General features: G+C 39.6%; 2 protein-coding genes across 4 annotated transcripts; one reads left to right on the plus strand and one right to left on the minus strand.

The window, feature by feature from the left end:
- Positions 1–223: 223 nt before the first annotated feature.
- LOC124595654 (nucleolar MIF4G domain-containing protein 1-like) lies at positions 224–122,700 on the plus strand. Of its 3 annotated transcripts, none has more exons than XM_047134495.1 (11): positions 224–794; positions 21,935–22,491; positions 29,491–29,643; positions 45,430–45,592; positions 47,255–47,376; positions 57,623–57,816; positions 63,554–63,729; positions 90,037–90,230; positions 111,198–111,362; positions 120,817–120,948; positions 122,288–122,700. In XM_047134495.1, exons 1-11 carry the CDS (start codon positions 359–361, stop codon positions 122,573–122,575), a joined length of 2,580 nt encoding a protein of 859 aa, XP_046990451.1. In that variant the 5' UTR covers positions 224–358; the 3' UTR covers positions 122,576–122,700. The 3 variants fall into 3 exon arrangements, with proteins under 3 accessions (XP_046990451.1, XP_046990452.1, XP_046990453.1); XM_047134496.1 differs by having other exon boundaries at positions 21,935–22,158; XM_047134497.1 differs by having other exon boundaries at positions 636–794; positions 21,913–22,491; positions 122,288–122,699.
- Positions 122,701–147,867: 25,167 nt separating this feature from the next.
- Positions 147,868–213,115, minus strand: LOC124595613 (cryptochrome-1). Its single transcript, XM_047134431.1, has 10 exons — positions 212,568–213,115; positions 212,340–212,485; positions 202,599–202,793; positions 179,468–179,738; positions 178,514–178,642; positions 178,257–178,436; positions 177,995–178,135; positions 177,652–177,803; positions 174,224–174,411; positions 147,868–150,939 (listed from the first exon to the last, which is right to left on the minus strand). Exons 1-10 carry the CDS (start codon positions 212,649–212,651, stop codon positions 150,872–150,874), a joined length of 1,554 nt encoding a protein of 517 aa, XP_046990387.1. The 5' UTR covers positions 212,652–213,115; the 3' UTR covers positions 147,868–150,871.
- Between the last annotated feature and the right edge of the window lie 36,111 nt (positions 213,116–249,226).

Genomic DNA, 249,226 nt, shown 5'->3' on the forward strand with positions numbered 1-249,226 from the left:
GCTTCAGAGCGTTTTCACACGTTTGTGTGTAATGCAAGAGGTTGCAATTATACACAGGCAAGTTGACTGGCGCGACTTTTGTTGAAGATATCTATGTACAATTTTTCAAAGCCTTTCTTAACTTGCTATTGGGCAAAGTGTGTCTGTGGACGTTTCCTATAGCTGCGTATCTGTATAGTGTATAGATATAAAGTTCTTTGGGTTGATTGTAAACGCAAAACGAAAATAGTCCTGTTTTGAGCGTCAGCATGTGTTGTGTGTGATATAGGTTATGTTGTTGATAAAATTCTGTTTTGTGTATGCGGCGCTTCTTTAACAATTTTTGTTATTTTCTTGAGGGTTGGAAGAAAGTACCAAAATGCAAAAACATGGTCACCGGTTGAAAGGGAAAAAACACCCACAGAAAGGGAAAAAGAACGCACCTACTGTTCTTTCCAGGAAAGAAAAGAGAAAAGAACAGAGAAAGAGCCTCAAAATCAAAAAGCGTGAGTATTTTGCGAACAAAAGGCGCACCCCTGGCTTATTTGTACGAGCCCCTGAGGATGTGCGTCAAGTGGAAAAACCGAATGAGAGCAGCGCTAGTAATGAAGGGGACAGAGCCAAAAAGAGATTTCAGAAGGAGCAACAGCGAACAAAAGCGTTAAAACAAGAAATGAAGAAAAGTAGGGACAGGCAACTCTTAGAAGCCAATAAGGAAGAAGATAAAATAATAAGGAAACTGGAAAAACAACTGAAGTTGAATAAACGGAAATCCAAGAGTATTCCAAAATCGTTCTCGTCGGATGGCCTTGATTGTATCCTTTTATTTGCTACTGGCATACCTAGTGTGAAGCAATTTTCTGTGAGAGTTTTTCTTGTTATTTTGTGTCTAGTATACAACTAATCACGTCGAATTGTTCCCTCAATGTGACGCCCTAAACTACCTGTGATGTTTTTGTTCGTATGTGTAATTTGTAGCTTGTTTGGAAAATATCTTCATGAAGATCGTGTTGTTTACTAGATTTATGGCGATCCATTGGTGACGGGAGACTTTGAGATGTCTTATATTATACTACTAGTAGATTTATTCTTCTGTAGATCTGTTTTACAGCGATATTTGACATTTCATGGTATTATAATTTAACGGCAACAAAAATAAACTATTTCACATATAGAGTCATTTATATACTTGCAATTTCAGTACGACTTGAATTGTACAGATAGTTGATCATTCCCTTAAAGTAGGAATAATCCTATAGTTTGCATGAAACAGTTTATGGAATACATGGAAAACTCAAATCAGAATGTGTGGATGCAGTTTGGAGCCTCCAGAATACAAGGTCTTTATGTTTAAAATAGTTCTACCTCATTAAGTTTATACCTAAAGTACAATACAGTTTTGCAAATAAGCTGTTCAGTAGTACTGTACTGTTCATTTGTTTCTCGCCATATACACATCGTTTCATAACACTACACACACACACTATCAGCTGCTGTCAGGACCATTTTGAGTACTGCAGCTTCCCATTTGCTGACCTGAACAAGTCCAGTCAGCATCCCCCTATAATGACAGATGTTGAGCCCAGGAGGAGGAGAATATGTTAATTCTTTCTTGGTAAGCATAAGTTCAGTTTAGATCTTCTTCCATGGTCAGGAAGTGCTGTTTGTGCAATAATTATCAATGTTACATTTAATGTGTACAGCTGATAGGTAACAGTACTCACACAGGGCAGTTAAAATGTGCAGTGCTTTGTACAGGTCTATAGAATGAGCTTGACTGGTGTCTATGGTTATTACTCTGATTGTAGCCCTTTTCTGCAGTTTGAAATCTGCATTATATTTTTTGCATTTGTTCCCCAGGGCAGAATGTCATAGCTAAGAACTGAGTGTACATATGAATGGTATTAACTAAAAGACACTGCCGGCATGGTGGTGATATCCAGTTTTCAAGTATCGTTGCATGATCACGCCAGTTACAGTGAGAATAAAAATTCATTACTAGAAATTTTTTATGTGTTACCCAGTTTATAGAGATGTCGTCTACATTTAATTTAACAGCATCATTTTTCCTCTTCATATTGCAATACATGCTACTAGATTTCTTTATGTTATCTTTATTGCTTACTGACAAATTGTAAACTTTCTTGAGGGTTTCATTTATATTCTCTGAGAAGAGTTGTCTTGTTTTCTGCTGTCATCAGCGAAGTTACTTTTTTCCCACCAAGATTAACAATACGGGGAAAATCACTTCAAGAACAATATTGGTCGTAATATGTGCACCAAAGGACTCCTGTATTAATTTATTTTGGTTCTGATAAGTGTTTAGACTTATGTAAGGTATGTGTAATCTCTACTCTGTGTATCCTGTCTGCTGGGTCTGATCGGAACTTGTCATTAGCAACCCCTCCGTATTTCTTATCTTCTTGTTTATTTAGTAGCATCTGATGGTAAACAGTATAAAATACCTTAGAAAGATCTAAACATATGCCTGTAACATGTTCATCTTCATTAAGAACATCAAATGCCACTTTTGTGAATTCTATTTCTGTAGTAGATCTGCATAGCTTAGTAATATTGGTGGCAGTGCTGTAAGTTGCTATGTTGATGACCTTTTTGGTAGTAGAAAAAGGAAGTGAAGGAAAGATAGTCAGAGCTATGTTAGTGGAGGAAAGGACTGAAAAGGAAGGTACCTGGTGAAATTTTGCACAGAGCACAATTTAATCATTGCTAATACTTGATTGAAGAGTAGTGTAAGAAGATTGGGAAATACAGAAGCATCCGATTCCACCCGTCTGCTTTGACCCATGACGTCACAAATATGACGGAAACGACCACACACTATGACTCCAATATGGCGCTTACGACGTCATTACGCAAAAATGACCACAAACACGAAAATACATTGAAAAATCAACACACACACACACACACACACACGTTCCACAAAAAACCTAATGAAACTAATGGGAGAAGCATGGGAAATTGGGGGTTTTTGGGTGGGGACACAGTAAACAAAAAACAAATTTACACACACCACCATACCAAACCACACAAAACGACGGAAAAAACCGACAACAAAATACTCCCCAAATTCCACTAATCACAATATCCTCTGTAATCAGACACTTCCCTTGACCTATATAGCTCAACAGAAACTCCCAATACCAAAACACCCACAGCCACAACCACACATTGGAATCAAACAACAGAAACTACCGATACCAAATCATAAAACCCAAAACTATAGCCACGTCGAGAATCATCACTATCTCAAAAAACAACAAACCAACAAAATTGGAATCGAACGCTTCCCTTGACCTGTTACCCTTACGACATCTCCACATATAGCCGTCCCCGGCCCAAGATGCCGGAACTTTAGTAAGCCTCATTTCTTCACGACACACTGAACACTCCACGACTTCATCCAAAAATCCTAATAGTTGAAGAAATTCTATTAGAGACAACGCACTGTGCCCATTATCGTTGACAACTGAAAACTGTTGACGTTGTCAGTCATATCCATAAGTACCAAAGACATAAAAAAAGCAATTTACCAAAATTCACACACGACGAACAGAAAAAACTACATTAACGTCGACTCAACAAAACCAAAATTGTTAACTCACTGAAAAATATTCCGCTGAAAGCACAGTCACCACCGATACCACACACGTGCAGTGCTACCACACAAATGAACCCCATACGCCACGTAACACACTACCCATAGACACACAACAATACGCCAGCTAGCTGGGGTGGCTGAGCGGTTCTAGGCGCTACAGTCTGGAACCGCTACGGTCGCAGGTTCGAATCCTGCCTCGTGCATGGATGTGTGTGCTGTCCTTAGGTTAGTTAGGTTTAAGTAGTTCTAAGTTCTAGGGGACTGATGACCTCAGAAGTTAAGTCCCATAGTGCTCAGAGCCATTTGAACCATTATAAACATGCCACACAAGCAAAATAAACCAAAAACGTCACCTAACACACACCACCGATCACATCAAAACGACACCTACAAACACGCCAATCTCACAAACTAAATTCCGCGCCGTCGTGGCGTCACCCACCACAACAGCCTTACGTCACCCGTCAAAGCCGACGGTTGGGATCGGACACTTTGGTCGACCCGAAGATTGTATACATGGGAGAGACCTGGAATCAAATTAAGGTCCAGATTGATTACATAATTGTTAGATAGTTTGAAACCAGATTTTAAACTATAAGACATTTCCAGAGGTAGATGTGGACTCTGACCATAATTTATTGGTGATGAAATGCAAATAAAAACTGCAGAAATTGTAAGAAGGTAAGAAATAAAGGAATTGGGAGCTGGATTTCTTTTTCTTTCTTTTTTAAAGAGGTGATTGAGACATTCAGAGGGATCACACATTACCACAGTTGCCGGCTGCGTACACCAGAAAGTAATTGATAGCTACAATGAAGAAGAAGGCTCCAAGGATATACCCTTGTGGTACACCTGCACTGTAGGAGTTTACATTTTTGACTGAGGCAAATTGTGTTCTGCTACTTAAATAAGAACTTATCACAGCTAAAGTGATCCCTCTCACCCCATAAAACTCAGTTTCCTCAGTAGTACTTCAATGCAATCAAAAACTTTGCTTAGGTCACATAATACCAGTGATACCATGTCATTGTTTTCAAAAGCTGTTAAGGTTTGGTCAGTGATTTCCAAGATGGCCCCTGTAGTGTTTCTCCCCTTGCAAAAACCAGACATTTTTACATAGGATATTGTATTTTTCAAGGAAGCTGCTTATTTGTGTGTGTATCAGTGCCTCAAATATATTTGAGAGTGTTGGAACACTGGTGACTGGTTTGTAGCTATGGGGAAGATTCCCCCCCCCCCCCCTTTTTTTTTAAAAAAAAGAAAGGAAAACACAATTGGGATAACATTTGATACCTTAAGTGCATCCAGAAAAACTCCAAATTCCACACATTTATTAAAAATAAAAGCTAATGGTTTTGGCGATTGAGTGTATTGTCTTTCTAATGATGTTATTTGATAACCAACAACAGTCCATACTTTTAGAACCTGAAAATTTGAATACAGCTTTTATAATAGGCCTATAAGCAGGTGCGACAGCCCTCCATTGAAATACCAGGTTAACAGGCAGTGGTGTTCCAACAAGGTCCATTGCAGGTGAATTTGTTGCTTTAATACTGTTACTTATTCCTTTAACTGAATTTAAAAAGCACTGATTTAATTCTTCGGGTTCAAGCAGACATGTTTCTGTACATTTTGGTGTGTTCCCTTATTTTATTATCTACCATGCTGCCTTGGTTTTCCACTGCTCAACTTTTTGCTCGAAGTAGTTTAGCTTTGTAGAATTGTTTGGATTTCAGATATGACCTATGGATGTTCATGCTCTATTCTGCTCCTTGTGTAGAAGCTTGCTTATGCATCTGGTACAGCATATGCATGTTTCCTGTGATTTCTGATAGCTCTTCTGTAAACCAGTCCAGTATTTTCTTTTTCATTTCACTTGGATATCTAATTTTTTTTTTTCTGCTGACTAAGAATATCATAAATCTGTGTACTTTTTAAAGAAGTTATCAAAGATAATTTCAGCTTCCCTTTTCTCAGATTGACAATTATATATAAATTCCCAATTTGCACTTCCTAATCTATCAATAAACATATGTTTGCCCTTTTACTATTACTACTCGAGGTTCTTCAATTTTAACTGGTTGCCTCTTGTAGAGTGTAAGGAGTGGTGGCTCATGATCTGCAAGTCCACTTTCTGCAAGTCTGACTGTAAAATCTTCTCTACAGAAATTCACAACAATATTGTCTATGTAGGCATACTTGTATGTGGTTCTGTTATTTGTACAGTAGAGGTCTAATGAGCTTAGCATATTCAAGAATGTCTTAGTGACTTGCCTCTGTGTGTTTGCCGTTTCTGTGCTGAAATCACCACAGATAGCAATTCTTGTCTTACTCTTCAATATCTTTTTCACTATCAATTCAAATTGTGTAATAAACACATTTACATCACCATCTGGCGACCTAAATAGAATACCTACCACTATATTGTCATTCATTAATTTTACACAGCTGAACTCCCCATCTAGTTGTGTGGAGTTTTTAGAGACATCATTCTGGAAAATTCTATTCCTTCTTTGACAAAAATTCCAGCCCCACCATTCTTTCTCTGTTTTCTACATATCATGTTTCCCACAACATACACTTGGGGTATATTTACTTGTTCTTGGGTTAACCAGTGCTCAGATACACATATAATATCTACATGCTCAGTGTTATATAAATGTTCTAATTCTGAAATCTTATTTCTAATACAACGTATGCTAACTTGTAGAAAAGTAAGTAGTTTATCTCTGTCTGTATTCCTCTGAGAGCAATTTGACTCTGTATTTTAAGTTGTAAGTTCAGTTAATGTCTTTAATCTTGGTGCACTGTGATCATCTATAGTATGATAGTCACATACCTGTTCATCCATTTGCTGACTCACTTTGTTAACAACCAGCCGAGGTGGCACAGTGGCTAGCATACTGGGCTTGCATTCAATAGGATGACGGCTCAATCCTGCATCCGGTCATCCTGATTTAGGTTTTCCGTGATTTCCCTAAATCGCTCCAGACAAATGCTGGGATGGTTCCTTTGAAAGGGCACGACTGACTTCCTTCCCTGTCCTGCCTTAATCCGATGAGACCGATGACCTCGCTGTCTCGTCTCCTCCCCCAAACAACCCAACCTCTCACTTTGTTATCTGCTTCCTTCTGTGAAACCACCGCTGATCCCACTAAAAGTCCTGGTCTCTTGGTAGTGGTTTCTTTCTTCGGATTGAATGCCGTATTCCACCTGTTGGTATTCTCACTCCTTGAGCTCGAGTTGCTATTCTTCTTTCTTCAAGTAGGTCTGTCTTCTTATATGGTTTCTACTTTCCTGTCACATTATTTACTGCTCCTCCTAACTTTTGCACTGATCTCTTGGGTATGTTTATTTCTTGAATAATTATACTTTCCACGGACACACTATTCACTTTTGTGGAATCTGTTGTTATTTGTGTAGGAGTTGTGTCAGTAACCATTCTCACCGATTATTTATCTGAGACTACAGCATCCCTCCATTTAAGTTCTGTTGCTGTTTTGTACATGTCCCTGTTTGTTTCCACTGATTCATGAAACCTTGTGGCCTTTAGTTCTTTATCAGTTGCATTTAGGTGCTGTCTATGTGCTGCAGATAGCTCTTTGTTACTACAAACAAGTGTTGTGGAAGCCCTTCACTGTTTTTTGAGTGTTTTGTTTGTGGATTGAATTTTTTGGTTTACACAAGACGATTCAGGCAGGTCATGCCTGTGTGATACTCCAACTACAATCACATTTGTATTTTTTAATGCTGACAAGGCTTTTTGTAGTGAACAAATTGCCAAGTTGGCTTCATTCTTTGCTACATCATCAGCTCCTGCCCGAATAACTGCAAAATCTTCATTTGTCAGCTTAGGCAGGTCATTGCATTTTTGTAATATTACACTAGAGGAGGCACCTGGTGTCACCTTCCTGTAGATGTCATATTTACTTGAAGCAAAATTTAAAATAATTCTTCCACAGTCTCTGACATGGCTATCAGAGGCAATGAATATTGTGGGTCTCCTACTGTTATAACGTCAAGTTGAACACATATTTCAGAACGACACAACACATATAAGTCACTGAGCAAGTTGACAAAGCAAGACATGTGAACAAGGTAACATTCGAATGAACACTGAGTCCAAGTCTAGCGGCCGCTGGCTGGCTGGCCGCTTAGGTGGCGCAGCTGCTGCATGGCTGGCAGACAGCGCCACATGTAGAGGACGCGCGTAGTTGCGCGGCGGCACTTTGAATGATCGACGAGTCACAACACTTTTCCCCCCTTTGAAATTGTTGCACTGGTCTTGATGGAGGCGGTCTGTATATTACTAACATCCATAGGCGTTGTTTGACTGGATGTAAAGTCTCGAGGAGGAGGCTTCCCGTATGGACGAAAGTGTCCCAGATGATAACGGGTCAAGATGACAGGAGATGTAGGGGTCGAATCTGCTAGGGCTCGGTGCAGCAATCTGCCCATTGCGGCAAGTCCAGTTGATATAACAGGAGACATGGGCGATGGGTCGGTGTCCGTAGGAGAAGGAGGCAAGTAGATTGGCTCTGACAGATGGTGGTCATTCGGTTCCTGCGTGGGCACGTCTCCTGGCGGTGTCCGTTCTTGTACTGGCACCGAGATGACGGTGAGAGGGCTGCGTTGTGAGTAATGAGAGATGCCAAGATCCCGAGCGTCAGGTAGAGCCGAAGGTGGTGTAGCGGCATTCAGAACAGGCGTTGCTGGCACACGAGGCAGAAGCTGGTCCGAATGACACACTGCAACACCCGTGTCCGTCTGGATTTCATACAGGCATCGGCCACGGTGTCTTAAGATGCGGCTGAGACTCCAATTTGGCCGCCTGCCATATCCCCGTACACAGACATGGTCGTCGGCAGTGAACCGGCCAAGCGAAGGCACCCGCGGCCGTGAGGTGGAAGGCTGCAGAAGATGAAGTAGCGTGCGGGGCTGTCGGCCATGTAAAACCTCAGCCGGGCTGTGGTCGCCCATGGGGGTGAAACGGTAAGAAGCCAGAAACTGGAGAAGCGCATCATCAGCAGCAGAAGAAGTCAGGAGTTTCCGCATCTGAGCCTTAATTGTGCTTGATTGTGGATGGAACGGATGGGCTGTGACATGCATAATGCCATGACAAACATAAAAATTCGGAAGAGGCAAATTGCGGACCATTATCAGTAACAAGAGTAGAGGGAAGGCCTTCCAAAGAAAAAATGCGGGCGAGAGCACTTGTGGTTGCCACAGTGGTAGGCGACGTGCAATGGACAATGAAAGGAAAGTTAGAGTAGGCATCAATTATGAGGACCCAATAAGTACCTATAAAAGGTCCCGCGAAGTCAGCATGAATGCACTCTCAGGGCATCTCAGGCGAAGGCCACGGTGACAAAGAGGACTTCGGGGCGGCGGCCTGTGACGCACAAGGGCCGCAGGCAGCGACCATGTGTGCTATTTCAGAGTCGATGCCAGGCCAGTACACATGATGGCGTGCCAGAGATTTTGTGCGAGAGACACCCCAGTGCAAGACTGAAGCATGCAAAAATGCAGGTACCACCACACGCGGCGAAGCATTGTCGATGGAAAGGAGGATAACACCATCCCTCGCTGTGAGGCGGTAGCGCAAAGCGTAGTAGTTCCGCAACGGGTCAGAAGTCTTAGCGGACGGACATTCTGGCCAACCCTCTGAATACAGCGTAAAGCCCTGGAGAGGGTTGGTTCAGAACCCGTAGCAGCCGCCAGCCGGTCCCCGGTGATGGGGAATCCATCCACAACCCGCTGCTCGGCAACATCCAGATGGAAACACAAAAGTTCGTCCCTATCGAATGCCAGATCTGGACCCATGGGAAGGTGAGACAGTGCATCAGCATTTGTATGTTGAGCCGTTGGCCGGAAATGAATCTCATAATTGAAACGAGACAAGTAAAGAGCCAAATGCTGGAGGCGATGTGCAGCCTTGTCGGGAAGTGACGATGATGGATGAAACAAGGAAACAAGTGGTTTGTGATCCGTAACAAGATAAAATTTGGATCCATAGAGAAAAACACCAAATTTATGAAGAGCATAAATAATGGCCAAAGCTTCTTTTTCAATTTGAGAATACGTTCGTTGGGCATCCGTGAGTGTTTTGGAGACATAAGCAATGGGTTGTTCAGAGCCGTCAGAAAAACGGTGCACAAGGACTGCACCGACCCCGTATTGAGAGGCGTTTGTGGCAAGAAAAGATGTTGGCCAGGTCAATAAGTCGCCAGGCACGGGGCCTGTTTCAGCAGAGCCTTCAATTTCTGGAAAGCCGCATTGCATGACGTGGACCAGTGAAAAGGCACGTTTTTATGCAACAGGCGATGCAATGGCTGAGCCACTGACGCAGCAGACGGTAAAAACTTGTGATAGTACGCTATTTTCCCCAAGAAGGCCTGCAGTTCCTTAACAGATGTAGGGCGAGGAAGGGCATCGATCGCAGCGACAGTTCACTGAAGCGAATGAATACCATCCTGAGAGAGTTGAAACCCCAAGTACATGATAGATGCCTGAAAAAAATTGTGATTTCTGAAGATTACACTTAAGACCGGCAGTCTGTAAGACATGAAAAAGTGTGCGGAGATTTTGAAGATGTTCTTCAGTGGTGGAGCCAGTGACAACAATGTCGTCCTTGTAATTAATACACCCAGGGACAGGGAGCAATAATTGTTCCAAGAATTGCTGAAAGAGAGCAGGGGCACTGGCAAGCCCGAATGGCAATCGTTGGTATTGATAGAGGCCGAAAGGCGTGTTAAGGACCAGAAACTGCCGGGAAGCAGCGTCAAGAGGAAGTTTATGATAAGCTTCTGACAGGTCAATTTTAGAAAAATATTGGCCTCCCGCAAGTTTAGTGAACAATTCTTCAGGTCGGGGCATAAGGTAAGTGTCGATGAAGCATTGAGCGTTTACAGTGGCTTTAAAATCGCCACAGAGACGAATATCACCATTGGGCTTAGCAACGACAACGACAGGAGAGGACCACTCACTGGAAGTGACAGGAAGCAAGACCACTGAAGCAACGAGGCGATCCAGCTCCCTTTTTACCCGATCACGAAGGGCCACAGGAATGGGCTGAGCCCGCAAAAACTTAGGCCGAGCAGTGGGTTTGAGCGTGATATGAGCTTCAAAGTCGTTTGCATGGCCTAACCCAGGAGAAAGAAGGGACGGAAAGGTCATCGACAAGGAATCCAATTGAGCATAAGGAATAGCATCAGAGACAGTATTGACAGTCATCTATGGAGAACCCAAAAACGCGAAAGGCATCGAAACCAAAAAGATTTTCTGCGTTGCTCTGGTTGACCACAAATATGGGAACAGTGCGAACGACGGATTTGTAAGATACCTTTGCCTTAAATTGTCCCAAGAGAGTAATCTTCTGTTTATTGTACGTCCGCAAGTGACAGGTGATAGGAGTGGAGAACCCAACTGAAGATACATCTGAGAATTAATTATAGTGGCAGCAGAATCGGTATCCACGTGCATGCGAACATTCCGACCAAGGATTTGGACAGTGAGGAATAACTTCCCTGAAAGGGAAGAAGTGCAATTGACAGACAACACAGAATCAGAATCAGCATCATGTTCATGAACATCATGTATGCGGTCGGATTTGCAAACGGAAGACACATGACCTTTCTTTTTGCAATTGTGACACACAGCCCAACGTTGGGGACAATCCTCGCGTGAATGTTTTGTAAAACACCGCGGACATGAAGGAAGTTGCTGGGAGTTTCGCTGCAGTTTCTTAGAGGGTTGTTTACGGTTAGGCCGGGGCTGTGCGTTGGAGCGTACTGTGGCCACGTCGGCCGGCGGGGACGCATCGCATGCGTCGTCAACAGCTCACAGTGGTTGTATTTCCCCGACGTCAGCCCATGCCTCTATTTGCGCCCCAGCGGCGCGAGAAATTTCAAAATACTAGCGTCGGATTTGCCAATTGAAGGGCACGTTGCCGAACTTCTTTGTTGGGCGCTGACTGGATAATAGCATCCCGTACCATGGAATCGGCATAGGATTCTTTGTGAATGTCAGTAACAAATTGACACTTTCGACTGAGGCCGTGAAGTTCAGCAGCCCAAGCGCGATAGGATTGATGCGGTTGTTTTTGACAACGATAAAAGGCAACACGAGAGGCTACCACATGCGTTTGCTTTTGAAAATAGACAGACAGAAGTGAGCACATTTCAGCAAAGGACGAAGACGCAGGATCTGTCAAAGGAGCCAATTGCGACAACAACCGATACATTTGAGGTGAAATCCAGGAAAGGAACAGAGACTTACATGTTTGTTCGTCCACGACCTGAAATGCCAAGAAGTGCTGTCGAAGACGTTTTTCGTAATCAGACCAGTCTTCCGCCAGAGAGGCTGACTACCATGGAGAGGACCTGGGTTTGATTCCTGGTATTCCCAGGGATTGCACCTTGGTGGGAGGACTGGAGAGGAATCCACTCAACCTCGGGATGCCAGTTGTGGGGCTACTTAACCATATAGTAGCAGCTTCATGTCATGAAAACTTAAAAGCTGGGAGAGCGGTGTGCTTACTCCAAGCCCCTTCATACGTCATCAGATGACGCCATTGGTGGAGGGTGACATGGTGGATGATCAGTACAAGTGGGCCCACTGGGGCATATGGGCATAATTTACATGTACATTTCTTTTGCTACAACTAGATAGCTGTATTCACAGATGGGTCTAAACAGGGGGGTCTCCATTGTCTGCTCTATTGGTTTCCTTGATGGTGTCCTCAAGTTCCAGTTGCCTCAAGAATTCGCAGTGTTTGTTGCAGAATTGTATGTGATCTTGATGCCACTAGTGCAGTTAACATGTATTGCGAATGCTAAATACCATACCTGTCTTGACTCCCTGAATCCCTTTAACTCTTTACATCAATTGTACCTAGCAGATAAAGTACTTCAGAACACTCAGGACTTTCCTATCCACGTACAAAGGCTGAGGAAAGAGGTGACTTTCTGCTGGGTACCAGATTGTACGGCTGTTAATGGAAATGAAATGGCAGATGTAGCAGCCAAGGAGGTGTATTGCGGTACTCATATGGTTCAGTGTGTCATCATCTTACGTGCTATCACCTCACTGTTGAGGTACAGAGTCACGTGTATTTGAAAAAACGAATGGCTGGCAGTGACACACAATAATCTGTGCCCAGTAAAGTCAATATCTCAGCCATGGCGTATGTGTTTCCAGCCTTGCGGATGGGATGAGATACTTCTCTTTCATCTTCATGTATGAGGGGGTACCCAAAAAAAAGGGAATTATTTTTGAAAAGGTATATATTTTCGAATTGTTTATAAAGCAACCTTATCTCCTTCAAAATACTCTCTGTTACAACTAATACATTTGTACCACTGGTGCTTCCAGTGTTTGAAACATTTCTTGTAATCAACTTAAGAAATGACACAGCTTCTCCCGCATTTCTTTCTTGACTTTGTCAGTGTTGTCAAATCAATGTCTTTTCATGCTCCTCTTCATGTGTGGAAATAAGAAAAAGTAACATGAAGCTAGGTCAGGTGTGGAAGATGTGTGGGGCAGCAGAACCACACCATTTTTAGACAAAAATTGACAAAGATGGCTACGTGTGTGTATGTGAGTTGTCGTGGTTGAAGAACAAGTCTCCTGTCTTCCACAAATTGAGTCTTTTTTGACAAACACTGTTGCGTAATCTTCTTAAAACCTCCAAATAAAAAATTTGTTTGCTGGGCTGACCTGGTGGAACAAACTCTAAATGAACTCTGCCCTTGGCATCAAAAAAGCAAATCAGCATTGTTTTGATGTTTGATTTGACTTGACAACATATTTTTTGGACAGGGTAACAGTGACCTATTCCATTGGCTTGACTGTTGCTTTGTTTCTGTGTCGTAACCATGGCACCATGATTCATCACCAATCATGACCTTTGACAGAAAATCTGGATCAGATTCACGCTATTGTTTCAAAGTATGACATGTTTCAACTTGATGTTCCTTTTGGTTCTCAGTCAGAACCTGAGGAACAAACTTGGCAGCAACCTTTTTCATTCCCAAATCTTCTGTTAAAATTCGCTGATCCGAGCTCCAAGATAACCCACTCATCTCTGACATTTGATCAGTTGTCTGTCGATGATCTGTGAGCACAAGCTCTTGAATTTTTTCAATATTTTCGTCAATTCGGGTAGTTGATGTATGTCATCAATTGACATCTTGCCCCAAGTAGAGAACAAAATTTCACAGCTGCATGTTGTTCACTTAAACTTGCCATCATAAAGCATGAAACAAGAACAAAACAGCATTAGCAAAAACAATCACTGCAGATGACAACACAGGTGACACTGAACTGTGAATAGGTTGCACCATACCTGCCAAGCGGCAGAAATGTGTACTACACGAGCTCTGCACATGGCAGTGTCATTCCGGTTTTTTTGGGTACCCTCCTCATAGTACACAGTAGGACTCAGTCATATGATGCAAGGCTTCTTGCTGTAGTAAGAGAACCCTCCATTGTGTGCTGTATGAATCCCAGTGTGTCGCAGTTTAGTCAAATTTGTTTTATATTCAGTTGAGAGGGCAGCAGTTAATTTACTGGCAGATTCACCATCTATTTTTATTGGCAGTCTAATAAATGTGGTATTTTAAGTTTTTTTTTTGTTGTTAATGTCTGACTTGTCCTGTAAAAATTTTTGGGAGAAGTTTGTCAAGGTGGCTATCTCATGCAGTTTTTTTTTTGAGATAGTGTTCTTGTTTGGGTGTCCATAAGTGAAGTTGGAAGAGAGCGTAAATGTCGAAGACTGACACTTACTTATTCTGTCAAATTTTAGAAATTTCAATCCATTTGAGCCTACTAATTATTGTAAGGATGGTGACAATCTCACCATTAAATGCCCGTAAACCACAAACACACGTGAATTGTTTATCTAAGAATGGAAAAGTTAGCACACCGGAGTCACATTTGGGAGGAAAATGGTTCAAACCTGTGTCCAGCCATCCTGATTTAGATTTTCCATGGTATCCCTAAATCACTCTAGACAAATGCTGGGGTGTTTACTTTGAAAGGGCATGGCTGATTTCCTTCCCCATTTTTCCCTAATTCAATGGGACTGATGACCTCACTGTTTGGTTCCCTCCCCCAAACAAACAAAGAATGGAAAAACTGCTAGAAGGCAACCTTGGAGAAATGGGTTCTGGAGAAATACAGGAACACATTAGGCAATACTAACCCAATAACTTATGTTAGAAGATAGGTTAAAGCTATATTTATAGCATTTGTAGGTTAAAAGAAAGCTAATATTAACATTAAAAAACACAATGTTTGGCATTGGAATAAATTTTAAGTGAAGTTTTTGACAATGTTGGTCTGAATACACTCTTTGAAATTCTGAAAGTAGTGGGGATAAAATACTTGGAGTGAAAAATGGTTTATGACATGTACAGAAACAAGATGGCAGTCATAAGAATTGAAGAGCTTGAAAGGGAAGAAATAGTTGAGGCGGGGGTGAGACAAGATTGCAACCTATCCCCAATATTCTTCAGTGTGTTCATTGAGCAAGCATTAAAGGAATCGAAGGAGAAATGTGGAAAGAAAATAAAAGTTCAGGGAGAGGAAATAAAAACTTTGAGGTTTGCCAGTGACATTGTAATTCTGCCAGAGGCTGGAAAGTACTTCGAAGAGCAAGTAATCAGAATGAGTAGTGTCTTGAAAGGAGTAATGCCAAGGGAAATAGGTTAGGAAATTAGACACCAAAGTGTTAGGTGAGATTTGTTATTTGGAAAGCAGTAAGTAGAGAGGATATAAAATGCAAATTGACAATAGCAAGAAAAGTTTAACGAAAAAAGGAACTTATTAACATATTATAGAAATTGAAGTGTTAGGAAGTCTTTTTCTGGAGGTATTTGTGTGAATTGTAGCCTTGCGCAGGAGTGAAACCTGGATGATAAACAATTCTACATCTACATTTATACTCCACAAGCCACCCAACGGTGTGTGGCGGAGGGCACTTTACGTGCCACTGCCATTACCTCCCTTTTCTGTTCCAGTCGCGTATGGTTCGCGGGAAGAACGACTGCCGGAAAGCCTCTGTGCGCACTCGAATCTCTCTACTTTTACATTTGTGGTCTCCTCGGCAGGTCTAAGTAGGGGGAAGCAATATACACTCCTGGAAATTGAAATAAGAACACCGTGAATTCATTGTCCCAGGAAGGGGAAACTTTATTGACACATTCCTGGGGTCAGATACATCACATGATCACACTGACAGAACCACAGGCACATAGACACAGGCAACAGAGCATGCACAATGTCGGCACTAGTACAGTGTATATCCACCTTTCGCAGCAATGCAGGCTGCTATTCTCCCATGGAGACGATCGTAGAGATGCTGGATGTAGTCCTGTGGAACGGCTTGCCACGCCATTTCCACCTGGCGCCTCAGTTGGACCGGCGTTCGTGCTGGACGTGCAGACCACGTGAGACGACGCTTCATCCAGTCCCAAACATGCTCAATGGGGGACAGATCCGGAGATCTTGCTGGCCAGGGTAGTTGACTTACACCTTCTAGAGTACGTTGGGTGGCACGGGATACATGCGGGCGTGCATTGTCCTGTTGGAACAGCAAGTTCCCTTGCCGGTCTAGGAATGGTAGAACGATGGGTTCGATGACGGTTTGGATGTACCGTGCACTATTCAGTGTCCCCTCGACGATCACCAGTGGTGTACGGCCAGTGTAGGAGATCGCTCCCCACACCATGATGCCGGGTGTTGGCCCTGTGTTCCTCGGTCGTATGCAGTCCTGATTGTGGCGCTCACCTGCACGGCGCCAAACACGCATCCGACCATCATTGGCACCAAGGCAGAAGCGACTCTCATAGCTGAAGACGACACGTCTCCATTCGTCCCTCCATTCACGCCTGTCGCGACACCACTGGAGGCGGGCTGCACGATGTTGGGGCGTGAGCGGAAGACGGCCTAACGGTGTGCGGGACCGTAGCCCAGCTTCATGGAGACGGTTGCGAATGGTCCTCGCCGATACCCCAGGAGCAACAGTGTCCCTAATTTGCTGGGAAGTGGCGGTGCGGTCCCCTACGGCACTGCGTAGGATCCTACGGTCTTGGCGTGCATCCGTGCGTCGCTGTGGTCCGGTCCCAGGTCGACGGGCACGTGCACCTTCCGCCGACCACTGGCGACAACATCGATGTACTGTGGAGACCTCACGCCCCACGTGTTGAGCAATTCGGCGGTACGTCCACCCGGCCTCCCGCATGCCCACTATACGCCCTCGCTCAAAGTCCGTCAACTGCACATACGGTTCACGTCCACGCTGTCGTGGCATGCTACCAGTGTTAAAGACTGCGATGGAGCTCCATATGCCACGGCAAACTGGCTGACACTGACGGCGGTGGTGCACAAATGCTGCGCAGCTAGCGCCTTTCGACGGCCAACACCGCGGTTCCTGGTGTGTCCGCTGTGCCGTGCGTGTGATCATTGCTTGTACAGCCCTCTCGCAGTGTCCGGAGCAAGTATGGTGGGTCTGACACACCGGTGTCAATGTGTCCTTTTTTCCATTTCCAGGAGTGTATTTGATACCTCATCCAGAAACGCACCCTCTCGAAACCTGGACAGCAAGCTACACTGCAATGCAGAGCACCTCACTTGCAGAGTCTGCCACTTGAGTTTGCTAAACATCTCCGTAATGCTATCACACTTACCAAATAACCCTCTGACGATACACGCCGCTCTTCTTTGGATCTTCTCTATCTTCTCTGTCAACCCAACCTGGTACGGATCCCACACTGATGAGCAATAGTCAAGAATAGGTCGAACGAGTGTTTTGTAAGCCACCTCCTTTGTTGATGGACTACATTTTCTAAGGATTCTTCCAATGAATATCAACCTGGCACCCACCTTACCAACAATTAATTTTATATGATCATTCCACTTCAAATCGTTCCACACGCATACTCCCAGATATTTTACAGAAGTAACTGCTACCAGTGTTTGTTCCGCTATCATATAATGATACAATAAAGGATTCTTCTTTCTATGTATTCGCAATACAATACATTTGTCTGTGTTAAGGGTCAGTTGCCACTCCCTGCACCAAGTGCCTATCCGCTGCAGATCTTCCTGCTTTTCGCTGCAGTTTTCTAATGCTGCAACTTCTCTGTATACTACAGCATCATCCGTGAAAAGCCACATGGAACTTCCGACACTATCTACTAGGTCATTTATATATATTGTGAAAAACAATGGTCCCATAACACTCCCTTGTGGCACACCAGAGTTACTTTAACAGCTGTAGACGTCTCTCCATAGAGAACAACATGCTGTGTTCTGTTTGCTAAAAACTCTTCAATCCGGCCACACAGCTGGTCTGATATTCCGTAGGCTCTTACTTTGTTTATCAGGCGACAATGCGGAACTGTATTGAACATCTTCTGGAAGTCAAGGAAAATGGCATCTACCTGGGAGCCTGTATCTAATATTTTCTAGGTCTCATGAACAAATAAAGCGATTTGGGTCTCACATGATCACAGTTTCTGGAATCCATGTTGATTCCGACAGAGTAGTTTCTGGTTTTCCAGAAATGACATGATACGCGAGCAAAAAACATGTTCTGAAATTCTACACAGATCGATGTCAAAGATATAGGCCTATAGTTTTGCACATCTGCTTGACGACCCTTCTTGAAAACTGGGACTGCCTGTGCTCTTTTTAAGAGAATAGAAGCTTTTGAAATGTGTTGCTACAGAAGAATGTTGAAGATTAGATTGGTAGGTAGAGTAATTAATGAAGACATGCTGAATAAAACTGAAAAAAAAAAAAAAAAAAAAAAAAATTATGGCACCACTTGTCTAGAAGAAGGACCAGTTGATAGGACACATCGTGAGGCATCAAGGATGTAGTTATGGAGGTAAGTGGGGGGGGGGGGGGATTGTAGAGGTAGATCATGGATGGATACAGTAAGTAGGCTCAAATGTGTGTAGGGTACTGTAGTTATGCAGAATGACAACAGCAGCATTGTGCCAGACTGATCTGTAGAGTATCCTGAGATTCTGGTTAGTTTGGAAGGTGATAGTGTGTTATGTGTTGCCAAAACAAACAGTTGTGTTATGACAATTTTTTATATATTTTGCCTTATACAGCTACATTACAAATGATAACCTATAATTTTATAATTTCATACTTTTGTTTAATATTTTCAAATTTTTGCTAGGTATTACTTAGGAAATTTTGCTAGGTATTACTTAGGAAAACATCCCACACAAAACTCTTAATCCCCTGGAGATACCATTATAGGTTTTGTTTTGCTGATGTTTCCCTGTTGTTAGTGACATAATAAATTGTTCATTTCTTAAGACTTCTAGTCTCTCTCTCTCTCTCTCTCTCTCTCTCTCTCTCTCTCTCTCTGCATGTGTGGGTGTGCGCGTGTGCACAGAGAATTTTATAAGGCTCCTATAGTGACAAAAAGTTTGGAAATTGGTCTATATCAAAAGAATATTATAAAGAAGTATCTCATGCATCCAAAAGATAGGCTGTACATAAAATTGTTTCCATAGGCAGATACAGTGAAAAGAGCGCTCTGAATATTCAGGTTCGATGTAAAATCCGTGAACAGGTTCAGACCTTCCAGTCAACTCTCACTGATCAGTCTCCTGTAGAAATGAAAAGCAACAGAAAAAATACCACATAAAAAATGTTTGACAAGCCCATACACTCATGAAGATGTGTTACTGAAATAAGCACTCCTTGTCTTAAAAATCTGTTGAGACTAGTTAAAGTGAGCAGCGCTAGAGTCTCTGACAGATTTATTTATAGATTTAACATTGACTATGCTGTGAATGCCTTACATATTTAAAATTCACTCAGTGAATAGTCTTGTGTGAATAGAGAGCTGCAGAGGTTACTTCTTTGTAGAAAATGGTTTAAAGAATACATAAACAGTATTAAAAATCACTGTCCTCAATATTCATTGGCTCCAGGAGCCTAGATTATATTCTAAGGTCGAAAAACCACATGCCAAACTGTAGTTGTAATTTTTTTTTTCCCCCAATGTGATTGGCTTCAAAAATTTTTTGACTAAAGAAGTCCAGCATGTTAGACTTTATGGAGAAGGTTTGACAGAAAGGGATGTACGGACAGTAAATAATTAGTTATATTTTATCAGGGTGCATATGGACTCCTTAGAAACACCTTAGTTGTGAAATAATTTCCAAGGCATAGTTGGAACAACGTATTCCGTAGAAACTTGTACTACTATCATAATGCAAAAACTGCATGGCTTCCAACATGTATGTTATCACTACAGAAATTTTTTTCAGCTTACAGTGATAGCAAAATGAACAGAAATGCTCTTAATGTGTCATTCAGCTCAAGCACAGTGGTGATTGGCTCAGATCACCCTAATAACCACACCTGCCCTTCTACGGCCAGAAGAGAAAGACAGTTCAAGAGAGACTCCTTTCCCTGCCTCTCCCTCTTTTGTGTAGTACTGAAAAGTGGTTTGCAGCAGTATTGCCAGGTTCTGGGTGGTACCAGGAATTTGGGTATCTTGATAGATTGCTAATCCTTGATTTATATTTTGTGTACACATATGATATAATTGAAATATTTGAAAGTAGAAAATGTAGATTTGTATCTTACATGAATAAAAGTAATGCTGTCTTTTTAATAATTTCTCTTAAGCAAATGTGAAATGAACAGGATTCACCTTCATATAGGAAGTGGAACAAAAATATGGTGCTTATAAAAATGTTCAAGTGTTTATTGCTGTTCGAAAATAACAAATTTAGAAATGATATATATGGTGTTTTTTCTCTTGTCACAATTTACTTAAAAATTGATGTGCGCATGACACATATTGAGTGTTTAGGGTTTATTTGGCCTGGCTATATGACCATCAGTAATTGATTTATAAAACATGGTTGGGTATTCTGCATTTAAACTTATGAAACCAGTAATGGAAAATCCAGGATGGAATAATGACAATATTATGGAAAAGATAGATTGCTGCTCTCGTATAGTGGGGATGGTGAGTCGTAAACAGGCACAACAGAAAGACTGCTAAACAAGTAAGCTTTCAGATGAAAGGCCTTCTTCTGAATTAGACAAAACACATGCGTGTGCCTCCCCCCCCCCCCTCTCCCCCCGCCTCACACACACACACACACACACACACACACACACACACACACTCACTCACACATGCACACTTTGACAACACAATTCTACACAAGTGACCACTGTCACTCTCTGGCCGAGTCTGGCCTCGCCTCGGCAGCCAGCAACATCCCCACTATGCGATGAGTAGTAATCTATCCTTTTTGTAATACAGGGTGTTTCAAAATGAACATACCGGTTTTAAGATGTTTTAACATTTATTATGTTCAACTTACCATTGTAAATAATACATCAAATGAAAGAGCAACTCAAACAATTTTGTTTGTATACCTGTGCGCAATGGGAAGAGTATGGAATGACAAAGAGTGACTGAAAAACATGTTGAATGAGTGCGAGTCTTTCACATGTAGCCTCAAGAAATATCCCCACGGAAAGGTTATGGGCCTTTCTTTTTCGGTGAATCAACTGTAACTGAAGTTTCTTATCTTGATGTGCTACAGCTATGGCCTGTGCCTCAGTGGGAAGAAGCAGAACGGCACATCTTTATTCGGGAGCAAGATGGTGCAAAGCCTCGCTGGCATAACTCAGTACGCGATTGGTTAAATGACATTGTGTCTGACTGGTGGATTGGGCACAAGGGGCCGGCTGACACAGCAATTTGTGCATGACCTCCACTTTCACACATGATCTGACATGATTATGTGTATGTGTCTCCGATACCAGCTGATGTATCCGACTTTAGAAACAGTGTTATTGCAACAGTTACTCCTTACACGTTGATCAAGATTTTGGAACAACTCGCCTATCGATTCAATGAGTGATTGGAGTTCACACTGAATAATTGTAAGAAAAACTGTTTGTGTTTTTCTTTTATGTGGTGTGTTATTTATAACTGTAAGGTGAATGTAATATGTTCTACAAAGCCTTAAAACTCATATATTCATTTTGAAACACCCTGTGTTGTCGTCATAAAACCAGTAAGCAATGTTGTGAACATTGTGTGCTGCCTCTTCTTTCCAGATATCAGCCAGTCTTCTCCAACCCTCCCTCCCTGGGTGATGTAGCTGTACAGGTATGTGTGTGTGTGTGTGTGTGTGTGTGTGTGTGTGTGTGTGTGTGTGAATCGTTGTTTGTAATTTGTACCATCACAGCCTGTTATGCTAGTGGTTTCTTTCCTATGCAAGTGAGTATTTCCTTTACTTGTCTTTCAGTCATTTTCCTTAAAGATATCAGATTTGTTGGAGGTGTGCGATAGTGAGAACCTGAGAGATGTCGTGACTTCAGAACAAAATGTGTTCGACGCTTGTTCAGATATTGATGATGATTTCACAGCACTGTTTGGAAAATCAGACAGTGATCAACTGAACAACATACATAATATGTCTGCTGAAGATAGTGACTTTGTAGATACAGAAACTGATTCACAAGTTTCAGCTGAAGAATCTGATGCTCAAGAGGTAAAACACATTGGTATTCATGAAGGCAGTACCTTATCTTCAAATGCAGAAACTTGCTTCAGTAAAGGGTGGAGTGTGACAGATCTGCAGGCTAATGATGGCAGTGACACAAAGAAGAAAACCAGAAAGAGAAAGTTAACGATTGAAAATGAAGGTTTGTTTACTGCAAACCAAAAAAAAGTTAAGTCTAACAAAAATAAAAATGGAGATGAAGAAATTAATGATTCAGAAGAAGCATTGTTAGATGGTATTGAAGGTGTGGATGCAAAAGTTGAAGAATTTTGGGAAGATATTTATGGAAGAACTCGTGATAAAGCTGGAAATATTGTGAAGGTGTGTGTTTGTAACTGTTTCATCAACCATGATGACATTTTGTCATTGTTATTTTCAGTACATTATGTCAATGTTTCGTGCACTTCTGACTCTGATACTAACATTTCCTTCATTTGCATGACATTAAAGATATCCCATGAAAGACTGATATTTTGACTGTATTATCTTGCACGTTTCGCGTATTTTTTGGTCTTGTAGAGCAGTATTCCCACTTATCCTAAAGAAGGAACATATTGTTTCAAACACTTCAGCTGACATTTATAACTGCCTAATACATCAAGCCTACAGTGGAATACAATTTACTAGTTAACTCTCTTTATGTACAATATGTGTGCTGCAACAAGTCCTGATTTTTTAGTTTATTTTTCCTGTAATTTAATCTAACTGGATAGATAAAAAGTCTACTCACCAAGCGGCGGCAGGAGAACACACATATAAAGGTTAAGGAAATTTGCAATCTTTTGGAGCCAGTGGCTTCTTCTGGCAGAAGGTTGGAAAGGAAAGGAAAAGGGGTGAAGGATAGAAGGAAAGTGACTGATGAGGTTTAGGAAATGGGGAGAGTTTGGAAAAGTTGTTCCGAACCTCAGGTCAGGGGAGACTTGCAGGTGGGATGGGAAGGAAAGACTAATTGTTGGGTCTGCACCAGAAGAGATTTGAAAACATGAGAGCTTAGAGGTAAAAGATAGGGTATTAAGCCAGGCAGTGATTACTGACAAAACACTGTGCAAGAATGAATAAGAACGGAAAGCTAAGTGTGTGTGTGGAGGGGGGGGGGGGGGGTGACAAGTTAGAAAATTAAAAGGGAGTAAAGAAAGGAATAGTTATTGAGAAGAAATTGTAATGACTCGCCAATCATTCAAAGCGCCGCAGCGCAATTACTTGCATCCTTTACGTGCGGTACTGTCTGCCAGTTATGCAGCAGCTGCGCCACCTAAGCGGCCAGCCGAGCAGCGGCTGCTAGATTGGTACTCAGTGCTCATTCAAATGCTAACGTGTACACATGTCTTGCTTGTCAACTTACTCTGTGATTTATATGTGTTGTGTTGTTCTGAAATATATGTGTTCAACTTGATGTTATAACAATTGGCGACGAGGTAGTGGATTTTTCCTTTTCACTGTTGACCCACAGGGTTCCATGGCTACTGCCAAGCAACTATTGCAAAATCTCCTTGAACAGCAAACGCTTCTAACAGCGGCGTTTCGCGATTTTGTTGCGGCGTCAAATGTGGGGCGTTTCTTGTCGTTGGCTGTACCTCCTTTTCCTCCTCACGACGAGACGGCGGAAGACTGGTCTGATTATGAAAAATGTCTTCGACAGCACTTCTTGGCATTTCATGTCACGGACGAACAACCATGTAAGTCTCTGTTCCTTTCCTGGATTTCACCTCAAATGTATCGGTTGTTGTCGCAATTGGTTCCTTTGAAGGATCCTGCGTCTTTGTCCTTTGCTGAAATGTGCTCACTTCTGTCTGTCTATTTTCAAAAGCAAACGCGTGTGGTAGCCTCTCGTGTTGCCTTTTATTGTTGTCAAAAACAGCACTTGGGCTGCTGAACTTCACGGCCTCAGTCGAAAGTGTCAATTTGTTACTGACATTCACAAAGAATCCTATGCCAATTCCATGGTATGGGATGCTATTATCCGGTTGGCGCCCGACAAAGAAGTTCGGCAACGCGCCCTTCAGTTGGCGAATCTGACTCTAGATGAAGTTCTCTCCATTGCGTAGTCTTTTGAAATTTCTCACGCCGCTGGGGCGCAAGTAGAAGCGTGGGGTGATGTCGGGGAAATACAATCTCTGTGCGCTGTTGACGACACGTGCGGCGCATCCCCGCCGGCTGACGTGGCCGCAATGCGCTCCCACGCGCAGCCTCGGCCTAACCGTAAACAACCCGCTAAGATACTGCAGCAAAACCCCCGGCAACTTTCTTCATGTCCGCGGTGTTTTACAAAACATTCACGCGAGGATTGTCCCCAACGTTGGGCTGTGTGTCACAATTGCAAAAAGAAAGGTCATGTGTCTTCCGTTTGCAAATCCGACCGCATACACGATGTTCATGAACATGACGCTGATTCTGATTCTGTGTTGTCTGTCAATTGCACTCCTTCCCTTTCAGGGAAGTTATTCCTCACTGTCCAAATCCTTGGTCAAGATGTTCGCATGCAAGTGGATACCGGTTCTGGTGCCACTATAATTACTTCTCAGACGTATCTTCAGTTGGGTTATCCACTCCTGTCACCTGTCACTCGGCAATTACGGACGTACAATAAACAGAAGATTTCCCTCTTGGTACAGTTTAATGCTGAGGTATCTTACAAATCCGTCGTTCGCACTGTTCCCATATTTGTGGCCGACCAGAGCAATGCAGAAAATCTTTTTGGTTTCGATGCCTTTCGCGTTTTTGGGTTCTCCATAGATGACTGTCAATATTGTCTCTGATGCTATTCCTTATGCTCAACTGGATTCCTTGTCGACGACATTTTCGTCCCTTTTTTCTCCTGGGTTAGGCCGTGCAAACAACTTTGAAGCTCATATAACGCTCAAACCCACTGCTCGGCCTAAGTTTTTTCGGGCTCAGCCCATTCCTGTGGCCCTTCGTGATCGGGTAAAATGGGAGTTGGATCGTCTCACTACTTCCGGGGTCTTGCTTCCTGTCACTTCCTGTGAGTGGTCCTCTCCTGTCATTGTCGTTGCTAAGCCAAATGGTGATATTCATCTCTGTGGCGATTTCAAAGCCACTGTAAATGCTCAATGCCTCATCGACACTTACCCTATGCCTCGTCCGGAAGAACTGTTCACTAAACTTGCTGGAGGCCAATATTTTTCTAAAATTGACCTGTCAGAAGCTTATCATCAACTTCCTCTCGGCGCTGCTTCCCGGCAGTTTCTGGTCCTTAACACGCCTTTCGGCCTCTATCAATACCAACGCTTGCCATTCGGGGTTGCTAGCGCCCCTGCTCTCTTTCAGCGATTCTTGGAACAATTATTGCTCCCAGTCCCTGGGTGTATCAATTACATGGATGACATTGTTGTCACTGGCTCCACCACTGAAGAACATCTTCAAAATCTCCGCACACTTTTTCATGTCTTACAGACTGCCGGTCTTAAGTGTAATCTTCAGAAATCACAATTTTTTTCAGGCATCTATCACGTACTTAGGGTTTCAACTCTCTCAGGATGGTATTCGTCCGCTTCAGCAAACTGTCGCTGCGATCGATGCCCTTCCTCGCCCTACATCTGTTAAGGAACTGCAGGCCTTCTTGGGGAAAATAGCGTACTATCACAAGTTTTTACCATCTGCGGCTTCGGTGACTCAGCCGTTGCATCGCCTGTTGCATGGAAACGGTCCTTTTCACTGGTCCGCGTCATGCGAAGCGGCCTTCCAGAAATTGAAGACTGTGCTGAAACAGGCCCCGTGCCTGGCTGCTTATCGACCTGGCCAACATCTTGTTCTTGCCACAGACGCCTCTCAATATGGGGTCGGTGCAGTCCTTGCGCACCGTTTTTCTGACGGTTCGGAACAACCCATTGCTTATGCCTCCAAAACGCTCACGGATGCCCAACAAAAGTATTCTCAAATTGAGAAAGAAGCTTTGGCCATTATTTATGCTCTTCATAAATTTGGTGTATTTCTCTATGGCTCAAAATTTCATCTTATTACGGATCACAAACCACTTGTTTCCTTGTTTCATCCATCAACGTCACTTCCCAACAAGGCTGCACTCCGCCTCCAGCGTTGGGCTCTTTACTTGTCTTGTTTCAATTATGAGATTCATTTCTGGCCACGGCTCAACATGCAAATGCTGATGCTCTGTCTCGCCTTCCCATGGGTCCTGATCAGGCATTTGATAGGGACGAACTTTTGTGTTTCCACCTGGATGTTGCCGAGCAGCGGGTTGTGGACAGGTTCCCCATCACTGGGGACAGGCTGGCAGCTGCTACGGGTTCTGACCCTACCCTCTCCCAGGTTTTACGCTGTATTCAGAAGGGTTGGGCAGATCACCTGTCCGCTAAGACTTCTGATCCGTTGCAGAACTACTATGCTTTACGCTACCGCCTCACGGCTAGGGATGGTGTTATCCGCCTTTCCATTGACAGTGCTTCACCGCGTGTTGTGGTACCTGCGTCTTTGCATGCTTCGTTCTTGCGCCTCCTTCACCAAGGGCACTGGGGTGTGTCTCGCACAAAATCTCTGGCACGCCATCATGTGTACTGACCTGGCATCGACTCTGAAATAGCACACATGGTCGCTGCCTGCAGCCCTTGTGCGTCACAGGCCGCTGCCCCGAAGTCATCTTTGTCACCGTGGCCTTCGCCTGAGAAGCTCTGGGAGCGCATTCATGCTGACTTTGCGGGACCCTTTTTAGGTACTTATTGGCTCCTCATAATTGACGCCTACTCTAACTTTCCTTTCATTGTCCGTTGCACGTCGCCTACCACTGCGGCAACCACCAGTGCTCTCGCCTGCATGTTTTCTTTGGAAGGCCTCCCCTCTACTCTTGTTACTGATAATGGTCCGCAATTTGCATCTTCCGACTTTGCGGATTTTTTTTACTCGTCACGGTGTTATGCATGTCACGGCCCCGCCGTTCCATCCACAATCCAACGGTGAGGCTGAACGACTGGGCCGCACATTTAAGGCTCAGGTGCAGAAACTTCTGACTTCTTCTGCTACTGATGATGCGCTTCTCCAGTTTCTGGCGTCTTACCGTTTCACCCCCATGGGCGACCACAGCCCGGCTGAGGTTTTACATGGCCGACAGCCCCGCACGCTACTTCATCTTCTGCGGCCTTCCACCTCACGGCCGCGGGTGCCTTCACTTGGCCGGTTCACTGCCGATGACCTCGTCTGGGTACGGGCATGTGGCAGGCAGCCAAAATGGAGCCCGGGCCGCATCTTAAGACACCATGGCAGACGCCTGTATGAAATCCAGACAGACACGGGTGTTGCAGTGCGTCATTCAGACCAGCTTCGGCCTCGTGTGCCAGCAACGCCTGTTGTGAATGCCGCTACACCACCTTTGGCTCTAACTGCCGCTCGGGATCTTGACATCTCCCAATACTCATAACGCAGCCCTCTCACCGTCATCGCGATGCCAGCACATGAACGGATGCCACCAGGAGACGCGCCCATGCAGGAACCGGATGACCATCCTCGGTCAGAGCAAATCTACTCGCCTCCTCCTCCAACGGACGCCGACACATCGCCCACGTCTCCTGTCATATCAACTGGACTTGCTGCAACGGGCAGATTGGTGCATGGGGCCCCAGCAGATTCGACCCCTACGTCTCCTGTCATCTCGACCCGTTATCATCGGGGACACTTCCGTCCGTACGGGAAGCCTCCTCCTCGAGACTTTACGGCGAGTCAAACAACGCCCATGGACGTTAGCCATCTCCAGAACACCTCCATCAAGACCAGTGCAACAATTTCAAAGGGGGGAAAAGTGTTGTGACTTGCCGATCATTCAAAGCGCCACCGTGCAATTACGCGCGTCCTCTACGTGCGGCGCTGTCTGCCAGCCATGCAGCAGCTGCGCCACCTAAGCGGCCAGCCGAGCAGCGGCCTCTAGACTGGGACTCAGTGCTCATTCGAATGCTAACGTGTACACACCTCTTGCTTGTCAACTTACTCTGTGACTTATGTGTTTTGTGTCGTTCTGAAATATATGTGTTAAACTTGATGTTATAACAGAAATGCTGACATCAAATAAATTAATGTAAATTAAGGCCATGTGGATGGTGAGAATAAAGGACATGTAGTAAAAACAGTTCCCATCTTCGGAGTTCTGAGAAACTGGTGTCCTGGGAAAGAATCCAGATGGCACATGTGGTGAAACAAACACCAAGGTTATGGCTGTCGTGTCGTAGAGCATACTCCGCTACAGGATATTGTGTGAACAGTGTTTACATACAGGTTGTCAGTCAGTATGAGTGGACATAGACAGCAGGTGCCCTGACAACTCACAATATTTTGTTGCAGAGAATGCTCTACAACATGACAGTCATGACTTTGGTTCCTGTTTCACCACATGTGCCATCTGGGTTCTTTCCCCAGACACTATCTTCTCAGAACTCCTTAGATAACAACTGGTGTTACAACATGTCGTTGGCTCTTACCACACACCTGCCCTTAATTTATGTTCATTTCTTTGATGTCAGTATTCCTTTCTTTACACCCTTTTTACTATATCTGTTATTTTCTAACCTGTCTATTCTGCACCCCCTCCACACCTCTACCATGTACAATGCTCTTAGCCTTCCTCGTCAACCTGTCCAGCCTCCCCTGACCCAGGGTTCTGGGTGACTTTTCCAAACTTCCCCTATTTCCTAAATTTTGCTATTCATTTTTATTTGTCCCATTTCCTTTTCCTTCAACCCTTCTGCCAGGAGGAGGAGCCACTGGCTCCAAAAGAAATTTCGTTAACCTTGATGCCGCTTGGTGAGTAGATGGTATCCTGTTACATTATATTTTCAAAAAGTGAGTATTTTTGTTAATATATTTTTAAATAATTTTTCAGTCTTGTAGTTTTTGCTGCTGATAAGCATAATTTCTGTAGTTAAAAATACAGACTGCCACGAGTGAAAGGTGTATATCTTTTTTACTCTTTATGCCACAGTCACATAAAATGGTCATGTTGCTACTTACTCATTTGTGCCATTATGTTTGACAGTTTTTTTAAATACAAATGTGATAGCTGTTTAAGGTATGCAACAAAAATATTGAATATGGTGCTACAATGAAAGGTTGTCAATATGTATGTTTTGTCAAAAAAGGCAAGGTTGTAATTTAGCAAGACAGTTTCTAATGTTATTTTTCACATCTTACTAGAAGTTGACACTTTGTTTAATGACACCTGAGTGATTTACATGTAAGTGAAAAGGTTCTGTTTTGAGTTTAACATAATACTGGTAAAAAGTTCTATTTTGAGTTTAGCATAGTACTGGCATCGCTACTGCACCAGCCATATGATGTGACTTCATATTCTTATTTACATTTCAGCGTACTACTGGAAAGTATGTGCCACCTCACATGAGACTGAAAAATGAAGCTGAGGATGATAAGAAACAACTGCTGTTGCTGAGACTGAAAAAGCAAATGAAAGGTCTTTTGAACAGATTATCAGAAGGAAACATGAAAAATATTGCAACACAGGTCTCTATTCTTTATATCAAGTAAATATTATATCTTTATTCAAACTTGGAGGAACAGTATAGTAAATGCCTTTTTGCTGCATTTTTCCTTACATGAGAATTTTTGCACTTATAATGCAACACTAAATTTACAAATATATGGTACATTTCTGGTGGTTGGTGTTCATAAAATTCACTTGTCATTGTTGAATAGCTAACCATGCCATAGTGACGCCACATCAAAAACTTTCTTAGACAAAGTGGAGGGCTGTGCATAATAATGCATTCTTGTTTAATATTCTATGTTTCATCAAGCATTTCTTTATAACTCAGAACTGAGGAAACAGCAACTTCATTGCAGCATTCAGTTTGCCAATGTTGTCTTTACAACCTAAGATTGCTTTTTAGCTGCTGAAAGTATGCCTTGACAACCCTGAATTCTGCATTGTAAATGACATTATACAACAGATCAGCAAAAGTGGCGTATGGAGGGATCAGTTTAAAAGGCAACTCTCTCCATCTTTTCTGCACGCTTCTCCCATTTGTGTTCTCACCATGCGCCACAAGTTGATAGCCTTTGGCCCGTAAGTATCGAGCCCAGTAAACAATGCCATCAGACAATGCTGTTTGGTTCATGTATGCTCAGTGCACACACTTGAAAATGATGATACCTGAAATCTTATTTAAAACAATTTATTATGGCTGCAAAACCATACTTTTGGAAAGTGCTTAGAAAATACTGCAGTGAAACAGCAGCCTCTCCATAATGATATATTCTCCTGTGTTTTAGAAAGTATATTACTGCTCATCTGCTACATTGTAAATCTACGTTAGTTATTGTTACCTGAACATTTAAGCGTTCCTTAACCTGGCACATTAGTTTTAACCTCAGTACAAAGCAGAAACATGGGTCTTCTGTTCCACACAGGTAATAGTGACAGACATAGCAGCACAGGCAATGTACACCCGGTAGCTGTCCTGCCTCATATTGATAAATTTTTGTGTGGGACAGAAGAAAGTGAAGGTGACAAGAAACGGAGTGGAGAGAGGGAATAGCATTCACAGCTTTGGGCAGAGGAAGGAACATGACATTTAGTGCAATTTATTGATGTTTAACTGTGCTCTTCTGAAGATTCAGTATCCAAGGATTCAATTGAAGCAATAGCATTGTCATTGATTTCAGCGAACTTTTCTCAAATGCTTTCCTTCAGAAAGTTGTTTTCTTGCAGAGTTTCAGTGTGGCATATGTACTTAATCCAGTCTTCCATCATAACATCATCTTTGCTTCATCAAGTAAATTCTCCCATCTTTCATTCTTTCCTTTGACTAGGGCCCACAAGTTTTCAGTGACTTGTACGGGCAGTGGTAAGGGGGCAACCTCACAGCTCATTTCTGCCGCTAAACTAACAAGTTCATAATGATTCAAAAGATGCTTGTGTCACCTGATTTCCTCCAGTAACCTGAAATTAAAATATTTTTCTCTTCTAGCCACTGTGCAATTTTTTCCTTATTTGTAGTTAAATTAGGAATTTTCTCCCTTTTTTCCTTTATTGATAAATAGTGTTATCCATGACGATCGCACAGTCCTCTTTTAAACGATGTAATAAATGTGAAAACCTGTGTTTAAATATATGACTATTCATATCTTCATGATTCTCAGTGGATTTTCAGTCTTTAAACATTAGCTTTTCACTTTTCATAAAGTTATAGTCTGATGACCCTGCCTGTCAGGCAGTAAGTCTGTTCCTTCTGCATATGTACTTCAACACACCTACGCCTTTCGAATCATGCCAGATGTGCTTTCTTACGTGATTTTGATTGATACAAGCATCATCAAGAAAATAATAGGGCAATGAGGATTTACTTTCTGAATGTTGTGCATTTTTCTGAAAATAGTATCTCTACTTGCTGCAATATTGGATCATTATCAGATCTCTCCATCAGAATGTGTGTTTTCCATCGTTGCATTTTCTGTACCTAAATTCCAAGTCCTTCAGAAATCTTCCACTTGAATGGCGGCTCCCTGTGAAAGCAATCTTGTCATAGGACACATCTGCTACATTTTGCCTTGTAGGATGCTCGCCACTACCATAAAATTGCAATAGAGTATGATGAACAGTGTCTTTCTGGAAATTGTCCAAATCAGTGACAGTATTTCTTCAGCTAATATCTTTTCTCAGAGAGTGGAACTTCATTTCTTGGCCACGGGTTTCCATGGCCCGTAATTCTGTTGTAAAACAGCATATGCCTTTGTTGATGCAATCACCGTTGCCAATAAGATTTAATCTCGCCTGGCATTGTCTTTAAGGTCATGAAGAAATTGGTATCTGTAGTATCTAACACTTTTGTTTGGCTCTGTGTGACTTGAAACTTAGTCATTTTGACTCACAAACAAAAATAGCAATAATTCCCAATGAAAATCACTGCTCTCTTTGCAATTGTACACTTTTGTGCAGAGCACACATGACTGAATGCTGGATAGTTGGTAGTAACAAAGTCATGTCAGCAGCATTGTGCTGCATAAACCCTATTAACGATGAGTGTTTGGTAGCTAGCTGTTGTTTCTTACAATGCTACCTTGATATCACCCATGATGAAAATACGATTGAGGCGACAGTGTGGGCATAGAGTCATGTGCCAAACTGGACTAGGCCAGAGGCTACTCATTGGCACTTAGAAAGGGAGAGAAGGCGAGGGGCGGGAGAACTGACCTACACCTCTCAGCCACCCAGTACAGTGTTTTCACACAGTTATTGTAGAAAATTTGGTTCACTTGTGCAGAGATCAGAGCACTGTAGACACCTCTGAAAGTTCCTACCTGTGTTACTTGGGTAACTGTATAGTTTTTTGCAATGACTAGTGTTCAAGGAAGAGAAAATAATTTCAAAGTTGAAATTGACAAAGTTGAACAGGAAAGAAGCTCTTTTTAGGATTCAGTGAAGTCCTACTTCTTGGGCACACTCCGTTGTTATTAACTGGCATTTATGATTTTTAGATTTATTCTGGGAAATGCGAGGGCTGTCATAACCTAACAAAGCCGCACGGGGTAGCTCTGCAGTCTGAGGTGGCTTGCCACGGTTCGCGCATCTCCCCCTGTGGGAGGTTTGAGTCCTCCCTCGTGTGTGTGTGTGTGTGTGTGTGTGTGTGTGTGTGTGTGTGTGTGTGTGTTTTGTCCTCAGGGTAAGTTAGTATAAGTAAGATTAAGTAATGTGTAAGCCTAGCGACCGATGACCTCAGCAGTTTGGTCCCATAGGAACTTACCACAAAGTCAGTTCAATTCATCTGTCCCTTTTGTATGCTGAAGTAATTTCTCCACTATGAAGGTGGCTGATTGCTCAGTATGTTGCATAAAGCAAACAGCAAAAATTTGAGTTAAGAGGGCACTTTTTGTGAGTACTAATGGGTGGATACTTCCTGGTGTTGATATAAAGCTGCACCTTGAATAATCTAGTCTTTCTTTTGTTCACTCTTTGTTTCAGAGCATTAAAAACCACTTGTAATGCTGATATTCATTTGCAATATGTAGATTTCTGTTGTAAACAGAACATTTTACAAAGAAATTTTCTGATAACTAAGATCAGCTCTTTGTGCACAAGACATAGGGTCCTTCACTTAATTGCTCCGCATCGGATCTCCTTGCTCTCCATCAGAATCTTTCTGCTTCTCGTTTGTCCATCATTTGGCATCCTCTGTGACCTGATGACACATGTCATGTGCTTGAGCAGCACTTTGTCCTTGAATGCCATCAGAACCACTATGCACAGTCTGCACTTCATCGTTCTGCAGAACAAGCCCTCATGCTTCATGAACTGCGGTTGCGACCTGAATGCCTAATAGTCTTCGTTAGCTGCTTGTGCTCTCTGCTACTCTGTTAAAAAATGTACATACCACCTCATAATTAAAATTGCTGAGCTTGAGTGCCCATTTTGTATGCCAACATGACAAATCTTTCAGCATTAACAGCCATTTTAATGAAGCATGGTCCATGGTGACCTTAAACTTTCATCCATATAAATAACAACGAAAGTATGCTATTTCATATATCACTTCCAACATTTCCTTTTCCATAGTGAGATTGTTACGCACTGCTTTGTTCAGTTGGTGTGAGGCATACACTGCTGGATGTTCCTGCCCATTGATATTCTGCCTCAAAATACAACCAACCATGCTATTGCTGCTATCACAAGAGAGGATAAATTCCTTCTTAACTTCAGGAAAGACTAGTACTGGATCAGACACTAATGCTGCCTTCAGTGCCTCGAACACTGCTTGACGTTCTGCTGACCACTGGAATTTCGGTTCAAAGATTCTATGATCTGTACAAAATTCTTTACAATGTTGCAATAACAACTCCATAAATCTAGGAACGACATTAGTTGTTTTGTGATGCTGGGAAGTTCCGGATTGCCTCTGTTAGGTTTGAACGCCTTTTCAAATATACCATGCAAGCTTTTTTGGTTTTAAACGATGTAGGATCCCATCTAATAACCTCTGTTTATACCCCAATCGTCATTCCTTAGCAGTGGTAATGTCCACATGGAATCATGAAAGTTATCTTTGGTCTGTCTTCTGGGAATACCTCTTAACTTATGATGCTTGCTGCTCAGATCCATTTTTGTGGATTACTGGCACCGTCCTAGGTTGTCTAACATTTCCATAATATTGGGAATCATATATGCGTCAGTTATGACTCACATTCAGGTAGTGGTAACAGCAAAGGAATCTGTACTTCCTGGTGCCATCTGTTGACTTTTTTTTGGCATGATGACATTTGTGCTCCATGGGGTATCACTGGACTGTATTATACCTTCAGCTAATGCTGATCTATGAACTCCTCCATTATGAGTTGAAGATGCCTTGCTATGTGGTACAGCATTCTATAAACTGGCGCATTATTACCTGTCATTATATGGTGTTGGGTGACCTACGTTGCTGGTAGAGGACACTTTGTGTTAAATAAACCATAGTAGCAAAGCTCCCATTGCCTGCTGATAACTGCCTCGCAAGTGACCCAGTTTTTCACGTAACACTGCTGCATTGACGATTTATTTGGGGCTCTGGTCATCACAAGACCTATCATTATCTTCCTCATCTAGTACCTCTAATGAGGCAATCATTAAGCCCTTTGACAGGCAAACCACGTCCATACTGAAGTTATCCAAGGTTACAGGAGCCATAAATTCACTATTAATATTACTTTTGTGTGCTACGCTAGTAAGCACAAAAAATGAGTTCCATCTAATTCTTCATTTTCCTTTAGTGGCTCTACCACATATAATATTTCGCATGGTAAGTCGGTATAAATCGAAACCCACACTAACTTCCCTGTCCCTCACCAATCTTTAGCATATGTGTTCACAATTTAGTTGGCAACAGCTTCAAGAAGGGTGCCCCTTGCAACATTGCCTCACTTGCAGCTGTAGCCTCCAATAAGAACAAATTCCCATTGAGTTCCATTGTATACTGTGAAAGATGAATTCTGGCATGGTGTTTGTAGAGAAAATCTAGCCCAACAGTTGCTGAATACACTTCGCTAGTGTATGGGAACACTTCCATATATTCCTGAAAATCTCTAGTTCTGCTACTGAAACTGAAAATGTTGTACTCAATGACTCGACATTATCATCACCCAACCCATGCAATTTATAATGCGGAGTCCCAGTTTCTTCCTCCCTATGAGGTCTGGACTGATGATTGATGCATGTCTGCCAGACATTGATGTTCCTTGCCCTTCACACAGCATGACAAACAACATTCCATCTATGCACCTTTTTGTGCAATGTTATGTCCTATAAGGAATGTTTCTGACTGTGCAATCTCATTTGCATTTTACTGTTGCACTCTCATTTAAATTTAATGGCTGCTTCTGCTGAAGTTGTTTCACTTCCTATGCTGCCCACAATCATGCACTCAGTGTTCAATTTGGCCACACTTAACAGCATTCAGGTTGCTGACACTGTGTTTCCATATATGACCTTTCCATCTGCATCTATAACACTTTATTTCTGCAGAAAAAACTTGGTGGTCTGCATGTGTTCGTGTAGCAGTGTCAAGCTTCTCTATCTGCCTTGTGACCCCAAGAGCCACTGCTAAATTGCCATGATTTTCCTTTCTAACCCTATGTGATGTCTCTGTGGGGATACAGTGTATGGGGTGTTCATAAAGTCTGGGTACATAAAGAATTCTAAAATAATAACAAAGCACATTTTAGTCACTCTAATGTTAATAAATAATATTTTCAACATGATCCTCGTGCTTTTCAATACACAATTTGATGTACTTTTCAAGATTAAGGTGAACTCAATGGAATAGATCTGAAGTGCCATCAATTTTAGCACACTGACAGGTAATGCATTCTATCAGGTGATATAAATTTGGGGGAGGTCTGGCGGATGAGCAGACCGCTCCATATGATCTCTTCCCCCAATCCATTGAGGAAAATTGTCATCAACCAATATCTAACAGCTGCAGCAAAATGGGCAGGGGCCCCATCCTGCTGAAACCAGTTTGGAAGTCCCTCACTCAGATGCTCAATTTAAGGCATCAATTTGTCTCTCAGCATGTTCAGATAAGTCTCGCCCGTTACATGTTCATCAAAGAAGAAAAGTCATAGCACATGAGCTTTCCACAAGTCACACCATACTATCACCTTTTCACAGTCCTTTTGGATGGACTCATCCAATCTGGTGGATTGCCTTGAGACCAGTGTCGAAGATTTTGTATGTTCACTTCACCATTCATGTAAAACACAGCTTCATCACAGAACAACACACAGTCTTTAGTAAAAATTGATATTTTCATCCAAGTTATCTGAAAACTATTCACACATGTGTTGTTGTGGTCTTCAGTCCTGAGACTGGTTGGATGCAGCTCTCCATGCTACTCTATCCTGTGCAAGCTTCTTCATCTCCCAGTACCTACTGCAACCTACATCCTTCTGAATCTGCTTAGTGTATTGATCTCGTGGTCTCCCTCTACGATTTTTACCCTCCACACTGCCCTCCAATGCTAAATTTGTGATCCCTTGATGCCTCAAAACATGTCCTACCAACCGATCCCTTCTTCTAGTCAAGTTGTGCCACAAACTTCTCTTCTCCCCAATCCTATTCAACACCACCTCATTAGTTACGTGATCTACCCACCTTATCTTCAGCATTCTTCTGTAGCACCACATTTCGAAAGCTTCTATTCTCTTCTTGTCCAAACTGGTTATCGTCCATGTTTCACTTCCATACATGGCTACACTCCATACAAATACTTTCAGAAACGACTTCCTGACACTTAAATCTATACTCGATGTTAACAAATTTCTCTTCTTCAGAAACGATTTCCTTGCCATTGCCAGTCTACATTTTATATCCTCTCTACTTCGACCATCATCAGTTATTTTACTCCCTAAATAGCAAAACTCCTTTACTACTTTAAGTGTCTCATTTCCTAATCTAATCCCCTCAGCATCACCCGATTTAATTTGACTACATTCCATTATCCTCGATTTGCTTTTGTTGATGTTCATCTTATATCCTCCTTTCAAGACACTGTCCATTCTGTTCAACTGCTCTTCCAAGTCCTTTGCTGTCTCTGACAGAATTACAATGTCATCGGCAAAACTCAAAGTTTTTACTTCTTCTCCATGAATTTTAATACCTACTCCGAATTTTTCTTTTGTTTCCTTTACTGCTTGCTCAATATACAGATTGAATAACATCGGGGAGAGGCTACAACCCTGTCTCACTCCTTTCCCAACCACTGCGTCCCTTTCATGCCCCTCGACTCTTATAACTGCCATCTGGTTTCTGTACAAATTGTAAATAGCCTTTCGCTCCCTGTATTTTACCCCTGCCACCTTCAGAATTTGAAAGAGAGTATTCCAGTTAACGTTGTCAAAAGCTTTCTCTAAGTCTACAAATGCTAGAAACGTAGGTTTGCCTTTTCTTAATCTTTCTTCTAAGATAAGTCGTAAGGTTAGTATTGCCTCACGTGTTCCAACATTTCTATGGACCACACCCTATTTTGATTGTTTTAAGTTGTGCAATACCTGTAACTTGTACAGATGAAACCTCTCCTCTGCCAAGATTTTGTGGATGGTTGACCTTGGAACACCCAACTCCGTGGATGTCCAATGAAGCAATTTCTTTGGGCCAGCAGAGACCTTGTTGAAGGCAGCCTCTTTCGTTTCATGTGAAGTCTTTGATCATCCCGACCAGGGCTTGTCCAACACACTGCCTGTTTCTTTAAACTCAGTGATTTTAATTTCCTGACGGCAGTAAAACAAATAGATCGATGATGAGAGTGTTGAAGGTTAAATTCTTCCACAATTTTGCGATATGACAATCCTTCTCCTTCACTTAAGAATATCAACTCCACTTGTTCTTCTTTAGTCAGAGCCACCATTCAATCTGAAAAAAAAATTATTAGAATTAATTTTATGATTATTATTATTTATTTATTAATATTTATAGAAAATAGAATATTTATTAGAATTCCCTATCTATCCAGACTTTGTGGACACTGTAGAAAAACATCCAAAGCCCTACTCTCAGCTCCTCTCAGCAAGACTCTGTATGCTTCCATGTTCATCTACATCTACATTTATACTCCGCAAGCCACCCAACGGTGTGTGGCGGAGGGCACTTTATGTGTTTTGTGTCATCTGATACATCTGTGCATGGATACCCTAGGTTTTGTCCATAAATATTTCTACTGATTCCCTATTTTTCTGTGTTAAGGTACTCAATTTTTCCTAGGAAAACTTTGTGCTGTTTTGCTTCTGATAACATTGTGATAACCTATCAGTTAACTGCTGGTATCTTTCTGCTTTACTGAGAACTTCACCTGCTAATTGTAAATCAGCCACACAGAGAGTAATCTTGTGTGACTGACCACTCATTGTGGCAGTAGCCTTAACACTGTCAGGGAATGCAATTACAGCCTCTGTTAACTTGCCAGAAAAGGTGTTACTAACATAACTGTCAAAGGATTGAAAGAAGAAGGGGATGGGGGGCTACCTACACTACTGTCTTGGCTTCCTTAGGCCCTTATTTTATCTGCTAAACCACAGCCTGTAAAATTTCTACATGCCTACATAGCTCTTGCTGATGTTGGGAATTTAACCCTGACAATACGTGTACCTGCTTTTTCAAAGTGGCAACAATCTCACTCATAGTAGCAGAATGTGTTTGTGGCATTCTGTGCAATTTGGTACTGTCATTAACAACAACACAAAATAAAAAGAGAAAAACTGCACTTCCAACACATACATAATAATTGCACACTAAAATTTCTGGCGTATCATTGCCCAATGAGACTCAGAGCAATCCTGTGCCACATGCCCCAATTGCCTACAAGTACTGCACGTGATTGGCACCACCTTAGTACGTGGCAACTCACGCCCTGATAGATAAGTGCCCAGCAATTACATTTGCAGCTAGTCAATCTGCTACTGTTCCTCGATGGGTAACATTTCTAATTGTTTCACTTGAAACCACAAATGATGTTAATGCAGGTGTCAAATAAGTTTCTGTAACATTCTCCTTAAACAGTGACAAATGCTCTTGTGGTTTAAGAAATGGCATTTTAAGGGTGCTACTGATGTCTCTGTGAGTTGACACGGCTCATTACAGATACACATATACACTCAAAAGGCCACCAGTGAAGAAAACCCTCACTTGACAGACCACATCGTGCTGGCACTGCTAGATAACGGTCGATGCTGTAGATGTAGCTTCACTGTCATTTGCGTCTTGAGGTGAAAAAAATTCTGGCACCGATGCTGCGACACAGCTATTTTCTTACACGAATTTTGTGACCTGATAAGCTGAGGTCATTTTGCGAACAGGAGATCGTGCACAGAGTGTAGGGGAGCGGTCCATTTCGTGCCCAGATGCATCAGTGACACAGCAGTATCTGTAATAACATGTATTTGTCATGCAAAGTGTACAGAATTGTGAGTGCCTCCAGAGCTACGATCAGAGGCCGGATGCAGGTGTGCGTGCTGCAAAGAAGTGCCGATGCCTCGTCAGTGTGGTGTCACATTGCTCCCACGGGTTAGTGCCGTGACTGCGTGCTGTGGTGGTGGCATTGGTGGGGGTGTGAGAAAGGTGCTGTCCATACAGACTCTGTGAAGACCCAGTGCATCCACCACTTCAGCACTCTCAAAGACAGCACCCGTGCACTCAGATGGACACTGCCAACCACGGTCCAGGATGTTGGTTATCGTGAAAACTAGGCCCCGGTCATCCACGACGGTTTGACCGAGATGGCGCAGGTGCTCATAAGTAAGCCAGGAGGTTGCACAGACGTGCCATACCCAGTCAATGTGAAGGTGGCAGCTTGCGGATCATCCGCGATGACCTGTAATGTAGGAGGACTGGCCACACCCCAGTCTCATCCACAATGACCCCACAGGGCTGGCCACTTGCCAGTCTTCTCATCTTCAGTGACCTAGTAGGCAGCAATGACATACCACACCTGTGGTACGCATCAGATTGGCTGCATCTCGGTGTCGAAGTTAGCGAGCAGGCAGTAGGCAGGCAGTTATCGATCAGCTTGTCACGATTTAACTGAAACTCAGTAGACTGTCATCCTCTCTTGTTCTAACTACGTGGACAGACTGGCAGCGTGACAGAATATGGTCTTGTGCTCTGAAAGCCTCACTATTTAAAGGGCCCAGTGCACACCTGTGACATGTTGCCTCTGAATGTATGAGCACAGTTGCTCTCGTTTATCCGACCTGTCAGCACTCCTTGCCTTGCTGTGGTAACTCAGTAATTATTCTGGGGGTCTCTGAGCTCGGTTCTTTCTGTCTACGTTTGATTTTGTAACGGTGCTTGAGCAGTGGAGTTACGTAGCATTACCTCACAGTTCTTTGTTAAGTAGCACCCGCAACACTTGTGTTTCTGTCTACTCTTGACGTTTGTTGCATTGGCAGTACGTTTTGTTGACATACCGATAATCGGCCCAGTGCTAACTTACTCTGTTCTGAGCCCACTTGGTAGAACTTTTTAAAAAAATTTTAACATGTAGAATGAAATTATTCTGTTGTGCAACTTATTATTGGGTAGGTGATCAAAAACTGGGTGCGACATTGTGCACCCCTTTTGTTCTAAAGACAGCCGTAATGTGGATTAAGGAATGTAATATTTTTCTTCTGGGATTGTAATTTTGTACATCGTTGTTCCTATTTAACTACCGTATAGGTTTACACTTCGTGTGAGGATAAATATACTGCGAAGGCCCCACATCTGTGATAACCTTCTTCTAAGGAATAAGTCTCGACAACTGTGGAATGCCCATGAAAACTGCTGTAACCCGACACGTATGTAGTATGGGTTAAAAATTTTACTCGAGAATGGCTGCACAGTTGAAACAACAAAGTACACAAATTAAAAATAAAATTGAATTGAATAATAGCCAATGCAGGAAAATTATTTATTTTAAGAAAATGTCTACAAAATTATCAAGTGTGAGCACCACATATTATTCTTACAGTACGTCTTCGAGCAACGAAGACATACTCTCACAAAGATTAGTCACCTCAGAACATTATTTCATACAACATTATTGAATGAAAATACACAGAATATGTTAACTTACTGGCTTGTCACCCCCTAAGTTTTGCAATGGTTAGAAGTACATGTGTGGCTGAATGAAGTTGTTTTAGGAATTCCAAAGTGCTTTTCCCCACTTAAATTCTCATCAATGTGGAAACCTAAAATGTTTGAAGTTTCCAATCTACTTATTATTTTCTCACCACATGTTACACTTACATTTGGTGTAGTACCTCAAGATGCCCAGAAATGAATATGTTGTGTGATTTTTAAATAAGACCATTTGCAGGAAACCATACACTAATATTTTTAATAACTTTGCTTACTATTTCTTTTACTGCTGTAAGTATATTTGAATTTATTACAATACTAGTACTACCTGAAAAGAGAACTAGTTGTGCCTGTTGTATATTAGATGAAATGTCATTTACATACACGAGAAACAATAGTGGACCAAAGATTGAGCCTTGTGAAATCCTGTAAGCAATTTCTCCCAAATCAGAAGATTCTCCTCTTCTTACATTGGTTGAATTACTGGGTACGGATGTTTTGACTGTAGAGTGAAACTTGTCAATGACAGAAGAATAAATAGTTTGTTCAGTTATGAACATTCACCCCTAGTTGTCCTTTGTGCAAGAATTTATTGGAGTGACTCGACCCGTCTGAAGTGGAGGTTTTCAGTCTTGTGATGCAAGAAAGAATTTCCACCCAGTGATTACATTATGTCTATATATTGGAAAAATGACAAATTGGATAATCTGCATAAGTCATAGTAATTGCCATTACAGTATAAATACCAGGTTGTTGTAGATATGGTTCAAGTAAAACCATCTGCTCAGAAAATATAGTTTCCTTCCACTTTTGATGATGGATATCAAGCGTCATTGAAAAAGTGAGCTACGGAATTGACTAGAGCCCAAGCCAGTAGTGGTGGTGGTGCTGGTGCTGCTGCTGCTGCTGCTGCTACTGCTGCTGCTACTACTACTACTACTACTACTGGTCCTGATGATGATGATGATGATGATGTCAGTGTGTTTTTACAATCTCTTGGCAACTGTTGTCCATGGAGGATTCCTGTCTGTGACGGTCTCTTCTCCAGAAATCATTGCCTCATTTGTTTTCCCTTATTTTTATGGGTAATCAGTGACATTTGCCTTGTAGATAAGAATAAATGTTTTGTCTCTTTGCGACTGGAATTTTTATTATTGTTTAACCACACCAGTTTCACGTAATTGAATTAGGCGTTATTAGTGATTTTTATGCCTCGTGTGTGCATTTGCCCCACCATATGAATCAAAACATAAGTTTCCGGTCAGCTATAGTTTTGCATTGCACTGCACAACAAGTTGACCCATGATTTAAGTTTTCAGTCAACTGCGTGTCTCATCTGAAACTTTTACTGGCTTTCACCACATCTATGGCACAGTACCAAAAACTTTGCAGATACAACAATATAGCTATACCCTGATGCTTGGCTCAGTGTTCCAGTTGTCTCCCCACCTAATTGTGGTTGACATAAGAAATTTTGTGTTATTTCTGTACAGAATTTGTCCCATGTGTCAAGATTGTATTCATTGATTCAAAAATACTGTTAAATGTTATTGTCCAGTAAAAGCTTATGTTGGCCAGGCTCTTTGGACCTGTGACATGGTTGAATCTCTTCAATGATTAGCCGCTACAGCTCAGCTTCTTCCTTCTTTGTTTTTGTTTGTCTTTTGATTTGCTGTGGAATTATTTGCACAGGCCTCTAGTAATTATTACACTAAGCATAACCTGCTGCATACTGATAGTATTTTACTTGTGATGATTTTGTGCTTCTTTACTAAACTTGATTTGGACAGTGCTCCACACGAAATGGCATTGGATCACCTGATTGTCTTAGCTGTGGTTCTGTATCTTAAGTATACCTAAATTGTGGTGAAAGGGACCTCCCTGTGACAGTAAATACAAATCTTGCAGATATTTTTCTACAGCAAGAGTCTCTGCAAGAGGGCCAAGACCATCTGGTACATACTCTATCAAATAAGGATTGTGAGTTCATGCTGAAAACCCTGAATCCTGGATTGCTTCTGCCTAAAGATATTCATTGATGAGAAGATCCCTATGTGGCTGAGCCATGCCATCATGAAGAATAAAATCTCCACCTGTTGCATTAGCGTAAACATAAACATGTCACAAAGCATGTTATCTCTGCAGACATAAATAGCCACAGTGAAATGTAGGTCTTTGTGTCCACATAATAGTATGTTAATCCACACACTGATACTGCCTCTTTTGGAGGCACTCCTTTCACAGTTATTTGATGGATCACAACAGATCTCAATTTCTCTAATAATTGAAACATGGCTGATATAATATACATGCTTTATCAAGACCACACTTTTAAGCTCAACAAGTCTTTGTACAGTGCATGACCCACTTTTGAAGTGAATGAACAGTCTTCCATTGACTTGCAGTCAAGTGTACATGATAATTTACTCTTGTGATGAGTAGTGAGAGCTACATATGTGACTGATCAGGACACACATCCAATCATCATGAAGCATTCTGTATACAGTACTTGATGATATTCCCCCATGATTATTGCACGAAGAACAGGACATTGTCTAGTAGTGAAGTGGTCTAAATCAAGACAGCCCTACATATATACCATATTCAGAAAGCCCTACGTACACAATATTTCAAGAGAGAACATTGCAATGGCGAGAGTAAGAAGTTGGACCTTCTCAATGCTGAATATGTGATTACAAATTGTTACAACATTCTACAAACAACAGTGGGGTTAACATTTAACTACGTGGCCATTTCTGGCCGAATTCAATCTGTTACTAATTTGTCGAAACACACTGTGTTCATTTATGTTCCATAGGTGCGATCGTGGAGCAGACTCTTCAGCGATATGGAACTAATCAAACACTGCATTAACAAAGACGAATGGCTGTCTGAAACTAATAATGTAGGCTGCATTAACAGTTATATGTCAGTAAACTATACCTGTGCTAATATATGATATATTTTATCATCAAATGTCATTTGACACATGCAGCTAGATTAAGGCTGCTGCTAGACTTTTCCGTATGTTAAGCTCTTCACGTCCTGTTGTACCTGCAAGTTTTGTAATGTTAAGTATCCATCTTACATTAGGTTGTCAGCTTGGTCTTTTCTTGTCTCTGGAAATCTAGCTAAAAAGTTTTAGGTACATCTGCTGTCCATTCACTCAGTTACGTGTGCCACCAATCACCATTTTATTTTCAATTCGCTTAAATGTTTTCCACTCCAATCTTTCCCTGATCCACATTTTTTTTCTTTTTTTTCTGCCTTGCATAGTTATTGTCGACGTGGGTCAGTCCATCATTCTTTCAGTTTCCGAATGGATTTCTTAGTGAAAGCGCGTGTCTCACATCAAAACTGATTATTTACACTTAATTTACTGTGTATTCATTGGACTCTCAAATTTGACAATCATGGTTATTTTAACAAGAGTGCCCCAGACCATTTGTACTCTTTGCTATTTACCCAGTTGTGAGTTTCAACTGCCTCAACTTTTTTCGGTATGTTAATTTTACATTATTTTTGTCTTATTATTATTGATTTTCAGACCTATTTTCAAACTTACCCTAATGAACTATTCCTTACATTTTTTATGTTAATTTGCACTAGCACTAAATGGTACACTGTCATCAGCAAACCTAAGGTGATTTAAATGTGATCCATCAATACACTAGTGTACTTTTTCATCTTAAAACCTTAAGTGATGTTAATGCTGTGAAAAGATTTGTACAACACAGGAGCATCTGACATGAATATGTACACCCCGTAGCACAATTTTTAGAGATGATGATGTAATTAATATTATAATATGATGACTGTGTATTATTCATCATTTTATCACCTGATGATGATGATGATTGTATATTTCACCTAATGCAGTACTGTGAATACTTTTTTGAACCTGATCGTGGCAAGACAACTGAAACTGGTTCAATAATTAAGTATTTTATGAGCCGCTCAAGGTGATAATATGATATTTTTCAAATATTTAAGAGCTGTGAGGCATCACCTCCTGAAAATGTATTATGAACTGTTGTGATTACAGCCTGTTAAATAAAACTTACTTGATTTTCTAGCCGCTTGTGCACAGATAAAAAATAGCATTTTCACATTTCCGGTTGTGAAAATGTCATCAGTGTAAATTACGAACATACCTAATTATTTTTTTCATCTGTTAATTAGGTTCCCTTGTATTACGTTTGTTTCAGGTGGAGCAGTTGTATATGAGTAACAGCAGACATGACATGAATAAAATTTTATCAGAATTGCTGATGGAATCACTTGTAGTACCAGTAAGGACACCTGAAAGACTGATTATGGAACATGCATTGCTTGTTGCTGTTTTGCATAGCAATGTGGATACTGAAGTAGGTACGTTTCATTGTCCAACTTCTGCATATATCTGTGGATTGTTTTGAAAATATCGTCTTGCTGTCTCTCTCTCTGTGTGTGTGTGTGTGTGTGTGTGTGTGTGTGTGTGTGTGTGTGTGTTTTTATATATATATATATATATATATATATATATATATATATATATATATATATATATATATGTGTGTGTGTATATATATAAACTCAAGTGGGTAATGATCTTATTTCTCTTTCTTTCCGTCAACATTTTTAGAAAGTGCATACATTTGTTAAATTTCACTTACTGGAAATATTGCTTGAAAGATATAGGATATGTTATCGTGAATTACATTTTTTGATTCCATTAGTAGAAGACAATTACTTACTTTTTTCGTCGTCCTGTAGTTTGGTTCTGTAAAGTATTGGGTAATCTTTACTAAATATGATGTTGTTAAACACAGTATGTGAGATGGGATCTAAAAGCTCCTTTTTCTTCTGGGTGGAGTGGTAGTAGAGGTGTGTTCACCTTTGTGATGGTTCTACATATACTGTTTTGAATTAGTTGACCAACTGTCATCCATAGGTAGGTGTTAGGTCATAATACTTGTTTGTGCACTTGTTTTTCCCACGTCTGGCAATTTTGCTTCTACAGACATGACAGAACAGTGCACTAATATCAAATTCAGCTGAAAATATTCATTGCTTTGTGGATCTTATGAAAATCTCTTGCTACAAAAAGCACTTAGTGTATACTAGATGTTATGAAACAGACTCAAAACAAGGTGAAAAGCTTTATTTTAATATGTGAGACTCAATGTTAAAACAGTGTTGGTTTTCTTAGTTGTTAGTAATAGTCCATCATTAAATATGGTATCCAAGGTACCTCAGTTAAACAGCTTTATTACCTTCAAGTGCTGAAATTATTTCATAGGAAACTCCAGAATAATGGCCACATGAAGATGTTGAGCAGTTGCCCTCAGGAAGTATTTTGGAGTTTACACAACATGCTGCAGTCCCAAATCCCAGAGCTGTACGTCCAACTGATCCATTGAACAGTCATGCCTTTAGAAACTGTTTGCCTTAGTCAGTCAAGTGTTGGGACAAGTGCATTGACACTATTTTGAAAGTGAAAAAAGTTTTTATATGTTTTGTGAAATATAAAATATTTAATTGTAAAATTCCTGTTGCTTTTGAGTCCTCCCTCTTGTGAATTCTTTTGTGGCAGAAACAAGTTAACCCTTTCAACCTTTTCTATGTGGTACAACAGTTCATCATTTTGATGTAGCCATTTAGCCATTTTGACTGTTCCTATTCACTGGTGCACCACACAGTCAATCTGAACACAAGTGTAGTAAGAGGTGGCTGCATTAACTAAAACTGTTACATTCCTTAACTATTACAAATAAAATGACAAAACCTTCAAAGCAGAATAGTCATCTCATATTATGATCTAAGTAATTTCAGTCATTGTTAATTACTTTATTTTATTCTTTATGTTATTATACAAAAAATACACTGATTTTAACGTGCTCAACTGCTACCAAAATGCAATTTTTGGTTGCTGAGAGACAGACTGAGGGAAAAGGCATCGAGAGTAGGGAGTACTCTAATATTCTTTCGTGTATCATTATATTATTGTGAAACAGTTGAAAGTTTACTCATGTGGAGTCTTAATTCATGCAGGTATACACTTCTTGCAAGCAAGTGTAAAAAGGTTTCATGAACTGTGCAGTGAAATAAAGGATACTGAAGACAAACAACTTGACAATATAGTGCTAATAATATCTCATCTGTACAACTTTAAGGTAAGTGGAATATTTTGGAATAATTGTTGAATGTTCCTCCTTTGATCTGTTGGATTTTTTAAGGAACTGTTGTGCAAACAGTATCTGTCATTAACTTTTCCAGTAATTTCAGACTTAGACCGACACACAGAGGATCTGTGAGATGAATATTTTTATGTTTCTAGCCGAACTGACTTATCCTCATTAGACACAGTATTTTGACAACTGACCCACTCATCATCTTCAGGTACTCTGAGCAGTAGCCTTCTGTGTGCTTGCTACCTGTACTCCGACCAGTTGTGAGATATTGAGTTGTGTCAACTGAATTTAACATCAGGTTACCACTGTGCCTTCTGATAGACATCATTTTTCCTGTATCCACTCCATTATTCTGAGAAATGCAGAGTTCCTCAGAATTTGGTGTCTCTAACAAATGATTCCTGAGAGCTTAATAGATGAGTTCCCAAACCTTGTTCAAATTGAGGCCTTTGCTCCTGTTTGTAAGGTTTTCAGATATCTTTATTTTGATGGCTTCCTTAATTGTGCTGCTGTGGAACATTGGAGCCTGTGCCATAATATTGGTTGTACCTTATTTCAGTATACCAAGCAGTGCTCAGTTCCAGCTGATTTTCTGCAGTGTTGCTGACATTCGTTACACCTCTCAGACTGTTTTGATTGATTGGTTAGTGAACCTACATCTTCTTTATTGCATAGCCAATTTTCCTTGATGAGAGTGAAAGGCCATTGGATGCTCTCTCTCTCTTCCCCCCCCCCACCCCCCCCCCCCACCCCCACCCCCACCCCCACCCCCACCCCCACCTCCTCAACAATTCTTTGGAAAACCATTTGTAGTTGTTATTGTTCTTTGACAAATCGGTCCTTGTCTATCCTTACCACAGCACTTCGTTTTGATGACTGGCAACAGAGGTGTAAAGGTAAATACTGGTGTGTGTGGATCTTCTGTACTCAATGACCAAGGGATCTATCTACTCTTCTACATCTACAACCCATACAACTCTAAGGTAGGGTGTACATTTAATACATTGAGGACAGCAAGCCAGCTTTCTTTTTCATGTTCCATCATGAATTTTATATTAGGATAAATAAGTCTGAGTGTTCCATGAAGTTATGATGTTTTCCATTCCATGTGGCAATACCACAAACATGTGTACATACGTATTAGTAGAAATTTGTGAGCTTGCAATTTGTAGGTTTTAGTACCTTTACTTACAAATATTCCATGCAGATGTTTGCTACATCATTTGATAACTGACTATCCATTGCTGTCCTATCTCTGATAATATACATACTGACTTTAGAGCCTGAATGAAGAGATCAGTAATTACCAAATGTTTTACCCATTAGTTGCATGGATTCCGAAAGTAGGACTCTAGCATAGAGGGAGGCCATATTGAAACTGACCATATCTATGTCTTGGATGTTGTAAGTAACTGATTTGGTACAAAAAATCAGCGAAGTTGTGAATGTGATGTTCACACTTCCCCTCATTTCGGCTGGGAATGTACTTAATGTATTTTACCAACATGTTGTGTCCATACTCCAGTGCTACTAACTGTTAGTTGTAACGGAATACCTTCCTTGTGTACCTAAAGATGGCTATTTAATTGTGTTGGGAGACATTAATGGCGTTATGAGGCATGCCTAATGCACTGAGAAGGCTTATTACCTTATTTTCAATTGAGGCTGAGAAAGAAAGAGAAAATCAACTATCACTTTTCTAAACTTTGCTGGCTAAGACTCCATAACTATGGCAACCATGCATTTCACTCCCGCAGTAGAATATATAAGGTCCAATGTGTGATATTAAAGATGACGTGGGCCCCTGGAAACTAATTTGTAGTCCTATTGCATTTTGCACAAATGTACTACTTACTTTCTGGTCAGTGCTACACTCCTTGCAGAATCGTGGTTTCCTTTGTCACCTGCCTCCATTCTTTTCTGTCCATGCTTTTTTTTTTCATTTCCTGACTCCTATTGCTTTGAGGTTCTCCTCCATATCTTCAAACCACCATTTCCTGGATCTTTTTCATCTCTGTCTCCCTTTGGGGTTTTCTATAAACACTTTCTTAACATTTGAAGTTCTGACATTCTCTGTACATGTCCAGTCCGTCGTCTTATTCTTCGTTGCTTCATTTTCACTACAATATTCATCTGTCCAAAAAGTGTCTTTAGTTCTGTGTTTGTCCTTATTCTCCAGCTTCCTTCTTCTTTCACCATCCCAACCATTTTTCTCAAAATCTTCCTTTCCCATATCAGTAACTAGCTTTCCTCTTTTATGGTAACCTTCTAATCCATGAATTACTAGGTCTTAAAACAGTCAAATGTAATTGGTGTTTTCCCCTACAGACATTTCTGGATTTGAATATATTCTGTAGGGAATAGTAACATTGGTTTCCATGCGCTATCCTTCCTTGAATTTCTGCTGCTGTCCTCATATCATCTGTTGTTATTGAGGTATTTAAACTTTTCCAGTATTTGGTACTATTTCCAGTTTACTTTTATTAAAGTCTGTTCTCTATCCCCACCAAGATCTCCCACCATCATATACCTTGTTTTTCCTTTATTTGTATACAGTCCTAACTTTCGCACTAATCCTTCTAATGCAGTGTAATTATTCTTCAAAGCTCTGATATTCCTTGCAATTAATGCAATGTCATCAGTGTATGCCACCACCTGGACCTGCTGGCTCAATATTGATCCCTCTGGGTTTATTGGCATTTGTCAAATTATCTCCTGTAGTGCTAACTTAAAGAGTAGTGCATAGGTCACATCCCTCTGCCACAGCTCCCTTCCCACATGGAACTCTCCTGACAACTCTTCCTCTATTCTGACCTTGCAAACTGTTGCTTTCTTTGTAATTGTGGTCAACTTCACTAATTTTTGTGGGATTCTAAAATTGTTCATACTTTGGAGGATCTTACTCCTGTGTGGGCTGTTGTATGCTTGTTTACAATCAATGTACAACTGATAAAGTTGCTTGTTGTATTCATAAAATTTCTCTAGCACTTGTCTCAATAAAAATATCTGGTCTATTATGGACCAATTTCTCCTAAATCCAGAGTGATAATCCCCCACTATCATTTCCACACAGCATTCTAGCCAAGAGGCTAAAATCTTGCTGATCACCTTTCAAGTTGTATCTAGGAAATAATCCTGTAGTAACTGCTGCACTCTGCCCTATTCTCTTTCTTATGTAATGAACAGATTATACTCGAGCTCCAATCCTTAAGGCACATGTCCACTAGGAAGTAAATTTTTGCAAATCACTTGCAGGAGCTGCTTCTGCAAGTCACTTGACATGGACACACCCTCAGCAAGTCAATATCTGCAAGTTCTATGTACTTGCTTCCACAAGTTAGTGGAAACAGTTGCCTGCATGTTGCTGTGAGTACCTGCCAAACTTGACAGTTGCTGGAAGTTCAGTATTGGTATGACAGTGTGATTGTCAAAACAAGGTGGCACAAGGACTGAACCAATGTACTGTGGGAACCCATAAACATATATATTTGCCCACCGCCAGCCAAGTAAGAGCGAAAAAATTAATCAATTACTTGGTTTCACCAGAAGGAAATGAAGAGTGCCAGTAGAGACCTCTAAATTTTAGCTAATTTTTAATTGTAGTGTAAACATAAATGCATTATGTTTGTAGTAAATAATGTTTGCAAAAATCGAAAATAATTAAAAGGCGATCTCTCGGTGATCTAGCTTCCAGCATTTTTGTATACTGTTTTCAAATGCATTACGTCTGTAATAAAAGAAATAAATATTGTTTGCAAAAGTTGAAGAACAATTAACAGGTGATCTCTTGGTGATACAGTTTGCAGGATTTTTGTATGCTGGTTTCAGACATTTTATTGTAGAATTGACAAGAGGTTTTCAAAAATTGCATGTGACATTCTCATAAAGTTTTTAATCGGAGCAAAGTCCTGTAATTTTCATTAGTTCAGTAATGTCTCTTGATAAATATGTACACCTCTGTACTCATTTCTTCACTCAAACATTTATCTTTTCTTAACTTTTTGATTTTCATCGTGATTTTCCTTCAATAATAATGCTGCAACAATGATGGTGACTGCTCTGGTTTTTGGCATGTCACTGTAAACATTCACTTGCCAATCTCATGACATGTCTCTAGTGGAAACACTTCTGCAAATACTTGCAACAAGCTACTGAAATTAACTTGCCCAAGTGACTTGCAGAAGTAAACTTGCGCAAGTTTTTGTTCTAATGTAAAACAGCTCAGCAAGTGCTTGCAGTAGTTATTTCAGAAGTTACTTGCTAGTAGATGTGTACCTTTAGGCATTTTTTTCCCCTTTATGTACATTTTTTGGTTATTTCATTAACAGCTGTTTCTATTGTCTATCACCCCAATTTTAATAATTTGCCATCAGGTGCCACCTTCTCCTGCTGTTTTATTATTCTTTAAGTTTTTATTGCATTCTTCACTTCCTTGAAGTCTAGAGGTTTGACTTCCTGCTCCTCCACTTCTGATTTTAATTCCAATTCCAAATTCAGTTACTCCCCTTCATCATTCTAGGTCTCATCTCTGTTCACCCCTCCCTTTTCCATCAGTAACTCAGCAAAATACTCTTCCCATTGCCCTTGCTTTTGTGTCCAATTAGGATTCCACTTTAATCATTATGTGGTTGGAATCCTCTTTTCTTTCTTCATTTCTCTAGATCTTTCGTAGCTCATTATCATCCCACATTTTGTCCAACTGCTCTACCTTCTTCATCTCGTACTGCCAATTCTTCATCTTGCATAACTTTTCCACTCTTTTGCTCTTCTCTCAGTAGTCTTTCATCACTAATCTTGTTTTGCTTTGCAGCATTCTTTATCTTGCAACATTTCTCTCTTGGATTATCAGTGAGCATTCCTCATTGAACCATTTCATTGCCCTCTGGTGTTCTACCCTCCCAAGTAGTTTTTCTGTGGCTATACTGATGGCTGTTTCCAGTGCCCCCCATTTAGTTTTTGCATGCCCTTCTTTTCATATGCTGTTTCTTGTGTTGATCCTTTCTTTTAATTTCTACGTGTATTCTTCCTTCTTTTCTTAGATTTGGATACTTTTTATATAATGTTTTGCTTTTCCCATACCCTTTTTGTTTCTTGCCATATATATGTTCTTGCTATATCTGATCTGCACTATGTAATGCTCTGTGTCTCCATCTATCCATCTACAGCTACTAACTTCCATAATGTCTGATCCATGCTGTTTATGAATAATTACATGGTCTACCTGGTTTCTTGTAACTCCATGTGCACTTCTTAATATCTTTCCATGGATGCCACGTGCTTTTAATCATCATCTCCTTGCATTGGTGAAGTCTGTCAGCCCTAGTCTATTATCATTACTGACTTTATACAGGCTTTCTTGCCCTACTATGCTGCTATACATATTTTTATTTCCCTGTTTCTGCATTCATGTACCAAGGATCATTTTTGCATTATGCCATTGAACTTTGCTGACTTCCTCCTCCAGTTTGGAGTAAAATGCATCTTTCTCATCTTTGTCTGATTCCTCTGTAGGGGCATAGGCACACATCATTGTAATATTGATAAATTTTGCCCTAACTCTCAAAGAATACGACCTGTTGCTAAGTACTGTAAAAGTAATTACATTTGTCTTCATTGAATTATGTATAAGAAAGCCAGTACTGTGATGGTCTGTATCCCCTCTGCTGTACATCAATATATGTTTTGCCAGTGCAATCATTCCCTGTCCTTTCCATCACATTTCTTGTAGTGCAGCTCTTTTCACTCTGTAATTATCCATCTTGTCTCTAATTTATTTCAGTTTGCCAGGTCTCTTGAGTGTCCTGACATTCCAGGTGGCTCTCATGATATCCATTTTCCTTCTTGTTAACCTTTTTCTTTGTTGTGTCATCATCATCATGCAATCCATATCCTTCTGAGGCCTATGCATGGTATCTGTGACAGTTCCATTTTATGAAGTGGAGTTGTTAGCCCCATGCCCAGCCCACGAGCTGGAGGACCAGGATTTTCCATTGGGGATTACTGCCCTAGGGAGGTTGGCTTCCCTTCATCTAAAGAGCCGCCCTCCATGCCCTACATGAGACATGATTCATCTGACTCCTCTGTTGAGGAGTGTCTTGCTGGGTGACCCTGCTAGCAGTTATGCTACCGCCGACACAGCCCTCGAGTTTGCTGGTGCATGCAGACTGTCTCACCTGACACTGAGAGTGCCTTTAATAAGAGTATGTCTCATGGCGTGTCCTAAATGGGACAGAAAATCAGAAAATTCGAAAGGTGCAAGGAATGTCAGCAGCACAGCTGATTTAAACAGCCAAGCAAGTTATGTTTCACCAAGCACTGTTTAGAATATAATCACTGGATGAAATATGATACATGCAGTATCATGTCAAAATCTCCATGTTTGTGGTACAGCATGTTTAAAGAGTCCGTCAGTATAAGAATGCTGGGAAACCTCGTAAAAAGTCAATAAATTTTATTTAAGGAACACTTGAGACCTACTACTTAGTTCATGAAGATATTGCTGATCATCCTACTGATCAGACCTGGAAAATGCTGAGGAGATTTGTGTTTAATGGCGAATACATACCAAAGAGGGCAGAACACAGTGGTAGTTAAACTTGGCTATAAAGCAGTGTGACATGGTAGTCAAACTTGGCTATAAAAAGCAATGTGACACCAGCAATATGTCACAGACTGATTAGAGTCTATGCAGTTTGCACTTGTAACACCAATGCTTGGAGCACTCAAAGAAGGCAACCAGGTCAACTGCAAAAATGTGTGTGCAAATTAAAATTGTCATCTCAGCAAGAAATCCAAGAATATACCATCAATTAATCACTCTGAGAAAGCATAAGAAATCACAACTTTCTGTACTGTTCTTCTTATTCCTGTAGTAATAAGTGATTTGACTGTGAAAATAGACAGTGGTGGTACATGGTTGACAGGTTCTTTGTGCATGGAATCTTAATAAGGCATCAAATGGGTATGTTACGAATGTCTTTACACTCTGCCACTTAGTAATTATTATCTTTTCTTTTGCCTACATGTAATTAAAATTGTAAAATTCCTAAAATTTATTTTTACCGCATCCATCTGTAATGTAATAAACATAGTGACACAGCCTATAATTGTGACATTTACCCTTTCCAAAGAAACTCTGTAGGTATTTGTGCATTATACTGAGCATATACTTACTTTAAACAGTGTAGAGTGATATGTGTATCCTGGATGAATTGTAATGTAAATCCCATTGATGAAAGTTACAAAAATATTATCCTCAAATTTTATTCTTTTTGAAAGTTCATATTAAAATTCCATGTGTTGGCATAAACTGCTAATAGTTCTAGGATAGATAATGAGATGTGTTTTGTTGAATATAGAACATTAAATTCCATCTGTTAAAATTTGCCTGTCTCTCTTCCATTTTGGCCAAGTTTGAGAAAGGAGGGTGTGGTTCCTCCTTTACAGTGTCCTATACATGAAAATTCCACCTTCCCCTGTATGAGTTATTAGTGCCAACAGCTACTGTTAACAAAATTATAGGGTGTTATAACAGGGCAATCAGAGTGTGTTGAGCAGGATGGTAAACTGATAATTTTTCATGATGTAACCTATGTCCAGCAATTAATGGTCTCATTGGCCAGAGTCAGTGGTCGTGTATGTGTCAGTTGTGCTTGTGTCAGTGTCTGTGTGTGTGTGTGTGTGTGTGTGTGTGTGTGTTTTCTACTTTAGAAGAAGGCCTTTGGTGGAAGGATCAAATATATAGCTATCTTTTTGTTGCACCTGTCTGTGACTCAACATCTCCTCTGCATGGTGTGTACCAATCTATCCTTGTCATAATATTGTCGAAATTAATGGTTTGTATGCTGTGAGATGCAAAATTAGAGAATGATTCAGATATGGTCATGGAGCACTGCTCAGAATTTTGTGAAAATATATCACAAGTGTTACACTGTGCAGTAGGGTACAAGAGGGGTTTAAACTTTTGACCTCCAAGTTGATTGCATGACTCCAATTTGATTGCAGGAGACTTTGTGGCCATATTAAAATTTTAAGTCTTTTTAAGATGGAAAAACATTTAAAAAGCTACCCAATGAAAGTTGAAATATATGAGGTTCTCCAATATAGATGGAAGCATACAGGCGACGAGTATTAACTGAAAGACGCAAGATGAACGAACAGCTTGTTGAATAATTTTGTTCTGTGTAACATTTGTCATTTGCATGTTTATACTGGATACATATCATCATCTTACAAAAATACACTGATATTTGTGAAAATTGCAACCTACAGAAGGAAGGCCTGAATGATTCCAAACTTGGAGAATGCATTCAATAATGTGATTAAAATTGCAAACAGATGGTGTACACACAATCTCAGCTGCATCCTATCTCATATGACTGGAAAGATAGCTTGCACCAAACTTGGGAAGTGAAAAACTGTCAAATGAAGTGTAAATGTGAAAAAAGAAGTGCCAGTATGCCTCACCATTGTAACTATGGGTATTATCACCATGTGAGCGAGCTTGGAAAAGGAGAATGATTGCTCACTGGCAAATGGGTTTCCAAACTTTTATCATTTGGGCTCATGTTGGGGATGCTATTTTGACAGAGATATGTGTGGAGTTGGTGGATGGAAGAAAGCAACAAATATGCCATTTTTTTCTGGATGGCCGTAAAGGATCTAACAGCTTTGTCCACTGTGTTATTTTGATGCTGGGGAACTGCATTGATGGTAAAAATGTCTGTCTTGGTTATGTAATGCTGACAGCTTCAGGCCACATTACTGTAACATGGTTCTTTGCATCAGTTGCCATGGGATAAAAACCACAAATGTCTTGTAGTGCAATGGCTGTGAGAATACCATCGCTGGTGGGTTGACTGCCAAATGGAGAATTGTTGGATGGCCTCTACTTCTGCGTGCTCTAAAATAATGGCTGCTGATGCTTTGGTTGCTAAAGTGGTATATAATCTGGCAGTTTGCATTAGTTGACAGCCTCTAATTATGATGATTTGGATCACTGTTGGATTCAACATGTGCCCTTTATTTCTATGTCTCGAAGGCAGTTTGAACAACAGCCACTATGCAGAGGTGGGTTTTTGGAGACTGAGATACTGTCCTTTGTCTGGGCAACTACAGAATTCATATTGCAGCTGGACATATGTATTGGACAATAAACAAAATGTCTGCAAAGAATGGTAGGTGCCACTACATCCCTTAGCTGATTGTTTGACTACCATATAATTCATTGATCATGTCTGGGATATTGTTGCTCAGCATCTTGTTTGTCACGGTCATCCTGCAAACATTGATTTTGCGATGTGGGCTCATAAGGGGCCCTACAGGGTGGCCCTCTCCTGTTTTCATCATGCTCATAGAATTTGGAGGTCAGTGCCCAGGCATCAATGTCCTGAAACAATATGACACAGTTCTCAAAAATACTAAAAAAGTCTCCTTTGAAGATCAGAAGATTTAGGAGCACTGTTAAGCAAAATGTGTATTATGAACAAATCTGTTGATAGCTCAGCATCTAGTGTAATCATACGGCTGCTGGTTCAAATCTTGTGTAAGTAACTTTTTACTTTTCTAAAAATTTTATATTTATTGACAAATGAAAATGTTAATTAACTGTATGGACTTGTAATTTTTTAATAAAAATAACATGTTTTATAAGTACTGTCTGTATGAAAATATGAGTATTCATAAAAGGCGTCACTCATGTCTGTATCAAATTTTAATTTGTTTTCATATGACTAGTAATTAAAAATAAAAATGTCATCTTTATTAAAAATTATATTAGATGCAAATCATATGGGGGCATATTCTTCAGGAAGGTACTCAGACTCCCTTTGACAAACATTCCACTACAGTTAGAGGCTTGATGGCAGTAAATGAGGACTTCACTCCTTACTGAATTCTCCTACAAACTTGCTCATTTTTAGTGATTCTGGGTATCTAATCTGTGTCGTTAAGTGTGTTTGTCTGGCATGCATCCTTTTTAGTGTTGCAGGTTTCATAAATATAAGAGTATATGTAATTTGCCTTCCATATATTTATTTTTGTATTTACTCTTCCAAAGAAAAAACTTATTTTATGAAAGATTATTTACCCTTATCAGTAATTTGTCATTTATGTCAATTTTCCTGATGCTTTAGTTTTAACCTTGAATAGGTCACACTGTTTTACTATTATTATTATTATTATTATTATTGTTATTGAGTCATAACAACCTTATTTTATGTATTTCTAGGTCTTTGATTCTGTACTAATGTACGACATTCTGGAAGTTTTATCAGAGACATTTACTGAAAAAGAAATTGAACTTATTCTGATAATCTTAAAGAGTGTGGGATTCACACTTAGAAAAGATAATCCAATAGCTCTGAAAGAACTGATTTTGCGTCTCCAGCAGAAGGCGGGTTCATCAGAGCACCTCAGAGAAAAGTTAGTTGTCATTCTCACATAATACTGAGTAAAGCATTTATTTGAAATTCAGATTATTGTTATAATTATTCATATAATACACTGAATCTTAATTAATTTTAAAACTATTATAAAGGTAAAATTTGCAGTTACAGCTGCCTCTGTAAAAAACACTCTGCATCGAGTACGTAACATGTCTAGAGAGAGGGAGGCTGTTCACTGTAGCAATGAATCATTTTTATGTGTGACTGTGAATTACATTTACATTTTTTATAAATGTTCATTCCCTCTTTTGTAGATATAGAGAACGATCGTTGGATACAATAAACAAAGTGAAAATTTCAGTAAACTTCAGTTGTAGCAAATTGTTAAAGTGCTGGAGTTGCATAGGAAGAAAATCTTAGATGAAGAAAATGAGGTCACAGATCATTCTGAGCAAATATTATAACAACATCTACAGCAGACTATCTGATCCTTTTCTACATAATGATTATTGTTCTTCAAATACTTCGGAGCCACCAGAGAGAACATATTTAAATCTTCTACTTGAAATTCAGCCACTTAGGACTTAATCATTTCACAACTGAAGTTTAATACACACTGGTGCCTTGAATACATTTAGAGCCAAACAGTTTTTTAGGTATATTTTTGTAGTGATCAACAATTCAAAGATTGGTTTGATGCTACTCTCTATGTTTGTCCATTCTGTGCAGACCCCTTCATCTCTGCCTAACTGCCATGACCTAAATCCATTTGAAGCTGCTTACTGTAGAAATGCCTTTGCCTCTCTTCCCTATAAGGCTGCAGTCCACACTTATACTTCCAGAAAATATTTCCCTTCCCTTAAACTGATATTTGATGTCAACAAATTTCTCTTTTTTAGAAAAAAATTTCTTGCTATTGCCAGTCTGCTTTTTATATCCTCTTCACTTTTACCACCATCTGTTTTTTTGTTGTCCAAATAGCAAACCTTTACCATACTTTTAGACACTCATTTCCTAATTCCTCCAGCATCACCTGATTTAACTGGACTGCACATTATTACCAGTGTTTCAGATTTGTTGATGTTCATCTTTCCATCCACACCATTCAAATGATTTTCCTATTTCTTTTTCTGTCTCTGACAGAATGACAGTCTCGTCATCAAACCTTAAAGTTTTTTGTTTTCTTCTTCCTGAAACTAAATTCCCTTTCCAGATTTCTCCTTAGTTTCCTTCATTTCTTGCTGTATAGACTGAATAACATCGGGGGTAGGCTACAAGCCCAACTACTGCATTGCTTTCATGTTTGTTTGACTCCTGAAACTGCAGTTTGGTTTCTTTATTGCTGCCTCCATAATTGCAAAGAATCTGTTCCAGTCATCATTGACTAAAGCTTTTACTAAATCTAGAGAGGCTATAAATACAGCTTTGTCTTTCTTCGATTTATTTTCTGAGGTAAGTCACAGAGTCAGTGTTGCCTCACATGTCCTTACTTTTCTCCAGAATCCAAAGTGATCTTCTCCCAGGTTAGCTTCTACTCGCTTCTTCCATTCATCTATAGACAACTCATATTAGCATTTTGCTACCATGACTTATGAAACTGATGGTTTGGAAGTATTCACACTTGTCAGCTTGTGTCTTCCTTGACAAGAGAAATATTACATTCTTCATGAAGACTGAGGGTACTTCACCTGCATCATGCATCCCATATCCCAGCTGCAACAGTTTTGTCGTACTTGATCTTCCCAGGGATCTTAACAGTTGTAAGGTAATGCCATATACTCCAGAGACTCTGTTTTGAGTTAGGTCATTCAGTGCCCTGTGAAATTCGTCTTCCAGTATTCCAGCCCCCCACCCCCATCTACATCCCCCATCTCTTCTTCTTCCACTACCTTTTCACTTCCCGTCTATATAGTCTTTCTGCTTTTCAACATTACATTATTTGCAAAAACTGGTTTGCCAGCTGAGCTTTTAATGTTTCTTCCTATACACAGCATCTATGATTACTACATTCATACAAGCTTCTATAGTTATGCATTTGTCCTGTAACCATTCCTGATTTGCAATTTGCTCCTTATGTCAACCTAATTTTTTTAGATGCTTTTATTACCTTTTACCAGCATTATTTTCTACATTATTGCATTTTCTCCTTCCCCTAAATTTAATACATCTTGTATTATCCGTTGTCTTCTCAAAGCTGCCCATCTATCTCCTGTTGTATTTTTTTGCCTATTTCAGTCATTTGTTGCCTAATACTGCCTTTCAAATTCTCAACAATCTGATTGTTTCAAATTATCAAGGTCTTATCTCTCTAACTTTTTTATTTATGTGTTTTATTCTGCTTTAATCTGCAGTTTGTAACTGATAAATTATGAAGACTCCACATATGCTTGCAGTTTCCCCAGGTCTGTTCCATGTGTACAGTTTTCTTTTATGATTCTTAAATCAAGTGTTGTCAATGATCAAATTGCATTCTGTGGAAAATTCCACCATGCAGCTTCTATTTTTGTTTCTTTCCCCCTGTCTATTTTCTCCTACCACTTTTCCTTGTGTTCCTTTTCCTCTTATTGAATTCTGCCCCCTCCCCTCCAATTACACTAAAATTTTGTTCTTCCCTAATGAACTTAATAATTTCTTATATCTGTTCCCCCCTTCTTTTTTCAATCTCTTCTTCATCTGCAGAGATAGTAGGAATATGTATTATGTATTTGTACTATGGTGCTTGGTCATGACTGTGTGTCTCTCTTTGCTAAGAAAATCTTTTCATTATAGTGTTCCTAGTTGTTTACTCACATTCCGATTTTCTTGTTCATTGCTAGTTATTCCTGCAGTACCATATTTGATTTTGGATTGATAAAAATATACTTATCTGGCCAGAAATCCTCTTTTTCCTGTCACCACATTTCATTAATTTCTGTCATATCTGATTTCAGTATCATCATATTTCTTCATATCATGCAGCAGTATCCTATATGTTAATAAAGATAGCATCCCTTGGCTAAAATATTCTGGAGGCATAGTACCCCTTTCAGATCTCTGGCTGGAGACTGTTCAGGAGAAAATGTCATCCAGAAAAGACGCTAGATGGTCACTGTTAAGGCTTCACATTTACAAGGAAATCTAGTTTTATAGCTATAATAAAAAAAAATTATGTTGTTATTTTGTTAGTACCTATTAACATTCTTGGCTCTTATCTTGTACACATTTTCTGATAATTCACTTTTTCTAAATATTTAAAGCAATTTAAAAAACAAAAATTATGTTGTTTATTTTTCGGTCTCAGTTGCACAGAATCCTCATTTTTATGGTATGACTTGTTTTGTTTAGTATAGTTCCTGAATAGACATGACAGGTTGTTCAGACAGCTACAAATGATCAAATGTGATTGAAACTAGTCATACCATAAGAAGTGTGCAGTTGCAATGAAAAAATAAACAATATGAAAAAATTTAAAATATCAATGCAGCTGATAATTCTCTTGCACTGAATATATTGACTAGAGATTTGGAGCAGTGTCACCCAAGGGGTGTGTGGAGGGAAGCAAACACATTGTCAAGCAATGATTTTCAAACACCTTTTCATACACTCATTCAACAGGGGCAAGGTCTTCATCCAGAACACTAAACTTTCCCCTTATTTTACAATCTTTCCTAAATCCATTGTCTTGTTTTTCTGTCAGTATCTACTGAAGGCTAATAAGAGTTATACCATTAACTATGAATTTCAGCTACAGTATTTCCTTACAACTTAACAAGTGGAACTTCTGATTGAAATTACTAAATTTTGTTGTTTATTTTCACATACATTTAACTCATTGGTGTACAAACGATGATAATAATACAGGGTGATGTACAAAAAGCCAGCCCCGAGTACTAGACTGCTCATTGTTGCCCACCAATTGTCGTCTACTTTTTCAAAGCTTTTCCATCTGAGTTTTGTATTGTCAGTATGAAAGTCATTGTGACTTGATTAAGACGTATCTCAACAAGCTGTATGCACTTCAAGTAAAAATCACAATAGTGGAAGTGTACATGTCTGCTGGTTCATTTAAGAAAATGTGGGACATTTTTGCAAAGAGTCTCTGTATGTCAGTCTTTTTGGAGATGGTTGTGGGACTCAGCTGTTCGATACAGGATGTCAAATTAAATACCTTTCAGCTGCCTAGTTTCCAAACTTATTTATTTGGCTACCAGTTTCAACATTTTACTACGTCATCTTCAGGCCTCTGACAAACTTATAGGAAGATTCTACCTCATTTCTGATCAAAACAGGGACCAGCAGGGCTGGTATTAGTAGATTTTTTGCTGTAGTGATCACTTCATCCATCTTCTGCCGACTGTTCAGTTACTAATACCAGCATTGCTGGCCCCTGTTTTGATCAGAACTGAGGTAGAATCTTCTTACAAGTTGGTCAGGTCCTGAAGGTGGCATAGTGAGACACTTAAACTGTTAACCAAATAAAACAAGTTTGGAAACTAGATGGCCGAAAGGTGTTTAGTTTGACATCCTTTTTACAAAGAAATGTCCTAACATATCCATACCAGCAAAGAGCAGTATACAAGAGTTGATGACAAAGTAGCACACTAAAAGGTCAGTTGCAAATGGAAAAAGAATTGTGCCCTGTCCATTCGTACACCTGCTGTGAACATTGATATTCAAACACAAATAGTCCGGAGTCCAAAAGAATTTGACACGTAAATTGTCATAACAAGTGAATGTTTCACGTAGGTGTTGTCGAAGTGTTTTACCCCATGTAGGGATGGAGCCCTACAAAATAACATGTGTCCAACAACAGAAGGAGGAAGATATAGCAAAATATGTGCATTACTGCATGTGGCTATGTCAGTTGAGAGTGGAATGTTGGACCCACTGCTGTATTTCATGGGAGATGAAACCTGGTTTCATCTGACAGGACGTGTGAATTCCAGACCACAATTAACTGGTCAGCAAACAATCCCTACATGATTAATGAGGAACTGCTTCATGGTGAAATAATTGGAGTGTGGTGTGCTATGTCGGCAAGTTGGATTGAGGATCCCATACTTTTCAAAACAACATTAAAAACTGCTTTGTACATGCAGATGTCTGAGGAACTTTATGCACAGTTGACCCCTCATGAATGTACATATGCTTTCAACAAGATTGGGCAACCTGTCACGCTTCATGCGAGAGGACTGTGGCCACGACGTTCACTGGACCTAACTACTTGCGACTCTTATCTGTGGGACAGTCTAAAGGAAAAAGTGTAAACCAATAATGTCGGAAGACTTGAAGGACAATATTTGTAATGAAATTTTGACAATTGATGTGGCATAATTGTGCAAAGGATATGTTAACATGTGAGGGCACACACAAAAGTGCATTGAAGCCCAAGGAGGTCATTTTTCAGTGCCAAGTGTAATGTAATGTAAAAGACAAGATCAGTGCAGTAAATACAGACTTTTACATTAACTTGTTTGTTAGATCTTTACTATCTAATTATTACATGTTTATCTACTTGTTGTTCTATCTGCTTGTGGCAGACAACAATTAGTATGTAGCTGGCAAGCAGTCTGTACTTGGGGCCAATTTTTCATGCACCACCCTGTATAAGAGACCTTGGTTTTCTGCATACAAAAATATCTGTGGTTGCTGATGTATTAATGCAAGTTCATTTGTGTCACATTTTGTAGCCATTATCTCACTTTTGAGAGGTGCTCTTCATAATTCAAACATTGTGTTGCTAGATTGGTGCTTGATTCAACATTCTTATGGCATATATATTGCTTTTGTTTCAGCACCAGAGTGAAATTTATGTTAGATGTACTTTTGGCAATAAAGAACAACAATATGGCAAAAATTCCCAATTTTGACCCTACACATAGTGAGCACTTGAAGAAGTTGCTGAAGGGAATTCTTCACAAAGGAGCTTATGTTACAGAGGTGAAACTGACCCTGCAAGATTTATTGAAAGGTAAACAATTGATAAATATCTTTTATTTGGAATTAAATTGTATTATGAAGTGTTAGAAAGCATTAAGCAGCTGCCAGTCATGATGGCAATCTTATTGACTATCATTAGTTGCCAGCACTTTATTCACTGTGAAAGTGACTATTTCATGTTTTGCCTTTCAGCACTTTAAATTTGTTTTAGTGTATTCTCTTTCTTTCTGCTTAACCCTACAATTTCATCTTCATCTTAACTCTTTCCTGTACCTTCTCTTAGCTACGTGATATATGATCACACTGTGTTTATTGCATAGCTGCAGAGCGTAGGTTGGTCAATACTGCCTTTGTCATACAGGGACTCTTTTTAGTTGTTCCTGTGATCTAAACCTGGTTATCTGAGAGATGTTGTGCAGCAAAAGGGGTCAAAAGACACCTTTCAGCTTTTATTTCCATAATAATAAATGTAGGTTTTAACATCTTTCCAGCAAACTTCACGAGTTTCCCCCACTTCTGCTTCTGACAGTAGTGTAGTGCTCTTTGCTGAATTTTCACAATTTCATGAAAAGTTCATGAAATATACATGGGACAGCAGATGAGGTCGGTTGACTCCTGACATAACTCTTTTTTAAATATTGTTGTTCTCATAATTAAAAATGTACTTGCATTGCATTTTGCTTTATTCAACAATCACAGTCTTGAATGGTGATAAACAATTTGTCAGAAAGGCTTTCATGCTTCGTGTTGTAACACAACTTTTCAGTAATATATCTGATTTCAAGCCAGAATGTGTCTTGGCAGAGTACTGAATGAAGAATAATAAGAATGCCACTAACTAGGATGTATATGTCATTGATCAAATGATTTGCAAATATTCAACTAAGCTTGCTTTCAGGAGATGGCTGAGGCCTATCTTTTACAATATCCCAGACATGGCAGCAATAAATGTGTGGACCACATACAATCAAATAAAAAAAAATAACCTGAAGAGGAAGGCATCATTTTCAGCTGGAAATGAACTCACAAATGGAAAGCAACTAAGAGTGGGACAGGAACAAAAAAGCAATAGTGGGACTGGACAAATAAAAAAAGGCAAAGAAGTGCCATATTGGGAAGTATAAAGGAAATGAGACCAACAACATCTGTGAGAAATGCAAGAAAGCCGTCTAAGGAAAATGTGCACGAAAAGCACCAATAATCTGCTCAAAGTGAGATTTCAGTGTTCGGAAATAAAAAAGTGGATTAAATGTGTTAAAGCTAGGAACTTATGAAATATAAGGAGCAGTCAGATGAAAATGGGACAAATTGAAAAAATGTAGATTTTTCACGGCCGGAAATATCATGTCCATTATAATTATCCGGGCTGTTATGCTGTGGTCGGTTGATGAATTCTGTGTCGATTCCCAACGTTTCGTCTCCAACTGCGGGAGATATCTTCAAGGGGGTCCGTAGCTCAATGAATTGAAGATGTCTCCCACAGTCGGAGACGAAACGTTGGGAATCAACACAGAATTTATCAACCGACCACGGCATAACAGCCCGGATAATTATAATGGACATGAAATTGAAAAAAGTAAGTTAGCTGTTTATTATTTGAAAAGTAATTACCGTAACTGTTATTACATTTATGCCACTGTGAGACAGGATGGTCAGTGCCGTCATGGAAAAAATGTTTTCAGTTGCTTACAGAACCATGATTATGACCAGGCGTGCAGCTCTTCGCCTGAAGTAAATCAGTGGCCATGACAACTTTGGCAACAAGTTGGTCTGCTGATATGTTTCTTCCCCCTCCTGTATATGTGTGTGGCGTCTCCTTTTGTCATGATCTCAAAGAATGGAGAAGCTTTCCTCAGAATATGTCATTGTTTACCACAAAAGCAGGAGACATCTTGCAAGCTCTCCAGTTTGTCAAACCACTTGTACCGAATAAGACCCTAATCATATATGACCCATTAAGTATAGTTTCGGCTCTGAACACATCATCAGCAATAAAGAGAACAATGATAAACACCTTATGAGAACAATGCAAAAACTGGTTAAGCTACAGTGATAGGAAACTTCGTTGAGCTTTCTGTGGATACCAGTGAAACCAACAAAATGGGTACGTCCACTTCCTCACGAGGGATACAAAATATAGTGGTCACTAGTGAACTCAGTGCTAACTGGAGAAACTACTCCAAGAAACAAAGCTGTTGGGTGTGATGTCACAGTCACCTTATTATGTTGGGTGAAACTGCCAGATTGCACTATTATACAGATGAAATGAAATTACCATTTATGGATAGTATGTAACACTGAACAATTTTTGTCCAAAACATAAGGCAAGTAATCACTCTGAAGACCCAAGCAGGAAAACTGCAAGTAGCTGTGGATGTCTCTTGCTAACTTGGTAGCGTCACCAAGGATTGTCACAGTTTACTAGGCAAAAATGCCTTTGAGTAGGCTGTCCAGTTTAGTATTCAGGTCACTGATGTTCACTCAATTACTTATGCCCAATTTCTGTACATTCGCTCTGAAGTATACTATGCATATTGGGGGGGGGGGGGGGGGGATGAGTGGTGATGACAGACAATTGGGCCCAGGGAAAACACCGTTACACTGTTTACAGTGCACATTACTTTTATTAACTGCAGTACATGAAGTAGAGAGGCAGGCACATCTATCATCATTGTCCCTCACTGGGACTTATGAATGGGCGGCACAGCTGCTGAACTGGTGCCCTGTGCTGCTGTGACGGGCAGCCTTTGGAGGCCATGACCATTGAATGTCAGTGGCACTACATGTTGTGCTGCAGTGACATTCCTCACAGGAAATGGCTCTTCAGCTCTGTTTTGTGGGGAGTCTGCTGTGTTCAGGAAATAACCTGCTGCCTTCGGACAGGGGTTGGGCAATGGAACTCGGTGTCAGTGGTGGTAGGCATGGACGACAGATTGGCAACCCTGTGGCACCCAGTTCAGTAAAGGACTTAGTGCAGATGGCGGGTGCAAACAGGTCTCAAATCCATGGGTCCTATTGGCAGAGCCTAGTTGTCTCGCTGTCTGACATTGCTCTGGCATCACAGTGGTGCTGGCGGTTTCTGATGACAAGAAGTGCTCCCTGTCTTAAAATCCAACCTTATTTAGATGTCCCTAGTGTCCATTTGTTTCACTAAAATCTGGTACCCAGGAATGATGTCATAACAAGAGAGTTGCCCGGGGTGGTGAAACCACCACACTTGCTATGTGGTTACTGCTATGTTGTGCCATTTACCACTTAGCTCAGCTATCCTTACTTCGCAATCCACTGGCATGTCTACTCTGGCATGTCTACACTGGTGGCTAGTGACCCATGGCTGTTAACACAATGCTCTATTGTGGCTTGCATGCTAGTTCTCCTTTCTTTTGATAAAGACTTATAATTTTCTGTCCAAGGACTGGGTCACAGCAGTACACTGCCCTCCCCTACTGAGTAGACCCAGCCTCCCAAATCTTAATTTGGCCAGTCTTCCCCAAGGTAACTCCACCTTAATCTACGGATGAATACACTTATTACTAGACTGGTTATCCCTATTTACTAGACAGTTATCAAACTTATCCTGAACTTAGAAACTGCTCTCCATTTTGTGCTTCGGCAATCCAGTCTACAGGAACACATATTGTCCCTGGATCAGGCCTCTTGAACACCTCCTTATCTCAGATACATAAAGGCTAAGCCAAGCAAAATCAGACTCACTAAGGCACCAGAAATTGTGACATTAAGGTCACGGTTACTTGGTGTCTGCTATCTTGATATTGACTTACATGCTGTAGCAATTATTCTGCCATGATTTGCCTTTACTGTGTGGCTCTCACCTGACCTAACAGACGGTCTAACAAGGGTTCCCAAGTGACATTAAGGAAGGTAAAGTTGTGCTTGGACAACATGTCTAGGGACACGTCTGGTGAATACAGCTGTGGTTGGGCTGCATTTAACAGAGTCACTCCTGTCATAGTGGCTGGCAAACAAAACATAGGTCCTGTCATATCACACTTCATTCCATTCATCAACAGTCCAGTACTCTGTAACCGTAAATATTTGGCTCCCATGAGTTTCCCTTGTTCACAGCAACTGAATGCCTCTACCACATTGTTGCATAGTGAGTTTAGGTGGTGTAAACCTGATCTCTGATAGTACGGTTTCAACTCAATTACCTCATTCCAACATGGATGTCTCTTCGCTCCTGTTCCTCTACTAGCAGTACCCCCTCTTGTCTCACCTGCACAACCTCACCGGTTAGGTGTGCACTGCATGACTTTAAATATGAAATGCTTGCTCGCTACCAGTGTCCTCTTTGACATGCACAATTGTGTGTTATCTGTCACTTCCACTGCTGCACTATGGTAGAAGAACAGCAAGTTCTGGATATCTGGCTCCACTACTAGCTGCAATTCTGGTGTTAACTCTTCCTGGACATTCCTTTAGCCCTTCAAATACTTCACAAGGGACAGCAAGACCAGATTCAATTGCCTGTGAAGTGCCTGATGCGCAGCATCCTGTAAATTTGTCAGCTCTACTTTTGCATTCCAAATGGTGTCACCTGAGGATTGCAGCAGTCTTGTCAGTATCATTCTAAAATCCAGTACTTGCATTCGTGCTTTAAGGCTTCCAAATCTTGATTCAGAGTACTAGCCAAATCCCTGGCATACTGAATAACCTCATCATTAAGCTACTGGAATGTACACACATTGTTTAGCACACCACACTCCAGGGTCATTATCTTTGTGGAATACCACTCTGCTATTGCTCTGTTTGCCTCAGTCAGCTCTTTTGTGACTACTGCAGTTTCATTCAGTCTGTTCACATCACTTGCGCCTGCTGTCCCGAACCAGGTTTTCAGTATCCTACCCCCTGTATCTATATATCTCCTTTTTTCCCTTCTGGCCTCGCACAGTGTATGATTTCTGGCACTGCTCTGATTATCTCCTGCATCTGCTCTTTCAAATGCACTTAAGCTCTGAGTAACTTCCTACTCTCAGCACCACATTACTACTCACTAATTGTTGCACTCCTGAGAAAACATCTTTGAGCCTCCTTGCCTCCTTCCATAGATCCCAAACATTAAACACTAAGTTCATCAAACAGCTACAGCTGAACAATATTGCATTTTGTTGCCTGGAAAATACAACTCCTCCATCCAGGAGATGATCCTGCAGCTTCTGCTTCGAGCAAAGAGGTACAGTACTGCCACCACTATCATTCTTCTTCTCTGGCCCTCCACTGTATGGCAACCTGAGCCCAGGGACAACTGTCACCTCCCTTTCTCTCACAAGCCCCGCTGTCCATGACAGCATGTCTCTACATACGGTAGAGAAATCATAACAAACACACAGTCTCAGCTGCAACAGTGTCAACTACCCATACTGTACACAGAAGTAAAAGAATCATGTAACATAATACAAACAATTACTTCCTAGGACTTAATGCATATTGCATGTGAGATATCTGGACCACCACCTCTCATTGACCATCCCTTGAATTCTTCTTCTCTTGCTCCTACCTTATTTACATTCCCACTTCCTGTGGAATTGCTTCTGGCACACCCTTGAACAGTCATAAATGCCCAGCATACAGTTGTTGGCCTCATAGATAATTGTAGCTTGACATTTACTGGTGAATTAGTCTTGATCACTTGGTATGGGTCCCAGTTCTGTGTTACAAACTTCTTCGGTTTTCCCTTCTGAGTATGAGGACTGGATAACATCACCCACTGTCCCACTGTGTACTGCAGCAATGTTCCCACTCACTTCATTGCATCTTCTTGTTTTTCTGATGCTTTTATATTTGCACACTACATTCTCCTCCCTGTTTCTCTCTCTTTTCTTGCAAATTCACAGACTGGCTCACTGTTCCTGCCTCCTTTTTCGTCTAATCGTGTCAAATGGTGTTGGCATCTTCTTCTCATACACCACCTCAAATGGTGACAACCTTGTACTAGTGTGTACCTTGGAGTTGTATGCGCTCACCACAAAGCCTAAATATGTATTCTGATCCAAGTGGTGTGCATTCAAGTAATAACCTTTTCCCAATCATCTGATGAACTCATTCTTTCCTGCTCATAGCCTGAGGATGAAGTTGACTTGTTCTTAATTTTTTCACTCTTAGTAACAGGCACAATTCTTTCATCAAGTCTGACATGAAGTTTGTTCCCTGGTCTGTTCTTATAGTCCCCGGTATCCCAAACTTCAGTATTTACCTGTTCACCAGTGCTTGTGTGGCTGCGAGTGTGTGTTGTTCTAGCTTTGGCACCATCTCTTAGTGTCGAGAAAAATGATATATTGTTGTCAGCACAAAATGATTACCTGCTGGTGAATGGTTCTCTTGCTTCTGGCAGACTTTGTAGCAGCAGCCACCTGTTTCTTGTTCAGATACGTCTGCTCCACACACCATATACAACTCCTACAATATTGCTCCACATCACGCTTTCTACCTCTCCTACAGTATTTCTGTGCCACTCACCAATTCGTTGCTCTGCAAGCTTGATGACCCGACAAGACATGATCATGCATCTCACGCAACATTTCCTCTTTCATCACTGCTGGCACAACCACCCATGGACCAGTTTTGTATCTCTGCACAACAAACCATTATCCATGCTATACTGTAGCTGCTTGCTGTATTACATACATTCGTTATCATTGCGCTGTGCAACCTGCCTTTCCTCCAAGTCTTTACCAAGTGCTTGTATCACCATGACCTTTCTGCTCAATCCGTCTACATTTCCATGTTTCTTCCCAGGTTTGTGGATTATTTTGTACTCAAATTCACTGAGTTTCAGTGCCCACCTTGTAAATCTGCTGGATGGCTCCTTCATCACTACTTTGAATTTTCTACGTTGTATGTAACACCACAGATATGTTCTGCCATACATCAAGCTAAGCATCTCTGTGTCTGTAGCAGAGTAATTTCTCTCTGCTCTGTTCAGCTACCTTGATGCAAAAGCAACAGGATATTCCCAACCACCCACTTCCAGACTTAAAACACACCCAAGATCATGATTCAACACATCACAAGACAATATGAGCTCCTTCTGAAAATCTGGAAACGCCAGCACCAGATTCTGTGCCAGTACTTTCTTCAATTTGACAAATTCTTTCTGGCATTCTTATGACCATACAAACATAACACCCTTGTTTAGCAACTGTGTAAGTGGATATGCTATATATATAAGTCCCTTCTAGATGCTGTATAATAATTTGTGAGGCTGAGAAAAGATTACAATACCTCAGTTGTTCGTGGCATCAAAAAAAGTGTGCACTGCTTGTACGAGGGTCACTCCAAAAGAAATGCACACTATTTTTGTAAAAATACAGTTTTCATTCTACTTGTGTGAAAGTTTTACAGTCTGTAGGTACATCCTTCCCACTTGTTTTCAAACGTAGTTCAACCTGTTCCCGTGAGTGGCGCCGTCACAGCATGTCTTCAAGATGATTGCTACACTTGACGTTTGTCAGAAGCAATGTGCTGTCATAGAATTCCTGTGTGGTGTAAACGAGACAGTGGGAAACATCCACAAGAGGTTGAAAAAGGTGTATGGAGATTCTGCTGTTGATCGCAGTACAGTTAGTCGGTGGGCGAGCAGGTTACGTGATGAAAGTGGGCAAGGCAATGTTGAGGATTGTCCTCGCAGTGGGAGGCCTCGTACTGCACACACTCCAGACAATGAACAGAGAGTTAACGAATTGGTGACTGCTGACAGACGCATCACAGTGAACGAATTGTCACGCTACTTTGAGATAGGGGAAGGAAGTGTGTGCAGAATACTGTTGAAAAAGGTTTGTGCCAGATGGGTTCCCAGGATGTTGACAGTGGCTCAAAATGAAACAAGAAAAACGGTATGCAGCTAACTTTTGGAACAGTACGAGAATGGTGGAGATGAATTTCTTGGAAGAACTGTGACAGGTGATGAAACATGGCTCCATCATTTTTCACCAGAGATGAAGAGGCAATCAATGGAGTGACATCATGCAAATTCACCCAAGGAAAAAAAAAAAAAAAAAAAATCAAAACTGCACCTTCTGCTGGAAAAGTTATGGCTACGGTGTTTTTCGATTCCAAAGGACTCTTGCTTGTGGACATCATGCCAAGTGGAACCATCATAAACTCTGATGCATATGTGACGACACTGAAGAAACTTCAAGCTCAACTGAGCCGTGTTCGACCACATCGGCAAAAGCAGGATGTTTTGCTGTTGCACGACAATGCATGGCCACATTTCAGTCAAAAAACCATCGAAGCGATCAAAAAACTCGGATGGGCAACACTGAAACACCTGCCTTACAGTCCTGACCTGGCTCCATGTGATTATCATCTCTTTGGGAAACTGAAAGACTCTCTTCATGGAACAAGGTGCACACTGCCAAACAGTGGCCCCAACAGTTTGGTCCAGAATTTTACTGTGCGGGTATACTGGCACTGGTTCCAAGATGGTGTAAGGCAGTTGAGAGGGATGGAAATTAAGTGGAGAAATGAAAATATTGTTCCTGAAGGATGTATCTACACACTGTAAACCTTTCAAACATGTAAAATAAAAGATGGATTTTTAAAAAAATAGTGTGCATTTCTTTTGGAGTGACCCTTGTACTAACCTTGAATCTGTCCCCACACCATCCTTGGTAATGATATAGTCCAAATAGTTGACATGTTCCAGGGCAAAGTGACATTTTTCCATGCTGAGTATCAAACAAGCTGCTTGTAGCCTCTTTAATGCGTCCCCCATACATTGTCTAAGCTGTTGCATATGCCTTGAAAAGGCGATTATATCATCAAGGTGCAGTAGCCACTGCCATGATTTCAAACCTCTCAGCACTTCGTCCAATAACTGTTGGAATGTCGCTGGAACATTCTCCAACACTTAAGGTATCCTTCTGTATTGGTAATGACGCCATGGTGCAGGAAACTGATAATCCCTCCGTGGTGCAGAAGAAACTGTTTTCAGTCTGTCCCCCGGAGCAACTTCTAATTTCTGGTATCCACTTTTCAACTCCATTGACAAGATGTACCAGCATTGCTCTAGATTATGTATCATCTCTGTGATGTTTGGAATAAGCATCTGTCACAGCCTTACTGTTTAAGTGGTGGCAAGAGTGATACTTCCTAGAGCCAGCCATAGACCTTTTTGGGCATAGTCACAGTTCCTGCCTCCTCCCCGTCCTCTGTTACCGTTTTGGTCAATTGTTGATTTATAAATTCCTCTAACACTGGTTACAGTGACTGTGGTACTCTGTATGGTCTTGATAAACTGGTGCTTTGTTCCCTGTTGGAATCATGTGCTGTATGAATGGTGTAGCAGGCAACAGTCCTTGTGGCAAAAATATTTCTTGAAACTCCAGTAACATATCTACCATTCATGTTCTCTTTACCCCCTACAAATGCTTAAGTTCATCACAAAATGCAATTCTAACAGCGTCCTGTGCCCTGCCATGGCCTATACTCTCTACGCAGCAATATTCCTTGTATGGAATTTCCGATGTGGGCAGCTACATTCCTTTCAATAATTTCATTTCCTTGACACCAAAATTATTTATATTGATGGGTAATGTGTTGCCTCCGCTCCTGTATGCATATAATACTTCGCTTTACTAAATAACATGCTGTATCCAATAGTTCATTATCCTTCATGAGTTCCACTACATATAACACATTAACATATTCACCCCAAGTTACTTTCCAGTGCCTCCTGACACACAATCATGTGAATCAAGTCTTAATGTCATTGCTTGCAGTTTGACTAGATTGTCTCATATACCAGATGCTCCATGCTGCAGATCAACATTGACAACAGTTTCCTGTAGCCAGAATGTTTTCCCAATAAATTCCACTGTACATTGTCAAGGTGAGTTATGGCATGATGTTGATGCAGAAAGAGTAACCTCAGGATCATGTTATAGCACAAACTGTGTAAACTTGGTAGTCTCAAATTAAAAATATGTCATTACTGACTCCTGTGATCGTATATCATGATCTGTTACCTCTTACTCCATGCAGTTTGTACCACGATGAGTTCCACTGCCTCCTATACACTAATTCTCTTGAGACCACTGACATGTGCACCTCTGTGTCCAACAAAACTTTATATTCTGTGTCATTTATTACACCCATTATGGCACACCTCTGCATTTGTTTTAACTGATTTTATTTTCACCAGTAACTCATGTTGGTGGCCCTGGGGTTCCCTCTTTAATTAACAGACCTTTCATTCCCCCTGACTACCACTACCACTACATCTGTATGTGTGTCAGTGATCTACATTTCCCCTAAACTGACATTCCAATCACATTGCTGGTAACCCCTGTTATCCCCTCACTTCTTCATGGCTAGTAGCACTGCCTCTGTGCGTGCCCCATCTGGCCACATTTAAAACACTTTACATTTGATGCAAACACATGTCTTCAGTCCTTCACCCTTTTTGATATGTTACTTTGCCCTACTCCAACGTCACTTTAACCCCCATGTGGCACCGCCGCGTGCACACTCCTTGACAAGTGCCTGATGCTTGGCCTCTTGCAGCATCATTGTGTGACAATTTGTAAGTTGCACATTCATTTTCCTAGTTCTGTGCATGAAGTCTCCACTGCCTTATTATGCCTTCTTGACACCATACCCTACTGCTCATGGAAAAAATTATGCACTCTTTTGCTTCCTGTACCACTGCTCCAACCACTGCCTAAGTTAATCAAAAGTTTTCGCACTGTGTGTGCTTCCGTGCATCTCACATACAACTTTATCTTTCCCATTAAATGCAACTTTACAGTCTGCGATAACTGTTTATTTGTACCAATCACTTATGTCAGCCAATGATCGGAGATCCTCTACAAATGCTAACACATCATCAGATGCCCCACTACAGAAGGGAGGAAAAAGGTTTGCAACAGCTGAATCCATTCATAAATTTTGCTATTTCTACATATCGACTTCATCACATTTCTCTGCTAAACTGTTAAGTAAAGTTATGTCATCTGCCCTCAATTGAGCTACATAATTCACTAATGATTCTATTTAATCATCCCTGGTGACAATGATTTTGCCATTGCATCGCCTTTACTCATTTTTATGACACAGGAAAAAGGGAAAATAACAGAAATTAATATAGGTAGACCAGGTAGCTGCAGAGTGTTCCGTCAACCTACTTCTTCTATCTAATCATGAACCACTTGGACTCTCGACATTGCTTAACTGTGTGCCCAAAACAATTACAGGCAAAACAGTTCACTCTTACTGATTCAGCACAAGGGGCAGAATGTCCAAGTAAATCACACTGAGTAAAATGCACAGCCACCAACCATTCATCCCTAGCATTGCCATTAAACTGCAACAAATCTGCTGGTTCCTTTTGTTTCACAAAGGTAACCCTTGCATAATCACGCCTCCTAAACTTCGACCCCGTGACAGTCACCACATAAGGACAAAATGGTCTCACTCACCCTAGATGACCTCTTCTGCTGACTGCAGTGATGTCGGCACTCCTGACACCACTCTGATGTGCGCTGTGCGTACCGGGAACGAGTGAATGGTGTTGACAGGCCATGGAGCCCAGGGCAAACTCTGTTGACAGTATAAATGATTTTTATTGACTTCAGTGCATGTCATAGTGAGGCAGGGATGCTTCTCCTCTTCATCCCTGGCTGCTGATGAATGGGCAGCGGCCTCTGCCCAGATCTGCTGAGGTGGTGCCCTGCAATGCTGTGGCAGGCAGCCTTTGGGGGCCAAGGCTGTTGACATCAATGGCACTGTGTGTTGTGCTGTGGCAGCATTCCACTCGGGAAATGGCTCCACGTGCGGCCACGGCTATTAGTGCAACATTCTGCAGCGGCGTGCATGCTACTTCTCTTTACTTTTGCTAAAGAGTTATAATTTTCTGTCCGAAGACTGGGTCATGGCACTACAGATCGTATACCTAAATTTAAATTGAGGACATATGGTGCATGAATGGAAAAGGGGGAAGAAACATGCCAAACAGAGGCCACCAGTGCTACATTCTGTAATTTCTTGCACCCAGAACATTGTGATTTACAGATTGTATCTGTGGCAGAAAATGTCTCATATCCAGTGCTTGGATCACAAAAACTTCTCCAGTCCCTTCCACAGTATAGCTGTCAGAGACTCACCATTTCATTTGTGTAGCTCAATGCATAATATATTTGTGTTGAGAGAAATGTGACCCACAAATCAGTATGTGAGAAACAAAGGAAGCTGAGACACCAATTTGGAGCTGATTTCAGAAAATACAACTTTCAGAATCATAATGGACTTCTTAAAAGTTTGTTTTTCTATCCATATAGTTAAATGCATTCTCACAAAGAGCTTTTTTATCATCCCATGGACTGCCAGGCAGCAGAGCTATATGTACACTTTGCTTAATCTTTACATTATGGAAGCCATTATATAACCAGAAGATTACTTTGCGATATTACTTCATAACAAATTAGTGTGTTTGTACAAATTTAAATGTGAACATTTTAGGTTAGGCTTTCCATGACTGTTATTGATATAGAATGAAACAGTAAGTTCATGTCACAAGTCACTTTAATTTTGTACAGTCCGTTAACTTTGTGCAATCCATTACTTTTACTTCCTCAACAACCTAAAATAATTGTGTGTGGTGATTGTTACTGTGATCTGTTATCAGTTACTATGTTTCTTTTGTATATACTTACACATATTTGTTTCAATCAACAAAAGTAGGAGTATGTTACAGTATGATGGCTGGATGGTATACACATCAGAGAGTAATTGAGCTGCTTGAGGGAATAAAATGGTAAGCACCAAAGTAGGAGTTTGGAGGAACAGAAGAGTAAAGTTTGCAATTTATCCTTGAATCTGAATAATTGTATTATAACATTTTTTTGTTCTGGATGGCTTTTAACACCTATATTATTCCATACTGACATAAAACACTAAGAAACTGTCTGTAACATATGAAATATATAAAAACAAATACACTACTGTAAGGCAACACTACTATGTTACCCCAATCACATACGCTAGCAACAAAATGTAATGACATATAATCGTGAGAGAACATTTACACGAAGTTACTAGTGCACTTAACTGTATAGCTCGTTGCTTGAAAGTACAGGATGTCTCAAAAGAAAGTTTACATTTGAAGGGCTCTCTATGTATGTGCAACAGATTGGAGGAGGGGGGGAGGGGCTAAGCTCAACGATTGCTTGGTCTTTAGAAATTCAGTCTGTGTGGAGCACTTCTCAGGAACGGACCACACATTCTGTGTGGGAGAATTTTACAAAAATGGTGACTTGGTGCCTGTACCCTGGAGGAAATTTTTCAAGGATCATGAATTGCATAAAGTAAGTGATGCTCCAAGTGTTCCCCTTATCTGGAAATGGATCAGAATGTTTGAGGAGACTGGTTCAATACTGACCAAACCGAAATCCGGGCAACTGAGGTCATCAAAAATGGTAAATCAATGGAGAGAGTAAATCTGGCTGTTCATGATGATCCTAACCTCTCCATTCATAAGCATGCATGTTTTTTAAATGTATGTAGGTAATCACTGCACCAAATTCTGCAAAAAGACCTTAAACTTCACTCATGCAAAATCCAATTGGTGTAAGAATTAAAGCCTCAGGATACCAGACATAGGCTGCAGTTGCTGAGTGCCCTTCATTTAACGTCACCTTGTTTTCCGATAAGGCTCATTTTCACTTGAACAGTCATATCATTAAGTAAAATTACCACTACTGAGAGCAATGAATCCTAAACAGAAGTGTGAGAAACCCCTTCATTCGCCAAAATTTACTGTATGGGCTGCGACATCAGCTCACGGAATAATTGGCCTGTACTTTCTCGAGGACGAGAGTGGTCGTCCATACCCTCAGACTCAGAGTTGAAATATTAATAGTTTTGGCTGGTTTCGTTGTCAAGGGGCTGTGATACGTAGTTGCCCCATTACAAGCCAAATACTGTTGAGTCTACAGTATACAATATGAATATACACATGAATCAAATGGTTGAAGGTTCCTATCAATTGACAATTGCGAATTTTGAATGTAACTTAGAAATTTATATATGAAAGATTGCAATTAAATAAAATCTGCAGGTACCATTTTAATGACTTTAAAGGACGAGTACCATAGCAGAAGTACCTTTAAGAATGCCATTTATTACTGCAAAACACTTATCGGTGTCGGTGGTCCAGCAATTAAATAAAATATAAGTTGAATAACAGGGAAACAATAGATTCCTACTTCACGTAAATAGACATGAGCAACAACATAGCTCGCGAGATATTCACTTATAAACGCATACTACGTATTCACTGCAGAAGCCCGGAAATCTCAAGTGCACAAGTCGGCGCTACGAAATATTTCTATCACCCGTGACCACGAGCAAATTGCTCGACACTCTCCAAGTATTTCCTGCGACCGTCCGTCGCGCCTTCCTGTCCAGCACTCCCCCGTGTCCTGTGTGATGCAGTGCTCCTCCTCCACTTCCATACAATCTCTCCATTGAGTTCCGTTGTCACCTACTGTAGTAACGAGCACTGTGATTGGCTAGAGCGCTACTGCCATGTCTCCAAACCAATGAACACTCACAAGCATATTGAAACACATAAGAAATACTGAATTTACATTTAAATAACTTGAAATTAAATAAATATTCCTACGGCTGGACCATAAACACGCTCTGTAGCCTAATGGCTCTGTTCTTCCTAAACCCCGGTAAATATTTGACCAATTTCTTCATGAATAGTATATATCAGATATAAACATAGATGAATAAATATATTTATAAGCATGCTGCTACCATTTTTTCATGTAACTGTGGAGTACTTATGGCCTGACGCGATCAATAGTAATCGGCCACTTTGACCTCCAATAACTCACGTACTATTCAAGTTACCTGCCTGTAATTCATACCAATTTAGGTTTGCGGTAATAGCTTTCTAAAAACACATCAATTGACAAAATCGGATGAACCATTTAGATTTCGGAAATTCATTGCTGGGTGTTACTTGTATAATTTACAGTCAGATACGAAACTTTAACTAATAAAGATATTGAAAATCTGATTACACCATTAGAATCATGATGCAAATAATGGTAACATACATGTTTCTTTTTGAGGTATCATGATTCCTCTGGCTACTATTAATTTCTACATGAACTGTGAAATGTCTGTCATTATGATTTCACAAAGTCCGCCATCTTTGGCACTCCCAGCATACAAATCTCCTTCATTGACACAAAGCACAGTCCTCGACACAGCATCAATATGGAATTCCCAGCCACGTGGTCAGCCTGGACCACGCGCTGGGCTACTCCTTTTGCTCCGGCTAATGTTCAGCAGCACGTGGTTGCTGACAAGCCCTGGCTTGCCGAGCGTCCCGTGCGGCCAAGCCAACTCCGAACTTAGAATATTTTCAGGGCGCCACAACTCACCTGCTAACTCACAAGTTACAGTTAATTTGGAACATTATGTTAAGATTTTAAATGATTTTTGGCGCCTGAACTGCAAAACGTTTGTGGTTATAACCAAAGAACATCGTTTCAGCAAGATGGAGCCATAGGACACAGGTCCATGTGTCTGTACAGTGATTTTGTGTAATTTTCTCTGGCCTGTTGATTTCTAGGAGAGGTAGCCTAAATTAACCCCCACGCAGTTCAGATTTGAGCCCCATTGATATTTTTCTTATGGGGATATGTCAAATCCAAAGTGTATGGCAGTAATCTGACTTCTCTGGAGCAACTGACAGAAAATATCCTCAGTGAACTGGCAGCCACCTCGAGCCATCATGCAAAATTTTGTTCATTGTTTAAATGAATGCTGTAGATGTGCGGGATTGCATTTAAATGACATTATTTTGAAAAACTAACCTAAATTCCTAAAGTGATATTTAATAATAAATAAAGATTTTGTCAGTTGACGTCAGCTTCTATTTTATTTTGACACATCAAATATAATGTAACACTTCTTTTGAGACACCCATTGCTTAATTACTCATCACACCCCTCACTGATGTATCCATTATCCAAATATGTTGGTCTTAGTAACAAGAAAAATCCACGATGAACAGGAGGGATGTAAACTAAGTCTGTTTCTGTCATATTTTAATCGAAGAATAAGAACTGGACTTTGCCTCCTGAAACTTATTTTGTTTTAGATGTCATGACTGTATGTCTCACTGATGAATAAAGATATTGGGTGATAAAATCTTCTTGGGTCGACAGCCGAGTCAGTGCGTTGTTCTCTGGCAATGTTTCAGCAAGTTTCTTACTTGCCACCTTCAGGCGAAGTGTCAGTTTTGCTTCTCATCCGGATCTTTACAGCCACTGGACCATGGGCTTTTCTGCATCCTCAGCACCAGTCGGGCTAATCAGGCACGAGCGGAATCTGTGCAGCGGCACGTGGTTGTGGTTGGGGGGGGAGGGGGGGGGGGGCAGGCCGCAGGCGCTGGGTCCTGGCGTCTCATCTCGGTGCGGCCTGTTTATTCCATCTGCCACCACCAACCCCTCAACCCCTTTCCATCGGTGTGCTCTCATTATTATTGATAATGTTGTGTTCGGCACGGTACTGAGTTGGAAGCCACTATTCTGGTTGGCCGGGTTATCACTGGCCCACACCTCCACTGCCTCTTTAATAATAGTCCCAGAAACCTTTCGCTCTACACAGTCTCTTGGTTTCTTCAGATTGAAATGTGTGTTCTTCACTGAGGGTGTGCTCCGCTACCATGGATTTTTCCTTTTGCCTGAGGTGAATGCTTCTCATATGTGTAGAGATGCGCTGTGCGATGCAATGCTGTGTCTGTCCAATATATTGTTTTCCACATTCACAGGAAATGCTGTAGACACCCAGTGTTCTTAGACCCAAGTTGTCCTTAATTGCGCCCAGCATATTCCTGATTTTTGCTGGAAGGTGGAAGATGGTTTTTATCTTGTTCTTCTCCAGTATCTTGGCAGTCTCGTTCATGGGTGGCCCTGCATACGGGAGGAACGCCAGACCTTTGTTGTTCTCTTCTTCCTAAAGGTCCTTCTCCTTTTTCTTCTTCTTGCTCATCTTGAGAGCGCGTCTAATCTGTGTTTCAGTGTAGCCATTGTTCTGGAAGGTTTTCTTCAGATACGGTGCTGAATCTCAGTAGATAAACTGTCCTTGTGCATGTCATGAGCTCTGCGGACAAGGGTAGTGAGCATGGATTTCCGTTGTGCTGGGTGATACCAGCTGTTGGCTTTGAAGTACAGGTCTGTGTGTGTTTTCTTTCAGTAGACTGAGTGTCCCAGTGTGCCGTCTGTTTTCTTCTTTATTAGGATATCAAGGAAGGGTAAGCACCCATTTTCTTCCAATTCCACTGTGAACTTGATATTCTTGTGTATGCTTTTCAGATGGTTGAGAAATTCCATTTGTGTGTCCTCACTATGCGGCTAGACCATGAAAGTATCATCCACGTTCCGATGAAAGATCTTGGGTTCCAGGGATGCTACTTCCAAGGTGATATATTCAAAGTATTCCATGTACAGACTGGCAATACATGGTGCCGGTGGGGATCCCATAGCAACTCCATCCACCTTTTGATAAAACTTGCCCCCACGCTGGAAATGTGAGTGCATGGCGGAATAATTCCACTGTGTCTTCATCAAAATGATTCTCCAGTAGTTTCAAGGAGTCCTCTAGCATTACCTTCGTGAAGAGGGATGTAATGTCAAAGCTGACCATAATATAATTTTTGTTAAGACGCCACTCCTTGAATATCTTAGCAAACTCCGTAGAATTCTTGATGTGGTGGGGACATTTACCCATAAGAGGCTTGAGTAGTTGTGCCAGGTGTTTGGCTATACCATAGGTAGGAGAATTGATCATGTGTATATTGGGGAGGCCATATAACCATGGTGGAACTTGAGCTATGGGGTAAAGCATTTTTATCAGGTCCTGGTCCAGACCTGAGTTGTTGTTGAAGACCAATAGTCTTTCTAATCATAGCTGTTGTAGGGTCCTTCTCCACTTGTTTCTAGGCCTGGTCCTGCAGCAGCGAATTAATCTTGTCCCAGTAGTCAGCCGCTCTTAGCAGCACCGTTGCATTCGCTTTCTCTGCTGGTAGAATGACAGTATCCTCATCTTCTCTGAGGCTGCGTATCACCCTGCGTTTCACCGCTGAGGTGTTGCTTTTTGGCATTATTGCGTTGTATAGGATTGTGCAGGTCTCCTTTCTCACCTCTTCAGCAGCTTCAGAAGAGAGCCCACGTATGGCCTGTTCAACGCTGTTGCTGATCTGTAGTTTTGGTAATGTGCTCGGAACTGGTGCAAAGTTTAATCCTTTGGATAGCACAGGCATTGTTGGCTCATCCAGTTCTTTGCTGCTCAGGTTGACAATGGTCCTCGAATCCTTGGTGTCGGCCTCCTGCTGTTGTGCCCCTGGTAGTCATTGGCACTTGTTTTGTTGTTTCGTGGTGGCCTTCTGCTTGAACGTTTCACTGGAGGTGAAAGTATTGCCATCTACCCACTACCACGTGAAAGGTGACAGTGTCAAAACCAGTTTCAGGTGGCGTGCGAGCAAGACGCGTCCAATTTTGTCGAGTTCAGACCGTGTGATGCATATGTGTTCTGTCACCAGCGCCGAGCTGGCACATTGCATGATACTTTCGGTTCTTGCTGTACGGATAGGATGTCGCAGGTGTGTGAACTGCGGCAGTATGTCCTTATCCCGACCACGTTGCAAGAACGCGAGTCTGCTGAGCAAACTTGCCCTCTTGATCTGAAGTTTTTGCAGTGACTTAACACTGCTATATCCTCCCCATAGAAGTGTGTTATATGATGATGCAGGCTTTTTTGGTGAATCTCAATGATGATATCTTCTCGGGTTGACAGCCGAGTCAATGTGTTGTTCTCCGGCAAAGTTTCAGTAAGTTTCTTGCTTGCCATCTTTAGGTGAAGTAAAGGACGCCTCGTCCGGATCTTTATAGCCACTGGACCACGGGCTTCTCTGCATTCTCAGTGCCAGTCAGGCCAATCAGGCGTGAGTGGAGAATCTGCACGAGCCTGATTGCCCCGACCGGTGCCGAGGATGCAGAGAAGCCCGTGGTCCAGCGGTTATAAAGATCCAGAAGAGATGTGAACCCGACACTTCACTTGAAGGTGCCAAGAAAGAAACTTGCTGAAACATTGCTGGAGAACAATGTATTGACTCTGCTGTCAACCCAAGAAGATTTTATCATTGAGATTTGCCGAAAAAGCCTGCATTCTCATATAAAGATATTGGGTATTCAGAAGTCATCTCCCACAAGCGTGCATTCCTTGGGTTAACAGTTAGACCATCAACAGTCATCTTTTTGGAGACAAATGCTTTTTTCAAATGCCTTGTGTGAACGAAATGCCCCCTACTTTCTGTAAATGTAAGAGAACAATGCCAGTTAGTCCTACATCCTTTTTTTATCTGCAGTTTTTCCAGAATGAGGTACGTACTCTTTACCTGTATTACGAATCTTCTGCTTAAACTTCCATTGTGTGGTGCATCTCATCCTTTTCTGAGAAGACCTTTCTATCTGTTCTGCTCCTTCTGACAGGCATCCGAGACAGTGACAGACTGCTCGATATTAAGGTCACTTCGATATCCTTCGTGGATTACCTGAATAGCTGCTAAGATTATTACTACTCATTATTATTACCAAATTTTTGTTTTTATAATTATTGCTTATACAAATATGAATCAAGAAATATAGACACCCACTGTCAAGCCTTCAACAACAGCCATTCAGTACTAACCTCATAATTCTTGCATTTCAGAAACATAATGGTACGTATGTGCACTTACTGTTATGTTTGTGAAATGTACTAAGTACAACAGATTTGAAAACTGTGAGTCCTCTGGCTCATGGAAAATCTACTCAGGATCACTAAGAACATCTTCATTTTCTTATAACTCGTCCAATGTGGCTATAATGTTGGAAAAGGTACACGGCCAGCCATTTTACCTGTCAGTTGCCACTATGTCCCTGTGGCAGGCAGCCACTGGCATTTACCATGAAGACATCTGATGAGTGAAATTAGAATGTTTTTCTCATGTGTTATATTTTTCTGCTCATAGGTAGCACCATAGGTAGAACGCAAAATACACGGTGGTGGTGCTTACCATTGTTTTCTCCTGAGCCACTCAGTTAACAAAGTATTCTTACTGTGTGGATATATATATTGATAAAGAAAAAAACCAATACTTTAACTGTATTTGTTTTTGCATTACTGGGATTAAGTCTGGGCCAATCTTCATCTTTGAAGTGATCTTGAATAGTGACAGATACACCTGGGTGCACTTAAAGACTTTCATATGAGTAGCATTTGAGTTTCTACTCGTCTCTAGATTTGATGGAACATTGGTGTACCACAGCAATAGCAAGAGCAAACTGGAGAACTAATGAGATTATGCAATATTTAAGATTACCTTTGTAAGGCGTATCATTTATCCATAGGTGAGTGTATACATTATTTATAATAAAAATTACATTTGAATTTTCTCCCAGTTTTGTTTCAATCCAGTAAAATGTGTGTCCAGATTTTAATTATAGGTGGGCTTTGTCCTTTTACCATCCTTGTAATGACCCCACTAATCTCTTTATCTTATTAAACTCCACCTCTTGCTCCACTAATCTTGCTTCAGATTCTATAGTACTGCAATTTATTGTATCTTAATAAAAACTGACAGGAGTTGTATTGTAAGGTCTTTATTTCCTTAGCCAAACTGTATAGCAATATGCAAGCAGATAAGTAGGTATGTATGCACCATGACCAGAAACCTTTGTTTGCTTTCAGTGTTTTTTCACAAGGGCTGAATAGTGACTGTTCAGAATTAAACATGTGGCATCAGGGCCCCTACAGCATTACCTATGGCAGACAAGTCTACGAAAGCCTGATGAGCTTAGAGAGACATATGATCAGTGCCAAACATTGACATAAGTGTATGTGCAGCTGACTCAGGACAAGTGTGAGTGCTCCTAAGTTTCATATCTTGGAATCGCCTCAACAAGTTCCCGTGCTAATCACATCTCAGCAGAGCTCTGAAATTCTCAGTCAGCAATTTGTAGTCCAGTCAAGAAGGTTGCAGACCTACTGACTCATCTAGTTTTGTGCTGTATGAGTACTGACCATCTCATTCAAATCTGCTCACAAGAATGTTGTCCTGTCGTATCTTATGGTTACTAGCAGCTGCATAGTGTGAAAGTCTGGATTAGATACTGATTCCTACTGTAATTGGTTTTCTTAATTTTACTGAAGATTTAGTTAAGGCTTCTCTCTTCCCTTTTCTCTGTAAAGCCACACTATTTAATGATGTGAGCCTTGAGAGTGACTGGATGGCAGTTAACTGCTCTGTCAATGATGGCTAAGGAGAAAAGATGATGTAGACTGTATAAGGTGCTAAATCTTTGTTAGCAAACCCTAATAGTGTGAAGTATTGAAAGAAGCTCCTCAAGGCCATATCAAACTCACTTCATACTGAAGTGAGAAATGAGACTGACAGCTGTGATTATCAACATTGAATGATAACTAAACACAACTGGTCAAATATTCTGCACTTTAAGAATTTATTTTCCAATTCTATAGTTACATGGCAGCAGGTACAAGTGCAAGGAGAAAATTTCTTGGGCTGGCAGTGAAAGACAATGTTTTAAATGTTAACAATGCACTCAGTTTTTTGTGTAGTCCATTTTCTTGCCAATGAAGAGAGTCCAATCAAATTATGTAAGGTGTGGAAAATGCCCATCTAGAAACCACAACCTTTTCATTGCTCACAGAATATTTTCCAGCCACAAATTTCTTTAGAAGTATGAATAACCAGATGTCGAAAGGTGCCAAATCTGATGATATTCTAACAGTATATGTTTATGTATTTCTTCGGCCAGTTGGTCCAGGTGGTCTTTGCAAGGAAATCAAAGAGAAAAATTGTTTTTGTATCCCAGGAATACTGTATTGCTGCCCACAAAGTATTTAGCAAATGAACCAGGCTTTGCCTGCGTTGGTGAAAGGTCATTGGTGTATCTACTGATTTGATTGGTGTTCCATTTCAAGTATGAAATGCTGTCAGTGAGTGGACAGTCTGAGTTGGGTACCTCATAAAAGGTCATTGCTCACAGTAGCACAGAGAGCTGCAATTCTTCAGTGGACCTAACAATACAGAAACTGGAGATTAGCTGACTGGGAGCATGTAGTACGGTCGATCGAGTCACAATGTTGCCTCTTTTCAAATAATGCAAGGTGTCCAAGTACTCCAACTGGCATTTAAACTGCAGTCTGTGGAGGGGTGTGGTTCAGGCCAGAAACGATTCTGTGTTGTTTAGGGGATGATTTTCATATCGTGTCTTAGGCCCACTCATTCAGGTTACAGTGAACATGAACCAAGATGTTTACTTCTACAATCTTAGTGATCAAGTATTGCCTTTTCTCCTACATGTTTGTGATGAGTATGATGCGGGCTCTCCCATCTTCACAGGGCTGCAAGTGTATGCTCCTGATTTGACAAACACTAAGACGCCTGTCACATGTCTAATGGCCTGCTAAATCACCCAATCTTAATCCTATAAAAAATGTCTGGAATTGTTTAAAACAGCATGTGAAATATCAAAATCAACATCCCTCCAATTTAGGAGCTCTGCTGGATCTAATAATTGAGTGTCTTCTGCTGGATATGGCATATCTAAATAAATAGTGGACTCGCTTCCTCACAAAACTTCGGCATGCAGGCCAAAAGCAGTGTTGCACATAATGTGCCTGATGTTGCCCGAGGGATGGCTAATTTTTTGTCCAGTGTGCTTATTAATCCCATAACAATGACCATTTAATTTGTCCAGTGTGCTTATTAATCCCATAACAATGACCATCTAAATAATTATTCTCAGGTCTCTCTTTCTATAATACATTTTATCTTTAATTAATGAGGTGAACACATTTTAAATCAGCATGCCAAATGATATACGAGGGCTGTTCAATAAAGAATGATCTTTTTTTTTTTTTTTGACAACATGCCTTTACTCATCCTCATAATTTTGATGGTCCTTCTTAAAGTAGTCTCCCATGAATGTGATACACTTGTCCCAGCATTTCTGCCAATCTTCAAATACATGTTGGAAACCATTTTTTGAGAGGTCCATCAAGATTGCCTCCGCAGCCTTCACCACTGCTTCTGATTATTGATAATGCCTCACATGAAGGCTGTGCTTTATGTTAGGGAATAGAAAAAAATCACATGGGGCTAAATCTGGACTACAGGGAGGGTGAGGGATGCACTTCACATTGATTTTTGCAAGGCATTCAGCAACAGCATTGGCAATATGCAGCCGCGCATTATCGTGGTGCAGCATCCTGCCTATTTCATGGAAATGTGGTCTTTTGTGCCTGATATGGACTTGCAATGTTTTCAGGACATCCCTGTAGTATTGTCCAGTTGCTGATGTGTGTATGTGCAGGTACAAAATGCTGATAAACCATTCCACAAATATCAAAGAATGAGATGACCATAACTTTTATCAGGAGAAGCAACCACTTTTGCTTTTTGGGGGGTTGGTGATGAAGGAAATTTCCACACTGAGCTTTGCTGTGTGCTCCTAGGATCAAGATGATGTAGCCAAGTTTCATTAGCAGTGATTACATTTGAAAGAAACTCCAGGTCTTCCTCTAACATCAACTTTTAACTGCATGCAAACCTGAATGTGAAATTCCTTTGGTTCGAGAATCAACAATCTTGGAACCTATCGCGCACAAACATGTGTCATGTATAATTTTTCTCTCACCAACATGTGGGTGACACCCAATGAAATGTGCAGTATTTCAGAAAGTGATCTTAAGGTAATTTGTCAATCCTCTTTCACAATGACAGCAGCAGTGTTGATGTTCCCTTCCGTAAGAGCAGTAACTGGAGCACCAGGTCCACCTTCCTTTGAAATTGATTGTCTCCCCTCTTTAAAGATTTTAAACCACCTTCGAGCTGTGCTGTAGGGAAGAACAGACTCTCCACAGGTAGCATTGTATAGGCCTTACCTGAAGATTTGTTGAGATGAAAGCAGAATTTCAAAGCCACATATTGTTTGTCGCGTGTTACCTCCATTGTAGCGGTAGGCGATACTGAACAAGTCAGACCTCGCCTGCCTTTCACAGGTGGGAACAAGGAGTCCCAACAATGAAACTACTATGGTGTGTTTGTTGCACATTAAGGTAATAGAATATCATAAGATTAAATTTTAATGTGGGAAATTATGACCATAAAAAAATTATTACCTTTCTTTATTGAACAGCCCTCGTATTTTTATTGAAATTAGGAGTGTCCAACCTTTTAGCTTAGCTGGGCCACATTGGAAGAAGACAACTTTTTTGGGCTACACATAATATACTTAACACTAACAATAACAAATGTGTCAATGAGAGAATAGTATCATGTGGCAAGAGTTTCAAATTGAAAATACTCAATTTTACCATAACTTTACATAAATGCAATTTTCTGGAATTTTTTTATTGATTGTGTGATAGAGGTTCACTTCTTGGGCCACGTTTGTACTTGCTTTGGGCCACATGCAACCCACAGGCTGTAGGCTGGACATCCTTGATTTGTTGTTGTTGTTGTGATATCAGTCCAAAGACTGATTTGATGCAGCTCTCCATGCTACTCTATCCTGTGCAAGCTTCTTCATCTCCAAATAGCTACTGCAACCTGCATCCTTCTGAATCTGCTTACTATATTCATCTATTGGTCTTCCACTATGATTTTTACCCCCTACCCTTCCCTCTGATACTAAATTGGTGATCCCTTGATGTCTCAGAATGTGTCCTATCAACTGATACTTCCTTCTACTCAGGTTGTGCCACAAATTTATTTTCTCCCCTGCTCTATTCAGTGTCTCCTTATTAATTATGTGATCTACCCATCTAATCTTAGCATTCTTCTGTACCACCATGCTTCAGAAGCTTCTATTCTCTTCTTGTCTGAACTGGTTGCCCATGTTTCACTTCCGTACATGGCTACACTCCAGACAAATACCTTCAGAAAGGCTTCCTAACACTTAAGTTTATATTCAGTATTAGCAAATTTCTTTTCTTCAGGAATGCTTTTCTTGCCAGTGCCATTTTGTTTTATATCCTCTCTACTTTGGCCACCATCATTTATTTCACCACCCAAACAGCAAAACTCATCTACTACTACTTAAGTGTTTCATTTCCTAATCTAATTCCCTCAGCATCACCTGATTTAATGCAACTGCATTCTATACTCCTTGTTTTGTTCTTGTTAATATTCATTGTATATCCTCCTTTCAAGACTCAGTCCATTCCATTCAACAGTTCTTCCAAGTTCTTTGCTATCTTTGACAGAATTACAATGTCATCAGCAAAACTCACAGTTTTTATTTCTTCTCCCTGAACTTTAATTCCTACTTCAAATTTTTCTTTTGTTTCCTTTACTGCCTGCTCAATGTATAGATTGAATAAGATTAGGGATATGCTACAACCCTTCTCAACAACTGCTTCCCTTACAAGCCCCTTGACTCTTATAACTGCTGTCTGGTTTCTGTACAAGTTGTACATAGCCATTTGTTCCCTGTATTTTATCCCTGCTACCTTCAGAATTTCAGAGAGAGTGTTGCAGTCAACATTGTCCAAAACTTTCTCTAAATTTACAAATGCCATACATGTAGGTTCACCTTTTCATAACCTATCTACCAAGAAAAGTCAATATTGCCTCATGTGTTCCTACATGTTTCTAGTACCCAAACTAATCCTCCCTGAGGTCAGATTCTCGCAGTTTTTCCATTCTTCTGTAGAGAATTCGTGTTAGTATTATGAAACGATGACTTATTAAGGTGATAATTCGGTAATTTTAGCTTGTGATTTAGATGATGCATTAACCCTGACTGATACATGCAGTTTACAGACATTATTTTTTGTAATTATCTAGCAAAATTTTAAATGAAAATTATGCCAGCATTTAATACAGAACGTACTAGTGTGTTAATTTCTCGTGCCTGTTTCAATAAGATGACTTGTGTAACTTGAAAATGTTTTCTCAAAATCTGAGAGCTGAAGACAAAACATGAAAAGTATGTGAAATCAGAAGTCAGCTCACAATGGTAACAATAATTCCTATTTTAATATAGTCTGAGTGTGGATTACAATGTATGTAAAAGTCGGTTATCTATAAATTATGTGCTGTAAATTACTTTCACATTTATAGTAATATTTGCTACCTACTTAGGACTATATCTGATATATGAATGAAATTCTCATTACGAATTGGATGCAAAATCAACACATCGGGAAATGTATATATCATTGCTATGTTTTGGGAGACTATTATGGTTTTATTGGCTTTCCTTAAAATGCAAATTCTTTATTGCAGCTGACCAACAAGGTCGCTGGTGGGTAGTTGGCTCAGCATGGACAGGAGTACTGCCTTTACAAGAAGGTGGTAAAACCTCTACTATCAGTAAAAAGGATACAGCCTACAGCAGCCAGTTGCTAGAGCTAGCCAGAAAGCAACGGATGAATACCGATGTAAGAAGAGATATTTTCTGCATTGTGATGACAGCTGAAGTGAGTATCCACAAAGAAGTATGTAGCTTGACACTGGTACAGGATCTTCAGCCTGAATTTTTCAAACATTCATGTAGTGAATAATATAAATTTGTTCTGCTAATAGAGGGTGTAAAATTACAACCCAGGTTGCTGACTCATCTGGAAAATCGGGAATTCTCAGGGGAATCAAATTTATTGGTAAAGTCAAGGAAATCAACGGAATTCTGAAAGACTTAGTGAATTTTGAGATAGTCTGTAGTCTAGTGGGAGGGGGGGGGGGGCAGGGGGGGGGGTTGAGGGGTTGATGGACTGTGGTAATAATGAAATTTAGAGGGGCAGGAAGAGATTATAACTTGCAGAGTTGTAAAAAAGCTATTGTCCGTTTTCACTATTTTGTTGTCTAGCTGATGATTTAGCTGCAGACATTAATGTCAGTATAACCTATGTTATATCTTTCTCTGCTCTGTTTCTGTTATGTAATTAGTTTTGTAAGACTGAATAAGTCCTAGTGCAGAATCAAGAACAACCACTATATTAATTAGACGAACATACCTGGCATAGTTTTGTTTGCCACATTTGCTACATGTTTACAAGTGCTTATTCCATTATTTCAGCTCTAGAATGTATTTAATTTTGAAAATTGTTTATGATAGTTCATGTACATTTATTTTGAAGGAAGAAGAAGAAAAACAGAAAAAAGTCTTCTGACAACATGTATGTTAGTTTTCTTTACTGCAGAATGGGCAGTCATTACCCAGTAAATTTATTGTCAGCTGTTTTACCTTTGCCTTGTTTATCCTTGGATTCCTGCTGCCTATTTTTCAGCACTAAATTGACAATTCCTCGATGTCTCAGGATGTCTACACTCATCTCCTTTTAATCAAGTTGTTTCATAACTTTTTTTCCTCCCCAATTTCATTCAGTACCTCTTCATCTGTTATTCAGTGTATGCATTTAATCTTCAGCATTCTTCTGTAGCATCACATTTCAAAAGCTTGTATATGTGGCATTTTAAATATTTCTGTTTGAGTGCATTGCTGCAGCGTATGTGAACATAGCGCGACTGTGATGCTGGTTAACATTCTGTGGCGAATTATTGATTTTAAACTAAAAATCTGTTGTGTGCAGAATCTTCCCTCACAGAAACCTCCCTGATATTCTCCCAATTGTGTGTCTAAAGTTTCTACAACTCTGACCACAGGAATTTTTGATATTATTTTGTATGCCACTGGCAGAAGTGATACTCCTCTGTAATTGTTGACATTTCAGTTTTCTCCCTTTTTATGTACCACGTGCATTAATGCTATTTTCCACTCTTTTGGTATATTCTCAGTTTTCTAGATGTTCTGAAAAAGCAGTTGTAGATCTTTTATAGTCTTTGGTTCTGGCCATTTCAATAATTCTGCTGTAATGGAGTCTTCACCACTTGCTGTGTTGTTTTTGAATGAGATAATGGCTTTATCACCCCCCCCCCAACCCCCCCCCCCCCCCCACCCCCCCATGAACCATGGACCTTGCTGTTGGTGGGGAGGCTTGCGTGCCTCAACTATACAGATAGCCGTACCGTAGGTGCAACCACAACGAAGTATCTGTTGAGAGGCCAGAAAAACGTGTGGTTCCTGAAGAGGGGCAGCAGCCTTTTCAGTAGTTGCAGGGGCAACAGTCTGGATGATTGACTGATCTGGCCCTGTAACACTAACCAAAACGGCCTTGCTGTTTTGGTACTGCGAACAGCTGAAAGCAAGGGGAAACTACAGCCGTAATTTTTCCCGAGGGTATGCAGCTTTACTGTATGAGTAAATGATGATGGCGTCCTCTTGGGTAAAATATTCCGGAGGTAAAATAGTCCCCCATTCGGATCTCCGGGCGGGGACTACTCAAGAGGACGTCGTTATCAAGAGAAAGAAAACTGGCGTTCCACGGATCGGAGCGTGGAATGTCAGATCCCTTAATCGGGCAGGTAGGTTAGAAAATTTAAAAAGGGAAATGGATAGGTTAAAGTTAGATATAGTGGGAATTAGTGAAGTTCGGTGGCAGGAGGAACAAGACTTTTGGTCAGGCGAATACAGGATCATAAATACAAAATCAAATAGGGGTAATGCAGGAGCAGCTTTAATAATGAATACGAAAATAGGAGTGCGGGTAAGCTACTACAAACAGCATAGTGAACGCATTGTTGTGGCCAAGATAGACACGAAGCCCATGCCTACTACAGTAGTACAAGTTTATATGCCAACTAGCTCTGCAGATGATGAAGAAATTGAGGAAATGTATGATGAGATAAAAGAAATTATTCAGGTAGTGAAGGGAGACGAAAATTTAATAGTCATGGGTGACTGGAATTCGACAGTAGGAAAAGGAAGAGAAGGAAACGTAGTAGGTGAATATGGATTGGGGCTAAGAAACGAAAGAGGAGTCCGCCTGGTAGAATTTTGCACAGAGCATAACTTAATCATAGCTAACACTTGGTTCAAGAATCATGAAAGAAGGTTGTATACATGGAAGAACCCTGGAGATTCTAAAAGGTTTCAGATAGATTATATAATGGTAAGACAGAGATTTAGGAACCAGATTTTAAATTGTAAGACATTTCCAGGGGCAGATGTGGACTCTTGACCACAATCTATTGGTTATGAACTGTAGATTAAAACTGAAGAAACTGCAAAAAATTTAAGGAGATGGGACCTGGATAAACAGAGAGAACCAGAGGTTGTGGAGAGTTTCAGGGAGAGCATTAGGGAACAATTGACAAGAATGGGGGAAAGAAATACAGTAGAAGAAGAATGGGTAGCTTTGAGGAATGAAATAGTGAAGGCAGCAGAGGATCAAGTAGGTAAAAAGACAAGGGCTAGTAGAAATCCTTGGGTAACAGAAGAGATACTGAATTTACTTGATGAAAGGAGAAAATACAAAAATGCAGCAAGTGGAGCAGGCAAAAAGGAATACAAACGTCTCAAAAATGAGATTGACAGGAAGTGCAAAATGGCTAAGCAGGGATGGCTAGTGGACAAATATAAGGATGTAGAGGCTTATCTCAAGAGGAGTAAGATAGATACTGCCTACAGGAAAATTAAAGAGACCTTTGGAGAAAAGAGAACCACTTGCATGAATATCAAGAGCTCAGATGGAAACCCAGTTCTAAGCAAAGAAGGGAAAGCAGAAAGGTGGAAGGAGTATATAGAGGGTCTATACAGGGGCGATGTTCTTGAAGACAATATTATGGAAAGGGAAGAGGAGGTAGATGAAGATGAAATGGGAGATATGATGCTGCATGAAGAGTTTGACAGAGCACTGAAAGACCTAAGTCGAAACAAGGCCCCGGGAGTAGACAACATTCCATTAGAACTACTGACAGCCTTGGGGGAGCCAGGCCTAACAAAACTCTACCATCTGGTGAGTAAGATGTATGAGACAGGCAAAATTCCCTCAGACTTCAAGAAGAATGTAGTAATTCCAATCCCAAAGAAAGCAGGTGTTGACAGATGTGAAAATTACCAAACTGTCAGTTTAATAAGTCACAGCTGCAAAATACTAACACGAATTCTTTACAGACGAATGGAAAAACTGGTAGAAGCTGGCCTCGGGGAAGATCAGTTTGGATTCCGTAGAAATGTTGGAACACGTGAGGCAATACTGACCCTACGACTTATCTTAGAAGCTAGATTAAAGAAAGGCAAACCTACATTTCTAGCATTTGTAGACTTAGAGAAAGCATTTGATAATGTTGACTGGAATACTCTCTTTCAAATTCTGAAGGCGGCAGGGGTAAAATACAGGGAGTGAAAGGCTATTTACAATTTGTACAGAAACCAGATGGCAGTTATAAGAGTTTAGGGGTGTGAAAGTTAAGCAGTGGTTGGGAAGGGAGTGAGACAGGGTTGTAGCCTCTCCCCGATGATATTCAATCTGTATATTGAGCAAGCAGTAAAGGAAACAAAAGAAAAGTTCGGAGTAGGTATTAAAATCCATGGAGAAGAAATAAAAACTTTGAGGTTTGCCGATGACATTGTAATTCTGTCAGAGACAGCAAAGGACTTGGAAGAGCAGTTGAACGGAATGGACAGTATCTTGAAAGGAGGGTATAAGATGAACATCAACAAAAGCAAAACAAGGATAATGGAATGTAGTCGAATTAAGTCGGGTGATGCTGAGGGAATTAAATTAGGAAATGAGACACTTAAAGTAGTAAAGGAGTTTTGCTGTTTGGGAAGCAAAATAACTGATGATGGTCGAAGTAGAGAGGATATAAAATGTAGACTGGCAATGGCAAGGAAAGTGTTTCTGAAGAAGAGAAATTTGTTAACATCGAGTATTGATTTAAGTGTCAGGAAGTCGTTTCTGAAAGTATTTGTATGGAGTGTAGCCATGCATGGAAGTGAAGCATGGACGATAAATAGTTTAGACAAGAAGAGAATAGAAACTTTCAAAATGTGGTGCTACAGAAGAATGCTGAAGATTAGTTGGGTAGATCACATAACTAATCTGGAGGTATTGAACAGAATTGGGGAGAAGAGGAGTTTGTGGCACAACTTGACTAGAAGAAGGGATCGGTTGGTAGGACATGTTCTGAGGCATCGAGGGATCACCAATTTGGTACTGGAGGGCAGCGTGGAGGGTAAAAATCGTAGAGGGAGACCAAGAGATGAATACACTAAGCAGATTCAGAAGGATGTAGGCTGCAGTAGGTACTGGGAGATGAAGAAACTCGCACAGGATAGAGTAGCATGGAGAGCTGCATCAAACCAGTCTCAGGACTGAAGACCACAACAACAACAACAATGGCTTTACGAATTTCTTGCTCTGTTGGTGGGAAATGTTCCAACAGATTTTGTGGTATTGCTGGAAATTTAAATTTAACTGTTGGAGGTGGGCAGTTTAAGAGCCTGTCAAAATATTTTGCTAGTATTTCACTATTTTCTTTGTTATTTAATCCGATTTTGCCATTTTCATCTTTGGAACAAATACTTGTGCCTGATACCCTTTAACCATGTGTTTAAAAGTTTGGCAATAAGTCTGGTATTAATCTTGGTAAAATTGTCTTGTATTTCCATAAGTTCAGTTTTTTCAAAAGTTGTTTTGATTTTCAGTTTTTTTAAGTTCCTTTTTTTTGTTGTTGTCTGAATTCTTTTCTTTTTTTTCTTTTTTTGAATGTCTTCCTTTTTTACCTCTTTGTTCTAGTGCTTCTTCACACTTTTGGTTCCATCATGTCTTCTTTTAATTCTTGGCCAGTCCTAAAGTTTCCTATAATGCTTTAGTAATTTGTACCTGGAGTTCATACTCATCACCTTGTTTTGTTGTCTCAGTCTCTTCTCAATTTTTTTCTGTATTCTTGATTGTAATGTTAACTTTAGTGGAGATTTATCTGATTACTTTCTTGATTGTATTTTGTTGTTGTTGTTGTTGTTTTAGATGGGAGAAATCATACTATAATCTTAAAGAGACTATCATCTGAATCAAATGCCCCATTTCTGATTACTTTAACATTCATAATTTCCATGTTATTCTGTTTAGTTACAGCTATGTGATCCATCTGAAATTCTCCTAGGTTTGGATCTGGAAATATCCAAGTTTTGGCTTTTCTTGGTAAATTGTGAAATTGTGTGGACATCAATTTTAAATGGAATATTTTACACATGTTGATCAGTCTTTCGCCATTTCTGTTTGTTCTTAAGTGTGCTGAATGTTTGCGTACATTTTCTCCTTTTCCTTCCTAGCATGTGCATTGAAGTCGCCGAGGAGTGTTTTAACATTGTTTTTTGGTATGTTGAAGAATTCATGTTCTAAAAAATCTCTCAAAACTGATTTACTTTCTGTAGATTTCTTCTGTTATTGTTATTTATAAGTGCATGGCTATCCTTGTTTCACTTTAATTGATATTCATTTAATAATCTCTTTTTCAAAACAGTATCCACTCTGTTCAACTAATCTTCCAAGCCCGTAGTCATCTCCGATTGAATGACAATGTCATCAGTAATCTGCAAAGTTTTTATATCCTCTCTCTGAACTTTAAGTCCCTTATGAAATTTCTCCTTTGTTTCTTTCACAGTTTGCTTAAAATATAGCTAGAATAACATCATGGGTATGCTACAACGTGTCCTCACACCATTCTCAATTATGGCTTCCCCATTATATCCTTCAACTCTTATGATTAAAGTGTGCTTTCTATACAAGTCGTAAATAACCTTTCAATCCCTGTATTTTATTCCTGGCACCTTTAAAATTTCAAAGAGTGTAGTCCAGCCCACATTGCCAATAGCTTTCTCTAAATCTACAAATATTATAAACATACATTCGCCTTTTTTCAACCTATCTTGTAAAATAAGTTGTAGGACCCCCAAGGTCAACCTCTATCAGTTTTTCCATTCTTATATAAATAATTCATGTCAGTATTTCACAACCACGATTTGTTAAACTGATGGTTCAATAGTATTCACACTTGTCAGCATCTGCATTTTTGGAATTGCAATTATTACATTCTTCCAGAAGTGCGGAGTTTTTTTACCTTTCTCATATATCTTTTACACCATGTGGAATAATTTTATCATGGTTCTCTCTCCCAAGGATATTAATAATTCTGAGAGAACGTCATATTCTTCACAGGCCTTGGTTCCACTTAAGACTTTCAGTGCTGTGTCAAATTGTTCTCGCAGTACTGTATCACCCCTGCCCCCCTGCACCCCATATCTCGTCTTTACCGACTTCATCTCTCTTTATATAAAAATGTTCTCAAGTATGTTCCCCTTATATAGACCCTCTATATTTTCCTATTTTCCTTCCATCTCCCGGCCTTCCCTTTTTTGCTTAGCATTGACTTGCCACCTGAACTCTTGATCTTCATACGTTGCTTCTCTTTTCTCAAAACGTTCTCTTTAATCACCCTACAGGTGGCATCTGTCTTTTCCGTAGTTATTCATGGTTCTACACCCCTGCATGTCCTTTAGCCATTCCTACTTAGCTATTTTCCACTTTCTGTCTGTCTCGTTTTTAGACCTTTGTATTCCCAATTGCCTGCTTCATTTGCTGCATTTTTATATTTTCTCCTTTTGTCAGTAAATACAACATCCCCTGAATTATGTAAGAATTCTTACTAGACAATGTCTTTTTACCTATGTCATCCACTGATGCATTCACTACTTCATCTCTCAAGTCTCTTCATTCATTTTCTGTTTTGTTCTTTTGTCCTGCTTCTGTCCAATGATACCTAATGCTCCCTCTAAAACTCTCATCTTCCTCTGGTTTCTTCAATTTATCCAGGTCCTTTCACCTTAATATCCCACATTTCCGCAATTTCTTCAGATTTAATCTGTAGTTGATAATGAATTATGCCCAAAACAGTATGAGTCAGGCTTGTTATGGGAAAATTTGAAAATTAACTCTGATTCTTGTTAAGTTTTCATACTTTTATTGCTGACAAAATACAGTACAACAGTTATAACATAATTATAATTAATTTAAATATCTACAGTCATCATTTACAATCAGTATGACAATATACACTGATGAGCCAAAACCTTATGACCATTGCGCACCAAGACGTTGGGTGCCGCATGGTCACTTTTTGGGCTCGTGACGTGGTAACAGAAGTATTAAAATGGGGCAGACACAGACAGGGGATCACTCTAGTGAATATATGGGCTGCAAATGGGAAAATCCTTTGAGATAAGTGACTTTGACAAAGAGCAAATTATTATTACGCAGAGCCTGTGAATGAGAATCTCGAAAACAGTGAAGCTGGTCAAATGTTCACTTGCTACTGTTGTGAACACCTATGGAAAGGTGTCAAATGACAGTGAAACTATCACTAGGTGCTAAATGGTTGAACGTCCATGACTCTTCACAAAATGTGTGGTTAGGAAGCTTGTTTGCTTTGTAAAGTAAGGTAGATAGTGATCTGTGGCAACACTGGTGCAAGAACTAATGTTTCAGAACACACCATTCATTGTACATTACTGAACGAGGAGCTCTGCAGCAGTCCACCCCTACGTATTCACGTGTTGACCCAATGACATCATCAGTTATGATTGCGGTTGGTACAGGGCCATTGAGATTCGATCATCAACCTATCGAAACATGTCAGCTCTCCAGATGGATCATACTTCTTGCTACACCAGTTGAACGGTGGTCTCCACAAATGCTGCCAACGAGGTGAACGGCTGCTCGAAATGTGCTGCGTACTGCAATCTTACCCTCCCTCGTATCATCTATTGATTGTCACTCATTTCCTAATTAATTTCTTTTAATAAGCTTTGAGAGGAGTCAGATTTACAAATAAACTTTTTTACTTATCTTCTTTTCTCGTGGTTGGCTCTAGTTTTTCTTGTCTAGGGGTTGATTCGTGAGGCTGAAATTTTTGACATTATAGGTTCTGAATGACATGATAATGTTTAAGTAAGCCTGCTCTGTAATTTCTGTTTCCGTAATTTATATTATATCACATTTTTCTATATCACACAATCTTTACAATTTCCACTTTATTTTCAAAAATTACTTTGTTATTGCCAAACATAAAACCACATCCAATCACATTAGCGGCATGCCCACTGCTGCTTCATTCTGGGTACTAACAGTATTCCAAAGAGTTTACAGACTTCCTTGACAAAAGAGTATCCACCAATTTGTGTCATTATTCTATAAATGAATCCAGAAATAAATTTAATAATTAGTGTCAGATTGTGCAATAAAGTGTGCCAGATATTTTGTAATTTCAAGTCTCAAAAAAAAAAAAAAAAAAAATTATATATATATATATATATATATATATATATGCAACAATTTGTTGCGAAAGCTTGAATTTTGTGTGTATGTTTGTGTTTGTTTGTGTGTCTATCGACCTGCCAGCGTTTTTGTTCGGTAAGTCACCTCATCTTTGTTTTTTATATATATATATATATATATATATATATATATATATATATATATATATAAAAAACAGCTATATAGTACATATCGATTGGGGCAAAGAAAACGAGATAATTTCTCTTTGTACATTTTAGCCTGAAATATACCACATCATGTACAAAATCATATGAAATTCTTTTAGTTAAACAGCTGAAATAATATTAACCTATACAAGATATGAAAATATTTTCTGCATCGATTACTTCTGCTGAATAAAAGTAATGTTAGAGGAGGGTGTCGCTTTACAGTACCACGGATGCAGGCTGATGGGAGCAGTATTATGCTGTGGGAGACATTCCAGTCAACATTGTCAAAAGTTTTCTCTAAGTCTACAAATGCTATACATGTAACCTAGCTTCTAAGATAAGTCGCAGGTATTGCCTCGTGTGGTCGTACATTTCTACGGAATCCAAACCGATCTTCCCTGAGGTCGGCATGTACCAGTTTTTCCATTCTTCTGTAAAGAATTCCTTTTATTATTTTGCAGCTGTGACTTATTAAACTGATATTTTGGTAATTTTCTGACCTGTAAGCACCTGGTTTCTTTGGAATTGGAATTACTGTATTCTTCTTGAAATCTGAGGTTTTTTTGCATGTCCTCTTCCATTTCTATAATATTGCCCTCAAATACATAACCCTTGTGTAGACCCTCTATATATTCCTTCCACCTATCGGCTTTCCCTTCTTTGCTTAGGGCTGGTTTTCCGTCGGAGTGAGGTGGTTCTCTTTTCTCCAAAGGTCTCATTAATTTTTCTGTAGGTGGCATCTATCTTACCCCTTGTGATATATGCTTCTACATTATTACAGTTGTCCTGTAGCCCGCTTGTCCGTTTTGCACTTCCTGTCGATATCATTTTTTAGACGTTTATATTCAATTCGTGTATTGCATTCATGTATTGCATTTTTATATTTTCTCCTTTCCTCAATTAAAATCAATATCTATTGTGTTATCCTAGGATTTCTGCTAGCCCTCATCTTTTTACCTACTTAATCCTCTGCTGCCTTCACTATTTCATCTCTCAAAGCTACCCATTCCCCTTCTGCTGTTTCTTTACTCTGTTCTTATCAGTCATTCCCTAATGCTCTGTCTGAAACTGTCTACAAGCTCTAGTTCTTTCAGTTTATCCAGGTCCCATCTCCTTACATTCCTACCTTTTTGCAGTTTCTTCAGTTTTAATGTACAGTTCGTAACCAGTAAATTGTGGTCAGAGTCCACATCTGCCCCTGGAAATGTCTTGCAATTTAAAACCTGGCTGCTAAATCTATGTCTTACCATTATATAATCAATCTGAAAGCTTCCGGGGTCTCCAGGTCTCTTCCACATATACAACCTTCTCCCATGGTTCTTAAACCAAGTGTTAGCGATGATTAAATTATGCTGTGTGCAGAATTCTACCAGCTGGCTTCCTCTTTCAGTCCTTACCCCCAGTCCATTTCACCTGCTACTTTTCCTTCTCTTCGTTTTCCTACTATCAAATTCCAGTCCCCCATGACTAATAAATTTTCCTCTCACTTTTAGAAGTAACAGTTCATTCAAAAGTATGTGAACATTTTTTGTGCTTCTGAATTTCGAGATTTTCGTTTCAGTTCAAGATGTAAATGATAACTGTTTACAGTTTACCACAGTATTGTAGAGAAAGTTGAGACAAACAGTTTGATATGGGACACTTGTGGTCTGTCAAGTCAGGAAACTTATTTCAAACTGGCCTACAGAGACTACACTAAACTGGGACAACTTTGCCACTTTTTTCCTTCAGCATGGTTTGTTACCTAATAATGCAGCATATGTTTTTGAAAGCATCCTAAAACATGAGTCTTGATCTCTGGTCTCATAATCAGTGGACAGATGACAACTTACTTATGTATTTATATTTTAAAAAACTGAAAAACATATTTGGTAAAGTTATCTGGGAAATCGGGCAACTTAGCCAACTGTGTTAAAATCAGCGGAAATCATTAAAAAAATTACTAAAAAAGAAGCTTAATGCATTGAAACCAATTTACCCATTGGTATTAAGCACTTTAATGCAAAGATAGATACAAAGGAAGTTACACAGGAAGGCACACATAAAATTCAAATCTTCGAATTAAAAGAAAAGTTTAAGATTTTCATCAGAAAGGAAAAATTTGCCTCGGTTTTGATAGTAAAGATTATTAATTATGTACACCACATCTTTTAAATTCTGGGATGCTGCTTCTGGTACATCTGGGAAGTAAAAAGTTTTCCCCCTGTCTGTTGTACAGAGATATGACTCCTTGAAGTCCCCATCTCCATAGAACTGAATAAGTTTACCAACAAAATGCTTGACACTTTTTTGTCAGGAATTTTACTACAACAAACATTCCAAGCTTCAGTTTCCTGCACCATTATTGCATTAATTTCACTTTATTCATGAATGGCTGAATTACGATCCTCTTCACAGCAAAAACAAGATCCACAGGATCAACTAATTCCTGAATACCTAGGTCGTCTGTACATTCTGCATCTTATTCAGGTTCAGAGTCAGATGTGTCATGTAAAGAAAAAGCAGTCAGATTCATCACTCCTGTCATGGCTAATCCTCTGAATGTTCTTCCTCCAGTTTCCTCAATTTGTTTCGTTACAGAGATACTCAGAAGAGATTGGTGGTTCACCAAGTGTGATTCATCAACAGCTTCTCCTGGTGCCACATCAATTCTTCTTCTTCTCCTCTTCAGAGGACACTGATTATTATTTCCGCAACAGGCTTGAAGATAATTCATGAGTGAATCACTAATTCTTGTAGGTGTGTCATTACTGTCAGCTCTCTCTGCATCTGGGATTCTAGAATAAACTTCTTCAGGATTTAGTGGCACAGTACCACATTCCGTGAACCCTGATATGATGTTCAAGTCTTGGAACTATATGAGTTTATCGTCTTTTAATCTGTCAGTAGGGCTCTCCATTTCCTTTTAAAGGGAGCAGATACTGAAACATCCAGAGGTTGACAAGGATGAGTGGATGCTGGGGGTAAGAACACAAAGTGAATGTCTTGATTTCTGCATGCCTTGATAACTCTCATGTTGGCATGGCTACTAAGATTATCTCATATTAAACATTTGGGCCCAGGCAGGTTTTTTGTCCATGGCACAAAGCGAATGGCTTGAGTTCTTCATGCCTTGATAACTCTCGCATTCACATGGCTACTGAGATTATTTCGTATTAAACATAGGTTTTTGCCAACGGCTCAGCAACATGGAAAAACCAATTTTAAAAATGCAGAGCATCAAACCATCCAATTGCTATATTGCCATATTTTGTTCCTTTCGGTTCTCCTAAAATCCATAACTGCGTTGATTGATAAACCACAAAAGGAGGAAGCAGTTCTCCTAATGCTGAAATTGAACATTAAAGAAACACTTGCTTTGGTAAAATTTATAACTTTCTGGATACTTGCATCCCCTACGAAATGTCATTGTTTAGTATGTGGAATGGAGGAATTCCTTCTAATGAGTGTTTCAACTGACTAAAGTATGCTTTAAGCTGATCTGTCCCAAAGCTAGCTCTAACAAGGGAAATATTTTGGCACTTACATGAAGAAAGTCTTTCTTTATGCTGTCTCACAAAAAAAACCGTACCAGTGATCACCAGGTAAGTTATTTTGGAATTGTAAAATCTGTTTCCCTGTTGAATCCAAGAAATTTTTCACGATAAGTCTTAGATTGAGGGCATCGAGAGGCATTTTCCAATCCGCACACATGAAGACATTTTCGAGGATCTCCTCTTCTTCTCCACTGCTCAGTGCAGTCTGACACCCTGGTTTCTTTAAATGGAGACTCTCTACTTTTTTTCAATTGTTCTCCAAGGAATATTGAACTCTTTTGCTGCTTTTCCACTGCTCATTTACTTATTAATCATTGCAGAGCTAGCTCTAGTTTAGTGTCGTCATAATTTTGATATGTGTGTGCTGCCAGTTTAGTTCTAATGAGTTTTGTATAAGGGGGTTGTTTGTGTTGTTGCCCTGGATTATGATTAGGCAAAATATTTGTCAGGATTTGTAAGTGGTGGGTCCTTGAGGTACGGCAATACGCGAGCATGAGAAGTAAGTTTAAACAGTTTTAGTAACAAAAGGCTGATTATGAAACACGCACGCTACGCGCACACATCATCACTGTGTCTGACATGCTAACAGCGGCTAATTACCATCTTATCAAAAGGCTCCATGGTGGGCTAAGGAAATAGACATATTCATGCCCGAGGCCACACTAGTTAATGCGGTGTGCTGCGGACGGCGGCCAGTCACTTACTTCCTGTGTGGCACTGCGGCCTGATGCTCGTGTACTGACCAAGCATATTGTCAGAATTCCAGATAGGTCGGCTGGTGAGCGCATGTTACGTACTGTACACCTGTGTGCAATCCGTAGACCCTTACACTTGGCATTTTAACAACCTGTATGGAGACCCAAAAACACTTGATTAAAAAAGAAGAAAAGCTTGAAATAAGTAAGAAAAAGGCAAAATTCTAGGTTGGCAAAGTTGTCCCACTTTTACTGAGCTTCCTGGTGCAACGTTGCCATGTTATGTTATACTAAACACACCACAAAATTTTATTTCTAAAAGGGGTTCTGAAATGTAATTACATAGTGCATTGAACAAAAGTAATAGTTTTCACTCTCGTTAGAATGAGTGGGCAGGGCGAGACACTTTTGTAGACTACCAGAAAACGTGTGCTCCACAAGCCGAAAGACAAAGCACTGACAAAGACCAGGAAACAATGAATAAATGGATCTCTCATTCATTCATTGGTGCCTTGTGGAGTGAAAGCATTTGTGCATCTATTCGATGATCCAGGGACTTGTAGGATGGGAAAGATATTCTTTTTCAAAAAATGGCAAAGTCGCCCTGCTTAACAAAGTTATCCCCGTTTATGGCACACAATCTACAGCACATATGCATTGCATGAGATGTCCAGTATTAAATTTCCTACAAAAAAGGTCCTATTCATTTTTCCTCTAGGACTAATAGTTTGCCCGAAGACAGTGAGAGAATATTGAAAATCTCACACATACTCTAGGACTAATAGTTTGCCCAAGGAGACCAAGAGAATATTGAAAATCTCAAACGTCACACATTCGTGCAGCTTAGGTAGTTTTTGTAGGCCAAAATTTGAGGTAGTGTCCAACTTGATAAACCGCAAGTGTCCTATATCAAACTGTTCATTTCAGCTTCTTCTACATGCTGTATAATGTGGGAAAGTGTTTTCTGCATTGATGCAGCTTTTGAAAAAATGATATTCCTTCATTGTCTATTCTTTTTGTGACTGAAAGAAGCTGCACACATTGATAAGATATCCCAGTCCTTCTCACACACGGTATATACCGCATTTTTTCAGCTTGGGAAATTTTTCCTTGAGCATGTGACACAGAGCGCTGTTGCAGCAGCCTGCCGCAGAATCTTCATTCCACTTACTAATATTACCAGGGAGACATTTCAGATCAGATGAACTATTGTTCCTTTTTTCCTAGTCAATGTTTCAAGTGCAGATTGCCTATCTCTATGGGAAATGTCTCTTGAAATCTCTGTTTTACCATTATAGTTTAATCAGTCTGAAACCTTCCAGTGTCCTCAGGCCTGAGATGTTTACAGACTTCTTTCAGGGTTCTTAAACAAAGTGTTACCAGTTATTAAATTATTCTGTCTGCAAAAATTCTTCCAGGCAGCTTCCTCTTTCTTTGCTTCTCCCCAGTTCATGTTATCCTGCTACTTTTCCTCTCCTTCCTTTTCCTGCTACCAAATTCCAGTCACTCATCACAATTAAATATTCATATCCTTTAACTGCATGAATAATTTCCTTTGTCTCATCATACATTCTTCCAATCGCTTCATCATCTGCAGAGCTAACTGGCATATAAACTTGTACTTCTGTGGTGAGTGTTGGTTTTGTATCTGTCTTGGATACAAAAGTGCTTTCATTATGCTGTTCGTACTGGCTTACGTGCATCCCTATTTCCTTATTCAGTTTTATGCCTACCGAGATCCTCCACTTAACTTACAGATGCACTCTGATGTAAGGCAGAACAGAATTCACATGCAGATATTTTACTTCCATTTTGTTTCCAGTAATATTTTAAATTAAACTGAAAGCTGCAGACTTTGATCTCACATAAATGCAGATACTGATAAAAAGAAAAATACCACTGTTTGTTGTCAAGCCCTGATTATCTCACAAAGTGTGAGATACTAATAATGTGTGTAAAATAAATAAATAATAAAAAGACTTTAAAAAAAAAAAGAATCAACTTTTGTTCGTTATGAATCAATGACACCATGTAACCCAGTTTCTATTTTTCACTCAGTGTACAATTCAGCATTACTGTCTGGTCAAAGCCAAGAATGAATCACAATTTACTGAAATATACTGCACTAGAAAACAAAGTGCCCATCACTTTCTTACTTCCGGCAGTAAATCATTGAATGGTTGTGGATGGGAATCTTTTGGTGCCGTGAGAATTCCACCTCGTCTCCTTACTTACCACACAGATCTACATAAGACTGAACTTGTTTGCAGTAGCAGACATCTGTGAAAATGTCTCAAATGCAAAGGGCAATGAGAAAAAAAATAAAATAAATAAATAGGAAAGAAGTTCACTATTTATTTGCTGAAACACAATCTTTAGTTTTCTTAATGCTGTGTTTGTTGTTATATTTAATCTCAGAAAGCTTAGTGGAAGTTACATGTTACATTCAGAGTGGTGTAACTTAAAAAAACATGAGACAGTAGAACTCACAGAATAGAGCAAACATTTCTGTAACCTGTATTGTTTCTTTTCTGTAAAGAAACTGCTAAATCTCAAACTCTCTTTGTTACTTCTTACAACTTTTCTTAAATTGAGAATGACTGAAAATGAAGTTCATAAAATGGTGTCTATATGTGCCAAATAAAAATATGGAGCATGTTTTTAAAGTAAGCATCATTTTGAAATTCTGCTGCTGCAGTGCTTTGGTCGGCATTTGGCTCTGCACACCGTGTACCTCACTATGTTGACAACTACAGATGCCATTTGAGCATCATATAGCATGTTTGCGCTTGTTTGTGAGTATTTTAAATGCCTCCCCTGATTGAGAATCCCACTGACTGTGAAATACGTGCTGTGATTCGTTTTCTTAATGCTAAAGGTGTGAAAGCAGCTGAAATTCATTGTGAGATCAGTGAAGTGTATGAGTGATGGCATGGTATGGAAATAGGTGAGAGCTTTTAAAGGTAGCCTTACGATTGTGCATGATGAGGAACTAAGTCGGTGACCATCAGCCATTACCGACGATTTGCAGAAGAAAGTTGATGAAAAAAGGAGAACAGATGCTTCACGATTTCACATTAAGAGTTTCCTCAAGTGTCAAGAAGTGTGCTTTGTGCATTTGTTACAAAACATGTAAATTATCAAAAGATATAATACACTGAATACTGAAAATGCTGACTGAGGTACACAAAAGCAAATGATTAACCGCTTTGACTTTCACACAACAGTACAGCGAGAAGGGTAAAGAGTTTTTAAGTCAATTTGTCACTGTTTTTTGGGACAGGGAGGGGGTGTTGCTCGTGTATTTTTTGTCTCATGGTGACACCATAAATTCTACGACTTTTTGTGAGAACTTTAAAAAACAGTGCTCTGCAATCCAAAACAAAAGACATGACATGCTGAGTAAGTGGATCTTTTGCTTTGTGACAATGCCCGTCCACATGTGGCCATTCGAACCCAAGAGCTGATCGGATCATTTGGCTGGGAACAACTTGATCACTCTCCGTACAGCCTCAATCTGTTGCTCAGTGACTACCATGTGTTCCATCATTTGAAGGAGCATGTGGTGGTCAGCATGATGACAATGATGAAGATAACAAAATGGCCATGTTTGGATTGTCTAGTTAGGTGGCAGATTTCTACAAGGATGGTATTCAAAATCCAATTGTAGTATACGATAAGAGCCTTAATATTGGTGGGAATGATGTTGAAGAGTAGTTTAAAAGTACAGCTATACATGTAAAAGTCTGCTTGTTTTATTTTTATAAAAAAATGGCACTTACTAAAAAAAAAAACACGCCTCGTGGAATGACAGAAATGTGCATGAAATAATAAATTACTTTAACATTGATAATTATGAGAATATTTGAAATAATTTTTCCACTTGAGATTAAAAGTCTGAGCATTTATTGACTCGTGTTCATACCACATGTGAAACATGCCTTAAGTTTTTGCATTTAAATTAGGCTTGGGTTCATGCACCTCATTTACATTTAATGATAGCTGCAGCAGATTGCACCCAATCCATATTCAGAATTATTCTTTCACTGCCTGTTTCTGAACAATTCAGTCTTTAAAAGTTGGTCACCAGTATCTCAAAAAGTAACAATGAGCATGACACATTACTTTTTCAGAATCAGCCTAGAGAGAAAATAAAATTAAGATTTCTCATCTGCATATAAAATAACTCTTATAATTTTGTCAATTACAGTTGTGACATTCACCTTGTAAACCAATATCTGTTAGATCAATTATTTTCATTTTTTTATTTGGTTATTTTACTTATTAGATAGTAAGTCCTTCTCGTTCAACTCATAGAAAGCTGATTGAACTTGGGGGGCCATTAACCAGCTTTCATATTGCTTCATAGTCAGTAGTGCACTAATTAAAAGTGGAATGTTGTACTCAGAAACAAGGAAACAAAATAGTAGTATTTAATTCTTATCAGCTGTGGTAAATGTAAAATGTTATGTTAGTGCCAAGAAGAAATTAGAAATTTACTTTTTTGTATATATTCAAATGAAAAGACATTGCAATGAGCCATAGGAAATAAATAAATACACATATCATTGACAAGACATAGAAAAAATAAAAAAATATTCCCAAGCTATTGTATAAATGTGCTTACTCTCCTCATACCAGAGCAGTTTATTACACTCGAAGGTGCAAAAAACGCGCATTTCTAACCTTGTTGCATGATAGCGTCATAGACTTGATAATGTGTGACATCTGATTCTTCTGTCATATACTCAAACAGGCATTCAAAATCTGTTGTGTATGAGGCGGAACTATGGGCCATATGGAAAAAGGGTGACCCGGTTGAGTCACACAATTTGACTCTTAGTATGATCATGAGGTGTGGCCATTAACTGCATGCGTTGATCTGATGTGAGGATCGATGAACTATACTTGACGGGATGTATCGGGAACATCTTAGGTGATTAGAAAGTTAGTAGACAGGAATACATTTAAATACTTAGCTTTAATTCAGCATCAGCGGTGAACATCAATCTTGACTTTGTACAATAATATTTACAAGTGCAGTTATAGACTGAACTGCGAATACTACTTTGCAATTCTGATTGCTCCACGCATATAGATCAATTGTCAATGCATAAACTGTATGTGGCGCCTGGCTAGTTCATAGCTGCTGACTTAGCTGAAGGCTACGCTAACTAGCGTCTCTGCAAATGAGATCTCTGAAGCTATAACAAGTGAACCATTCCTATTAAAGTCGGCTGTAGAACTGGGCAGTGCGCTAGCTTGTCTCGGAAGACCAGCTGAGTGGCGGCGCTCGGTCTTCTAGTGTCGACAGTGGAGACTTGCGTGTCCAATGTGTACTGACGGACCGTGGCCGATTTGAAGCCTAGCATCTAGCAAGCGTGGTGCATTGCGGTGACACCACAGAATCCATCCACACATGATAAAGTAGTTTATCCATTTGATACTGGCTCAAAGCAGAATCAGTTCCAGGAAAGCTGCAACCAAGAATACTTGGAAGTGTTTGTCAATACGTAAGTCAGTGGAGATTTTACAGATCAAACTCTCAAGTGACGCTTTCTTCCCCTAGAAACTAAAACAATTTGGTTGTCTACATGTTTTTAACAATCTTCAAACAATGGGAGATCCAGGACAGAATAATGATAACATTAGGAAAAGATAGATTTCAGCTCATCATGTAGAGGAGATGTTAAGTTACAGAAAGGCACAACAAAAAGACTGCTGTGCATCTGAGATTTCAGCCACAAGGCCTTCTTCTAAAGTAGAAAACACACAGAGATTCACACAAGCATGACTCACACACGACTGTCTTGGACTGTGTATAGCAACTGCACCTGACGGGAAAACAATACGAGGGTGCTGTGGATAAGAAGGAAACTGGGGCGGGTATGGAGGAGAGAGAGAGAGAGAGAGAGAGAGAGAGAGAGAGAGAGAGCAGGTTAGGGGTGAGGGAAGGCACAGTGCTGCTTGTGGGGCCATGGAGGGATGTGGTGGGGAAAGGATAGGGCTGAGGGTGCAACCAGGAGGTCAGAGAAGTAGAGAAAGGGAAAAACAAATTGTGGGCAGTGCTGGGGTGAGAGCAGGGAAGTGATAGGTAAGTGAAGGACAGGAACTAGTGAAGGTTGAGGCCAGGAGGGTGTTGGGCAGCATGTTCAGCAACTGGGTAGTCCAGCTGTCTCTTGGCCACAGTTTGTCAGTGGCCATTCATGGAGACAGACAGCTTGTTGCCTGTCATGCCCTCATAGAAAGCAGTACAGTGGTTGCAACTTCGTAGCCTGCTTTCACAGGTGGCCCTGACTTTGATGGGATAGGAGATGACTGTGGCTGGACTGTCGTAGGTGGTGGTGGGATGGTGTATAGGAGAGATCTTGCATCTAGGTCTATTGCAGGGATATGAGCCATGCGGCAAAGGGTTGGGAGCAGGGCTGGAGTGGGGATGGACAAGGATATTGTGTAGGTTTGGTGCATGTTGAAATACTACTGAGGAAGGGGTAGGAAGGATAGTGGGTAGGGTATTCCTCATTTCAGGACATGGCAAGAGGTAGTTGTCACCTGGACAGAGAATGTGATTCAATTGCTCCAGTCCTGGGTGTTTCTGAGTCATGAGAGGGGTGCTCTTTTGTGGCTAGATTGTGGGTCTGTGGGAGGTGGTGGGTGACTGGAAAGACAGGGCACAGGAGATCAGTTTCTGTACAAGGTTGGCTGGGTTGAGTAATTTTGATCTGTGAAGACCTCAGCGAGACCCTTGGTATATTTTGAGAGGAGCTGTTCTTCACTGTAGGTGTGACGGCCGCAAATGGCTAGACTATATGAAAGGTAGTTCATGATATGGAATGGGTGGCAGCTGTCAAAGTGGAGGTATTGCTGGTATTTGGTAGGTTTGATGTGGATTTAAGTACTGATGTAGCCATCATTGAGGTGGAGGTCGACATCAAGGGAGATGGCTTGTTGGGTTTGGGACCAGATGAAGTGAATGGGGGAGAAAATGTTGAGGTTCTGGAGAAATGTGCCTTCACAGTCAGTCCAGACCACAAAGGAGTCAATGGTGAATCTGAACCAGTTGAGGGGTTTGGGATTTTGTGGATGGTTAGGAACAGTTCCTCTAGACAGCCCATAAATAGGTTGACATAGAATGGTTCCACGTCGGTGCTCATTGCTGTGCCACAGATCTGTATGTAGGTGATGCCTTCAAAGGAGAAATAATTGTATGTGAGGATATATTTGGTGAAGGTGACCAGGGAGGAGATTGTAGGTTTGGAGTCAGTCGGGCATTGGGAAAGGCAGTGTTCAATAGCAGCAAGGCCATGGTCATTAGGGATGTGGCATCGGTAGTGACAGGCAGTGCGCCATGTGCTAAAGGAAAAGGAACTGTGCTGACTCGGTGGAAAAAATAGTTCATGTCTTTTATATAGGAGGATAGGTTAAGGCTAATAGGCTGAAGGTGCACAGATACTATCTCAAGAATATAGATGACCAAGTAATGCCAGATCACAATAAGCAATGAAGCAAATAGTCACACTAATTACTTGATTATATCTTCAAATCAGAATTGTTGATTAAGCTGCAGGGGCTTCCTCATAGCAGCCTGCTAAGCACCTCTTTAGAATGTCATGCCTTTTCTTTTGAATTTTTTGAAGATATGTGTAGACACAAACACAACAACTGCCCCCCCCCCCCCCCCCCTTACACACACACACACACACACACACACACACACACAGAGAGAGAGAGAGAGAGAGAGAGAGAGAGAGAGAGAGAGAGAGAGAGAGAGAGAGAGACATTTATATTTGTCCTGTTAGATATATTATTACTTTTAAATATTATTTGCAGGACTACTTAGACAGTTTTGAAAAACTGCTGCATTTGGGTCTCAAAAATCAACAAGAAAGGGAAATCATACATGTTACTCTGGACTGTTGTCTTCAAGAAAAACGATATAACCCATACTATAGCCATCTGATTCAAAAGTTTTGTGATTTTGATAGAAAATATCAGGTAAGTTCATATAGCTTACAGGTATTAACATTTTAAATATATTTTCAGTTTATTCCCTTGCTATACAAACTTAGTTGGTTTTATTAAAACTAATATAAGTAACAGTTATCAAGACAGATATCAAGGAAATATCCTGATGAAGCCGTGCATGTATGTTGGTAGAAAATGGTTGTAACATGATCACAATGTGACAACCACTGTATATACCACATAATGAAGTATCTTGTCCAGTTTGGCACCAGTTTGAGTGTGTTATTGTGATTTTTAAAAGAATGTTTTGTGACATGTAGCAACTAACAGAAGAGTGTATTGGGAAGGACAGGAACAGTATTTGAACAACTTTACTTTCCCCATCTGAGTCCAAATTGCAGTTTACACAAATTATACAGTTACATGTTCCTTGCCAATCATTTAGGCACATGCTTCATTTAGACATTATTTTGAAGGGTAAGTAACTATAATGGCCATTTGTGTAAATATATGTATGCCAAGTTCTTCATACTCACAAGTTTCTTCATCTGCACTCTCAGTGCATCATATTTTGTTTTGCTGTACTTCTTATGGAATTATGAGGTTTCTGTCATTGTCAGACAGTATCTCCTATGTACAGTAACTTAGTAAGCAAATTGACTAATTAGAGCATCTATGGATTGTATGTAATAATCTCCATGTTTTTTATATTTAAAGATCTAGTATATAAGTCAGTGCTGCATTAATACTAGTACAGCAGCATCACATGTGACAGAATGACTAACATGGCATTATAACATCTTTTATTTCTTTTAGACACAACCACAGTAGCAAAATTTTCATTGTGGCTAGTTTTTACCATCTCTAGGAACTACTTGAAAGAATTTTGAGGACGCTTGACACACAGCACTCACCCAAAGTAGAGGAAAGCTTAAGCATAAGCTACCCTCTCATCGGCATGCAAAGTGCGTTCATTGTTGCCATGATATCCATATGCCATCACAAGCACTTAAGTCAAAGCACTGCTGTCTGGAAATATGTTAACAAAACTTTGTGTTGACAGAGTAGCTGAAAGCAGCTATGCCTTGCCTGAATAGTTGGCTTAAGTAATAATTGTTTAATACTGTCACTTGCAGTTTCCTTTCCTCCCTCTGACGCATGACATAGTCACTCAACAGTGAGCAGGAGGATTGTGCTGCCAACACTGTGCCTGCAAGATTGTTGTGAATTTTGCTGTTGTAAAGAATTACATGACTGTATTTATTTATCTATATGTGAATGGATTTCATCATTCAAAACAGTGAAAAATTAACAGCTTAAAATTAATTCATGCACAATAGTTGACAATGACTCTTCTTGTAATCTAATTACATTTGTTTTTCTCTTAAATAATTACTATTTCTGTGCGTATTATAATACAGGACTTCTTAAATTAAGTAACCTACTTTAATTCAAGCACTCCATTACCATCTAGAAAAACTTTTATTTTGTAAATAATTTTTTAGTTTCACTTTGAAAGAGAAGATAGTCTATCTTTTATATGTTGTTGTAATTTATTATATAATTTGATGACATTGTGCAATAAACTGCTGAATTTTAATTTTTATTTTTTTCTGTCCAGATGCAAATTATAGACATTTCTAGTGTTCTAACCATATACTAAACAGTTTTTAACATAGTAGATTTTTTCCGTTCTTCTTCTTCTTCTTCTGCATCATCATCATCATATGTAACACTAAAAAATATACACACAAAGGACAGTTAAGATTTTCAGCATTTAAAAAGGTCAAATCAATGAGCCATGCTGCCTCCCTGTGTCATTATATGTATTGCATTTTTTCCCCCAGCTTGAATATTTTTCCTAATTACTCCCCAAAAAATTATCTCTTAAATAAACAGAATGAGAATAAGCAAAATATATTGATCTGATACAGGAAATATTGCATATTGATGTAAGAATTCAGAAGGCATAGGATGCCGTAGAGATTCTGTTACTAAGTGTTTTTACATGCTGTTCCTACCCCCACAGTCAACATGCATTCCAAGAAATTTTGTGCCTTCCACACACTGTATTACTTCATTATTTATTTTCAGGTTGTTATAATCTGGTTTTCTGTCCGTGTAGTATTATGCAGTATTAGCATAATTACATTAATGTGAGTATTAGTGTCATGTAAAATAGGTAAAAGCAGTGTAAAAAGTATTCTTTTCTTATTTCACCTACACTCATAAATTTAGAACTAATTTTAGGCACAAGAATTGTACAAATAGAATAACATAAATTTCTTTTCCATTTGTTTCATTGTACCTAGTGTTAAAATCAGTCAGTCCTTTGCGATAAGTATGGATGTTGCTGCAGTTAAATATGGAGTATTTGTGAAAATGGTTGGTTATGCTTTCATTGAGATGACTGCAGTGAGGAAGAGAATGGGATGATCAGCGGGTCTCTTTCACGGAATTGGACAAGTAGGTTATGCCAGAAAGACCAGAAAATTGAGGAACAGGAGGTGAATTTTTGTGCCCTTCAGACAGTTACAAAATGCAAAAGTTGCTGAAGGGCAGAAAAAGAGGAGGAGTGCTGGGAAAAGGTGGCAGCAAAGGGTGAATTAGGGAAAATTTTCTTAGCAAACTCAGTTTTGCTTGCTATCAGAATTAGAGAACAAAGAGCCTTGTACAGGTGTTGAGAAATGTAGGGCGCATCAGAACAATGGTAAGACACTTAGTGATAAGTCAGGTGAAAATCAGAATAGGAAAAGAACAGTTCAGCTGCTAGGTAGCAGCCATGGGAGGGGTGCAAGCAGGCAGCTACAGGGAACATTACGTGCAGTGTGCCAGGTCACAGTTTTTTTTTTTTTTTTAATACCAAGTGCCAGTATTAGCGAGGTAACAAATAACTTAGGACAAATGCACAAAACGGGAGGACGGCGGTTCAATCCCGCGTCCGGCCATCCTGTATTAGGTTTCCCGTGATTTCCCAAAATCGCTCCAGGCAAATGCCGGGATGGTTCCTTTCAAAGGGCACGGCCGACTTCCTTCCCCATCCTTCCCTAATCCGATGACCTCGCTGTCTGGTCTCCTTCCCCAAAACAACCCAACCCAACCCCAAATGCACAAAAATTCTAACAAAGATGATCAGGTGTTAATAGATGGTGGAGTTGGAAACGGCTTGGCTCAAAATGAAAAATATGGTAATAGGGGTGACAAAGTAGGAGCAGCTACTGAGCACACAACTGTGGGTTTTGTGGAGCCCTGACCAGCACTGGTTTTACTCAACTGTAAAGCGAGGAAACATGGACCTGAGGCGACTCCTTCAGAAGGATGCAAAATCTCATATTGGTAGTGTTCAGTAGTTTGCATGAAGACGGGGATATACTTCACATAGCCTACACTTGAATGGGAGGAGTAAGGATAAGTTAGCAGGTCTATTAGCAGATAACATAAGGGGGCATCAGCACACAAAGGCAAGTTCCTGTGGTTATTGGGGTCAGGTGAGAAACCAGCATGTGAAATCAACTTATTTCATCACAATATTTGAGAGGTAAAAAATAAAACAGATGAATTGTTAATTTGTTTGCAAGATCTTAATAGGTGGAAAGAAATTAATGTCATTTGTCTGCCTGAACACCATATGACCCAGGCATAGAAAATCTTACTGTTAGTGGTTTAAGTTAACTGCACACTCATGTGGATTCAATATAGATAAAGGAAGGGTTGTCACATCTATAATAAAAGAGATATAAATACAGACATGTGGAAATAAGTAAGTTCTATATAAATCAGGATACAGAAGTATGTACTTGTGAGTTACTATTGGAAAACGTAATATTTGTGATTATTATTGGGATAATTGATAGGAAAACTGATGTAAGAGGGCCTTTTAGCCATTTGAAACTTGAAATCGGTCATAAATTTCCCTGCCCAGGTTGCTCAAAATAGTAGGACCCTTATAGATAGTGTATTCATTTCAACAAACAGAACTTGAAGAGAGACATAACTTATCTAGTGGTAAACAGACTCTTGGATCATCACGATGCACAGTTAATCACTTTATATCTCGTAGCTCCATTTACAGTTCAGGAACACTCTAAGTAAACAGTAAGGCTGATTAATGACAAAACTACTGAAGATTTTAAATGAAGCTAAAAAATGTTGACTGGGGTGAAGTTACAATGAGCCTTATTCTATCTCTAAATTAAGCATTTTCCTTAATGAGTTTGTATCTATTTTTGAAGGTAGTTTTCCTATAAAGATATTTAAATGTAATAACAGCAAGTCATTAAAGAAACGTTTGATCACTGCAGGTATTTGAATCTCTTCACGATGAAGAAAGGACTTGTTCTGGCTATTTTGTACAATTAATAACTTAGGAATACTTTCTTATCATAAACAGCACCATAAAGTATTTAAAAAGTGGTAAAAAAAGTCCAGGGGTGTGCACATCTTGTCTGAAATTAATAGATCAGATAACTAAATAAAATCAGTATGCAATATTGTTAAAAAAGAGTCAGGGAAAGAAGTTGTAGAAGATGACAGTGTTTATGTTAAAGAGAATGTGAGTGTTGTAAAAGACAGTTCACATGTAGCAGATGTTTTTAATAAACAGTTTTTAAAAATAGTTGAAAAAATTGGTGCAAATATTTCAGAAGAGAAAGAAAAAAAAGTACACTGAAGAAACAATACAGAGGACATTTAGTGAATTAAAAATTAATCTCACTTTCATGTCGGAACTTACGGAAGATCACTATGATTCTAAAAAGTAAAAGTTCATATGGAGTGGATATCATCTTCAACAAGATACTACGCAGTTGTGGCCTTATAATATGTAATGCTCTTAGTCTCTCATGTAACGCTTCATTAACTCAAGGTGTTTTCCCAGAGAGATTGAAATATGCCACTGTTAGGCCCCTAGTGTCGCTCCTTGCATCATTTTCTAAGATTTTTAAGCAGGTAATGTACTCCAGTGGTGTCACCCATATGTGTAGTAATGGGATACTTAGACAATCACAATTTGGATTTCAAAAGGCTATACTACTGAATCACCTATTTATACATTTCCTGAGTGTATATAAATCTTTGAATGGCAAAAAAGTCACAAATTGGGATTTCTGTGACTTATCAAAAGCATTGGATTCTGTCAGTCATAATATTCTATTAGAGCAGTTAACAATATTAGAGAAGGAAAGTTGCTACTCACCATATAGTGGAGATCCTGAGTCGCAATAGGCACAACTAAAAGATTCACACAATTAAAGCTTTCAGCAATAGACACACATACACACACGCACAAACACACTCACGCAAATGCAACTTGCACATAAATCTGCAGTCTCAGATAACTGAAACCACACTACGAGCAGCAGCACCACTGCATGATGGGAGTGGCGACTGGGTGGGCGTAAGGGTAAGGAGGAGTGGGGAGGGGGAGGGATAGTATGGTGGGGGTGGCAGACAGTGAAGTGCTGTAGTTTAGATGGTGGGCAGGAGAGAAAGTGTGTGTGTGTGGTGGGGGGGGGGGGGGGGGGTTAGTAGCGGAAAGGAGAGAAATAAAAAGAAATTAAAAGACTGGGTGTGGCAGTGAAATGACGGTTCTGTAGTGCTGGAATGGGAACACGGAAGGGGCTGGATGGGTGAGGACAGTGACTAATGAAGATTGAGGCCAGGAGGGTTACGGGAATGACAGATGTATTGCAGGGAAAGTTCCCACCTGGGCAGTTCACAAAAGCTGGTTTTAGTGGGAAGGATCCATATGGCACAGGCTGTAAAGCAGTCATTGAGATGAGAGACGTCATGTTTGGCAGTGTGTTCAGCAACAGGGTGGTCCACTTGTTTTTTGGCCACAGTTTGTCAGTGGCCATTCATGCGGACAGACACCTTGTTGGTTGTCATGCCTATATAGTGGTTGCAGCTTAGCTTGTAAATCACATGACTGGTTTCATGGGTAACCCTGCCTGTGATGGGATAGGTGATGTTAGTGACCGGACTGGAGTAGGTGGTGGTAGGAGGATGGATGGGGCACGTTTTGTGGGGTATGGGCCATGAGGTAAGGGATTGGGAGCAGGGGTTGTGTAAGGATGGACGAGTATATTGTGTAGGTTTGGTGGACAGCGGAATACCACTGTTGGCCGGCTGGGAAGGATAGTTGGCAGGACATTTCTCATTTCAGGGCACGACTAAAGGTAATTGAAACCCTGATGGAGAATGTAATTCAGATGCTCCAGTCCTGGATGGTACTGAGTTACGAGGGGAATTCTCCTCTGTGGCCAGACTGGGACTTCGGGAGGTGGTGAGAGACTGGAAAGATAAGGCAAGGGAGATTTGTTTTTGTACAAGGTTGTGAGGAAAATTATGGTCAGTGAAGGCTTCAATGAGACCCTTGGTATATTTTGAGAGGGACTGCATGTCACTGCAGAAGCGATGACCACAGGTGGCTAGGCTGTACAGAAGGGACTTCTTGGTATGGAATGGGTGGCAGCTGTTGAAGTGGAGGTATTGCTGGTGGTTAGTAGGTTTGATATGGACGGAGGTACTGATGTAGCCATCTCTCAGGTGGAGGTCAACATCTAGGAAGGTGGCTTGTTGGTTTGTGTAGGACCAGGTGAAGCAAACGGGGGAGAAGTTGTTGAGGCTCTGAAGGAATGTGGATAGGGTGTCCTTACCTTCAATCCATATAGCAAAGATGTCATCAGTGAATCTGAACCAGGTGAAGGGTTTAGGATTCTGGGTATTTGGGAAGCATTCCTCTAGATGGTTGGCATGGGATGGTGCCATGTGGGTGCCCATCACCATACCCCGGATTTGTTTGTAGGTAATGTCTTCAAAGGAGAAGTAATTGTGGGTGAGGATAGAGTTGGTCATGGCGACTAGGAAGGAGGTTGTTGGTTTGGAATCCATAGGGCATCTGGAAAGGTAGTGTTCAACACCAGTAAGGCCATGAGCATTAGGAATGTTAGTGTACAGGTAGGTGGCATCAATAGTGATGAGCAGGGCACCGTGCGGTAAAGTGACAGGAACTGTGGAGAGTCGGTGGAGGAAATGTTTGGTATCTTTTACATAGGAGGATAGGTTCTGGGTAATAGGTTAAAGGTGTTGGTCTACGAGAGCAGAGATTCTCTCACTGGGTGCACAGTAACCAGCTACAATGGGTCGTCCTGGGTAGTTGGGTTTATGGACTTCAGGAAGAATGTAGAAGGTGGGAGTGCGGGGAGTGAGTGGTAGGGGCAGGTAGAGAGGTGGACTCTGGGGAGAGGTTCTGGGCTGGGCCTAAGGATTTGAGTAGTGACTGGAGATCCTGCTGGATTACTGAAATGGAGTCACTGTGGCAAGTTTTGTAGGTGGAAGTATTTGACAGCTGATGGAGTCCTTCCGCCAGGTAATCCTTGCGGTTCAAAACAACGGTGGTGGAGCCTTTGTCTGCAGGTAGGATTGTAAGGTCAGGATCAGTTTTTAGGTGGTGGACTGCAGTTCTTTATGCGGATGTAAGGTTAGTTTGCATGTTGAGTGATTTGGGGAATGATGGTGAGGCAAGGTTCGAGGTTAATAAATTCTGGAAAGTTAACAGGGGGTGGTTTGGTGGCAGTGGGGGTGGATCACAGTTGGAAAGAGGAGTTAACGCAAGGTTCAATATTGGTCATTGGTTGAGTCTGATTGGTTGGGTTGGTGGCAAAAAAGTGTTTCCACTGTAGGGACTGGGAGAAGGAGAAGGAGAGAAGGTCTTTAACAAGTCCTGCATGATTGAATTTGGGAGTGGGGCAAAAGGTGAGGCTTTTGGAAAGGACTGATATTTCTGTGGGACTAAGGCTTCTGGAGGAAAGTTTCATGACTGTGTTGCGGGTCTGTTTAGGTTCTATGTTGAGGTGGGAGGGAGTTTTGGAGGGTGGGGTAAGCGTAGTAGGTCTGCGAGACAGGGTTTGTCACCTAGGAGGGGATGTGGCGGAGGTTTGGTTGTTGTTGTAGAGGTGGTGGACAGTGGTACTCCGAGGTGGGAATAGGAAGTGAGCAGGATGGAGAGCTTTTTGAGGTGGCGTTGTGTATGTTGCTCAAGTTCCTGCAGGGCAAGAGTTTCAGTGTGTGTTATGGGTTCCAGGAATTTGGGATTACACAGCAGGAGAATTTTGCAGATGGAGAGAAGGTACTGCAAGGAGAATTGGGCTCGGTTGATATGGTTTTGCAGGACAATGTTGGTAAGGGCTTAGGATTGGCGGAGTCTGAACAGGTGAAGGTCATCGTGGAAGGAGGGGTGGCAACCAGAGATGGGTAATTTGATGGTAAGGCCATTAGGGGGTATTTCATGAGCCAAGCAACAATGCAGGAACAGTATGTGGGAGTGGGATCTGACTAGGGATAAGGAGACTTTTCTGTATTGACTCAGATGGAAGGAGCAAGGATCCAAGATGGTGCAAAAAATGTGAAAAATTATGCAAAAAAGTAGAATTACATGCAAAAAATTACGCAAAATACACCCAAATACATGTGAAAAATCAGAGAAAGGACAAAATGGATGCACAAGGGGAAAAAACGAGGTGAAATCTGATGAGGACGATAGCATTTGCACTGTGTGGTGAGTAGCAACTTTCCTTCTCTAATACTGTTACATTCCATCCTGGATTTTCCATTGTTTTATTAGAGAAATTAAGTTTTTATGGAATACGTAGTTCAGCGAATGCCTGGTTTAAGTCTTAATTAAGAAACCAAATGCAGAAGGTTACATTAGGCTGATCGAGTAATACAAAGAGCTTGAGAAGAGCAAGCAACTAATGGGTGCTAATAACTGGACAACAGATGCTGTGTGTGCTTGGTGCGTCGTAACCATACGGCAAGGTGTGACTCACCAGTCTAAATCTTGGAGAAATGTGTTTCTGAAAACTCTGTCTATTTGCAAGCCTAATCCTTTCATAGGAAATATAATTTTGAAATATGAGTTTATGGTCATATCTGAGCTAAGCTTACTGGGCCTTGAAATTTTTAAAACACTACATCACATATTTGTTTTAGGTGGAGTAAAGATAATATTAGTGTCTGGGTATCCTCACAGATGGTAAACATGTAGTACGGGTGCTTGACCACTAGACCCACACATTTGTTTTAATACATTATAAGAGGAGTTTATTATGTTGTAAAGTATTGGAAGGTGTGTACTGTCCCGTGAAATAAACATAATTCTAATCGCTGTTTTTTTACACTATATTGGTACTTACTTCCTGGTTGATTTTGGTACGTTAATGATTTGGTGAACATTTACAGCAGAGGTATTTGTTATTCTGTAGCCTTTTCCACACTGTTGCTCCTTTAAAAGTTGTAAAGTTCTACTTTTAGACATCCTTGATTTTACTATATCGGTTATTCATTATCTTTTAAGTTTAAAAAAATAAAAACTTTAGTTTATAAAAATAGAAGTTATGTAATTTATATGTTTGTTTATTATTGTTGTTTATTGATATCTTACCTTTCTCTCATCTACTAAGAATATAAATTATATTTGATGCAGATGATAACTCAGTGTGCAGTGTGGGATAAACTAAAAGAATTAAGCAGACTGTCACAGTTTCAAGTGCCAAACCTAGCACAGCTGCTTATTCATCTCTTCATCAACAAAGGCTTGGCTCTTTCAACCTTGAAGGTATGTCAGAAAAAGTGAAAGGGATTGACTTAGCAGTTTATATTTTTGATGTTGTTTGCTGAATTTGTATGAAGAGTATAGTTGACAAAATGCTTTTTATTCAGAAAGTGGCCTCAGAATTTGACATCTATAAAGGTTTGATCTACCAAGCACGTGCTGGAAGTAATGAAGTTTGTACTAAAATTATATGAAGAAACAAGAAACATTAATTGTTCATATACAATCAAGTTCAATATCAGATAACTTAACAAACATTTGCTAAAATGTTATACTAATTTTGTAAATGAAAAACACTGTATTGCGTACATTCTGCAGATTTAATGTTTTGTTAACTGGTTTTCAGTTTCCAACGCCACCATCAGACTCTAACAGTTAAACTCTGATGATGGCCTTGTAAAGTGAAAACCAGTGAGCAAAATAAATTCTGTGCAATATACAAAATATTGTGTTTTACATTTACAATTATGTTATTCTTCCAAAAAGAAATGCAAAAATCTGTTAACATTATCCCAGTCTGGTCACTCTGGGGAAGGTCACTCATCATTTTTCTAGATAATCTTAAATTCCAGTGTTATGTATAAACTAAAGGTGTTTTTGACTCCTTCCATGCCTTCATATTGTGTGAGCAAATGTTCTGTATTTAATAATATTGTCCTGGGGTAAAAAAAATGAATGCCAAGAAAGATAACATTTTTCAGGCGAAACCTTGCAATCAATGCCAGCTGCTTTCTTGGTCATTATAGTTTACTTTTCAACTTCCTCCATTGTTCAGACTTACAATAGTCATCCAATCTCTGATAAGAGAGATTCAAGCTACATGTAATTTGTTCTGAATAAGTTCAGTCCTTACTGTAAGCACAATGCATATTGCATTCACTTAACTCAGAACAAGATACTCCCCTGGAAAATAAACGTTTAAATAACTGTGTGTTTTGAGCTGCCATTGCCAGGAAAGCTAATAGATCCAATAAATGCGATAATGATCTCCTCCATATCTAGTAATTCTCCATCTTTAGTCAATTTTCTTAGTTCTTAATTAACACAAGATTAAGGAAGTTTGAATATGTCAAAACTGCAGTTGCTACAAGAAATTTGACTGATAAGACAGGATATTTAGTGGTAAATAAATACATATGATTACAAGGATGGAATAATGCTTAAGACAGATCAGGGCACTTTCTGCTGCCTACATTATTGCTCTTTTTGAATTCTCTTGATTTTAACTATGAAATGCTATAAATTTGTTATTAATTTATTGAACTTTTTACCATAAACTGTTTTAGATTATGATACAAAAATCTGATGTCAAACATGATTCATTACTGTAAGTTCATTTCAGGTAATTAACTTTGGTGAGGTGAATAAGGCAACTGTGCACCTTCTACGTCAGATTCTGTTGGGAATCTTACTCCATGAATCACAGGACAACATGCAGGAAGTATTTTGCCGTGTGTCATTGTCACCAAAGCTCCAAATGTTTCGAGAAAGCATGAGAATTTTTATAAAACATTTTGTGCTGAGAAATTCAATGTCTCTACCAACATCACAGTTAACTCTTTTGAATCAACGAGCTGAAGTAGTTGACAGAATCTTATCTACAAATATGTCAAAAATAAGACCCACTTAATTTTTAGCAACAGATGTACATAGTTTTGATAAATGAATTATTTATAAGCTTTTTGTAATATATTTTCATAAGTGTACATAATAAAGTACAATATTATCAGTGTCGTTCTCAAGCTCTGCATTTTACCAACGTGTATGTTCATGTAAAAAAAATGTAAATAAATATTAGTTGTCCCCTACTTTAGATGCATATGACTCAGAAAATCATTTATCAAACATATTTAATGAAACAAATGTGTCAGTCCCTGTATCATCACGATTTGTGGGATGGAGAACGAAAAGGGACCTCTTATTGGAGAAGTAAAATTTTCATTACAGGCAAAAATGTTTGATAATGTCTAAAATATCTATTCTCATTTTTGTATATTGCAGTAATTTTAATTCATTCTGTACAGACTCATATCATTCTGTACACACTCGTATTGATTGGAAATTTTTTTAATGCAACAGGACTCAATAACTTCCGGGCTGACAGGCTATGGTCGATGTATAAACTCTCCCCTGACGTTTTGTCTTTGACTGCAGGAGACATCCTCCAAGATAAAGTGGCGAACTGCAAAGTGAACTTGAGGAAGTGCTGATTATGTAGGCAGTACAGAGGACGCCTCTGTCCATCATGTGGCGTTGGCTATGGTATTGTCTTTGGTAATGCCAACATTCTCGATTCAAAGTAATCGATTGTCATGTTTTCGGTGCAATGCTGACATCCAAATTTTATCCAGTTTAACATCTTCCTCTTTCCTGATAAAATCTGTGCCCATACTAATGAAAAGAAGGAAAACCTTGCCGTTGGGCAGCTGTTGTTTGTCGTTGCTCCTGATTCTCTGTCTAGAGCGAAGAATGATTACCTTCCTGGTAAACAAGTTCTGCTATGGCCAATTTATCCATGTGACCCAGGTGGTAATTCCTCTTATGTTCAACAAGACGACTGTTAACACTTCTCTTTGTGGTACTGACAAACCTGTCCACAACTACAAGAAATTTTACATAATCCCGGTGTAGCCAAAGGATGTCATGCATCTTTTGCTGGCGTTGAATATTCTTTTATTTTCCTGATGGGTCTGAAAACAGTTTCCACCCCATACTTGGTTAACACTTTCCCAATGTGATATGTGACCATACTAATGAAAAGAAGAAAAACCTTGCCGTTGCGCAGCTGTTGTTTGTCGTTGCTCCTGATTCTCTGTCTAGAGCGAAGAATGATTACCTTCCTGGTAAACAAGTTCTGCTATGGCCAATTTATCCATGTGACCCAGGTGGCAATTCCTCTTATGTTCAACAAGACGACTGTTAACACTTCTCTTTGTGGTACTGACAAACCTGTCCACAACTACAAGAAATTTTACATAATCCCGGTGTAGCCAAAGGATGTCATGCATCTTTTGCTGGCGTTGAATATTCTTTTATTTTCCTGATGGGTCTGAAAACACTTTCCCAATGTGATATGTGACCATACTAATGAACAGAAGAAAAACCTTGCCGTTGGGCAGCTGTCGTTTGTCGTTGCTCCTGACTCTCTGTCTAGAGCGAAGTGCTCTATTTATCTCCTTGCTAGAATAACCTTTCTTCATGAAAGTCGACCATAGATGTTCAGTCTCATCTTTTAAATGAACAGTTTCACAAATTTTGTACCAAGGTTTTTATTACACCTCTTTTTTTTTCTAGGGTGATGGTCTGAATCTTTATGCAGGTAACAATCAGTATGTGTGGCCTTTCTATACAGCTTATGACCCAGTGTTCTGTCCCGTTGTGTAATCACAGACCCATCCAGAAAATTCAGTTGCCCATTACTCTCCTTCTTCATAGTAAATTGGATTTTCGGATTAATGTTGTTTAGACGTGTCAGAAAGACATCCAACTCCTCTGCTCCATGTGTCCATATTACGAAAGTGTCATTGACATAGCGATACCATATGGCTGATCTCTTACTGGCAGTCTGCAATACCCATTGTTCAAAAGTCTCCATAAACAAGTTAGCCACTGCAGGACTAAGAGGACTGCCCATAGCCACTCCGTCCACCTGTTCAAAAGTCATTATTGATTGAAAGCAGGTTGTGGCGAGACAGTGTCGGAATAATGCCACAATATCAAAACTAACAAGGATATCATCTTGGCCCACACTCATTTCCTCTAACTTGTCAATGAAATGAGTCGAATTTTTAATATGACTGTCAGTCCTACCAACATAAGGTTGCAGCAGCGAGGCAAGGCGTCTAACTAACTCATGGGTGGGACTGCCTACAGGGCTGACAAGTATCCTCAGTACATCGACTACGGCCTATCAGCCCAGAAGTTTTACTTAAAGACAATACAGGCTATGTAACCCTACATTGTATGATCAGGACTCAATAATATCATTAAAAGCAATCAATGTCAGTCTTCTGAAAAAGGGCCTCGTGCCATTATGGGGAAGTAACTTTGGCCCTACAAGAAGCCCTTTTCTAAATCTCACATCTGTTTATGAAATTCTGCACAAAATTAGTATCATCTAAATTTTATAGGTATTTTAAGGAGCTTTGTGTAAAAGAAGACTGTTTTATGAATACAATAATGCCAAACAAGACAAGTGGTCCATTTCATATGAGAACTGTAAATGCCTACAGATGTTATCAGTTTGCAGGTGGCAGCACTAAAATCCCAGTCTTGCAGACATTACTGTAGCAATAAAAACCTGCACCTACAACAGATGTTGATTCCGCTGTTGCTGCTAGAAATGAAAAAGGTGAAGCTGCTGTGAATACATGTAACTGGCTAAATGTCTTGAAGAATAGTATGGGTAACAAAGTACTTAACATAACTAAATATATCCAGCTATGTGCAGTTAGGAAGTTAGATGGAGGGTAGAAGTAGAAAGACTGCCCTACCCTCTCTCCACCTCTTCCCTGCTCACTCCCATAGGCAGAACTGTGCCGTCCCTCATCCTATCCTGCTATCCCTCCCCCTCCCCGCTCCAGCCTCTTCCTCACCTCACCTTCCACCTGGCTGCCTCTTCCATCATGCGCTGCTGCTCACAATCTGGCTTCAGCTGCCAGAGTCTGTGGTTGTGTGTGAGTGAGTTCGCGCGTGTGTGCGCGCGCGCAATTGTGTGTGTGTGTGTGTGTGTGTGTGTGTGTGTGAGGGGGAGTGGGGGTATTTTTGACATAGGCCTTGTTGGCTGAAAAATCACTTCCTTACAGTCTTTTTGTTGTGCTTATCTGCGACACAGCATCTCTGCTATATGGTAACAACTATCCTTTTCATATTATTCTTACATTCCATCCTGGATTTTCCATTATTTACATACATATAATTACTTATATAGTAGTGTGGCCTGTTTTCTTTGGCACCAGCTACCTAAATTCTCCTTCGTGCCTTTACCAGGGCATTTATTGACATCATTACCTGAAAAAGAAACTTGATAACAACTTGTAAACTAAGAAAGTACTCACTCCATGGCTTACTAACATATCATTTTTCTTCTAACACGCATATCTTTTTACTTTAAGTATGTGGATGTGTAAATTTATCAACTCCTTTTTAATTCTTAAAACCAGTCCTTCTTTCATAAGAGTGCAAATATTCAGAGCATGTCCATCATTTTGATTTACCTTTTTCAGTCCTTACATATTCGTACTATGATTACACGTGCGATTAATAAGTGTTGTTGTAGATGGCTACAACCTCAGTATCTTTTGTAATTTATTCAGAGTGTGACCGTACTGCTACAATTATTCTTTGTTTCATTGTATATAGAATATCCAGGATGGAATGTAACAATATTATGAAAAGGGTAGTTGCTACTTACCATATAGGCTTCAATTGCCAGAGACTGGTCATATGTGTGTGAGTTGCATTTTTGTGTGTGTCTGTCATCTACGTTTGACAAAGGCCTTATTGGTTGAAAGCTTATTTTGTGAGAGTCTTCTTGTTTTGTGAGGGTCTTTTTGTTGTGCATATGTGCGACTTAGCATATCCACTATATGGTGAGTAGCAACTATCCTTTTCATAATATTGTTTCATTGTATATAGATACTGTCCTTGTATATAGATATTGTCCTTATAGTATTTTACTGTGTAAATTCGTGTATACTTTAAATAGTAATGTAGTGTATAAGGTTTCTGTAGTTAGTCACTCTTTCTCTCTGTGTGTAAATTTCCCTTTATTTTAAACCCCATTACTGTACTAGTTTTGTTTATAGTGTAGACGCCTTCATTTTAATAATAATTAACAATTATTAAAATCTCCAGAATGTAGCTAATTTGGTGGCTAGATACCAAATTTGCGTTGCATCCAGCATGCAAAGTGGAAAGTGGCGTATTGGATTAAACTGTTCCTTTGCAAACATTAAGGTTGCTGGCCTATACTTAACTCCTACTATCCATGCCTGCACATCCTCTCCCTCTCGTATTGGTACTTTACATATTTGCATCTCAAGTGCATTATCACATTGTTGGCACCATATGTTACTACAGTTTATCTTGCTTCCATTTAAAATCATATAAATAAATAAAAAAAAAATTCTCTTACAACTAAGCAAACAGTTGTTGTTGTTGTGGTCTTCAGTCCTGAGACTGGTCTGATGCAGCTCTCCACGCTACTCCATCCTGTGCAAGCTTCTTCATCTCCCAGCACCTACTGCAGCCTACATCCTTCTGAATCTGCTTAGTGTATTCATCTCTTGGTCTCCCTCTACGATTTTTACCCTCCATGCTGCCCTCCAGTACTAAATTGGTGATCCCTTGATGCCTCAGAAGATGTCCTACCAACTGACCCCTTCTTCTAGTCAAGTTGTGCCACAAACTTCTCTTCTCCCCAATTCTATTCAATACCCGCCCATCTGATCTTCAGCATTCTTCTGTAGCACCACATTTTGAAAGCTTCTATTCTCTTTTGGTCTAAACTATTTATCGTTCATGTTTCACTTCCATACCTGGCTACACTCCATACAAATACTTTCAGAAACGACTTCCTGACACTTAAATCAATACTCGATGTTAACAAATTTCTCTTCTTGAGTAACGCTTTCCTTGCCATTGCCAGTCTATATTTTATATCCTCTCTAATTCAACCATCATCAGTTATTTTGCTCCCCAAATAGCAAAATCCTTTACTACTTTAAGTGTCTCATTTCCTAATCTAATTCCCTCAGCATCGAATACATTCCATCATCCTCGTTTTACTTTTGTTGATGTTCATCTTATACCCTCCTTTCAAGACACTGTCCATTCCGTTCAACTGCTCTTCCAAGTCCTTTGCTGTCTCTGACAGAATTACAATGTCATCGGTGAACCTCAAGGTTTTTATTTCTTCTCCATGGATTTTAATGCCTACTCCGAACTTTTCTTTTGTTTCCTTTACTGCTTGCTCAATATACAGATTGAATAACATCGGGGAGAGGCTACAACCCTGTCTCACTCCCTTCCCAACCACAACTTCCCTTTCATGTCCCTCAACTCTTATAACTGCCATCTCCTTTTTGTACAAATTGCAAATAGCCTTTCGCTCCCTGTATTTTACCCCTGCCACCTTCAGAATTTGAAAGAGAGTATTCCAGTCAACAATGTCAAAAGCTTTCTCAAAGTCTACAAATGCTAGAAACGTAGGTTTGACTTTCCTTAATCTAGCTTCTAAGATAAGTCGTAGGGTCAGTATTGCCTCAGGTGTTCCAACATTTCTACGGAATCCAAACTGATCTTCCCCAAGGTCGACTTCTACCAGTTTTTCCGATAGTTGCGTAATTTTCACATCTGTCAACACCTGCTTTCTTTGGGATTGGAATTATTATATTCTTCTTGAAGCCTGAGGGAATTTCGCATGTCTCATACATCTTGCTCACCAGATGGTAGAGTTTTGTCAGGACTGCCTTTCCCAAGGCTGTCAGTAGTTCTAATGGAATGTTGTCTACAACCGGGGCCTTGTTTCGACTTAGGTCTTTCAGTGCTCTGTCAAACTCTTCACGCAGTATCATATCTCCCATTTCATCTTCATCTACCTCCTCTTCCCTTTCCATAATATTGTCCACAAGCACGTCGCCCCTGTATAGACCCTCTATATACTCCTTCCACCTTTCTGCTTTCCCTTCTTTGCTTAGAACTGGGTTTCCATCTGAGCTCTTGATATTCATGCAAGTGGTTCTCTTTTCTCCAAAGGTCTCTTTAATTTTCCTGTAGGCAGTATCTATCTTACACCTCGTGAGATAAGCCTCTACATCCTTACATTTGCCCTCTAGCCATCCCTGCTTAGCCGTTTTGCACTTCCTGTCGATCTCATTTTTAAGATGTTTGTATTCCTTTTTGCCTGCTTCACTTACTGCATTTTTGTATTTTCTCCTTTCATCAATTAAATTCAGTATCTCTTCTGTTACCCAAGGATTTCTACTAGCCCTCGTCTTTTTACCTACTTGATCCTCTGCTGCCTTCACTATTTCATTCCTCCCTTTCTTCTTCTACTGTATTTCTTTCCCCCATTCCTGTCAATTGTTCCCTTATGTTTGCCCTGAAGCCCTGTACAACCTCTGGTTCTTTCAGTTTGTCCAGGTCCTATCTCCTTAAATTCCCACCTTTTTGCAGTTTCTTCAGTTTTAATCTACGGTTCATAACCAATAGGTTGTGGTCAGAGTCCACATCTGCCCCTGGAAATGTCTTACAATTTAAAATCTGGTTCCTCAATCTCTGTCTTATCATTATATAATCTATCTGAAACCTTTTAGTATCTCCAGGGCTCTTCCATGTATACAACCTCCTTTCATGATTCTTGATCCAAGTGTTGGCTATGGTTAAGTTATGCTCTGTGCAAAATTCTACCAGGCGGATTCCTCTTTCATTTCTTAGCCCCAATCCATATTCACCTACTACGTTTCCTTCTCTTCCTTTTCCTACTGTCGAATTCCAGTCACCCATGACTATTAAATTTTCATCTCCCTTCACTACCTGAATAATTTCTTTTATCCCATCATACATTTCATCAATTTCTTCATCATCTGCAGAGCTAGTTGGCATATAAACTTGTACTATTGTAGTAGGCATGGGCTTTGTATCTATCTTGGCCACAATAATGCGTTCACTATGCTGTTTGTAGAAGCTTACCCGCACTCCTATTTTTTTATTCATTATTAAACCTACTGCATTACCCCTATTTGATTTTGTATTTATAACCCTGTATTCACCTGACCAAAAGTCTTGTACCTCCTGCCACCGAACTTCACTAATTCCCACTATATCTAACTTTAACCTATCCATTTCCCTTTTAAAATTTTCTAACCTACCTGCCCGATTAAGGGATCTCACATTCCACGCTCCAATCCGTAGAACGCCAGTTTTCTTTCTCCTGATAACAACGTCCTCTTGAGTAGTCCCCGCCTGGAGATTCAAATGGGCGACTATTTTACCTCCAGAATATTTTACCCAAGAGGACGCCATCATCATTTAATCATACAGTAAAGCTGCATCCCCTCGTAAAAAATTACAGCTGTAGTTTCCACTTGCTTTCAGCCGTTCGCAGCACCACAACAGCAAGGCCGTTTTGGTTAGTGTTACAGGGCCAGATCAGTCAATCATCCAGACTGTTGCCCCTGCAACTACTGAAAAGGCTGCTGCCCTCTTCAGGAACCACAGGTTTTTTGCTGGCAGGTCGATAGAAACACAAACAGACACATACATACACACAAAATTCAAGCTTTCGCAACAAACTGTAGCCTCATCAGGAAAGAGGGAAGGAGAGGGAAAGACGAAGGAAGTGGGTTTTAAGGGAGAGGGTAAGGAGTCATTCCAATCCCGGGAGCGGAAAGACTTACCTTAGGGGGAAAAAAGGACGGGTATACACTCGCACACACACACATATCCATCCACACATATGCAAACACAAGCAGACATATTTAAAGACAAAGAGTTTGGGCAGAGATGTCAGTCGAGGCGGAAGTGCAGAGGCAAAGATGATGTTGAATGACAGGTGAGGTGTGAGTGGCGGCAACTTGAAATTAGCGGAGATTGAGGCCTGGTGGGTAACGGGACGAGAGAATATATTGAAGAGCAAGTTCTCATCTCCGGAGTTCGAATAGGTTGGTGGTGTTGGTGGGAAGTATCCAGATAACCTGGACGGTGTAACACTGTGCCAAGATGTGCTGGCTGTGCACCAAGGCATGTTTAGCCACAGGGTGATCCTCATTACCAACAAACACTGTCTGCCTGTGTCCATTCATGCGAATGGACAGTTTGTTGCTGGTCATTCCCACATAGAATGCATCACAGTGTAGGCAGGTCAGTTGGTAAATCACGTGGGTGCTTTCACATGTGGCTCTGCCTTTGATCGTGTACACCTTCCAGGTTACAGGACTGGAGTAGGTGGTGGTAGGAGGGTGCATGGGACAGGTTTTACACCGGGGGCGGTTACAAGGATAGGAGCCAGAGGGTAGGTTAGGTGGTTTGGGGATTTCATAGGGATGAACTAACAGGTTACGAAGGTTAGGTGGAAGGCGGAAAGACACTCTTGGTGGAGTGGGGAGGATTTCATGAAGGATGGATCTCATTTCAGGGCAGGATTTGAGGAAGTCGTATCCCTGCTGGAGAGCCACATTCAGAGTCTGGTCCAGTCCCGGAAAGTATCCTGTCACAAGTGGGGCACTTTTGTGGTTCTTCTGTGGGGGTTTCTGGGTTTGAGGGGATGAGGAAGTGGCTCTGGTTATTTGCTTCCGTACCAGGTCGGAAGGGTAGTTGCGATGTTGACCTCCACCTGTCCAATGGCCAGCTTCACACGTCCGTCCACATCAAACCCACCAACAAGCAACAGTACCTCCATTATGACAGCTGCCACCCATTCCACATCAAACGGTCCCTTCCCTACAGCCTAGGTCTTCGTGGCAAACGAATCTGCTCCAGTCCGGAATCCCTGAACCATTACACCAACAACCTGACAACAGCTTTTGCATTCCGCAACTACCCTGTTCGGCACAGGGTCACAGCTAATTTAATGAAATCAGAGTTTGGAAAAGAAAAGGTCAGATTCCTGGCTCATATTATCTCGTCACAGGATGTACACTACCTGATCCAGGAAAACTTGCGATCACACATTTTCCTCTGCCATAGAATAAAAAACAACTCAAGGCATATTTGGGTTTGCTATCATTTTTTAGGAAATTCTGACTCTTTTGAGGAAAAACAGTCCATGGCTACAAACTGATCAATGTCAAGAAGCAGACTTAACCAAAATAAAGGAAGCCTTACTATGCTCTGACATGTCACAGGATTTTTGCTTGGGTAGAAATGCATCTTCACTGGGACTAGAAGCATGCTTATTTCAGATCACTGAAGATAAAGGGGAACCGACAGCTAAGATAATCAGTTTTACTAGCTGAACACTTTCTGAATCTGAGCGGTCATATTCCATGACAGAGCTTGAGGCTCTTGGGGTTATATCGCCATTTAAGAAATTAGAGTACTCCTTATGGGGCAAGCACACCAAAGTCTACTGTGACTATAAAGCACCTTCTTTTCTGTTGGCATGCAAATTATTACATCAATGGTTAGCCAGGTGGTGCATGTACTTGCAAGAGTTCAGTTTTGAAACCATAAACATCAAAGGTAAACAGAACATAATCGCAGACACCTTGTCAAGATTACCTCAAGGGCTCCATGAATTCTTAGAATTCACAGAACAGAATTCTGAAATTAGGGTTCTGCTTATGCAGGACAGTACACAACAGCTATACTATGTAAAGTAGTGTAAGAGTTTGGAGCAACTGCATGAGGAAGACCTGTTATGGAGAAAGGTAAACAGCCCGAAAATAATAATGAGAATTTGAAGCAATTCTATACGTGTTACCAGAAAGTTGCGTAGATGATTTCATTTTGTATACTCACATTGTATGGGGTCACCATGGAGTTTTAAATGCACCAACAAGATAAATACGTATTGCTATCTTCCCAACTTACGGAGAAGAGATCACCAAGTAATTCGGGAGTGCATTACTGGTCAAAAGACGAAGCACTCAAACAAGTCCAAGTTGACTGAACTACATCCTATAATGCCTACAAAACCTTTAGAATTAATGTCCTTCAATGCTGCTGAACCGTCTCCACGAGAGAAGGGAGGTGTCAAATATGTTATTGTCTTGTATTATGTTTCCACAAAATATGTTAAAATTGTATGCACTGCATTCTGTGACCCAGGTTCTATTAGTAGGAGGATTACAGAAGATTATCTCCTGAGAGTAGGGAAGCTGCAGAGATTGTTAACAGACAATGCATTGTATTTTGTAGGCATTAAGTGAAAGGAATTTACTACCACAAACAAGATAAAACATATATTAGTATCCAGATTTCACCCTGATGCAATGCCAATAGAAAGGATATTCAAAGAATTTAACAGGTTTATACACAGCCATACACCCCAGAAGTACAAAGCACACAAAATGGGATGAGTTTGTTGCACCACTTCAACAAGCCATTAACAACTTACCACACTCTTCAACCAGTTTCACAATTCCTGAATTGATGTTTAAAAGGAGAGAAGTCAATGAGTGGGAAAAACCACTGCCCAAGACACCCATGAGAGATCACAACATAAAAAAAGGTATGCCAGGCTTTGCTTAATCTGGAGGAAAAGGCTGAACACATGAAAAAGTCATACTACAAAAGATTAGGGTGTACTGTACAATTTCAGGTAGGACAAAGGTATAAACACACACCATAAACCTACGAAATGTGGCAGCATTTGTACACTGGGCCATTTGTGGCTACTACAATCCCTCAACAAGGACAAGGGACTTATCCATGAAAGGGTCTAAGAAAATCTGTACATTGAAATGACTGGACAAAGATCAAACCTCGCTTGAAGTACCATACATGGCAAATTATATATATATAAACAAAGATGATGTGACTTACCGAACGAAAGTGCTGGCAGGACGATAGACACACAAACATACACACAAAATTCTAGCTTTCGCAACAAACGGTTGCTTCGTCAGGAAAGAGGGAAGGAGAGGGAAAGACGAAAGGAAGTGGGTTTTAAGGGAGAGGGTAAGGAGTCATTCCAATCCCAGGAGCGGAAAGACTTACCTTAGGGGGAAAAAAAGACAGGTATACACTCGCACACACACACATATCCACCCACACATATCCAAACTAGTTCTATAATCAAATAGACTTATCTGATAGTAGAGACAAAAATGGTTGACTACAGCCTGTACTGAGATTTGATTCTAGAGACTGAATAATAGGCATATGCCCAACAAGCAACTCCTCAGATATGCAGTCACAGCTTGGTGGTAGCTTGACTGCCAAAAAGCAACCACACTCTCCAAGAATGAAAACGAAAGATAAGGTGACTGTGGAACAGAATAAAATATAATGTAATTTGGGATTTCATGTTGAGCCTTCGAGGTGTATGATGTATGAAAAGTTGTGTTCTACTATAATTCACAAGTCACGCTAATGATGTGTACACCCATTCAAGGAAATATATGTTTGTAAAAGGAAAGTAGTGGAAGTGCTTTTTCATGATACGAGTAGAAGTTATTTTCTTTTTCTCCAATAACAGCTGCAGAACATAAAGAAGGCAAGCCTTCCCTCGGCTGCAGATGGGATTTCAGAGGCACTGAGTAGCATGGACACTATTTCAAGAGATTCACTTACGGCGACCAGATTTTTTTATTAAAAAAAAAAAGGTGAATACATCAGATATTAATTCAGGTGCCACATCTCATGAAGTGTTCTGACTCAGCTTCAACTACAAAGAGTGAGCCAGCATCTTCATAAAACCCTAAACCAACAAGAAAAACACTTAATGCCTCCCTCCTCAATCAGAATTCTCACAGCCACCCCAGTCTATTTTAAATCCCCCTCACACATGGACAGAAGTGCCGAGGCTCTCCATATTCAGGAATACTGCCTCAGCACCAAATGTAAATGGAGGATGCTGAGGTGCTATTGCAGAATATGGAGAGCCTCAGCAATTCTGTTCAGATGTGTGGAGCAATTTAAAGTAGACCGGGGTGGCTGTGAGAATTTGGATCGAGGAGGTAGGCATGCCTGGGTAATCCATGCAGTTGTGTAACCATGGTGCAAAGGAGGTGACTTTGGCTAACACAGCTGCCTAGTGAGCAGGAAACATGGGTTCTATTCCCAGCCTTAGTGTAAATTTTCACTTGTCACTTTAGTCTATATACATAAAATCATATCTCTATGAGACCAGTAAAGTCTATAAAATTGTGTCATTTAATTTGTAAAGACAAAGAGGTCATGAATCCTTAGAATTATTGTAGTATTAGCAAGTGTCAAAAATAAGCAGCATAGTACTATAGTCACAAAAAATTACAAGAACAATGTTGTTGTGGTCTTCAGTCCAGAGACTGGTTCGATGCAGCTCTCCATGCTACTCCATCCTGTGCAAGCTTCTCCTTTTCCGAATAACTACTGCAGTCTACATCCTACTGAATCTGTTTAGTGTATTCATGCCTTGGTCTCCCTCCACGCTGCCCTCCAGTACCAAATTGGTGATCCCTTGATGCCTCAGAACATGTCCTACCAACCGATCCCTTCTTCTAGTCAAGATGTGCCACAAATTCCTCGTCTCTCCAATTCTATTCAGTACCTCCTCATTAGTTAAGTGATCTACCCATCTAATCTTCAGCATTCTTCTGTAGCACCACATTTCGAAAGCTTCTATTCTCTTCTTGTCTAAACTATTTATCATCCATGTTTCACCTCCATACATGGCTACACTCCATACAAGTACTTTTAGAAAAGACTTTCTGACACTTAAATCAATACTCGATGTTAACAAATTTCTCTTCTTCAGAAACGCTTTCCTTGCCATTGCCAGTCTACATTTTATATCCTCTCTACTTCAACCATCATCAGTTATTTTGCTCCCCAAACAGCAAAACTCATCTACTCCTTTAAGTGTCTCATTCCCTAATCTAATTTCCTCAGCATCACCTGACTTAATTCAACTACATTCCATTATCCTCGTTTTGCTTTTTTTGATGTCCATCTTATATCCTCCTTTCAAGACATTGTCCATTCCGTTCAACTGCTCTTCCAGATCCTTTGCTGTCTCTGATAGAATTACAATGTCATCAGCAAACCTCAAAGTTTTTATTTCTTCTCCGTGGATTTTAATTCCTACTACAAATTTTTCTTTTGTTTCCTTCAATTTACAGATTGAATAACATCAGGGAGAGGCCACAACCCTGTCTCACTCCCTTCCCAACCACTGCTTCCCTTTCATGTCCCTCAACTCTCATTACTACCACCTGGTTTCTGTAGAAATTGTAAATAACCTTTTGCTTCCTGTATTTTACCCCTGCCACCTTCAGAATTTGAAAGAGAGTTTTCCAGTCAACATTGTCAAAAGCTTTCTCTAAGTCTACCAATGCTATAAACATAGGTTTGCCTTTCCTTAATATTTCTTCTAAGGTAAGTCATAGGGTCAGTATTGCCTCACATGTTCCAACATTTCTACGGAATCCAAACTGATCTTCTCCGAGGTCGGCTTCAACCAGTTTTTCCATTTGTCTTTCGTTTCCATACAAGAACAATATGTCTACAATACTGCAGAAAGAGCTCTAGAGCACTTACTACATATATATGTACGTGTACAAATAAACACCAGACAAGAAGTGCAGAGATAATGCAAGAACTGGAGCTGATGACATGCATTTCCTTAAGTTGATTTCAGAAAGGGGTAAAAGTAAGATAAAGTAATAAAAAAAAAACTTGTGCAACTATAGGTGCCACAAAACAAAAGTGTAAGTGTGCATAGCCAGCATATTAACTGATATATGAATTTCTCCATGTTAGTGACAGATAAAATAAGTAACACAAACAATGTGTAGTGATATGGATGGGAAGTTTAGGAACTAATCACTGAAACCGGTGTAGTGAGGTCAGTAGCTTGCGAGCAGGAAACCTGCCAGCAAAAACAAAGTTTGAAACGTATTGTGGGACTGGAAGCTGTAGCTGGAGTAAGTGCAGAAATGGTTCTCTGTCAGTAGCTAATATGAAAGGTCAGAAAATTACTGTGGAGGAAAGGAAGCACGGCACAATTGTTGTTCTATGGTAGTAGGTCGCAAATATGATTTATGAAACAATTGCTACTAGCAACATTCACACCAGTTATATGGTAAGGTTTAGAACATATTACTAAATTGATGCAGAGGGGCCAATAGTGTGCTCACAGGAAACACACACATGCAAATAACACCCAAGATGCACCATGAGGACAGAAGCAATAAGTGAAGTAAGTAGAGAAACAATCCCTAGTCAGTAGGCAAAATGAAAGGTCAAAAATAACTATAGAGGAAAAGAAACATGGGAATAGTTTTATACTTAAGTTACAGTGAAATAACTCATTCAGGAATGTATACAAAGTCATAAACGTGCTATGTAAAGTAATTGTAACTAGTGAAATTCATACTAACTGTATGAAATAAGTACAATAGATTTGACCAACTGACATTAAATGACTGAATGGGCTTGTTAACTGTAAACAAAACTTTTAACTATAAGGTAAAACACCTGTCACTATAAAAATAAATGTGTATAGCTTGTATATGGCTAACCATGCTTAGCAAAAAGTATCGGAAACAATGAATCGCTAACTACTTGGTAATGTAAGTGGCTAACCACTTATGGCTAAAAATGAATCACTACTTCAATGTAGACGACTAGCAACCTGTTACTGTAGATTATGTCACATGCCTGCTGAAAGACAATGAAAGTGATAACATATGATTTTGCTCTTGATTTCTGGTATGCCATGTGGTTTTTGAAGTTTGGGATTTGTTTCTATTCTCCAAGTTGATGTTCTAATTGAGGTTCTACCCTGTTTAGTGGGACTTTAGAGAATATCTTGAATGTTATGGTTAGGAGTGAGATCCCTCTGTAGTTGTTGTGGTCTGTTTTGGACCCTTTTTTATGGAATGGGTAGGTGAGAGCCATCTTTCATTCAGCTGGGATTCTTTCATTTGTCTAGATTTCTTCAAAGATGTTTTCGCGAGAGTCTATGGCATTTTTGTTGACATTTTTCCAAAGCTGAGCTGTAACTTTTTTTATTTTTTTCTAGAGGCTTTATAGTTTTTTTGGTTCGGAATGGCTGTAGTTCCTCAGTGAAGGGTGGTTTTTTCTATGGGTTCTTCACAGTTGAGAAGATTTTTGAAATATTCTGCCAATATTTTGCAAATATCCCTGTTGTTGTAGGCAATATTTCTGTTTTTGTCTTGGAACTGTAGGGTCGATGAGCTGTATTTGGTTATTTTTGTTAAAAGGTATTGTACAAGTTCCTTCTGTTGTTTTTGATGAAGTTTTCATTGATTTGAAACAGGAGCTGGTCTTCTTGGGCTTTTTTATTCTTTTGGTATTCTTGCTCAATAATTTTCTTATATTTATCAAGTTTTGTCCACCAGCCATGTTTTTTGTCTTATGATATGGGAGCTAATTGTTCAGCTTTACTTATCAGGCTTTCTTTTATTTGGTCCCAGTTTTGGTTTTTTGCATTTCTTTGTTGTGAAGGGAAAATCCTTGGAGTTTATTATCTTTTCTGAACTGTATTCACCTTTTTGGGATGATTTTGAGTTTTATTTTATAAAGGTAGTGATCAGAATCTAGGTTGGCTCCTCTGAGGACTTTGACATTTTATATTTCTTTGTGGAACATTAGTTTGATTGCCACATGATCAAATTGGAATTCACCTAGGTATGGATTTGGTGAGACCCACATTTTCTGTTTTCGAGGTAACTTTTTAAAGGCTGTGGTTTTTGCAATCATGTTGTGTGCTTTGCACAATTCTATCAATCCGATGCCATATTTGTTAGTTCTCTTATGTGCTGGGTACTTTACAAAATTTTTTTGTGTTTTTCTCCTTTCCTATTAGGGCATTGAAGTCCCCCGGAAGCAGGACATTATGCTTTTCTGGGATTTTTTGCACATCAAGTTGTTCCAAAAAGTTCCACCTTTTCTCTGTCCTTTCTATTGTCTTCATTTATGGGGGCATGTGCATTCCCAATGGTGTACAAGTCGTGAGCTGACTTGAAGGCAACTGTGTATAGAGTCTTCCAGATTGTGATTCAGAGTTGATAATCGAGTCTAAAATATTTTTGTCTGTTATGAAGCAGTTCCAAGGGTATGGTGCGTTTTTCATATTTTTTTTTGCCTACCTTTCCTTTGTATCTTTTGAAGCCTCAAGAAACAAAACTGTTTTAATCCAAGAATCTAGTTTCTTGTAGGACCGTTATGAGAATTTCATGCTTCTTGAGGATGTCAGTAAGGTGTTTAAAGTTTCCAGGTTTTAGAAGAGAATTTACATTGAAAGTAGCTATATAACTTGGTTTCTATACTTAATCTTGCTTGAGGTTCCAAAATGCTCCGACTCATCTCGGTGTAATGCTGCAGACTCCCCAGAATCTGACTGTCTGCTTGTGCACTTTGGTGTGGTGGATTTCCCACCTGGGGTAATTTGTTTCACTTCACACCCTTTCATGATTAATAATATTAAAGGTGGTGTGGAAACTATTGTTAGAGCCACTGGTTTACAACCATGGTTGTTAGCCCTGGAGGTTTTTCTCAGCCACCCCTTACCTGGGGAACGAACAGATGCTGATCAAAGGCCACCCAGTCTGGTGACAGCCACCTTTGGATTTTGATTTCTGTGTTGGCCTGCGGGTGATGTTTTATTTCCCACCTACCCTGAATATCTGTAGAGCCTTCTCCTATCTGCCACCTGGGGATGCCTGTTTATGTTATTTTTTTGTTTACTATTGAACTCTGTGTCCAGCATATGACAACTTCGGCTTCACTTACTAGTTGTCTGTATATCTATATTTACATATACAACTACACTCCGAAAGCACCTTATGGTGTGTGGCGGAGGGTACTTTGAGTACCACTGTCACTTCTCCCCATCTTCTTTTCCAATCACAAATGGTTATTGGTTTTGGCTATTTATGAATGATACATTACATTTTTTTATGTCAATGGCCATCTGTCAATGACTGCACATAGCAGCGCTCTTCTGCAAGTCTTTATGAATTTCAATACAATTTCCTAGCATTGCGACTTCTCTGTATACAGCGGCATTGTTTGTGAAAAGTCTCATGGAACTTTTGACATTATCCACCAGATCATCTGTGTATCATCTTCTTATTCTTCTTCTTCTTCTTCTTCTATCTATCTGTCCACCCACCTTCTATCTACACATACATAAAATTATGTCCTTTGCTGTGGTTTTGGTCTATTGTTCAGGTTAATGTCAGAAATTAGTGTAGGGATTCCGATAAAGGTTTTCACTAATACATAGACTGATTCAGGAGGAAGGTTTGTGTGTAGAATTTATTCATATTCCATGCAAACTGGCTGAACCATGATGAATTAAACCCTCACACCACTGTGAAAATGATGCCATTGCCATCTAGTGGTGAGTAGCAGATTTCTTGGGATCATCCAAGCAGAGAGTGATTTCCATGTGTTATGTGATGAAGGATGTTTTGTACAAATGTTGTGTGGCAAAGGGTACTTCATGCTATTGTTGCATGAATGTCACTAGTATCTATTTCAGTATTTAATCTGACCTTATTTGCTGTGAAATGCAATCTGCACGTGATCAAATTTTTCATTACTACTAAGTCCATTTAATGTTTTAGATCAACTATTCTTTTCTCACAAAAGACCAAGGGCTACAGTAATGTTACTTTTTTATGGCTTCAATGCTTTGAAATGAGGTTTAAAATTAAAATATTTGTGATGTTTCCAACCATTTAATTAACTTGGGCAACTCTTCTGTGTGTTGAAATTTGTGAGTAAATTCAATTGCATTTTATTACAGTGTCCCGAATGTTGTGAAAGAAATGTCTGAAATAAGAAGCTATATTAAAAGTAAAAAAAGTGTTACATGTCTGTTTCCCTATGTAGTGAGACTAACCACTCATATGTGCACAATTTGTTTTCATGATCACTGTGCAACACATATCTAGTTAAGCAAATTCTAGCGGTATGTTTACGGTGCAGCCTCGCTGCTGGTACTCGCATCTTGATGCTTGCCCAGAGCCTTGTTGCATTTATGCCGCAGCCTCACGGCTGGCACATCATTACTCGATGGTTGTACAGGCATCTTGCTTCTCACCAGAAATCTTTACCATGCATCTGTTCAAGTCACTAGGTGAGTGGAGTACTTGCACTGTGTGATTCAAAACAATACTTTTGACTTCATCTGATGACAGTAATAGTGGTCTATCATGCTACAAATGTGATTATTGAATATGAGAAGGAAGAAGAGATATGGATCCACTCTTTGAATGTTGAGTATCCACACTGCAGATACTTTCACCTGATCTGCCAACAGCACTTATTCAGACAGTTATGAATGTCAAAACAAATTTTACAGTTGATTTTAAATCTTATTAGACTAGAATAGTTAAAGATATGAAGATTCAACCCAACATTATTAATATAATTTCTGTGGAGGAACAATTCATAGACCTACTCACTCTGAGGTAATATTTTGTCAGTTTTGAAGGAAGGAAGGAAATGTGAGAGAGTGAGTAAGTAAGTGTGTGGTAGGATACCAGTACTGTGATCATGCAGTCAGTCTTAGAATATTGTTCAAGCGTGTGAAATCCATATGAAATATGAATATACGGAATATTAAACACACAAATGTAAGGACAACACCAACAGCCGCATGTTTGTTTGATCCAATAAACAGCTTTACTGAAATGTAGAAAAATCCGAGCTGGCAGATGCATGAAGGAGCCGCAAACTATTTTCTCATAAGACTATTTACAAAGTTTCCAGGACCAGTATCTCAAGGAATCTAGGAGTATACTACAGTCTCCTGCATATCACTTCTACAGTGATCACAAGGACAAGGTTAAGGTAATTACAGCTCACACAGAGGCATTTTCCCATGCTCCGTTCACGAATGGAACAGGAAGGAACTTTAATGTGTTTTACAGTGGGAAGTACTCTCTGCCATGCACTTCATGGTAGTTTGCAGAATATGAATGTATATAAAGATGCAGAAGTAGACTATGACAGCATCCATTGCATGCAGTCACTGTAAAGAAACTCCTAACGAAACTGAGAGTATTGTATAATAGATGTAAAACAAAGCATAGGGCTATAGACAGAGAGATGCTGAATGAAATGTATTTGGCAGTCATGAGAGCATTGTGTGTGAAGTCTTCAATGATTACTGTAGCAGAATATTGTTAAAGGACCTTAAACAAAATCCAAAAAAGATCATATGTAAAGCCTGTTAGTGGCACTAAAGTTAGCATATAGTCACTCACGAGTTGAAATTGAGAGCAGAAATGCTTAATTCCGTTATCAAATGTCCCTTTACGAAGGAAAATCCAGTATTGCCCCAATTTAAGTCCTGTACCAATGAAAAGATGAGTGGAATAGATGTTAGTGCCAGTGGCATTGAGAAACGGCCAAAATCATTAAAATTGAACTAAACTCCAGGGCCCAATGAGATACCAGTCGGATTCTACACTGAATTTGCACCTGACTTAGCCCCACATTTAACTGTAATCTATCACAGATCCTTTGCACAAATATCACAGATCCTTTGCACAAAAAACCGTGTTCAGTAGATGGAAGAAAGCACACGTCACACCTGTCTGCAAGAAGGGTAGCAGAAGTGATCCACAAAACTACTGTCCAATATTCTTGAGATCCATTTGTTGTAGAATCTTAGAACATGTTCTAAGCTCAAAAGTAATTAGGTATTTCGAACAAAATGACCTCCTCCATGTCAACCAGCGAGGATTTCGAAGAGATGGATTGTGTGAAAACAACCTTCCACTTTTCTCACATGACATCCAGAAAGCAATAGATCAAGGCAGTCAGGTAGATGCAACATTTCTTGATTTCTAAAAACCATCTGACTCAGTACCACACCAATGCTTATTATAAAAAGTACGATCATGTATGGTATCAAACACAATTTGTGACTAGGTTGAATATTTCTTGGTAGGGGAGATGTAGCATGTTATCTTGGATGGAGAGTCTTCGACACATGTAGAAGTAACTGTGGGTGTACCCGGGGAAGTGTGTTGGGTCCGTTGTTGTTCATGTTGCATATTAATGACCTTGCGGACAATATTAACAGTAACCTCAGATTTTTCACAGATGACACAGTTATCTACAATGAAGTACAGTCTGAACAAAGCAGCACAAATATTTTGTCAGACCTTGATAAGATTCCAAAGTGGTGCAAAGACTGGCAACTTGCATTAAGTGTTCAAAAATCTAAAACTGTGACTTAAAAAAATGAAAAAATATAGTATCCTATGAATATAATATATGTGAGCCAGAGTTGAAATTCATAGTCATACAAATACCTTGGTGTGCGCATAGTGGAAACATGAAATAGAACAATCACTTATGCTCAGTCATGGGTAAAGCAGCTAGCGAACTTCCATTTATTGGTAGAATAATTGGGAAATGCAATCAGTCTGCTAAGGAGATTGCCCACAAATCACTTGTGCAACCCATCTTAGAATATTTCTCAAGTGTGTGGCACCCTTATGAAATAAGACTAACAGGGAATATTGAATGTATACAGAAAAGGGCACCTTCACAGGTTCGTTTGGCACTTGGGAGTGTGTCACAGAGATGATGTTGAAACTGAAATGGCAGACTCTTCAAGGTAAATGGAAACTACCCTGAGAAAGTCTACTTACAAAGTTTCAAGAACTGATTTTAAATGATGACTTAGGAACATAGTCCAGTCCCCTACATATTGCTCCTATAGGTATCATTAGGACAAGAGTAAATGAGCACAAACACAGGCATTTAAACAATCATTTTCCCTGCACTGTGTACGTGAATGAAACAGGAAGAAGCTATAATAACTGGTACAGTGGGACATATCCTCTGCCGTACACTTCACGGAGCACAGATGTGGAGGGAAACAGAGTGAGATGCTATGCAACAAGAAGTAATGGACAATAATGCTACACTGAGCCTGAAATAGCCAAGGACAGCTCAAATTTCAGTATGGGTGGTGACAGTCACAGAACGAAACACAGACCAGTTTGATATCATCTCATGGCGAGAAGCGTAATGAGCAGTGTGGCAAAAATGTCGGTGCAGGTTAAATGGGCTGGTAACATGCATGGGATTTGATTCATCGTTGCCAGGTCATGCCGGCGAGTAGCAAGGTAGCATTGTAAACACACCCTAAGGAACTTGGATGTCACTGGCATAGGGGAGAACTGGAGCTGACTGTATAAAGTAAGAGGACTGAGTAACACTGTTAAGCAAACACTGAAGAATGTTAGTTGCATGTAACCTATTGAAATTAATGTTACAGTTTAAATATATGCAAATGTTCAGAATATACTGTATACGTACTTGGTATGAACTAGCAAAGGCCACAAGTACAAATAATAAAAAGGCCCATTGCTTTCAGTATAAAACATAGATTTAATAACATAAAAACGTTCTCTCAGGGTATTTTGTTTGATGTCAAAGGAGGAACTGTGTGAGCTATATCATGCCACTGTAATTAAATATACTAATTGTTTGAAAGACTAAATCCATTCTGTCCATGAGAGAGAGAGAGAATCCCAACTTAAATGTTGTGTGTTGTTTGTATTTAAAATTATATGTAAATTTTTTTTAAGCTGTCAACAATTATAGTTTATATAAAGTAATTCTCATCATGAGTTTTCTTTTGCAAACAAAAATATTGCATGCAACAAAAAAGCTGTGTGGAGAAATGAATTTATTTTCATTTTTTTCAAAGTATACAGTGTTTCTTGAATTTTACCTGTCATGGTACAATAACAAATTTAGCCAGTATTATCTACTAAATAGAACTAAATTCAATAAGGGAAATATAGTTTTCCATTGGAACAGTGTGCAGTTATCCAGTGGCAATTTTTTGTGTGTTCGCGTACTTCATTTATAAATGGGGAAGAGATTAAAAAATACGGCAAGCACCTTTACGCATTGCACATCTGTGGTAAAGGATCACATTTGAGCCCAAGATTAATTCGCAGAAACAGAAAAAATAAACTTATTTAACATGTACTGCTCAACCCTGTTGCGGGACAGAGCCAAATTTTAAATCACAATAGCTTGTTTGACAATATTACCTAAGGTTTCCAGAGTGAAATTTTCACTCTGCAGCAGAGTGTGCACTGATATGAAACTTCCTGGCAGATTAAACTGTGTGCTGGACCGGGACTCAAACTCGGGACCTATGCCTTTCGGGGGCAAGTGCTCTACTGACTGAGCTACCAAAGCATGACTGATGACCCATCCTTGCAGATTTATTTCTGCCAACACCTCTTCTTGAACACTCTAAACTTCACAGAACCTTTCCTGCGAAACATGCAGGATTAGTACTTCTGGAAGAAAGGTATTGTAAAGATATGGCTTAACCAGAGCTGGGGGATGGAATTTACACACTGCTGCAGAGTGTGCATGGGTATGAAGCTTACCTAATGTTACTCATAACACAGACCTGTAAGTGGAATGAGGAGATAATTAAAGAATAACTTCTCTATCCAGTTGTAAACAGGCAGTATCTTCAGAAGCATTTATGTCCCATTCCATTAGGCTGTCACATGAATTAGGGCGAACACTTTTAGTTTTCATACTATTCTGTAGCTTGCTCCGTGAACAGCAAATTAACAAATATTAAACTGATACTGCAGTTTGACATTCTCTCCCGCAAGCATTGGGAGAGGGAACAATGCAGGGTAGGAAAAAGTGGGGGTCTAGATTGTGACATACACAAATAATTTCATTGTTTTTATCTTTTGAAATTCTGCATTTTTTTTTAAAAAAAAGTAGGAGACTAGGTAATGCATAGTTAAAGAAGATACAAAAATAATAGCAGAAGCATTCAGTTTGAAGCTAGAAGGTTGAGAGGAAATGAAACTAATGGACTGATTCAAAAATTCTGGTTCATTTGCAAGATATATTCATCAAAGAAATTTGGGAAAAAGCAACATGACATTTAAACAGTTATTATACATCTCATCATACTTGCAAAAAGTAAAAATGTAAGTAGCACTAGAAGAGCTAAAGACTTACTAACATCATAGTTCTTGAACTAATCAGTCACAAATGAAGAGGCCCGAGGAAGAAATTTTGTGATAATTAGTCTGATAATGCTATCTATTATGGTTCTGATTGCACTAAATGTTATTAATATGTAGTTCCACTTACACCCCTAGAAAGTGCTGATGGCTATATGAATCATTTTGTCTTGTCATAGTTTTCTTCTTGTCTGTGAATGAAAACAATGCCATGCCACAGAGTAAACATGGCAGTTATGTTGAAATCTTTTAATCGAATAAATAAACGGATGTTTGGACAGCCAGAGAAGTGGTCATGTGTGTGTGAGTTGCATTTATGTGAATGTGAGTTAATGTATGTTGTCTAATTCAGAACAAGGCCTTTTGGCCATAAGCTTACTTGTTTCCCAGTCTTTTTGCTGTATATGTCAGCGACTCAGCATGTCTACTGTATGGTGGGTAGCAATCCGTCCTCCTCATAATATTTTCAGTATTCCATCCCGGATTTACCATTTGTTTGTTTAAGTGTAGCTTAGCATTATACTGCCACCAGTTTAACCACAAATGACAAATGATTTAAGCACAGCATTTATTAAAATTCTGGAGACTTCGTTAATGTTATGAGTACATAAATGTAATGTGAAACATATGCGTGAATGTGTGTAATGTTATTACAGTCTCCCATTTCACCTCATAATGACAGAAAAATCTATAGTGCTGGTTTAAGGTCCAAGTGAAACAAGCAGCCGCTTGGTATGCCAAGTTGTGTGAGGGGCACCAGGGATGCCCCTAGTGCAGAATTTATATGGTGTACCATAATTAGTAGCCAAAACAACCCATTTCCACACTCACTAGATTTATATTTATTTTTGAAGGTCTTACCAAGAGGCCAAGAACAACAACTTGTGTGTATAAGGAGGGAGGGAGGCAGAGAGGGAGAGAAATGGTGGGGGCCACCAATTGATATGTTGCTTGTGTGCATAAAAGTTATCAAATACTCCCTGTTACATGTTTTTGGTGCTTAGCATTGTTTTGGTACTAATGTTAAACACTTTGGGTTAACATTATTTTTATTGGTGTTTAATCCTCTAGAAATGTTTGCCTGTCTGTATTTTTATAACAATGAAAACAATCAATTACTGACAAAATTGTGCAATTGGATAGATAAAAACTCTACTCACCAAGCAGTGGCAGAACACACACATAAAAGACTGTTGTAATTGGCAAGCTTTCGGAGCCAGTGGCTCCTTCTTCATACATAAGGGTTGAAGAGGAAGGAAGAAAGGTGAAGGAAAAGGGCTGAAGAGGTCTAGGAAAAGGGGTAGATTTCAGGAAAGTCACCCAGAACTGTGGGTCAGGGGACACTTGCTGCACGGGATAAGAAGGAAATACTGATTGTTGGGGACTGCATCGGCCAAGATTTGAAAACCTCAGGTTTTGGGAAAGTCACCCAGAATGTAAGGTTTTCAAATCTTGTCCGATGAAGTACCCAACAATCAGTCTTTCTTTCTCATCCTGTACGGTAAGTGTCCCCTGACCCACGGTTCTGGGTGACTTTCCCAAAATCTACTCCCTTTCCTAGACCTCTCCAGTCCTTTTCCTTCAGCCTTATACCCTCCCCTTCAACCCTTCTGTCTGAAGACTGGCTCTGAAAGCTTGCCAATTACAACAGTCTTTTATGTGTGAGTTCTTCTGCCGCATGTTAGTAGATTTTTTATCTATCCAATTATATATGTTATATCTAAAAACAAAGATGATGTGACTTACTAAACGAAAGTGCTGGCCGGTCGATAGACACACAAACAAACACAAAAATACACACAAAATTCAAGCTTTCGCAACCAACGGTTGCTTCATCAGGAAAGAGGGAAGGAGAGGGAAAGACGAAAGGATGTGTGTTTTAAGGGAGAGAGTAAGGAGTCATTCCAATCCCGGGAGTGGAAAGACTTACCTTAGGGGGAAAAAAGGACAGGTATACACTCGCACACACACACATATCCATCCGCACATACACAGACACAAGCAGACAGTCTGTGTATGTGCGGATGGATGGATGGATGGATGGATGGATGGATGTGTGTGTGTGTGTGTGTGTGTGTGTGTGTGTGCGCGCGCGCGCTCGCGCGCGAGTGTATACCTGTCCTTTTTTCCCCCCTAAGGTAAGTCTTTCCACTCCCGGGATTGGAATGACTCCTTACCCTCTCCCTTAAAACCCACATCCTTTCGTCTTTCCCTCTCCTTCCCTCTTTCCTGATGAAGCAACCATTGGTTGCGAAAGCTTGAATTTTGTGTGTATGTTTGTGTGTCTATCGACCTGCCAGCACTTTCGTTTGGTAAGTCACATCATCTTTGTTTTTAGATATATTTTTCCCACGTGGAATGTTTCCCTCTATTATATTCATATCAATTATATATGTTTGTATTTTCAGGAAGAAGCACTGTCTACATCCATTTGAAAGAGAAACAGGAAGTGAGTCACCACATCCTACATCAGGTAACCCACAACACAACTGAAAAAGGAAAAGAATAATTTCTAAGAAGGCAAGAAAAAAGCAAAGACTAAATGAAACCAGGCCTTATAGAAATTGTAAAGGGGAGATAGTTCCTGAACATGCCCTTGGAGAACTGAAACGCGACGAAAAACTTTCAGAGGTCAAGAATGATATTTTTAATGGCTCCTGGGATCTGCTTGACTTTGACATACAAAATTCATATTTATTTGATCTTATAAAATCATATGCTGTGAAAAGGAGGTATGATCAGCCCTCAGCACCATATTCTTATAAGCGTAAGTGCTATAATTTTAACATCAATAAAGATGGGTAATTGTAGAGAGGGAGAGGAGAGAGAGAGAGAGAGAGAGAGAGAGAGAGAGAGAGAGAGAGAGAGTGTGTGTGTGTGTGTGTGTGTGTGTGTGTGTGTGCACAGAAAGTCTTTTCTGGTTGTCAAAGCAGAAAATATGAAGACTGCCCAAACTCTATTCCTGGAATACAGAGTCCAGGATGTCTATGACCATATCATAGCATACCTCCATACGAGATGCATTATAACAAATGCAAAGCCCAAATAAAGTGTATTTTAATAGTGACTTGAATATAACAGCATTATATCATGATTACTTTGTAAAGTACTGTGACGAAAGAAACATTCAATCTGTCAGTGAAGACAAGTACACGCAGATATTTTGGCAATTGTATAATAATGGATTTCAACTACCAAAGTCAGATACTTTCAAGAGTTGTGACAAACTGCGTGTTATACTCACCAACCTGATGAACCCTGAAGATGAAAAGAAAGAAGTCCTTAAAGAAAAACAGCGGTACCTGAGGAGACCTGAAGGTTTTAGGGAGAAATTTCAAGAATTGAATGCCAAAGCAAAAGATAAGCCAGGAAACATGCAATTTCTATTGATCTCCAGCAGATGCTATCCTGCCAAAACTTCCATCTGGTCCTGCTTTTTATTTGTGCAAAATTTGGGCATGTAATGTGAGAATTCATGACTGCACCACAGATGTCAACATTACATTTATGTGGGACAACAGTGTTGGTGCTAGAGGCACCAATGAGGTAGACAGCTATTTACTGAAATAGGTCCATAATATGAAGATACAGTATGCAGGTGGTAACTGTGATGTCCAAAATAAAAATTACAACATGGTTCCCTTGTAAACTAATTTATCTTAACATATGTCTTTGCAGAAACTGAACATTACTTTCTATTACCTGGTCACTATTTTCTTTCATCTGATCGAGATGCCAAAAAAGTTGAGAAATATCCAAGGAAACAGTCATACTTTTCCACAACTGGGCAGTGAAGAAAACTCATTTCAAAATGTGGGTGTTAAAACACTTTATAATTACACAGTTAACCAGTGAGGACTTTTAATTCCTACACACTGAAAACAAAGCTTAACACAGCAAAGAAAAATATGATGAGGGTCAAAATATCAACTTCAAAAATAATATTGGTTTTAATTGGATCACAAAAGCCCGACAGTAATGAAGATCAGACACCAAGTAAATGCAAACTTTTTAAATCAAACTATAGAAAATCCAGGATGGAATGTAACAATATTATGAAAAGGATATTTGCTACTTACCATATAGCGGAGATGCTGAGTCACAGGTAGGCAGGCACCACAAAAAGACTGTCACAAAATGAGCTTTTGGCCAGCAAGGCCTTCGTTGAAAGTAGACAAAACACTCACACACACATGACCAAAGTCTGGCCTTAGCAGCCACAAACTTTCGCCATGTATGTGTGAGTTGTGTGCGTTTTCGACAAAGGGCTTGTTGGCCAAAAGCTCACTTTCTGACAATCTTTATGTTGAGCCTATCTGTGACCCGGTATCTCCACTAAATGGTGAGTAGCAACTATCTTTTTCGAAATATTGTTGCCAACTTTTTAAATGTTTCATAACAAAAAAGGGGGATGGAGACAATTTTCAACATCTTAAAGCTGGCTAGGAATTAACAGTGGCGCACGGCATATGAATTTAAAAAAAATTGAATGATATAAGTCAGTTACTTGCATGTGCACCACCTACACACCATAACTATTTTGAAAGCCCTCACATGAATAATGAAGAAACTGGAGATCCTGAGCCACTTTATTAGTGTTGTGACTACAGTTAACTAAAATATGTTGTTTCTTTGTGAGTGTGTTATACATACTGCATTGTAATTTATGTATGTTTGAAGATTTAGTTGCCTAGTATTCAATTTTTTAATGCAAAAGAAAACAAAACATTTTATCTAGTTACTAAATTGTGGATGAAAACTGATGTTGTCACACTGTGAACGTTTCATCATTATTGCAGTAACTGTTTAATCTTTCTTGTGTTTAGAAACTTTCGTATATTATTCTCCGATGTATTATAATAAAGAAGTTTTGCAAGTACTTTTGATGATGAGCATTCAACCACAAAAGTAGGGACAATGTTACAAATAAGAAGTTTTCTGGGACTGACCAAAAATTTTTTACACATAGATCATATTGTGTAGCTTAACAAATACTGTAACCATCTGTAGAAAAAGTTACAGTTAAATCCATTGTGACATACAATTTGTAGATTCAACCAAACATATAACATGCAATAGCTCAAAACTATGCTCTTGTGGGTTAGCACTTTCTTCCACCGACCCCTTCAAATCATAAGCTATGCAGGAATCAGAATGTCTTAAATGAAATTTTGAAGTGCTTCTCTCTGAATCCTGACATTCACAGTACAAAATTACAAAACTATGAACTTGATACAGCATTTGAACAAATGATTAAAATCCACTCGCTATGTAATCTTCATCTTCTTATTCTTGACTGTGTTTGATATTTTGTCCTCTTGCTTACTTTTCCCACCTGAAAAGGTAAAGAAATTGGGGAATTAAGTGTTATGGCATGCTCTGTTTTATTTTATGAAGATAAAGAGATGAAAAAATTAAAAAAAAAAAAAAAAAATATTCAAAATGAAAGCCAGGAGAAAATGCTTTCTACTGCCAACCAATAAAATTTCAACACCAGGTAGAACAGCAAACAACAAATTTTACTTATTGCCTGTGTACAGTATGGTAGGAAGAATGCATTTTAAAATTTTTATGTGATTTACGGGTGTCCACCTTTGTAGCTCAGTGGTTAGTGTGTCTGGTTGCTATGCAGAGGAACCAGGTCCAATTCCTGGTTCTGCCAGGTATTCTACCTCAGTGGGAGAAGTGTTATGGGGTGCACTCAGCCCTATGAGGGCAATTGAGGAGCTACTCAAATGAGAAGTAATGGCTCCAACATCAAGAAAGCCGACAACGGCTGGGGTAGGCAGACATGAGGCCACTCCATACCACATCCAATGATGCTGTTGGCAGCAGATGACGCAGAGGTCATCAGTCGGTCAGTCCTGACCGTCAGACATCATTGCCAGAATGCGGAACTTTGCTTTTGCTTTGCCTGATTTTGAGGTACACAATGTGCAAAATTTATTTACAGAGCAGTAACAACGGCGCTGCCCGAGCTGGACATCAAATAGAAATGGATGACAGATACACGTATCTCATTCCATGCTGTTACAACTGTATGCCACAGTGTATCAGTCACTGTGCTTGGCAAGTGAGTGCCATGCTAGTCTCTTGGCAACTCGTGAGCAGGTGACTTCAATGGCTGAGAGATTTGGAGAACCTGCTGGTCAGAGCAGCAATCAAACACCCTCAGTCTCGAGGTAGGTTACGACACCATGTGCAACTTCACTGAAACCTCGAAGGTAAGGCAGCGTTACCATAAAATATGTAATGTTTGGTGTCCAAATTACAGTGTAGGCAAATCAGAGGTGATCATGTTGTGCACACAATAGCACAACAGCACACAATAGCACAACATATCATCGTGTCACATGCTGGACCCTCAACAACATGACAATGCACCCTGGCAATGTTCATTCTACTCAGATACATCCATCATGATGATGTGTGCACAACTAGTACTTGTTTCAAAAGATGATTCAGTGCTGTTCGTGAGTCAAGGGTTGTTGGGCATATTATTGTTGGCACTTCTCTCTCTGCTGTAGTGTGAAGGGAAGCCATAACAATAACCACCAAGTCAACAGTCTGTGGTGCTCCAGATGTCATCGCCCTATCTGTGTGGCTACTTCCCGCAAACAAACCCATTTCCTGATTCGAGGCATGTGATGTGACTGTATGATCCTACACAGCCAAGCAAAAAATGTGTGTGTCCTTTTGGTTAGTAGTCACATAGGCTGTTGAGATCCTCCATGGTGTGGATTATGGCACTCCTGAACCAACTGATCCATATTTGTATGGCAGTCATGGGATCCCAACCAACACAAACAACAATTATCATATAACTATAGGCCATAATCTCAGCAGGAATCCTGCTGCTGTTGAATTCCGAGATGTACTGGTAGATGCTTCTTATTCTTAAACAAGGCACAAAAAATCGTCTCACAAACAACCAACATTCAGATGGGATACAGAATATAAGTTGTGCTGTTGCATCAAAATGCTAATGATATGCATACCCAAGCACACCAGTTCAACAGCTGTTGCGTACCACAATCACGACATTGCAGTTTTAATGGTCAGAGGTGAGCCATCAAACTCCCTTAATTCTTGTTGCTTACAAAATATTTACAGTGGCAAATTGTTATTAATTAGTGTTTTTTTTTTAACTTTATATATAAATGAAGAATTGGCTGACACTATACTAAATTATGGAGAATGATAGCAATGGCAGAAATAGTAACAGCTGTTAATACAGTTATGAAAAGCTTCTTGCTGTTATTTTATGAGCCCACTGAGAATTTTTATCAAAGAGAAAGTAGATTATCAACATCTTTATTACACAAAAAATCCAAAGTGTGAGATGCCTCACCTATATGTGTGGCCCGCAGGAGTGATGTACCCTGAGACCATGAAGGCCAGTTGTTTGAAATTCCCTTGATTCCTATTCAACTGAAAAAGGTCAGAGACTGAATGAAATGGAATAAAATCTCCACTTCAGGAAAAACTAATCTGTGACCGGCAACTAGCATGTAACTTGGCTACTAGTTTGATCTTGGCATATCCATCAAACTTACTAGATACAGTGTGCATGGTAATATAAAGTCCTTGGTGGAATATAAATAATAGAAGGACTAAAGGCAACAATTTGCTGTTTAGATAAGGCATTAAGTGGCCAACAGTCACATACAACAAACAAGAAATATTACTAAGCTTTCAGTTGCATTGGGAGGAGTGAGCATCAGGTGAAAAGAGGCTGGGAAGGGAAATGGGTGGGCGACAGCTGTGCAGGAAAATTAGAAAGCACACTGGATAGGAAAATGGCACCAGTGAGCTCACTTAGGTAAAAGTAGGGGAACTAGTGAGTGGCACACAATGATGCGGAAGAGAGGACTGTCCACCAAGATGAACAGCCACTGCTAAACTATGGCCAAGAGCAGAATTGGCCAGCCACTCACTGTTGAGCACAACACAAGCTGAACTGCTGTGACTGTTTCATAACCTGTGTCATCTGGATTCCCCCCCTCCCCACACACACACACACCTACAGTTGCTTATCTGAACTATACAGATGGAAACTGTACTTACAATATTCCTGTACTCAACTTCCACAAGCCCCTGCCTCTGCCCCATCTCCATGCCCGCCACTTCACTCATTATGCACTCTTAATCCCCCCTCCTCCATGCCATTAAGCACTGCATGCATTACCCCCTGCCTGTAGTCAAAATGAGCTAACCAATACCACACTCCTATTCCATGCCTGTTCCTCTCAATCATCAGATAACATTCTCTGAATTCCTCTCTGTCCTTTCCTTCCTCTGTTCGCACACTATCTGATAAATCCATCATCCCAGTCGAGTTACACAATGTAGTCATCTGGACACTCAATGCCTCACAGTATATGGTGAGTTATTACTTTATTCCTTCTATCATATATTGGTATGTGTGATTCTTATGCCTTTCTATAAAGGAAACAACTATGTTAAGGAATTAGGCTCCCAGAATGCATCTTTGATATGTCTCACAGGACTGTCATCACTAGCATCAATGGTGCACCATTGGCATATGGATATGGAGAGCAGCACACTATTATGCAGGGGTGGCATCAATGCAATTTAGTGTGGGTATTTATTTGTCACTGTGAACACATCATTCTTACATCATTGCTTTATTGGGTCAGAAAAATCAACAGATGTGTCTTGGACATAGCCCCATCATCAGAACATCGGTCACATGGAAAATAACTGTCATGGAAGTACAAGCTCAATGAGTACATGACAGAAATATTTAAGAACATTTGCAATTAATTAAGTTTACACGCCATACAAGTGGCCTAATAGAGTGATGTTACAAGTGGTATGTCCACTGTATAAAGTCTTAAAAAATGGCAGGTTTGGTGGAGCATCATGTAGCTGGTAAGTTACTATGAAGTGACTAGATTACCAAATTGTTTATAACAACACAGACAAATGCTTCAGAAACACTAAATACGTGCACGAAACACCATTGGATAGGTCTTGGAAGACAGCTGCAAAACAACCATATCTATTTTAATACCGAACACACAATACACAGCGGTGACAAAAGTCAAGGGTACCTCCTAAAATTGTGTTTGGCCTCCTTTTGCCCAGCATAGTGCAACAACTCTACACGGCATGGATTCAACAAGTCTGCCTCTATAATTCTGAAAATGTTGCTGGTGCAGGATTTTGTGCATGAGCTGACTTCTTGATTATGTCCCATAAGTGTTTGATGGGATTCTTATCGGGCAATATGGGTGGCCAAACCATTTGCTTGCACGTTTTTCAAGCCAATCATGAACAATTCTGGCATGGTGACATGGCGCATTGTCACTCATAAAAATTCCATCACTTTTTCAGAACAAAGTCCATGAATGGCTATAAATGGTCTCTGAGTAACCAAACTAATGATTTCCTGTCAATGATCAGTTCAGTTGGACCAGAGAACCCTGTCCATTCCATGTAAATACATCCCATACCACTACGGAGCCACCACCAACTTGCACAGTGCCTTGCTGACAGCTTGAGCCCATGGTTTCATGGGGTCTGAATCAGACTCGAACCCTACCATGAGATCTTACCAACTGAAATTGGGGCTCACCTGACGAGGCCACAGTTTTCCTGTCATGTAGGGTCCAACCGAAATGGTCATCAGCCAGGAGAGGTATTGCAGGTCATAATGTGCTGCTAACAAACGCACTCTTGCTGGTTGTCTGCTGCCATAGCCCATTAATGCCAAATTTCGCCACATTGTCCTAATACATATGTTCGTCATATGTCCCACATTGATTTCTGCAGTTATTTCATGCAGTGTTGCTTGTCTGTTAGCTCTGACAACTCTATGCAAATACCATTGCTTTCAGTTGTGAAGTGAAGACTTGCGGTCACTGCGTTGCCGTGGTGAGAGATAATGCCTGAAATTTGGTATTTTCCTCACACTCTTGACACAGTGGATTGCGGAATATTGAATTCCCAATTTCCCATGCTGCATTAGCTCCAACTACCATTCCAAGTTCAAAGTCTGTTAATTCTCATCATGTGGCCATAATCAAGTTCGAAATCTTTTCACATGAATCACCTGAGTAGAAATACCTTGTGTACACAGCAGCACCACCAACTGTATATGTGCATATCACTATCCCATGACTTTTGTCACCTCACTATAATTGTTATAAGTAATTTATTCAAAAGTTGTTAATATTTAATTAGCATGAATGATTTGTTCTATTACTCAAGTTTGTTTATGCATGTTAAATACGAATTTTTATAATATAGCATTTGTAAGATTGATATTTGAGTAGAAGAGTATGGCAGCTGCAAGCTGAATAAAGTTGTGTGTTTGACTAGCTCTTGTCATTCCGTTTTGCAGTGTATAAATAGATATCACAGCTGATTATTCTGCAATGTTTAATGTGTAACAAAGTAATAACTGTCTGCAAATTGTCTAAAGAAGGTAGGCTATATATGAGTAGTGTTCAGATGAAAAGGTATTTGAAATTTGCATATGCTTCTTTGGGATAACGTAGTGAGGCATCTAGGGACATGGATATAGTCTCATCACCTCCATCAAAAAGATTCAAAAAAATTGCCCTCAGCAGGCAAAGTGATGCTCACCATCATTTTTGATGCCCGAGGTACGATACTCATCGAATTCCTTGAGCACAGGGAAAAACCATTAACAATGACATGTACACTCAGTAGCCTATGCAAGTCCATCAAGAGCAAACGGTCTGGGCTGCTCACAGATGTAGTGACTCTGCTCCACAATAATGCATGTCCACATGTCTCCAACATCCCACAAAGGGTAAAGGCCAAGTTCAAGTGGGAGCAGCTTGAGCATCTGCTCTATAGCCCGAACATGCTACTCTGTAAATACCATGTGTTTGGTCTACTAAAAAGACATCTCAAAGCTAAATGCTTCAACTCAGATGACGAACTGAAGGCCACAGTGGAGAACTGGCTCCTGTCACAGCCAAAGGAATCTTTAGGCTCGAGAAACAGTGGGATAGTTGTGCCTAAGCTTATTTCTGTGGAAAGACTTCAATTATATCCACAGTGTTATTTCATACCTTTTCTTCTGAACACCCCTCATGTGTCTGAAATATGTAAAGATTTAAAATATGAACTTATGAGAATGGTGGCCTAGATCATGATGGTTACATGACTGTAGTCGTACATCATGTGAAATAAATTTTAATTAGGCAAGCAAGGCATAATTCATGGTCTTTTGATGTTTGTGTCTGGCTGTGCAAGGCCACTGATAAGATCTGAGCAGCCAGTGAGCCGTGTGTGTTTAAGAAAGTAATTGAAAAGTGGGGACTAGTAGAGGTATCAGTGACTGAAGTTTGCTATGGTGAATTGGTTATTGTTCATAGTCTTGAATGAAATTATTGAAATTCAGGAATTTTATTCAGTTTGAGTTATTTAGTTGCACTAATTGTAAGCTTTGGCTTACATTCATCAATGCCTGTGAATGCTAGGTTAGTTATTTCATCTCTTATTGCTTCACTGTGTTTAAAGGTTATCCTGTGTAAACCCACCATTCGAAGTAACTTGTGTTTGATCTGAACAAAATTATATTCAATTTAATCCTGTGGTTAGGCTACATCATTAACCTTTCTTAATCCCTTTATTTAATAATCTATTTATTTATTTGTGTGCTTTTGTAAACTATCCATTGAGTGTCTGCTAGGCACATCATATGAATAATCAGTACTATTTTAGGGGTTTAAAGCAAAAGTGTATGACCAAACCCCTAATTTGTGGACAATCCATATGCAGGTTTAAGGTTGTGTACTCCCCATCTTAGGGTTAGGTAGTAATAAATTATTGGTCTCAACTGGTGATCAATTTCACAATATTTATCAGTTAATGAAACCTACAGTGTAATTGTAATTGTTTGGTCTCGTCTGGGATTAAAACAGTTGTAGCTAGTAGCATTGCCTGTATGGCCTGTATTTGATCTACAAAAGAACTTGCGCTAACTTGGACCTGCTGAGGTCAATATGAGCAAGCAAATTCAAGCCCTAAGAACATTGTATGTGTGTAATGTCTTTTGTTTTATTCTTGGTCTTTGTCTAGTTCATTTTGGACTGTCTGTGATAACACATGAGTTTTATGTTGCACGATCATTCCCGTCTAATAAAGTGGTTACATATCAGTATGTGCATCTTATTCCACTTGCTCACCACACTGGCGACCTGTGACGACCGCACAATTTTTATGGACTCAGGAAATGTGCAGCATTACCTGACAACCAAGTAATGAACAGTGATACTCAACAAAGGTTATTGGGACTTTTCACTTGTACTGATTGTGTTTCTTGTGGTTTGTTGGGTGCAATGAACAAAACGAACACTATATATAAATGAAGCTGTGAATGGGCTCGATTCTTCTCTCACTCGTGTTTAAGAGCACTTAGATCACACGGATCACTGTTCTGTCATACCTTCCTCGGATTGTGTGGATTTCTTTATGGAGATGAGCAAAAGAGACCAATACAAACAGGTGTTCCTGGACTTGCATCAGATTTCTTTGTGCAAGTACTGATTGTGTTTCTCGTGGTTTGTGGAGTGCAATGAACAATATGGAACACTATATACAAATGAAGCTACAAATGGAAATGATTACAATTTTCCTCTCACTCATGTACAAGAAAACATGGATTAAGCAGATCACAGTCCTGTCTTCTTCCTCAGATCATGTCCAACTAGTTCATCAGGCAATTTATTCATAACAGTTTAAGTGGGTGCGGAGGGGGTGGCGGGGTGGAGGGGGGGGGGGGGGGGGTGAGGAGGAGGAGGAATGTCTTCACAGCCCTGTACCATCTACAGAACATAGTGGATCCAGTGGATGCCGGACAATACGTTGTGGGCAATATAGGAAAGTGAATTGCCTCATGTTACTCAAATGTTCTTGACTGCAAATGAAAGACTCATGTAAAGAAGACCCAGGTCATAGCAATCTATAAAAAAGGTAGGAAATCAGACACACATAATTATTGGCCAATTTCACTGACATCAATTTGTTGTAGAATCGTGGAACATATTTTGTGTTCCGACATAATGACCTTTCTAGACTCTTGAGAAGCCCATCTGCAGAAACCAGCATGGTGTTAGGAAACAGCGGTCATGTGAGACACAGGTGCCCCTCTTTGTGCATGATATACAACAGGCTCTAGATACCCGCTACCAGGTTGGTGCCATATTCCTCAACTTTCGAAAGGTGTTTGACTCAGTTCTGCACTGTAACTTGCTCCAAAAAGTGCACACTTATGGTCTATCCGATGACATGTGCGGCTGGATAGAAAGTTTTCTAACAGACAGAGAGCAGTATATTGTCCTGAATGGAGAGACTTCAACAGAAAAAAGCTTAACAGCAGGTATGCCCCAGGGCAGCGTAATAGATGTGCTGCTTTTTACTATTTACATAAATGATCTGGTTGATGGAATTGACAGTTGCATTAGACTGTTTACTGTTGATGCTGTAGTCTACAGGAAAGTCGTATCACACGAAAGTTGTGAACAAATCAATGAGGATTTGCAGAAAATAAATGTGTGGTGTAATGACTGGCAATTATCTCTCAACATTAGTAAGTGTAACCTACTGCGTATAATAATGCAAAAATCCCCATTAATGTACGAGTACAAAATAAATGCCCAGTCTTTGGAAGCAGTAACATCCATCAAGTATCTGGGTGTGACTATTCGAAATAATCTCAAATGGAACAATCACATTATACAAGTAACGGGTAAGGCGAACTCTAACAGGTAAGGCGAACTCTAGACTGTGTTTTATTGGTACAATCCTGAAGTAATGCAGTCCTTCAACAAAGAAAATTGCTTACAATATTTTAGTTCGTACAGTCTTAGAGTATTGTTCATCTTTGTGGAGCCCTTACCAGTTGGATCTGATTCAAGAGATTGAGGAGGTGCAAAGAAGAGTGGCAAGATTCGTGACTGGTACATTTAGTCATCATGAGAGCATTACAAATCTCATAGAAAGTTTGAAGTGGGACACACTTGCAAGTAGACGATGCGCTAAACGTAAGGGGCTGCTCGCTAAATTCCAAAATCCAATCTTCACCAATGATGTAGAGCATATACTATTACCATCTACTTTCATATTGTGCAATGATCACCATTCAAAGATGGGGAAATTAAAGCTCGTACTGAGGCATCCAGATAGCTGTTTTTCCTTTGCGCGATCTGCGAGTGGAACAGAGGGGAGGAAATATGACTTTGGCATGAATAGTGCCCTCCTCACACACCGCTTGGTGGCTAGCAGAGTATATATGTAGATGTAGAATGTCAGACTACAGATCACCATCAATGTTTCCACACTCTAAGATGGACACTTACTATCCAGAAGCCACCAGCAAGCAACACCTAAGGCAAACATATTCAGCTATGACAAGCATTTGGCAACCAAACAGGGCCAAATGCATCCAGTGTATAATGATGCACCTTCCATGGGTCATCACTTCCTGGCTCCCAAGATTCAATGCTATCAGCTGTATATAATGGACTTGCTACTGCCTGATACCACTAACAGCTCTAATAACAAGTGACTGAGAGCTGAGCACAGGGCACTTTTCTGAGAGGACTGCCATTAGACATGTCAAGAAGGGTGCATACAGCTGTACCAAAGGATCTGTATTCTGCTATTAGGTTGGTGATAATGCAAAGAAATAGACATGTCAGCAAGGAGAAGAGGTAGACGTGGAGTATTTTGAGCAAACATTGTGTGTTACAGGTGCGGACGAAAGAGGCTTTTACAGAGGCAGTGTTGCCAAACACATGGAAATAGAGGAAATGGAGGGTTACCGCGGCAGAATTTTGGTAATGGATGTAGTGGTGAACGAGGAAGTGGCAAGCAGCCGTTAAACACAAGGGCGAATCCAAAGTTCACCCATAGGTACTCCTGTTAAAAATCAGATGCAATGAATACATATGCAGAGGTGTGGTGTGCAGTAATGGATGTTGTAAGAGGCAAAGAGTGCAAGTTTTTGTTGGGCACAGGGGTGCATGTGTCGGTTACCAGCAGACACATAGTGGACTGAAGCCAATGGAACCCACCATGCTTTACTTGACGTGAGGCCAGGGATAATAATGTGAGACAGTTAGGTTCAGTGGAGACAAATTTTTGTATGTGGGCTGTTTGATTTATGCAGTGTGGAGGTAGTACCGCATGTGTGTGAGGGCTACAGCAGGCAATGTAGAACAGTATTTAGCAGAATGACATCCCAGCTAGAGGAAGCTGTTGACAGTGTAGAACTGTAGTGAGGGACATCTATTGTACGGGACAAACCAGTTGAACCATGTACAACTGCCCTACGGCTTGATTCGCATGAATATCAGTTGGCACCAAGATGTTGCTGTGGGTATGTTAAGTGTTGCAGAGCCTCTGGAAAAGAACAATGAACTTTATCCAGCAAGTTATTTTATTAAGGTAAGTATTATATGCATACAAGAAAGGTATATATATAAATATTGAAAATCATGGCACCAAGAATGTAAAGCTGAGTAGGGGATATTGATACCAAGTTGAGACATTCTGGATGTGAATGAGTGGTGCATGAAGAGCTTGAACCACAAGCAACTGCGAGCTGCCATTAAGGCTGCATTACCTAGGAAAGTGGAGCACCTAAAGGGAACAGATAAACAGAGCAGATGGTAGAACTATTGTTCTAATTTGAGGATTTATTTTTTCAACAGTGTCCACTGACAGTAACGTCTGTGACTCAACACTGAATACCAACAGGAAACGAAGCACAAGTATACCAGAAATATATCGCATGGCTGTGTATTTGCAACTGATTAGAGCAGGTTTTATTAACCAGCAGTTAGCTCATAGGATAATAAATTAAGAGTGGCAGGCCGTGGAATGCTGGAATCGTGGTTGTTCCAAAAAAGTCAACAGATGGTTCTAGGCAATACAGGTTCTACTGTGATTACCATCACCTGAACAGCAAGGCCATAATGGATGCACAGCTCATCTCCAACATTACTGAGACCAGAATGAGATTTTCACTCTGCAGCGGAGTGTGCGCTGATATGAAACTTCCTGGCAGATTAAAACTGTGTGCCTGACCGAGACTCAAACTACTGATAAGACGTCACCGCACCAGTTATCAGCGCCGTTGCGCAACCGAACAGAGTTTTTCTGCAACACGGTCCTAGTAAAACTAGGGACCGTGTTGCGCAACCGCCTCGTTCTGCGGCTAAGTCCCGCTGTGTGCGTTCACCGTATGCCGCTGTGTAAGGCGGGTGACCTTGAGCGGCACTTAGCCGCAGAACGAGGCGGTTGCGCAACACGGTCCCTAGTTTTACTAGGACCGTGTTGCAGAAAAACTCAATTCGGTTGCACAATGGCGCTGATAACTGGTGCTGTGACGTCTTATCAGTAGCAGCATCCGGTACTGAGGCAGCTGCAGGCTCATTCGACTCGAGGCAGCCGCACGCTACACATCGCCATGCCGTACCGACGCAGAAGATACATGAGGAGGAGCAGATTGCCAGTGTACAAGACAGTGGACACTTTTTCAATTACACTGTCTTGTACATGAGGAGGAGCAGATTGCCAGTGTACAAGACAGTGGACACTTTTTCAATTACACTGTCTTGTACAATGGCAATCTGCTCCTCCTCATGTATCTTCTACGTCGGTACGGCATGGCGATGTGTAGCGCGCGGCTGCCTCGAGTCGAATGAGCCTGCAGCTGCCTCAGTACCGGATGCTGCTACTGATAAGACGTCACCGCGCCAGTTATCAGCGCCGTTGCGCAACCGAACTGAGTTTTTCTGCAACACGGTCCTAGTAAAACTAGGGACCGTGTTGCGCAACCGCCTCGTTCTGCGGCTAAGTCCCGCTCAAGGTCACCCGCCTTAACTGCGGCATACGGTGGACGCACACAGCCATAGAAATATCCTTTCTTTCAGGAGTGCTAGTTCTGCAAGTTTCGCAGGAGAGCTTCTGTAAAGTTTGGAAGGTAGGAGACGAGATACTGGCAGAAGTAAAGCTGTGAGTACCGGGCGTGAGTCGTGCTTCGGTAGCTCAGATGGTAGAGCACTTGCCCGCGAAAGGCAAAGGTCCCGAGTACGAGTCTCGGTCTGGCACACAGTTTTAATCTGCCAGGAAGTTTCATTACTGGGACCGTTGAAAATGTGATTACCATAAACTGGAGGCTGACCCAAAGCCTGTCCAACAACAGCATTTTCAGTACCATGGGACCACTATCAGTTCAAGAGAAGGCTGTTTGGATTGAAAACTACAGCTGCAAAATTTCAGAAGTTATTAGAGCGTGTGTTGAGAGGTTTGAAACTGTGTCAGTGTCTACTTTACTCAGACAATATCACTGCTTTCTCAGAAGACATGGAGCAGCACAAACAATGTCTGAAGGAAGTGTTTAAGATATTGAGGACTTCACATCTGCCATCCAGCACAAAGATTAAATAACTACAATATTTTTGGGGGATCTCTACTACTTTTTACTACATTTTTATTTTTTTTTTATTATTATTTTATTATATATATATATATATATATATATATATATATATATATATATATATATATATACATACAATTACAAGGATTACTACAGAAAAGTCATGAAAGGGCTTGCTGACATAGCATGACCACTCCTGCAGTTGCCAAGGAAAGATGTGAAATTCATATGGACAAGAGAGTGTCTGTGCACTTGAAGAATTAAAAGTATGTCTTGACATCCAGCCCAATTATACTATTTCCAGACTTTCAGAAGAAGTTAATCCTTCTGTGTGACTCATCTAATCATAATTTGGGATGTATTTTAAGCCAAGAAATTAATGGTGAAGAGCACCCTGTAGCCTGTGTGTCGAGACGACTGAATGTAGTGGAGAAGAATGACAGAGAAAGAAATCTTGAGGCACATTTATGGTGTCACATATTTTAGTGTTATGTTAACAGGGAAAAATGTGAGTAGTGACTGACCTTGCTGCTTTGAAGTGGTTACTGGGACTGTAGACCCAAATCTAAAAGGCTGACAAGATGGGCCCTGAGACTTTGTGAATTTGAGTAAAAAGTAGTATACGGGCCAGAGAAGAGGCATGGGAATGCAGACATGTTAAGCAGGAAGCCAGTAGTGTTGAAAATTCTGGGTTGTGGTCTTGCAGAGTGGCAGGCAGTGCAGTGCAGTCACTGACAGTGACTAAACAGTACAGGATGCAATCACGGTTTAGCACATACGATGGACTTTTGTGTAAGGAAACAAGGATAGGGCCACAGGTTTAAGTGAATCTGAGGAGAATATTTTGAAGAAAGCACATGATCATGTGTTATCTGGTCATGGAGGGTGCAGAGCAACAAAGGAAAGTGGCTGAGAGATACTGGTCGAGAAGAAGAAAAATGGATGTAGACCAATATGTAAGGAAATGCATACAGTGTGCACAGTGAGCTGACTTGAATTGTCAGTGAGTGCCACTGTAGAGGCTACCGGAACCATCAAAACCATTTGAAATGGTTGGGATTGATGTATTAGGACTGTTCAGTCATAAGCAACCAGAAAACCAATTTGTATAAACAATAACAGATCATTTTTACTGCTATGTGAAGATGGGTGATATACTGAATCAGCAGGAAGTGACAGTCACAAATCAACGGTTAGCAACTGGATGTTGAAGTCTGGAGAGCCAGGTATGTTGTTGTTGTTCTTGTTGTGGTCTTCAGTCCTGAGACTGGTTTGATGCAGCTCTCCATGCTAATCTATCCTGTGCAAGCTCCTTCATCTCCCAGTACCTACTGCAACCAACATCCTTCTGAATCTGCTTAGTGTATTCATCTCTTGGTCTCCCTCTACGATTTTTACCCTCCACGCTGCCCTCCAATACTAAATTGGTGATCCCTTGATGCCTCAGAACATGTCCTACCAACCGATCCCTTCTTCTGGTCAAGTTGTGCCACAAACTTCTCTTCTCCCCAATCCTATTCAATACTTCCTCATTAGTTATGTGATCTAGCCATCTAATCTTCAGCATTCTTCTGTAGCACCACATTTCGAAAGCTTCTATTCTCTTCTTGTCCAAACTATTTATCGTCCATGTTTCACTTCCATACATAGCTACACTCCATACGAATACTTTCAGAAATGACTTCCTGACACTTAAATCAATACTGGATGTTAACAAATTTCTCTTCTTCAGAAACGCTTTCCTTGCCATTGCCAGCCTACATTTTATATCCTCTCTACTTCGACCATCATCAGTTATTTTGCTCCCCAAATAGCAAAACTCCTTTACTACTTTAAGTGCCTCATTTCCTAATCTAATTCCCTCAGCATCACCCGACTTAATTAGACTACATTCCATTGGCTAGATGTAACTTTGGAATTATTGCCAGCATTGAATACAACATTCCTAAATCAAACATCCACCCCATGAACCATGGACCTTGCTGTTGGTGGTGAAGCTTGCTTGCTTCAGTGATACAGATAGCTGTACCATACGTGTAACCACAACGGAGGGATATTTATTCAGAGGCCAGACAAACGTGTGGTTCCCGAAGAGGGGCAACAGCCTTTTCAGTAGTTGCAGGGGCAATAGTCTGGATGATTGACTGATCTGGCCCTTGTAACATCAACCAAAACACCCTTTCTGTGCAGGTACTATGAACAGCTGAAAGCATGGGGAAACTACAGCCGTAATTTTTCCCGAGGGCGTGCAGCTTTATTGTATGGGTAAATGGTGATGGCGTCCTCTTGGGTAAAATATTCCGGAGGTAAAATAGTCCCCCATTCGGATCTCCGGACAGGGACTACTCAGGAGAAATGAAACTGGTGTTCTGCAGATCAGTGTGTGGAATGTCAGATCCCTTAATCAGGCAGGTAGGTTAGAAAATTTAAAAAGGGAAATGGATAGACTATAGTTAGATATAGTGGAAATTAGTGAAGTTCGGTGGCAGGAGGAACAAGACTTCTGATCAGGTGAATACAGGGTTATAAATACATAATCAGATAGGGGTAATGCAGGAGTAGGTTTAATAATGAATCAAAAAAAATAGGGGCATGGGTAAGCCACTACGAACAGCACAGTGAATGCATTATTGTAGCCAAGATAGACACGAAGCCTGCGCCTACCACAGTAGTACAAGTATATATGCCAACTAGCTCTGGAGATGAAGAAGAGATTGAAGAAATATATGGTGAGATAAAAGAAATTATTCAGGTAGTGAAGGAAGATGAAAATTTAATAGTCTTGGGGGACTGGAATTCAATAGTAGGAAAAGGAAGAGAATGAAAAGTAGTAGATGAATATGGAATGGGGGTAAGGAATGGAAGAGGAAGCCGCCTGGTAGAATTTTACACAGAGCATAACTTAAATCACTGCTAACACTTGGTTTAAGAGTAATGAAAGAAGGTTGTACACATGGAAGAAGCCTGGATACACTGGAAGGTTTTAGACAGATTATATAATAATGGTAAGACAAAACTCTAAAAAATTAGATCAACAGGAAGTGCAAAATGGCTAAGCTGGGATGGCTAGAGGACAAATGTAAGGATGTAGAGGCATATATCACTAGCGGTAAGATAGATTCTGCCTACAGGAAAATTAAAGAGGCCTTTGGAAAAAGAGAACCGCTTGTATGAATATCAAGAGATCAGATGCAAAACCAGTTCTAAGCAAAGAAGGGAAGGCAGAAAGGTGGGAGAAGTATACAGAGGTTGATGTACTTGAGGGCAATACTATGGAGATGGAAGAGGATATAGATGAAGATGAAATGGGAGATATGATACTGTGTAAAGAGCTTGACAGAGCACGAAAGACCTATGTCGAAACAAGGCCCAGGGAATAGACAACCTTCCATTAGAACTTGGGAGAGCCAACCACGACAAAACTCTACCATGTGGTGAGCAAGATGTATGAGACAGGTGAAATACCCTTAGACTTCAAGAAGAATATAATAATTCCAATCCCAAAGAAAGCAGGTGTTGACAGGTGTGAAAATTACTAAACTATCAGTTTGATAAGTTGCAGCTGCAATATTGACAATAATTCATTACAGACGAATGGAAAAACTGGTAGAAGCCGAACTCGAAAAAGATCAGTATGGATTCCGTAAAAATGTTGAAACACGTGAGGCAATACTGTCCCGACGACTTATCCTAGGAGATAGATCAAGGAAAGGCAAACCTATGTTTCCAGCATTTGTTGACTTAAAGAAAGCTTTTGACAATGTTGACCAGAATACTCTCTTTCAAATTCTGAAGGTGGCAGGGGTCAAATACAGGGAGCGAAAGGGAATTTACAATTCATACAGAAACCAGATAGCAGTAACAGGAGTTTAGGGGCATGAAAGGGAAGCAGTGGTTGTAAAGGGAGTGAGACAGGGTTGTAGTCTATCCCCGATGTTATTCAATCTATATATAGAGCTAGCAGTAAAGGAAGCAAAAGAAAAATTTGGAATAGGAATTAAAGTCCAGGGAGAAGAAATAAGAATTTTGAGGTTTGCCAGTGACACTGTAATTTTGTCAGATACAGCAAAGGACTTGAAAGAGCAGCTGAATGTCTCAAAGGAGGATATAAGATGAACATCAACAAAAGCAAAATGAGGATAATGGAATGTAGTCAAATTAAATCAAGTGATGCTGAGGGAATTAGATTAGGAAATGAGACACTTAAAGAAGTAGTTGAGTTTTGGTATTTGGGGAACAAAATAGCTGATGATGGTCAAAGTACAGAGGATATGAAATGCAGACTGGCAATGGCGAGGAAAGCGTTTCCGAAGAAGAGAAATTTGTTAACTTCGAGTATAGATTTAAGTGTTAGGAAGTCTTTTCTGAAAGTACTTGTGTGGAGTGTAGCCATGTATGGAAGTGAAACATAGACAATAGTTTGGACAAGAAGAGAATAGAAGCTTTCAAAATGTGGTGCTACAGAAAAATGCTGAAGGTTAGATGGGTAGATCACGTAACTAATAAGGAGGTAATGAATAGAACTGGGGAGAAGAGGAATTTGTGGCACAACTTGACTAGAAGAAGGGATCAGTTGGTATGACATGTTCTGGGACATCAAGGGATCACCAAGTTAGTACTGGAAGGCAGCATGGAGGGTAAAAATCGTAGAGGGAGACCAAAAGATGAATACACTAATCAGATTCAGAAGGATGTATGTAGGCTGCAGTAGGTACTGGGAGATGAAGCAGCTTGCACAGGATAGAGTAGCATGGAGAGCTGCATCAAACCAGCATCTGAACTGAACACCACCACCACCACAACAACAAATCAAACATAAGAACTCAACCTAATACATTCCCCCAGGTCAAGTCATTGCCAGCAATGAAGGGCACATTTCAGCTGAGCAGTTCAGAGAAGGACAACATGTGATGGCGATATGGAGTGCCTCAATGCCACAGTGGCTTTAATTCTGCTGTGTGCAGCTTCTATTCTTTTGAGGAGGAGAACCAACTGTCAGCATAAACTACCACTAGTCCAGTTTCCACTAAACTGTATCCTAGAGCAGAAGAGACAATGATAATAAAACCCTACGTGTGAATGAAGAAAAAATGTAAACGGTGAAGAGGAAAGGAAGCAGTCTGACAAGCCATGAAGATCAAATTGCTAGAAGTGCAAAACAGTTGTGATAAATAGATTCATATGGAAAGCAGCATAGTAAGTACAACTGGATGCATTGCCTAACCTACGTGGGCAAGCTGCCAATCTCTAAGATCATGTAGTTTAATATGAAACTGGTTTTAAGTTTGAGCCAAGGGACAGGGTCTTGTACATAGAGGGGAAGGTATGTGTAATGTACCATACCGATCATATCTTGGCATAATACTGCATGCATGAGCAACGTGGTGCAGTCTAATGCAGAAAGGGGCAAGGCAGATACCAACAATGACTGTGGCAATGTGTTTTAGAATACATCACTGATAGAGGCACATATGCACCATAAATGCACCACTGTTAACCATATGTGCCGGACACTTTTATAATACAATTATTCTAGTCTTGCAGCCCTGCCAAAATGATGGGGTAGTGTCATATTAGGATGTCACATGAACACATCAGCAGAAGTCACCAGTCCGAGGCCACGGCAGAGCAGGCAGATGGTCACACTCCATGCACACCAGCCATCATCCACCGTCACAAGACGGGTGTCTCATTGTGGTGGCCATCGACTTCCATGACGCAGCCAGGCATCGCCCTGGGCCATAGTGAACACAGCGTCGTTGAGTGCATACTGCTGGTGCAGGGAGCACATGGCCACCTTATGTAACAAGGCCAGCAGCATGGTGGAGTAAAGGTAGCGATGCAATGCTCTGCAATGATACCACACGAGCAGCTATGCCCTCACGAGATGCTACAGTGTGGAGACCAAACATTCCCTATCTTGCTTAATAGCAAATGAGCAACTGTCTCTGTCCAACACCTCAAGCCAGTTTTGATGCTGTGGGAACAGGAAGATGAGGATAACCTACCACAATTACTGGAAGATTCTACATCTACCTCTATTTCAACCAACATGAGCCTTCATGCCAGCTACTTTTCCTCCTATGAGGAATACAGTGCCTCACCACCATCACCATTGTTGAATGGCATACCTCCCTGTAGCCTATGTTTCCAACAAGAGTATCTTTCTGTGTCCCACACTGGAGAGTGTGTGCGCTCTGAGGTGATATAGACCTGTAGAGGCCAATATGAGCAGGTAAAATCGAGCTCTATGAACATTATATTTGCACATGTATTATACTGTATGATCATTCATGTTTAATGAAGTTGTGAAACCAGTACGTGTCTTGTTCCATCTACTCACCAGAACAGGGGGGTGGGGGTGGGGGGGGGGGGGGGGGGACCACACAGATTTACAATCAGGTTCCTTAATTGTACTCATTATTACTAGTCCATCAAAAGTAAAGAGAATAAGAAATATGAATTGGAATAGTGTATGCACTTCCATCTGTTCACGCACACACACTGCCACAGTTAGATTTGGAAAGGTACAACAATGGTCAATGACTGACGTGCTGGAACATTCTTTTCTATGTTTTTTTAAGAAAATTTAGTAGTCGTAGACAAAGATTATCTCACCAGGTATCTTATATCATAACAATGTGTCTGCAATCAGGATGAACGAACTATGAGCATATATTGAAAATTCTTAAATCCAGGCACTTCTGCAGCCAATTAGTAACTCATATCTGTTTCCTTGTGATTTATTTCTCTTTGGAATGCAAAGGACACCATCCCTATGAATAGTTCAAAGGTATTGAAAGCAGCTGCATCTGACTCCAGAGCATTCTTGTACAACACTGCCAATGTGGTTTGAAAAATATGTTGGGAGCAGTCAATTTTCTTTGGGGAGACTTTTGATTACATATTACAACTATCAGAGTGACCTAACAAATGTACACTGAATGTGCTACCTCACTACCTGTCAGATGGGTACATTAAAGCTTGGTGGCCCCCTTGGTGCTGCCCATCAAGGTATCATAGTCAACAATGCTACACAACTTTACTATACCTCACTATACATTTTTCTGCCAGAATTTTAAGATTATTGGTATTTCTACCATTAAAGATGGGGAAAACAAAATTCTGATTGCTGTGCTGCCAGGAGAGCAAGACATTTACAAGACAGAAGTTAGAAGATTTATACATTTACATGAAAGCTGGTACAGGAAAACAGGCACATATGACAAAAGAAAAGTACAGATCATTCAACAAAGGCAAGCAGAAGGAACTTTGCCTGTTTATGTATATTAGAAGGGAACATAGAGTAAAGAGTTCCTGAGGACTTATCAAAATTTTGAAACAATATTTTGTGTTACTTCAGAGGAATGCATAGGGCCTGAAAAATTTACAAGTTGAATAAAGACACTGACAAAATGAAAGAAATTCCTTAATACCCCCCAAAACAACTGACTACAGCCCAACCCTATCCTTGCCAAGTCCCCACACTCTCCCACAAGCAGCACTACACCTTCCCCCACATCTACTTTGATATCGCTCCCTGACCCACACTTCCTCTTTATCCCCACCACTCACACCAGAAGCATCTGAACTTCAGTCAAGTGCCCAGAGACAGTGGTCATGTGTGCATTAATTCTGCTTGTGTGAATTTGTGCGTGTTTTCTACTTCAGAAGAATGCTTTTCGGTCAAAAAATTAAATTTATAGCAGTCTTTTCATTGTGCCTCTCTGCGACTCCACGTCTCCTCAATAATGTTGTTGACACTCCTTTTTATCTTACATATTATGAGACGTGGTTATGAGAGGTTTTCCAGCCTTTACAAAGAGGAATGAAAGGAAGAGGGTTGAGTTTGACATTTTACTAGGCTATTACCAAGATAATAAGAAGCAGAGCAGTAACCCAAAGGACAGGTGAAATAATTGCCCATGCTCTTGCTGAAACAATGCCAATATTCCTCTCAAATAATTTAGGGAAACATGCAATATCTGTAACATAGTAGGTGGGTGATAATTTGAACTCTGATTCTCACAAAAGTGAGTCAACTGACATAAATCAAAACTGTTAATACATGCTGGCTTTTAAACTTTCTATTCCAGACACATCAAAATCTTCATTTTGAAAACTGTAGTTGATTTCACAAAAGCACTCATGTCCATTTCTTTTCCCCTTATTTATTTTCCCATCCATCCAATTGTTTTCATCTGCTTGTATATAAATTGTTAATTTCTACAGTTTTCTTTTCAACGTGTTTATTAATTTTGCATTCAAGAAATCATTCGTGCAGGAGAATCGTACACACATACCGTCATTTGACCATCATACTGGCTCCCATATGGATGACATAGTAATGAGCATCCCTGGTGTAGAGAAACAACTGAAAAATTTGAAAGCAAATAAATAACCACGTCCAGATGGAATCCCAATTCGGTTTCACAAGAAATACTGTGCGGCATTGGCACCTTTGCCTAACTTGCATTTAGCATGAATCTCTCACCCAAGCGACTTGAAAAAAGTGCAGGTGACTCTTTATATAAGAAGGGTAAAAGAACGAACCTGAAAAATCGCAGACCAATATCCCTAACTTTGGTTTGCTGCAGAATCCTTGAATATATCCACAGTTTGAATATATTAATTTTTCTTGAGACCAAGAATATTATGTCCACAAATCGGTATGGTTGCAGAAAGCATCATTCGTGTGAAACTCAGCTTGCCTTTTTCTCACATGATATACTGCAAACTATGGATAAAGGGCATCAGGCAAATTCCATATTTCTAGATTTCCAGACACCATTTGACACAGTGCCCCACTGCAGACTGTTAATGATGATACCAGCATAATGAATAGGTCCACAGATATGTGAGTGGCTCAAAGACTTTTTAAGTTATTGAGCCCAGTATGTTGTCCTTGATGGCGAGTGTTCATCAGAGGCAAAGTATCATCTGGAGTGCCCAACGAAGTATGATCACAGTGCTCCATTGCAGGCTGTTAATGAAGATAAGAGCCTATGGAATAGGTTCACAGGTATGTGCGTGGCTCAGAGACTTTTTAAGTTATGGGACCTTGTATGCTGTCCTCAATGGCAAGTGTTCACCAGAGGCAAGGGTATCGTCAGGAGTGCCCCAGGGAAGTGTGAAAAGACTGCTGTTGTTCTCTATATAAATAAATGATTTGGCAGATATGTAGGCAGCAATCTGTGGCTGTTTGCTAATGATGCTGTGGCATATGGTAATGTGTCAAAGTTGAGTGACTGTAGCAAGATACAAGATGACTTAGACAAAATTTCTAGTTGATTATGAATGGCAGCTAGCTCTAAATGAGAAAAAAAGTAAGTTAATACAGATGAATAAGAAAAACAAAGCCATAATGTTTAGATACAGCATTAACACTGCCAGCTTGACACAGTCACATCGTTTAAATATCTGGGTGTTACATTGCAAAGCGGCATGAAATGGAACGAGCGTGTGAGGACTGTGGTAGGGAAGGCGATTGGTCGACTGCAGTTTATTGGGAGAATTTTAGTAAAGTATGGTTCATCTGTAAAGGAGACTGAGATCTATTCTCAAATACTGCTTCAGTATTTGAGATCCGTACAAGGTCGGATTAAGGGAGTACATCGAAACAACTCAGAGGTGGGCTACAAGATTTGTTACTGGTAGGTTCAAACAACACATAAGTGTTATGGAGATGCTTCGGGAACTCAAATAGGAATCCCTGGAGGGAAGGCAATGTTGTTTTCGAGGAATTTTATGGAGAAAAATTTGAAGCTGACTGCCGCCACCATACACTGTGGGTAAGGACCATGAAGACAAGGCTCGAGAAATTAGTGCTCATACGGAGACATACAGACAGTCATTTTTCCCTCACTCTAATTGCTAGTGGAACAGGAAAGGAAATGACTTATAGTGGTACAGGGTACCCTCCGCAACACGTCTTATTGTGGCTTGCGGAGTATCTATGTACCTTTAGATGTAATTATACATTCTTTCACTCTTATTATAAATGATTTTCAGGCTTACCTTAAACCTTAACAGAGTAAATTCTTTCATTAATTGTAAAATTTATGTGCACTAGAGGTTACAGTTCATTGTTATCAACAAAATGGGTTCAGTATGTTCCATCAACATATCCTCCTTTATTTTCCCAGTTAACAAATCTGAAAACTTCATCTAGGACTGATGAGAACAGTATTGGTGATGTGGTCTTTTCTTGATTGATTTATCATAGTATTCTAATTTTCCACTATCCTCGTGATTTATAGTGGAAGTGATCATATTAAGGTATAGATTCTTCAGTATCTAACATAGATCTAATCAGTGCTTGCTTTTCAAGGACTATTAGTACAGATTCAGTAAGAACTTAAATTTATCACTTTAAATGAAAAACAAGTCTGGAATTCCATATGTATGCTTTAAGGTGTTTCTTACTATGTAAAGCAGTGCTAACAAAATACATAGAAACAAACAAAACAGTGATAATGGAATTGATAATATACACAACACTCTACCACTACTGATGAAGGCTTTATTTTACCAAGTGGGTCATTTATATTTACATTTCCTACCCAAAGAGTTAAATTCTTGCCATGAAAACTGAACAGATTTTTGAGATCTGTCACACAAAGGCAATGATAGATAACAAGGAGTTTCAAATAATGGTTGACATATTTTTAAATGTTTTTATATGAAACAGTTATTGGAGTGCTAAAGTATTTGGTCCACAAGAAAAAAAAAATTCAAAAATATTTCCTTGTATCCCATGGTCAATGTTTACTCATTCAACATCATGTTCTTTAAATTACATCAAGAAGGAGGCCTTTCAGGGATGCAGAAAGCATCAAGTTCAATATTAACAGACAGAACTAACCACTGCAGACTAGTTTGGGTGACTGTATGAAAAACTGTATTTGGCTAGTACTAACTGAAACATTAACATCTGTTTAATATAAACATAAGTGTTAACAAGAACTTTCCTCCCCAAACCTAAATATTCTGGTAAACTATAGGATTGGTTTATAAGTTTCCACATAATAACAGCCGAGCAAGTCTTCTCTCTCATAGTAATTTTCTTAACAGGTAATGACATTCTTATCTCTTTTGCAAGCAATCTTAATGATAATAATGACAAGGATGATGGTGATAAAAATGTATTCACTACACCAAATTCACCCACCTTTCCACCTTTTGTATGCCTCAGACATTTTGCTTATGTTAATTTTGTAAACATCTTCATGTATCACAATTCTTTTCGGATAATCTTCTCCAACAACACAACCAGCTTGTTTCTGCACAGAGAGTGGCGCTTTCCATGGTTCATATATATATTCTGGAGGGTATTTACACAAAACTGGGACATATTTCCTGCAAGATAAAGATTTACTTAAAAATTCGTATTCAGTGACAGACTCCAGTAATACAGCACTTAATTTGCATAAATTACTGATAAATTATACACTTTGTAGGATGTCAAGCCAACAAAACTTTACCTCAGTAACTGTCAGGTACCATAAGAAAAATACATATAAAATATGGCACAGAAGTCTAAAATGCCTAAATGGTGACCATAAATATTTTATTTAATATTTAAAAAAACAATGTAAATCTACGTAGGAATATCAACAATATAGGCAAAGACAGATTGCAACTTACTGTAAAGAAGACATGTCAAGTTGCAAACAGGCACAATTAAAAGACACTCGCATAAAGCTTTTGGCCACAGTTTTCGTCAGTAATAGAGAGAGACACACACACACACACACACACACACACACACATCATTCACACACACACAGCAAGCACACCTCACGCACACATGAACACCAACTCCAGCTTTTTGGCCTGAGATGCTGGAGTTGGGTGTGTGCGTGAGGTGTGCCCGAAAGGTTTATATGAGTGTCTTTTAATTATGCTTGTCTGCAACTTGATGTGTCTACTTCACATTAAGTAGTAATCTGTCTTTTCCTACATTATTTAATATTTAAAATCTTACATGGTCTGTAGTTTCGAATCAAACATTCACGTATTTTTCAACGTTCAGTATTATCATTTGTTGGTTAAAGAGCACATAACTACAGTTTTAATAAACTAGTTTCAATATTCAGTACTGTGACAGTTTTTTTCTGTTGTAACAATTTATATTTCACACTGTTTCCTCTTACATAAGGAAAATTATACAAAAAGCAGTGTGTCACACTCAAGTAATACAAATCAGGTATTTACAAGCTGCATGAACAATGGCAAATTGGACAGTGCCAAGACGAAATGGCTAAGATTAAACTTCTAGATTCATAAGGCATCATTATTAAAAAACTAGATATTATAAAATATATATGCATAAACATGTAAGGGGTAGCAGAGAAGACAAGCTGCTTACGTATTTTGTTTGAGAGACTTTTGGTTTTTTTCTGATAGAAAAATTATGTTCAGTATGAAACTACAACTAAAGCAAGATAAATTACCAAATGGGAACAATATATGAATCCCCACACAAAAAATACATTTTCCCTCTGTTGCTTCTACCACTTTTTCAAACATTACATTCAACCCTGTGCTCATTTTCACTGCTAATGCAAAAACGCTAACTTTTGGACATCCTGGCCTACAAAGTAATTGAACATGCCATTTCTTTCTATTTTCCTAATACTAGTCACAAACCTATTAACCCATCATGAGAAAGAATTTACTTTATAATGAATACCATGTCAGGATAGAGTAAAATAAGCCCCATCCTCTTCCAAGATTTAGATGCCTTTTTTTAATGTCGTGAAATGATGAACAGTATCCTAAAATCATTCCTGCTTCTCCCAAATGTGTATTATGTTGCCATGTAATATCATTGTGCATTGTCTGCCCCTGGTAGCCGAGTGGTCAATGCAACGGAATGTCATTACCTAATGGCCCGGGTTCGATTCCCAGTTGGGTCGGAGATTTTCTCCACTCAGGGACTGGGTGTTGTGTTGTCCTTATCATCATCATTTCATCCCCATCAACACACAAGTCAACGAAGTGGCGTCAACTCGAAAGACTTGCACCAGGCGAATGGTCTACCTGACGGGAGGCCCTAGCCACACGGCAGTTCCATTTCCATTGTGCATTCATATGGCCCTACTGTTCCCAATTCCTTATTACTTTAAGCAATGATTCTTCCCACTCTTGAAAGGAAATAGAATGGGGAGAAACCCTAATACACAATACAATGAGAAGTATTGTCTACCATGCACTTCACATTGATTTGCCAACTATGAAAATAGATGAAAGATAAAAGTGGTTAATATATCCGATGTTCCTTCCAACACTAGTTCTGTCATTAGCATATTCAATTGCCTCTTCTCATGCTTAATCTCCTCACATTTCTCCACATATCTTGTTACACATCCCATTCTGCCTTTTTAAGGTTACTTTAATTTGTTTACACTCCTTTTTTGTTACGAATTCCCCTATTTTCTTAGCAGTCTACCCCAACCTCACTTCATTATCCCTCTGCTATCTGATGTGCCAATAAAGAATGCAAACTTATGAAACTGAGCAAGAATCTCACAACATCTGCTTTGAATAATGAGGAGGGTTATCTTTATAAAACAAACAGATTCTTAATTTTGTACCAATAAATATTAGGAAACAACCACACACGACATTTTTTAAAAGTCAAATAATTTTAATGGACTGTTAGTAGGAAACATTAGCCTGCAACACATCCAAAAAGTCTATGCATTTTTCTGAATCAACATTATTCATATATCAATTCAGTGTTTGGATAGTATTATTGGAAAGCTGAACTGATATTTATTTTAATTCACTAGCAGTATAAATATTTTTTTATCAATTACATTCTTCAATTATGTATTTTGTAATTTTGGTCAGGAATTTTGTAGTTTACTGCAAAGAGTAAATGTTACAATACTTAACTATGGAAATCCAGGCTGGAATAGTGAGAGTATTATGAGAAGGATGGATTCCTACTCACCATATAGCGGAAGTGCTGAATTACAGGTTGGTTCAACAAAAAAGACTGTCAAACAAATAAGCTTTTGGCCAAAAGACCTCCTTCCAAATTAGGCAATACACACACACGCACACACAAAAATGCAACTCACACACACATGACCACTGTGTCTGCTCTGAAGTAAAACAAGTCACTCTTGTATCTCAATGTTTGGAGTTACTTTTGCTTTCCTTCACTCCTCTGCATATATTCTTCCCTTTATTTTTCCCAGCTCTGTATCCAGGTTAAAGAGATTTGTTTTTAATTCTGAAAACCGGATATTCAACTCTTTTATTTCTATGTTTGTCTGACCTGATGAGGTACAGTATTATTTACAGATATTAACTAGATGCACTAATATGATTTTAAATTTTTGCTACTTGTATCTAACCCTTTATCTGACATATGAAATGCTTCAGACATCCACTGAGATTTAAACAATAAAAAAAATTAATTTATAGTTTTCATGGTTCTGTTGGCACTGCCCAAGTTGCTCCAGTACCTTCACAGGTGTTAAGCAAAACTTTCCCCAGCCCTCGCAGTAATCTCTCAAATCATTTCATTGTAACTTTGCTTTACATTTATTATGATGCAATTCAATAAATTAAAATAAAAGTTACTTTATGTATTCTCCAAGTTTGTCAGTTTTCTTGCCAAATGCGACAGGGCTATAAACCCTGAAGAACTGATGAAAAAATGCAGAAGCTGATAACCACATCCAGTTACCAGCATTTAGTGCCCAGTCAGCATCCAAAAGTAATTCTTCAAACACCTTAAAACATATACGAGACAATGTTAATGAAAACATTGAAACATAACCACATTAATTGGACACCCTGTTCTAACCTAGTAATATAATAATAATAATTTTATGACAATTCATTTAAGAACACATCATAAATGCTTTGCATTAATAAATTTTAACCATGTAGAAAAAAATAAAAATAAACATGTAAAACATACCTTCTGTCCATCTTCCCATGAAATCCAAAGGTCTCCGCGTGTTAGGAAACATGCTACAGCATGACGACTTAGGTGATGAATCCACCCTTCAGTGCGTAACTGAATCATTATTGCATCAATGAACGGGTATCCTGTTCTACCCTAGTGAATATAATAATGTTTTTAATGACAAGTAATTTAAGAATGAAATAATTAATGCTTTACAATATGCAGCATTTAAAACTGGTATTCATAAATTATTATTCCAATTACAGGTGCAAACCTCTGCCCATGCTGCAAGATGTTCTTCATTTTTATTCCATGGTACTTGACAACATATAGGATTTCCAACCATTCTGTCAAAATTTGGAGTCTCTGCAGCCACAACATAGTAAAATTCTCGCCATAAAAGTTGTCCCAACAGTGACACAGGAGGTTTTGTGTGTGGACATGTACCAATAACCTAGTAACAGTGCTAGTATTCACATAATTATTTACATGTATTTTTATTAAAATGATTCTATGAGCAATTTCTCTTACCTCTTTTAACTTGTAATAAAATGTCCGTGCAGAAAGGCAACCAAATTTCAAATATGGGCTAAGAACGGTTGTGCTGGGTTCCAAGCTATTGGGAGAGGTGTTTGGCTTTTCAAACTTGCGTACCCACTCCTAAATAATGAAAAATGAAACTATAGTTTATATATTAAAAAAACAGAGATTTTGCTTGCTGTAACATTTCAAGTCAGTTAATTTATAGGATCTCTATCAAAACGGATTTTGGTTCAAGGAGCCATCTCTACAACATAAGGCAGCAATACAGCTTACAGTTATGGTCAAATTCAGGAATAATGCCAGACATAACACATGAATATTAGATGATTTTATAACAAAAAACTTGTGCTGTTTGAGATACTCCTAATGTAATAATTGCTTGAAACATACTCCAGACCAGTGCTGATGGTATTGTCTAAACTACGCTATGTTCCTAATTGTGCCCATCAGTTTGTGCCACATCTAACCTGGATCTGCACAATGATCTCCACCTGCCACTGTTTGAGTTTGTGTATTGTGGGCTCTGACTACGGACTTCTGCTGTACCACTTAAACCAACTTCATCACCACCATCCCTTTCAGCAGCCACCTGCTTCTCTGCCCCCAGTGGACCATTCAGTCCCATGGCAACTTAAATATCTCCACATCTCCCATCAAGCCTCATCCTGTCTCAGCATTTTACACAAATGCACTAAAGAGTAAGCACCACCTGTGTCTTCTCCCTCAGAGGTCGCTGCCAGGGGTAACAGCGAGGGTTGTGCACTGTGAGTGATATAGTAAGCTACTGGCTACACTGTATTACAGTATTAGCTAAAATGTTATTCTGGTGGACTCTGTTTGTAATAGTCAAACTACTATTTCACATGATTATTGTTGACTTGATGAAATGTTCTTGAAAATGTACTTAAGATACATTCAAGTTAACATAATAAAGTAGCATACCTTATTTTTCATCTTTAAATTGAGTCGATCAAGAGCAGCAGATTCTCCACCAGGAAAAATTGTTGGTTTTAATAGTTTCTCATTCACTCCAAGCTCAATAAGGGTTGGCACACAATGATTATGATCATCAATCTTCACAGAATTTAAAGTTATTTTCTCAGACAATTTAGATGGTGAGTTCACAGGTTTCTCAGGTGGCCCAATGATGTCTACCAATGACAGCAACTTCTGATATGTTAGAGGAGGTTTCCCCATATTTTTCTGTACAATACTGCAAAAAAGGAATAAAAAACATGGATATTTACAACAACAAAACTGGAACAGAAGAAATAAAAGGATGGTCATTTCTCTCTAGTAATGGCTAAGACATAAATCAAATATATTTTTTCTTTACTCATTGTTACCTAGCATTTGTTGAAACTTAATTATCTATCTAAATCCAAAATATTGTCATTAAAAACATTGCTTCTGGATTTTTTTCCTGAAAACCAGAGCGAACATTGCTGAACAATTGGATTATGGGTGGATTTTCCTCAGCAAAATAAAGATTCTGAAATCTAGTTATTCAGAACATTTAAATTGAAGGGAGTGGTACTGTAGACATTCCTGTAATAATGAAAAAAAAATAACTGAGCTGCACCCACTATTGCCAAAAAGACATTTAGAAATAGTATCTTTGGATACAGCTGGACCCTGTCCACAAGGGAAATGGGGTGTAAAATATATTGTTGCTTTGTATTATGGTTTTTTTTTTTTTTTCAAAATACATCAAACTGCATGCTGTACAGTTGGTGACTGCAAGGATCATCATTAGAAGAATCACAGAAGACTATATCTTGTGGGTAGGAGAGCTAGAAATATTATTAACTGATAATGCATCATATTTTGTAGGTAACAACAGAAAGGAGTCATTAACACTAACAAACCAAAACACATACTAGTGTCCACCTACAGGGAAGCCCGACAGAGAAATATTTAAAGAATTCAATAGCTTCACTCGCACCTATACCTCTCAAAAACATACAAAATGGATCAAGTATGTTAAGCCATTCCAACAAATCATCAACAATCTTCCCCATACCTCTACTGGCTTTACATCAATTGAATTAATGTTTGGAAAGAAGATTGGTAGATGACTGGGAAATACCACTGCCTAAAATTCCTAGAAAAGAAATTCCACTTGAGGATAAAATACGCCAGGTGTTGGTCAATCTTGAGAAAAAGGCAAAGCAAAGAAAGAGATCATATGATAAGAAATCAGGACACACTGTTCAGTTCCATGCAGGTCAACAGGTACTCCTAAGAAAACACCAAAAATCCACAAAGAATGGGAATTAAACCACAAATGGCAGCTTTGTATACAGGGCTATTTGTCATATCTAAAATCTTACATCCAGGTGCTTATATGTTAGTCTATGACTCTAAGTGAATGGTGGAAAGGACAAAGGACTCCAGCCACATAAGGATTTGTGGGAATTTGTGCACTAGGCAAAGTTAGCATAGGTTAAAAAACCAAGAAGTCGTATACATATACACATAATGACATAGTTCATTTGCACCTGTAAATCTCAATTTTATGCTTAATATTAAGGAAAGATATTCATATACTTATTTCATGTTTGTTGTTGAATAGAATGTAAGTTTTACTTATTTAAGATTTCGATTAAATGTCCATGAGCCATCGAAAGCTCTTAAAACACTTCCATTGTCAAACCCAAGATTTATTTTAATAATCTTTGCACTCTCTAAAGACACTGTAGTAATAAGCCTGAGACACAAAACACATGATGTAATGAAGACAGGGGGAGACTAAGCACACGCAGTGGGCCTAGCTTAAAGGTCAACAGCTGCTATGCATGTGCACAGCACAGCATAGTCCAACACACTGCATAGCCGACAGACTGAAGCAGCTTAGCAAATGAACACCAACCAAATTGTACTTTAGAAATTTTACAAACACCAACCAAATTGTACTTTAGAAATTTTACAATATAAGTTAACTACTATAGCAGTGAACAGTCTACACTACAAAGCTGAAATTAAAAGGAGAGAAGAATTGATCTAAGGAATATTTACAGCGGACAAAATAAAAAAACTATCTACGAAAAAATATCCAGACACTGTATTACTACGTACAGTATTTAAACATTAACAAGCTCTGCATACAAGCTACACTAAACACTGTAGGAGGATATCTATATACAATGAAGGAAGGAATAGGTGTTAAGTTTTGAATAAGCTACGAAAGATAATGAGATTGTGCCCCACATATGACAACACTTGTATTAACACTTGCAATTCAGCATTGTAGCATATTCTCCAGCCTTCTTCCTCCATTATTGGACCATAGATTTTGTGTAGTATTTTCCACTCACAGATTTTTAGTGCATTTTTGTCATGTTCTGTCAACATCCATACCTCTGACCCATATGTGATAACTGGTCAGACTAGGGAGTTTTATATTAGCAGTTAGCAGTTTTGTTTTTCTTGTAACAAGGTGATTTCTGGAAAATTGCATGTTTGCAAAGTAAGCTCTGTTTCCTGCTTGTATTCTTTCCCTTATAGCCTTTCCAATACTGTTATCATTAGCTGAAAGAGGACATTCCTTTGAAGCATTTCCCATTGATGTTTAGGTCTTTTGGGGTTCTGGCCACAGATGGTGACATTATCATATATTTTGTTTTGTTTTCATTTACTATGAGGCCAATTTTTAAGGCCTCTGTTCCCACTGTCCAGTATATTTCTTGTAGTGTATTGATATTTCTTCCTACTATAGCAATGTCACCAGTGTATGCACATATCTGGCAAGTTTTCATAAATATGGTGCCTCTTTTGTTGATTTTATTTACTACACTATGCAGAGCTGTATTGAACAAGACAGTGGAGAGACTATCACCTTGCTTCACGCCTTTATTAAAGTGTTAATACAAAGTACATAATAAAATTTGTGAAAATACAATGGCCAGAACACGTAGAGAGAATGGCAGACGATAGGATTCCAAAGAAAATGATAACACGTGTGATCCATTCAGCAAGGTGAAAAGGGAGACCTAGAAGAAGATGGATTGATGATGCAATAGTAGATCTCACCAGTAAGGGGCACCAGGGGTGGAAAAGAGCAGCAAACACCCAAGAGATGTGGATGAAGATCACTGAAGAAGCCAAGGCTCACCAAGGGCTGTAGCGTTACCGAAGAAGAGATGACAACACTTTTATTTTCAGATGCAAAAGGTAAATCGAAATGACAGCTACACTATAAACATTTGCGCTCTTGTAACATGAGTTGACTGATGAATACAGCTGCGTACAGATGGAAAATGAATATGTGTATATTGGAAAAGTGATGCATTAGTAGCCATCAAGCAACTACATGCCTAGTTTTAAGTTACTATTAAGTTTCCTTCCAGTGAATGTTGCATGAACGCGTCCTGGGATAAATGAGGAACACAATCGTTTCACGTTAGGTACCACAGCAAAAGGGTTGCACCATAATACACACATCAAAAAAAGTTTTGCATTACCCCAGTTCCCAGAATTCCTGAAGACAGATGTTGACTGTCGATATTCTATCACAGACACAGTCCCTTTGACTGTTCAGAGAAGCCACTAAACCTGCCCAAAGATGTAAACAACCAAGCATGAGCAACACCTACTAGACGGAGGGAGTTCCAGTCATTCCACCAGGAAGGAGATACGCCGGTTGTGTTGTGTTGTGTTTAGTTCAACCATGCCTAGACGGTCAACACTGTGGTTTGATCACATTTGCATTATTACTTTGTGCATGGAAGGGCTCTCAACAAGGGAAGTGTCCAGGCGTCTTGGAGTGAACCAAAGCAATGTTGTTCTGACATGGAGGAAATACAGAGAGACAGGAACTGTTGATGACATGCCTTGCTCAGGCCACCCAAGGGCTACTACTGCAGTGGATGACCACTACCTACGGATTATGGCTCAGAGGAACCCTGACAGCAACGCCACCATGTTGAATAATACTCTTCATGCAGCCACAGGATGTCATGTTACAACTCAAACTGTGCGTAATAGGCTGCATGATCAACTTCACTCTCGACATCCATGGCAAAGTCCATCTTTGCAACCACAACACCACGCAATGCGGTACAGATGGGCCCAACAACATGCCAAATGGACCACTCAGGATTGACATCACGTTCTCTTCACCAATGAGTGTCACATATGCCTTCAACCAGACAATCATCAGAGACGTGTTTAGAGGCAACCCGGTCAGGCTGAGCGCCTTAGACACACTGTCCAGTGAGTGCAGCAAGGTGGAGGTTCCCTGCTGTTTTGAGGTGGATTTTTGTGGGCCTGACGTACGCCGCTGGTTGTCATGGAAGGCACCATAACGGCTGTACGATACGTGAATGCCATCCTCCAACCGATAGTGCAACCATATCAACAGCACACTGGTGAGGCATTTGTCTTCATGGACGACAATTCGCGCCCCCATCGTGCACATCTTGTGAATGACTTCCTTCAGGATAATGACACCGCAAGACTAGAGTGGCCAGCATGTTCTCCAGACATGAACCCTATCGAATATGCCTGGGATAGATTGAAAAGGGCTGTTTATGGACGACATAACCCACCAACCACTCTGAGGGATCTATGCCGAATCGCCGTTGAGGAGTGGGACAATCTGGACCAACAGTATCTTGATGAACTTGTGGATAGTATGTCACGACGAATACAGGCATGCATCAATGCAAGAGGATGTGCTACTGGGTACTGGTGTACAGCAATCTGGACCACCGCCTCCCTGAAGGTCTCGCTGTATGGTGGTACAACAAGCAATGTGTGGTTTTCATGAGCAATAAAAAGTGCAGACATGATGTTTATATTGATCTCTCTTCCAATTTTCTGTACAAGTTCCAGAACTCGGAATCGAGATGATGCAAAACTTATTTTGATGTGTGTATAAATAATTATAAGTATAAAAATATGTGTGCAAATGTATGTGTATGGAAAAGATACAGTACATCAAACATTATAAAAGTTAAATTGAAGTCTCATACTATCAAACCACAAGGGGTCAGACCAGGTACTATAAGGTGCTGATAAAGAGTATCATGCATGTGTGTTTATGGTGCATCTGCATATAATCACAAGCTACCCAAACATTGTCTTACAGCTATTCCAGCTATTCACTAACACAATCTTCGTAGCGATATATTTATACACACCATGTAGTGAAAAAGTTATATGTCACAAACACTGAACAACGATCAGTGCAGGTATTTTCAAACAGTTGTGCTGATGACTAGTATAATATGGTACTGTACTGTCAGAATTACCAATAGGCAGGAAACACTAAATAAGTGAGTTATTAACACAAAAGCAATTATATGTTATCTTATAGATATACGAAGGACTGTCATAACTGAGTAAAATGAATGCTTCTTCCTTTCTAAATAACCATTCCTGTAGACTAGTAGACACCTTCTAGTAGACTTGCAAGAGGTCTGGGTAAGTGTAGCTATGTTGGCTTATTGTGATTTGTATGCCATGAAATTTTCTTCTCTTCAGCATCTGGAATGACAGATGCTCATGTCAAGAGGATGCGTGAATGGGGGTTTATGCTCGTGTCAATACGATGCATGAACGGAGGTTTATGCTCTTCATGCGAAATTTATGTAAACATGTTGTCCTGTTAATATTGAAAGATGAAACTTAAATTGGGTTGACAAATGTCTTATGTAAAGCAAAACTATGTGAATATGAAACTTAAAAATACCAGCTGCTTGTAATGAATATATAAAATAAAAGGTATTGACCTTGAGCAAAAGGTTGTAAAACGTTGTAAAATTGTAATGTAGTGCTGAAAAGTTCCATGGGGTCAAGAGGGTATAAAGGAATGAGTATAGTAGTAATAGTTTTGAGTGGTGCCCTTACAGCAAGAAATGTAACTAACACCTTAGACACACACACACACACACACACACACACACACACACACACACACACAAGATGTAAATACCTAGTTTAATACAATAATGAGGTATCGTTAAATTCATTTCTATGTATTTCATTGTAAGACCAGGGCTATGTTGAAAGATGGCATCTCAAAAAAGGACTGTGAAGTTATACAAACACTTAACAAATGCAACCAACTAATGGACCTATGGGTCAAAGTGAAAAACGAGTGTGAGTGGTTACCAAAAGCAAAACATTTCAACATTCGGTAGAGGGTTCAGAATAACATAGAAAACATTGTTAACTTACCTTGACCTCGATCAAATGTCAATGTGGTACTAAACGCACAAGATGGGTTTGATCACTGAAATATGTGAATTACGATGGTGAACCACTGCCCTGGGCCATAAATTATGAGCCTACTCATTGCAGCATTGATAATGCAAGAACTGTTTGTCCACGACAAGTTGCAACTGGCGCAGTGGCTGTCAGGCTGCCCCCACATTATGGCTGCCAATGGGGGAGGAGCGGGGAGGGGAAGCCAGTTTCGGCTGCTTGCAGCAGTACTGGCACCACTATCCATGTTTCGCACTTAACACGAAATCAGAGACGGCACTCGCAGAAATACTGCACACTTAAAAGACACTCGTAATTTATTGACATATTCATGCTCAAGAGTTTTATCTACAACTTATGTATTACATATTTATCACAAATAATGAAAAATGAAAGTAGATGAATGTATAACTTACAGCACTATGAATCAAAAGTCAAAAACATGAATTTTGAAACTGTTTGCGCACTGCATCTGTTAAATACGGCACAGCAGTAATGTTTACAAAGTGTGATTAACTGTGCCTGAAAGAAATTGTCAAAATGATGTTCACTATAGGTCACTGTCATCTGTATTTGACTCAAGATCATCTTTGTCATAGCTTGAGGGCACGGTATTGATCATACCTTAATCAATGGCCATTTACTTTATTCCATCCCGTGTCCAATACTCTTGCACCAGTTGTTCCACCTTCCTGCAGTAACCTTGCCAGTCCTGTGCAGTAACTGAAAGGAAAGCTGCATCAACAATATTCTGCAGTCATTCCTTCAACATGTCACCAACGAACCGTTCCTTGAAACGGTCTTTTATTTTGGTCCATGCCAATTCTATTGGATTTAGATCGCAGTTGTAGTCCAGTAAACAGAATATTTCGTGGCCTCTGCTATCAGTGATTTTATCCACAATTTACACTTTCACTGCTGGTTTGTTTCCTTTATAGACAACAGGTCAGTCTTCCTCATTGAATTGTTGCACTTTATTTGCTTGTCTTGCTAACACTCTAACATAATAATCCTAAAATCATATTTGTTAGGCTGTCTGTCAAACTTCCTGCTGTGGTATGGCGCATTATCCATACAATAATATGCGTGTGTGGAATATAGGAACCATCGTACCTGCAAACACTCCCCCCCACCCCCTCCATCAATGTTCAGCAGTTTCGGTTGGTAACTTCAAGACAAGAAATTTGCAAGTTAGTGAAAGCAATTTCTTGCATGAAAATTTTTGCCAAACTAAAACTGTATGCCAGACTGGGTTCCCATGTTTGAGTTCCAGCCTGGCACACAATTTAATTTGTCAAGAAGTTTCAGATAAACACACACTTTGCTCTAGAGTGAAAATTCATTCAAGTTTCTTGCATCTTGCTGCAAGTACTTGCCGAATTTGTCATTTTGTGGCAGTTTTTCTTAAACTTACAGACGTTGTGTGTGTTCAGTACTGATATGAAAAAGTCAGAGTCAAAAATGAGAATGGCACAAAGACACATGGTCAAAACAAACTTACCGTTGGAACCACCAATCAAGGAAGCGCAAAATGAGTTTACCAATCAATTTGTTTCACGAGAAAGGAAAGTAGAATGGCAGTATAGATGTCTTTAAATTTTAGCTGATTTTTTAAAATGTTACTGTAAACCTAAATGCATCACATTTATAATAAAAGCAGTAAATACTGCTTGCAAAAATCAAAGAGTAATTAAAACTATTGGTGAGATATGGTGCCACATTTTTGTCTCCTGTTATTGAATATTTGATTATACAGCAGTCGAGATGTTCGAAATTTGCATATGACATCCTCAAAGCTTTTAATCTAAGTAGAGTTGTCTGGTTTTACTTAATTGAGTAGTGTTTCTTGGTAACATCAATATACACTACTCTAACATTTTTCTATTTTTGTTTTTCATCAAATTTTATTCCTTAATAACAATGCAACAACAGTGAAGACTGCTCTGGTTTTAAAGAACAACTACACTTCTGCAGCAACTACTTGCAGAAATTTCCTGAAATAAACTTTCCCCAGTTACTTGAACGAATAACTTGAGTAAGATTTTGTTTTTAATGTAAACATCTCAGCAAGTGCTTACAAAAGTTACTTGCTAGTAAACACAAGCCTTTCATAATACATCGCATCTAGGGCAGCTTGATGTTGGTAGTGCTCGGAGATAAATAAATATCTTTTAAATGGTGTTGATTTTCTCTGCTTCCGGCAGCAAAAGCACAATCGTCAAATTATTGTGGCCAAACAGTATACATGGGCCACAGTGCATCACTTTGAAACAATGTGATGAACACTTCCAGCAAACTTTGTGATAAAAACTGAAATGATATCACAAACTCAGACAGCCTGATATCACCAACTCAGACAGCCTATCTGAAGCTGCAGGACCAATGAACTCACACGGTGTACACCATGTGACATGCACAAGCTTAACGCTGCCAGTAGAAGGCAACAGTTATACTCCAATAAGTGGAGCAAAAACTTTGACTTCCAAATTGTTATAAATTATCTGTAAGCATTAATGTACATATTATAAGACTGACATGTCCTTGGCAAAGAAGAAATTAAAATTTTAGCCACCACTAAAGTTCTTTCATACCCATTCAGGGCAAAAATCATAATTTAAAGTGTTTAAAGATAAAAAAAATTTAAGATGTTGTATTGCGCCGCCACTGTATACTGTCGTCCAGTGATAACGGACAATGTCAGTACACAGTAGGGGGCAGCTGTGTAGGTACCTATAAGGTTTATCTACGTAGACAAATGAGACACATTAATTCATACAGGCACTAGTTGAATGCACCAAAGATATATTAATTCAAAGTATGACACATTAATATAATCAGAGAGTGTGGAGGAAAAATTAAAAATTATGCAACTTCAGATTTTTTACAATACCTCTCGTTTTAATGCTTCTTATATAGCTCTTCTGTTCTTGTCTGCCGCAGTGTACAGACGTATTTTTGTTTCTATGTGTCTAACAACTAAAACGTGGATAGTGTAATATTGTGCCCTGCCCGCAATGTAATTTCCTATCAAAATATCAAGAGTTAAAGATATAATTTAACCACTGAGTCAATGAACTGTGCTGCAAGTCAGCAAATATGTGTGCCCAGGATAATGAGAGTGGCGTAAAATTATCATCTGTATTTTGTTCTATATAAGAATGCGGATCATCTTTTCTCTCTCTTCTTTAGTCACGTGCCTTTCCAACAGCATCTTACATCATCAGTCTCTTATTTTCTTCCATTTTGTTCAAATGACCTGAAATTGTATTCCTGTTAGGAATTTGTTTAATTGTGCCATTATTATTGCCAATTGTGATTACTGATATGACTTTACTATGAATACTTTTTTCTTTCGCTCCACAGTCGGGCTAAGATTATTGTAATTTCTCCGGAATACGGCAAAAATTCTTTGTTATGTCCAAAACTGTGAGATTATTGCATGAGATGTCAGATGGTTGTATAAAAAGCTTCTTTCATTAAATACTAATTGTTTAATTTGGCATTTATGTTTTCATTTCATAGTAACGAGCCCCCCCCCCACCCCTCCCATGACCCTGGACCTTGCCGTTGGTGGGGAGGCTTGCGTGCCTCAGTGATACAGATAGCCGTACTGTAGGTGCAACCACAACGGACGGGTATCTGTTGAGAGGCCAGACAAACGCGTGGTTCCTGAAGAGGGGCAGCAGCCTTTTCAGTAGTTGCAGGGGCGACAGTCTGGATGATTGACTGATCCGGCCTTGTAACATTAACCAAAACGGCCTTACTATGCTGGTACTGCGAACGGCTGAAAGCAATGGGAAACTACGGCCGTAATTTTTCCCGAGGGCATGCAGCTTTACTGTATGGTTAAATGATGATGGCGTCCTCTTGGGTAAAATATTCCGGAGGTAAAATAGTCCCCCATTCGGATCTCTGGGCAGGGACTACTCAAGAGGATGTCGTCATCAGGAGAAAGAAAACTGGCGTTCTATGGATCGGAGCGTGGAATGTCAGATCCCTTAATCGGACAAGTAGGTTAGAAAATTTAAAAAGGGAAATGGATAGGTTAAAGTTAGATATAGTGGGAATTGGGGAAGTTTGGTGGCAGGAGGAACAAGACTTTTGGTCAGGCGAATACAGGCTTATAAATACAAAATCAAATACGGGTAATGCAGGAGTAGGTTTAATAATGAATAAAAAAATAGGAGTGCGGGTAAGCTACTACGAACAGCATAGTGAACGCATTATTGTGGCCAAGATAGCCATGAAGCCCACGCCTACTACAGTAGTACAAGTTTATATGCCAACTAGCTCTGCAGATGATGAAGAAATTGAAGAAATGTATGATGAAACCAAAGAAATTATTCAGATAGTGAAGGGAGACGAAAATTTAATTCTGGAATTCGGTAGTAGGAAAAGGGAGAGAAGGAAACATAGTAGGTGAATATGGACTGGAGCTAAGAAATGAAAGAGGAAGCCATCTGGTAGAATTTTGCACAGAGCACAACTTAATCATAGCTAACACTTGGTTCAAGAATCATAAAAGAAGGCTGTATACATGGAAGAAGCCTGGAGATACTGACAGGTTTCAGATAGATTATATAATGGTAAGACAGAGATTTAGGAACCAGGTTTTAAATTGTAGGATGTTTCCAGGGGCAGATGTGGACTCTGACCACAATCTATTGGTTATGAACTGTAGACTAAAACTGAAGAGACTGCAAAAAGGTAGGAATTTAAGGAGATGGGACCTGGATAAACTGACTAAACCAGAGGATGTACAGAGTTTCAGGGACAGCATAAGGGAACAATTGACAAGAATGGGGGACAGAAATACAGTAGAAGAAGAATGGGTAGCTTTGAGAGATTTAGTAGTGAAGGCAGCAGAGGATCAAGTAGGTAAAAAGACGAGGGCTAGTAGAAAGCCTTGGGTGACAGAAGAAATGTTGAATTTAATTGATGAAAGGAGAAAATATAAAAATGTAGTAAATGAAGCAGGCAAAAAGGAATACAAACGTCTCAAAAATGAGATCGACAGGGAGTGCAAAATGGCTAAGCAGGGATGACTAGAGGACAAATGTAAGGATGTAGAGGCTTATCTCACTAGGGGTAAGATAGATACAGCCTACAGGAAAATTAAAGAGACCCTTGGAGAAAAGAGAACCACTTGTATGATTATCAAGAGCTCAGATGGAAACCCAGTTCTAAGCAAAGGGGGGAAAGCAGAAAGGTGGAAGGAGTATATAGAGGGTCTATACAGGGGCGATGTACTTGAGGACAATATTATGGAAATGGAAGAGGACGTAGATGAAGATGAAATGGGAGATACGATACTACGTGAAGAGTTTGATAGAGCACTGAAAGACCTGAGTCGAAACAAGGCGCCGGGAGCAGACAACATTCCATTAGAACTACTGACGGCCTTGGGAGAGCCAGTCCTGACAAAACTCTACCATCTGCTGAGGAAGATGTATGAGACAGGTGAAATACCCTCAGACTTCAAGAAGAATATAATAATTCCAATACCAAAGAATGCAAGTGTTGACAGATGTGAAAATTACCGAACAATCAGTTTAATAAGCCACAGCTGCAAAATACTAACGTGAATTCTTTACAGACGAACACGTGAGGCAATACTGACCCTACGACTTATCTTAGAAGCTAGATTAAGGAAAGGCAAACCTACGTTTCTAGCATTTGTAGACTTAGAGAAAGCTTTTGACAATGTTGACTGGAATACTCTCTTTCAAATTCTGAAGGTGGCAGGGGTAAAATACAGGGAGCGAAAGGCTATTTACAATTTGTACAGAAACCAGATGGCAGTTATTAGAGTCAAGGGACATGACAGGGAAGCAGCGATTGGGAAGGGAGTGAGACAGGGTTGTAGCCTTTCCCCGATGTTATTCAATCTGTATATTGAGCAAGCAGTGAAGGAAACAAAAGAAAAATTTGGAGTAGGTATTAAAATCCATGGAGAAGAAATAAAAACTTTGGGTTTGCCGATGACATTGTAATTCTGTCAGAGACAGCAAAGGACTTGGAAGAGCAGTTGAACGGAATGGATAGTGTCTTGAAGGGAGGATATAAGATGAACATCAACAAAAGCAAAATGAGGATAATGGAATGTAGTCGAATTAAGTCGGGTGATGCTGAGGGAATTAGATTAGGAAATGAAACACTTAAAGTAGTAAAGGAGTTTTGCTATTTGGGGAGCAAAATAACTGATGATGGTCGAAGTAGAGAGGATATAAAATATAGGCTGGCAATGGCAAGGAAAGCGTTTCTGAAGAAGAGAAATTTGTTAACATCGAGTGTAGATTTAAGTGTCAGGAAGTCGTTTCAGAAAGTATTTGTATGGAGTGTAGCCATGTATGGATGTGAAACATGGACGATAAATAGTTTGGACAAGAAGAGAATAGAAGCTTTTGAAATGTGGTGCTACAGAAGAATGCTGAAGGTTAGATGGGTAGATCACATAACTAATGAGGAGGTACTGAATAGGATTGGGGAGAAGAGAAGTTTGTGGCACAACTTGACTAGAAGAAGGGATCAGTTGGTAGGACATGTTCTGAGGCATCAAGGGATCACCCATTTAGTATTGGAGGGCAGTGTGGAGGGTAAAAATCATAGAGGGAGACCAAGAGATGAATACACTAAGGAGATTCAGAAGGATGTTGGTTGCAGTAGGTACTGGGAGATGGAGAATCTTGCACAGGATAGAGTAGCATGGAGAGCTGCATCAAACCAGTCTCAGGACTGAAAACCACAACAACAACAGTAACGATCATCAATCCCCAATTTATAAATGTTACAGATTTTGCTTTACTACATTTTTTCTTACGTTGCCAATGCGATACCCATGAAATTAAATCAAACTATTCTGAATTTTCTTGCAAGGCAAGAAGACAGCTAGTAATTTCCCTGAGATTATAGAAACCCAAATTAAATGGTTTTCAGCACATCAAGAGTCTACGGACCTTCACTTCAAACAATAAAAAAAGGTAAAAAAGAGTAGAATAAACTAAGAAGTGAGGTGATTTTTTTTTTACATAGTTGATAATATCGTGTGCATTTTTGGACAAAAAATAATTTTCATTTTAGAAACTAAGAAAGTGGTGTGTGTGTGTGTGTGTGTGTGTGTGTGTGTGTGTGTGTGTGTGTGTGTGTGTGTGTGCGCGCGCGCGCGTGCATGTGAAATATTTAAGTTCATTTTACTTTTCATTTAGTAGATTATCTTTTAATTATTTATTTATTATCAATTATTATTATTATTATTATTATTATTATTATAGCTCATGAAAGAAAAGTATTTTATTTCTACAAGCATCAGGTACACCTGTTCCCTCTATGCACATCATGACCCATTGCAACAAATCTTCAGATGCTCAGGAATAATCCTCAAGAAGACGACCACCGCATCATCATCAGCATTGTTGTACTATGAGAGAGAAGTGGTAATCATCATTAATAGGAAGAGAACATTCAAGACTAATTATTTTGAGTTCATGTTGCAGAAGATTGAAAGCAGTACCTATTGTCATGTCCTGCATGGTGTTTGTCTAAAAGAAAGAAAAAACTTTCCCAATCAACAAGCGCTGCTGAGTATGATACTATCATCATACCCTGTCCCTTGCCAAATTAATTTTATATAAGTGGGAGGCACTGTGTTTACAAGCTCCCACAGTCAAGCAGGTACTGGCTATTGCTCAGCTGTTCAAAGTGTCCAAGCTGCAACCGAACAGTTTGAGGATATGACGGACATAGTGGTGATGCACTCAGTTCCACAGTACATGTGTTGTTCACCAACACAGTCATCATTTTTTACTCATTCACACTATTCACAATCGGACTGTGGCTCTTCTCAATGCAGTTTCCCCTTGTATCTTCATTCGTTTCCAAACACACTCCTGTAGTCACTGTTTGCACCGGCAAGTATGATGTGCAGCTTGCTGTAAACGTGGTCATATGGCAGCTGTCTGTCGTGGCTCCCCAACTGCCCTGTCCATAGACTTGGAGTTTATTGAGATTTATAGTGTCACGCTGGTGCTCAGCCGAGATCTCAGTGTTCCCAGCAAGATCTATATCATACTGCAAACTCAGCAATGCCCATTTCATTTTCAGGTCAATACCAGGGCTTCTGTGTCTCTCATTAATCTGGAAGCACTTGGGATGCCCTTCTCTTTCCTCCACTAATCATTGTTTGATCAGTGACAGTGAGCAGCCCTTTCCTGTTAAAAGCCATTCCAGAACCAATGTTGAGTATCAGCATGTCACAAGGCCAGTCACATTTTTTGCTGTATACAGTGTGACACCTGAAAAGATTTTTGGTCTCAATGCGGGACCTGTGGTTTCCAGGTTTGAGGTGCTGTGCATCTCATTTCTCACTCCATCCAGTTTCAGACATTAGAGGATCTCTGCCGCAAGTATGTGTCACTTTTTTTTTTGCTGGTATTGGATGTGGCAGAAGACTACAAGGCCTACATCACCATTACACAAATGGCCATTCCCAAACTATGTCATACTCTACTATTCCGTGTTCTCTGCAGCTGGCTGTAGAGGAATAACTGGACAGGGTGCAGGGCCTGGGCATCATTGAACCTGTTCTATCCAGCCAGCAGGATACTCTTCTGGTGGTTATCCAAAAGCTTATGGAGTATTTTGTTTGTGTGGGGATTTCAAGTCCACCATTAATGCCCATTTGGTAGTGGCTGCTACCTTACTCCCTGTCCCGAAGAAATACTCATGGTATTAGTGGATGGTGAGTGTCATTAAAAATCTGATTTGGCAGACGCACACCTGCAGCTTCAGCTGGATTCTGTCTCTCAACAGATTACAGTCATCAACACTCCCTTCAAGTTGCACCATTACACGTGCCTGCCATTTGACATCGCGAGCTCTCCTGCCATTTTCTAGAGATTTTTAGAACATTTAATGCAAAGTGTTCCATGCTGTGCAAACTATCTTGGTAATATTACTGTCACGGGTTCCTCATGGCAGAACCATTCTGCTAACCTTTAGATCCTCTTCACTAAATTGTAAGAGGCAGGCTTGAAGTGAAATCTCCTGAAAGGAAGCTTTTTCTGACAGAAATCAAATATTTGAGCCACCTCCTTTCGAAGGATGGCATAAAACCTACAATGCACCATGTAAAAGCTATCAATAACCTACCTCAACTGAGGAACCCACAGAAACTCCTATCATTCCTGGGCAAAGCCAATTATTATTTGAAATTTCTCCCCAGTGCAACAGATATCATTCATCCATTGAAAAATCTGCATAGAAAATATGTTCCTTCCATTTGATCTGCAGACTGCAACAGAGCATTTGTCCACTTAAAGTCTCTACTGAAGACATCACTGTGCCTTGGTACCATTGCACTGAGCAAACTGATAGATGCTTCCCAAATTGGGGTTGGAGCAGCTTTGGCTCACAGAAATGATGATGGCTCTGAACAGCCTATCATGTATACCTCCAAAACTTTGATAGCCATTCAACGCAGTTATTCTCAGATAGAAAAGGAAGCTTTAGCCACAGTGTACACAGTCTGGATAAGCCACTTGTGGCATTCTTTGGCCCCCAATCGCGACTTCCTGACAGGATTGTGCAATGACTCCAGCATTGATCTTCGTTTTTAAGTGTGTATTATTATGAAATTCATTATAGATCCACAACACAGCAAGCTAACGCGGGAACATTGTGTTTGCCCATGGGATCCCCATCAAGCCTTCAACAAAGCTGAAGTTGTCTGTTTTTAGATGAATTATCACTTGCGGAATGCAGTGGATAGACTTCCGGTAACATGCCATTGTGTTGTGCAGGCCACCCAGCAATATCTTGTGCTCTAACAAGCAGTTGATTTTGTGTGTAACGGTTGGCCTGAGCGACTGCCCACCAAGCAGTCTGGTCCGCTCTGCATCTATTTCCTCCTCTGACAATGGCTGGTCACTGTTGACAGCACTCCCCTCCTTCACAATGACTTGGACAATTCCCAGATCATTATCCCTCTGGTCCTGCAGGACTAATATCCTTGCTCTCCTACAGCGTGGCCATTGGGGTATGACTCGCATGAAAGTTCTTGCGTGGCATTTTATTTACTTGCTTGGCACTGACTTGGCTACTGAGTAAGATTATCTGTGAGAGCAAGCAGTGTGTTGAGCAACAGGCAGCACTAGCAGGAACTTTTGCTCCATGGCCCATGCCGAGTTAGGTAGGGTACTACGTTCACATGGACTTTATAGGTCCATTCTTTCTTTCTATATGGTTAGTGATGACCAATATACTATCAAATTACCCAGATATCCTGTCCTGAGCACTTTGCTGTGTCATTACATTTAAGTAAGTGATAGAGGTAGATGTGTTCAGTGACCAGTTGAATGCAACACAAAATGGTGCTCATGATAAGACAGCACGTGCTCATTGTCGAGTATTAAGTGAAAACTGTGTGGAACTGTTTGTCCAAGAGTTAATTACTGAAAGTGTTCTGGCACAATTTCCAGCAAAGTCTGCAGCACAAAATCGATGTCAACAATGACCATTTCCAGCATCTTCTATCATTAACATGGGTCAATCCTGCCTCAGTCTTATTGTAAATATTTTCCAGGTCCATTTTATTTTGCCCATCCTGTATGTGATCCAATTATTGCCACATGTTATCAATTTAAGGAATAAATCAAAAGCCACATGGAAAGTCATCAAAAAGTATTTGGCAAGAAAGGCAAACTCATGCATCGGAAAGAGGGACATCATTATTTGTTATGCTAAAATTTATGTTATTTATAATTTACATGCATAAAATCTGGTTACAAAATCTTCTTCTAATACCCTCCCATTCTTCCTTTCCTCAGATCTGTTAATATTTCCAAGGTCTCTATTTCTTAGTCCAGCAACAAAATCTGAAATAACAGGTATTACGAGGCAGAAATCAAGGTTACTCTCATATGATTTTGATGGTGTATCCGATTACCTCCTTTAAAAATCTATCATATTAAGTCTTGTCATTTCTCAAATATGATTAGCCCTGGATAAATAATGCTGTGAAGTGCGTTTTTACGCAGAACTGTTTATGCATGTATGGATCAGAGGACACATTCAAGTACGGGCTTTGCATAGAACTTGCAAGCTGGTACTCATTTCAAGAGGATGATTCTATGGGCATGAAACATTCATGGAAGACATGGAGAATGATAAATCAGCTATGAGCACATGTGACACAAGTATATATTAGAGTGGTCTGCTTCTTCAGTTCAGTGTGGTCTTGAAGATTTACGGAAGCAAGTGAGGGTGCCACTGATGTAGCTTACTATTGGGATGAAAAAGTGTAAAATGTTGATGACCTTCTGGCATGGAAAATAAAGACAGAAAGATGAAGTTCTAGCGATAGTCCTGATATTGCTGACTTTCCACTATAGTGATGCCTTGAGGCATTAATGGCAAATGTGGTTTCACGAGGCATGGTCTTTACAATGAAAGATTTTGAAGAGGAAATTGGTAGAGCTGATTAAGCAGAATATAGTGATTTGAGCTTGGAACATCCATGGCGAAATTCCTATCATTACACATGGGACAGCCAGTCTTTTATAGGAAAAGATGAGTGTCAACAAAAACTTCAGTATCACAACATCCTGCATCAACAAATCCGTCAGTATTTTTTTAAGCATCAAGCAGTCATTCCCTAAATGAGGTAAGAACAGATCTATCATTAAACATGGCGAGTCATCAAGTACATGAAACACCAATAAATTACTAAGCACTCCAAGAGAGATATTTCTGTATGCATCAAGAAAATAGCCAGACAGAAATATTAATGAATAGTTAGAATTTTTTATGGCATAAGATGCCCTGACAGAAAAAAATAAGTGAATATTGTCCTGGTGTTTACCTCTGCCAGCACACCAGTCAGCGCCAGGAAACATTGTATAGGAGGCGCTAAACTAGGCACGACTATGACAAGAGAAGACCAATACACACCCCCAGGCAATGCGCTGATAAAAACCCCTGGGCAAAATGCATAAAGGCCACCACCACCGAACAAGCTGGCTTTATCTCTCAATCTCTCAACCTCAGTACATTGCATCGGGACTCAGTTCGCATCGCATCTCAATACTTTGCACTGTGCTCTAGTCTTCCACAGTGATAGTTGTCGCCTCGCACCTTGGCTACCTGTGGGGGAATGTTAGTCATTGTATAAAGTTGTGATATGGACACGGACAACACTCACGAATTAGTACATGTCATTTGATTGCTGTTAATCACATAACTTCAGAATGGACACCATTGAAGTTAAGTACTCAATTGGTTTCTGTAATAAAGTGTATTTTAACAATGCACACATTTTGTGTTGTAGTGAGAGGAAACTGGCCAACTACCTATCATACAACCCTCTCCTCATCCAGCTAGGAACCAAAAACATTACAAGAGCACACAGTCACAACAAATAAAACCGACTTAGCTATAGAAGATTAAGCAATTGTACAGAAATGAGCCTTAAGAAAGGAGAATCACAATTTAGGTAAGCAGAGAAGTCAAGGACAGCACCCCGTGCACAGCATGAATACAAATATTCAAGAGAGGGAAGAATCCTATATTGCACATACAAAGTAGTGACCAAAATTCCTGAGAATTTGAGTATTACACCCACACAATCAGCAGTACAGTCTTCCATAACTACACACCTCTAGTTGTGTCTTTCAACTGCCAGTCTGCCACATGGCATCTTTGTGAGTGCACTGGTGTGAATGTTGTCTGTGAATTTCAAAATGACTGACTTGAAGGAACAAAGGATATCTGTGAAGTTTTGTTTTTAACTCCACAAAACTTCAGCTGAAATGCATCTCATCCACAGGGAATCCTCTTGAACCAAGCAAGAACATTTGAGTGATTTAAGCAATTTACAGACGGCCAGAAGTCTTTTAAGCCCTTAACCTTGGCATGAAGTAACTCGATATTAACTGGAGGTTAAGGGCTTAAAACTGGATGTTTTGGAAGAAATGCAGGTCTTTAAGCATCTGCAACATGCTAAAGACAATATCCTTAACGACCAACTCCTACTAATAAACTGAACATTTTTTGAAGGTTTCGCACCTTTAATTTGTTCTTCATACTTGTAAATCTGATGATCTGGAGATTTTCACATGCGTGCGTTGATTGGCAAGCGCAGCTGGTCAAGCTGTTCATCTTCTTTCTTTTTATCCTCATTTTAGCCCATTGAACACCTCATGTTTTATCCCCATAACTTTATTACCACAACGTCTTTAGATAGATTACGTCCCCTTAGCCCCCCCCCCCCAGGCTAACTACTGGCTTTAGGTATAGTTTTTAAGAGTTCCTCCTGTTGTCATAAGTAGCTTCATATATGTTTCTTTCCTAGCATAAGCAACCGTGTGCGGTTATTTTTATGTTTCATCTCCTATTTAGCTCGTCACTTATTCTATCCATTCCATTTTTTGATATACGTTGATCCACAGTTGGGAATATATGGGCTATTTAGCCCCGAATTACAACTAGCATACAAAACCTATCAGATAAATGAAACTCAGGACAGATCTGACACTTATAGAGAAAAGAAGAAAGCAGGCAGTACACTAATACAATAAAGCAAACACTGCTCCTACCAAAATGAAATTCCATTTTGAAATAATATTAAAAAGACTCTGTGGTTCCAGGAAAATAAAAACATGAGATGTTCTGATAAAAGAGATGAAGATGATAAAATATAAGGCAGTGCAGCTAAGGCCAGTGACATTTCTAATCAGCATCATGATGGGGTAGTGCATAAACTCACAAGTGAAAAATCTCTGACAGAATGTTTGTTTAATCCATTACCTTTTGCAATTTCCTCACATTTTTTGTTGTTCCTCACTCAGAATGTTATGAACAATACTCGAGAAGTGTAGTCTGTTGCAGTTGATAGCCTTCCACTTCTTTGATTGCACCAAGTTATTCCCCAACCTTTACAGAAACATGCAGACCACCAAGATACCATGCTCTGATCCACAACACAATTCCCACACACCTCTCTCAAAGCACTGTAAATTTCTGTTGATTTACTTCCATGTAGTTATTCAATGTTGATGTAGGAACACTGGGCATTGTGTGTAATCCAACCTGACTCGGTTTCAGCTTCCATTTTAAAACTAAATTACTCATGACACAGCCACATAAACCAGCAAACACATAAACCATTGTCATGCCTGAAGTCCAGCTCACAACTGGCATGAATTCCACCACTGTAATCGATGCGCATGCACAGTGTGCAGGACTTTTAAAAAGACACTCATATAATGTGTACAGAAGATGAGGATACATACAAATTCTGGTAGTAATAATTTCATATGGCTCAATGCCCTGGTGCAATTTTTTCAATTGGGCAGTACTTTAATGACTTGCATATCACTGACCTATGCCTCTTAACCAACTGGGGCAAGGGAACATGCAGTTAAATGTGGAATCCAAACAACATGTTGTTTCTTGTGAATCTCCACATCACTGAGAGAAGAATTCTAAGTTAAAAGGTGGACTGCAATGTCAGTCATTCAACCAGAATTCAATCCCGCAAACTGTTGATTTCAAGGCATGTGCTTTACTGCTAGACCAGCAGGCCTGACAAAGAACCTGGCTAAGATTCACTTCTCTCTGTAGCTGCGGATATCACGTCCTCTGTAGCTGACCAGCTTGTAGCTCCCATCATTGTCACAAGATGTCACTCCAAACGCCAATTAAGTGTGGAATATATAACAATACATACATTACATTCTCACCATTACTTAGTGGTAATACATTATATACACAAACCTTCCTTCTGACTCATCTTATCTATTAGTGAAATCTGTATGAAAATTCCTAGACATTCCTGACATTTGCCTGAACACACAGTCAGAATCTGCATTGGGGGACTTTATTATACAATAGATATAGAAAATAGAGTCATACTTGCTTAGTCTGTAATTTTTATCATCAGTACAGACATGTCTGAGCAAATGATGTCAAGTTGAGAGGCATTTTTGTTGTTTGCAACAGTTCATTTTAGGAATTATACATAATTAAAGGCTTGGCTAATTTAGAATCCAGTTAAATGGTTTTGCTGTGTACAGAAGCATTGTTTTGCATGACAAGGTAATATATGAAGAGAGAATAAGTGAAATAAAGCATAATCAATTCTCTGTTCAGCCTGTTGGAGATGTTAGGCAAGAAATGAAATATAGGATTTTTGGCTGGTATGCTCAGAATGCTGCAGTCCAACATCCATTTCATCAGCAGTGGTTATAACACATAGTGGCATGTACAATGGCAGCTTCTGCCTCATCTTTGTCTCCCCTTGACCTCACAGTAGGTGGGTCTTTCTCAGGCTGTGGTCTGAATGGCCTTCCCTCCATTCTAATCTAATTGAACTTATGCCTCTTTTCTGACGAAGACATTAACAGTTCCCGATGCTAGCATAGTCTTTTTGTGTATGTGCACATACTACCTGCATCTGTCAGCTAAATATTAGAATTTCGCTCCTGAAGATGTGTACTGGGCAGTCATTCTTTCTCTCTCTAATTTTATAATGTAATAATGTATTTAAATGAATCAAGTGATTTTCTCAAAATTATAAATATTTGAATGAGTAAAACAGCTCTCTAAGTATGGGTTACTCACTTTTACCCAGTTTTATAAACAGCTGTAACCACTGAATATTTAAGTCTTGAGGAATTATAACTTACTTAACTGGCTGCAAAAATAAAACAAAGATTGGGATGGATTGAGTCAAATAAATAGAAGATTTTGATATTTTGCAACTATCTCCTTCACAGCAGGAAGAATTATTGTACCTATAGTGACATGTGCAATGTCTGCCCCACAAAGTTTAACACGCTTTTATCTGAGTGTATGTTTGTAGTTACTATACTTAGTGCAACTGGTTCAAAAAACTAACTGTATATAGACAGTAATGACTTTAAATGTTTTTACCCTGCTCACCTGCTACCATGCAATTCAGCAAATACACTGAATAAATAAACTGCTACTGCAATGAGTAAAATTGCCACATATAGCATGAAAAAAAAACTTGTTTCGTGAGCCACACATCGCACAATGTGGGTGGCATGCATCTCTCATGATCTCGTAGCACATGAAGCTCGCAAAGAATCAGTAAAGTTAACTGGCTTTTATTAAAGGGAATTAGTTGCCTGTTATATAGTAAAGTAAATATTTTCTTACTTTCACAAGTATTCTAAGTGTGCCTCATGATGAATTGCATCTTCCACACTCAGCAGATATGGTGTCTACCAGGACGGTGCACCACAATTAAATCCTTGCTGTGATATGGCTATAGAAGCTCCATGGACCAACAAGTTCCACCATGGAAGAGTGCTAACTTCCTTAGAGTTCATCAGCAATGTCAATGTTAGAAAAAAGAAGCACATTTGATTACATGCAGACAGTGTAGGCTTGGTCTGGATGAAAGACAGTTGGTTCTTGTATAACAATATTTATAGACAATATACTTTAAATGTTCAGTTGCCTTGAAAGTGTTTTATCTTAACTATAGGTGTTGATGTTGTTTGATGTAGTGGAGCATTGCAGAAAACGTAAGTCTGAGGTTATTTGCATAAAATCTGAAAGGGAGATTGAATTTCAAGTGAATGAGTACTTGGGACTGTATATAGAGAAAACATAGCATTGCACTATGATGGTAAATTTATTGGCAAAAATTAGTGATGTAGCTGGATACATAGCCAAATATAGTGCTGACATTGCCATTATTTCAGGGTTATCACAGAAATCAAGGAATGTGAAGCACTTTGTTGAAATCTGCTATGTGCAAAGCAATGCCTTCACTGGCAATAAAAGAAATTTGAAGCAAAGCATACATATTGACATTTCCTTGTAAAACTACAATACTTACTGTTCAGGATCATACAGTGTATGTGACACCTTCTGAACAACTCTTGCTCCTGCAGTTTTGGCAATCTTTATGACACTTTCATCCCTTTCTCTTGCATATGGTTCTATATCTGCTTCAAAAGTGATAACTTTGACATTCCATTCTTGAAACTTATCTTTGAAAGTCTCCTCAGGGGTACCACGCAAAACATACAATCTGCAAGAACAGAAATACCAATGAGAAAATTCTTATATCCCAAATAAAACTTCACTTGTATTTAAAATAACGTAAATGAACAACTCTGAATAGAAGCTCGCAATAGATTTATCAGTTTCTTGTTAAAGTATACTGAAATTATAACACTGATTAGTGAGGTGTAAGCAGCAGCATAAAATGTTATTTCCAAGTGATGGATAATCATTACACAAATGAGAATACTTGATTAAGCAAATACAAGAAACTTCTCTGCAACATGAACAATTTTAGGTCAAAAAATTCACCACCAGCTCTGTTAAAGATAGAGTAAAATTGAGGAAGGTTATGGTTTAACATCCTGTTGAAAAAGATATCATTAGTGACAGAGCACAAGCTAGAGCATAACAAGTATGTGAATGAAAACTGGTCATGTCCCTTTCAAAGGAACCATCCCAACATTTAATTCCAATTTGAAGTACAGATAGATATCTAGTATGGCACAAAGTAACAGACAAAATGTCATAGAATGGGTACAACTTAGTAATCATTTGCTTCATAACACATGATACAATTTCTATGCTTTGGCTTTGAAATTAAGAATCACTCAAGCAAACTTGGCCTCTAGCTTATAATTATTGATGACCTGCCTGCAACCCAAACTGATCAATGAATATTAAACATTCACGTTGTGTAATCTGTGCAGTATTTAACTTTATAGTTTTAGCTCCAACATCATATTATAAATAACAATGTCCCTTCATCTTTCCCATTAAAATTCTATAATGGTTCTTATTATCCTTCCTCTGAAATACAGTAGGTTAACTTTCAACTAGTAAATTATAATCTGAAACTTAATGCAACTGGTTCAAAAAACTAACTGTATATAGACAGCAATGACTTTATATGTTTTTACCCTGCTACCATGCAATTCAGTAAATACACTGAAACTTACATTCCAATTTACAAAGACACTATTTTAACACACGTGTTCATCACAGTCATGAGTAGTCGAATTAAATGACTGATGAATAATGGCAGCAGCAGCACACTATAGTATGGATTTCACACAAAATCATTAAGGCATCATTGCGATCCACGATCCCCATAACTGTTGTTGTTGTGGTTATAACTAATTCTATGGTGTGTACATCTCACAAAGTAGCATCCCAGTTGTACTCATTAGAATATGGAAGTCATCTGACTGGGAAGAGATTGGAAGGGGGGGAGGGGGGGTAACATAGGGAGTACAAACAACTTTATGTCAGGCACAGGTCACCTACGAGGTGCAACGGGTTGCCAAACAAAGACCCATGATTATATAATAGGTTCTTGTATTGCGCACCAGTAAGAGATGATCACAAAATTTTAAGCTAATCCCCACTCATCTGAACAGTGCTCTGTTGTCAAGGAGGACGCATTGTCTGATAAACATAATATGTGAGCTTTTTCATACTTCAAACATCCAGCGACAGTGCTCCTGGGCCCATGTTAATCTTGGTGCCGTGTGACATGCGGAAAGGTATTTGAATGTGGCTGTGGCTACAGTACCCTAGAGCAAAGAGGTGATTCTCAGTGGTACAGCTACTTACTTGTTCTTGATATCTGGCTTTGAATTAACAAGTGACTTGCTGCACTGTGGCCAGTTCATAACCAGTACAATCCACAACAGTGACTGCTGGCATAAACAAGTTGCCCACAGCAAGTGACTCTAGTGTTGGCACGTGAAAAGCCCATTGAGTGTATGACTTCAAAGCTGGAGTGTCCTAGGCACTGAGCATACACAATCTGACCGCACACAAACACACACACACACACACACACACACACACACACAGCAATAGCAGAGTAGTGTAACTGGAAAAGCAAGAGCAATTTCAGATACACCTACTCTTCTGCTCTCCCTCTCTCTGTCTCTCTCCCTCTGTGTGTGTGTGTGTGTGTGTGTGTGTGTGTGTGTGTGTGTGTGTGTGTGTGTCAGAGGGAGAGAGAGGCAAGGATGGAGATTGATGGGGGGAGGGGAGGGGTGAGGGGGAAAGAGGAGAGGGGGAGGGCGAGGGGGGGAGGGGTGGGGGAGGGGAGGGTGGGGGAGGGAGAGTTATACACTCCATAACATCTACGGCCTTGCTGGATAAAGATAATCATGATGTGTTATTGTTTCAGCCTTATTTCTTGTGACACAACATTCAGTAAAGAGCAGATTGGTTGTTATGTTCATGAAGCATCATCTGTGAGCTCCACAAGATCTCTCAAATCAAGGGATCCCCTATCAGGAATAAGTAAGCCTGTTACCTCATCAGAAGTAAGTTTGTGTCATACTCTCTGTAGTGTTGGCAGACTTGCCAACACTACGCACACTAAATGAAAGAGGCGGCCAAGATGCACGCGCTAACTCACGCAGGCGGGCGTTAGGTCTGAAACAGGATACGTAATGAATGCTATAAAGAAAAGTACGTAGCTTCTGGAATACTTAACTTTAATCCATCATTTGTATACAGCGTTCTTGATGATACAAGTGAGACTCTCTCTAGATAAATGCAATATAATGCTAATGGCGCCTTGCTAGGTCGTAGCCATGGACTTAGCTGAAGGCTATTCTAACTATCTCTCGGCAAATGAGAGAAAGGCTTCGTCAGTGTAGTCGCTAGCAAAGTCGTCCGTACAACTGGGGCGAGTGCTAGTCCGTCTCTCGAGGCCTGCCGTGTGGTGGCGCTCGGTCTGCGATCACTGACAGTGGCGACACGCGTGTCCGACATGTACTAATGGACCGTGGCCGATTTAAAGCTACCACCTAGCAAGTGTGGTGGCTGCGGTGACACCACACTCTCACCCTCTGACTGATACAGTTACTACATCCAAAAAACTCAGAAGCATCCCTTTGTCACCCAGTACCAAAAAGGCTTTGATAGCTCAATGGCTAAAGTGCACTTACTGTGTCAGCAGACCTTTCTTTGCATGCTGAAGTTGGCAATTAGTTGACATTAATCATAGCCAGTCAGGTGATTGTACACGGTAACCAATGGGAATCTCTGAATATAATGATTTCTTTTGGCAGATGATACAAACTTATTACGGCTTTTTTCAATATGGAGAGTGCCACAATTACTTTTACTGATCTGGTTATTATGAATTTTAAGATTTCTTACTGATTGTTGCATTTCTAAGGTGACTGGAAAAAAACTAGATGTTCTGATAGATTGGCCTCTAGTTGAGACTGAAGCATAGGGACAGACTGATCTCTAGTGAACACTAAAGCATAGATTAAGTTGGAATGTGATAATTTGGTCGAGAGTTGGCGAAGCCAACAAATGTAAATTTAAGAAAATGGGATGTACTGGCAGATTGCCCTGCAGCACAGCCTGAGGCCAAGGTTAGGTTGGAATGTGACAGTTTGGTTGTCAGTTGGCGATGCCAACAAATATGAATGGAAGAAAACTAGATGTCAGCCCAGCAGTATCAAGACTGATGTTATTTGTTTCAAAGAACACTGGCTCAAGAAAGATACCATATCATTCTTGAACTTTACAAATTATACAATTGGTAACATTTACTTAGATCTAACAGCCAGGGTTGGGGATGGGATGGGAGGGGGTGGGTTATTCAGCACATACTATGAAACTGCCCACTTGAATACTGAGAAACACTTTGAACATTTTCCTATAGAACTCAAGCAGTCTAATATTATAATAGTCTGTCTTTACTATTCTCCCAGTGGAAACATATCCCAGTTTTTCAACAGGCTTGCAAGTGTCATGTATTTTTACAAATTGCAAGTAAAGAAGGTATTATGTGGTGATTTTGCTAACAATTCATGTACAGCAAATAGTGTCAAAAATCTTTTAGCAACTTTCAGTACCTAAAACATAATAGCCCATCAAATTAGAACAACACATAATTCTAGCAGCTGGTAAATGTAGTGTTCCAGAACGCAGAACCTCTTCCATTTATGAATGTCCTCAACTGATCCAGTATACACTCTGACCATCAGGGTATCATCCACTTTCATCTATAGAAGACATATCAAAGACCTTAGCAATACCGGCCAGTTTAAAAATCTATTCCGGTCTCGGAAAGACGACGTAGATAAGAAAACTTCACTATTCCTTGGCATAGTGTGTCTTCATTTCACTGTGGTGTTCCCAGTAAAAGAGCCAAAGTACAATATTCAGCCTGGAAAACTGATAACAGATGGATCACAATAAGATAAGAATGTTATGTAAGAATAAGAAGTCACTCTATGAGCAAAGTGTAAAACCAGATTATCCAAATTTCCACAGTTATTTAATATTTTACAAAAAGGTTCTTCATAAAGTAAAATCTAAAACAAAACAATTAGTAAATAAACCCTGCATAAATGATTCTAATAACAAATCTAATGCCATGTGGGATACTATCAGAAAAATTTCACAAATTTATATCAAATGGAAAACACCAGAATCTCTTCAACATAATAATCAATCAATCTCTTCATTCATCCATTAACAATATACATTGTATGGATGTAGTCAATTACAATACAGTTTTTTATCTTTAATTTGTTTAAAAAACTTGGATAATAAATACAAATCTTTTTTATCAGAATATATAAATAATATTGCTTTTCCATATTCAGATATTCTTCAATGCTATAAAAACTATGTGTTAGTAAAAATTGTTTAAGATCCACCTTGAATTTATGAAATTCTTTAATTTTCTTGATTGTAGAAGGCAATACACTAAAAAGTATTTTGGGCTGGTAGTTTACACTTTTTTGGTACAGTGCTCCTTTGTGGGTGTGTCTGTGAAAATCATCCCTGTTCCTTGTTTCATGGTTCTGAACATGATTATTTAATGTTGAAAATTCCTGGTGAGTTTTCAGAAAGCATACACATTCATAGATGTATAAGCTAGGAAGAGTCATTATTTTAAATTCTTTAAGTATTTCCCTGCATGACACTCTGCAGGGAACCCCTTTCATTATTCTACTAGCCCTTTTTGAAGTTTGAAAGCTTGTTTTGCTGTACCTGTATTTCCCCAGAAGATCACACCATATCTAAGCAAACTATTCATGTAAGCATAATACGCACACAGCAATGATTCAGTGTTGCAGCATTCCCGAAGCATTCTTAGCACGTAGCAGCATTTACTTAAATTTTTACTCAAATCTTCTAGATGCTTTTCCCATCCAAAGTACTCATCCACCCATATACTGAGGAATTTTGTGTATGGAGCTTGTGCAATAGGATAGTTCCCTAACTCAGCTTTTACTCTTCTTCTAGCTTTACTTTTAATTTTACTGAAATTCAACAATACCGTTTTATCCTTATTTATGATCAAAGCATTATCACTGAACCATTTTCCTGTCTCATTTATTGTCCTAGAGACACTCTGCTGTAGATCATCCTCAGTGTTTGAAGGCAAGTCCCCGGACCCCGTTACATTCTAGTTTCATACGCAATAAGTCATGGCTGATTAAATCAAATGCTTTAGATAAATCTAAGAATATTCCACAGCTTAATTCGTTCTTGTCCAAGGCATTTAGAACCATTTTCATGAATTGGAAGACTGCCGTTTCTGTGGATCTGTTCTTTCTAAACCCATTTTGAGCATTAGTCAGTATTTTATTTTTATTCAGGAAGTCAGCTAGCCTTTCATACATTACTCTTTCAATTACTTTAGAGAAACCTGACAATAATGACACGGGCCTATAATTATTTATGTCATGAACACATGAAAGACACCAAACACATTTGTGATACATTTAATAAACACTTTTCTAAAATAACTAGTAGCCTTTCAGCTGGATGCTGTCCACCAACAAAATCTTTACCTCCACTGTAGTTAACATCTGACAAACTGGTAACGGTGGAATTATGGTGCTGTTGCCTTTCGCTTTGCATGCTCCATTTGGTAAAAGTCTGCACAGTGAATACTGAGAAATGAATATGGTGAATGATGAGTCAGATGTTTAGACAAGATGGCCAAACCACGGAGAAAATAATGTTTGATAAAGGTCATCCATGATGTGGAGTGTATGAAATTGCATGGCAGCATAATGGAATATACTGAGCAGAATGCTGTCACATAAAACAGAATAATCTGTAAAATTTAAAATGTACTCTTCGGTTCCTGCATAACCACAACCTTAGAAATCACAACATATCAAAAATACCCCACAAAGTTTTAAAAACAATCATTCATCTATGATACAGATCAGTCCATCACCAGTCAGTTTTACTCCAGTCACATTTGTTGGCCTTACCAACTCACAACCAAACTGTAACATTTCAATCTACCATGTACATTGGACTAAGCTGCAGATCAGTCCACTATCACAAGCAGTTTTCTTGCACTCACATTCATTGGCTTTGCCAATTCTCGACCAAACTATAACACCAAATTACGAAACTATATCTAAAAACTCCTATCATATTCTGAAACACAGACAATATAAGAAATACATACGAAAACCAGCAACCATCTTCATGATTCATAACAGCCAAATCAGTAACTGTCAATTTCCAGTATCCATGCCGAAAATAAATAAATAAATTTATATCTTCCACTGAAAAAAGTTATTAGACCCAGCTGCTAATCATTGTGTACTGTATGCTATCACCCAACTGGCTATAACCAATGGGAACTAATTGCCAACCACAGTATGCAGCAGAAGATCCGTCAACACTGTAAATGCAGTTTAACTGACAAACCACTTTTTCTAATACCTGCAGCTTTGAAGGAAGTTCTAATTACTAGGAATATGAAAAATTACCTCTCATCTGGCCTTGAAGGTTAAACTAGATATTTCCTCTCATCTGGCCTTGAATATTAAACTAACTATGTAATAAAACATGTTGCTAATGAAATAGCATCACCACCCTGCAATATAATCAACTCATCTACGAGTACCGTCATTTTCCCACAACCACTGAAAACGTTCAAGAGAGTTCCAATACACAAGAAAGGGGGCAAGCACAAGGTCAACAACCATCAACCTATATACCTCTTCCCAGCTGTACCAAAAGTAATAGAAAAAATGGTATATGCTTCAGCAATGTCTTTTCCTTGAAAGTAATCCCTACAAGCAGCACAGCAATTCAGCTTTCATAAACATAAATCCATCAATGAGTTTATATTCACATTTACTGACCAGATAGCTGGTAGAAATAACAACACGTGACAGAACAACAACCTGTTCAGAAATAATATGAGTCACATCAGAGGTCCCATAAGTCTCAATTTTAGGGCCCCTCCTTTTCCTTCTCTTAGTTAATGACTCCACAGAACACCAACCCTCAACACTGTAAAAGTTACATATTGGACCCCTTGCATTTTTCAATACCGCACAGACATAAACACTAGGAATCACTACCAGTCAATTTGTTACCACAACCACATTTTCTGGTTTCACATTTGTTGGCTTTTCCAACTCACAACCAAAGTGTCACCTTCGAATCTAACCTAGAATTCGGGCTGTGCTACAGATCAAGCTGTCAGCACAACCAAGATTTTTCTTTTCTTTATTTTTTTTTTTTTTTTTTGGGGGGGGGGGGGGGGAGATGGTCAATTGTTTCTTACCCATCACCTTTAAGTGAATACATTAGTCAGGTGAAGATGATGGGTACAAAACTCACTGAAACTTTACAACAAGACAAAGCCACCACTCAGATGATCACCCAATATGACTTTATCATTGGAATATGCTGGGAAAGCCTGCAATCACAACTTTTGACCGTTCACAGATTGCCAAAAAATCAAATAAAAACTTAAACACTGACATAATTTTTTTTAATATATAGTGTCCATTTTGCATGTTTTTGTTTTCCATATGCATAAGTTTTTTCAGTTTGCATCATTTGTCAGTTAGGTAAAAAAAAAAAAAAAAAAGGCAGTTACAACTGAACTGCGGATTTTTTGGTAGGGAGAATGCAGCAAGTTAATTTGGATGGAGAATCATCAACAGATGTAGAAATAACTTCAACAAGGAAGTGTGTTGCGTCCCTTGCTGTTTATGTTGTGTAGTAATGACCTTGCAGACAATAATATTAACCTCAGACTTTTTGGAGATGATGCAGTTAAATGTAATGAAGTGCAGTCTGAAATAAGCTGCACAAATACTCAGGTAGATATTCATAAGATTTCAAAGTGGTGTGAAGATTAGCAACTTGCTTTAAATGTTCAGAAATCTGAAATGTGTACTTCACACAAAGAAAAAACAAGAAAATAGTGTCCTATAATGTCAATGAGGCATAGTTGGAATCCACCAAAGCATACAGAAACCTGAAAAAAAAATGAATCTGAATCTGTGTCAGTCTGGGTTAAAGGTACTGACAATTGCAAAAAAATTAGTCGTGGGTGATCTCACTCATTATTATAGAAATTAAATAAATTGTTCCCTACTACACAGTGATCTTGCCAAAAGCCGAGAAGCGATTCTTCTTAGCATTGTAGCTCTCTGGGGCACTCTGGGATGCACTGTACAGATATGAAGTGGAATGACATATTGTCTCAATTGTGGGAAAGTCAGGTAGCAGACTTCAGTTTATTGGTAGAATACTAGGAAAATGCTATCAGTCTACAAAGGAGATTGCTTACAAATAATGTATGACCCATCCTAGAATACTGCTCAAATGTGTGGAACCCATACAAGATAGGACTAACAGAGGATATTGAACGTATATAGAGAAGGGCAAGATGAATGGTCACACGATTGTTTGACCCCAAGGAGAGAGTCACAGAGATGTCAAAAGAACTGAACTGGTATACTCTTCAAGATTGGCAAACTATCCCAAGAAAGCCTATTTACAAAGTACTCCTGGAATACACTGCAACATTCTACATTTCACTCTCATAGGAATCATGGGGGCAGATTAGATAAATTACAGAACACACAGTAGCATTTAAATGATCATTCTTCCCACACTCCATATGTGAATGGTCCTGGAAAAAGCCCTAACAAATGGTACATATCCTCTTCCAAGCACCTCACAGTGATTTATAGAGTACAGATGTAGATGTAAGGATGAATAAATATTTTACATAGACGTTCAAAAACATAAAAATGTGTAAGCAACCATTTAAGTCCATATTCACGACAGCTACTAAGTTAACTGAATACAGAAAATTTCAACATGCCACAGCTAGACAAAGTCCAACAAATAATTGATCCCATTAGATAAATTCCATGACTGTATTCACAGAACAGAAACACTACCTCCCATCTCATTTATTGCTATTCTGTATCCATTTACCGCATTCCTTTTTTATGTACTGGTATCAACCTACAGTCATGTGTATATTGCATAACACAGTTTCTTCTCTTTTCATTTCGCATCGCTTTTTGGTGAGTGCACATAATTAAAGTATATGTGTTAGAGTATCCACGTTGGTCTCCTGTCGTACCAAAGCAAATATTTCCAGCGTATTCAGGAATCTCATTTATTTCCTCCTGTAACGCTACCCCACAGAATACAAGTTGCCCTACCTTTTTGTTCTGTTATTGTCATGATTACGATTTCAACTACGTATAGTATCGTGTGTTAGTTGTACATAATTTTAAACAATATTTAGCAGTAATACATACAGGCTAACCTTGTTCCGATTTTACGGAGATTTGTGTCCAGATCACACAACGATTGCTGTAAGAACCTCCAACGATTTGGGCCAACGCGCAACTTCTGTATGATCCAAGGGTCGAGGATAAAAACAGGGCATAATTCCAGGTTTTCATTGTAACACTGAAACATACAAAAATTTCGTAGCCCTAATATCAATATAACAGATTACACGTTTATAAATTGGTATTAAGTTAATACGCACAGCGGATATCGCTTCCAGAAGCGCTGGGTTGTCATGTATCCTAAGGCCTTTTCTGAACCAATGTATTGCCACTCCTTTGGCCATTTTACTGGAATACTAATATACGGTATGAAAAGAGAACTAGTGTGCGCGCTTCCCCCTCATGTTACGAAACATCCACAATACCACAACGGTAACATGATCTTTCGTCGACAACAGCCCCGAAGCAAAACCAGTTTGGTTACGGTAAACGAACACACATCCAGCTCAAACTTGAAATATTTAAGATGTGTGTACTGTGTACGCGAACGCTAGGTCATGAAAGTCACTAGTCCATTGGGAACTAGTTTTCAAACAGGCGCGTTTCAAAACAGACGACTCACTAAAGGGATTGGAAAATGTCAGTATTTGAAACCATTATTTTCAGACAAAAGCATATTAAACTTTAGCTTTATCATAATGTATCAAAAGAGGAAAGTGGTTCTTAAGTTCTACTTGACTTCAATTCTCATTTACATATCGACACAACATTCCGCAATTCTGAAACACACACAATTAAACAATAACTGGACAGTAATCTATCGATTGTTAGCACGCAAAACTATCGAACTAAATTGTGCTTCTCGAAAGTTTCAAATGAAAAGTGCGAGTTGCATACGACGTCAATTTACAATCCCCCATATTAGGCGGCAGAAAGAGGACAAGTTTCGCCTAAAATAGTCCTCCAGGAATTATTAACGATCAGGCTAGGCCCCCAAAAAGTCATTCAACAGTTGCTGGTGAATTCACTGTGAAATACGTGACAGCGGATATTTTTTATTGTAGCTACCAAGTGCATCAAAGTTACCTTCCGCTCCATCCCCAGATGTAACGTGGGGAAAAAGACTTAGTGAGAGACATAGGTCCAGTTTTATCAGCAATACCTCAATGGGTTCGATAGGTTAAATAGGATATTTGTAGCAGTGTTCAAGTAAAGGCACCACATACGAGTAGAGGTGGCAAAAAATAACTTACCTAATAGAGACAATCGGTTACTGAGAGGTAGCAACTACTGTAATAATTGCTCATCTGTTAATATCAATTTATTTATTTAATTTTTCCATATTTCAGCATTAACATGCAATCGATGTCGTCAGAAGAATTACAGCTCTTTGTACATTAAGTTTTACATAGCAACATATTACATGGTAAAAATATAGCAGTGTTGTACCCCATTAGATTATAACTGCCTCTACACCCATTTCTATACATAACAGTACGCCTTAATTTATCAGCATTAAGATGCAATCTATGTCGTCAGAAGAATTGTAGCTGTTTGTACATTATGTTTCATATAACAAAATATTACATAGTAAAAAATATAGCAGTTTTGTACCTTATTAGCTTACAGCTGCCTCTACACCCATATCTGTACATAACAGTAAGCCTTAATTTATCAATAAATTTGGTCATCCTTACAACTATTCTGACATTCTTCTATGCCATAGAAAGTATTTTCCTTCATCCGCACTTTGTTTTTAGTTTTGAAAATATCCAGTGAAACCAATTGATCATGTACGGGTAAAGTATTGAATAATTTTATGCCTATGTTTTCATAGCTAGTTTGGGTTTTCTTAAGCCTGGTTGTGGCTATATCAATCATATTTTTTGTCGAGTATTGTATTGATGAACAGATTTTCTTATGGTGTAGTGGTTTAAGTTTTCTTTTATGTTTAATAGGCAACAATATATGTAAAGAGATGTGACTATGAGAATGTTTAAGTCTTTAAAATAAGGTCTACATGAGGTCTTGTTGTCACTGATTCCATAAAGACGTCTAATTGCTTTTTTCTGCCAAGTGAAAATTTTTTTGGTTCCTGGGGAGTTACCCCATAAAAGAATGCCATATTGTAGATGACAGAGAAAGAAGGCATAGTATGAATGAAGTAATAAATCTTGTGTAACACATGTGTGTAGTTTGTCTAGCAGGTAGATAAGTTGTGATAATTTTTGGCATACATAATCTGTATGTGTGTCCCACATTAATTTCGAGTCCGTATGTATTCCTTGTAGTTTAACAGATGATAACTCAGGGTTACTGTTTGATAGACTGAAGATTATCTTCACAGTCTTTTCATGGTTCATAGTTAATTCATCAGCTTTAAACCAGATATTAGATATTTTGAGACATTCTTCACTTTCCTCCTTCAATTTGTTTATATCCTTTCTGGAATTAGCTAATATTGTGTCATTAGCATAGAGGGTAGATCTACAGCGTAAATTACTAAGAAAGTCATTTACAAATAATATAAATAGTAGAGGGCTAAGCACTGAGCCCTGAGGAACACTTCGTTTTATACTTAGAGTCTGTGACTTTTGCCCATTGTGCTTTACAATTTGTTTTCTATTGCTGAGGTATTATTCAGTTAGTGAGAGTTCCAAGTGTTTGACTCCACAGCATTGTGGTTAACTGAGTCAAAAGCCTTATCCAAGCAAATTTGAATGGCTTCAGCAGATAATTCTGACTCGAATGATCTTAGTAAAAAAGGGATAAGGTTTTCAACTGCTTTGACTGTTGATAAGCTTGACCTAAATCCACATTGAGAATCATTTAATATATTATTGTCTGGCAGGTGTATGCATATTTGCTGCAGTATGCAATATTCTATTATTTGTGAGAGAATAGGCACAAGTGAAATTGGTCTATAATTATTGATACAGGACTTGTCACCCTTTTTGTAAAATGGTATGACAAGTGTCTTTTTGAGACATTCTGGAAAGTGACCACTAGAGAGCATCCAGTTTATCAGTATGCAAAGGGGATATGATATGAGATCTACAATTTTTTTTAATTACAAAGTTTAACAGACCATAAACATCTTCATATCTGGAGTATCCTAATTTAGAGGTTGCTTTAATTATATCAATTACTTGTACTACTCTCCATTTACAAGCTGACACTATGTTTGTAATGTTTTGTTGAAAATTTCTGCCAGATGTGGGGTGTGAAATAGATGTATGTGTAGAACTGGAATTCTGGTTGCCCTGAGTTGAGAGGCTAACTTTGGCAGACTTGACAAAAAAGCGATTGAAACCATCAGCAGTGATGTTAGCAGCATTTGTGTTGTCTATATAGTTTATATCCATACCTAGCTTTGCTTTTATTACTTTCAATGCAGCCTTACATTTATTGTGCGATTTTTTAATGAAATCACTATTTGCCTTACACTTGGCTATTTTAATTTCAGAACTGTATTTTCTTTTCAGGTTTTTGTAAGTTTCTTTATCTACTGCTCCCTTTTTGACATTATTGTGGCAAGTAATTACCAATAGTGTCAGTTTTTGTAATTGAGATGAAAACCACTTCTGTAAAGTTGAGTGGCTAGGTTTCCTGAATTTTTTGTTTTTTATCCAGTGGATAGCAAGTATGGAAGATTTTGTGGAATTTGCTGAAGGCTTCATCAACATTTATGGGGGAATGTATAACAGTATTCCAATCTATAGACTTAAGTTCTTCTCTATACATCCTAATATTTCTATCTGTAGAAAGTCTCACACACTGAGTTTGTTCCTGATCTTCTTTTGGTTTTTCAGTAATTAATTTCACCCATATACCTCTATGGTCCAACAGGTAAACGACATTAAATAAGCCTAGCTCAAAATCATATTTGTATACATTTGTTATTAGATTGTCAAGACAAGAGAAATGCCTTGTAGGTCTTTTATTAGCACAAAAGAGCTTATACGTAGGATCATAACATATTTACTAAATTAACATTTCTGGCTGTCATTTTCCTAATGTCTATGTTAAGCTCCCCAAAAATTAACATTTTGTATTTATTATACTTTCATATACTAATTATAAGTATTTCTAAACATTCTATAAATTGTTGTACATTACTTTCAGGAGTGTGGTATAAAGAAACAGTTATGAGCTATATACTAGGTATAATCAAAGCAGCTGCTTCAAAAACACCTTTAACACATAAGTCACCAACTTCAAGAACAGAAAACTTTAAGTCTAGATCATTGCTAACATATATGGATGCACCCCCATAAGATTCACTGGGTCTGCAGTAGTATGTAGTTAATTTGAAACCTGATGGTACACACAGTTTTATATCTTCTTCCTTTAACCAATGTTCGTTTATACATAAAATCATTCTTTTGTTACTTTTTAATAGTATACCAAGTTCATCAGATTCATTTTTCAGAGACCTGACATTTAAGTGCAGAAATAAGATAGAGTTTCTGTCACAGGAGGGGAGGAGTACAGTATTATGGGGCAATGGAGAACATTTAATTGTTTTTCCAGCTCTGGAATCTATGTTAGGTGGCGGTTGGTCTTCCTTGGAATAATCCATAAAAAAATCTTCATTTCTCTTTGGTAATTTTGTGGGTCTGCCTGAAACACAGTTGGAAGTTTGTTTAACATCACTGTCAACAAGTTTTATAAGATCATGTTTTCCAAAATCATTTGGTACCACTTTGTCATGAGACAAAGATGATACTTTACTTACTGTGACTTGTCTATTCTTTTCTGCTACCCCTGAAGATGATGGAGGAGGAGCTGGTTCTGTTTCTGCTGGTGGAGAAGTTGGTTTAGTTGCTGCTGGTGGAGGAGTTGATTCTGCTATTACTGTTAAAGGAGTTGGCTCTGCTACTGCCAGTGTGGGAGATGGTGCTGCTGCTACAGGAACTGGTTCTACAGCTGGAGGAGTTGTTTCTGCTGTTGCTGATGATATTTCTTCTGCTATTGCTGTTGAAGGAGTTTGTTCTGCTACTGCTGGTGAAGGAGATGGTGTTGCTGCTGTAGGAGCTGGTTCTAACGCTGGAGGAGTTACTTCTGCTGTTACTGATGGTGGTTCTTCTGACACTGCTGTTGATTCTGCTGTTGTTAGCATTGCTGCTTTAGGTACTTCTGCTGCATTTTCTGTTACTGTATCTGATTCTGCATTAGTCATTCCTGGAAATACCTTCTGTGTGGATGATACAGGTACCCCTGATGATGTTGTTGGTAGGTGTTGAAGTATCCTGATAATTTCCATTAGCTTTAATGTAACAAGTTGCTTTCCAAGGCCATTTAAGTGCAGTCGATGAGTAGTGTGGAATTTGCCTCCATTGCTATTAATATTAACAATAAAAACATTTCTATAATGCTTGCTTATACTGGAAAAAAGTTCTTTGCCAGCACCAATTTCCTTGTTTACAGATGACAAGGGCATCAAGTTGTGCCTTTGTGGTATATTTACAAGGATAACATTTGTATGACTTATTTCAGATAAACACTTCTTTAATTCGCCGCAGGCTTTAGATGTATCATTTTGGTAAATGTCATTAGACCCGTCAAAGAAGACTACAAAATCTTTTGAAGACAGCTGTTTTATTTCTTCTGAAAAAACGAATTTTCTTATTTCTGAGAGGGGCGCCCCAGGCTTTACAAAGCTCATCTATTTCACATTTTAAATTTTATTTATGCATGAGACAATAACGCGGCTGTGGCCATCGCCTAAAATGTAAAGTTTTGGAACATGTTGGGGGGTTTTAGACCGATGTTTTGTTTCGCACTTGCTACAGGTAACACCACTGTTTATTTTAATAACAGCCAATAGCTCGTGGTGCCATCTGTTTACCAAAGTGCGCACTATGCTTTCACGTCATTAAATGATTTGATGTCCAGCCATGGATAAACGACAAAGGAGAAGGTCAAACCATCTAGAATAATTCCAGAAGGTATTCTATAGGCCGGTATTACACTATCAAATTTCTTTGTCAAATATCTTTGTCCAAAATCTTTGTCAAAGATATTTGATGGTGTAATAGGAACTTTGTCAAATGTCGTCCAATATTTGACCAAATCTAGGGCCTCGCTGTAGATTTGATCAAAGAAATCGCTTGTCTTCTGTTCACTTCAATGTGACATGTTACCACATGGAGCGCTAGCATCGCTGTAGCGTTCTGTCGTCTGTAGTGTTTTTATAGACATTGCCGGTAAATACAATTGGTGTGTGCTGACAACTACAAAATTAATAGAGATGTATGAAGCCGACGAGGCGCTTTACAACGTGAGGCACCCTGAATACAAAAATAAAATAAGAAGATTGGAGACGAGACCTGACCTAACCTAACCTAACCTAACCTAACATAACGTAACCCTCTCCTGTAGCAAGGAATCGGAGTGTTACAGTGAGCCTGTCTTCTGAAGATGTAGCAGTTCTTAAGTGAATATTGTGCTTTGTGATATGAGGATACACTTCACTGAGCACATACAGGAATGTATGCTCATCCATTCTTAAGTAACTGATGTACCACTTGACCTCTTCCACTGTAAGCTCACGTAAGAAGTTTTGTTGAATGCTTTTATCATGTCGTCGTAAAACCCACGGCTTCACCCAGATTAGATTAGTTTTTCGTTCCATAGATCCATGCTGAGGAGATCCTCGTGGATGTGGAACATGTCAATTTTTTAAAGCTGAAATAACAATACTAAGAGTATGAATAAATACAATACATCATTTGTTTCTATTAAAAATTTCGTCAGTGGGGTAGGAGTTGGCCACTAGTAAGTCTTTCAGGCTCCTTTTAAACTGATCTTTATTTCTAACTAAATTTTTTATGTTTGCTGGCAGATTATTGAAGATGAGTGTTCCTGAGAACTGGACCTCTTTTTGAGCTAAAGTAAGTGCTTTTAAGTCCTTGTGTAGATCATTTTTGTTCCTGGTATTGTATGTATGAACTGAGTTGTTTGTTGGCAAAAGAGATATATTATTTACGACAAATTTCATTAAGGAGTAAATATACTGAGAGGCAGTAGTTAGTATACCCAGTTCTTTGAAGAGGTTTCTACAGGACGTCCGTGAATTTACTCCACAAATAATGCGTATTACAAGCTTTTGGACTCTGAAAACTTTTGTTTGACTTGAAGATTTACCCCAAAATATTATACCATATGACATTATGGAATGAAAGTATGCAAGCTTTTTCATTTTTATGTTGCCTATGTCTGCTAACACTCGAATTGCAAACATATTTGTTAAGGCCCTTCTGCAGTTCTGGGATGTGCTCCTCCCAACTGAATTTATTATCAAGTTGTAATCCCAGGACTTTTAAGACTGTCAACCTCGTATGTATGGTTCCATTTTTTCCCCCTCTTCTTTTCCGCATGTGCACACAATGCAATTGGGGTACGTACAACTGCTGCGGTTAATAACAAGTCGTTGTCAGCCATCTTGAACTTTGACGAAATATTTGATGACAGTGTAATACCCCTTCTAGCGCTCGTCAAAGATCTTTGTCAAATATGTTTGACGGAATATTTGATCACATCTTTGATCAAATCTTTGACAAAGAAATTTGATAGTGTAATACCGGCCTAAATAAGTGTAACCGCGCGCCATCTGTTTATCGCAGTGTGTACTACGCTTTCGTGCGAAAAAAAGTTACTACCCGTGCAAACCAAGTTGACAAAGGCGCGTTGCTTATGGGAGCGCCCATTAAGCCATTTCCGATGTAAGGCCGGTATTACACTATCAAATTTCTTTGTCCAATATCTTTGTCCAATATCTTTGTCAAAGATATTTGATAGTGTAATAGGGACTTTGTCCAATGTCGTCCAATATTTGATCAAATCTAGGGCCTCGCTGTATATTTGATCAAAGAAACCGCTTGTCTTCTGTTCACTGCAATGTGACGTGTTACCAAATGGAGCGCTAGCATTGCCGCAGCGTTCTGTCGTCTGTAGTGTTTTTATAACCATTGCCAGTAAATACAATTGGTGTGTGCCGACAACTACAAAATTAATAGATATGTCTGAAGCTGATGAGGCGCTTTACAACGTGGGGCACCCTGAATACAAAAATAGATTAAGAAGATTGGAGACCTAACCTGACCTAACCTAACCTAACCTAACATAACCCTCTCCTGTAGCAAGGAATCGGAGTGTTATAGTGAGCCTGTCTTCTGAAGATGTAGCAGTTCTTAAGTGAATATTGTGCTTTATGATATGAGGATACACTTCATTGAGCACATACAGAAATGTATGCTCATCCATTCTTAAGTAATTGATGTACGACTTGACATCTTCCACTGTAAGCTCACGTAACAAGTTTTGTTGAATGCTTTTATCATGTCGTCGTAAAACCCACGGCTTCACCCAGATTAGATTAGTTTTTCGTTCCATAGATCCATGCTGAGGAGATCCTCGTGGATGTGGAACATGTCGATTTTTTTAAGCTGAAATAACAATACTAATAGTATGAATAAATACAATACATCATTTGTTTCTATTAAAAATTTCGCCAATGGAGTAGAAGGAGTTGGCCAGTAGTAAGTCTTTCAGGCTCCTTTTAAACTGATCTTTATTTCTAACTAAATTTTTTATGTTTCCTGGCAAATTATTGAAGATGAGTGTTCCTGAGTAGTGGACCCCTTTTTGAACTAAAGTAAGTGCAGTCCTTGTGCAGATCATTTTCGTTCCTGGTATTGTATGTATGAACTGAGTTGTTTGTTGGAAAAAGAGATATATTATTTACGACAAATTTCATTAAGAAGTAAATACACTGAGAGGCAGTAGTTAGTATACCCTGTTCTTTGAAGAGGTTTCTGCAGGAGGTCCGTGAATTTACTCCACAAATAATACGTATTACACGCTTTTGGACCTTGAAAACTTTTGTTTGACTTCAAGATTTATCCCAAAATATTATCCCATATGACATTATGGAATGAAAGTATGCAAGCTTTTTCATTTTTATGTTGCCTATGTCTGCTAACACTCGAATTGCAAATACAGATTTGTTAAGGCCTTTCTGCAGTTTTGTGGTGTGCTCCTCCCAACTGAATTTATTATCAAGTTGTAATCCCAGGACTTTTAAGACTGTCAACCTCGTATGTATGGTTCCATTTTTCCCCCCACTTCTTTTCCGCATGTGGACACAATGCAATTGGAGTACGTAGAACTGCTGCGGTTAATAACAAGTTGTTGTCAGCCATCTTGAACTTTGACGAAAAGTTTGATGACAGTGTAATACCCCGTCTAGCGCTACGTCAAAGATCTTTGTCAAATATATTGGACGGAATATTGGATCACATCTTTGATCAAATCTTTGACAAAGAAATTTGATAGTGTAATACCGGCCTAAGGTCATTCCCATTAGCCAACGCGAAAAAAAAGAAATGTAGTTTTCGCAGACAGTATGCAGTGACCATAACCGCCAGACGTCTGGAGACTGTGCTGGCCATGGAAGATGCTGCAGTTCAGTTGCATGCTCCTCCTACCACGACTGTACTGTCCTGGCTGTGTGAATGGGTGCATTATCGTCCTGAAATATGGCATCATTGTTGGGGAACAACATTTGAATTGTGGGGTGCAACTGACCACCAAAAATGTTCACTTAATCGTTGCCTGTAACACCGCCTTTGAGAGTATTTATGGGACCAGCAAAATACCATATGATTACTCACACCATCACACTTCCACCTCCACACTTAACTGTTGGAATCAAGCAAACAGGACTGTAGGCTTCTTTCGGCGTTCTCTAGATGCAAACATGGCCCGATGTTGGAAATAACGAAAACATTGACTCGTCAGACCATATGATGTGTTTCCAATGATCAATCGTCCAGGATATATGCTCCTGACAACCTGTTTAACGCTACTTTGTGTTGGTTGTCGTCACTAATGGTTTTGGTATAGCAGCTCGCCCATGAATAGTCACTTTATGGGGTCTCGAAGATGGCTATTGAGCTCTGCAGTCACTTTAGCCACTGCAGCTTTGTCTTGTTTCGACCCAATTCGTGTTAGCGTGCGACGATATCTGTCATTTAGTTTTGATTTGCGCCCACTATTAGATTTACACGATGATGTCTTACTATGTTTTGTGTAGACTGTCATGACTGTTGAAACAGCTGCTCTTGAAACATTCAATAAGTTTGCTGCCTTGGTTACTGATGCTCCAGCTAATTGGGTCCACACAATCTGTCCTCTTTGGAACTCTGTAACGTTTTTCATTGCACGTCGATCTCGTAAGCAACCTGCACTGATACCTAGTCTGTACTGAATATGCACAGTTCAGCCCGACACGTACCGTAGCTGTACTGTTGACCGTCGAACACAACCATCCCATTACTACCAGCACCCACCAGACCTCGCCAACGACATCTAGTGAACAAATCTCCAGCTGCGACATAGGTCTTAATGTATCCAACACAGTTTTGAGTGCAACGGGGACTAACGGTGTTAATGGACAAGCAGACCAGCAGAAGGACAGTAGAGGTAGCTATAAGAATCTTATTATTCTTCATCAAAATATCAGAAGTCTCAAAAGTAAATTAGAGTTTTTATCTGTAAATTTAGGGGACATGGACACTGTTGACCGTCCTCATGTTTTATGCCTTACTGAGCATCATGTAACATTTGGAATTGATGGGCTGCAGCTTGATGGGTATGATCTAGCTACTCATTACTGCAGAACAAGTAAGGAGAAAGGTGGTGCTGTAATTTATATAGACAGTAAAATCATTTATAAATCTTTAGATCTAAGTAAGTATTGTGTAGATCAACATTTTGAAGTTTGCGGGACTGAAATTTCTGCAAAGGACATGTTACTTACTGTGCTTGCAATTTACAGAGCTCCAGCAGGGAAGTTTTGCATCTTTATGAATAAGTTAGAATCTCTTTTGACCAAATTGTTCTCTAAAACTAGAAATTTAATAATTGTAGGTGACTTTAATGTCAACTTCTTAACTGATAACAACCTCAAAACTGACCTGGACCACTTAATGAATTCTTACAACTTGGCTGCGATGGTTACCTGGCCCACTAGAGTTACAGAAAATTGCAAGAGCCTTCTAGATAATATTTTCATTGACAAGAATAGAGTCAACAGTGCTAGTGTGAGCAAAGTAATTTATGGCCTGTCTGACCATGATGGACAACTTCTGAAAGTAAATAACATCAGTTTGTGCAATAAAATCTCCCACACCTATAGGTCCTATAGATGTATAAACACTGAAACTGTGTCTGCCTTTAACGACTATTTGTCACAGATAGATTGGGAGCCAGTGTACAGCACATCAGATGTTAATGATAAATTTAACCTTTTTTTAAATGAATTTATATCTGTATTTGAAATGGCTTTCCCAAAAAAAACTGTCAGAAAGAACAATGAGGTTTCTTCCAGTAAACCATGGATTACTGGAGGTATAAAAATTTCTTGCAGGACTAAGAGGGAGTTACATGCCTCACTAAGAGTATCAAATGATCCCCTTGAAAGGTCTCATTTTAAGTTATATTGTAAAATTTTAAAAAGGGTGATAAACAAATCCAAGAGCCTGTATATTAAGTCTGAAATTGATAAATCTGAGAACAAAATAAAAGCAGTTTGGAATGTTATAAAGAGAGAGTGTGGCAAGAGTAACAAGAATGTTAATACCACAGAGATAAGCTATAAGGATGAGGTTATTCATAATCCTGTAACAGTTTCCAACATATTCAACAATCACTTCATAACTGCAGCAGAACAAGTAGGTTGTAACGGTTCCTTAAATGCTGCTACGCATTTATTACACAGAGCTAACCCTAACACGTATGACCCAATTTGTATTGCCCCAGTTACTATTACTGAAGTTAAAAATACCATCAAGGCCTTAAAAAATAAAAATTCCACTGGTATTGACAACATTTCACCAAAAATACTGAAGCATTGTAGTGACCACATATGTCAAGTCCTGTGTCACATTTTTAATGAGTCTATCCAGCAAGGTGTTGTCCCAGAGAGATTAAAGCTTGCCGTTGTGAAACCACTTTTCAAGAAGGGTGACAAAACTAATTTATCTAACTACCGTCCAATATCACTACTAAGTAGTTTCTCAAAAGTATTAGAGAAACTAATGTATACAAGAATTGTAGAACATCTTAACAGCCACAACATACTCAACAGAAACCAGTTTGGTTTCCAAAAAGGTAGATCAATTGAGCAGGCTATTTTTTCTCTCACAAATGAAATTTTAGAGTCAATAAATAATAAAATGTCACCTATTGGAATTTTTTGTGACTTGTCTAAGGCCTTTGACTGTGTGGACCACAACATTCTCTTACATAAGGCTAATTTTTATGGCTTGCGAGGTAGCATTGGTAGATGGATAGAATCATATCTGCAAAACAGAAAACAGAAGGTGATAATTAATGGTGCCAATGATAGTCCCATTTCTTCTGATTGGGGCACATTAAAGTGTGGTGTGCCTCAGGGGTCCATCCTAGGACCTTTGCTTTTCCTTATCTTCATCAATGATCTCCCACTTTGCACAGACACCGAGTGTAAATTTACTCTTTTTGCCGATGACACCACTATTCTGCTTGAAAGTCGAACTAACAGTGACCTAGAAAATAAATGTAATGCTGTACTCGTTGACATCCTACACTGGTTTAAGTGCAACGGACTAACTCTAAACATTCAGAAAACTCAGTATATGCAATTTCACACATCTCAACAAGAAAATGAAGTATGCCACTTAAACTGTGGTAACCAAAATATACTACACTGTGAATCATCTAAGTTCTTGGGCATTCTAATTGATGGCAAGCTGAACTGGTCTGAGCATATCTTAGACCTACATAGAAGGCTCAGTGTGGCAACTTATGCTCTGCGTGTAATCACCCCCATTGGTGATGAGGACGCTACTAAAGCTGCCTACTTTGGTTATTTTCATTCTATCATGTCGTATGGCATAATATTTTGGGGCAACAAGCCTTTAGCCAAAAAAATATTTACTGCACAGAAGAGAGCTGTTAGAATCATGAGTGGTGTTCATCCAAGATATTCTTGCAGAAGTCTGTTTCATAAGTTACAAATATTAACACTTACCTCTCAATTCATATTTTCTTTGATGATTTTTGTTTCTAACAACCTATCTCTTTTTAAAACTAATAGTGAATGTCATGATCATAATACTAGGTCTAAAAATGATCTACACAGGGATCTGAAACATTTAAGTCTTGTTCAGAAAGGTGTTCATTATTCAGCCACAAAAATTTTCAACTCCCTTCCATCAGGTATTAAAGATCACATTAATGTCTTACCTACTTTTAAATGTAAATTGAGAGAATACCTAATGGTAAATTCCTTCTATTCTCTTGATGAGTATCTACAGATAAAGCAATGATTTTTTATACTGATAAAAATTTGTTTGCTATAGATCACATTAACTGTTTAATTTGGAAAATGTACTATATTTCCTTTTTAGGTATTGTTTTATATTACTTGAGCTATACCTTTGATTTGATTTTAACCTACAAACTTATTCATAATCTTATGGTACATTTTTGTCATTTTATATATGTGTATTATTTGTTTAATTTGGAAAATGTACTATATTTCCTTTTTAGGTATTGTTTTATATTACTTGAGCTATACCTTTGATTTGATTTTAACCTACAAACTTATTCATAATCTTATGGTACATTTTTGTCATTTTATATATGTGTATTATATCTGTTGTATGTAATCATGACTCATTCCACATCCTTGTGATTTATCACAATACGGATTAATGGAATACGAAACAAATAAAAAAAAATAAAAAAAAAAATAAATACCACTGTTCACATTTTTTTTTTTTTTTTTTTTTTTGCTTATCCCCTGTATGTTCGTTTCAGTAAGTGAGTATCTTTCTGTGGAAATGATATTATTCGCTTACAATTCTTACTGCCTGTGAGTTAACGAACTACCACTACAGTTAAGATGGAAGTTGCTAAATGTGTTGCAGACTCCAGTAGGTCGTACAAGCCGATGATATTATTCAGAAAGGTCAAATGGGTCAAATGGCTCTGAGCACTATGGGACTCAACTTCTGAGGTCATTAGTCCCCTAGAACTTAGAACTAGTTAAACCTAACTAACCTAAGGACATCACAAACATCCATGCCCGAGGCAGGATTCGAAACTGCGACCGTAGCGGTCTTGCAGTTCCAGACTGCAGCACCTTTAACCGCACGGCCACTTCGGCCGGCATTCAGAAAGGATAGATATTGCAGTGAACAAGTATTTTCTTACTGCTACGGAAATAACTGCCGGCCATCAGGAGGTTCCACCATATAGAGTATAAATCTGATGAATGAGTGTCAAGTTTGTACAATTACTAACATTGTTTGCTCAAATGTGCTTAATTTCCTTCTGACGCTCAGTTATCATGTTTATTGGTGTTATGTTGATTTCTGTATGTGGGCTTCCTTGACTTTCTTTTCCAATGGGGGCCTTCTATATACAAAGTAACCTGTTGTGAAACTTCCTGGCAGATTAAAACTGTGTGCCGGACCGAGACTCGAACTCGGCACCTTTGCCTTTCGCGGGCAAGTGCTCTACCAACTGAGCTACCCAAGCACGACTCACGCCCTGCCCTCACAGCTTTACTTCTGCCAGTACCTCGTCTCCTACCTTCCCAACTTCACAGAAGCTCTCCTGCGAACCTTGCAGAACTAGCACTCCTGGAAGAAAGGATATTGCGGAGACATGGCTTAGCCACAGCCTGGGGGATGTTTCTAGAATGAAATTTTCGCTCTACAGCGGAGTGTGCGCTGATATGAAACTTCCTGGCAGATTAAAACTGTGTGCCAAACCGAGACTCGAACTCGGGACCTTTGCCTTTCGCGGGCAAGTGCTCTACCAACTGAGCTACCTAAGCACGACTCACGCCCCGTCCTCACAGCTTTACTTCTGCCAGTACCTCGTCTCTCGTCTCCTACCTTCCCAACTTACCTTACCTGTTGCTTGTGTTTATCATAAAAAAGACTTATTTGCTCTACCCATTACCAAGTTAATACATTTCATGCTAATTAATGCCCCAAATTCATGGTTTTACTTTCCTGATCATATGTAGATTATTGTGTATTCGTCTGAAAGAAGCCAAAGAATAAATGAAAACTGAAGATAATAGTGGGCAAGCAGATGGAGTAAACTTCTTATTTACTGTAACAGTTCATGTCTCCAAATGTGTGTGTGTGTGTGTGTGTGTTTTTTTTTTTCCATTCTCCCCCCCCCCCCCGCCCCCCCCCCCCTCTCTTGACACTTTGCTGCCTTATACAATGTCTTCTTAACGCAAACAGAAATTCGACAGTTTGAATAACTGTAGTAGAAAACAAAATAAAATCGTTGTCTGTCACTTCTTTTTCACGTAACCGAGAAAAAAGGAACCAATGTAGAATCTGAGCTATGACACAAAAGCACAGTATCCTTGACCTTTACGTGTTTAAACGAAATTCAGTTCCAGGTATGAAATTGTTAAAATGTCTATAAATGCGTATACGAAGATTCGCGATATTTTTTAAGGTGTTCTACGTGTAATGACACACTCAAAATGATTTGAGCGCTACATGGACTGTAATGCGTGGTTCCAATGCCACATGACTTGAGCGCAGGAGACGCTATGGGCGGTGTTGGAATTGTGTGAACAATATATTTCGTGTGTGACGGCGCGAAGTGCACTGTGTAAAATAGACCTCTTTGGCATTGTCTAACACTCTTTGTGTGCGCTAATTATTCTGTTGCGTTCGCTGTAAATTTTTTTTGTTCTTGAATGTGCAAATATAGTTATTGGTAAAATGTCCTTTTTTCTCTCCTTAATACTTATTCAGCTGCGCTAATTCCAATAGGTTATGGGCCCAGGCTGCATTTGGAATAAGTATATCAACAAAATAGTAGGGAGAAAGTATTGGAATAGTTCCAATTTACGTGAAGTGCGAGTTATCCTTACAAGACGATCGCAATTTTTTTTCCGCATTATTTTTCGGTGTTCTTTACGGCAATAAAAAGCAAGATACCGTTAAGAATGAGTGCGGCACAAATTCCACAGATAGACATATAGGTCGCGAAAACTATGCAACCTGGAAGTTCGCAGTAGAAGCGTATTTACGTTTTGACAACCTATGGGACGTGGTAGATGGGACAATGAAATCCACAGGTCAGAATTATTCAAATATGGATAGGAAAGCAAAATCAAAATTGATATTACTGATTGATTCGGTGAATTATGTTCACGTTGAAAAAGCTGCTACAGCGAAAGAAGTCTGGGACAATTTACGAAGTGCATTCGAGGATGGTGGTCTTACGAGAAAAATAGGATTATTACGCGAGTTAATTACCACTCGTCTGGACAAATGTAAGAGTGTAGACGAATACGTTAACAAAATAATAACCACGTCGAACCGACTGAGAAACATCATATTCGAGATAGCTGACGAATGGATAGGAACATTGCTGTTGGCAGGACTTCCCGAAAGGTATGCACCTATGATTATGGGACTTGAAAGCTCGGGTATACCAATCACAGGCGACAGTGTTAAGGTGAAAATCCTGCAGGACGTAAAGAGTGCTCCAAGCTGTTGTGCATTGGAGAAGGAAGGTGCGTCTGCTCTCTACTAAAAAAAAAACAAAAAGAAGAAATTGGTGAGGTGCTATAAATGTCAGAAGATGGGACATATTGCGTCTCAGTGCAAAGAAAAAGTAAGCCCAAGATCAGGCACTCAGCAAAAGAGGTATGTTACTGATAGCCCAGAGAGAAGGACCAATAACAAAGGTAAGGCACTCTCACGTTTTTATTCTTTTGGTGGGATGAGTAATCGTGATATGGAATGGATTTTAGACTCAGGTGCATCTGTGCATATTGTTAAAGATAAATCACTTCTTTATGACATCAAAGATAAGACTCATATGGGAATATCTACTATTGATGGCAACCAGCTCCAGTGTCACCTGGCTGGGAAACTAGATCTACATGTAAGCGTAAATGGTGAATCAGATGTGGTTACAGCACACAATGTTCATTATGTGAAAAATGTGGCAACTAACCTGCTGTCTGTAGGGGAAGTTGTCAAGAAAGGAAATACAGTCACTTTTGACATGCAGGGTGCAAGAGTAATCAGTGAAAGTGGTGAAGTTATAGCTACAGCAAGTAACGAAAGGGCCATTTTTAAGTTGGATACCATTGACAGTAAACATAAAAATGTTAGTGATTCAGTATATTCAGCAGAAGGTTTTTTATGGCACCGGAGGCTTGGACATCTAAATAGAAAGAGTATGTCTATAATAAAGGATATGGTAAAGGGAATACAGAATTTTAGTGTGCCCAAGGATCCTTGTGAGACATGTATAAAGGGAAAACAAGCAAGGTTACCCTTCAAGACTAGTAAGAGTAAATCCACAGAAGTCTTACAGTTAATCCACACAGATGTATGTGGCCCGATGGAGTGTGAATCCATAGGTGGGAGTAATTATTTTCTTACGTTTATTGATAATTACTCACGATATACTCATGTTTATTTTCTTAGTTCTAAAGACCAAGTGAGAGATATCTTTGAGGAATATTGCAATATGGTTGAAAGGTGGATGGGAAAGAAGATCAAGATCATCAGGTCTGATAATGGGAGAGAATATATTAACCAGAATTTGAAGAAACTTCTGGCAGAAAAGGGAATCAGGCATCAAACTACCATAAGGTACAGCCCATCTCAAAATGGGGTTGCTGAGAGGGCTAATAGGACCATTGTTGAGAAAGCAAGGAGCATGATGACTGACGCTGAATTATCCAAAGTTTTTTGGGCAGAGGCAGTGTCAACAGCTGTATATTTGAACAATAGATCACCTACAAAAGCATTAAACAATAGAACCCCTTATGAGATATGGATAGGAAATAAACCTGATCTAAGCAATATAAGGGTTTTTGGGTGTGATGCAATGGCACATATTCCAAAACAGCTAAGAGGAAAATGGGATCCGAAAGCTATAAAGTATATTTTTGTAGGCTATTGTGAAAATTCAAAGGGCTACCGATTAATGGATCCATTGACTAAAAAGATTGTCACGAGTAGAGATGTAATATTCTTTGAAAATAGAAAGGACTCAAAAGAGAGCAAAACCACTAAGTCAACTGCACCTAGTTGAGAAGGTGAAACCTTGTGTGAGGAAATAGAAAGTGAAGAAGAGGAAGACGACAGCCAAGGACAAATGGATACAATTATGATGACAATGAGTTAGAGGATGAAAAAAATAAAGAAAACAATGTAAGACGTTCTTCTCGTGTACCAAAACCTAAGGAATATCCGGATTTTGAGATGTATACACCACAGTCTTCTAATGATGAGCCAAGAACAGCAGAAGAAGCAATGAGTGGCCCAAACTCTCAAGAATGGAAGGAAGCGATGAAGAGAGGATTAGAATCTTTATATCAGAACGAAACCTTTGAATGGGTAGATATGCCAGGAGATAAGAAACCACTGCAGGCAAGATGGGTATTCAATTTGAAGAACCCTGAAAGCTCATCACCAAAATACAAAGCAAGACTTGTGGTAAAGGGATATTCACAAAAACAAGGGGTAGATTACGAAGAAACTTTTTCACCTGTAGTCAATCATTGAGATATCTTTTAGCCTTGGCAGTAAAACGAAATTTAATAATTCATCATATGGATGTTAAAACGGCATATTTAAATGGGAAATTGGAGGAGGAGATATATGTCATTCCACCAAGGGAAGCCATAAAAACCAGATCAGAAAATAAAAAGATTTGGCGTTTGAGAAAAAGTATTTATGGACTTAAACAAAGTGGACGTTGCTGGAATCGATGTCTACATGAAACTCTAATAAATATGAATATGAAGCAATCCAAGGCAGATCCCAGCATTTACTATAAAGGGAGAAAAGAAGAAATAATAATAATGGCGATATGGGTGGACGATTTCTTTATCCTGACTGAAAGTGAAGGCCAAATGAGAATTTTCAAGAAACAGCTGCAAACCAAGTTTAAGGTGCATGATTTGGGAGAAGTGAAACGTTATTTAGTTATGCAGAAGAAAGACAAGAATTGAGCATAAGTCAATCATCATACACGGAGAAAATATTAAAGAAATTTGGCATGAGTGATTGCAAACCCATAGGTACTCCAATGGAAGTAGGAGTGAAGTTAAGTGTAAATGAGACTGATGTGGAATGTGACAAGAATGTTCCTTATTTAGAAGCAGTAGGGAGTCTGTTATATTTGTCTCAAACGTCACGACCCGACATTGCTTTTGCACCAATGCAGTGAGCAGATATTGCAGAGACCCAAAGGAAAAGCACTGGAAAGCTGTAAAGAGGATATTCCGATACCTAAGAGGAACCTCAAACTATGAGTTAAAATACCATAGAGATGGTAACGCAAAACTAGAGGGATATAGCGATGCGGACTGGGGGAGTGATTTGGGAGACAGATACTCCACCACTGGCTGCTTTTTTAAATTAATGGGGGGCCTCACATGATGGTCCAGTCAAAAGCAAAAAACTGTTGCACTGAGCACCATAGAGGCCGAGTATATGGCACTATCTTACACCACACAGGAAGCATTATGGCTACGAACATTAATAAGTGAAATAGAACCCAATTTAGTTGAGGAACCTACAACCATCTTCTGTGACAATAAGGGAACCATAAACCTAGCTAAAAATGATGTTACTAGTGCTAGGACAAAGCATATTGATATACAGCACCATTTCATTCGGGACCACATAGAGCGACAGAACATTGCCGTGGACTATCTGCGCACAGAAGACATGTTAGCTGCCCTTCTGACCAAACCCTTGGAAAGGGAGAAGTTTGAGAAGATTGTGCGACTATTTGGTTTATCTTGTGGAAGCAACACACAAAATATAAGTTCAAGGAGGGGTGTTGGAATTGTGTGAACAATGTATTTCGTGTGTGACAGCGCAAAGTGCACTGTGTAAAATAGACCTCTTCGGCATTGTCTAACACTCTTTGTGTGCGCTAATTATTCTGTTGTGTTCGCTGTAAATTTTTTTGTTCTTGAATGTGCAAATATAGTTATTAGTAAAATGTCCTTTTTTTTCTCCTTAATACTTATTCAGCTGCGCAACTTCCAATAGGCGGAATTCTCATTCTGTGCCTCCAAATCAAGGAGGTTGTTCCAAATGCTCATTCTATAGATATTTATATTCTGTGAATTCCACCACAGAAAACAAAAATATAAGAAGTGTAAGGTCTATATTACGATATACAGAGACCGACAGTAGCGCTCAAAGTGGCCTTAAATGAACTTCAAACTCGGGAAAATATGGCACGATAATTTGTGTTCTTGCAAAATACAAGTATTAGATTATAACATTGTTCATTTATACTTCACAGGTAGGTCTGGTAGCCTGATGGTAAAGCGTATTTATTTGTAAAATCCAATATTGCAGTTTGGACTGTGTGCCTGTTATCAAGAGGAAATTTTGTTCCTTGTTACGACCTTCACTGTGTATTGCGCTCTTTGGATTACATTGTAAATATGTTGCTCATATTGAGTTTAATTTTTGCTATCATCCGTAACAATGGCAGGGCTAAATGAGTCCATTTCATGTATTATATGAAACAAAAGCCGGTTTTGTCGCATGGTATCCTGTGGACTGATGTCTGTTTTTTTACTACCTACACATCCATGTTCGAACTGTTCCCTTTAAATATATTGGAAGTATTTTACACGTATACTACGTTATCGTTGTACTCTAGCATTTTAAGGAGGCCACCGAAAGTTTCATTGACTTATGCTAAAATGTACTGTTTGTAGTACCGTATGTGTAAATAATGTGTGAAACATTTGCAGAACTACTGTCGATTTTTAGTATTTGCAAGGAAAAAATGCTCTAGTCACTGAGACTACAAATCATTATCATCTACATCTACATTCGTACAATGCAAGCCACTGTGAAATGCATGGCACTCAGTGGTTGGAAACAACACCATTCAAAGCAGAGTTACATATTCCTTGACGAGATGTAATAAAGCAGAGTACCGATATCAGTATTGTGAAAATCTGCCAAAAAATAAAATAAAATAAAATAAATAAAGTGCAACAGAAACACTGTACTTAACATACATTTAAATCGTACAGTTTACACACAGATTTGTAAGCAGTAACAAATATACAAAAGTCCACAGAACACCGTGTGACGAAGCGAATTTCTGAAACAAAACCAAATATAAGATCTTTTATCCCATCCAATGTTAAGGAGCAGATCGAGCGGAACTCAATCAGCATACGAGAGGCATATTTACAGCGCAATTCAAAGAGTGAAATAATTATGAGAAGTCGTAAGCAGAAGCACATTATGCTGAAATCAGCTTCTCTAAGTTTCTGTTAACCACGAATTGTTAGCTGCAACAGGCAGATGTGCTTTGTTGGCCTTGCACCTCTTCGTGATAAACTCACGCGGCAGTGTTGTTCGGCACACCAGTGTAGAAGTTGACACAAAAACAACCAAGTACAAAAACCCGTGCAGTTCGCATGTTTATTTATATGTAAAAGCTGACTTCGGAATTTTCCTTTGAGTAAGACCACACGTGCAAGATTCATGTGCCGATTTGAAATTCTACCCTCGCATGTTGGACGGTTTGCGAAGCTTCTGCATAATCTTTCACTGACTGTATCACAACCCGTTTCTATGGTGACATACTGTGAAATTTGGAACATTCGCGAGTGCCGCGATAAACTCGTACTGTTGTCGTCAATCGTATGTTTAAACTTATTTATGCTCTTTTAAAATTTTTTAGAACAGTAAGTCTGTCCTCTTTCGAAACAAATCATTCTCTAATTTCGTAGTACAATTACATGAGAAACAGGTTATTTTTAAGAATTTTCGGCGCTTACAAAACTCTATTTTCGTAAGTTATTGGTACGAGTGTTTTGGATAACTTATTCCGTAGTAAATCGGCGTTTGTGATTCACAGTTAGTGCCATGGAACAGATACCCTGAATTTCGTTGTAAATCAACACAAATAACAGTGCGTTTTTGAGAATTTTCTGGAGTAACTGTTGGCCTCTGCATAATCAATTTGTAGTAAAACGGGTTTTCTGATTTAGTTACCCTAGCAGATTTTGCAGCTTACATATTGCATTACATATACACTGAAGAGCCACAGAAACTGGTACAGCTGCCTAATATCATGTAAGGCCCCCGCGTGCACGCAGAAGTGCCATAACATGACGCGGCACGGACTCGACTAATGTCTGAAGTAGTGCTGGAGAGGATTGACACCATGAATCCTACAGGGATGTCCATAAATCCGTAGGAGTACGGAGAGTAGAGATGTATTCTGAACAGCATGTTGCAAGGCATCCCAGATATGCTCAATAACGTTCATGTCTGGGGAGTTTGGTAGCCAGCGGAAGTGTTTAAACTCAGAAGAATGTTCCTGGAGCCACTCTGTAGCAATTCTGGACGTGTGGGGTGTCGCATTGTCCTGGTGGAATTGCACAAGTCCGTCGGAATGCACAATGGACATGAATAGCTGCAGCTGATCAGACAGAATGCTTCGTACATGTCACGTGTCAGACTCGTATCTAGACGTGTCAGGGGTCCCGTAGCACTCCAACTACACACACCCCACACCATTACAGAGCCTCTACCAGCTTGAACAGTCCCCTGCTGACATGAAGGGCCCATGGATTCATGAGGTTGTCTCCATACCCGTACACGTCCATCCGCTCCATACAATATCAAACGAGACTCGTCCGACCAGGCAACACGTTGCTCGGTATGTTATAATAGCTCCCAAGGGTCATGTATCTGTCGTGTTGGAACCAAAGGTATCTCAAGTGCTATCCTCTCCTGTGGATTTGTCGTAATTCATCCACTTCACTGCGGGTGGTGTTTCGATGATAGATTTAGGCAACCAAAATGTGGTGGATGGGGACCAGGGAGGACTCAGAGTATTATATCGATGTCCCTAACCAAAAAGTTGGAGGTGCTGTTTTTCACCAAAAATGAAACTGAGCCAGTGGGACTCACTTCGCCTGTTTTGGGGAAACCTGTTTTATCTGGTGTCAAGAATAGGTAAACGCAAAAGAGTAGGGATCTGGTAATTGTCAGCAGTTCAAATGTATGGTGAATGATGTTACCCCTTAGAGAAATACCAGCATGGGATAAAAAAGGACATGAGGTACACCCAGCGTGTATGCCTGGAGGCCTAATTCAACATATTGAAGAGGCTATTCCAATAGCCATTGAGGGAACGGCGTGCAACCAACTGCAGATTGTGGTATGCATTGGAACAAATGATATTTGTCATCTGGGCTCCAAGGTCATACTTGGATCATTTTAGCGACTGGCAGAGAGGACTGGAAAGACCAGTCTTGTCCACGGAATTTCAACAAAACTCACAATTTGCAGCATTGTCCCAGAACTGATAGTAGCCTCTTGGTTCTGACTCAAGTAGAAGGACTGAACCAGAGACTCGAAGTTCTGTGATAAGCTAGGCTGCTACTTCCTGGACTTGCGTCATAGGGTTGAGAACTGTAGGTTCCCTCTAAATGAGTCAGGTGTGCACAACACATCTCGGGTTACTACCTATGTAGCTGTGTATGAGATGCACACAAGGGTTTTTCAGATTAGGCGAATCTTCACCCAGTCCGGAAAACGATAGCTTTAGGAAACCCAGAAGTATCAGAGTAAGATCGAAATAAATGCCTCCCGCCGGTAACAGTATTAAAATCATAGGGGTTAACTGCCAAAGCATTCGCAACAACGTGCCTGGGTTCGAAGTGCTTCTGAAAAGCAGTGAAAATCACATAATACCAAGTACAGAATGCTGGTTTCATCCTGAAGTTGAGAGGAGCAAGATTTTGGGGAAAATTGAAATGGTAGTGGAAAGGATAGACTAAAGGGAAATTTAGGTGGTGTATTTGTCGCAGTAGACAAGAAATTCAAATCCATCGAGATGGAAGTTGAAATCACAAGGGAAATTGTTTGGGCGAGATTCACTATGAGGACTGGATATAAAATGATTGGTTGGGTTGGGTTGTTTCGGGGAGAAGACCAGACAGTGTGGTCATCGGTCTCATCAGATTAAGGAAGGACGGGGAAGGAAGTCGGCCGTGCCCTTTTAAAGGAACCATCCTGGCATTTGCCTAGTGCGATTTAGGGAAATCACGGAAAACCTAAATCAGGATGCCGGACGCGGGATTGAACCGTCGTCCTCCCGAATGCGAGTCCAGTGTGCTAACCACTGCGCCACATCACTCGGTCATAAAATGGTAATCAGATCGTTATCATACACTAGATCCATCTCATGATGTAACCGAAAACTTTAGAGGAAACCTCAGTTCACTTGTACATATGTTCCCCAGTCATCCTGTAATCATCATGTAGAATTTAATCATCCAACAATAAATTGAGAAAATTATAGTTTTTTTAGTGGTGGGTGTGATAAGACATCCTGTGAAATACTGCTGAATGCTGTCTCTGAAAACTATCTAGAACAGACAGCTTGGATCGCACTCATGATGGAAATATATTGAATCTAATGGTAAGAAATCGAAATGTCTAACTCTGTTTTAAGACATTCCTTTACAAAGGAAAATCCAGGAGAGTTGCCACAATTTAATCCTCAGATCACTGAAAAGATTACTGAAATCAGTATTCGTTTCAGTCGTGTAAAGAAGCAGCTGAAATCGTTAAAACTTAACAAAGCTCCAGGGCCTGAAAAAATTCTATACTGAATTGGTGCCCAAATTAGACCCTCTTTTATCTTTAATCTATCATACATCCTTCGAACTAAAATTCATGCCCAGTAGATAGAAGAGAGTGCAGGTTACATCTGTACACAAGAAGGCTAGTAGAAGTGATCGAGAAAAATACTGTGCTATAGAATCTTATACGATACTCTGAGCTCTAACCTAATGAGCTATCTTGAACATAACGATCTTCTACATGCCAACCAGCATGGGCTCCAGAAACATTGATCTTGTGAACCGATCTCGCACCTTTTTCACATGACATACTGAAAGCTTTAGATCAAGGCAGTCAGGTAGATGCTGTATTTTTTGATTTCAGAGAAGCATTTGATTCATTACCGCACCTATGCTTATTGTCAAAAGTTCTATCATATGTCGTGTCATGTGAAATTTGCGACTGGACTAAGGAATTTTTGTTTGGGAGGACGCAGCATGTTGTCTTGGATGGAAGGTCATCGCCAGATGTAGAAGTAACTTCGGGCGTGCCCCAGGGAATTGAGTTGGGGACCTTGCTTTTCATGCTGTGTATTAATGACCTTATGGACAACATTAATAGTAATCACAGACCTTCTACAGATGATGCAGTTATCTATAATGAAGTACTGTCTGAAAGAAGCTGCATAAATATTGAGTCAGATCTTGATACGATTGTAAAGTGATGCAAAGACTGGCAACTTGCTTTAAATGTTCTGCAATGTAAAACTGTGCATTTCACAAAACGGAAAAAAGTAATATCCAATCACTACAGTATCAGAGAGTCACAGGTGGAGTTAAACAACTCATACAAATACCTGGATGTAACACTTTGTAGAGGTATGAAGTGGAATGATCACATAGGCACTGTTACTTCATTTAATTGATAGAATACAGGGGAAGTGCAATCAGCCTACAAAGGAGACTGTCTACAAATCACCTGTGTGAACCATTCTAGAATACTGCTCAAGTGTGTGGTACCCATACCAAATGAGACTAATGGGTGATATTGAACATAAACAAAGAAGGGCAGCACACATGGCCATTTGTTAGTTTAACCCCTGGGAGAGTGTTTACTAAAGAAACTGAACAGGCTAGCTCTTGAAGATAGGTGTAAACTACCCAAGAAAGTCTACTAACCAAGTTTCAAGAATAAGCTGTAAATGACGACTCTAGGAATATACTACAACACCCTATGTATCACTCACATAGGGATCATGAGGACAAGATTAGAATAATTACAGGACAAACAGAGGCATTCAAACAATCATTCCCCACACACTTTATGTGGATGGATCATGTTACTAGAAGTCCCTATTTGAATTTCACCCACGTGGGTTTCACAGAGTTTACAAGTAGCAGGATCTTGTACATGAGCTTAAAGAATGCTCTGTTCTGGAGGGCAGCCTCAGAAGTGACATCAAAGTAACGTGTGTGTGTCTAGCAGTATATTTGAAGTAAACTGAGCGTGGCACTGATACCTCCTTGTCCTGTAGGTGAGTGGTCGCTCGGAAATCACAGAAAAACGGCTAAATATTTCACTAGCAGCAATATGGTCCGACTGGGGACGATAGATTTCATTACAAATGTTCGCACTAGGCAGAGTTGGAGTAAATAAGGACAAGATTCTATTAAAAAGGAAAAGCAGAAATCATTTCCGTGAATGTAAACAAATGGAATGTATATTTATTATGCTGATTAAAATTAAAAATATGCAGAAGATCTTATCATTCTCGTTGCTATCTGAAATTTCATGCCTGAAATATCACTGCCATGTTAGAGACTTTTTATGATAAATAAGAATAGTTTACCCAGGATTATGGTATCTGTCCTCTAACAACTAATATAACTGATTTTATTAAGTAATCGTGTGACAAGTCACATTTATATTTCACATTTCATTAGTCGGCCAGGGTGGCTGAGCGGTTCTAGGCGCTACAGTCTGGAATCGAGCGACCGCTACGATCGCAGGTTCGAATCCTGCCTCAGGCATGCATGTGTGTGATGTCCTTAGGTTAGTTAGGTTTAAGTAGTTCTAAGTTCTAGGGGACTGATGACCTCATAAGTTAAGTCCTATAGTGCTCAGAGCCATTTGAACCATTTTTGAACATTTCATTAATCATTTTTATTGACATTATTTCCCTTATATGTACTTTAATGAAATCCTTGAAGTGCTTCACATAAGTCGCTACAAAACACCAGAAACTGTCTCTAGTATAGCAGCTACTGAAATTCAAAACAGTCACTAATATAAATGTCTCCCAGTGTTAATAAACAGAGTGTTAATGCTAGTCTTTCTTCATGTTACGTTGGTTGTCAGTAAGTCGTGTTCTGCTTTCAAATTTCCTCCTTAGTTGCAATGAGAATCTAGCAAAAAGTGACAACTCATATTTGTTCAGTGCTAAGCTCGAACTGCAATTCTGGGCTAAGTGCACTACCTCAACATATTTCACGTTTATATATATACATTTCGCAGTACTTTAGCACAACAAACCATATAAAAATGAAGCATTTTGGAGAGATCTTTATTGCAATGCAGTGTATCAAAAAACTGCATATTTTAAGCAACAAACAATTGCACATATGGAAACCACCAAATAAGGCATGTTAGCTTTGCACAAGATCGAATACAAATGTGATTGTTAGTCCCAGAATCGGTTACAAAATGCAATGATGAAAAGAAAATTAGCATGCATTAGGACATAAACCTACTTCCTTCAGCTTTTTAAAGATCACAAAACTTTGTTTGATTTGGTATGTACATACAATTAGCAAAAATTATTAAGAAATCTTACATTACTTTTCGTTTCAGTTTTGCCTTTTAAACTTTTCTCTTTTACATTTTCATTCAATATCTTTTCGGTTTTTAGACTTCATTTTGTTTTTGGTTTTACGATAATTTTCCTTGCATTCTGTTTTTGGAATGCTTTCAGTCTTTTTGTGAAGTTTTAGAGTTAGGCTTGTTGGCTTCTTACCTCATTGTGTATGTGGTTTTTGTTTCACAGTTAATGTCAACAAACAAATAATTTTGTGGTACTAGCATGCAAATTTTTATAGAATACGTATATATGAGAGTAGGTTGACAGTCTGCACTGTTGCTAGTTTGCAGTGGGATCTTCAGTATATTTTTATTTTTGGAGGACTTCACTTCATACTTTGGAGGTCCACATTTTATGTGGAAAAGGTGTCCCAAACATTTATTGTGGGGCAATGCAAATAAAAAACCCTTTATGGTTATAACATGGTTTACAATTTTAACAATATTAAGACTGTGATAGAGAGATTATGACACATAATGGTACCTAAATAAAGATAATATGGCAAAACACATTGAGGGATAGTTTCAATCAATCACCTCATGTTTAGAGTGATTTGGTGTCAGATTTCAAAGTAGAATTTATCTTTTTGTATGGGTGCATTTGACCATAGTTATATTTTTCTTTAATTTAGGCACTAAATTTTTTGGCTAAAATATGACAGAGCATATCACGCTTTTCTGGAAGATAGGGAATATCAATTTTTCCTTTCGATTTCTCCTTTCTCTGCTGTTTACTATTCACTGGCGCTGACGTTGACATTGGATGGCACTAACGCAAAGCAAGTCACACGGCACTGAAACACTGCACTTTTGACGTTTTTCAGGTGAGGAATCCCTGCAGTCAGGTCGTGGCCATGGCCTGGAGCGGCGGCAGCACTGTGAGCTGCAGCTTTCTCTGAGCTGGACTCCCATTTCTGAGGAGCAGAGGCGGCGGCATCGTCGCGTTATTTGGGGCTTCTTGAAGGCCGCCGCGAGGGCTACTTGTAGAAATGTCAAGAATTCTGATCTGTATCTTTTGCAAACCATGGCTTTTTTATTCTCCTCCCATAAGTATGATAAGTATGACATGTAAACTACGTTGTCTTTGTGCTTTAATTCGGTTATTGAATACACAATCTGACCTAAAAATCCATAGAGTGCTTAACCTGTTTTGTTTGGGTAAGGGGTTTGTGTATGGTGTGGTCAGTATCTCTAAGTTTACATTTATCAGAGTGGTTCTGTTGATGAGCATTATCATTTCTTTGCATGCTAGCCATATTCTTGCTTTCTTTGCCCACTGTATGCACTAAATTGTCACTGGAGTCCTAATTATGGCGTTTGCCAGTTCAGTTGCTCTCAGATTGCTTAGTCCAAGTTTTACATTTGTGGCCATGACGTCGTTTATTACCTTACACCAGGCTTTTACCTTTGGTATTTTAAGGCAACTTTGTCCAAGTTTTGCCACATTTGTTTCCATATAAGTTTTTTTATTTCAGTTTTGTTGCATAACACTCCTCCTCTCAGTCCTGTGTATAGCTTTTTTGTTGTCCTTATATGTGGGTCACCAGCTGTTTCTAGTATGTATCCTTTTGCAAGAAATATTCCCTTACATCTTTTAGTTGAAATGGATCTTTGGTAGTTTTAAGGCCCTTTTTTACTCTTGCCGGTATATGTTTAACAAGGGAGCTGTGAAGCAGTTAGTTTTCTGTGGTGACACCTAAGAATCGCAGCACATTTTCATTGTAGGTCGATAAAGCTTCTCTTCCTTCGTGTATATCCAGTATGCACGTGGTGCGCTGCACTTTAAAAGATTTCGTGACGCCATAAAATATAGTGCATTGCCCCTTCTATAGCTGTTTCTGTCGCTTTTGGTGGACTTGATGCTTGCGCCAGAAACAACAATTTTTATAGTAGCATCATTTCATCTCACATCACTATTTCAAAGTTGAATGTTGAAGTTCCACATGATACCTCTCCAAAACTACAATATTTTGACCTTTTGATGATTTGTTAAAACGCTAAAAACCTATCTAAATGAGAGCATTTGTGAAAGTATCGCAACAAAAGGGAAAATTGAGAAATGTAATAAGGAAACCTAAAGAGTTAGAGATCTGTATTTATTTTCAATAAATACTTTGTTCCCAATACTATGAGACATGATTAATACATGCACACTTCTGAGCTTTTTCTTAATTTTTTTTTAAATAAACTAAGAAAATTTGTAACTTTTTGCGAATTTTAGAATCATGTTTTGAAAATATGAAGAGTCACAGGAAGTTAACTGTCTTGAGAAATGATAAAGTGGAAGGACTACTAACTGATAGTTATGACATTAATTCATGAAATTCTTAAACTGTCAACATATTTGTACATAAAGATGAAAGAACATGAAATTTTTTGGTTATTTAGAAATTATATTCTCCAAAACCCCCATCCTAAATGTTCTATAAATTTCATGGTACATTAGTTGGTCATTGTACTTAAGGAATGTACAATCACGGTGGGCAGTACTTGTCTGTACAAAATGTGAGAAACTTTTTAGGTAGACATATCTCCACTCGCAAGGTCAAAAAAACACGGACACTTGAATATTTAAATAGATCGATGATTTTAAGTATATGTCACGAAATACTGGTATTTCTGAATCAAAATAATTACATTACAACATTATAAGTGAGTGGAAAAAAAATTCATATTTTCAAAATGAAATTTTCACTCTGCATCAGAGTGTGTGCTGATATGAAACTTCCTGGTAGATTAAAACCATGTGCTGGACCGACACTCGAACTTTGGACCTTTGCCTTTTGTGGGCAAGTGCTCTAACATTCATATTTTGTTTGAAACCATTTTATAACAAAAATGTGATGTAGGATATTTATACCCATTTTTCTTTTTATGATATTATTCACACATTATTATTGTCTTCTGTCATGATTTTACTCCTTTTTGTGTTTCTGTGAACTAAAGTTGCCTACAATGTAACAATCAACACAGCACTGTTGAAAAGAGTTCATTTCTTTTTTTTTAGTCTACTTGAACCTGTATAGCCAAGCTGAATTTGCACACAGACAAGGATGATCCAACAAGAGCAGTACTTGGGAAATGAGAACTGCATACTGATATTTTGATGATGGCCGTTTGAAAGCATTAGCAGGACCATGAGGTGTCATAATGGCGGCATTTAATCTTGCAGCTCATGAGAGACACTTATAATCTGTCACACCCACCACTGATTTTCATACACACAAGAAATGAAGTCTTCTAATGTGTACTGTGGTCTCCGCATTTCACACACAGTTAAAGGCTACATTTTGTGGAGAACCGTTCTTACAATGAATGTGCCACTCTGGGATGCAACCCAGTAGTGACTTGACTGAATTCATACCACAGGCTTCATAGCACACCACTCTTCTTTCCCTTTTAAACCGAATTCCCTTAATGTACTTTCATTTAGAATTAAGAGTTATATGTTTGTTACCAATGTTAATATGGTGTGTACAAATCCAGTAGCATCTCTTATCGCATCAACAGCTTCATGCTGGAGATGAAATCTTGCTGCAAGATGTTTACAGAAACCTCCTACCCCATCACATGCATTTTTTGTGACCTTTCGCTGAAACTTTCTATTTTTCGCCTTATTTCCTGTTCTGCAATGTTGACCAAGCTCATAAAGCTGAAAGCAGTTTTTAAAATGAGGTGCTGCGCCATCAGTCTCATACACATGTTTGGGAAATGCATGGCCTCTGTCATCAATTGTCATGCTGACAGTGTAGCATGCATGTGCACTATTATAAATGAGATCATCACTGACAATAGCAAAATAGTGTGGTGATCCAAGGAAGTGAGCAACACATGTGAATATTGATACCTGTGATGTGTGCCAGTGGTAACTATGAATTTCGTTCTGCAAAGCAACTGACCAATTCACAGCAAAGTAGAAATGAAGAACTAATGTGTCAGTATTCTGGGATATGGCTGATTTTACTTCTGCTCCAGGTATCATGGTGAGCTATTCCTGCAGGCTGAAGTGGCCGTGCGGTTAAAGGCGCTGCAGTCTGGAACCGCAAGACCGCTACGGTCGCAGGTTCGAATCCTGCCTCGGGCATGGGTGTTTGTGATGTCCTTAGGTTAGTTAGGTTTAACTAGTTCTAAGTTCTAGGGGACTAATGACCTCAGCAGTTGAGTCCCATAGTGCTCAGAGCCATTTGAACCATTTGAGCTATTCCTTTCGTGAGCCAATGCCTAACCTCTGTAATAAATTTCTCTGGCTCTACTGTCTTCTTCACCAACTCTCCTCCCTCCCACAATGCACAGGTTACGTCGTTGTCAGTATCCTGAAGGTGTAATGCGTCAATAGTCATCACTTTGGCACCAGGACACATTGCATACTCCTGAAACCAACATTTATCTTGTGTCTCTTGACATATATACAAAATCATCAGGTTCATGTCTGTGTACTTCGTTCCTGTGACACTGCCTATGCTCTGGTAAGTTGGGGAGGTGGACGGACCAGCCCAACCAGATGGTCACCCACAATGCCTGCCCAAACGTTGAGCGAAAATCTTTCCTGGTGTCCCTGGATGTACGTGACGTGAGGATTTCCCCCTACCCAGTAATGAACGTTTCGAGTGTTGTAAAGGCTATCCTGATGGAAGGTGCACTCGTTGGAAAACAACACAATGGCGGGGAGACGGGATCTCGTGCAACACGTCGCAGGAACCACCGGCACCACTGTAACCTGTGTCCATAGTCCGCCACAGGATTCAGGACTTGACAGGGTGGAAACTGAGTGGATGCTGGCCGTCATCTCTCAAAGCCTCCCACACTAACCGACGAGTGACCCCCATGTCATGTCCAACTGCTCGAGTACTTGTCGTAGGTGCTTCCTCAAAGCGCTCGAGAACAGTCTCTTCAAATGCAGCATCTCGTCGTATTCGAAGTCTTTCAGCATCACCATGATTTCCTGCTAACGAGCCTGTTTCGCCAAGTCGCCAGTGAATTGCTGTAAACATTTGTGGATGTGGGTGGCATTTCGCTGGATACCATTTCTCAAACATCCGTCGAGCTTCATGTGCATTACCGGAAAACCATGTCTCGTTGTTCTTCAAACGGATACTGTGCTGGCATGCTTACTGTATGGCTAAATCGCAGGTGACGTGTGTGTGCTCCAAAGCGAAGCTTACATGTGAATGCCTCTGACGTGAGGTGGAGACAAACAGCTAGACCTATTCGACACGTGTGCATATCAGGTTGGGCAGTGACGGGGCGAGGGACGTTTGTATGTGTGAGTCGACGACCAAAGCGCTGCCCGTCAACCGACGAACGGCACCAGGGCAATTCCCTTATGTAAACATTTTACATGGAGGCAGTATTCTAAACGCATATTTTTTTCTTATAGTAATTCATGCAAGAAGCTTCGATGCTTATTTAAGGTATTATTCTGATAGCTTTATGCAGAATGGGAACTTGTAGTGTCTAGTGGACGAAGGTTTTGATGAAGTTAATTGTATATACACTGTCCAGGGATGTTGCATGTTTTGAGCTTTTCTTTGCTTTGACTTACCTCACGCGTGACTTAAGCACGATTCCGATTTTTCTTGCTGTGCCGTGTGCACATATTTCCTATGTGATATAGGATGTGCCATATGCCTGTATTTGAAATAGTGTAGCGCCGATATCGTACTGAGTATTCAGAAGACCGGGTCGGTCTAGCTGCTACCCACTCTCCTTTATCTGATGTAATGATACACAAATTAAACGCTTTTGTAAAGGACAAGGACAGACTAATAAATGTAAAGGATAACTATTGCTGTTTCTAAGTAGAACATGCAGAATAAGCAGATTTGTTTCTTGTCAACATCCGAAGGGACAGAAACCAGAACTGCTATTGTGCCATGTAAAAAATTATGATGAGCTACGAACTGAAAGTGCTATATCGGAACTAGAGTGAAAACTATTGGAAACCATTTTGCGAGTGTGTGTGCCTACTGTGACGTGTTCTTGAAAGTAACTGTCTGAACCTAGATAGGGTCGAGCGTTCAGACATTTTGCTTACCTGAACAACATCCAGTGTGCAGTTGATTACTTGAGAACTATGATGCGAGATGCTGGGTGCCACTGGACTCTTTCTAGCGGCATCATTTTGCGTTTCTCATTCGAGGACACGTTTTACCCTCAGCAACTGCTCACACACTACGTTTACAAGCGACAAGTCTTCCGAAACACGAAAATCGATTTTCAGAAACCGTTCTTCACTGTCGTGTTTAGATGTTAAGGTCTGAAGCGAATTTGCTAGCCCAGTTAAATATGGCGCATGGAAAACAGCTGATACAGTTTCTGATTTAGTCAGCACAATCGCTAATTCTCTTCAATTAGACAAGGTGTAAACAGCTTCAGTCCAATATTTCAGCTTCTACTTCATTGTACAAATAGTAACTGAAAATTTTTAAAACAACAGGAATCGGAACAGCCTAAGCACACTTAGAAATCAGCTGCATTTACGTGGGAGCGAAAATCGATTGCAGAATTGGAAAACTGGCAACTAGAAGAGAATTTCCAAAATCGATTTTGAAATGTTTACATGACCACGGAGAAAGGGTCTTGAGAAATCAGTTAACAAAATTCGGTTTTGGGAACTGCATGTAAACAAGGTGACTGCTTCGCCACATACACACATCCAGGAACGATGGTAATTACGTGAGTAGTGGGACAACCTGCGTGTCCCCCACCCTGCACTGTTGCCATGTTTATTCATAATGGCGGCCATAGATGTGGCAACATGACAGTGATTTTATGGCCGGAATTTCAAATTTTGGAGGGAAAATAGGTCTATTGCGCTACCTCCACTAACCCTACCCCCTCTCTTCTCCCCTTCCCTCCCCCTATCCTCTTCTCTCCCTCATCTGGAAATTGGCAGGAAAAGGACTCAGACTGTGCTGGGCTGCTGAATAGGACAGATGAAATTCTTTATTTTGTTTGCATTGTTTATTTAAACAGTTTGAGTTGTTGTAGACAGTATCTCTATCCTGTGTGTTCACCATGAGGTCCTGAGCCAAATGACCTAGTTCACAGCACCACCACCAGATGGCGCTGTTGGCCCTACTTCTTCCCCTCCTGTGAAATAATCCAAGATGGCGGTCTGAAGGAAAATGGCGGGAAATTCGCTCAGTCTGTGTCTAGCTGCTGGACTGGGAGGACGGAATAATTGTTTACTGTGTGTACTATGTGTTCAATGGATGAGATGTCTGTACTAGAGAAGGAGGAATTTAACAGGTATATTAGCTGTAATCATGCAACTGAGGACTGTGTCCAAAGCCACCTGCACAATGTTTGGAAACAATGATATTTGGTGAATATATGAATAAGACAAATACACTTCATCAAATAATGAAGATACAGCAGGATGGTGCTAAGTGACATTTCGCCACTCATGCTGATAAATGCATATGTTGTAACTGTAGACCATTCGATAAAAGTGCAGGCAGTCTTCCGAGTGACCACTATGGTCGCAGGTTTGAATCCCGCCTCGGGCATAGATGTGTGTGATGTCCTTAGGTTAGTTAGGTTTAAGTAGTTCTAAGTTCTAGGGGACTGATGACCTCAGCTGTTAAGTCCCATAGTGCTCAGAGCCATTTGAACCATTTGAACCAGTCTTCCGAAGAGCATGAGGTAAGACGTTCACCGTGGGTCTAAGCACCCTGCTAGAGGAGGCCACATGCTGGGCTCACAGCACCAGCACACGGTAGCCTCAGGGGCAGTGATGTGCTAAGCAGGAAATATCCACAGCCTTCCTTGATTCCATTCCTAGTCCATGGATACCCATTGTCGTTAAATACAAACCGCTGATGTTTAAAGCAATGTCACATACATAGCCTGAAGATGTCACAGGAACTAAATTCACAATTGCACGAAGAGAGAGAGATCTTTGCAGATTTAAACAATTTGCGATGTAAATACACGTTTTATTCTGAGGAATACCACCACCACCAGCAGCAGCACCACCACCACCACCACCACCATCACCACCAACACCAACACCTGAACACGACATCTAAAAACAAAACCACGGCACCCTTGTGAAACCTTCCCTGAGACACTTTGAGCGATTTTGTTGGGAATACAGCATCCTTTCCTTACCTTTGAACATGAGCTGCTACAAGAGTTAGTAAATCGAATTGAATATTTCTCTAAATACACTTTCAGAAGGATCGTGGCTCACACTTGTGAAACCTGCCAGTCTTCCTCAACCATTCTAGAACACTGGATTGCATAAACAAATTAGGTAAAGTGTTTAACGCCTGAATCCATTTGCAAATATTGCTTTAAACAATTTGTTTCAAATATACTCACACACAAAATACTGCACTGTCTTCCCAGATGCATGTGCAACGGAAATACATTACAGCAAATACACTCGAAAATTCATCGTATGTGAATATTGTTTACAAATTGAAACTACACTAAATGAGCGCAAATACACGGCGTCTAAACTCTGAAGACGAGCCTACATCACCTAAAAATTGTTACATACACTATCACAGTAGTTTGCTACTCGAGGACCGGTCGTAAATGGGGACCCAAGAAGCAGGGCGTCCGTCAGGGGCTGCAGTTCGCCACAGAGTGAAGTGGGGGCACTCCAGCACACAAAGAACGGATCAGCGAAGCAAGTTGGTATTTCCAGAACCCTACATGCAAAAGCGCGCTAAATCCGTGGCCAGCAGACCAGCACCAAGTTGTCCGGGGCACTCAGACCAGCATGCATTGGTACGTGGGATGGAATGCTGAACTCCTATTGGCTCACTGGGTAAAATGCGGGTACGGGCGGGTACAGGTTATATAAACCACTGTCGTGATGCAATTGCTCTCATTCTGCCTTCATTGGTGGGCCTGTCTGGTTGACTGTGTGTTCTTGTGCCTTTTTTATTGTTTCGGGGAAAAATGAAGCATATAATTTCCAACGACAGCATCAGCAGTGGTAGCAGCAGCAGCGAACACCTTCGCTAGGACAGTCTACCATTTAAGTTAATTGTTCTAATCATCCAAAGTACCTGTGTGGCCCGTAATTTTAGTATCTATCACAGCACTTATTTAGGTTGTAGTCGTTAGAGGCATACCTCTATACTACCAAGCTTATGCATGACTTGCTGCTGAATTTTAGTGTGTAACGAATTTTTATTCCATAGCTGTTATTACAATCCCCGTTTCTTTCTTGTCATCGTAACTTTTATCCATGAGATGTTGGCTGATCTAGATCGGCAGCTGGAGGCTGAGAGACTATTGCAGCAACTGCCTCCAGTAATAATAACCGAGCCGGCGCAGCAAGAACGTAGATGAATTTATTTTTTATTTTATTTTATTCTTTTACATGTGAATGTTATAGCAAATACACTCATGCTCATAAA

Source organism: Schistocerca americana, chromosome 2 (assembly GCF_021461395.2).
Source record: "Schistocerca americana isolate TAMUIC-IGC-003095 chromosome 2, iqSchAmer2.1, whole genome shotgun sequence".
Taxonomy (NCBI): Eukaryota; Metazoa; Arthropoda; class Insecta; order Orthoptera; family Acrididae; genus Schistocerca; species Schistocerca americana.

Coding starts and splice junctions, on each gene's coding strand:
- LOC124595654 (XM_047134495.1), top strand. CDS start 359: ATGCAAAAACATGGTCACCGGTTGAAAGGGAAAAAACACCCACAGAAA. Junction 63,730..90,036: donor CCTGCAAGATTTATTGAAAG/GTAAACAATTGA, acceptor TCTTTATTGCAG/CTGACCAACAAGGTCGCTGG. Junction 120,949..122,287: donor TGGCTCTTTCAACCTTGAAG/GTATGTCAGAAA, acceptor AGTTCATTTCAG/GTAATTAACTTTGGTGAGGT.
- LOC124595613 (XM_047134431.1), bottom strand. CDS start 212,651: ATGGCCAAAGGAGTGGCAATACATTGGTTCAGAAAAGGCCTTAGGATA. Junction 202,794..212,339: donor CTCCGTAAAATCGGAACAAG/GTTAGCCTGTAT, acceptor CTGTTCTTGCAG/ATTGTATGTTTTGCGTGGTA. Junction 178,643..179,467: donor ATTTAAAGATGAAAAATAAG/GTATGCTACTTT, acceptor TTCATTATTTAG/GAGTGGGTACGCAAGTTTGA.